Source organism: Cimex lectularius, unplaced genomic scaffold (genome assembly GCF_000648675.2).
Source record: "Cimex lectularius strain Harlan isolate CLEC.00 unplaced genomic scaffold, Clec_2.1 scaffold292, whole genome shotgun sequence".
In the NCBI taxonomy this organism is placed as follows: Eukaryota; Metazoa; Arthropoda; class Insecta; order Hemiptera; family Cimicidae; genus Cimex; species Cimex lectularius.
In genome coordinates, this window is record NW_019394214.1 from 1 (window position 1) to 204,056 (window position 204,056).

The 204,056-nt window shown below is 35.0% G+C and overlaps 1 protein-coding gene and 4 non-coding genes across 5 annotated transcripts; 3 read left to right on the forward strand and 2 right to left on the reverse strand.

Moving 5' to 3' along the window:
- Window positions 1-20,982: 20,982 nt before the first annotated feature.
- On the reverse strand, window positions 20,983-129,948 carry LOC106663424 (the record flags this gene model as incomplete). The annotated part of the gene is made up of 3 exons (XM_014388241.2): window positions 129,680-129,948; window positions 117,052-117,487; window positions 20,983-21,161 (listed from the first exon to the last, which is right to left on the reverse strand). Coding segments are annotated over exons 1-3 (720 nt in total), but the record flags the coding sequence as incomplete, so codon positions are not given.
- On the forward strand, window positions 68,720-68,792 carry Trnad-auc. Its single transcript has one exon. It is a non-coding gene; the product is annotated as a tRNA-Asp (tRNA).
- Window positions 107,940-108,010, reverse strand: Trnastop-uca. The gene has a single exon. It is a non-coding gene; the product is annotated as a tRNA-Sec (tRNA).
- A 57,829-nt stretch (window positions 129,949-187,777) lies between the features above and the next one.
- Window positions 187,778-187,850, forward strand: Trnae-uuc. The gene has a single exon. It is a non-coding gene; the product is annotated as a tRNA-Glu (tRNA).
- A 2,687-nt stretch (window positions 187,851-190,537) lies between these two features.
- Trnae-uuc lies at window positions 190,538-190,610 on the forward strand. The gene has a single exon. It is a non-coding gene; the product is annotated as a tRNA-Glu (tRNA).
- Window positions 190,611-204,056: the final 13,446 nt, after the last annotated feature.

Below are 204,056 nucleotides of genomic sequence, written 5' to 3' on the forward strand. Positions count from 1 at the left end.
GAGAGAGAGAGAGAGAGAGAAAGAGAAAGAGAGAGAGAGAGAGAGAGAGAGAGAGAGAGAGAGAGAGAGTGAGAGATTGTGTATGACGTTAATGGAAAGGTTAAAAGAATAAAAATTAGAGAAAGTTGAATAAAAATTGAGCCAAAAGGTAATGCGTTTTTGTAAATACATAACATAGGAAAGAGAGACAAACAAATTAATAATGAAGAGGATGGTGTAATTATCATTTAAGGAGAGGGAGAGAGAGAGAGAGAGAGAGAAAGTGTCTGTGGCTGTGTGAGGAAAAGGTGGGTAGCTGGAATTAAGAAAACGGTGGGAGAAAATGCCAGCGCTATACATGTCCAGGTGCCAGAATGAAAAAAATTGAAGTTTTATCAACTTATATTAAGAATTGTTTGTGATATCGAACTGTCAAGGAATGCTTATAGATCAAATAAAGAAAAATGTGATCAGTGGTAGCTTGCAAAATGAGAAAGAGTCCACTGGGTTTTAACTTGTCAAACATATCGAATAATGTGTGGTGATTAGTGACCGTTAATGGATATTTATTTAGAAATCGTGAGATGAGCTCTGGTGTGATGTAGGTTTCAGAAAAACATTTTCTTTATCTTGCCAACGTTTCGATCTTTATTGAGATCATCTTCAGGGCCTGGGATTTACAAACATTGTTTACAGTTTACAAATATATATATAGGATGTGAAAAAACTGAATTTATACAATGCAAAATATATTTTTTATATATTCAATCAAAATATTTCTACTCACTCAAAGTGTTTGTCTTCTGTGTAATTGTGCCATTCTTGCGTGTCGTGTCGTGTCTTTGATTGAATATATAAAAAATAAATTTTGCATTGTATAAATTCACTTTTCCACATCCGAAATGTAATTGTTATATGTAAACAATGTTTATAAATCTCAGGCCCTGAAGATGATCTCAATAAAGATCGAAACGTTGGCACGATAAAGAAAATGTTTTTCTGAAACCTACGCCACACCAGACCGCATCTCACGATTTCTTAATAAATTTCAAATAATGTATACTGAAACCTAATTCTTATGACACTAGAATGTATCAGAAACAGAATGAAAATAGTTCAGTGATTGTTGGCCATTGCAAGGATTTATATTAGAAGCCTAACCACGAAAATAATTTGTAAATATAATTGTGTCAAGCTCAGACGGGTGAAAGCTCAGCCGATAAAGTGCTTCACGAAATGAAGATTTGACTTTCACATATAAAATTTAATAACAGGGAAATCAACATGCCGCCGAACATGGTAAAGAATTTCTGGGTCCGCTGTTGCCAATTTTGAAGGACGTTGGGTTTGTATTGTCATAGTTATGTTCTATGTGTTTTCTCGTAATGTGTCTCGTTTCAGTGCGTGTATTTATTAGTGTGAATGGTGATGGGTGTGGTAAAATATAGCGTTAACATCGCTCCACCAGAAATGAGTGTGTTTAGGGTGTTGGCGGAATAATTGTAAAAGTATCCCATCGAATCTAATTTAGATTAGATTATTAATACCGCGCGTAGGTCGTTGAAGGAAAATCGAGGACTTATTAATACTTGTCCGAGCCTAACACCGTTAATTGGGAAGCGACGATCTCCTGGACTTAATGGGTGGGAGCCTCAAAACGGGGTGGGTGAACTTGATGTATAGACACAAGGTCAGCACATCGGGGAGTGACAACCCTTCGGGGAGAAAGTGCAAGAAGGAAATCAGTTTAGCACGGCCGAGAAAAGAATTTTACGTTTTCCCAAATCTTCCTTCCTCTTTGAAAGTGATCTATAATTTTTTTTCTTCTACATTTTTTTATATTAAAAGGCGAATTTTTCGAACTTTTGAAGCATAAAGTTAAGGACCTACAACTGCGGCTTGACGGGCCGTGTACCAAGAGATTAGTCTAAGAAAGTGACGACCAGGTTTGTCGGGCACAGATGTAGACCAAACTGTTTTGAGTGATTCTACACTCCAAAATATCGTCGGTCATCTATACGCCATTTCTCGTGAATAGGCCTTGGTTTCGCCATCAACAAAAAAATAAATTAATGCAATATGAAAGTTGAATTTTTCCGTTTTTTAATATTTCTGTTTCGTATTTTTACTTGCTCAAATCATATGAACAAACCTGATTTTAATATATTTTTTTATTGCAATCTACAGAAAAGATCCTGAAAACTGATATATTCCCATAGTTGATTTGAGCAAGTCTAAAGGCGGAATAAAAATATTACTAAACGAAAAATTTCAATTTTCATTTTTTTTTGCGAAACCGGGGCCTATTCTCAAGATATGGCGTTACACATTTAGGTTAGAGTGTATAATCACCAAAAAAGGTGTGATCCAAATCCGTGATCCACCAACCTTTTGTAAGTTTGTCAAGCAACCAAAACAATCCCGGCGAAAGTTAAGATCCGCTTGGTCGGGAAGCCTAAGATATTTTTACACCTGACAGGTCTTAAAAGCTACACGTGTAATTAATTATTGCGTACGACCTTCCTTCTGGACGGAAGGGAAGATTTCCGGATAATACCCAGAGCCTTTTAAGCAGTATATAATTTATCATTTATTGACTATTTAATATCATTAAATTAATTAAGGTTTTTTGGTTGGATAAAATAAAAGTGTCAACTTCCAATCTCAACCCCACCTTTTGAATTTTCCCTCATTTTTGCCATTTTTCAAAGGGATAGAAGTCACGATAGCTCAAGTGGTCGAGAAGCGACGTATCAAGTCGAAGGTCGTGGGTTCGAATCCCGCTCGTGACACTGACTTTCTTATCTCAACTAAAAAACCTTCATTAATTGAATGATATTAATTGGTCAAGCGGACCACGAAAACTAGTGTATTTAATAAGTTAAAAATGACGTACACTTCACTAAAGCTCTCCGTGGCCATTTCATTTGTCGCCGAGAATCAAATAGATTACACGACATTTCAAAAGTGACAAAAAGGGGGGGAATTGAAAAGGTGGGGTTGAGATGGGAAGTTAGTGCCCGAGTGGTTCGAAGTCACGATAGGTCAAGTGGTAGAGTAGCGGCGTATCAAACCGAAGGTCGTGGGTTCGAATCCCGCGGACAACGCAAAATAGTGAATTTAATGAGTTAAAATGAAGTCTACTTCACTAAAGCTCTCCGTGGCCGGAAATTTTGGCGCTATCCGAATTTCTAATATTTATAAGATTAGAACAAAACGTAAAAAAGTAAGTATTTTCAGATTTTTTATGCGTAGACACTGGCACTTCAAACTGGCATTATTTCTCCTTTGGCATGGCAAAAAGGAGGGAAAGTTCAAAAGGTGGGGTTGAGATGGGAAGTTAGTGCCTGAGTGGATCGAAGTCACCTTTGCTCAAGTGGTAGAGTAGCGGCGTATCAAGCCGAAGGTCGTGGGTTCGAATCCCGCTCGTGACACTGACTTTTTTATCTCAACTAAAAAACCTTAATTAAACGGATTGTTATTGATGTCATTTTTTATAATATTCGACGAGAGTTGTTGCAAAATAATATCTGCTATGAAACTCCCATTATTCCAAACCTTTTTAAATGTCATTAATGATGTTGAAATTCCAACGGAGCTGGATTGATGAGATTTCCTCCCAGGCGGAAATTGAGCGATGAGCAAAGATTAATTGACTGTCCTTTGTATGTAATATAGGGAACCCCATTAATCTTTTAACTTTGGCGCCTATTGCCTTTTCTTAATGAATTCAACTTGAAAATTTTCCGGTCTTCATGTTACCCGGACAAGGGCGTTATTCTACCATGTTTGACAGGTATTGTCATAAACCTGGATAATTGCTGGGCGGAAGAAAGAGAAACAACCCACTCGACCCGTCCTAACGAGCTCAAAACGGCACTCGGATTTTTTTTTCCATTAATTTCGCTACGTAAAACTCCTCCGGATGTCTGAACTGGAAAATCAAATAAATCACCATTACGGAATCAAAGAATCTTCAATTAACGTTGTCCGGCTAAAGTATCAAATTTCCTTTCCGATTTAGACGATTATTTAAATTAACTGTTATTTTTATTTGCCCGACTGTTCAGAGATAATTTAAAAAAATACATTTTACTTAACTAAGGTAACTTTTATAACCTTAACTTTTTCATGTAACCATAAAAGTTAGTGGAATTTTTCATTAGAATCATGGTAATTATTTTTTACCATTAATCATCATTTCTATTTATGTAGGAGGATTAGGTGTTTACATCATGTAATAAATACCAAGAGGATTATGCGTCAGTCCAAAAAGAAAAATTGTCTTGAACGTTTCACTGTAAATCATAAAATATTTTCTTTCTCATGGCTTCTAGGCTCCTAATTCCTATGTGCCTATACTGTATGCATTTTAGCTCGGAACTAAAACAGCCGAGGCAGCTCTATATAGCTTTCTTCAGTCAAATTGGTACTTTTTTCTACCAATTTAATACTTTTTCCAACCAAATTAGTACTTTTCCCAAGCAATTTCATATTTTTCCCAACCAAATTAGTACCTTTCTAAAGCAAGTTAATACTTTTCCCAAGAAAATTAATACTTAGTTAAAAGGTATTAAAAAAAAATGTGGAGCATAGCGTCAATCTTGACGTGTTGCAGTATGAAACACTTTTTTAGCTGGTTTCGTTTGAACATGTCTCACTTATTTCACTGAGTTTGCCAGCCTCCTTTATCGTTCCCAGACGGATTTCCTGGAAATTTTCTTTCCCCTGTTCTTGATTTCTTTACTCCTAAAATATCCAGTTGTTTGTCACGTCTTGTTGTATGCATTGCGTGAGTTTCATATGTGTAGAATGAGTGACAGAAGTGACTGGAGTGACATAAGTCATAATGATGAACTATCACATAGTGCTGCAGGCGGTTCATCTTCGTCCGGTGTCCAACGTTCAAGACCGAGGGGTACGTACGCAGTTACATCAAGGCATCAAAAAGAACTTTTTATAAAATTAGTTGAAGAGGTCATTCAGTCAAAGATGCAGCTCAAAAATCAAATTTAAAAACTCGAACTGGCTACAGTATATACAGAAATTATACGTTAGTAATTAAAAAAAAGAGGTGGCTGCACAAGTTGACCCCTGACGTTCTAGCCGCTATTGAGAAAATCATTAAAGGAAACCCGGGCCTATCATTACAAGATATTAAAGAACAGCTTGCATTACGCAACATAAATTTGTCTATTTCTTCAATACACCGAGGGCTAACGTCATTAAAAATAACTTTAAAGCGTCCATTGAAATAGATCGCATGAATTCTGAGTCAACGGTACAACAGCGAAGGCAGTTTGCAATGGATTTTGAAATATGGGTCCCCCAAAATCGCGCAAAATTAATTTTTATAGATGAATCAGGATTTAATTTACATTTGCGGCGGACACGTGCACGTTCAAGGGTTAACACGAGAGCTGTTGTCACCGTACCAACAGTTCGTGGACGCAACGCGACTCTCGTTCTTGCTATAAGTAATCAGCACGTAGTACATTATTCTGTAATTAGTAATGCGAACTGTAACAGTAATTTATTTTGCGATTTCCTACATGATCTTTGCGAGAAACTTAATGCAAGGAGCTGAACAACTCTATTCTGATAATGGATAATGCAGCCATTCACAGCAAGATGTACGCAATGTTGGAGAATCGTTTTCTCACACCATCAAGTACTTGCCTCCATAATGCCCAATGTTAAACCCAGCTGAATATGCTTTTTCTAAAATAAAGGCATCAGCCAGGAGGGTTTTAGGTGGGACAGCTGCAGAATACGACATTGCAGAAGTAATTAGTTGCAGTGTCAACTAATCAATTCTACAGATTGCTTCAATTTTGTCATCGATGTGATACTGAAATTACCATCAGCGGTTGCTGAATGTCCCCTGCATTGATTTTGAAAGAAATGGTTCATTTTGTTAATTTTCCTATTTTCAATAATAAATTTCGTTTCTTGACAGTATGATTATGTTCAATATCCCCCTTTACCCCACTATATTCGAAAAGTATTAAATTGCTCGGAAAAAGTATTAATTTGCTTTGGAAGGGTACTAAGTTGGTTGGGAAAAGTATTAAATCGCTTGGGAAAAGTACTAATTTAGTTGGAAAAAGTATTAAATTAATAGAAAAAAGTACCAATTTAACTGAAAAAAGCTATATACACTACGTTTGATGATAGAAAAATAAGATAACGCACTGCTCAAAAGTGATTAAAAAAGTTGAAAATAGTACTCCACTAAACACAAAGAATTGGTGAAAGTTTTCTTTTCGCGACAATGGGACAGGTCACTTGGTGGTGGGACAGGGTCCAGTTGGACCTCCTGGAGTTACTGTACAAGATCCATTTTTCGTCCCATGTAACAATCCAGTCCAAAACGTCTCTAATCTGTGACCTGAAAGCAACGAAAAGCCAATGTTTTTGATGTAATGGCTTGTTACCGTAGATCAATGTATGAAGATCACATTTGCTCAGTTTATGTTTTCCCAAGTCGATGTAAGCTAAAGCGAATGGAATCAATGCTTACGTTGTACATCCAGGTGATCACTGAAATGTTTGCCTCGAATGAAATTTGGTAGCTTCTTTCATTTCGTCATCATTCAAAACCAGCGGTCTAACAGACCATGGTTCATCTTTTATCCTACATAGGATATATTATTATCATTAAAAAATTATCATCTGATGTCATGTTGTCAAATAATAACTCACACAGGTAATCTTCTGCTTTTACATATTTAGCCAAATAATGATTGTTAAAACAAAAATTGTCAACTCCCTCTAAAGGTGCCCCTACACTATCAAGCGGCTTGATCAAATGCTTGAACCTCCGATTGATGGGAGCTTCAAGCGTGCTTCGATCAACCCTTCAATCTTTCGGTCAAAACTCCCTCGACCCTCATCAGTGGAAGCCACGAAGTGGAGCAGTGCGTTTCGCTGTTTTTGTTTTGTTTCTGTGCTGAATGGTTTCAAATACAGCTTTGGGCTTCCTAGTCTTAACATTGGTTGCCCTGAAGCAGAAAAAACAGCAAAAGAAAAAACGACGGTGTGTTAAGGAGTGGTACAAACTGAGAAACCGCTTCACTCATGAACATCTACTAAACTTTCTGTGTGAATCGGAAATTCTTTTCACGTAATTGTTGTTTTAACTTTTTGTAAATGATCGTTTACAAAGAAAAGAACTTTTAAAATTAATGGTATAATTTTTATTTTATACACTTCATTCAAAAAAGACAAAAGAAAATAGTTCAAATTGTAAAATAATTATAATAATATTCTTGATTTTAACAATTGTAAAAGATTCAAAAGAAGAATTGGATTTTTAGGCTTCCACGTTCAGTTCGATGGCTGCGATTTTCCTGGCGGAAGATTAAACATAGGTTGATTTGACGCTGTCAGCTGTTTGGAAATGTAAATCCACGAATTTTCGAATGAACGGATATCCACGACTCGAGTGTGCATCCCCTTATTCACTGATTTGTAAAAAAGGTCGATCTCGCGGATTGAAATTTGTGAGGTGCTCAAACTAGATGGACTTCTAATCGATACGGGACGCAAATTATTCCGTGTGGTGGGTGGAAGAAAGAAACAATTTTCTTTCAGGGGGGCAGCACGGTTACCACTCCCTCCGAAAAAGAATCGTACTGACAAGAGGAAACAACGACATCCTTTATAAATTAATGAATTTTTTGTAATTAGTACTACCGAAATTGAATTTTTTATAAGCTCGGCACTGTTTTAACAATAGTTAATTATTAAATTGTTATTGTACGAATCGAAAATTGAAGCTTTTTGTCAAAAGAATAAAAACTTGAAGCACCCTTTAGAAAGTCACGATGAACAAATGGTTAAAAACTCTAATTAACTGTACATAATAATTACGAAAATTCTTAAACTTTACGATAGTAAAATGTAAATAAGTTAATCTGATTAATAAGTTAGAAAGGATCTAACTTTAACTAAGATTTACAAGCAAATTCTTTTTACGTTTTATGAATTTTCCCTCCATTCTATCGAACTCTGAGTATTTCCCCAATCACTCTCTCTCTCACTCTCACTCTCTCTCTCTCTCTCTCTCTCTCTCTCTCTCTCTCTTTCTTTCAATTCTTTTTCAATTTTTCTTTTTTTTCAGTTTTCTTTCTGATCGGTTGTTGATTGGAAAACTTTGAATATTTAGACGAATAGGCATCTACGAAAGAAAAAAGAATGAATTAATGTGACAGAAGCACATTTTGGAATAGTAGAATCGTTTCGTAATTCTAATTTATCGTGAGAGAAAACCAATAAACATTTTATGTGAATAGAAAAGGGCTTATGTTTTAAAAGCGACTATCTTTATGCCTATTTTATAAATATGAAAATACTCGATAAATATGCTAGAGTGACCACTCGATAATGTATTCTTATTTTGAAAAAAAAAGTTGATATTTGATTTTAGACTTCATTTACTGTTGTTTTCGTAATTGAATTTCTCTTGAAATTACAAAACATGCCTCAACAATGCGGAAAAACAGCCCGACTGGATGTTTAAGGGTGAACGGTCTACGAGAAATCCACACCTGGTGTACTCTAAACTCACAAGCCACTTGGTTTCGGATACCAACCTGTACGAGATAAATGTAAAGCAATTAAAACACGTATTCAATTTCGTGTGCTGGAAATAAACACGATTGTGTAAGATACTTCAATGACTGGAAAAACAATTCACATAATAAATTGAACTCTATATAACTGTTTATTATTAAAATCAGAATATAATTGAGCTTATGTATGTTTTATCGGTTAAAATATTAATAAGTACCAATTACAAACGTTTACCAAAAAATTTACATACTAAAGAAACTATTATTAATTAACATAACAATAATAATTAACATAATTAACACTAAGTGACAAAATTCTGTCAATGTATCGAAGAATACGTATATTGTATAATATTTAGTTAATTTAATTTTACGCTAACGTTGCAACGATGTGTTCATATATTTATTACTCAAATTTTAATAAATAATGTGTAAAGGAATGAGCGTATTTTTGTGTATATATAGATAGTAAAATTATGTTATAAATTCTTTATGATTTCAATTGAAAGAACATTAATCTCAGCGCTCAAGAACAAGTTCTCCACGGTCCCACTAATACAAAAGATATTTGAACAGGTTTTTTTTTTTTTTTTATTGGCCTTATGATCTTGCATATTAGCCATAGTACGAATTCTTGTGTGTTCAAATTGGGGGTTATCGGGAAAAAAGGGCCAGAGGCGACGGTGGGAAACGAACCCACGACCGCGGCGTGAGAGTCTCTCATGCTAACCACTCAGCTACCGCGGTTTGAACAGGTTGGCAAACTGAATAATCGAGATTGTTTAATTGGGTTCGCCTGGGTCCCGGGCCATGTCGGGCTTTGGGGAAATGAAGAAACAGACAAGGCCGTTAGGAAAGTGGCTGCGACCCCACATGACCCCGAGTCCCCCATTAGCCCGATGGAACTAAAAACAAAAATGAAAAATTCTATTTATTGTAAATGGCAGGCTCGCTGGAAAGAAAGTAATGAAAAGCTAAAAATACATAAAAGTACGGTGAGGCCATGACCCGTGAAGAATGTGGAAAAACGTAACAAAATAATATTAACAAGGTTGTTAATAGGTCACACCCGTCTCACGCACGGTCACCTCTTAACGGGTAGAAGTCAAAAACGCTGCCCACTCTGTGGAAACCCGGTAACGGTGGGACACCTATTAGAGGAATGTAATAAGTTAAGAGCGTACTGATAACGGTGTGACTACCATCTAATCTGAAAATAGTTCTTAAGCATAACAGTGACTTCAAAGATAATCTTATTAGGTACATAAAATTGATAAATGCTTATGTTTACATATAACCAACCACACGTGGTATATCTCCATTTTGCAGTGTGAATGTATTTATTAGCGTGGGTGATGAGGTATGTCTGGGTGTGGCTGTGACTGAATATCGAGTAGCTTACAGGCGCGTCAAATTAGTTCATGTAATTATATATTTGTTGTGTGATGTGAGAGACAGGTCACCGCTATCAAGATTGTAGTAATACTACCGAGATGCTGCGACTCTCCAGTATGAATGTATTTATTAGAGTGAATGTTTTGTGTAAATGGACGTGGATGTCGGGGAATATCGACTACTCCACAAGCCCGTCAAAAGGACATTAGTCTAATGGATGAATGAAATTCTGTACATACTGTATGAATTATTAGCACGAATGGAAGGAAGTTGGCAGGATTATGACTAACCTACCGACTTTTTATTTAGTTGTAGCGGCAGGACCTCAGTCGTGCACCTGTACTCTGAGCCCTGCCAACTGTAGATTTCGTAACCATTTTCTTAGTGTGAGTGGGTATTGTTTGTGAGTCTCTATTGAAGTATTTTTAAAAAACCACGTGTGGTATGGTAGGAACGAGTATAATGCAAGAAGCTTATATACGTGGGGTGACCCTAGTAGTTAGCCGGCCGGGGAAAAATTTTAAGACTATAGCATGTTCCCCAGACGCAACAGTTGCCGTGTGTAAATAATAAACTTAATATATTTCTCTCAGTCAAAGTTTTTAATTCGGCCAAGTTACTTTTAAATCGGGAATCTGTTTAATTAGGTCGAATATTGATTTATATACGTCGGCCGTCGGTTCATGACGGTTAAATAGAGGGGGTATTTAAAATTTAATTGCCATTATTTCAAATAGGCCATTAAACCCAAGAGAAAAGACCCAACTCAATTATTAATGATTTCGCGATATTTCCAAATCACCTCTGTGATGGTAAAATATTATTGAAATAACGTAAAGTGGTCTAACAAGTCAGTATAAGCTGGAAATAAGAAAACACAGAATATAATCGAAAATATGTGAAGCTTAGTATTTAACATTATTAATTTATTTTATATATTTTTGTTCAACGGATCCATGCAAAAAATAATAACCATTTTTTAAAACATTATCCAGTTTCCTCTCTGTTATCTACCTTTGGCTGTATTTTCTTTCATTTGCTTTTGTCAGTTTATTTATTCTTCCAATATCTGTTTTCCTGATAGCAATTGGGGTCCCCTGTTCCTTTTCCTAGAGGAAGCGGTTTTTGATTGCGCATAAATAAATTTTATGGGTTTTATGTTTCTATGTTGTTTGAGTGCGTGTATTTATTAGTGTGAATGGAGAAGGCTCAAGGTAATATGTAACGTTAAATTCACTAATTTCGTAGTTCACTTGACTAATTAATACAGTACAATTAATTAAGGTTTTTAGTTGAGGTAAAAAAGAGTATCCAATCCGATTACACGACATTTGAAAAATGGCAAAAATGAGGGAAAATTCAAAAGTTGGGGTTGAGATGGGAAGTTTGTGTCCGAGTGGATCGAGGTCACGATAGCTCAAGTGGTAGAGCAGCGGCGTATCAAGCCGAAGATCGTGGGTTCGAATCCCGCTCGTGCCATTGACTTTTTTATCTCAACTATAAACCTTAATTAATTGTAATATATAACATCACTGCAGTGTGTGTATTTAGGATCCATAGTGGAATATTTATGTAAGTACTCCACCGACCTTACTTTATATAACCTTATGTATATTGTATGTAGGACGATGGAGGAACATCGCGTAATCCAACCATTAATGAGAGTGAGTGTAAACTAATAAATATGTGAATTTATTTATTCGCGCGCGTTTTCTAAAGCCTCAGTTTTAGGCTAGATTGTATTTTGTATACGTCGGGGCTATAATGACGTAGCTGTCGAAAGTTCCTGAAACTTAACCCGGCTGTTTGTGAAGCAACGATATCTTGAGAATCTGGGTCAAGGGGGCATATAGCGACCCAGCATTAAAACGATGGAGGTGAAATCCCTCGTATCAGTAGATCGGGGAGTGATAACCATCGACGTCCATCGTTCTAAAAATTTTTTGTCTTTTCCACATTTTATATCTAAAATTTAAAAATGAAAGTTATAATTTTATGCTACTACTGTATTTTTGATTATGTTCCCAAGTATGGGCCATTGTGAAGAGGTTACAATGACAAAAAAATCCTCATAAGATCAGATAGTCCAGCAGCCATTAAAGCATTAGCATGTAAAAGAATCACTTCAAAATTAGTCAGTGAATGCATCCAAAATCTCCAAAACCTAGTGAAACACAACAACCTGATGATATCTTGGGTGCCAGGGCTCAGGGGAATTTTGGGTAATAAGAAAGCAGATAGTCTGGCCAGAGGAGGATATGCAAGACCATACATAGGCCCGGAACCTCTTCTTGGGATAACAAAAACAAAGATAAAATCCTCCATCGCAGAATGGATCCAAACAAAACCAAAGGAGAAGTGGATAAACTCTAGCGGTGCTAGAAATAGTAAATGTATGATGAAACAACCCTCACCGGAACTGGCAAAAGCACTGCTGCAATTGGAGAGGGGCAAACTCAGAGGTGAGGTATGACTACTAACCGCTCAATGGCATCTGAAAAAATATTTACACAACATGGGCATATACAAGGATGATCCCAATTGCAGATTATGTAATGAGGAGGAGGAAACAGCCACTCATTTCATCTCATATCATCATGCGAAGCAACAGCACAAAAGAGATTTAACCTAACGTACGGAAAAATCTTAGGGAATCAAATTGCAGCAGCGACAGTCAAGGACCTGATATTTCTAAGGAGTAGGATTGAGTCTATTGCACTGAACTAAGGAACTAGGAAGGTACAATAAGCCAGAAGGCTGCAGTGCCTGTGGAGTGCAAACCCCGCTTCCTAGTATCCTTTTTCACCATACCATAACATACCATGCGTCATTGTATGACATATCATCCCCTTTTAACTGTTAGTGGTCTTATTATCCTAATTGTATATTAAATTTAATTGAATCTGAATTTATAGAACTCGACGGATCGAATACTATCGAAGCTATCTCAAATATTCAAGAACACCTTAAGATTATCGAAAACTGGACGACCAAAAAGAGTGGGGAACAAGAGTTACCATTGAAAATTGCACTCTTTGTTCCCGTTGAAAAGTCTTGCCGTTCACTGTACATCATCAGCAAAGAAATACCAACTTCCATTCATTTCAAATCCAATATACAACAAATAGAACTGTTCATGGAAGTTACACTTCAATGAACGGATATTTTAAATATGAAGACCAGATTTATAGCAAAAAAATGGTGTGGCCATGGGGGGGTGTGTATTGTCGCCAGTTTTGACAGACCTCATTATGACGGATTTAGTTGACTGGTTATTGATCCAATTACCGTTGAAATTGAAATTGAGTATTGTACCAAAAGAATATAATATAAAATGGATATAAATAAACTCATACCATGAATCTTTAAAATTTACAGTAGAGGAGAAGGTGGATAATACAGTGCCATACCTTGTTATCATGATCATAAGAAGTGAAGCGGGTCAATTAAAAACAAATCGGTACAAGAAGTCATGTGGGGGTTGTAATAGGCAGTATGTGGGACAAACAAAACAGAGGTTATCAGCACGGATGAAACAACACAGGTTGGATTGTGAGAACAAAAACAGAATCTCTGTACTCACAATCCATGCGAATGACAGTGATCATTTTTTCAAGTTTGATTCACCAAAGGTCTTGGTGAGGGTGTCAAACTTGGAAAAGAGACTTCTGGCAGAAAAGGTATATAAATCAGTGTTTCCTCAAATACGTGCAATGTGCAAACAGACAGGCTGGGCTCCATTACGGTTTATGTTGGTTTCCTATACACATACAGAGTTTTGAATAAAAGGAGGGAACAGAGAGTGTAGCCCTAGAGGCATTTGAAAAATGGCAAAAAGGCAAAGGGAAAATTCAAAAGGTGGGGTTGAGATGGGAAGTTAGTGCCTGAGTGGATCGAAGTCACGATAGCTCAAGTTATAGAGTAGCGGCGTTTCAAGCCGAAGGTCGTGGGTTCGAATCCCGCTCGACACACTGACTTTTTTATCTCAACTAAAAACCTTAATTAATTGAATGATATTAATTGGTCAAGCCGACCACGAAAACTAGTGGATTTAATTAGTTTATAAGGTAATTTTACCAGAATTCACTAAGGGGGCGTCTGCGTCTAGAATAATCTGAATTTGGAGCCAGATATTGTTTACTGTTGAGTTGGATAGTATCATCCGACTTCGGATATTATGGTTGCCCACAGTTCAATAATGGCGGATGAGAGGAGTCGGCCCCAGAAATTTCTCTTTCATTTTCTCTCTCTTTCATTTATTTCATTCCTATTCGGGACGAATCGTGACCGGAATGAGACTGAGGGCCGTGATCTATTTTATTTAAACCCTCGAGCCGGAAGCGGAGATCACTAAGACAGAGTGTACAAAAATTCCAGCGTAAGTTCAAAGAAGTTATACATTTATCAGTACAGTAATATATATAGTTGATACAAGAAAAGTTCGATAATACTTGGCTGCATTATCTGTCGTCTTATACTTTTCAAATGTAATGCATGTCTATCATATGTAATTATGTTAAAAGTACAAACTAACAGTAGAGATATCCAAACAAAAGTGATAAAATAAACAAGCGAGACCACTTTCTACTGAAAATAGCCAACTTCGTAAAATCAAAAACACGTGATTTAAAAAAAAGAAGTGGCAGCGACAATGACCCACATCGAAAAAGAAGCTCTCACGTACCAAGAGCACAGTGGATAGAAAAATAATAGCCCGCGTATGTGTACGGTATGATTAATTTATCCCAATGCAATGGTATCATACCGTGGCACTACATAAAGAAGTTCCATCCTATATGAGAATTGAGCACGGCAATTTTTGGGCCGTCTGCTGGTTTTAATCGAAGGTTATTATATAGATGTAAAGGTATATATTAAAATAAATTGTAGTGGTATCTTGAGTACTCCATGGATCATTAATTAGATTAGAATACAATAACAGAAAATAGAAGTTGGAACGCTTTTTTTTTCAAATACAAATGATTTCACCTGATAAAAGGATCTTTGTGCCATTGTAATTTTTATCTACATAATTTCATTTCATACAATCCTACATATGTTTTATTTTCCACGGTGGCAATATAAATACACTGATATACAATAATCCTGAAATGCATGTTGAAAACGAAAGATTAGGAAGGGTGAAAATCTGGTGAAGGTAGCAATGGTTAGGTAGAGTTATTGTTTAATACGGGTTAAGTTAGAAGAGTTAAAATAAGATAAGGAACTAAGAACGAAAGATTAGGAAGGGTTAAAATCTGGTAAGGGAAACAATGGTTAGGTAAGTTGGGATTATTTTTAAGACGGTATATTTGGAAGGGTTATAGTGAGATAAGCAAAGCAATGGAAAGATTATGTAGGGTTGTCGCTTAGATGGGTTTAAAGAAGCAATGGTAAGATGAGGTAAGGGTTCAAAAACCAACTCCACTTCCTAGTAGGGAAACGTTCGTCACCGGCCTGACGGGCGATTCAAAATTGATCATCCAGTCATGGCAAGGTGCGAATAGGCTAAGGGGGCTCTGGCGTCCTACCCTGTAAGTGAGGTACTCAATTTCCCAAACCACTACTTACTAAACAAAGTCCTACCAACCAAATCTCTCCCACTAAGCCCTCACACATAGAATCTTGGGCTAGAGAGAAAACAGCATCCTCCCCAATCAAAAATCTTATACGTACCGTGCTGAGTGACTCATGGCAGCCGGGGTTAACCAGAGAGGGCTATGATGGATTGGACCATTTAGTTTCTTATGAGTAAAGCAAACCTGATGCAGGACATCACTGCTTAAAAAACTCACAGCAATCTAGAGACAAGCCTTCAAATGGACGTTCAAAAACGTAAGTTAGGTAGGGTTATTGATTAAGACGAGTTAGGTTAGTAAGGGTTATAGTAAGATAAGGGAAGCAGTGGCTTGGTTAGGTAGGGTTAGTGATGAAGACGAGTCATGTTAGGAAGGTCTTAAGTAAGATGAAAGAAGGAATGGTTCTGTTAGGTAGGGTTAGATCTATCTATCTATCAATCTATCTCTTTTTCTCCCTTCATTTTTTTTTGAAAAGTCATTTGAAGTCTAAAAAGCAGTAAAGTTTATTCAAAAGGAAACGCATGATTTGTAGGAAGAAACCGTTTAGTTCGCATTTGAAAGTTTTACTCCTTGAGTAGCGTTCAGATGAAGCAGAAAAGGAAAGGGTCGGGTGAATTCTTAAATGGTTGTTTTCAAAGAAATTCGTCAACTTTCGACTCCCCTGCAAGTTAGGAGGATTCCAGTGAAGGGATAAAATTGTAAGGCGTATCACGAAACTTCATGCAACGTGTTAATTTCATAGAAAAGTTTATAGTTTCACAGTCGAAATGACGCCTCCGCCCACTGGAAATGGCCAACTTGTACCCTTGTAGTACACATGACCTGATATGGCCTGAAGAAATATTAAATCATTTCGGCATTGGATGAACTGGCTCATGTGTTACTGTTTCACTGACACTTCAAGGGTGGGACATCCAAACAATACTGACAAAACTAACTTCAAAATCCATAGCATTTAATTCGCCAAACTGTAACGGTCTCGAGTGGAGTTACAATATTTGTTGCTCTCCAGCTTTCACCAATTTTAATTAAATTATTGGTGATACTAATTCGAAAGTTGTTAAGTACTTCTTCGAGTCTTCTTGTCAATGGACTGTAGAGACGTAGAAAAAAATAATTGTAACTAGAATAAGCCAAAAACTGTACATTTTGAAACGAGGATAGTCGAGGGGAATTTTTCAGTACATGGTCTAAAAATCTCTCTTGGATATTATCCAAATGTATGTTTATTAAAATTCTTAAAAAGCTAGATGGCTTTTTCTTTTAAAATGTGTTAACAAGCTTTAGGTTTCATCTTGTTATAAGTGAGTATGTTACAATAAAAAAAACATGCTTACAAACGTTTATGTGCGGTTTTAATTAATTCACCAATGCTAGATTTGTGATATTGCATGTATTCTATAGGGTAAATATACCCCTTTTAAAAAACGCCAGAAAAGATTTATGAACGTAAAAAATAGGTTAATTTTTTAAGCAAAAAACACAATTTATAATTATTTTTCCCAACTTGAAATACTCTGACACAATTCTTTTCGTAGATTAAAAAAAATTGACTTTTATAAAAAATGTTTACTCTTAAATCTGATCTTTTTTTAAACAAAAAGTGGTCGCAACTTTGGAATTACTGTACTTACCTAAAGTGCACTTTATAGAGGTTTGAAAGGCGATAAACTACACTTGCATAGATTAGCCTCGATTAATAAATTAGAATTGCAGATATAATAAAAACAATTAAGAAATTTTTGTTTTATACATCCTTATTAAACTCACATAAAATAAAATAACATGTAAACGTTATTAACAGGGGCCAAAAGTAAAAACTTCACCTTATCAACGAAGGTAAAAAAAGGATATTGAACCAAATGGTACGAGCAAACAAATACATTCGCATTTATTATACTTCAAGATCCAGAAGTGTAATTGGAAAATCAAAGTCTGGTAATAAAAAGAGGTGGAAATCTCTCAGAAAGGAGATACATTTTACAAACAAATAGAGATCGGACTTCCTATGACAAAGGAAGCAGCAATCGACGACTTCTAAAGTATCTATATAGACAGGAGTAAAACAGGAACGATTGTTGCTAACTGGTGTTACCCATCAGGAAAATCGGTATGTGATAATCAAGCAAACGTGCGTGTATTCCTTGCATTCCTTAGCAGCAAGGAAGATGGTGCCGTCTGCTTCTCGATATTAGAAAAAGAAATGTAAGGTTAGGACGTTCAAACTGACTGGAATTTCTTCACACAACTAAGCGGAATGCATAGCTATGTTCTAGCATGGGCAGTATTAGAAAAAAAATCTTCCAGCCGAAAATCAGCTTGCATCATAACCGATAGTTGTATTTCACTTGATATGGTGAGAAATGGGCGTGGTCACTTGCTATCAAGGAAGGTAGAGGAATATTTTGTCGTTTCCTCGGAAAACTTTGATCGGTAGTTCATTGAGTTTGGGCTAAAGCACCAAGAGGTCTGAAGGGTAGTGGGCCGATCAACTTGTTGATGAACCGGCAAGTCCCTAACACTCATAAAAAGTTACAGTAAAGAACCCATCTCTTTTCTTACAAGACACTTCACACTTATCTAAGAGGTTAAAGGGAATAAAGAATGTTAGAATTACAGCTGTTTACAAGGTTTGACAGCAAATATTTTATTCTCTTCCATCACAGTAAGAAGTTGAATGCATAATTCAGTCATAAAGAAAAGACGGATTTCAGTAGAGAAATACAAGCCTATCTACATCGTTTCAAAATTGAAGACAGTCCGTCCTTTCGGTTTGCAAACGATTTCCATCAGTATAGTACATAATTCACTATTTTTCGTGGTCCCCTTGACCAATTAATACCACTTAATTAATTAAGGTTTTTAGTTTAGATAAAAAAGTAAGTGTCACGAGCGGGATTCGAAAAAAAAAGTGGGGTTGAGATGGGAATTTAGTGCCTGAGTGGATCGAAGTCACGATACCTCAAGTGGTAGAGCAGCGGCGTATCAAGCCGAAGGTGGTGGGCTAGAATCCCGCTCGTGACACTGACTTTTTTATCTCAACTAAAAACCTTAATTAATTGAATAGTACATTTTTTCACTGTCATTTACTGGATGTGATAAGTCTCCATTAATCAGAAGAGTTAATCTTCGTGGTTAGATGGGGCGTCACCCACTATTTCTCATTGAGGATAGGTAATTCAAGACGTTTTTAAGTGTGTTAACACTATTGAATTTTAAACGTTGATGGCATATGGTAGTTTATTTGATTTTAACTCCTTCTATGGGGGCTGCGTTAGCCGAGTGGTTAAGGCGTCAGACTCTCGGCTAGTAGATCCCGCGGTCGTGGGTTCGATCCCCACCGTCGCCTCTGGACTTTTTCTGACGCCTAAGGGGACCGGTTGATATTGACAAGAATTGTCGCTCATTAATGGAAGGGGCGGGATCAGATCTCAGTGACCCTGAATTTGGTCTCAACTCACTTCAAACATGAGTTTCTTCGATGGAAGACCACCGGCACTCCGGGGGTTCAAATTAAAAAAAAATGTAGCCAGGGATAAAGTACAATAAGATGAACAGCTGCAGTGGTCAGGGGGGGGGAACTCTTCCAGTTCCTGGTATCCATTAAAAAATCCTTCTATTATTATTGTTTATTATCTGTCTGATTATTTTTTATTGGGTTTGATTTATTGAATAATTAATAGAGAAAATAAAGATCAGTTATAATTTGTGAACCAAAGTATGTAGTAAATATAATATGGAACATACCGAAAATAAATACAGAAAACCTTGAATCTACAAGATTTGTGAATTTGTAAATAAAACAGAGGAGATTGGTGAAAATATTCCGCCCTCAAATCCAGCCAAAAATGTCTATTTTTTCTTTTTAAAAAATTGTCATTTAAGGGATTTAAAGAGTGTTAGAAACTAAATGAATTGTTTTGGACAAATTTTTCTAAAAGGTGTTTTGAATTTTATATTTTTTTTATCAAACTGTTATAATTAAATTAGATCTTGAACAAAACTCTCTTATCTTGGGTAAAAAGCATATAACCTTGGTTAAATTGTAATTTTAATAAGTTGTAAATTACTTCTTATTTTTTATTGGCTCCTAATGCTAATTGGCAAGAACGGTCGCTTAGCTTAAAAAGCTTTTTGTTTATTCCAATAAAAATTTATTTTTAAGGGCTTTAAAAAGTGCTTAAAATCGAATTGTTTTTTCATAATTTGAAATTCTTAGAAATACACGCTAAGAAATGTATTATCAAAACAACTCTATTTTTAAGCGGCCCATAGACGATCAATATTATTGCACAATATTTTGGGTTGTGCAATTTAATTGGTCGTGTGTAGACGATATTGAAAGTTTGTGCAATACATTGCATGATTGACGAAAAGTTGAAAATATATTGTGCAACCTGGAAAATATTGCACCGTCTGTTGGCATTATTGCGCAATAGCAGTCAGTTTGTAAAGTATCAACAAGTGATACAGTTCATTGTACAAACAAAATTTTGTACCATATTATTGAACGTTAAGGGGCAACCGTCAAATTATTGTACAATATATATTGTACAATAATATTGACTGTCTATGGGCCGCTTTAGTTTATTAAAAGTAGGCTCTCTAAAATGAAAGGGTTTACTAAAGAAATTACTATTAATAACCTATATAGATCATTTAAAATAAATCCAGACGGGTTTAAACAAAAAATCAGGCCTACGTTACTTGACTCTTTTGGTTTATTTTTATGTTTTATTGTAATATATGTTACCTTATCTTTATGGTACATAAAAAAATCGATTGACACACAATAACCTTCAAATTCATGAAGAACAAAGGTAAAAACCAATACAAATTATGCTATATTTATTATGTAAATTACCTTTTATTTCAGCTCCTAAAGGCTATTGGCAAGAACCGTCGGCACGTTTCGAATTATTTTCAACCTACTTCCACCAAAATAAATTTATTTAAATATCCTGAGCTATCCTTAAGACTGTAAATATAATTATTTTAATCTTGAAAACTTAACAAAATGACCCCTTTTCGCGATAGACTTTCCCATAAATATACAACTCGAATCATCCCCCTTTCACATGCAAACTTCTGCTCAAGAAGTTATGCATGGATAAAAATGTAAATGGGTATGTTAATTGAATCACAAAATGTTACATTTGCTATGTTAATTTTACGCATAATGTGAAACGTAATATCATCATTAAATGTTTGATGTGTCAAAGTAAGATAAAGTATGACTTGATAATTTTATACGATACTTTATTGATTATTGGCCTAAAAATAAATATTTGCAAAAACTTTTATCACTTGAAAATAGAGATGTATTTGGGTAAAATTAAACTTTAAAAATGAATTTCCTCGAAGTCAAATGCACCTAAAGTCTTTTGACCGACTTTAAAAATAATGTCAACTTTACCCTTTATACATTATTTTTGTAATTTTAGGAAACTCACTCTTTCCAGGCCTGAATTATCGGCATTCCATGCAATGACGGGGATGCCGAGGTATCCGGCTAGCTGTAGGAAGTACTGGGCCGATGCTGTGCTCCTTCCGTACTTCTCATAATTCATCAAGTATAGGATGGCTGATACGTTCACAGACAGGAAATCCTTACAAAGCGAATTCAGAATATCTGCAAAAAAAAAAAAAAAAATTAAACTACCAATATTTAAAAATTATAAAAAGACATTAAATTTGAAGTAAATTTACAACAAATTAGAGGAAAATATTTAAGGTGTCTACACGACCTTAAGCGGCTCGAAACGTTTATTGCGATTAGTTTAATATAACAATAAAGATTAATGCGTTAATACAATCGGAAGCGAACTGAACATGTCATTTATTTAGCTAAATGTGATAAATTTTCTAGTCGATTATGCTGAATTCACAAATATAAATAAAAAATAAATTTAAAAACTTAAATTAACAATATCAACATGAACTTAAAAAGACTTAAAAAGTTAAAAAAAGACCTTACTCGGATGGAATCAATATTTCAATTAACATTTAGTTAAATGTATTTATTTATTAGTGTATACCCATAATGAAGATCGGTTTAAAAAACGAAAATAAAAAAAAGGTACATAAAGTGTTAAAATGTATCATTAAAACTAACTTAACACTCCAATAAAATTAATTAAGGTTTTTAGTTGAGATAAAAAGTCAGTGTCACGAGCGGGATTCGAACCCATGATCTTCGGCTAGATACGCCGCTGCTCTACCACTTGAGCGATCGTGACCTCGATCCACTCGGACACTAACTTCCCGTCTGAACCCCACCTTTTGAATTTTCCCCCCATTTTTGCCACTTTTCAAATGCCGTGTAATCTATTTCATTCTCGGTGACAAATTTTCATCTCAACTAAAAACCTTAATTAATTGAAAGATATTAATTGGTCAAGCGGACCACGAAACTAGTGAACTCCTATAAAATACACTACACGACAACCACTTTTTTTTTTTTTAATTCCATCTTTAATCGGAACAAAATTAGTGAATTGAACAGAAGTAAAAATATACATTGACATCCAGTATATCAATAAATTTTAAGTAGGCGACATTAATTAGTTGTTCTAAAAATTTCACAAATACTTCGCTTTCATAATAAAAAATATGAAAATAGATGACTAAAATAATGCGTTTTTTTACATAAAGTTGAAAGGTTAATATTAGTTTATTTCTTTACTTTTTGTTCTAGATGTTAAGATCAAATACGTGTTTTTCCCATATTAAGGTGAGTAAATTTTGTATTAATTACACCCATCTATAATTTATTAAATTTAAATAAAAAATATTGTTAACTCTTGAACATTCACCACTTACATAAATCGTATGGTCATGATAATTTTCATATAATTGTCTCGATAGCAGCCTTTAATGTTATATTTTTTGCTTAAATGAAAAAAAAAAAGAAATCCAGGCTGAGGTGTGACTAAGTTGTCAGAGTGTGCCAACAATACGGCCCGCAGTTTTGACTGCGTTAATGTAAATGTGAGTTGTCATAAATTTAATGGTAGAGGTCTAAATAAACAAAAAGGTATACAAAAAGATACAAAAAGTATTACTTTGTTTTAAAATTGTGGAATAAATATTCAAATTAGTAATTTTTACCTATATGGTAAGTTAACCATATATCAGGTTACATTATATGTTTCTATTTATTGTAAACATTTTAATTGAAATTGTATAAAAATTTATTTAAAGTTTTATAATCAGGTTTAAATATGTAAATATTATTACTGATTTTATTAATATTACAATTAAAGGTTGATGAGTATTGCTAACACATTGATTGTAAAGAACAGGATAACCGCATGGAGGTTACAATTTCGAAATAGAATGGAGATGAAATAGTTTTAAACCGAAAGTCTTCGTATTTGTAAATTGATGTGTAACTTGGGTAATATTATCAATAATTTTATTTTGCTTATTGTGGAGTCCTTGGCAATGTTGGGACTTAGTCGGTTTTCAAGGAAAATTTGAGATCGCGTGTAAAAAATATATATATGTTAATCTGAAGACATATTTAAGATATTTTTGACCTGATGTGGACCTTAACATTGGTCGACAGGTTGGCGGTAACACCTGAATTTGTTTTCTTCTTCAAGACCATACCTTGATCTAGATTCTAGAGTTTTCATGAGTGAAAATTTGTCGATATTTTTAGTACTGATAACTGATTATGTTAAGTAAATAAGCGTTATTTTTTAAGACGATTTAAGGTCGGAAGGGTTAATGTAAAAGAAGAAGCAATAGTTATTCAGATATCGTGAGATGCGGTCGGGTGTGATGTAGGTTTCAGAAAAACATTTTCTTTATCGTGCCAACGTTTCGATCTTTTATTGAGCCCTGAAGATGATCTCAATAAAAGATCGAAACGTTGGCACGATGAAGAAAATGTTTTTCTGAAACCTACATCACACCCGACCGCATCTCACGATATCTGAATAACTATCGATTAACGTTCACTAATCTCTACACAAGAAGCAATGGTGAGGTGAGATAACGCTTCGGTTAAATAATTTTAACAACGGATTAAGTTTGATTAGTAGAGTTATTTTTTAATGAAATTATGATTCAATATCTTTCCGGTGAAGCGATCTTTGTTTTGATGCAATTTCTTCTATTTTAATTTATGTAACTTTTATTTTAAAAAAATCACAATTCTGATTGTCTTAGAAAAATCAATAATCCAGTTAATTTTTTTTGTAGATATTGAAGTCTAAATTTTTCAGGGTACTAATTATGTAAACTAAAAACAATTGAAAATTCAATTTTGGTTGTTGGAAAATACTAAAACTATGACATAAATAAAATTTACAATATAGAAATGCTATTAAGACCGACCTTCCATTTTTTTCTATATTTTCACAAGTTTCTTATTTCTTTTTTAGACAAACAATTAGTTTTCTAGTTGATATCAACATCCTAGTTTTAGTCTCTCCGATCAAATCCCAAAGCCAAAAATAATTTCAAGTTGTGTGCTGGTTGGTCGATGTGACAAGGATAAATATCCTGAGGTAAACAAACTTTGAATTTAAGAACCAATTGTAATTCAATATTAAAAAGAAGTTATTTAATATTTACAATTTAAAACAAAATGGAAATATTTTATTTAAAATGTTTACACTTGGCTATAGGTTTTTTTTTAAACTCATCTTGATGTACTGTCACTTTTTTTGTGACATATTACTGTTATGGGGATTACATTTATGTGAAATTCTTGGAAAATGTTATATTTGATTATTTATTGATATTTAATTAATAATAATAAATATTTGTGTTTCTGTAAAATCAAAAATAGTGTATTATCAAATATAACGTTTGTGATGATTAGTGACCTTTAGTCCATGATTATTCAGAAATCGTGAGATGCGGTTTGGTGTGATGTAGGTTTCAGAAAAACATTTTCTTTATCGTGCCACCGTTTCGATTTTGATTGAGATCATCTTCAAGGGTCAAATTGTTTGTTTTCTGCGTAAGTGTGCCATTCACATGTGCCAACGAACACTTTGAGCCCTGAAGATGATCTCAATAAAGGTCGAAACGTTGGCACGATAAAGAAAATGTTTTTCTGAAACCTACACACCCGACCGCATCTCACGATTTCTTAATAATCATGGACTAAAGGTCATTAATCACCACACACGTTATATTTGATAATACACTATTTTTGATATTACAGAAACAAAAATATTAATTATTATTAATTAAATGTTAATAAATATGTATAAATATTAATAAATTAATGTTCATATTAATAAATAAATTATATTAATAATTAAAAATTCATTGGTTCACAAAGTAGCAGTTAAGTATTGTTTATGTAACTAAGTTATTTAAATCAATTATTCTTTTTATTTAAACCAAGACCTTACACGAAAATTATAAAAAATTTAAATATATTATTAGATTTTATTAAAAAGTAATATCGGGTGTCACCCTCTATTGTATGAATATGACAAAAAGAAGCCAGTGTAATTCAATCGTTCGTTTCAACCTCATTTTCAAATTCAGACAACAACAAAAAATAGATAAAAATACACCGACGAAGGTTTTATCATGATTTATTCTCAAGGGCGTATTCATTTCGATGGGTACCATACAAAACATTTGTCGCTTTCCCGACATCAGACAATCAGACCAAACCAACATTTCCCGGTTGATTCTCTGCTCTTGAAACTCGATTTGGTCGGATTCGATGTAATAGATATTTCCAGGAAAACGATTTCTCAGGAGTGACTGTTTTCCGTCTCTTCGGCTCCATTCCAAACAGATCCTTTTTCTCATATGGAATTCCTCACGTTCATTGTTTAATTAATAGGGTATCAGGGCTCGATTTATAAAAGTAGTTTATCTGGAAACCTTTTTTTTTCCTTATTTCTTATTCCGATCGTAGGTTCGTTTATTCAACCGACAGTAGGTATATCACAAAACCCAAATTTTCCTAAAAGTCCACCCATTGTATAATTATTTTTCTATTTTTCTTTCTGAATTTTTTAGTTTTTTCAGTAATTTTTAAAATTAGATATATTAAAAGTTTAAACCTCTGCTATTTGTACTGCCTAACAAAACTTCACATATTTTTGTAGGTGTATTTTCTCTGATCGATAATCTTTTTGTCAGTTATTGTAGTTCGATATGTAATTATAGTTTCAATTTTATTAAAATTTACTAATTCACAATTTACAATAATTGTGTGTTTGTTTTTTATAATGAGGATACTATGATGCGATAAAGATTAAACCGTTCCTAAACAATCTTCACAATTTATAAGCAATTTAGCAGACCTGTTGCTACGGTCCAAACCCGGACGACCACAGTGTGTCCCGTCGCTCAGTAGTGGTGGTGGTAGGAAAGTTTTTAAAGTTTTAATTTTAATAATTTTTCAATTAATTAATATTTATGAAAGGTATTGGTCGAGATAAAAAAGTCAGCGTCACGAGCGGGATTCGAACCCACGACATTTTTCGTGGCCATTTCATTTGTCTCCGAGAATCAAATAGATTACACAACATTTGAAAAATGGCAAAAAGGAGGGACAAATTCAAAAGGTGGGGTTGAGATGGGAAGTTAGTGCCCGAGTGGATCGAAATCACGATAGCTCAAGTGGTAGAGTAGCGGCTTATTTAGCCGAAGGTCGTGGGTTCGAATCCCGCTCGTGACGCTGACTTTTTTATCACGACCAATTCCTTTCATAAATATTAATTAATTGAAAAATGTTAATTGGTCAATCGGATTACAAACTGTAATGAATTTTAACAATGTTAATTAATTTTTTTTTTTAATTTTTGTAGTTAGATCTTTCAGTTTGAAACTACTGAAACATACATTGCATAGTTCTCTGCCTCCTTCTTTCCGGGGAAAGTGGAAGTTAATCTTAAAAGCTTTCGGGTGGTGGAAACGAGAAATGTCATTTACGTCCTTACAAATCTATCTAATCCCTTGAGATTTGGATCTGACCATTTAAATTTAATTTTTTATTATTGTGTGGTGATTAGTGACCGTTAGTCCATGATTATTCAGAAATCGTGAGATGCGGTCTGGTGTGATGTAGGTTTCAGAAAAACAATTTCTTTATCGTGCCAACGTTTCGATCTTTATTGAGATCATCTTCAGGGCCTGGGATTTTCAAACATTGTTTAAATTTAACAAATACATGTAAGATGTGGAAAAAAGTAAATTTATACAATGCAAAAAATATTTTTTTTATTCAATCAAAGTATTTCTACTCACTCAAAGTGTTCGTTTTCTACGTAATTGTGTCATTCTTGCGTGTCGTGTTGAGAGTGCTTGAGAGTGATTTTCCCACCCCTTCAAAATCCAACCTATATAAACATAAAAGTGGCACTCTCAACACGACAAGCAAGAATAGCAAAATTACGCAGAAAACAAACACTTTGAATGAGTAGAAATACTTTGATTGAATATAAAAAATATTTTTTCCGTTGTATAAATTCACTTTTTTCCACATCCTACATGTATTTGTTAAATTTAAACATTGCTTGTAAATCCCAGGCCCTGAAGATGATCTCAATAAAGATCGAAACGTTGGCACGATAAAGAAAATGTTTTTCTGAAACCTACATCACACCAGACCGCATCTCACGATTTCTTAATAATCATCGACTAACGGTCACTAATTACCACACAATAATAAAAAATTAAATTTAAATGGTCAGATCCAAATCTCAAGGGATTAGATAGATTTGTAAGGACGCAAATGACATTTCTCGTTTCCACCACCCGAAAGCTTTTAAGATTAACTTCCACCTTCCCCGGAAAGAAGGAGGCAGAGAACTATGCAATGTATGTTTCAGAAGTTTCAAACTAAAAGATCTAACTACAAAAATTAAAAAAAAAAAAGTATTTAACATTGTTAAAATTCATTACAGTTCGTAATCCGATTGACCAATTAACATTTTTCAATTAATTAATTTTTATGAAAGGAATTGGTCGTGATAAAAAAGTCAGCGTCACGAGCGGGACTCGAACCCACGACCTTCGGCTAAATAAGCCGCTACTCTACCACTTGAGCTATCGTGATTTCGATCCACTCGGGCACTAACTTCCCATTTCAACCCCACCTTTTGAATTTGTCCCTCCTTTTTGCCATTTTTCAAATGTTGTGTAATCTATTTGATTCTCGGAGACAAATGAAATGGCCACGAAAAATGTCGTGGGTTCGAATCCCGCTAGTGACGCTGACTTTTTTATCTCGACCAATACCTTTCATAAATATTAATTAATTGAAAAATTATTAAAATTAAAACTTAAAAGACGGCGACAGTTCCAAAAATTTTAATTCAACTTTAATGAGGCACCCATAACGATAAATAGAAATGCATTTCCCGGCGGAAAGGAGAAAAAAAGTGTTCCCCGTAATTATCCAGAACTTGAAAACGATTATATTTAAAGGCGTACAAAATTAGATGAGAAACGAGCGACAGGGAAATGACGAGTCAAAGGAAGAATGGGCCACCAACCCTCGTATAATTCTCCTTCTTTGGAAAAAGCTCTCTTTTGAATCCAAGCTATGAAAAAAACTAAATAAAATGGTCCTTAAACGAATTAAATTATTACGGATGCGAAAAGCCGTAGAATGTTCTTTTAAGTAGAGACTCGCTTCCAAAAACCCACTCTTTCTTATACACTTATCCAAAAGGAAATACCACCCACGAATTTTTTTTATTATTTAAAAAATATATATGCTTTATCAATAACTTATGATATATGACAAATTTTGAATCAATATTAAAATTTGAGATTAAACCATAAACCATAACAGACCAGCAGTTAGTGTGGACATCGTATCTACAGTTTATAACTTTTTTTTATGTATTTACAATTTACATTTCAAATCTACTTCAAACTTTTTTGTTCAACATTACTTTCTCCAGGAAGCACCTTGCACATTTCTCGGTTTATTACGTGATTGATTGCTAGACTTTGTCTTCTTGCAAGTCCATTTCTACCCAAGTTTTTCGGAATTACTTATATTGTGAATCTTTAAGAAATCCCTCCATGGCATAATGTCAAATAATAAAATATCTTTTAAATCCAAAATGGTTATATTTGAAAGTATTTGTAAAACGGCACTTTGTTACGGAGCCCAGACATGGGGGTGTGAGCAGCTGGAACGTGTAGAGCAAGTGCAGAAGCATTTTTTGAATAAAATGCTTAATTTACCATCGCATACACGTAGTCATTTTTTGTATTTGGAGCTAGAGTTGTTCCCGGTTTTTGTATATACCTTAAAACTACATATACATTATTCGTAAACGTCTCAGTCTACCATCAAAACGGTACCCCAATTTGTAAATCAAATTAAGCTTAAAAACGTGTATTGGTTTGAAGTATATAAAAAGTTGAAAACGGAATATGGAATAACTGTAATAGAGTTGATAAGCACAGATTGTAAAGTAGAAAAAATCCTTGAGAAGGTGAGGCTAACCTTAAAAAACAAGTATATAAAGAAAGTTCACTTATGTAGTTTATACAGGCAACTGAATTCTGTAAATCAATATATAAATTGTGACTTAAAAACTGATCAATTTAGTTGGATTTTTAAAGCTAGATGTGAGTTAATCCATCTAAATAAATACTCAGTCATTCAAAGTGGTATCTAACTTATGCCCGCTCTGTAATTGAAAAGAAGGGAAAACTATTTTGCACTTTGTGGGTGTATGTCCAATCTTGGCAGAAATCAGAAAATCTTTCGAATGAAAAAGTTATAGAAATTCTTAATGGAAAATGTTGGGACATGTTATGTAATTATTGTAAAAGAGCATGGTTCTACATAAGATTTTTTTTGGCGTTATGAACTATGCATATTAGCCATGTGACAATTCATATATGTATGTTCAAATTTGGGGGGTTATTGTGAAAAAAGGGCTAGAGGCGACGGTGGGAATCGAACCCACGACCGCGGCGTGAGAGTCTCTCATGCTAACCACTCGGCTACCGCGGTGATTTAATACTGGAGTTTATTTTCGTTTAAAATTCTTAAAATTCCTATAAAACAGATGGATTGGCGATAAACACTTTATAATGATGCAAATGTACTTGGTACTATCTAGCTATGTATTCCAATAGCTAATTATGTATTCTAACTAATAAGTATGTATAAAATAAAATAAAAATTGCAACTCCTCCGACGGTCACAGTACCATGGAGTAATGATAATTTATGTCTTATGATAAGAATAAAATGTACATACTGTCATATTCATTATTTTGTTAATAAAAACTTTATTATTATTAAATTTTTTTAATGAAACTCTCTTTCCCTCTCACTCTCTCTCTCTCTCTCTCTCTCTCTCTATATATATATATATATATATATATATATATATATATATACCATTTTTAGTGTAGTTATTTAACTGATCTTATCTGTGAATGTCTTTAGGAAAAATTTGACTATAGGGAAATGATGAATGATGAAGTGAGTACGGTGTTCAATCCTTTTTTTTTTTTTTTTAAGTTAGTTCCTACTCACAGTAAGTAGTAGGACACACTTACTGTGAGTAGGAACTATCTTTCTTAAAATTTTTTAAAGTTTCTCCAAAAAAAGCAAATTATCTACGAATACACTAGATCCAAAGCTTATCTGGAAGAAACATGTCACGTACCAAAAATGCGAAGGGTAAAAATTATGTAGTAAATCTTGGTAAATAGATATAAAGATACTTGCTTTATACAACGTTGATTAGAACAATTAATTAAGATTTTTAGTTGAGATAAAAAAGTCTTAAGTAAAAGTTTACTGTTTTGAAAAATTATTCACTTTAAATTAATATTTATTATTCAAAACATAAAGAAATTTTAGAAAAGGTAAATGGTGGAGTGAGTGGGTTGTTCATTTTTTAAAAAGATAATTCCTACTCACAGTTAGTTCAGAATGAAGGAATTTACAAACATTTTCCCATAAATATCCTTATTGTATATTATTATTCAGAAATCGTGAGATGCGGTCTGGTGTGATGTAGGTTTCAGAAAAACATTTTCTTTATCGTGCCAACGTTTCGATCTTTATTGAGATCATCTTCAGGGCCTGGGATTTACAAACATTTTTCCACATTCTACATGTATTTGTTAAAATTAAACAATGTTTGTAAATCCCAGGCCCTGAAGATGATCTCAATAAAGATCGAAACGTTGGCATGATAAAGAAATTGTGTGATGATTATTTACCGTTAATTCATAATTAATCAGAAATCGTGAGATGCGACACCAGACCGCATCTCACGATTTCTGAATAATCATCGATTACCGGTCACTAATCACCACACATTACAATATAATTGATCATAAGCATAAATGAATTAATAATATAATAGATTTTGATTTACCTTATATTTTAAAGATGTACCTAAAGAATATTAGAGTACAAAATAATCAAATTAATTAATTTAATTTTTATGAATTTTATTATTAATTTCTTAATACAATTAATGTATTATTAATTATTATTATTTGTAATGTATATTACAATGATTAATGTATCATTGTAATTTTAATTTTTTAATAATGAATAAGAAACCACACAAATTAATCATTAATTGATAATTATTTCTTACCGTATTTATTAATATAATATTTAATTGTGTTATAATTTCCACTTTTTGCCCGTTGAAAGTTGAGCGGCATTAAAACCTGCTTCTCAGTGAAACGTCGCGTTGGCAGTGGTTCGGCGGGTTCAGTCTTACAATTCATGTCGAGAGATGTGGTTGTAAATTTTTTCATCATGATGATGAGCTATAAGTTGGAAAATTTAAAAAAACTTGAAATCCGGTTTGTTGAAAGCAACTAACTATAAGTAGGAACTATATTTTAAAAAAATCAAAATATTTCTTGTCATTGAGGAAAACCTAACGTTCACCTAATATTTTAAATTTAACATTATGACCAATCTTTATGTGTAGGGTTTTGCGGTACATGAAGTTCACGGGAAAGTGCCCTGGTATTGTCCCTAAGAAAAAAGAAAAGGAATTTAAGGTGTCCGCAAATGTACAACAAAGGAAGAAAAGCGCTAAAAGCCCTTCGGTCTTCCTGTTGTCCCTATCGACCGCCACGTACCTTCCCGGTCGGACATTATTAAATGAAAAAAAGTACGGTTAGAAGTAGTGGAAGCTCGTTTTTATCCCGAGAGCCAAATGTTCTCTCGATACGAGCAGATAACCTCACAGACATAAATCAGTTCTTTTTCCCCCTTTCTAAAAGCCCGTACCGAACCGGAGTGGAAGCCCTCAGAAGGAAAATTACTTTTCACCCCGACCTAGGCCGTAAACATAAATTAAGAATTTTTTCTTCTTTTCCTTATATCAGAATTGCAGAACGCAGCACTTTATAAACCACGCGCTCACAATATTGCCGAATGCCTTAATGTTTGGCAGTAAACACTAGGAATAGATTGCCTCATCTATTTTGTTAGTCGAGTCTTATTTCTTTATACGATTTTATTATATCAAGCTAAAATATAAAACTAATTATACTAGTCAATAGTTGTGTAGCTCTAGTCAATAACAGCAATGATTAATACAATGAATTGTATACCGAATATAATCTAAAATCAATTTCAAAAAACACATTGTTAATTTCTAATTAATTACGGTTTTTAGTTGAGATAAAAAAGTCAATGGCACGAGAGGGATTCGAACCCACGATCTTCGGCTAGATACGCTGCTGCTCTACCATTTGAGCTATCGTGACTTCGATCCACTCGGACACTAACTTCCCATCTTAACCCCACCTTTTAAATTTTCCCTCCTTTTTGCCATTTTTCAAATGTCGTGTAGTTTATTTGATTTTCGGCGACAAGTGAAATGGCCACGGAGAGCTTTAGTGAAGTATACTTCATTTGAATTCATTAAATTCACTATTTTTCGTGACCCGCTTGGCTAATTAATATCATTCAATTATTTAAAGTTTTAAGTTGAGATAAAAAAGTCAGTGTCACTAGCGGGATACTTATAGTGAAAATAAGTTACTATCGATTTTACGGCAGAAACTCATGAATCCAAAACCATATGTGTACCGATTCTTAGCAATGTGCCTTTCAAAAGAAGAAATTATTCCTATTGTGTTTCTTCTAATAATTTATATGTAATTTATAATGCAATCGTATGTTTTAATCTTTAATTGACACGTAAATATTTTTCCGTATGAAAACTAGTAAATAAGTTTTTGTATCATTTGATTATGATTATTATTTTTTTACTAGGGTTCGCAACAGCAGAGGTCATATAAACCCTCAGGGTGCCGGTGTTTTTGACAAAAAGCCCATTTGTAAGTATGTCGGGTTCGAATGCAGGGCCGCGGATTCGAACCCAGGACCTTTAGTTTACAGTGATGAGCTCCTAAACTGTTGCGGCCACCGACGCCCCCTTTAATAATGATTGTGTCGGAAGATTCTATCTTGATTGTATATGATGATCTTGGTCCCCAATAGCCGAATAAATTTGCGAGTTAGATCAAGATGATCACAAAAGCACTACTGATATTATTAATTTTTTAAGTATATATATAAATTCACAATCGTTAATATTTTTGAAATTGTTAAAATAGAACTATAAATCGTTTGAGACCGTGGAAAAATGTGTTCTTTATTATTAAATTAATAATTGGTTTTGTCGACGAAATAGTATTACAATTACAACCGGCCAAGTTTCCCATCATTGAAAAAAAAAAATTGAACGGCTTCTATCCTTTGATGGATGGGCTCATACTTTCACAAAAGACCACGTTATTTGCGATAGTATGTTTATACAAGGCTGCTTTTATACGATTCGCTTAATCCCCCCCCCAGGGCCTTAGTTGTGCAGAAGTTGAACGATTCTCCGAAAGGGTCATTGAATCAAATATAAACTTTTATTAAAAATAATACTTATTTTATTTTGGTAATGAATTTGAATGAATGAATGAAAGCTTTATGTACACAAAAGTATTTACATTAAATTTACATTTCAAAAAGGTAAATTGACAATGGCCTTAGCCGTCCGTCGAGTTGCTTTATGAATTTATATTCCTATTTTTGTAACTCGAGAATGACCTTTGATTTTAAAAATTGAAGTGGTCTATCAGGTATTTTCGGTACCGAAGGGCGTGAGTGAGGTTCATCACAAGCTTCCTCCAGTTATCCCTTCCCTTAACGATGGCAATAACTTCTTCTACATCCAGCTTCAATTTCCCAAAATAACTTTGGCGGAACTCTCTCAGAACGGGCCACACTCCCATGAAGTGGAGAGTGTCCTCTGGGACGTTGAGGTTACATAAGGAGCAAATGATGGCGCGGTCCTGTCTTCACGGTTGGGAGTTCAGCTGAAGCAATTCACCCCTCGCCCTCAAGACCAGAGACACCTCATAGCCTGTCATATTAGAGCATTCCAGGTAGTTTCGCCCTAAGTCAAATTCCTGTCTTGCGTACAAGTTGTGATGTAAGCTTTTCTCGCTCGCATTACCAGGTTTTTCCTTTTGCTTGCCTCCAACTTTTTAATCAGGGCCATGGTATTAGAGGACTTCAGTTCCACCCTACTTACTCCTACACAATATAGCCTACCTAACTCTGACAGCCGTGCCTGTATTACCACGTTGGCCAAAAAATGCGTCAGTCTGTCAGGTGTGTGATTCAGTACTTTCCTAATATATTGCAAATGCAGGCTCAAAGTGTGACTGTAGAGTGGCGTGACCGAGCACTCAGTATATAAGATGTAGTCTGGGGTGCTGATTGGCAGGCGGAGCAGTTTCTTCATGAAATATTTCTGGACCTTTTCTATTTCCTTCAAGTATTAGTAACCCCAGACCTGCGCACCATAACATATTAAAGACCTCAAGGTGCTGTTAAATATCACCATCTTTTTCTCTAGTGAGATCTTCTTGTTGGTCATTATCTTGCGCCACAGACTATTAACGGCGTACTGAGCGCTTCTCTCTGCTGTGATGCTTCATCTTCAAGAACTTAGTAAAATTGATACCAAGGTATTTGTAGCAGTTTACGCAGTCCACTATTTCACTTTTGAAGAACCATCTTTCATTTTACTTAAGTCTTCCGCCTCCCTGTCGACAGACCATAATTTGGGATTTTTGCAGATTCAATTTAAGGGTCCACTTGTCGCAATAGTTTTCTAAATCCCTTATCATGAGCTGCAACGATGCAGGTTAGAGGCTAACAACACCATGTCGGTAAAGAATTTGATTCTTCTAGGATATAGTGTAGGGGACTTAGTTTGAGTGTACATTTTTAATATATTACAATTAATTGGTCAACGGACCACGAAAATAGTGAATTTATAATATAATTACTATCTTCAACTTACAAATTATCTTTCTGGTTTATATTTTTTAGAAAAACTATTATTTTTGTTTTATTTTATTTCTCGATAGACGAAGAAAGTGAGATATTAATATTGTATCTGTCAAGTTGACTACAATGGAAATTGTCCAAAATCACGTAAGATTTATGTTACATGATGAAGATTAAACTCTCCAAATAAATAAACAATAATTATTTATGTAGCAAAACTATTTAAAAACAGCGAAGAGATAAATCATCGATATTTCTAATTCTATACACCTTTCTATTTATTTTTTTCGTATCTATCTTTCAAATTTTTGATCTTTCTCACACACATTAACTCAAACAAACTTCATATTAACTGTACCATACAAAATCTTTAAACATATTATTCTGATAAAAAATCGTAATAAGAAAAGACATTTTTGATACATTTATTTTCTAATTCGAGCAATATGAGCAGATTTACTTTTTTTGGGTGCCAACGTTTCGATCTTTATTGAGATCATCTTCAGGGCCGGGGACTTACAAACATTGTTTACATTTAACAAATACATTTAGGATGTGGAAAAGTGAATTTATACAATGCAAAATATATATTTTATATTCAATCAAAGTATTTCTACTCACTCAAAGTGTTGGTCTTCTGTGCAATTGTGCCATTCTTGCGTGTCGTGTTGAGAGAGATTTTGCTGTTTTATGTTTATATACGTTGAATTTTTAAGGGGTAGGGAAGGAAGTCGGTATAGAAAAGACATTTTTGTATACCGACTTCCTTCCCCAGTCCTTCAAAATCCTATATAAACATAAAACAGCAAAATCTCACTGGCACTCTCAACACGACACGCAAGAACGGCACAATTTCAGAGAAGACAAAAAATTTGTGTTAGTAGAAATACTTCGATTGAATATAAAAAATATATTTTGCATTGTATAAATACACTTTTCTACATCCTAAATGTATTTCTTAAATTTAAACAATGTTTGTAAATCCCAGGCCCTGAAGATTATCTCAATAAAGATCGAAACGTTAGCACGATAAAGAAAATGTTTTTCTGAAAGCTACATCACACCAGACCGCATCTCACGATTTCTGAATAATTATCGATTAACGTCACTAATCACCACACGTTTTTTAATATGTTTTCTGATTTTGATATAGATTTAAAATTGAGATTCCACATATTATAAAATTTTTTAATTGATTTGATAAACGACAATACAACAAAGAATCTTAAAAATCCACATAGTTTTTAAAAACTACTATTCAAAAATTTATTCTTAATTTATGGGAACTTTATGTCAGTTTTATTAGTTTGTCAGAAGCTATTTTTAAATAACTAAACAAGGTCCTTCTTCTGGCAATAATTATCAATAAAATTTTTAGTCAAGATTGGCCAGTTGAGATAGTTCTTCATTACATAAATTTATTAATATTTTCTTGTAAAATAAAGTATGAAATACTAACCCACACTATAATAGTTTAGTGTTATTTTATGTATTAAAATTATTTTAAAAAAGCGAAGAGATAAATCATCGATATTTCTAATTTTATACACCTTTCTATTTATGTTTTCGTATCTATCTTTAAAATTTTTGATCTTTCTCACACATTAACTCAAACAAACTTCATAGTAACTGTATCATAGAAAATCTTTAAACATATTATTCTGATAAAAAATCCTAATAAGAAAAGAAAGGCCTGAAAACATACAAGCATTATAACGACAAAAGCACAAAATATAGTAAATAAGAAACCATGAAAACCTAGATAACATAACCTTTGGTAATCTTACAAAATCTTTGATGCTAGAACACGAAATATTTTTGGGTAATTAATACGAAGTCAAACCGGCCGGAGGAGATTCTGTAAGAACAATAGGCTTAGATCCATTGGGAATTACAATGTCTAACATAAACTCTTCCATATCAGAATGGGCCCACACAAAAAAGAGAACTAGATGATGACGTGCCAAAGTAATCTCATTCAAGAACCCTCGCCAATACTAGCAATCCCATTGATATACTGAACAGGCGAAACTCTGGTAGGTCATATAGCTAGCTCTATCGTTCCTTGGCATCTGAGAAAACGCCTAACGCTTCAACGATGACCCTATTTCTCGGTACAACGAGGAAAATGAAATTGCCACATTTTGAATTTTCGAATGCGAAACCACCGCCAAATGAACACACAGCCTACGGTGACAAGAAAAAAAAAATTAAGAAATTATAAAAAGTACAAATACCAGAAGGCTCCAGTAATTGCGGAATTCCAAACCCCCAGCTTTTTAGTATCCTTCACATTATTATTGTTGACGCTCAAGAAGCTTCATTTTGTCGTTTTCGGCTGACCAAGGTTCGCCTCGGGAGGCCCTGTTTAAATCGCTGAGGGCCCTATTGTTTTTATTTTGGCAAGCGATAACGCCGGTATCTTCGGCTTTTGCACGGGAGCAAGTTAGTCTCTCGCTTGCCTGGGTCAGCACAAGACGCACCGTTCACCCTATCGATTATCGAACCTTATATCGATTCCCTTTGGCCATTCACCATCGATTTCTTCGATTCAACACCTTGTCGTCACATCACCGACCTTACGGACTACGTCAACGCTATCGTCATCCGGCTCTACAGGCACCGTCGGAGTGGAACCCAGCAGGAATCTCCAGCTCAAAACCGCTTATTTCGATTGCTGGGAGAAGCGAGTCGTCAACCCAACAAGTACTTTTCGTTTCGTCTTTTATTTTATTTTAATTTTTTTTGTAAAACCAAAGCAAGTCGTCAGCTCACCCAGTACCTTTTCGTTTTTTTTCTTGGTTTTCGTAAAACCCTGGCCAGTAGGTTTGATCATAAATTATTTTGGATAATTAAGGAAATTTCTTTTACCTTTTTTTCTTAGTGTAAATAAATTGTAAATATTTTAATTTTGTTTTTAAAGTATTATCGATCTTCCCTTTTTTTTCCCAAATCCTTGTTAAATATAATAGTGGCCACCTATTTAAAAGAGAGAAAAAACAGAACAAAATTTAATTGTACCTTTGAAACGGGTACGGATGTTTGCGGGTCAATTAAGATCTGCCCTTCCCCCCCAACAATTATCAATATGAAAGAAATAATTAACGTAAAGGACGAAACGAAGATGGACATGAAGACATAAAAATTAATCAATAAAGTTATGGAGTAGGAAACAAAAGCTTTAATTAAAGAAAGAAATATTAACAAAAAACGTAAGACACAGAAACGTAAAAATACACTGAGTAAAGTATCACGAATCAAGCAAGAATCACTAAGTAAAACAAAGGAGGATAAAAAATGAATAAATTATGGACGAACGTAAAACATATAAAAGAAACATATAAATGGGTGGAAATAATAGTTCAATAATAAACTTATTTCTTAGCCGCAATATGGATATTAGAACAATAGTGTTATTATTGAAAAATTGTAATTGTTAATTTCATATGAATAATTTATGAATTTCAAATTCTTGATATTGTAACATTTTAAATTGATATCTAGTTATTCTTATTGTTAATTTTTTTTGCTTAAGTATGGAATAATTAAAAATACTTATTTATTATTGCAATTACAGATATCTGTAACGTTTAAAAAAAATATTGTTGGCTGAAGTATGCATTTTTTAAAATAGTCGTAAAGTGGTGATTAAGAGTGACCGGCAAGTCAACACGGCGCGTCTAAATACAGTTAGGCCAGACGTACGTGTAATCCGGGTTTAGTCTAGCTAAGTGAAATCGCCCACGTTTTCCGGTCATTTGAATGAACATGTGACAGCCGAAAGCTCGTCAAATTAAGCGGAAAGGACGAAATGAATTCGTTTTAAAAATGAATCAAACGGGATATCTCCTTTCATCGGTAATGGGCACTTCAAATACTAGAAATATAAACGTGTTCAGCCGACGGTGATGAAATGCGGCAGGAATCTCCGCAGACATAACATGCATACCGCGGGCGGCAATTTATATACAAATAAGTTCGATATTTCTAAGTTTGGTCTCGTGGTTCGTAAAGCCGATCCGTAGTACGAGGAGGTTTTTTGTGAGGGAGATCTTTTGTTGGAGTAAACCGCTTTGCCGTCTGCTGGTTCTACGCAAATCACAAGCTGGAACAATAAAAGCTTTTGGAAGGAAACAAATTTAATTTCTACCGTATCGCTGTAAAAGGCTCCTTTCTATATGCAATAAGGCACTACTGTGGGAAAAAAATATTTTTTCTTAACTATACAGTTAGGTTTTCCAAGAAGATATTACCTAAACACTTACCTTTTTCTTTTCATTTTCAAAGCTTTACTGCAGAAATAATGCTCTAATCAATTGCATATATAGTTACTTTTCATCTAATAATTTTTACACACCTAAAAGTAACAGAGAGACAAAATAACACACGTGCATTGATCAATAATTCAATAAAAGATATATCCGGGAGGGATCGTCCTCACGCGACTGAGGATTGGCCATACGCGGTTGACACACGGGCACCTGCTTTTGGGCCAAAGCCGCGCCCCTTATGCAGAGAAAGGTTGCTCGATGTGTCTCACATAATATAGGCGTGTCATGCCTTGGCTCCATACAGAGAGCGTGTAGGCATGCCGCAGGACTTAAGAAGTGTTCTCGAAAACGGTAGCAAGTTTCAGAGTCCCCTGTTCCGCTTTTTAGGGGAAATAGAGGTTTTTTATTGTATATAATATGTCTTATGTGTTATGTCTATATGTTTTGTCTGAGTGCATGTATTTATTAGCGTGAATGGCGAGGGGTGAGGATAAAATCTAAAGTCATCATCGCCCCTCGAACGTTGAGAGCGTAAGAGTGTGTGTTCGGGGTCGTTGGCGGAATATTTATAAAAGTACTCCACCGACCAAACGGAATGAGTGTACTGTTTGGATGTATTTTTGTGTATGAATATATTTATTGTATGAATGTAGTGTTTGAAAGGGTAAATAGAAGATAGACTTAGTTGGGGTCTGAAATGACCTAGATGTCGGAAGCCCCAGTAAAAAAAAATTAAATTAAATTTAAAAAATACATATAAAAAAATAAAGGGTAAATGCAGTCCACCCCTAACCAACCATCGCTAAAAATATCTCACATAACCTAATAAATTAGTTTATTTTTGTCGTAAAAAGATCACTAAGGAATTTTTATTAAAAATCTATTCCAGAAGAAAAAATATGTTTTCCATTTTGAAAATTCAATGGAGTTTTTATGTACTGTTGCACTAGAAAAGCAGGAATTAAAGATAAATTGTTGTTTCTGAACTCTATCCGAATTATTATTCAAGAGTCAGCCAAGCTGATCCTTTCATTTTTGTCAGCACTTCCGTCGTCCTTTGTCCGCATGTTAACGGCGCGTTTCGGCCCGGCGGAGTTTGGCGTTTCGCCACGTACATCGTCGCCTGCTATCCATTGAATGTAAAGGGACGTTAAGAAAGATTTTCTGGAGAAGCCGGGTTGTTCAATGGGGAAAAAAATTGATATTCTGATTTCCATGTTCAGTACATGATAGTATGCCACGTAAATGTATGTTATTTCATATTATATATGACAATAAAACGCTCGGGTGTTGTAAAGTGTTTCTTTCAGATTAGTGTCACTGTTTTGTTGCAATTAGTATTAGCAATGTTTTCGTAAGTGAAAAATGCCACATCGAAATATTATTAAGGGTACGTCACACATAATATGATAAAGGTTGTTAAATGAAACTGTGTTACATTAAAATTTAATTTCCTATTTTTCAATTATGAATTTAAATGAAGGATACTTCACTAAAGCTCTCCGTGGCCATTTCATTTGTCGCCAAGAAAAGATTACACGTCATTTGAAAAATAACAAAAAGGAGGAAAAAATACAAAATGTGGGGTTCGGATGGGAATGGGTCTGAGTGGATCGAAGTCACGATAGCTCAGGTGGTAGAGTAGCGGCGTATCAAGCCGAAGGTCATGGGTTCGAATCCCGCTCGTGACACTGACTTTTTATCCCAACTGAAAACCTTAATTAATTTAAAGATGTTAATTGGTCAAGCGGACCACGAAAACTAGTGAATTTAATAACTTCAAATAAAGTATATCTTCACTAAAGCTCTCCTTGGCCATTTTATTTGTCGCCGAGAATCAAATAAATTACACGACATTTAAAAAATGGCAAAAAGGAGGAAAAAATACAAAATGTGGGGTTCGGATGGGAATGTGTCTGAGTGGATCGAAGTCACGATAGCTCAGGTGGTAGAGTAGCGGCGTATCAAGCCGAAGGTCGTGGGTTCGCATCCCGCTCGTTACACTGACTTTTTCATCTCAACTAAAAACCTTAATTAATTGAATTAAATTTAAGTTTTTTGTCGCAAGTGTGCTATAATCTTCAAACTAGGAAGCTGAAGAAGGCTAACCGGTATAAAACTGAGCAATTTCATAAACTTCTTTAATGTTTTGCATCAGAGTTAGCTCATAATCACAAAATAATATGATTTTTGAGAAATATTGTCCTCTTTCTTTTTGAGCAAGAATGACATAGGATGAAAAGGTGGCAAAACACAGTTCCAATTTATCAATCTGTCTCAAACAAAGCACTTTCAACCGTATAATCAAGCAATGCTGTATTTTATAAACATTAATCCATATACCTTTTGAGTGGTTGTACCGTGTAAGAACACCTAGTAAAACCCTTCCTTTAACAATAATGTTTTTTAAATTTTTGTCAGTGGTTAATTACCACAAAACTTTTTGTTCATTATTTTTTTAATATCTGCATACTATACTATTCACAATATCCTCTTAGATATAGATTTAACCGTAAGAAGTCTAATGTTTCATTTATATTCTAATTTAATCGTTCAATAAGTAATGATTTATTTTCAGATAAATATCGCCCTCTCTCGTGAAACTCCTGCCCCCAAGAAAAAAAAATCCAAGCCAGTGTGTAAATGTACCACGATAGAAAAAAATTTATTGTATCCTTTGCCCAGATATTTAAAACATTCATTCAATGATTACCACAGCTTTGTAAAAGGACCATCTAAAACAACAATTTTTTTTCTGTTTTACAAACATTCTGTTTTAAACTTTGTTGGAAAAGGAAGTCCGATTAGAAAAACCAGACGTTTCCGAGGTCATTTTTGTCTCCTTTTTCCCATTTTTTCAGGTTGTATTTAGTTGGGCAGGAGACTGTATAAAGACAGAATTTTTTTTCCTGCCAACTGAGAAAGAGATAGTTTCTTGGTTTCCTGGATGATTTTTTTAAAAAACTGTTTTAACCTTTGAGAGGTTCGAAATTGTTCCTGTCTCTTTGCTTATAAAAGAAAAAAAACAAATTTTTTAAATACTAGTCTCTCGTTGCCTTCTGTACCTCAGGTTGTAAACTACATCAAATATTGACAAAATAAAAATATTTACACAGAAAATTTTGGAAAACCGACCAACCGAAAATCGCTGCAGGAACCTGGACATCAATATTTTCTTCTTCTTTCATTTCGTGTACAATTATCCCATATTAAAACGCAATGTTTTCAAAATCTAAACCAACGTTTGTACAAAACGCCAACGTCAAAAAAAAAAAAAGAAAAAAAGATTACGTTCTATCAAAAAATAATTGATCAAAACAGCCTATTTCGTCGTATATTTTATTTAGTATTTAGTGACCATTAATTAATTATTATTTGCAAATCGTGAGATGCGGTCTGGTGTGACCTAGGTTTACAAAAACTTTTTTCTTTGTCGTGACAACGTTTTGATCTTTATTGATATCTGTGATTATTCAGAAATCGTGAGATGCGGTCTGGTGTGATGTAGGTTTCAGAAAACCATTTTCTTTATCGTGCCAACATTTCGAACTTTATTGGGATCATCTTCAGGGCCTGGGATTTACAAACGTTGTTTAAATTTAACAAATACATGTAGAATGTGGAAAAAAGTGAATTTATACAATGCAAATAAATATTTTTTTTTATATTCAATCAAAGCATTTCTACTCACTCAAAGGGTTTGTTTTCTGCCTAAGAGTTTCTGCATTTTATTGATATCATTTTCAAAGCCTGGTATTTATAAACATTGTATAATTTAATCAACGTTAATAAATCCCAGGATCTGAAGATGATCTCAATAAAGATCGAAACGTTGGCACGATAAAAATAAACGTTTTTCTAAAACTATGTCACACCATACGACTCAAAATTAACACACCTCACGATCACAAAATTAACAAAATCAATGTTGCAATTAAAAATATTTTACGTTGGATAGTTGTTCTATGAGGTCGTGAGATAGTAAATTTAGTGCATTTTTCTGTGGCATTTTTCCAAAAATAACCAAAAGGTTTGTAATAAATCAAAACGAAAGAATAATTCTAGCCTTCAGGAATAATGTGGCAACCAAATTTGTTTACTTTACCAAAGTGAACATGATTGAGACAAACAAGTCGCTGCAATTTCATTTAATCAATACTGTAAGTTTTCACCGATAAATAAAGCCTAATTTTCCATTGGTCTCTAGGTTTATTTTCTCTCGTAATATCCTTAGGGGAAAGCACGGGCTTAATTAAGAGATCGTTGTTATTCTTCCACGCCACTTAATTATATAACACAAATTTAAATAATGGTCACTTTGAATACGAAAATCGTGAAAAAAAAATTGTTCAGTATAATTTATTAAATGGGATTAATCGTTGTTAAAAGTTACACAAAAAATTCTCTTTCAGTTCAATGCGATAATAGCCATTTTTGTTGAAAAACCTATTTCGATTCCTTTCAAGTAACTTATATCCCTTAAATGCAAGGTTTAAAAGTTATAATAATAGATATATTTTTGGTGGATTCACGGGAAATAATTTTTTTTCTCAAATGCCCTGTGTTTTATTTAAACATTTATAAATCCTCTGGTTTTTATCCCAATTCAACGTTATTACAACTAGTAAAATGCTGGTCTTTCAGTTTTTGTCAAAAACGAGTATTTTTTATGTTTGTGTAATTGAAAAAACAAATGAAATTAACATAAACTTGTCAAATATTTTAATTCTCCATTTATTTATGGAGATAACGTTACGCCATTAGGAGTAGTTTGTACATATCAAAATGATAAAGATTGGAGCATGTTTTTTAATACTTTTTAAAAAGATACAAAATACGGATTAGAACTATATTTGTAAAAAGGAGGATTTATGGGATCTTAAATCAGGGCAAATGTTATCGCAATTTTGATCATTTTCTAAAGAAAAATGACTGAACTATTTGAGAAATAAAATATTTTTTGGTTTTTCCCGACTTTTGAGGGAGATTTTTATTCAGCTTAAATCTAGAAATAGCCCGTTTTCTTACGTTTGTAAAAACGGGGATAAGAGGTAGTAAAAACTTTTAATTTGAACACCATAATCCGGAAAACTGTTAGTTAAGGAATCCTACTTGATTTTTAACAAACATTTTTTACTACTTTACTGGAAGCGTAATATCGTATTTGAAACTTTTAAACTTATCTAATCCCATTCAATCACTTAGCATACCTAAAAAATACTAATTGACTGATATCCTTGTAATACATGTACACATTAAGTGCGTTAAATCATATAAAATCAGAAATGTAAATTGTGAAAAACATTTAAATGCGAATTTTTATAGTTAAAAAAATTACAATTAATTAAGGTTTTTAGTTGAGATAAAAAGGTCAGTGGCACGAGCGGGATTCGAACCCACGATCTTCGGCTAGATACGCCGCTGCTCTACCACTTGAGCTATCGTGACCTTGATCCACTAGGACACTAACTTGCCAGGTCAACCCCACTTTTTGAATTTTCTTTTTGCCATTTTTCAAATGCCTCTAGGACTACACTCTCTGTTCACCCCTTTTATTCAAAACCCTGTATGTGTTTAGGAAACCAACTTAAACCGAAATTTAGCCCAGTCGGTCGTTTTGCACGTTGCACGTATTTGAGGAAACACTGATTTATATACCTTTGCTGCCAGAAGTCTCTTTTCCAAGTTTGACTCCCTCGCCAAGATCCGGATCTCGCTCGTGTCATTGACTTTTTCATCTCAACTAAAAACCTTAATTAATTGTCATGTATTAATTGGTCAAGCGGACCACGAAAGTAGTGAATTAATGATTTAAAAAAATGAAGCACAATTCACTAAAGCTCTCCGTCGCCATTTCAATAGTCGTCGAGAATCAAAACGATTACACGACATTTGAAAAGTGACAAAAGGAGAGAAAACTCATAAGGTGGGGTTGAGATAGGAAGTTGATGTCCGAGTGGATCGAGGTCACGATAGCGCAAGTGGTAGAGCAGCGGCGTATCTAGCCGAAGATCGTGGGTTCGAATCCCGCTCGTGCCATTAACTTTTTTTCATCTCAACTAAAATCCTTAATTAATTGTCATGTATTAATTGGTCAAGCGGACCAAGAAAGTAGTGAATTAATGATTTAAAAAATGGGGATTAAATCGTTTTGTTTCGAAAGTCTGTTGGCGTGTGGCAAAGCTATTATTTACAGAAATATTTTTGATATTTTACAAAATCTCAGATTTAAAATATAAAATGGTCTGAAAACGATGGACGAAGCGCCGGGGGTGCTCTGGCTGGGCGATTGTCGGGGGTAGTAGAGGAGTGTGCAGGGCGAATTTGGTCCCGGTCTGCGGTGAGGATGTGGACGTTTCCCCCGCGCTACAAACGACGTAAGGGGTTTTTATCCACATCCTCCCAATGCACCTGCAAGAAAGGGCGGAGTTCCCTAAGATAAAAACATAAGCTAAAAATGGGGCACTCCGGCAATCCCCTCGGTGGTGGCCTCGGTCGGCGGGTTTTGCGCGAGGGATTTCCGACATAACGGAACTATGGTCAGACAAGCCAAAAAGAATTATTGGAATATCCGGCCGATCCATAAACTTGGCACCCAAATTGGTTTGAATAAATAGATAGATAGATATACTTTATTTACAAAATGAAAAAATTTAAAGTTAAAAATAAAAAACAGTATTATTATGGCATGGTATTAAAACCGTCAGCCAGAGTTCGGAGTGCATTACTATCCCAAGAATATGCATAATTATATAATTATAAGAAAAGGAAAATTTACAATATCAACTTCAGTTACAATTATTTACAGGATTTTCAAATTACACGGTTGAATTGCGATAAACTTTGAAAATAATAAAAATGACACTTCAAAGAACAAAAGGATTCTAACTTACAAAGGATCCCCCACAGGCCAACAGAATTCGCATTTAGAAGCCCACAAACTAGAAATTATATGTATTAAGACAAACAACAAAATAAAAAAACAAAAAAGAAACAAAATAAGACAGGTTTGAATAAATATGTCTATATTGAAAATTGTGATTTTTATGATAGTTTTGATCGTTGGAGCAGTATGAAGAAAAACGTTATAAATTCCTTTTCTTTTTTTTTTTAATTAGGCAGTAACACATAATAGTGTACTAGTATGATGTCAAGATTTAAACCACAAGAACGCTTACAAAAAAATAAATAAATAAATAAATAATCCGGAAAGACGTTAAGTCGTATCAATTGAAACGTGTAGACACGTATCACATAATAAATTTATTCCATCTGCATTCTCTTGAGAGAGAGAAAATTCCAAAAGGATTTTATCATTCTTTCCTAATTATAGAAGTCCCTCAGGTTTATTTAATTTATACAATTTAAAGGAATGAACCCTCCAGTAATTACACCAGGATTACTAATAACAACGAATTGTTTACTAAATAGAGCCAACAATACGCACCTTTCAAACTTCTATGTATAATAAATTGAATAATTACCTCTATAAACATTGCGCACGGGTTAGAAAATAAACAGGGGTATTAATAGGAGAAATTGTAAATTCATTATAGATTTAACCTTACAAATTACAGTTTGGGTAACCAATAATTTCATTAGAGATTTGCCATTATATACACTTTATAATGTTTTCTACACAGCATATAGTAATTTATTGGAGCAAATAAAAGAAAAAAGTTTGGGTTACATTTGCGTAATTATTTAAGGTTTAAATACGTTTTCTGTCATATATCACACACCCACAAGAAATGTGACACACCTAAACAAAAGAAAATTTTACAGGAGTGATAAATGGAAGTTTGAATTTTGTATTAAATACACGCCATTACGGTTGATGGCAATAAAAACTGTCATGATCCATTTATATGGTCTTTCGTTGCCAATATGTAAGGGAAAACACAAACCTTTAAAAATCCAGCTGTACTACTCCTAAAAACTATGCCCTCGCATATATTGGCTTTAAGTAATTTAAGTTTGCTTGCTCTAACAAGGGTGTCGATGAAGGGCTGTAAGGGTATTAATTATTTTGTGTAGTAAGTAGCAGACAACATGCAAACCTAACAAACGAGCATAAATATCCATGTAGTAAGTTTTACTAAGGTTATTTTTTACCCAAATCAGCTTTCTTCTTAAAGTCAGGGCTCATTATTTATTTAAAATACAAAATTAACTATTGAAATAAAGGTTTTATTGACTATTAAAAATACTGTATAAAAGCATTAAAAAAATTTCATTAAGATATAATAGGCCATTGCATTTGTCGCCGAGAATCAAATAGATTACACGACATTTGAAAAATGGCAAAAAAGAGGGAAAATTCAAAAGGTGGGTTGAGATGGGAAGTTAGTGTCCGAGTGGATCGAGGTCACGATAGCTCAAGTGGTAGAGCAGCGGCGTATCTAGCCGAAGATCGTGGGTTCGAATCCCGCTCGTGCCATTAACTTTTTTTCATCTCAACTAAAATCCTTAATTAATTGTCATGTATTAATTGGTCAAGCGGACCAAGAAAGTAGTGAATTAATGATTTAAAAAATGAATTGCACTTCACTAAAGTTCTCCGACGCCATTTCAATTGTCGTCGAGAATCAAAACGATTACACGACATTTGAAAAATGGCAAAAAGGAGGGAAAATTAAAAAAAGGTGGGTTTGAGATGGGAAGTTAGTGACCGAATGGATCGAGGTCACGTAAGCTCAAGTGGTAGAGCAGCGGCGTATCTAGCCGAAGATCGTGGGTTCGAATCCCCCTCGTGACAATGACTTTTTTGTTTCATCTAAAAACCTTAATATATTGAAATATATATGAATTGGTCAAGCGGACCACGAAACTAGTGAATTTAGAAAGGAATAAAAAAATTGCTGAAACGATAAAATAATGTAAAAGTTAAAAGACAACATTGTTAAAAATTATCAAAAAACAATATTTTAATTAATAATGTTATTCAAAAAATAAATGAAAATATAATAATTCACGAACATTCTAAATCAAGGTATAGTCTTCGCTCGAACAATCTTGAAGAAAGGTAAATTAATTTGTTACTCCCAAGATGCTACCTATTTTAATATCATCATCAGGGCCTATATTAATTTCACATTACGAGAAGCATATCTGTAGAATTGAATTAACAATTAACAGCATTCACTAAACGAGAAAAAAAATTACGTAACTCAAATTGAGTAAAGTATGCCACTTTTCGTGAATGGGGACAGAACGTTCCCGCCAATTTATAAGTGACAAATGTTGCTGCCTACCAGCTAAGAGTCAACCTACGATTGTGTCATTTTTTATGTAGCACCATACGCCCGAATGCTTCAAAAAAACAAAATAATCCAGGTTTTATTATTTTTCGACTTGTGTCGCTTTTCTTGTGGGTGTGCGATATTTTCACCAAGAAAAACATGCTTAATTGATGTATAAAGTTGTTTAGAAAAAACGTTGAAAATTTAACAAACACGGGTTGTTTTTTTAACTATTTGTTATTCTTTGACAGTATTTTACAATGACCTTAATGGATTTCCGTCATACGCGCAGCACTAAACTTTTGTGTGTTCATTCCTTTAAACATTTGTGCTTTAACTTAGCCTAATGATATGAATCAAATGTTAAAAAGAAGTTATATTGCGAAAATCCTTCATAACAACGTGACCTCGTTCTGAAGGAACACGAAGTCAAATACGTCCTCGCTTACTTTAAGAAATAATGATAAAATCTTATTGAATATTTTTCCCTCTGGCGAAATATTCAATGGAATGCTGATTTAATAAATATTTATTGACTATATAAATATATTTGAATCTTGAACAATTGATGTCTTTCGGTTTTAGTATGAGGTGTATGATGAATAGTATAATTATTAGAAGTTAAGCAGTTACACATGCACATAACTAGGACATGTAATTTTTCAATAATTGATTTTATCGAGTAATATAGAGCTCGACAGCAATAAATTAGAACTAATGGAGAAGCGATGCTGACGAGGTGAAAATAAAGATTTACTACGGATCTAATTAGGTGTAACGCGAAACAACTCATTCTGAATTTATCATCTGCCTCCATCCAATTTACTTCCCCACCGAAATCTTGTCACTTGATATTTTCGCCCGTAAGTTTTTTTCTCAGTCTCTCTCTCTCTTTCTCTCTCTCTCTCACTCTCTCTCGCGATTAAGTTACATTGTTTGTGAAATCGATTTTCCCCCGACTCATAGACAATTTACTGTCTACGCCTTCAGAGTCCTGCATTGTCTTATTATCCTTTTTAGCCGGGTCCGTTTATATTAAAATCAGGTCGCTTTTAATAAGAGACTTTTCGTATGGCAATACACGACGTAAAACCTAATAAGTGAATTTTCATCTTGACAAGTGAACATTCAACCCTCCTGAGGGAGTGCTCGTCCTATTGTGTTTGAATTTCCTAAACTAACTGGTATTTAATTAAAGTTCTCGTTGTCAACAAATAAGCTAAAATAGTGATTACCAATTTTAACGAAAACCTTTCCTGGTACTAGGTCGAACTTTTTATTGGACTGAGCGCTTATGCCAATCGGCTTTAACGGACGAGAAAAAAATTAATGAGTTAAGTTTATTACCTTTGTTGGGCATGAATATGTTTCAATATTACTACATAACGCATCCTTTGGATTTTTGTATCGAAAATTAAATTAAGCCCTATACGCTTAGTTGTCATACTTGACTGTATTAATAATCTTTCAATTAATTAAGGTTTTTAGTTGAGATAAAAAAGCCAGTGTCACAAGCGGAATTCGAACCCACGACAGCTTTATACGCCGCTACTGTACCACTTGAACTATCGAGACTTCGATCCACTCGGGCTTCCTATCTCAACCCCACGTTTTGAATTTCCCCTCCTTTTTGCCATTTTTCAATTGTCGTGTAATCTATTCGATTCCCGGCGACAAATGTAATGGCCACGGAGAGGTTTAGTGAAGTATACGTCATTTTTAACTTATCAAATTCACTAGTTTTCGTGGTCCGCTTGTCCAATTAATATCATTCACTTAATTACGATTTTTTAGTTGAGATAAAAAAGTCAGTGTCACGAGCGGGATTCGAACCCACGACCTTCAGCTTTATACGCCGCTTCTCTACCACTTGAACTATCGAGACTTCGATCCACTCGGGCTTCCTATCTCAACCCCACGTTTTGAATTTCCCCTCCTTTTTGCCATTTTTCAATTGTCGTGTAATCTATTCGATTCTCGGCGACAAATGTAATGGCCACGGAGAGGTTTAGTGAAGTATACGCCATTTTTAACTTATCAAATTCACTAGTTTTCGTGGTCCGCTGGACCAATTAATATCATTCACTTAATTACGATTTTTTAGTTGAGATAAAAAAGTCAGTGTCACGAGCGGGATTCGAACCCACGACCTGTGGCTTGATACGCCGCTACTCTACATCATACATAACTAACTAAAGCAGACAAAATAACAACTTATGAAATACTCAACAGATTTACAGAGTCGAACTGTGTGGCTCGAGAAACCCTCCAACATCCATCGAATCCCATTATTTCAAACCAAGGTTCTCCATCATATCCACAACGCCCCTTTCTACGTCACAAAGCAAATTATCCATAAAGATGTTGAAATCCTTTTTTTGAAGGTTCTGATCCGAACACGTTTTCTCATTTTCTTTCCTGAACCATCCATCCACCTTAATCCAATAGACCAAACAATTTCCTCGATGTCCCACATTTATAATTATACACAACGTTTAAAACGACGATGGCGTCGGGACCTCCTACATCAACCCACCCAACTTAATAAAAGACCCCACGACTAGCTGGTTTCTCTCCCCAAAATAACCTGTTCTGACAGATCTATCAGATTTGTACATAATTATATATGCTATTTGCATATTGCTATATTATTTTTTACAGATAGCAATAAATTTATAAATAAATTATTTGAAATATATTTTTTTCATGACAAGAACGCACAGTCAAAAGTCGAATAATTATCGATCTATTATCGCCAAAATAAATAAATAATTCCACTTAAATAGATACCTCTCATAAGAAAATTATGGTTACGAATTTTTTGGACTTTTTGGTCTGGTATAAAACCTCTAAAAACTGTACGGACAAAAACCAAGCTAACAGTATTTTATTATTTGACACATCAATTAAAACGAGAAAGGCTAGAATTAACATTTAAATAACATGTGTGAAACAAGGATTTCCACGTCAGCTTATACCACAACCACAAATTTCAACAGTACCGTGGAAAACGTAAATTCCCTTTTACAAGGAATTGTTTACTTATAGACCTGATTTATAAGGAGATTGAAAAATGAATAAAATAGGTCAATAATACACTTGTTTTTATACGATAGTTTTAACTGGGAAAGTTTTATTTTATTTTATTTTTTTTTTTAGCACCTTTTCAATTGTAGAAGGCTCGACTTTTATAGGCAATATTTTGGAATATCATCTAATAATTAAAGCTAATATATAGCTAGAGCTAATAATTATAGTTAATATATAGGTATAGCTAATAATTATAGCTAATATATAGCTATAGCCAATAATTATAACTAATATATAGCTATAGCTAATAATTATAGCTAATATATAGCTATAGCTAATAGTTATAGCTAATATATAGTTATAGCTAATAATTATAGCTAATATATAGCTATAGCTAATAGTTATAGCTAATATATAGTTATAGCTAATAATTATAGCTAATATATAGCTATAGCTAATAGTTATAGCTAATATATAGTTATAGCTAATAATTATAGCTAATATATAGCTATAGCTAATAGTTATAGCTAATATATAGTTATAGCTAATAATTATAGCTAATATATAGCTATAGCTAATAGTTATAGCTAATATATAGTTATAGCTAATAATTATAGCTAATATATAGCTATAGCTAATAGTTATAGCTAATATATAGTTATAGCTAATAATTATAGCTAATATATAGCTATAGCTAATAGTTATAGCTAATATATAGTTATAGCTAATAATTATAGCTAATATATAGCTATAGCTAATAGTAATAGCTAATATATAGTTATAGCTAATATTTAAAGCTAATATATAGCTATACGTAATGTATAGCTATAGCTAATAATTATAGCTAATAGATTGCTAATAGTGAAATGTAAATAAGATGAATGTAAATTTTCGTTCTTGGCTGCTTCTTTTGCAAGTTCGTCTACTTTGATACCTGCATGCGCTATTACTCAGGTGAGGCAAGTCGAACAGGCGATTTCTCTTATCAGCTTCCTTAACTTTTCCTCATTGCTTCTCATAATCTATTGGGATGTTAAGGTTTTAAATTGTTTAGGGATGGTCATGATTTGGTTTGACATGATAGAAACTTGGTGGCTGACGTTGTTATAACTGATTTACTTTTTTCGAATTGAGCTTTATTCGTTAAGTATACCAATGCCTACTCCTTGAGTATTACAACTCTACAGACTGCCAGTTTAATTTATTTTGTGGCAGCGTTCCGATTTTCCCTTCCATAGAAAAGTGCTGTGCAACCCAACATTCGCAATAATTCTGCTTCCATCGGTATAAACAGAATACTCGCAAACTTCGTCAAGACTTCGGAAATAGGAGTATTCATGATGGTTTTTTTTTTTTTTTTTTTTTTTTTTTGCGTTATGAACTGTGCATATTAGCCATGTGACAATTCGTATATGTGTGTTCAAATTTGGGGGGAGGTTATTGTGAAAAAAGGGCCAGGGGCAACGGTGGGAATCGAACCCACGACCGCGGCGTGAGAGTCTCTCATGCTAACCACACGGCTACCGCGGTCCCCAACTGGGAAAGTTAATCGTTTTTTTTTCTTTTGGGACTGTAAATTGGTGGATTTGCAGAGTGATTCTTTTTTTGGGCAGTTTAAACAACCAAACAACGATAACATACAACGTAACAAGAAAAGAACGATATTTCAACTTGCAGTATACCAAGAATGGAGTAAAGTTTGTCGTGTCGGTGAAAAGGCAATCGTCTCTCAGCTATCTCTCGAGTGTTAAGTAGAAAGTGGATTATATTTTATTAAACCCTGAAGTTCATCCTCCACTCTTCCACAACGCGTTTCTAATAAGCAGATAAATTAAATTTTGTTCTACGACTTTCAAAATTAAAATTTAGTTAATTAATAAGATGTTGCATATTTTTTTAGGAATAAGAATGTAATAAATAAATACAACGGGTTTTCACAATTCGTTAGATTCATTTTCATTAAAAAGAGTAATGTATAGATATAATTTTCAAATAAAGTGAAATTGTTTCATTTTATATTAAAAAATAAAATAACTAGCTTAAACTTTTATAACATTAGCTTAATCTTTTATTCTTATCAATTTTACTATTCATTATTATAGTAGATGATGGGGTTTGGTCTGCGAGTTGGCGAACTCATGTTGAACCGGCACACGGGCACTACTGGGTCTGTCTTCACTCGCGGGTTTTTTGTTTGAGTTATTCAAACGCGTTTCGGCATTACGCCATCTTCAGTGAAAAACTGTCTGTCATTCAGTCTGAGTGGGGTTTATATAGTGTTGCGTCCGTCGCTTGTCGCTGGGGGCGTTGCGTTAGGGGGCGTGGTCTCCGTGCTCGTTGGTCGGTCTTGGTGGCGGTTATTTCCATTGTCAGTTATTATTTGTGCGTTGTCGGTTTTTTGTTTTTTCCTGGTGTTGGTTGCGATGTTTTGTTCTTCTGAACGTTTTCGTTTTTTGTTATGGAGTGTTTTTAGTGATGTGAAGGTGGTGTGTGATTGTGAGTTTGTTTGTGCGTTTATAAGTTTTCCGTCTTTAAGTCTTATTTGTTTGTATATCTCGAGGTTCTCCAGTATGTTTAATTTTCGTCCTTTTTGTGCGTTGTGTATTAATGTCATGCTTGTTTCTATTGTGTTTGGTTCGTGGTTGTAGTGTATTAAGTGTGTGGCGTAATTTGATTTTCCGTCATTGTACTCATTATTAGCTAATACTTGTGTTCAAATATATGGCGAACTTGAAAATTGTATCCTGAAGTATTTTCTGCAGAAATTGTTTCAACCTATTTTCAAAAATAGTACGACAGCATTATTTCTATTCTAAGCATGTCAGAAAGGCTTCGATTTCAACTTGGGCTTAATCTAAACAGAAATCTTTCAACGGCACTGTTACACAATAGAAAGAGACGCATTCAACAAAATAAAACTCTTGTCAACAAAAGAAAACAAACATTACACTGAGCTGAAGCTTAGTGTATTGAAATAAAAAGCCGATTTATCAATTCAATAATAAAACAGCACCATGGACGTTATCAACAAGAAGGAAAAATACAATGTTAACAAGCATTCATATTGTTCAATAAACGGTACAACAATTTGATCACAATTATCTGTAAAATATATATTACGGAGTGCGAGAAATTAGCGCAACAAAGATGAAGGTGTGGTCTACCTGCGGAGTTTAAAGAACTATTAAAGGCAGTAGTGGTTATAATTAGAAGTTAATTGGTTACCTGGGGCAGTAAAACGCATGTTCGCATATATGGAGCGATCGGTTCAAAATATCCTTAATATGTGCGAATGTATTTATTACTTCCCTAAAGGAGGGAAAAACTCAAAAAGGTGGGGTTGAGATGGGATGTTAGTGCCCGAGTGGATCAAGGTCGCGATAGCTCAAGTGGTAGAGTAGCGGCGTATCAAGCCGAAGGTCGTGTGTTCGAATCCCGCTCGTGACACTGACTTTTTTTATCTCAACTAAAAACCTTAATTAATTTAACGGTATTTATTACTGTTAGCGTTGTAGTATGTTTGGGTGTGTCTGTGATGGAATATCGAACACTCGCAAACAGACCAAAGTAGCCTAGATCATTTAGTTGTGTATATATTTGAAGTCTGATAGTGACAGTGGTCACTGGCTAAAAAAAAAAACATGGTGACTACCAAATTGTGTGAATGTATTATATTTGCATTGGTGGTTATGTCTGTATACAGTGTATGGACACATGTGTGAAATATCGAGTACCCACAGACCTGGCAAATTAGTTAACTTAGTATAATGCATGGTTTTTAATGTGTATCAATGCATTTATTTAAATTAATTAAGGTTTTTGGTTGAGATAAAAAGTCAGTGTCACGAGCGGGTTTCGAACCCACGATCTTTGGCTAGATACGCCGCTTCTCTTCCACTTGAGATATCGTGACCACCATCCACTCGGACACTAACTTCCCATCTCAACCCCACAATTTGAATTGTCCCTCTTTTTGCCATTTTTCAAATTTCGTGTATTCTATTTGGTTCTCGACAAGTGAAATGGCCACGGAGAGCTTTAGTGAAGGTATACTTCATTTAAACTTATTAAATTCACTAGTCTCGTGGTCCGCTTGACCAATTAATATCTTTCAATTAATTAAGGCTTTAAGATTGAGATAAAAAAGTCAGTGTCACCTCCGCTCGTTGTAATGGGAAATTAGTGTCCGAGTGGATCGAGGTCACGATATCTCAAGTGGTAGAGCAGCGTCATATCTAGCCGATGATGTTGGTTCAAATCCCGCTCGTGACACTGACTTTTTTATCTCAACTAAAAACTTTTATTAATTGAAATATATTAATTGGTCAAGCGGACCACGAAACTAGCGAATTTAATAGAAATAAATGTATTTATTTGCTTGAAAGAAAAGATGACCAAAAACGCCTTACATTTAGATTGGACATAATTTTAGCATAGTTGTAGGGGCTTGTTTATATCGAGAATTCCTAAGCCAAACGAAACATAGTTTCCGTAATCGTTTTAATAGTATTATTGTCTATTTGAATTGACCTAGCCATTTAATAACGCGTGGAAGAGTTAAACATCAAAGATGGTATTATTAAAAAAAATGAAGATGGACAAAACGTAAGCAGCCTTTAAATTAACAGCAAGCCGCTGGGGAAAGAAAATGATGGCCGTTTTGTCGGTCCCCGGACTTCAGACTAATAAAATGCTATCAATTTTAGAAGGGGTTACCCTGACAAATAAGTCCTCATATGATGAGACACATACATGGGCTTAAACTACCATTAGTACGAAAAAAATTTCACATTCAAAAACTGGTTGAAAATATAACAAACATACAATATCTTGGGTGTCAGACAAAAACGAATTCTGGGTAATAAACAAACAGATAAATGATCGAAATACCTATCTGTTAGACGATAAGTTACAGTATCAGAACCTGCGATAACAATATTTATAGAAACACCACCGGTGAAATGTATAGATGTTTCAATTAATTAAAGTAATCTATTTGATTCTCGGCGACAAATGAAATGGCCCCGGAGAGCTTTAGTGAAGGTATACATCAGTTTACCTCATTAAATTCACTAGTTTTCGTGGTCCGCTTTACCAATTAATATCATTCAATTAATTAAGGTTTTTAGTTGAGATAAAAAAGTCAGTGTCACGAGCGGGATTCGAACCCACAATCTTCGGCTAGATACGCCGTTGCTCTACCACTTGAGTTATCGTGACCTCGAACCACTCGGACACAAACTTCCCATCTCAACCCCACCTTTTGTATTTTCTCTCCTTTTTGCCATTTTTCAAATGTCGTGTAATCTATTGTATACATATTTTTAAAACTTTTAAATATTGCATGCGTTTCCATTTCGCACATACTACCATATATCCTTTAACTTATCTGCCAACTTAGTCTGGCAATATAGTTTGGAACAGTCACTTTCCACTTAATATATTGTAAATATTTTATCAGAATCGTTTTGGCATCCACCCACTGGAAGGTAAACTTACGCGGCGGTATAATATATAACATATAAAATATCTGACTTTTAATTAGAGGAAGTTTTAAGACAGTAATAAAACAAAAGCTGAAGTGATTAATGAGAAAGGATGATTGAGTATTAAACCATCACTTTTTGGTGTCGCGAAGTTAAAATAGTAACAGCATAACAATAACATAACATGTCCTACGTTAAAATACACTGAGAGAGGAAAAAGTGGACACCCTTAATATTTTTAATTATCTCTTAGACAATGCTCCATTCTTCGACAATGTTTGTTCCGTTTTAAAAAAGTAGAGATAAATAGAACAGAGACAATATTTCCCAATGGCCTGGAGGCCAGATACAATTGTGAGGAGACTAACTGAAGCTGACTAACTGAAATAAATTCCACCAAAACTGAGGCCATACTTATTATACCAGGCGTCGCCCTATCTATAGAGACCAAGTATTCAAGTATTTGTGAACAGGTTGCACATTCCATGGGATGAACAAATCAAATGTTAGGCGTTATTTTGGACAGCAAGCTCAATTTTTCAAGTCACGTAAATTAAATTATAAAAAAAGGGAAGGTGGCTACGAGGTACCTCTTTCCGGTTTTGTCCCTAAACTCTGGACTCAATTTCAATAATAAACTACTTCTTTCTATAGTTTTATTTAGAAATCGTGAGATGCGGTCTGGTTTGATGTAGATTTCAGAAAAACATTTTCTTTATCGTGCCAACGTTTCGATCTTTATTTCGATCATCTTCAGGGCTCAAAGTGTTTGTTTAAAATTAAAGCTAATATATAGCTATACGTAATGTATAGCTATAGCTAATAATTATAGCTAATAGATTGCTAATAGTGAAATGTAAATAAGATGAATGTAAATTTTCGTTCTTGGCTGCTTCTTTTGCAAGTTCGTCTACTTTGATACCTGCATGCGCTATTACCCAGGTGAGGTAGGTCGAACAGGCGATTTCTCTTATCAGCTTCCTTAACTTTTCCTCATTGCTTCTCATAATCTATTGGGATGTTAAGGTTTTAAATTGTTTAGGGATGGTCATGATTTGGTTTGACATGATAGAAACTTGGTGGCTGACGTTGTTATAACTGATTTACTTTTTTCGAATTGAGCTTTATTCGTTAAGTATACCAATGCCTACTCCTTGAGTATTACAACTCTACAGACTGCCAGTTTAATTTATTGTGGCAGCGTTCCGATTTTCCCTTCCATAGTAAAGTGCTGTGCAACCTACATTCCCAATAATTCTGCTTCCATCGGTATAAACAGAATACTCGCAAACTTCGACTTCGGACAATAGGAGTATTCATGATGTTTGTTAGATGTTAACTCCTCTTAACTCAAACAGAGAAATAGCTGGTAAGATCATGAACATCCCCTTCTTTTTTCTTGGCATGTTAAATGTTAATTTTTCTGCAACGCTGCGCGTGGCGACTGGTAGAACCAAAAATAAAGCGATAACAGTCTTTCAAGGCTGCTTGTTGTTTGCTATGGTTTTGTTTTGTATTCAATTGTAAGATGCCAGAAGTTAGTAAAAAAGGAAAATTAATCAACTCTGTCGTTCAAAACGCTATCTATGCACTCGAAAAGTACTAACAAATGACAAACTTCAATTCGTACCGACAAACCTTACATGTATCCTAACGTCTAACAGCCTACTACTTTATAGGATAAGATAAGGTAACTATGAATAAGAATATAATGACAGGTCAAAAATTAAATGTATAGGCCTGATTTAATTAATCTTGTAAAAATGAACAAAAAACAGGTGTTAAATTCATGGCTGCCATGCTGGTTACCTACGCACTAAGGACATGAAATGTGACTACACCTTTGCTTTAACATCTAATATTGACCCTATAGTGTTAGATCGAGCAATGTTAACTAGCCGATTTTTACAAGTTTACGTCATCATTTTTCTCGATCTAACACGACCTGTTATCACCAAGATCGAGAATATCCCTAATGTTTACAATAAGTCCCAGATGGGGACGATCGAAAGGTCTAGATTTTTTCTAACTAAACCAGTTTTAGTGGACCAGTAAAACTAGTTGATTTAATAAGTAAGAATGAAGTGTACCTTCACTAAATTTCTCCGTGGCCATTTCATTTGTCGCCGAGAATCATATAGATTACACGACATTTGAAAAATGGCAAAAAAGAAAGAAAATTCAAAAAGGTGGGGTTGAGATGGGAAGTTAGTGTCCGAGTGGATCAAGGTCACGATAGCTCAGGTGGTAGAGTAGCGGCGTATCAAACCGAAGGTCGCAGGTTCGAATCCCGCTTGTGACACTGAATTTTTTTATCTTAACTAAAAACCTTAATTAATTAAAAGATATTAATTGGTCAAGCGGACCACGAAACTAGTGAATTTAATAAGTTTAAATGAAGTATTCCTTCACTAGAGCTCCCCGTGGCCATTTGATTTCTCGCCGAGAATCACATAGATTACAGGACATTTGAAAAATGGCAAAAAGGAGTGAAAATTCAAAAGGTGGGATTGAGATGGGAAGTTAGTGTCCGAGTGGATCGAAGCCGAGATAGCTCAGGTGGTAGAGTAGCAGCGTATCAAGCCGAAGATCGTGGGTTCGAATCCCGCTATTGACACTGACTTCTTTATCTCAACTAAAAACCTTAATTAATTGAAATTTTCTCTAACGTTAATGTTTCCTCAATTCAGTACGCCGGTCCAAATATATTTTCGCTATAATTAGTCACCAAAAAAATGTCAACTGACTCTTGTATTTGGATGTCAATGTCGTTTGGAAAGATATCGTTTCATATCCCATTATTATTTTAATGAATATTCTGCAATGCACACTTCTTCGTTTTCGTACATTTTATTTTTTCTTGAGTGCTGCGTTCCAAACTAGTGATGCATACGTTAACCTTTTTTATGGCAATGTAGGCTTGTAATGTTACAAATACCACCTCTATGTTTAATTTATGGATTTTAAAAAGAGTCCGTTTGTGATAACATCTTTCATCGGGAGAAGTTTACAGTCGCCAAGAAATCTCAAAAATATAAGAAACCATTTATTAAAAACTTAATTATGCACATTTTGAGATATACTTAAGATATTTTTGGATGGTGTATATAGAGTTAGTTGATGCTGTGTGTTGGTCAAGTAGGCGAAGTCATGCTGAGCCGGCGTTGGTCACTTCTTGTGTCTGCCTTCACTCTTGGTATTGAAATACAGAAACGCGTTTTTGTATTGCATTCTTCAGTGAGGAACAGTTCGACAATTGAAGGTCCAATGATGAAACGCGTTAAGTTGTTCAACAAACCCGCGAAAGAAGACTGACCAAATAACTGATCCAACGCCCGTTCAGCATAAGATTGCTGTATTGATTGTTAAATTAACTGTAATAAAGTGATCCATAATTTGTAATTAATATGGGCATTGATGATGAAAAAAATTCAAAGCTTTGGGGATGACATGAACGTTTGTATTTCATCCTGACCATACCGAGATCAAGATTATTCCTGAGTGAAAAATTGGTCGATAAATCATACACTTTTAATTGAAATAACAATACTCATAAACTTGGGACAGGCGCTCCTGGGCATTTATTTTCAAGGATTTTTTTTTAAATTCCTTTTAACAATCTACTCTTGTACCTTCAGCGTACATGCGAAACCTTACAGCCCTTTGAAATACGATATTACTAGAAATCTAGCGTATCATCTTCACCTAGGTCCAATATCCAGAAAACGATATCGTCACCGGTATTTAAATAACAGTTAACGGCCTTTTTTTGCACAAAAAATATATAACGTATATCCCGTCATACAAATTACATAGAACGCGATATATTTTTCTAATGAGTTAAAAAAGTAAAGATTTCTTCAAAGATTTCTTGAAACAACGACAACAGCATTTAAATTTTAACATTAAAAATTATGTGAAGAAAACTTTAAATTAGGAAAACTCCAGTGTATTCACCATAATTTTAAGTCTTTTTAAAACCAAAATTTTAATATTAATTTTATGTTTTGATAAAACAAAGTGTGTAAATATAAGTAGTGTTTTTTCACTTTGGAAACCTTGAAGGGTGGAAACTGTTAATTTCATCCCTTAATTATTTATTTATTTTTTTAAACCGGCGCTATCAGAAGTGAAGCATTACACCCCGCTTACTTTTTCTGCCCTTCCTCAATGAATGGACCTGTGGATTTTTGATACAAAAGGGGGTGTTGTTTTGTCAGATGAGCTTCTAGGACGCGTCTCGCAGCTATCGGCGCATCATCTGCACGTTCGCTGCTTTCCAGCCCGACTTATCCGGGTACGCAGTACTTTTTCAGTGGTGCTCAGTATATCTTTCAAAAATAGGACGACGAGTAGGTCTACCGAGAATTCGCCTTGAATTGCCGATACCGAGCTCAGTGTGTCGTCAGTACAAACAAAGAATAGAATTGTTAAGTAAGTAAGTGACAAGCGAAAAGACATGTTCTCACGCCAATTGAATTTAATTAAGAAAACATGAAGTGCAATTACGAAAACATGTCATTTTGTAGAGGAGTAAAATTTATGTAATCAACCTAATTACAATTCAGGCTGCGAAATTACAGTCAAGGGAGAATCTTCTAGAATTTCCAGAAATAGATATGTCCACCGAACATAATGCCAGTTGGGTTATGCCTAGTTCGTTTTGACATATAAACAGAACATTTGGGTGATAATTCATTGCTACAAATTAAATTAGCATTGGATTTGGAGCAATAATCATAACACCATATTTTTTAATATACACGGCCCATCAAAAAATTCGGAAAAAATGGTTAAATTCGTACATATGCATATTTCTTCTGCATTTTAAGTCACAGACCTGCGCTAGAAAGTTTTACGCTGAATAAGATGGTTTTTGAAATATTTTCGTTGTTTCAGTCATTCACCAGTAAATTCAATAATTCTTGAACATGTTAATTAATACCTTTAAGTTCACTAATTTCGTGGTCCGCTTGACCAAATAAATCATGACAATTAATTAAGGTTTTTAGTTAAGATGAAAAAAAGTCAATGGCACGAGCGGGATTCGAACCCACGAGCTTCAGCGAGAATACATTATGAGAATAATGTACCTAATTTTTGTTGTCAACTAATAAATGTTTTTATTAAAAATATGACATGTGAGATGTTCTTGTATTACTGCTCTCCTTATGTAAAAGAAAGCAAATTTGTTAATCTCCCCGAAAATTTTGATGGAAAAGTCATTGCATAAGCCAGAAAATGAAACAAAATGCTAGTGCCACGAGCTGGATTCGAACCTACGATCTTCGGCTAGATACGCCGCTGCTCTACCACTTGAGCTATCGTGACCTCGATCCACTTGGACATTAACCTCCTATCCAACCCCACCTTATGAGTTTTCCCTCCTTTTTGCCATTTTTCAAATGTCGTGTAATCGGTTTGGATTCTCGACGACAATTGAAATTTCCACAGAGAGCTTTAGTTAAGTGTACTTCATATTAATTCTTTAAATTCACTAATTTCGTGGTCCGCTTGACCAACTAAATCTTTGAAAAATGGCAAAAAGGAGGGAAAACTCATAAGGTGGGGTTGATATAGGAGGTTGATGTCCGAGTGGATCGAGGTCACGATAGCTCAAATGGTAGAGCAGGGGCGTATCTAGCCGAAGATCGTGGGTTCGAATCCCTGTCATGCCGTTAACTTTTTTTCATCTCAACTAAAATCCTTAATTAATTATCTTAATTAATACCCTTTTTACGAAAACCTTAAATTGACATGTGGAACAGAGAAATCTTTTTTGTAACGTATAGCAATCGATAGGAAATTTTGATAAGGTTTCAATTGATCACCTTCCGCTTTGCCAGATTTCTCCACCGTTTTCGAGTTATTTGCGATTTTTGGGCAAAAACGTGCCTATTGTGCAAGAAACAATTAGGGACGATGGAAAGGTGCTAGTGTCATTTGTCACGACAGATAAGTCAAAAATAAAATGGAAGAGTGAGAAGTGCAGTTTAGGTTCCAGTTCAACCCAAAACCATTGATATGCGACTACGGAACATCCTCATTTAATTTTCAGCAAAACTTATTGCTATAGGGTGGGCGCTGGAATATGCAAATGGGCAGTTGATTAAGAACATTTCTATTTGAAATATATAGCAAAATCTGTTGGACACTGAGAGAGATCCCATTTAGAAAGGATGAATATCCAAGGTAAGATGCCTGGCGAGGATAAGATGCCATATAGGGATCGAGGGAAATGAGGAGGTGGCCAAGAAAGATACAATTGAGGAGATAGTAACAGAGGTGAAGAAGATACCCAAAGGTGATTTGATATCTAGCCTTTGAAGGAATAAACAATGGGAGCAACAAATAAGAACCAGTGAGAAAGGAAAATTTTGTATTTAATTAATAGAGTCAAAAGATGGGACGGACCCATGGTTAAGACAAAAGTTAGTAGGAAAAGATTAATGTCGTACTATATGTAGGTTGAGATACAGACATGTCATATGTATTTCATACCTGTACAAGCTAAACATAATTAGTTCACGACTATGTAATATATGTGAGGTAGAGGAAACACCAGAGCATATGAACTGCCCTAAATATAGTAAGCATAGAAAAGATATGTTCGAAAAAATGGTATGTCCAGATACTAAGTCTAGAAGAAATAGAAATATATAAATATATGTATAAATTTTTAAAAAAGACAAAATTAAATTTTGATAGCAACAAATGAATTGGGACTAAGGTGATAGTCGGGTCCGGGGTCCCTTTGGTGGTAGAAATTATCCAGATGGTGTATGTGTCTAGTAATTAATTATTGTATCATAAAAGCTGTATGGAGAGGTATATTGCCAAATCTGAAGAGAGCTGTGGTGTCGCAACCGTGGCCATTGCTGGTCGGTTGCTTGAACTTGGACCAGATTATTAGAATATCTGGCTGTGGCTGAAAGAAAAAAGTAATCTGGCACAAGCCGGAACTTTGAAAGAATCTCGAGATTTGCCCTTACTTAATTCTTTCCTGGTATGTGTGGTGAGTAGTGACCGTTATATATTACGCAGGGCGGATGACCAGGACCCGAGGGGTTAAAAGCTAGGTAAACCCGTACCCCATGAGTAGTGACCGTTAGTCGATAATTATTCAGAAATCGTGAGATCCGGTCTGGTGTGATGTAGGTTTCAGAAAAACATTTTCTTTATCGTGCCAACGTTTCGATCTTTATTGAGATCATCTTCAGGGCTCTAAGTGTTGCCAAAGGGACACACTTGAGTTCAGGGCACTCTCAACACGACACGCACAAATGGCACAATTACACAGAAGACAAACACTTTGAGCCTGAAGATGATCTCAATAATGATGAAAACTTTGGCACGATAAAAAAAATGTTTTTCTGAAACCTACATCACACCATACCGCATCTCACGATTTCTGAATAATTACTTTCCTGGTATATTGGACCAAAAGATGTATATCTGATTAAAAATCGGATTCTTCTGAAAAATTAAAAAATAAAATTAATTTAAAAAAGGAATAAAACGATGGTAAATTAAACAATGGCAGAAACGAAAAGGTTAAAAGGTTAAATACTTAAGTCCACTAATTCGCTTATAAACCTCAGAATTACTCACTGTCGAAAAACCTCGTTTGTGCCAACTGAAAATTTGCTGTAAGGAAACCTATTTACATTGCAGAATTGATGAAAAAATTCAGAAAAAATAATAAAGCTGAAATTTGAAATATTTTTAAAATTCTAGTTGATATTGATCGACCTCCGTAGTTTAAATTGAATTCACCTGTAAATGACCTCAAGAAGATCCAATACATCAATTTATTTTTAAAATGTTAGATTGGTAACTGTTAATAACTACAAACTCCTGAAGCTTTGCAAATTGCCTCAAAAGTTCTCTATTCAATTACCTTCTAGAGAGCCACCTTTTGGGATTGCCCTACTGGAAGCCCCAAAAAATTTGCAGTTTTTTGAAAAAACTGTCGTCGTTAAAGGGGAGTACCTTCAATTTTTCCAGGAAATCCGTCTGGTTCTTGAGTTTCGTGTCAGTTCTTTAATATTCAATTCAATCAGTTTGCTTTATATTAACAGCTGACAACTTCCTCAGGTTGGTGAATTAAATTAAACCTCCCAGGACATGGGATTTACGAACATTGTTTAAATTGATCAAATACATGTAGGATATGGAAAAAAGTGAATTTATACAATGCAATANATATATTTTTTTTTATATTCAATCAAAGTAGTTTTTTGCAATGTATAAATTCACTTTTTTCCACATCCTACATGTATTTGTTAAATTTAAACAATGTTTGTAAATCCCAGGCCTTGAAGATGATGTCAATAAAGATCGAAACGTTGGCACGATAAAGAAATGTTTTTCTGAAATCTACATCACACCAGACCGCATCTCACGATTTCTGAATAATTAATGAAAGTGAATGTCATATTCTTTTTCATAAATTTCATAGCCCTTTGTAGTTTTTCTTTCAACTTTTTTTTACATTTTCTATTTCAACGTTATTAAAAAATACCAACAATTTGTTTTATTTATATTGGTTAGTTTAGAATTAAATATTATTTATGAATTCACATATTCAGCTTAATTATAATCCTCTTGCTATCTTATGGCTTTAACGCTCGTGTTTTGACGGTTTCTTGGCTAAGAGCTAAAAAGTTACCTTATTCCATTTTTAGATCTTGAAAAAAGAACTATCCGCTTAGCGATTGATGATTTTTTAAATTAAATTTTACCAGTCACGAAAAATCACATTTTCCTTATTAGGATCGCACATTTCCATCAAAATCATCAACCAATTTTTATGACATATTTTTAGCATTATATGGTAGATGTTTTAGAATATTTACGGCTAAGGATTTGTAAAATTAATGTACTATTTATGAGAAAAGAAAAAAAAATTCTCGTCAAATTAAAACAAATTATTTTAGAAAAATTGCATTAGCTTTATTTCTTTGATTATATTTTTGTTAATTTCCATTGAGTTTATCTCTGAGGCATAAGAAATTTAATTCTCTTACGCAATTGAATATTACGGTTAAATGTAAAAATGTACTTCACGTCTGTGAACGTGCATCTCGTCCAAACGCCTTACGGCATTTACGGTCGAACCACTCTCCGTCCATGACCAAACACAATATTCCACTTCATTACAGATACTCTGACAACATACTTGCCTTGCTGAACATCGACGCCGGAAATGGCGTTCACTAGTCCACCACAAACATAATGTTAACACGAGAAGTAAAACCAAGAAACACTTGAGTTAAATTCTTTTCCGGGACCTCGTGATGAAGCAAATCAAACAGGAATTTGAACAGAATTTAGCAAATTGAGATACGTTATAATTTGAAAAATAAATAATATTGTATATTATTCAATACTAAAAACAAAGTATAGAGAAGAAAAAACTAATGTTATATTGACTAATTTCGTGGTCCGCTTGACCAATTAAACATTACAATTAATTATGGTTTTTAGTTGAGATGAAAAAAAGTTAATGGCACGAGAGGGATTCGAACCCACGACCTTCGGCTAGATACGCCGCTGCTCTACCACCTGAGCTATCGTGACCNTGTCCGAGTGGATCGAGGTCACGATAGCTCAGGTGGTAGAGCAGCGGCGTATCTAGCCGAAGGTCGTGGGTTCGAATCCCTCTCGTGCCATTAACCTTTTTTCATCTCAACTACAAACCATAATTAATACTAATGTTATAGTACAATCGCAGAAATGGGTTGGGTTCTTGGCGTCACCCTTAAAAATTTTCTATTGGTTATTCATGGTAAATCGCGTTTTTTCATGAAAATTTTGTAATGAGTATGAACTCAAAATTGAAACAAACAAAAACAAATCAAAGAAAAATGCAAAGAACCTACATTGTAAAAACAAGAAAAAAATCTTTATATTAAAATGAACTCTTAAACTAAACTTAAAAACTTAAAATGCAAAACCAGAAAGGAAATATGAGATTTTCCTTAATGAGACTATAAGCTATTTACGTGATGTTACCAATCGTATTTCTTACATTTTAACAAAACTTTCTCTCAAACCTACGAACCAAAACTAATTGAATTATAATGAGCTCCCTGGGCTACAACATTGTTTTTGCGTACCTAGAACTTAGGACAGCAAGAAGATACAAACAACTATATATAGTTTTGTTTAAACTATCTAGTTCTCCACTATTTTTCAAGAACGGATATATGTAAACTCCCTCGCAGCTACGATAATATCATTAATTAAATTCAATATCAATAATACACATATAAACATATAATACAACATATAAAACAATCATTACATTCTATATATCAAAAATTTCTACATAGTCTAATTCTTCAACAATTAGTCCTTCTTTTCCCTAATTATCTCCGTCGATGTAATTCTGAAAGGATAATCAGGCCGAACAATTAACCATTTTTTTCCATTGTCGGCTACTTTGAGGTGAAAACCCTCCTATAAAAACGGATTTGTATCCCTACTTCCTTCCTCATCCTTTCAAAATTCAAAGTATATAAACAAAAAACATTAATATCTCACTGTTACTATCAACACCACATCCAGTAATAACACATGTACACATAAAACAAGCACTTTGAGTGAGTACATGTACGTTGAATGAGTATAAAATTTCTATAGTTTTATACATTAATTTTTCACATCCTACACGTATTTAAACAATGTTTATAAATCCCACGCACAGAAGATGATCTCAATAAAGATCGAAACGGTGTCACGATAAAGAAAACGTTTTTCTAAAATCTACGTCACACCAGACCGCATCTCACGAGTTCCAAATAATCATTTGTTTATAACGTTAACGACAACGGACCGGCTTACATTTTTTTCTAATTTGAGATTAGTGTTTCCCGAATTCCGCGGTATGTAATGTTTTTACAATTACGAGGCCTCTCCGATGTCGATTTGTCTTCTGTTGTATAATTTTGTGTATCGTTCGTACATATTTTGTGAGCACTTAACATGTTATGGGCGACTTTCTCCCATAAATTTTCGTTATTTTGTTTGAGACTGTTATTTTCATTACCTATTAGGTTCCATTTTATTTCTATTGGCCCTTTAACTTCATGCCGTATGAATAGTTCAGAGGCGGTAAATTTTGTCGATTCGTTATGTATGTATTGAGCATTGTAAAACACCAATTATTTAACTGTATCGTAACTATAATTATTTAATGGTTTTTTGTTAAAAATTCTCAAGATTATGTCTTTTAATAGAAGGTTCTTATTTTGCCATTCTCCGGTACTGGTAATAAAACTCTGGGAATTCCTAGATGTTAGTTAGACCGTACAGAACGTTTGGCTATTTCCTTTTCGAAGTATTCTGATATATCATCTATTTTATCTATTTTAAAAGAGAATCCGCGACTACCTTATGCTTTCCGGGTATGTATATAATATCGAACAACAATATCAAAGTCTCTGCAACCGGAATATTTTCCATTTTAATTTGTCCCGTTTGATTAAACAACCATTTGAGGCTTTCATTGTGAGTGAATAATTTAAAGGGGCCAAAATTAAGGTCTTGAAAAATACTGCATGGCATAAACGATCGTTAAACATTCTTTTTCCCGTATTTGTTCCCTTCTTTTTGGAAGAGCTTTTATCTCTACTAAAAACCTTATTTAATTCAGAGATATTAATTGGTCAAGCGGACCACGAAACTAGTGAATTTAATAAGTTTAAATGAAGTATACCTTCACTAAAGCTCTCTGTGGCCATTTCATTTGTCGCCGAGAATCAAACAGATTACACGACATTTGAAAAATGGCAAAAGGTGGGAAAACTCATAAGGTGGGGTTGAGATGGGGAGTTGATGTCCGAGTGGATCGAGGTCACGATAGCTCAGGTGGTAGAGCAGCGGCGTATCAAGCCGAAGGTCGTGGGTTCGAATCCCGCTCGTGACACTGACTTTTTTATTTCAACTAAAAACCTTAATTAATTCAAAAATCATTAACATATACTACATCAAGTAATGTAACATTTCGACATAAACAGCTATTTCATTTTATACTTCTTCACCTACTTCTGAACATCCAAAGTTCCTCAACAAAGTTAAACTCAGTTTGAAAGAGGAACGACAGCCGCGACATAAGGCCCATGTAAAACAAGTCAAATTGAACCAACAAGACGTCAACACTTGTGGCCAGCAGTAGCAAAACACCACTATCACTACATCGATAAATATGAGGTGTAAGTATATATATATATATATATATATATATATATATATACTGGATGTATATGGACGATCTTCATGTGTGGACTCATCATACTATCGGGCAATGGAATCACCCGGTGTATCTTCGCACGACAGTAACTTGCAGCAGCTGCCGCCTCCAAAAACCAACACTCTCCGAATTTTTCTTCTAGGGGTGGAGGAGTTATAATGAGATTTCTTTTAAACAATTATTTCTCAATGTTTAGGAATGTGTCGACTGAACAGTTGTCCCTTCTTTTTTCCTCGTAAATAAAGAACACTGATTCTTTTTCTAGGACCGTTAACTAACAGCTTTTATCCGAATATATAATTGTGAGAGAATAATCTAGACCATCTAATCTCTGTAACTAATTGCGTTAGCAATAAAGATTCTTGGGGGCGTCGGTGGCCGCAACGGTTTAGGCGTTGACACGGCACTCATCACTGTAAGGTGAAGGTCCCGGGTTCGAATCCAGCGGCCCTGCATTCGAACCTCACATACTTACAAATGGTCTTTTTTTCGTAAACACCGGTAACCTGAGGGTTTATATGACCTCTTCTATTGCGAACCTTCGTAAAAAAAAATATTTAAAAAAAATAAAAACCTGCTTTACAACTCCTCAGTGATGCTGATAGGTATAAATGGTCTGAAAGTGTTGATGATTAGTTTCGGTGTGCGAATCGGTGAACTTAGTAACCGGCGTAGGGCCACTTATTTGGTCAGTATCCACTCGTGGGTTTTTGATATTATTCAAACGCGTTTCGGCACTGTGCTCCATCAGTGAGGAACGGAGGAACATAGTCATTAACTGAAGAGGACGCACTGCCCAAACCTGTTTGTTTAATCTTAAAAACCTTGAGTGGAGACATGAGGTACTCGCATACTCGGTCATCCTAAAAAGGACTCTGAGGATCTTTAACGCTCGCACCAACCTATTCGGCCTTATCGGACGTTTTGACACTCAAGATGAGAGCTGACGCACCTCCGCATACGACAGAATTGTTTTTCAGCCGCAGCGTTGGTGTAGAGGCAGCTCAGCCCCGAAAAGCCAAGACAACCTCGCTCCCCGCTTGTCCATAAAAAGTGACCGGGCCTGCATTGAGCGTCAGACCGTATGCCGCGCGCTGGTTTTATGCTACCTATGCTGAAATACATCAGCCCGGTCTCCCACGCGCTCCCTAGCTATCTCCCAGAGTATTGGGGCTTCCTAGCGTCGAAACTTCCGGATCCGCTCTGACCACGGTTTCAATTAAAGTGGAATTTATAACCACTCCGTAGAGGAGCACCGCCTAAGGTAACTCCTCCTGTCCAGTTCAGCCTACACCTGCCATGCGCATTCGAGAGACGCCATAGGCTTACGCCTTGGTGGTCCGATCCTTCGCTGTCCCACAAGGCAAGAACGACGGTCATACGCACAGCTGTGCAAAGCATACTCGAGTAGGAGCAACCGATTCACTACTCGTTTCCATCATCCGCCATTACTCACGCATTCGAGGGACTTTCCAGCACAATCGTCGCGTCCTCAACGTCTACGTGCTGCCATCCAATCCGCCGTATCCTTTGAGGCCGGGTATAACGGTAGTCATACCCAAGTTTCGTGGTCACAGGTAGAAGACAACCTCTTCTCTAAGTTCACTCCAGGCGTCACGACAAGCCACCACGAATCCATTCCACATGGGCTGAATTTTGGAACATTTTTTACCCCGTGGTACAGATGGTCATGCACCCTCTTCCGTCTATGCAGACAGGACCTCTGATAAGGCACATGCCGACCCGAGGCCGACACGGGTACAGCTTGTGCTTTAGAGAGGTTGCCACGCCCTCTGGTCTGCACCTTTATTTTGCGCCTGGATACCCCCCTTGTAACCAAAGGTTGAGTGGGGTTCACAGGATAGAATGTAGGAACCTAGATTGAGAAAGGGCCGTGGATGAGGACTCGAGGTGAGTCGTTTCGGGGTCTCGAGCCTCAACCATACTATACCACCCGTCGTCACCGTAGTACCACATTGAGTGGGCTACCGCTCACAGGGTGGGTGCTCGAATGGAGGCAGACTCAGTAAGTGAACCCATGCTGTTCCTATATGGGACTGGAAGGGTGGTAGTCTGATATTCCAACATCCGCCTTATGCAAACTGCCTAATTCATAATGGTTAGTGCTCGATTTTATTAATTGTGAGATGAAATCCGTTCTTGTTACAGTAAGTTTCATAAAACCCTAACATCGTTAATTGTAAGAAAAATCTTCAATGCTCCAATAGAAGCCAAACATGCAAAAATACGGTTAGTTTCATAAAACCCCTCACAAAAGTATCAAAATCCGGATTAGGTGTACTGCAATGTAAACTATTACAGCTCAGATCAAATATTAAAGTTCGTTGATTGATTAAGTCTCAGGGGGTACTATAGAAACAGAACGGGACAGAATAACTATTCAAGGGCACGGTACAACAACCCCTTAAATTACAATCAATCAGCACAAGTATTAATAGTGTAGTGAAACATTGAATTTATGTAAATATTTTATCATATGGAGAATGCGACCATAATCCATAAAAATTACATTACACTATGTTATTTGAGTTTTGACAAGTACATGGAGATTAAAATAGTAGGCAGGTGACTTCGATCCCTTCGGGGAAAAATGGCAAAAAGGAGGGAAAATTCAAAAAAAGGCAGCGTTGAAATGGGAATTAGTGCCCGAGGGGATCGAAGTCACGATAGCTCAAGTGGTAGAGTAGCGGCGTATCAAGCCGAAGGTCGTGGGTTCGATTCCCGCTCGTGACACTGACTTTTTTATCTCAACAAAAAACCTTAATTAATTGAATGTTTTTAATTGGTCAAGAGAACCACGAAAAATAGTGAATTTAATTGATTAAAATGAAGTACACTTCACGAAAGCTCTCCGTGGCCATTTCATTTGTCGCCGAGAATCCAATCCGATTACACGACATTTGAAAAATGGCAAAATTAAAAAAAAGGTGGCGTTGAGATGGGAAGTTGGTGCCTGAGGGGATCGAAGTCACGATCGCTCAAGTGGTAGAGTAGCGGCGTATCAAGCCGAAGGTCGTGGGTTCGAATCCTGCTCGTGACACTGATTATTTTATCTCAACTAAAAACCTTAACTAATTGAATGTTATTAATTGGTCAAGTGGACCACGAAAAATAGTGAATAACAATAAATCTGAACTGCTATTTAATAAATGTAGGTAAAATATGTATATTTAATTTGGAGAATCCTGGTGGCCGAATGATTAGCGCGTCCAAATCGTGTCTGAATGCTAGACTTCGGCAAACATTTTAAAATTTTATTTGAGTTTAATTTAGAAAATGTTTTCTAGACTGGTTCTCACTCCTTATCCGCGTCGCACAACGGATAATTGGACTTCCAACCCTCGTTTAACGCATAATTTATTTTACTTTCTTTTACATACTCCAATATTTATCAAAAGTATTTTTGAAAAAAAAAATGTTCGCTCTCTACATGGAATCATGCAATGAAACCATTCGATTATGTAGGAAATGTTGCGAAATTTTTTTTCCAATATTAAACATACTTATGTCAACTTGGCATGTCCTATACCTAATCTGGTAACATTGTTCTCTCCTCTAATCACATGTTTATGGCCAATTTATCTATGTAAATAAACAAACAAATGTCTACTAATTTCAATCGTAATTTTCGCAAAACATTTTCAAGTGAAAAAAAAATTTGGACAAATTGACTTCAATGAAATCTCCCTTGGTCTAGAATTATATAATTTGCTTAAAAAAATGAATTAAGACCGAAAACAAATTTCTTTTCCGTAAACACAGTAGTAAATCCATCTTTTCAAGAGGAAAAAGACAAAAGATAAACTTTTTCCCCGACCATCAAAGATTTTTCATCTATGATTATAAATTTCCATTCACATCTCAAAACTTTCCTTTAGAAATGGAAGTAAGGATGATTCGACAAACTGTTACTTTAACAAAAGGATTTTATCACCCGTTCAGCTCTTTCGAGATGCGGAACACGCATTATTTTATTATAACTCTAGAAGACTCAACTTAAATTTCTTTCTTATATTTCGTAATTTCTTTTTACGGTTAAACAGTTTGAAAATTTTTATACATTAAGTTTAATAGTTGTAATGTCAGTTTTGAAAATTACCTAATTTACAGTTAAATCGTTAGTCAAATTACTTTGCACTATTCGAACAGGATTTAGACCGTAATCGCAGATTTCTATTGGAATATCCACGAAGTACCATCTTAGAAACAATATCCAAAGTTATGTCCCGAACTTCAAATTTATCATACAAAGCTATTTACTTTATATTTCCAATTAATTATAACTCATCAATAAACTTTATATTTCCAAACCCTGAACAGGACTTGAAAATACGGAGCCGTGAACTCGGGCAATTTATTTATGCCAACGATTTATTCAGCACGCCAAAATAGACGAAATTTGCTTATCTTGCGTATCGAAAAATTAAACTCAAAGAACGCTCTAGCAGCATGAACGCCCAAATAATATGATGGACCGTTTCTAATTTATCTTATTAGAAAATTGCAAAAATTAAAAAGAAATTGTTTATACTCTATCCACGATTCCAAACCAATTAACTGGTTTTTTTTAATACTCACAATTAATGGTATATATATTGTTTCAAACGAACATTCTTCTTTGGAAAACTTGTTCGACAGTTGGATTATTTTTTATTGGATTATTTATCTTTCGTTCTTATTTCGGTTGTAAAAGGTCGGTTAAACGGCCTTAGGACCAATTCCGTCCCCTTTGGCAAAGGCGTAAAAGCCTTTTCACCCTTCGATCGACTTTTTCAGATGAAAAAATCTGATTGAAACACGATTTTCTAACATTATCAATTACCACCGTGACCCATACATGGAACATTAAATCTCGGTTTCAGTTTAAAAATATTAGGTTTTTCCACGTACCCTTTATTTTATTATACAACAAGAGCCCAAAACAAATAATTTATAGATTATGTGTTTTATTATTGTTTGCTCGATAACGTAATCTATCCATACAGATTGCGGATATTTGCCATCAGCCCTATCAGAGTAATTCACCAATAAAGAATGTACGTAAACAGTAAAAATATTTTAAATTTCGATGTAAAAAAATATTTGTTACGATATTTTTTTTGAGTCAAAATATTACAGGAAGATAGGCGTTGTTTTACCTTCATCTCCGTACGTCTACACTATTGCTTTGTGTTGAGTTATGCACAGTAACGTAAAAAATTAATCATTCGGAAATAATGAGAAGCGGTCTGGTGTGATGTAGGTTTCAGAAAAACATTTCCTTTATCTTGCCCACGTTTCGATCTTTATTGAGATCATCTTCAGGGCCTGGGATTTACAAACGTTTTTAAATTTTACAAATACATGTAGGATGTGAAAAAAATGAATTTATACATCTCTAGAAATTTTAGATTCAATCAAAGTATTTGAACTTTGTATTCAATAAAACTAAATACTCTGATTGAAGCAAAAATTCCTAGCATTGTATAAATTCACTTTTTCACATCATACATGTATTTGAAAAATTTAAACGATGTTTATAAATCCCAGGCCCTGAAAATGATCTCAGTAAATATCGAAACTTTGGCACGGTAAAAAAAATGTTTTTCTAAAACCTACGTTACACCAGACTGCATCTCACGAACTCCCAATAATCATTGACTAACGGTCACTAAACACAACACATTACTAAAAAACATACTAAAACTTGTGAATTCTTTACATAAAATTCTCTCATCAACTATGATCCACCTTAGCGTGAGACAAGTTAAAGGTCCTAGATTTTAACGTATTTAGGAAGTTCCGGATAAGTTTTGAGCTGTTTTCTTATCTTTTTAAGATATTTATAAAAACGCCTAATTTATGTAACATTAATTATAAAATGTTTTATAATTTTTGACCATGCAATATACTGACAATTATTCAGATTAATACCAATATAAACATTGTCCGACTTCCTTCCCCACTCCTTCAAAATCCAACGTATATAAAGCAATATCTCACTGGCACTCTCAACACTACACGTAAGAATGGCACAATTACTCAGAAAACAAACTCTTTGAGTGAGTAGAAATACTTTTAATATAAAAAAATACTTTTTGCATTGTATAAATTCATTTTTTTCCACATCCTACAAGTATTTGTTAAATTTAAACAATGTTTGTAAATCCCAGGCCCTGAAGATGATCTCAATAAAGATCGAAACGTTTGGACGGTATAGAAAATGTTTTTCGTAAACCTACATCACACCAGACCGCATCTCACGCTTTCTGAATAATCATCGACTAACGGTCACTAATCACCACACGTAACGTACAAAATTTCATGTCTTTACTTGATACTTCAATAATGACAAGACAAAACTTTATCTATGTCAAAAATGATCAAATCGGACCAGTAGATTTTAAGATTATCTCTTACATAAATACAAACTTTCTCTCTCTCTCTCTCTCTCTCTCTCTCTCTCTTTCTCTTTCTCTTTCCCCTTCCTCTCTCACCCACACCCTCTCTACTACTATCTCTCTCTCTCTCTCTCTCTCTCTTTCTCTTTCTCTCTCCCCTTCCTCTCTCACCCACACCCTCTCTACTACCATCTCACTCTCTCTCTCTCTCTCTCTCTCTCTCTCTCTCTCTCTCTCTCTCTCTCGGGGGGGGGGCAAAAACAAAGAGGCCGCTCTTACTATTTTTAATCATCAGTTAGATAGTCTTCCTTTAATTATTTTCGAAAATATTTGGTCTGGATTAGAACTAAATAAAATACACATATATTCTCCGACTTGTGTTTAAAATTGAATTTTGTAAATAAATCTTTAAAAATCAATCTTTTCTTTTTGGTTTGTTTCTTTCTAACATTCCGGCCGTTTGATTTTTATATTGGACCATTTTTAAATTTCAAACTTGTTGAGTAATGGATTTAAATGATACAGTTTAGGCTAGAATCATAGCATTGGCATTGTGCGGCCCAATTAATGTGGAACTGCATCGACGGCGGGTGGTAATATGAGGATAAGGTTCGGGGCCCAAAACAGGCGCACCTCATGTCCTTGTTCACTTTCTCTTGCTCAGGGTTCCATCTTTCTGTCGCCGAGGAGGAGAACTTGGAACACTCTCCCCCATACCTCCAGTGCGATCCAGGGTTTGGATTGCTGAGGAAGAGTCTCTCAAGCCTAGGTGAGGGCGACTTTCGGCCTTCGGGGAGTAGCGGGAACTCGGAAGGGAGCCTGCGAAACCCTGAGAATCCGGTCGTTCATCATGAGCGCATTGCGGAGAATGATTACCTGGGATTGAAAAATTCCAATCTGACCTGCGGGCAGTGAGGCAACGCAGTCTCAGATTCACCCCCTCGAGTAGACTGGTTGGGACAAGGCTGATACGTTCGGCCCTCGAACGGCCATCTCGTCTCACCCACCCTGGGAGCAGTGGCCCACTCAATGTGGAACTACTAGTGTGGTTGAGGCGCGATACCCCAAAACGGCCCACCTCGAGTCCTCATCCACGTCCCTTTCTCAATCCAGGATCCTTCATTCTATCCTGTGACCCCCTTCCAGCCCTTGGTTACATGGGGGGTCTCCGGGCGCAAAATAAAGGTGCAGTCCAGAGGGCGTGGCAACCTCTCTAAAGCACAAGTTGTACTCGTGTCGGCCTCGGGTCGGCATGTGCGGGGGGTGCCTTATCAGAGGCACACGGGGGTCAGTGTACCAGATCCTGTCTGCATAGACGGGGGAGGGTGCATGACCATCTGTACCATGGGGTAACAAAACGTTCCAAATTCAGCCCTTGTTATGTTGGGAATGGATTCGTGGTGGCTTGTGGTGACGCCCCTGGCGGAAACAGAGAAAAGAGCAGCCTCTTCCGCCTGTGATCTTCGCGCGAAACTTGCGTATAGCCACCGTTATACACCCGGCCTCACGGGATACGGTGGATCGGACGGCAGCGTATTGAGGTCACGACGATTATGTTGATTAGTCCCTGGAATACGTAAGTAGTAGGGGTCGGGAACTGGTAGTGAATCGGTTGCTCCTACTCGAGTATGCATTGCACAACTGTGTGTATGACCGTCGTTGTTGTGAGACAGAGAAGGATCGGAGCACCTAGGCGTAACCATTGTCGGAAGATGGAAGAAGCCGAGCATATGCGACAAGAGAGGTTAACATTCCCAGAATCACTGTCCGAATGGTCTTCCATCGCGATCACGATACTGGAGGTTACTCAAGACGGCAAGGATCACGTCGCCATCGTGTCACTTCTGAGCGGGATGATCGTTTTATTATTTGGAATATACTCCGTAATCGGCATTCTACCGCTGTTGAGACGACTTCAACAATGTCAGTTAATGTCAGTTCAGGACTTTCAGAAGCGTAAGTACGAAAAGAACTGCCAGGGACCGAGGTGGTGGTGGATTCGATTCCCACCGACACCCATTTTTTTCACTCAACCCTTCCCCAAAATAATAGTATACGCATTGCTTATGATCAGCCACGTTAAATGAAAAAGGTTGATGATGATTGATAAGAATTTCTGACAAGGCACAGAACAGCTCGGTTAAGTGTCGCAAGAAATCACATCTATTGGCCTGAGCAAGATTGAACTAAAATCTTGTTTTCGGATGAATCAATGTTTTGTTTCTGGTCTATTGATGTCCTAGAGAGGATTTGAGAGCAACAGGACAGGAACGCGATATATCCTCGTAACATTTTCAATCCGGAGAAGCTATGGAAGTGGTTTTGGCCGGCATATCCATGCCTATCAAGGCCGCACAAACTTGATCTTCATGGATGGTTCCCTAACAGCTGCGCAATATATTGAAGATGTGTTACGATGTTATTCTTTACATGTAACTAACTGGAGACGGTTTTAATTTTGTGCATTACGATGCAAAGCCCATACATCTAGGATTTAAATTTAAAACTGGTTTCAATCCATTTTTTGTAGTGGCCGGCATGTAGTCCCGCTTTAAACCTTATCGAACACCTTTGGAAAAAGTTGGCAAAGATGTCAGAGAATTTGCACTAATTAAGAAACAGCACTACATTCTAGACCTTATAACATCGATGCCACGTTGAATGCTAGCGGTGATAATTGCAAGAGGAGGAAATACTCCGCATTGCATAGAATATTTTTCTCATTGTTTCCAGAGGGATATTTTTGCTTTAATATTTTATTTAACTATATTTATATTTTTGTTTACAAATATTCATAAGACTCCAAAAAAATAAAAGTTATGACGATTGCAAGAATTTACTAAAAAACGAGGCCTGGCCACTTTTTTTTGCCTCCAGTGTGTACTACGCCGTTTCGTATTTATTTTCGTTTAATTGCATTTCTCCGCCTCTCTGGTTTCGAATGACCATAGCTTGTTTTATTTCGTAACAACAATTTTTCTTTTAAATTTTATATATATATAGCAGACATTATAGGAGCTCTTGGGGTGTCAATATTTTTGAAAAAATATTTTTCAAAAACACCAACACTCCTAGGGTTTATATAATCTTGTAGGTGAAATATACCCTCGTAAAAATAAAATTTATTTTTAAAAGTTTATATAAAAAAATATTTTTAAAAGTAAAAAAAAAATATTTTTAAAAGTTCTCAAAAATTAAAGAAATGAATGGCTATTTAATTTTGTATAAATTTTAATTTAACTGATGATTAATTTCCATTTGTCATTCCCTTAGTACAACAATTTATATAAATATTACCAACTGTCAATTACGGGATAAAATGTGTAGAGTCAGAAACATTTTAAGCAAACCAGCAAGTCATAAAATTAAGCACTAACTTACTAAAATGTATACGAAAACGCCTCATAATTTTTTTTCACCAAATACACATACCTAATTTATTTAAACAGCACAGACTAGATTTACCAGTGGTGTAGTTAATAATCTTCACCAAAAACCAAAAACGAAATAGGAAAAAGCGGCGGAGACAGAGAAAATCACTCGTATACATAAAAAGCAAAGAGCACTCCAAACGACAAACGGTAATGACATTATCCTCCGTTGAAAGTATATTCAACAGCATTAAAAAAAAGAAAGAAATCCATAAAACAAAAACAAAGACGGATATTTCTCATGTTTCATGCAAATAAATACACCCTTTTTCTTTTCGTGGAACATTTCTTAACCTTTCTGTCTGGCCCGTTGAACACTAAAATAATACTCCTTAATAAAAAGTTATTAGCGTTATATTCACGAATTAATATACTAGGGACTGTGGTTTTATGAAGATAAATCTAAATAAATGAAGTTGCGAAGAAATTCACAATTTTAATAATAATGAATTATATGTGGATAAGAGTAGCAAAACGAATTAAAAATGCTAATATCCTAGTAATTTTATAATTAGTATTTACCTCATGATTAAAATAAGGAAACTAATCGTGATTGCTATAAAACTAGTCAGGTTTGTTCTAGTTCTGATTTCCTCTAAAATAGGCTTTTTTTATGGCGTTTTCGGCTCATGAAAAATAACGATCCAAAGTCACATGTATTGTTGTGTCAGGTTGTATTTAGATGGGCAGGGGACTAAATAAAAACAGAATTTTTTTCCAGCCAACTGAGAAAGAGATAGTTTCTTGGTTTCCTGACTGATTTAAAAAAAAACTGTTTAAACCTTTGAGAGGTTCGAAATTGTTCCTGTCTCTTTGATTATAAANTTCCATTGTATAACTTCACTTTTTTTTATATTTTTTATTGTTATATACTATATTGTTATATATAAAAATATATTTTTTATATTCAATCAAAGTATTTCTACTCACTTAAAGTGTTTGTTTTCTTCGTAAGTGTGCCATTCTTGCCTGTTCTGTTGAGAGTGCCAGTGAGATATTGTTGTTTTATGTTTATATATGTTAGATTTTGAAGGGGTGGGGAAGGCAGTCTGTACAGAAAGACATTTTTTTATAAGGGATCGGAGTAAATCCCAGGCTCTGAGGATGATCTCAATAAAGATCGAAACGTTTGCATGATAAAGAAAATGTTTTTCTAAAACCTAGGTTAGCATCTCATTGACTAACGGTCACTAAACACCACACGTAACATGTATTATTAATTCATATTTATCGTGTGAAAATATTAGGGGAACAAATGTACAAAAAAATTTATCAGCCAATCAGATCAGGGCTAATTTATTAATGCAAAGCTTCGCTTATTTGATTAAAGATTTAAAAACAAAAAAACGAGAGATTTTATGATTCTGGAATAATTCGAAAAACATTTATTGTTAAATGATTAATTAATTATCTTACTGGACAAATACCAATTTTTATAATTTAACCTTTACGACACTACAGTTTAGAGGTAAATGTCATGTCAATGACCCGAAAATATACGTGGTTTTAATAACCTCAGTCATAAAATAAAATAGAAGAAACCAGTAAGTCTCCCTACTTTGTTCCTTTGTTTGTAGTCAGAGCCGTCTTTCTTCCTACATTTCTATTGCTTTTCCACAGTCCTGACATATCTCAGTGTAAGCAGAATGTTTATTCGCTTGTATGAAAAAAAATCAGCAGAGCGAAATGGTCATAAAATATTATTGTTTATTGGATGTACGAAGGTCAGACCGTGGTAGTAAAAAACGTGCAGTTTCAGACCAGCCATCCCATTGAGAATGTATATTTTGAAAAAAAGGACATTTTATGATTGTTAACAAATATATTTATATATTATTTTGATCGAGCGGGTGATAAAAATATTTTTCTTGGTTATCACGTCTCATTTAAGGTGCCTGCAATTAACACCAGTGGGTGTTAATTGCATTATTTTACATTACATGTAAATATAAAAGAAATATTTAAGAACATTTTCAGATGTTTCTCACCAAACGAAAAACTATAATTACAATTTTAAAATATGGACACAACACCACAGTTGACAACTCCCAACCTGCTTTTTGCATTGATCAAAATTACCTTTAATTAATCACCAACGAGTTAATTAAACAATTTTTAAAATAGCATATGTTAAAAGCGTAATTTTCTGAAGCATAAAAAACTGATTAACTTATGATTTTTCCTTCTTAAAGTTGGGTAATAGGTCGTCTCAAAAAAACCACTACCAGTTTTTATCTACTACGATTTATCCGCGTTGTGGATAAAAACTGGTTGTGGTTTTTTTTTGGGATGACCTATTATCCCAACTTCAAGAAGGAAACATCATATGATAAAAAAAACTGATCGAATAAATTAGGTCATCAATGATATAAATTTCTTCAGTTTTCTCACATAATTCACCTATACAGGTTCTATTTTAGAAATTTTCCACATTTACCAATTTTTTCGTGTTAATAAAATATAAATTAAATTTTTATGTTTCTTTCAAAGAAATGAAACAAAAATGTTTGCTAGAATTGGCTTGCATCTTTCGGTTCTTTCTTCATCTCTTACACACTTTCCCTTTCTCTCTGTCCCTCTATACCACTCCCTCTCTCTTTTCTATTACTTTATATTAATCGTATCTCATATTATCTTTATATGTTTTTATATCAACGATCTAAATAAACCAGAAATTTCAATCCGTTCCTACAGGAATGTACCTACCCTGCCTAGAAATTTCAGTTTTTGTTTATTATTTAATATGAGCACTCTTGATTACGGTATGGTCATGAAGAAAATAGCAAATTCAGTTGTTATTGCCAACCTTTCCTCCTATTTTAATGTCAACTTCCGGGCAAAACAATCTTAAATATGTCTCTATATTGACGTATTTATGTATTTTACGGGCGATCTCAAATTTCCTTGACGACTGTAACAAAGTCCTTGGCAACGTTTGAACTGAATCGGTCTTCAAGGAAATTTTAGATCGTCTGTAAAAACCATAAAGATTAAATATTGAAGATTGTTTTGCTCTAATGATGACCTTAAAATAGGTTGAAAGCTTGAAACTAACAACTGAATTTGCTATTTTTTTCATGATCATACCATGATCGAGAGTGTACATGAGTGGTTGATACTTATAATACTGAAAACTGAAACTACAATGTAATATATAAAATTCAACCCTTTTGCCCTTGTATTGAAATAAATATGCCATTAAAATTAATTAAACTTTACATATAAATATAAATGTTCTATCACATAATTATTGGACATACCGCTATCACAGAAAACGTCGGGAAAAATACATTTACCTTCATGGAATGTAAATTTTTTGGAATAATAGTCTAGTTTATCTCTCATTTTTAATTGTTTTTTGAATAAAATTAACTGTCACGTTTTAAGGCTAAAAGGAAAACATTTTATGTAAAAGTACTGACCGGTGGGGGTGGGCGTTAATTCCATCATGTGCGAGTTGACTTGTGCCGACGTAAAACTGTACTTGGTCAGAAAGGAAAGCTTTCTCCCTTTGGGCTTATACAGCTCTTTGATTGCTTCGTTGATCGCCTTGTTGTAGCCCCTGACTCCGAAGAGGGTTTTCGGCAGGATAAGCCCGATTGTGACATTCTTGGTGGACGGAGGTGGCTTGGCGGGGGCGGGGGCCCACACCGCTCCCGCGATCAAAAGGGCCGCAAGAGCACGACCCGCCGTCGTCATCGGCCTCGGATCCACTGATCCACCCTCTCCGGCCCAATGACCATCACCTCCTGGGGGTGAACGGGGAGGCATGCGCCCCCGGAGTACACCGCCCGACTATATATATATCAAATCGAGTCTTACATAAAAACAAATTGCTAGCATGTCTGTCCTGATTCGAGGAGTTACTATTGTAAAAATTAAACAAAATAAAACAATGAAATAGCAAGTTTCATATTTATTCATATAGCATAAATTACGACCCTCGTTTTATTCATTACATTTGTTTAATGTTACTTTATTGACGTTGATATGCAATAATATTACGACTTTATTGGTTAAAATATAGACCATGGGCGGTAAACTACGGCCAGCTTGGTAATATTCTGCTTACATGTATTGATTGCATGGCATTTTGTAATGAAATCAATAAAAAATTTACCATTATGATAAAACATATTATTATCAAATATATATAGTTCGGCAAGATCAAACAGTAATGACGACGTACTTTTAGAGGGTGGGGATAAAAGAGGCAGCCAGAAGGTTTTATGCACCTCCAAATGATTAGATCTACTGTGCTACCCTGTTTTTTACAACTCATTGGCCAGCTTCAGTTTGTTACTGAAAAATCTCCATAGCCTTGCCAGCGTCTCCTTGGTATAGGATCTTGCTTGTGTCTTTTCCTGTCCTAGTTGCAAGATCTGCATCTACCTTCACAAAACCATAAAATACGTTATGCCATCTCCTTCTTTTCCTGCCAATATGTACACAGTGATTATTCTGCTTGTATTCCTATGCGATGTATGTGTTTGCTTAGGTGGAAGTGCCCTGTCAAAAGTCCAAGCAGAATCCTGGTTATGTTGTGGTTGCCTTCCTGTGATTCTTTTGTAAGAATGGCCCAAGTTGTGGATAGTATTGTTCGAGGATCCATTTTGAGATGTTTCCTCTTTTGTAGCAAGATGCTAGGCCAAAGTAGAGTTCCGCACCTAAAGAGTCCATGCTGGCTCCCTCTTTGGTAAACATGTCAACTTTTTCGTTGCCTGTATCCCTTGCAGATCAAGGGCCTATACCAAGGTCAAGCCATTGGTATGGCTGGCCTCCGCCAGGGCCTACATGAAACTAAGACTTCACCTCGCCTGAGGCTAGGGCTTTTAGTGCTGCCTAAAGTCAGAGAAGATGGCTATCTTCGGGGAATGCATTCGTACTACAGGCGCCGGGTACAATCGCTATAATTTCTTAGTGGACAACGCAAGCATATTGACCTAGGTTTAACGTCAGTTCGGTCTTTGGATTCATCCCTAAGACTTCAGCTCCCGTTCCTTTGCCGGCTTTGGAGCTGTCAATCTATCGTACATTTGTCCGCACTACTTTTCTTAATATATTATGCGCTTTATAATTATTACCTTTAAGTGTCAATATAATAATATAATAATAATAATATACATGTTTATTGATAAAGATATTTACAAAATGAAACAATTTATCTCAACGATTTTTTGCTTAGATACTAATCCATCAGTAGAGTTGCAATACATTTTTGTTCGATTGTATGCAAACTAAAAGGTTATATGAACTCTTAGGGTGACGGTGTTTTGAAAAAATCCGTAAGTTATATACAAACTTTTTTTAAATGAAAAGTCGCTGGATATACAGTTGGGCCAGACCGAACGGTATTGATGGCTTAGCCTAGACTAAACGCCGTACTTTTTTGGACACTAAAAAAAATAAATTATGGGTTTTACATTTATCAGTTTTAAGTGTCAATATAATACTATAATAACAAAATAATAATAATGATGTATAATTAATAAACATGTACAAAATAAAACAAACTACATCACCGACAGCATTTTTCGTCTGGTTATCCGTCATCGTATATACCATTCCGTCATCAGAGTTGCAATACATTTTTACAAGGGTATTTCAACTACGAACCTCAGGTTGTAAGTTATATACTTACATTTTTTTGAAATTTTTTTTTCATATAAATTATGCTCTTTATATTCATCAGATTTATTTATCAATATAATAATAATAATATACACGTTTATTAATAAAAATATTTACACAATAAAACAATATACCTCAATGCCAGGATTTTTTGCTTGGATCAGCAGAGTTGCAACGTATACATTACATTTTTTACACTGTATTTCAACTACGAGGTCATATGAACGCTCAAGGTGCCGGTGTTTTTGAAAAAAATTTAAGTTAGATAAATACATTTTTTAAATGAAAAATTTGAAAAAAAGGAACGATATTGACGGTTTAGCCTGAAATAAGCACCGTACTTTTGTACGCACTATTTCTTTTCAATAACAAAATATTGATACACCACATTCTCAATCCTATTTGGACTTTGAATTTCAAGCTCTGAGGGCGAATCAAGCTTAGCAAATACCAACGAAGGAAAAGATTCCAATCAAAAGTCATGAAAAATTGTTATCCTTCATTTTCAAGTATCAAATCTTACCCTACACCTTAATATGCCATTTGTATCAAAAGTAGCGAAAGCCTATTTCCATGCGTCGGTGAGTCAGCTCTGCTTTACTATCATCCTAGATAATCCTCCCCGTTGACTAAACATCGATCGCCACTTTATGCCCCACGTCAAAGAAAAATAGGAAAGTGAAGTGTTTTTTTTCCCTAGGAGGTTTACCACTTAGTTAGCTTCCTCATATGTTGTTAATGACAGTTGATCTTACAGCAATTTTAGTGTTTTAATTTGTTTTACAGATTCTTACAGATACAAATTGAGAAATCTAAAAAGCAAGCCAGTTTGCGAGCCCTTACATTTGAGAAAAATAATATTAATATTAATTTTTTCCTATTAAGTATGACGAATGCGTACAATAAAGAGCATAAACATTTTAAAACGGTAAATGTATAGTTATATATTAGAAAACACTCAAACATTATAAAGATAAATAATTTGTATCTTTATTAAAGACTAATAACCCCTTCCTGAGTAAGTTTTTTTTAGTAAGGACGTCATATAAAGAGTTCTGAAGATTTAATTTTTTGCTCTTTGGGATATAATTATATTTTCTTTTCTTCATTGATTTAAATTATTTTTAAAACTTCCGTGGAACAAAAAAATGGATGAAATAATGAAAGGAAAAGATGGAATTATATCGCAACTCGAGAAATTTAACAATAAAAATTGTAAAAGGTAAATATATTTTATCAAAATCTTACCCAATTATCAAAATTTCTCTGTACGATATTTGTTTACCGAGTTGGTTTAATTTATGAAAACCAACATATTGTAAATGAAATTCCCAAAAAATTGTTATTTCTCTATTAAGGACACACTGAAAAATTATCTTCAAAATTTGAAGTTTTGAACACTATTGAAGTTCTCGAACAGTAATTTTTAGTTTTTCAAAATGAAATTATATGATAATAATCAGTCATAAATAAGATAAACAAAGATTTTATTATTTCGGACAAATCTAGGTTACAGTTTCGGCATAAGTGAAGAGATATTAAAGACCAGCTAAATCCGGGACTGGAAAATTTTTTCTATTTATTGACCGACCATTTCATTATTGTATAAAAGCAATTCAATCAGTCCCACATTTAACCACCTCCACCAAAACCTGACAACTTGAACGGAATGACCAAATCAGTTTTGAAACTATAAGGTTGAGAGACAGCTAATTTCAAGATAGTGTAGCGAGAAGAAAAAAACTTTTCTTAGCTTTACAAAATAAACACAGGCTTTTCCGAAAGTACAAATATATATAATGACAATTGCTTCTGGGCCAAAGACTCAGATGAAAGTTTTTTTCTTTCTGTCTCACAGATTAGACAACTAGATAATGAAAGAACGTTCAATAAATTATTAAAAGTTGTAATATTAATAATTATATATGCAAAAGATTGTTTTACCATTCTGAAATTGACCATTTACAAAAAATTCAAAATAAGTTTGCCGTCCTCTAGTATAGATTGACTGACAACAAACAAGAAGATGTATATTTTTTGAAGGACGGTTTAATTAAAGGAGTTTGATAAAATCTAGGCAATTTATATTGTATTTCCAGTTTTGTATGTTAACGCGATCAAATTAACCTTAAGGTAGTGAAATTTAATGGCCTTAATATTCCTAGTCTTTTGGTTGAGCAACAGCCTTGACATATAATATCTAAAAGAAATTAATGAAACCTGTGTGTGGTGATTAGTGACCATTAGTCGATAATTATTCAGAAATCGTGAGATGCGGTCTGGTGTGATGTAGGTTTCAGAAAAACATTTTTTTTATCGTGCCAACGTTTCGATCTTTATTGAGATCATCTTCAGGGCCTAGGATTTACAAACATTGTTTAAATGTAACTTATGTTTGTAAATCCTAGCCTCTGAAGATGATCTCAATAAAGATCGAAACGTTGGCACGATAAAGAAAATGTTTTTCTGAAACCTACATCACACCAGATCGCATCTCACGATTTTTGAATAATTAATGAAACCAATGACTAGAGGTACTAGAAAATACTGAAGAAAAATGAAATGAGGAACATACAAATAACTGCAAAAATAAGCGAACAGATTCAAAAATAACAAGAATAAAATAAACCAATGATTTGAGTTAAAACAAACATGAAAAGTTGCAACAAGAGCCTAAATTGAATGGAGGACACCATGTATTATCACTGATTATAAGTAAAAATAACTGCAAACAAGAAAAACTAACAAAGATCAAATAGCCATTCTGCGTTAAAAGCACGTACAATTATCCCAACCAAACTAGAGTCAAAAACCTCCAAAAACTGGCAAAAGATAGTAAGGTTTGTTCCATTACGCAACTACAAACCAGTTGCCAACTAAGCCGTGATTTATGACTGTGTATGTCCAAACATTGACCGATCATAGATTGTTACATTTGATGGAACATTTTTTTCCAATATCGGACTATTCGGATAGGAAACATCAAAATATTTGAAATGAGAAATGGAGTTATTATAGATATATATTTGCGCATTGCGTCTATTATTTTGTAATGGATTGGGATTACAAGAGATAAACGGTGAAATCCGGGTCTATCTTAGGTATGTTAAATTAGGTGCTCAAAATTGGAACAATTTAAAAATAGTTTGGAGCCCTAATAACGAATTTCAAGTCGATAGGAACACATGAAGTTTCACCATCACTTATTAGTTTTATTCAAAATTATTAAAAATGATATAGAATGTTACTTCCTAAAAGAATTTATCCATTTTCTGCTCCTTCCATAATAATTTTTTATATATTAAATATCGTTCAACTAAATATAGAGAACTCTTTATGAAATAAAGAAAATGAACAATAAATTCCATCAACTGAATTTTTTCTCATCATTTATGATTTTGTTAAACAACATCACTTGGGTAATTTTTTAAATGCGTGGTTTTTATTACAAAAATTATTTTAGAGATAGAAAAATACATTTTTATTGATAAAATTTAAAAATGTTAGTTTTTTCAAATAAATTAATGTTTATTTTCTATTTTATGAAGTTGTTATATTGTTTCATTTTACACATTTATCAACAAATATGTGTAAATGAAAAATACATAAATAAATAATTTTATTTTATATTTTATTTTGGTATTTGTTCAATAAATAAATATATATGTGCATATTCCTATTTTATTCCAAATATAATTCCGGCCTATAGTGGAGTAACAATTTACGATTTCAAAAAGCAAAAGATACGCCTGTCCATGTCTCTGACTGGCAATTCCTAGTAAAATCCTGGGTCTGTTTTGTCGGTTTAAAACCAGTCACATAACTGTCTGAAAACGGCCGATTGACAGTTTGATTTGGTTTTGGAACGTGAGGGAATGCCAAAACACGAATGCGTATGTGCCCGGCAGTTTGCTGATGGTTTGGCGCGTGATGGAAAAAAACCTATAGTTTAACAATATCATGGGTGCCACAAGGATAATTTCAGGTCATGAGGAAGCATATATATAAGACTACTTTTTATGACTAGATTACTAAATTCTTCGAAAACTAACCCGCTCAACCCTTTGAAGTCAGGCTTCAAAAGAATTCTGCACTAAACAAAAACAGGATTGGTTAGATTAATATGCCTGAAATGGTGTGGTTTAGTCACTGGACTGACTTTTGGTGCGATTGGACATTGTAATCTGGAAGTTCAGGACAAAAAGTACAAGAAGCTCTCTGGTCTAATCCATCATATTACACTTTTCAGCCGTCAAAATACCAGAATTTTCACTGTTTTTTTTTTTTTCAAAGGATCCCAAGAAGTGGAGGAGTTTCCTCCTGAGCACTGCAGCTGTAGAGCTTATTGTACTTTATCCCTGGCTCCATTTTTGTGAATTTGAGCCCCCGGTGTGCCGGTGTTCTTCCATCGAAGAAACTCATTTTTGAAGGGGGTTGGGACCAAATTCAAGGTCGCTGAGATCTGATCCCGCTTGATTGCCGTGTCAATTTCTTTCAATTGCGGCCACCGGGACCCTTAGGCGTCAGAAAAGTCCAGAGGCGATGGTGGGGATCGAACCCACGACGACGGGATCTACCAGACGAGAGTTAACCACCTGGCTACCGCGGCTCCTTATTGTCACAGTTAAAACGGAATTTTATATATGTAAATTGAAAGAGAGTAATGAGAAATAGATATTAGTAATTTAGCTCACAATAAAATGCCATGCATTCCTTGAAAATTCAAATAAAGGAAGATTTTTGAAAATAAATGTTAATTGCTACAAAAACGACCAAAGTGAGTTTTATTCAAGGATTTTTTTTTTCAGAAGTTCATTATGTTGTGTCTTAATTCTACTTATGAACTAAGTTTCGCTAATGCGAAAACCGTTGTTTTGATTAAGAAATAAAGTTTGGTTACTCAACCGTACTTACATCGTCCTGACCTCGCCCCTTCATCCATTATAAATACTTTTTTGATTAAGGTTGCAATCAATTAACAATCTAATTCTGCTTACCTATGACAATATTTTAATTGCAATACTTATCTATTTACCAAATTTGGAAAAGAATTTTTATAAACTCGTTTTCTCGGCCCTCCTCGTGCTATCAGATGGAAACAATTTATATTTTCCGGTCAGTGTCATATTCACGTAATATTTATTGAAACATTGTGGGTTTAAAGGTCAAATATAATCACCTGCAGGGCATGTTCACGGATCTCTGGTATATCGATATTCCTTGGGGAAAGGTTAACGGAGTAACCTACACTAGTCCTCTTTGTTTACATTTACGTTGCAAATTTTGTTTGTGATATTAATTTTTAAAAAGTGATATTTATTTATTTATCATAAAACATTATGCTATGTAAAAAAATAACTATAAAAAGAGACAAAAATGTTTTATACATGTTCATAAGAGAAAATAAATTGAAAGTGGATCGAAGTCTCGATAGCTCAAGTGGTTAGAGCAGCGTATTTAGCCGAAGGTTGTGGGTTCGAATCCCGCTCGTGACACTGACTTTTTTATCTTTACCAAAGTCTTCATTAATTGAAAAAGAATTTATTTGGTCAATCGGACCACGAAACCTAATAGATGTAATAAATTTAAATATTGGGGTCGGGGGACCGCGGTAGCCGAGTGGTTAGCATGAGAGACTCTCACGCCGCGGTCGTGGGTTCGATTCCCACCGTCGCCTCTGGCCCTTTTTTCCCGATAACCCCCAATTTGAACAACATATATAAGAGATTCGTCATGGCTAATATGCAAAGATCATAAGGCCAAAAAAAAAAATAATAATAATATTGGCAGAAAATATAGCCCTGAGGAAGGTGAAATAAAACACCGAAAGTGCGGCATCATTTCAACAGAGAACCATACATTGGACCACATCCCCGAACCCACCAAATATATTGTACATCTTTATCGCTAAAACTGCTTTTCTACAATTAAACATATTAAAAGGGTTAAACAGGGAAAAATGCATGAATAATTACTTTAGAAAAACTTTAGATGTATTGTGTGTTATTTAGCGACCGTTTTTTCAATTGGTTTTCAATTTTGTTATTGAAGTAGTGAGGAGCGATCAGGAATGAAATAAACTGCCAAAAAATGAATAGGAATATTGGTAACTTATTCTTATTCTATTAATTTTAATTAAATTAATCAATATATTCTTGGTAGTATATAGTATGATATATTGGTCGTAGATAAAGTTAAATACAACAAACTAAAAACAAAAAAAATGTTAATCCTTATTAATCAAGGTTTTTTAGTTGAGATAAAAAAGTCAGTGTCACGAGCGGGTTTCGAACCCACGATCTTCGGCTTGATACGCCGCTGCTCTGCCACTTGAGCTATCGTGACCTTGATGCACTCGGACACTAACTTCCCATCTCAACCCCACTTTTTGAATTTTCCCTAATTTTTGCCATTTTTCAACTTTTTTATCTCAACTAAAAACCTTAATTAATTGAAAGATCTTAATTGGTCAAGCGGACCACGAAACTAGTGAGGTTAATCGTAATTTTTAATAGCGGATTTATTTGAGAAGAGTAAACATGAAGGTTACTCATTTTGTAAAAAAATACGTTTTCTATTATTGTTTTTTTTTCATTCTAATCCAGTTGTGTTCTCATTAAACATGGAAAGATATCATATTGTACCAGAAGTTCATAAAATTACTTTGAGAATGAGTCATCGAGGTCACCGGCAAGTCGAGAAACTGGAAGTTCGAATAGGAGACCTTTAGTGGATCTCAGCCCATTACGGCGGTAAGGGAGGACAAAAATATTGCCATTGCTGCAAGATTGAACCCTTTTCATCGTGCCTACCAGATGTTTTGGCGAGACCTTTATCAACACAAAAGATCCGTAATCGTTTTTGGGAAGTTAGCCTCTATTTAGACGACCTGCTGCAAAAGCCCGCCATCAGCAACTCAGGATAATACGGTACAGCGAGCGCCTAACAGAGAACACCAATTGGAATGCTTTTATGTGTACTGATGAGTCACTTGTTTCTGTCTGTATAGTGATAGCAGAAGCAGAAGAGTCTCCGAGAGCACTCCATTGTGGGATGCGCACAATGCCCAAGATCGTGCTCCCTTCATTGCAATTTGGATGAGGCCGTGTAATGTTCTGGGCTGGGATTTACACTGGTGTACAAACTGAACTCCACATTGTTGAACGTAACCTCACTGCAGTCCGTTATGTCCGAGAAATTGTCGAGCAAAAATTCCACAAACCAGGGATTTCGTTAGAAGGAATTTTCGATTTCTGAATGGCAATTCACCAATGTCTAGAAAATCTGGGAATTCTGCCCCTTCCCACATTGTTTGCATACGTCAATCCTATTGAGCACGTTGCAGAGAATGCAAAGAAGAAGGTTGCTGACAACAACAGAGTGCAGTGTTGCAACATTATGGAGTGAAATTCGTTATGAAATTACTGACAACTTTATTAACAGTATCCCTAACTGGTGCACACAGGTTTTAGTTAACAGAAGACATTATGGTATGGTATGGTGGAAGGGATACTGGGAAGCGGGGCTTGTATTCCCCAGGCACTGCAGCCTTCTGGCTTATTGTACCTTCCCAGTTCCCTAGTTTAGTCAATAGACTCAATCCTTCTTCTCAGAAGCATCAAGTCATTGACTGTTATTGCTGCAATTTGGTTCCCTGTGTCTTTTTCGTACGCTAGGTTAAACCTCCATTGAGCTGTTGCTTCGCATTCGAAGATGATATGAGTGGCTGTTTCCTCCTCCTCATTACATAATCTGCAAATGGGGTCATCGCTGTATATACCCATGTTGTGTAGATGTTTTCTCAGATACCAGTGACCGGTTAGTAGTCCCACCACTCCTCTGAGTTTTGCCCTCTCCAATTGCAGCAGTGTTTTTGCCAATTTTGGTGAGGGTTGTTTCAGCATAAGTTTACTATGTCTAGCACCGCTAGAGTTTATCCACTTCTCTCTTTGTTTTGTTTGGATCCATTCTGCGATGGAGGAATCTATGTTTGTTTTTGTTATCCCAAGGATAGGTTCGGGGCCTATGTATGGTCTTGCAGATCCTCTTCTGGCCAGTTTGTCCGCCTCTTCGTTACCCAGAATTCCCCTGTGCCCTGGCACCCAAGATATCATCAGGTTGTTGTGTTCTCCCAGGTTTTGGAGATTTTGGATACATTCACTGACTAGTTTTGATGTGATTTTTTTACATGCCAATGCTTTAATAGCTGCTTGACTGTCTGATCTTATGAGGATTTTTTGTCAGTGTAACCTCTTTTAAGATTTTCCAGGACAAAACGTTGATGGCATGTATTTCTGCTTGAAAGACCGCAGTATACTTCCCTAACGAGTTTGACTGCACATGTTTTGGGCTACAGAATCCACTCGGACACTAACGTCCCATCACAACGAGCGGAGGTGACACTGACTTTTTTATCTCAACCTAAAAGCCTTAATTAATTGAAAGATATTAATTGGTCAAGCGGACCACGAGACTAGTGAATTTAATAAGTTTAAATGAAGTATACCTTCACTGAAGCTCTCCGTGGCCATTTAACTTGTCGCCGAGAATTAAATAGATTACACGACATTTGAAAGATGGCAAAAAGGAGAGAAAATTCAAAAGGTGGGATATATATGGGAATTTAGTGTCCTAGTGGATCGAGGTCACGATAGCTCAAGTGGTAGAGCAGCGGCGTATCTAGCCGAAGATCGTGGGTTCGAATACCGGTCGTGCCGTTGAATTTTTTATCTCAACCAAAAACCTTAATTCTGCAACACTTTTTAAGGGAAGGAAGTCGGTATAGAAAAGCCATTTTTGAAAAGAGCCGACGAAGGGAAAAATGTGTTGGTAATGGTTCGGCCAGATTATCCTTTCAGGATTATATAGAAAGGTTTAAATAGGAAAAGTACATCCTTCCCCACCCCTTCAAAATCCAACGTAAATAAACACAAAATAGCAAAATCTCACAGGCACTCTCGACACGACACGCAAGAATGGCAGAATTAAACAGAAGACAAACACTTTGAGTGAATAGAAATACTTTTTTCTCCAGGAACAGACGGGATATACCCAGAACTACTACAAAAGTGAAAAACTATACTAATCCCCCTACTTGTAAAAATATACAGAAGCTGCCTAGCAATGGGATACATCCAAACATTGGAGAACTGTAAAAGTAGTTTTCATTCCTAAAGCTGCTCCGAACAACTAGACAGATGCAAAATCGTATAGACCGATTAGTCTAACAAACTTTCTACTCAAGACACATGAAAGGCTGGTTGAAAAACATGTAAGGGACAGCTCTTTACAAGAAAAACCCCTTCATAAACATCAACATGCCTATCAGAAAGGAAAATCGTGTGAATCAGCACTACATCAACTAACGATACAGATAGAGGATTCACTGAACAACCAAGAAACAGCATTAGGAACCTTCTTGGACATCGAAGGAGCATTTGACAACACTCCTTTCGAAGCAATGGTTACATCACTCAAGCAGCGAGGAACAGACGAAACCTGCTGTAGATGGATAGAATCAATGCTAAAAAGCAGGAAAGTGCAGGTCTCCATGTTCCACGAAAAAGTAGAAGCAGTGGTGGCGAGGGGGTGTCCACAGGGAGGAATACTCTCGCCTCTGCTGTGGAATGTGGTAGCGGACAGCCTCATATGCGAACTAAATGAAAGAGGAATTTATACCCAAGGCTATGCAGATGACATTGTCATACTAGTCAGGGGAAAATTCAACTCAACATTAAAAGAGCTCACCCAAAGAGCACTAAACCTGGTGGAACAATNGCAGATTATGTAATGAGGAGGAGGAAACAGCCACTCATATCATCTTCGAATGCGAAGCAACAGCTCAATGGAGGTTTAACCTAACGTACGAAAAAGACTCAGGGAACCTAATTGCAGCAATAGCAGTCAATGATATGATACTTCTGAGAAGAAGGATTGAGTCTATTGACTAAACTAGGGAACTGGGAAGGTACAATAAGCCAGAAGGCTGCAGTGCCTGGAGAGTACAAGCCCGCTTCCCAGCATCCCTTCCACCATACCGTACCAATACTTTGTTGGAATATAAAAAATATATTTTGCATTGTATAAATTCACTGTTCCACATCCAAAATGTAATTGTTATATGTAAACAATGTTTGTAAATCCCAGGCCCTGAAGATGATCTCAATGAAGATCGAAACGTTGGCACGATAAAAAAAATGTTTTTCTGAAACCTACATCACACCAGACCGCATCTCACGATTTCTAAATAAATATCGATTAACGGTCACTAATCACCACACATTTCATTCAAGACTGAACAAGATATCAGTGTAAAGGAGTGTTGCCACTGGGCAATTTATCCTACAATAGCCTCAAATGATAAATTCAACATATATGAACATATTTACTTAATAAAAAAGTTAAATAAATATGATAAATAAATATGGAGTACAATTAAAGTTGGGTTGTAAATGTAAAATAAATGTATTTAAAGGGAGAAAAAACGATTAGTCGAAGGTTCTGCGTCCTCGAAATATCAGCCGTTTTACAAGTTCCGTGATTTTTTAATATTTATTTTACTCACAACGAGTTGTTCGCAAGTATTCCAACTATGCAAACAAGGCTAATATTAGCACCGCGGACGCCTGGATCTGGCAGGGTGGGGTGGCATAATCGATGAAATTTTTTCAAGTGATGTTCCCGGTCATGGTATGTGAAGGCCTGGAATAGATTCTATTCAATTTGATAGAAATCAAACACCATAGATTCAATGGTTGTTAATTATTAATTCTTCTGACACGCGTGTTCATCCGTATAGTATACATCTTGGAAAATTATTCTCCAAAAAGTTTCAACCACCTGTAAACTCTTGAATCTCTAAGCCTTACATTTGGAATATTTCGGCGAGTCTTAATTTTATTTGGATACCTACGTTTTGAAATTTTAACAAGCACTCTCTTCAGCTATTTGATAGCATTCTATAGCTACCTATTCTATAGATAGCATTTAAGAGCAAAACATTAGAAACGTCATTTAATAAACTGTTCTCTTTTCAAAAGCTTTAGAACAATTCGTCGACGAAGACACTTAGTGAAATTTCAAAACATACAAAATGAAACGTAAAAGAGCTGACAAGAGCTTTATGTACTAAACTACCAATATTCCCTATCTTTCATAGATAAGGGTTCAACAAGGCAAATTATTATTAGTTTAATTAGTTTTATACGCCATGATAATATTTCTTATTCCACAGTACAACACCAACAAAATGTACTTAAATGATGAATTAATTATTGAGTCTATGTAGGGTGAATAAGGGTAGCAAAAGAGCCCAAAAAGACATAGAAAAAGACAAGAGAGGTTTTGAGAGAAAGAGAAAAATATAGAGAGAGTATGTGAACAAAAGTGAAGAAGAGAGAGAGAGCATGAAATTCAGAAATAGAAGAGAGAGAGGGAGATATAGAGGGAGGGAGTGAAGGAGAGAGGGAGTGAGAGGGAGAGAGGAAGAGAGAGAGGGAGAGAGAGAGGGAGGGAGAGAGGGAGAGAGGGAGGGAGCGAGAGAGGGAGGGAGAGAGAGAGGGAGGGAGGGAGAGAGAGAGAGAGAGAGAGAGAGAGAGAGCGAGAGAGAGAGAGAGAGTGAGAGAGAAACAAAACAACATATTGAAAAATTGAGAGTAAAGAATTTTTTTACGAGGGTTCGCAACAGCAGAGATTGTATCAACCCCCGGGGTGACGGTGTTTTTGAAAACAAGCCCAATTATAGTATGTCGGGTTCGAATGCAGGGCCGCTGGATTCGAACCCAGGACCTTCACCTTACAGTTATGAGCTCCGTGTCTACGCCTAAACCGCTGCGGCCACCACTGCCCCCAATTTCTTTCTTGATTCAAAATAAACAAGTTTTAATCTTTGAACTTAGACACTGTTATTATCCGAAGAAGCAAGTAAACAACCAGAAATAAGATAATTATCAAAATGATAAATTGTTGTTTCGCAACACCTCCACTTTTAATCTAACGTTTATGTAGATATGATTCTTGTATCCCCTGTCTTCCCCCTACTCTCGCAGACTATAATTTGGAAGTTTTGTACAATCAAATTTAAGTGTCATTTATCCTAGTACACTTCTAATTCTGAAATCATGAGTCGCAGAGTTGTAGAGGACATCATTGTGACATTTTTATGCATTATTACCTATTTATTAATTTAATAAATACTACCTCGCATAATACTCACGTCGTTCAGGGTGGTTGATAACAGTACTTAACTGAATCCTTGGACGATTCGCATTGTACAACGATATTACAATACATATTTCGGACGAATTCAAAAATTTTTCTCCTAAATAATAAAATAGAGGTAGAAATGTGTCTCTTTCCAACTTCCCAATGAAAATATGTCCTACTTCTTACTAAATGTTCAGTGCTCACGGCAGGTTCTACTTTATAGGAAATCGTTTAAAAATAATATTAAGAAATGCAATTATTTTATTTTGAGATGTTACTTTCATATTTATCATGCAATGAGCCGATATAAAACGTATACAAAATACATGGTCAATTTTCAGGCATTTTCCTTGACACAGAACGACAGTTATAATTTAAATGTGATAAATTTAATTGAAACGTTCGTTTCAAAGGAGCCTTGCAGTCCGCCCATCAGATTCGTAGACCGTGGGATATTTCTCCGCGCGTCGGTTTTTCGATGTGTTAATTTAATTTATTGTTGCATATGGATGAAATGTTATTTTGGAAATGTGTAGTGATTAGTGACAGTTAGTCGATGATTATTCGGAAATCGTGAGGTGCGGTCTGGTGTGTCGTAAGTTTTAAAAAAACCTTTTATTTATCGTGCCAACGTTTCGATCTTTATAGAGATCACCTTCAGGGCCTGGGATTTACAAACATTGTTTAAATTTAACAAATACATGTAGGAAAAAATTGAATTTATCCAATGCAAAAAATATATTTTTTTATTAAATTCACTATTTTTGTGGTCAACTTGATCAATTAATACTTTACAATTAATTAAGGTTTTTAGTTGAGATGAAAAAAGTTAATGGCACGAGAGGGATTCGAACCCACGACCTTCGGCTTGATACGCCGCTGCTCTACCACCTGAGCTATCGTGACCTCGATCCACTCGGACATCAACTCCCCATCGCAACCCCACCTTATGCACCTTATGAGTTTTCCCTCCTTTTGCCATTTTTCAGTTCGAATCCCTCTCGTGCCATTAACTTTTCTCATCTCAACTAAAAACCTTAATTAATTTTGATATATTTTTATATTCAATCAAAGTATTTCTACTCACTCAAAGTGTTTGTTTTCTGTTTTTGCGTGTCGTGTTGAGAGTGCCAGTGAAATATTGCTGTTTTATGTTTATTATACGTTGGATTTCGAAGGTAGGCATTATAGAAAGATATTTTTGTATATATTTGTATAGTCGGAGTAAATCCCAGGAACTGAATATGATTTCAATAAAGATCGAAACGTTAATACGATAAAGAAAATGTTTTTCTGAAACCTACATCACACCAGACCGCATCTCACGATTTCCGAATAGTTATTTTAGACTTTTATCAACATATTATCTCATATAAACATTTATGAATTTAGACCTATTTATTATTTTTCTGCGCTTGGGATTGCTATGTATCTTCCAGTTATCAATCTGTTTGCACACGTTTTAAAATATAACCATTTATTTGACTATCCTTTTTAAAAAGATTGTTCCTACTCACAGTAAGTATAATAAAGATTTGAAAGTACTTGTTTATTAACTGATTTGAAGTAAATGGAGGTAATATTAATGATTGTGTTATAATCCATATAGAAACAAGTACTTTTAAATCTTTATTATACTTACCGTGAGTAGGAATTATATTTTTAAAAAACACCGCACTCACCCCACCATTCATCATTTGAGTATGTCTAGAAAATTATTATCTTAATTCGTCCCGAAGAAACATTTCAGAAAAACACCCTAGGAAAATATTAAAATAAATTCGTCATTTTATACTTTAATTAGGCATAGTTTTCCAAGATGTTTCAGGAAATTATCGCAATTATTTTATATTATCGGCAAGGGTAACGATCCTCGTTTATTAAAACGTGATCAGTTTTAACTTAACTTTTAACAAAGTGCTTTGAGGAATCTTTGCGTAATTTACAATACCCTTAATGTCAATTCTCGGCACAGTTTTTCCTGAAGGATTTTTAGGTACGCAAGTCATAAAGACTAAACGGGATAAAAAATATCGCTCAGAACTGTCAAATTTATTTAATTGTTTAAAAATAATTAAAATGACAATTCATTTGTTATACAATTTATATCGTTGTATATATTTATATAGTCAATAGTATTTATTCATTTGCATTCCGTTTACTCTGGAATTCCTCAGCTTTCGTGAAAGGCTGGAGAAAACGTGAAGGATCGTCTCCGCCCGGGATCGATATGGGATGCTGACCCAGTTAGCTTCAAAGGAAAATCGTCCGGTTTTCTACATACAACGAATTGTTAAAAAACCAAAAATTTCCAATAAATGACACACAATAGACTACAGACTAAGGTAATAAAATAATCGTGTTCCTCCAGGAGAAATTAAAATACAAAAAAAGCGAAAGAATGAAAAAGTTAAATTAGTTATTATATGAGTGTTACAACTAACTGGCGGGGGCGTCGGTGGTCGCAACGGTTTAAGCGTTGACACGGCGCTCATCACTGTAAGGCAAAGGTCCCGGGTTCGAATCCAGCGGCCGAATCCGGCTGCAATCGAACCCGACATACTTACAAATAGGCTTTTTTTTCAAAAACACCGGCACCCCGAGGGTTGATATAACCTAAAAAAAACTGGCAAACGGTTGGCAATTGTTTTCTACAGTGATAATTTCTCATTGCCTGGGATAAAGACGAAAATAATTATTTTTACAAAAATCTTTTTCATGCAAGAAATATCAAACATTTACATTATCTATTATATCAAAATAGCATTTATATAACAATATTTTTTAAATTAATTAAAAATGTTTTCTGCTGGTTGCTAAAAGCGCAAACCGGTCTTAACCGTGATTTTGATCTCTAGCCTTAGTTAGTTTGGCATTCCTCTATCTCTAGAGATTGGTCGGGGTGATTTTTGTCAATTCTTTTTTATAGGGTCGTGAAGTGTACGTTCCGAGTATCAGCGTTAAACTTGTCGGTGCTTTTGATGAAATAACTATGGGGCTTTTTATTTCGCGGTTCTTCTTCATACATGAAGTCGGACAAATTGGAAAATCAGTAACAAAAGTCAGTGTCACGACCGGGATTCGAACCCACGATCTTCGGCTAGATACGCCGCTGCTCTACCACTTGAGCTATCGTGACCTGTGGTGTGAGGAGAAGAACAATTCAGGTGGAAATGATATGGTGCACAGATGGTTCCAAAACAAATGAAGAAATGAAAACAGGCTTTTCAGTACTGGCACAAGACGTGAGCAATCAAACTCATTAGATTGTCATCCGAGTTTGTTGCACGAGTTCATTAGTCTGCTGATTTTCTGATTTGTCAGATTTTATGTATGAAGAACAACCGCGAAATAAAAAGCCCCATAGTTATTTCATCAAAAGCACCGGCTAACACACGGAACCACCTCATAAAAAAGAGTTGACAAAAATCACCCAGACCAATCTCTGGAGATGGAGAAATGCCAAACTAACTAAGTCTAGTGATCAAAATCACGGTTAAGACCGGTTTGCGCTTTTAGAAACAGAAAAAACATTTTCATTAATTTCTTAAAAGGGTTTAAAAATATCGTTATATAAATGCTATTTTGATATAACAGATTATGTAAATGTTTGATATTTTATTATGTGACCTGTGGTATGAGGTCACGATAGCTCAAGTGGTAGAGCAGCTCCGTATCTAGCCGAAGATTGTGGGTTCGAATCCCGCTCGTGACACTGACTTTTTTATATCAACTAAAAACCTTAAGTAACATATAACCTTCTCTCTTTCTATCATTCTGTCAATCTCCCTGGCTCTCTCACCTTCTGTTTCTCACTTTCCTTTTCTCTTTCTTCCTGTTTCTATCACACTTGTCCCCTTTTTCTTTTTCTCTCTGTATTCCTCTGTGTAAATTGTTAAATTACATAAAAATAGGAAGGATGTGAAAACAGTACGATTTAATTTAACCGATATTTGAGTAACAAATTTATTTATTTGGGTTTTTAACAATCAATTCTAGAGCGGTCAATAATAATAATTCCTTACTTAAAATTAATTTGAAGGGATATTCTCTGGCTAAATATTAGCTCAGTCGGATTGCTTAATGAGCACCGGGTATCGATCAGAGGATAAGAATAATTGAACAGGATTAAAACCCTTTGATCTGTGTGCTAAATTATAAACGTCTGGGGTGAGATTGGAAAAGTAGGGGTCAGTTGATTCCGGCATCCCTTTCGATGCGGCAGCACCAGACGGGCTGTAGCGTTTCAGGCCTGGGTCCGCTAGAATTCGCCGTTTTGGATTTCCCCTGGGGTGGTTTTCGACGCCTGAAAATTCAATTTCTTAATTTCCTTAAGATACTGTTCCGAAATTTCTATTTAATTATGAATTACCTGAACGCTCCACTTAAAAAATGTAGTTATTATTGCTGTGAAATGAAAAAAAAATCTAGAAATATGGAATTTTAAAAAAATGTAGAGGCACATACGAAGTTAAATTTTGGCGTTCTTTCACGCTCAAATCCTAAACTCAGTTAGTCGTCCATTCCATCTCATTTTCAAACCAGATTTTGTGACTGATGTTGGACCGCCAAAACAGTAGGAGGGTTTTACTAGTGACTGGCAGTCAGAGACTGGCTCAGATGCGCTGTCTCTCTTGTCAAATCGCAACTGCTTACTTAAGTAAAGACCAATTTATATGTGAAATAAAATATAAATATGCACATATATATGTATTTTTTTAACAAATACCCAAGTAAAAGAAAGTTAAAAAAACATTTAGTCATGCATTTTTTAAATCATTTATTTAGAAGAAGAAGAATAAATATATCACAATTAATTAAGGTTTATAGTTGAGATAAAAAAGTCAATGGCACGAGCGGGATTCGAACCTACGATGTTCGGCTAGATAGGCCGCTGCTCTGCCACTTGAACTATCGTGACCTCGATCCACTCGGACAACTTTCCATCTCAACCCCACCTTTTGAATTTTCCCTTCTTTTTTAAGGATTTAAAATGAAGTATACTTCACTAAAGCTCTCCGTGGCCATTTCATTTGTCGAGAATCCAATCCGATTACATGACATTTGAAAAATGGCAAAGAGGAGGGAAAATTCAAAAGGTGGGGTTGAGATGGGAAGTTGGTGTCCGAGAGGATCGAGGTCACGATAGCTGAAGTGGTAGAGCAGCGATGTATCTAGCCGAAGGTCGTGGGTTCGAATCCTGCTCGTGACACTGACTTTTTTTCTCAACTTAAAACCTTAATTAATTATAATATATTAATTTGTCAAGCGGACCACGAAATTAGTGAATTTAATAAATATATCTTTTATTCTTGGACGGTGTCCCCCTTCGAATAATACAATTGTTTTACTGGATAGAAGTTCCGCTTACCATAAAGTGGAAAATAAACCAGAAGGAAAAACAAATAACTTGTTGGCGGGAAAAATACAAAATACAAATCAAATAAAATGATTAAAACCTGACTAAAAAAATATTCAAATATTTCAAATTTTATAAATCACATGAAGTTGACAAATGCACATATAGTTTAAAAATGTATAAAAGAAGAAAATATAGCAAGTTGTTAAAATAGAAAATAAACCTTGAAATTATTTGAAATACCTACATTTTTACATTTTAAATTATTATTAAAAAGTAAAAATTTATCTACCTTGTGCTAAAAAAATTATATAAAATAAAAACGCATTAAAACTTTTTCAAAGAATTTTACAAGTGAAATTATCTAACTAAATAACAAATATGAGAAAAGTTCGGTTGAGGGAATTGGCAGTTATTGGCCAGTTAATTAACTCCAACCAGAGTTCTCCATATTTTGTTGAGTAAAATCAATAAAACTTGACCTACGTGGTGTATTTATTATAAGAATGAAAAAATTGATAATTCTTTAAAGGAGGAACTGCGTATTTCATTTTTAATAGTTTAGAATAATTCACTAGTTTCGTCGTCCGCTTGACCAATTAATATCTTACAATTAATTAAGGTTTTTAGTTGAAAAATGGCAAAAAGGAGGGAAAATTCAAAAGGTGGGGTTGAGAGGAGAAGTTAGTGTCCGAGTGGATCGAGGTCACGATAGCTCAAGTGGTAGAGCGGCGGCGTATCTAGCCGAAGATCGTGGGTTCGAACTGACTTTTTTATCTCAACTAAAAATTTTAATTAATTGTTTAGAATAAAACTATTAAATTATACCAAATCTTCAAGTTATTTTATCGACGGGAAGTTCGAAATTAGAGGGAAACAATTTTTAAAAGTTCTATATTTGAACATAAAGCATATTTGTATCTTTCTCTTCCTCACTCTAACCACCGCTCCTGTCATTGCACCAGTTGCCCTAATTGAAAAATTATTATTAAATCACCTGTATCATTAAACATCATTGTCTCTTTTAATTTTATAAAATACATTTTTAGTAAAAGTTTAAAATGTGTATATTTTGTAATTATTTTCGTAACTTTGTAATCTTGTGTATTTGTGTGAAGCAAACGGCTTATGTAGTTTTGTTATTTACGGGGGGTTTTAAGGCCCAGAATGAAGGTAATTTTTTTCTCTTCAACTTGTTACCTAGATAGGTCAGCGATCGCCCGGAATACGCATTCATTGCAAAATAATAGACACAATGCATAAATCAACAAAAAGTACGTTTCACATTTCAAACTTTTCGATGTTGCCCACTTAAAGTTTTGAGTCCGAAATTTGAAAAAAAAAAAAGAAAAGCATTCGATCAGCATTAACAATCTATGATCAGTTAACGTACCAGCATACCAAGTCAAAAATCACGGATCAGTGGTCTGCTGGTTTGTGATTGTGCGGTTAAAAAAACGGTATGATGATATTGGAAGGATCATGCTCCGTGGAAACTGTAATCCGCCATTACATTTTGGGAATAGAAAATTAATTAATTCAACACGCTTTCACAAATCTACCCATGACCTCATTTAACTGCAACATATTAAAATAATTTTGTTCATTATTAAACCCGGGGTTATTGAAATCGTGCCGAATTAGGGGATAATTAATACGTATTTCCTCAATTTCAGATGTATTTACTCATCAATCTATTATTACGTGGAGGCTAAATCGGAAAGAAATTCAGCTGACGGCATTTCTGCTTGTGGTGATCAAAGCGGTGAAATAATCTTTTATAATCAATTCTCCCTTAATTCCGTAATTTTGGAAATACTCCTAGCCTTGAAAGAATTCGTAAAATGTCACTGTCCTATTGATCTAGATTCCAGATGACATTCGTGGCAACATTAGCTTACACGGCGCCCAAATAAACGGTCACGGAAGGGATCTGGATGAATCAAGTATCTGGGGAAGACTTTGTCACCCTTATCAAGAGAACAGTTTTAGATGAGTGGCATAATGAATGACGTGAAATGGCCCTTGACAAGCTGAGAAATTAAGGAAGATGTAAAACAATGGTCCACGACCACCCAAACCTCTCGTGAGGAAGAAACGGTACTAGCTCGCCTCAGAGTCATCGCAGACTCACGTATGATTTTCTCATGGCGAGAGAACCTCCACCGATATGTCAAGGATGTCAAGGGCTGCTAACAGTGAAACATATTCATACTGCCTGTACAAGTTTTATGCCGGAAAGGCGTGCATGTGCTGTTTACAGTAGTTGGAACAAATTTTGTCAGACGTTGGACACTGAGTAGAAAACCATTAAAATTTCTTTATTATGGCTGGTCTGCTCTCTGTAATTTATAAGACGAAGCATGAATGGAGATCGTGGCTAAGTCCGTCAGCTTGTATGGCGGGCCTGCCGTGGTCATATCGGTCCTCTTGCTGGCCGGCTGTTTCTGTTCATTTAAAACATAATACACATGTTACTATCTACACTGTTCATTTTCCGCGTCTGTTAATAATTAATAAATACGCGCTTCTGTAATTTAATAATATTACTTCCTCCCTTCACTTCTTAACTTTCTCTCAATTAATTAAGGTTTTTAGTTGAGATAAAAAATTCAGTGTCACGAGCGGGATTCGAACCCACGATCTTCGGCTAGATACGCCGCTTCTCTACCACTTGGGCTATCGTGACCTCGATCCGCTCGGACACTAACTTTCCATCTCAACCCCACCTTTCGAATTTTCCCTCCTTTTTGCCATTTTTCAAATGTCGTGTAATCTATTTGATTCTCGGCAACAAATGAAATGGCCTCGAAGAGATTTAGTGAAGATATACTTTATTTAACTTATTAAATTCATTAGTTTTCGTGGTCCACTTGATCAATTGATATCTTTCAATTAGTTAAGGTTTTTAGTTTAGTTAAAAGGCTTGGCTCAAGTGGAGAGCAGCGGCGAATTTAGCCGAACATCGTGAGTTCGAATCCCGCTCGTGACACTGAATTTTTTATCTCAACTAAAAACCTCCAGTTTGATGGACGACACTGTACCTACAAATATAGAAACTTGAAAAATCAACTAATATCTACTTTCTGCAACATAATTATAATTTATATTTATATAAGTATACTACGCCTGAAAACATTTTTTACCTATAAATCTTTTACCATTATACAGTTTTATACCTTTTTCTCGTTAGGGCAAAAAAAAAGTTTTATAACTCATTTAATCAAACAATAAAACTTGGCGATATAAGGTGGGAAAAGGTGAAAGACGGTTTAGATTCCATCTTCCAAATTCGGTTATATCTCCACTCCACCCGCTGGGACTTTCATGTCTTCTTGTATTAGATTTAGACTTCGTACATTGAAGAAGAAAATGATTATCGTACCGCATTTTTAATTCTATACGTTATAATTTACCATTTGTCAAAAACATATCGGCCGGCGGTCCATTAAAGCACGAGATGAGGCAGGATCGTTTTCATAAACTTTTCGCAATATAAATTCACTCATTTATCAATAATAATATTATAATAATAAAAGCATTTATTAACAAATACAACTACAATATTATACATTTCTTTTATTATTCCATACGCGAGACATACTGATAGGCATTGGAGCCGTCTGAGGGCACTCATTTATCACGAGACGTATAGCATTTTCATCAACTACTTGAGTAATTATTTATGTTGTTTACTTATAGACATGCTTGATAAATCCCGATGGAACTAACTGACACTATAGTTTCTACCTATTCAACCGCAGTTACCCTTCAGTTCTAATTAATTGCCCGCATTGATGTTAAATAAAACGTGTGGTGATTAGTGACCGTTAATCGATATTTATTTAGAAATCGTGAGATGCGGTCTGGTGTGATGTAGGTTTCAGAAAAACATTTTCTTTATCGTGAACACGACACGCAAGAATGGCACAATTACACATAACACTTTGAGTGAGTAGAAATACTTTGATTGATTATAAAAAATATATTTTGCATTGTATAAATTCACTTTTCCACATCCTAAATGTTAAATGTAAACAATGTTTGTAAATCCCAGGCCCTGAAGATGATCTCAATAAAGATCGAAACGTTGGCACGATAAAGAAAATGTTTTTCTGAAACCTACATCACACCAGACTGCATCTCACGATTTCTAAATAAATAATTAAATAAAACGCTTTTCGCCTTGAGACTTGTTCTTGTTGTTTATTAAATGCGTGTTTAAAAAATAAAATGTTACCAGTATTACTTTATTGTTAATTATTACTTTCTGTTAAGTGCGGATTTTTTGCATTATTATTTGAAAACTAATTTCAAGTTAGTAACATATAACGACGCCGGAACCTGTCGAAAACGCAAAATAAAAAAACATTGTTCACTGAAAGAAAAATGTAATGTTATAATACACTCATAGACAAAAACTGAACATGTATTTGGTTGTTTCAAACTATTGGGTTGTCCGGAAAATAATGCAGGATTTTGGTATTAAACAAAAAAAAGAAACTAGTTACTTTAAAGCAATGTTCTTTAATCAAAATAATTTTCCANACAAATGAGTAATCCTGTAAACGTAAACAGAATATTTTATATAGATTTTTTTTAATGAAAACTTAAAATCCTGCATTATTTTCCGGACAACCCAATATATGCAGTTTTCTATATTAATTACAACCATCTTATTTTAATGTAAATCAAATTAAACGTTTTCAGAAATACATTAGTTTTAATACAACAATTTAATTATGATCTGTAGACTATAGAAATTTTTCATTGTAACAATGTTCCCAGTGTACAGTCACTCATTCTGAATGCGAAAAATGGACTGCCACTTATATTACTCCGAAACATCAATTAGCCCATGTAATGCCATGGCACGATTATTAGTTAAAAAATGAGGAACAATCTAATTAAAATAACAATTCTAATTGGACCTCATAAAGGTGACGTATTCTTTCCAGGAATACTATTGATAAGGGGCGTCGGTGGCCGCAACAGTATAGGCGTTGACACGTTGACACGGCGCTCATCACTGCAAGGTAAAGGTCCCGGGTTCGAATCCAACGGCCCTGCATTCGAACCCGACATACTTACAAATGTTTTTTTTTCAAAAACACCGGCACTCTGAGGGTTTATCTCTGCTGAACTCTCGTAAAAAAAAGAAATATGTAAATAAAAAATATTAAAAAAAAAAAATAATGTCTTTCATTTGCTTTATCGGTTGGGATGCCGTGTCAGCAATATCACGCCATAATTAAATGGTGATATGGTGAAAATCTTTGCAGGAAGCAACCGGAAATATCGTCCATCAGTAGTGCTTTATCGGCGACGATGTCTAGAATCACCCAGCCTAACTATCAAACCTTGATGAGATTTATGAGGCAGTTTCGAGAGAGTGGAATTGTGTGCTACACCGGACCCCGTAGGAGAAATAGGCCTCTCCGAACAGAGGCAACTGAATTAGCCATTTTCTTGTATTTGATTAAGCATCTCCAAACAACGCTTTGGAATGCCAGCAGAATTGTGGGATTTAATAAAAACATTATTTCGAAAGTCCTTCACACGTACCACCCTTACTTCTTTTAAGAATTATGCCCAGGAGAAGCTGAACGGCAGGAAAACAAAACAATCATATGTCGTATGCTCCATGGTCGGTAAACCGTCTGATCTTTATGTTTATGCAAAAAAAGGACAAACACATCAATCCACTAGCTTTACGATAAAATTCTGATTGACCGAATTACTTCTTTCATTTAATTAATCTTTTTAAGTAAGGTTTTCGTCGAAATGAAAAAGTTAGTGTCACGAGCGGGATTCGAACCCACGACCTTCGGCTTGACGCCGCTACTGTACCACTTGAGCTATCGTGACCCCGATCCACTCCAACACTAACTTCCCATCTCAACCTCACCTTTTGAATTTTCCCTCCTTTTTGCCATTTTTCAACTGTCCTGTAATCTATTTGATTCTCGGCGACAAATGAAATGGGTACGGAGAGCTACAGTGAAGATATACTTATTTATTTTATCTCATTAAATTCACTAGTTTTCGTGGTCCGCTTGAGCAATTAATATCATTCAATTAATTAAGGTTTTCAGTTGAGATAAATTTGTTTTGATAAAAAATTTTATTGTACGTTCGCAAAAATTCGAATTCCTCTCTCCGTTGGAAGGGTTTTAGCTTTTTCAAAAAATAAAATATTAGAGATTTACTCCGTACTTACAATTTTAAGCCGTATCGCTTTCGTCTTGTTCTGGGCTTTGGAACCGATTATGACGGGCATCTAACGTCCCTTGCGCAAATGTCAAAAAATTGAGAAACTCAGCCTCTAAATATTGAAGTCACCACAAAGTATTATATGAGGATGCTTCACACCGTATATTTGCCGATACACACATACGGTGCAGTAATTCCAAGTTAATATGAGATGTTAACCGATGAGATTGTAAACTGTATCAATCAGAATAGGTTATGTTTTGTTTCGAAATTAACATATTTTAATGTTAATAACCTTGTTCCTTTATTACAATTTGACAACTTTTATTAGCTTGGTGTCCCTCCACATAAAAAATTATAACAGAAGCAATTAAATTTTTTTTTTATTGGCCTTATGATCTTGCATATTAGCCATAGTACGAATTCTTGTGTGTTCCAATTGGGGGTTATCGGGAAAAAAGGGCCAGAGGCGACGGTGGGAATCGAACCCACGACCGCGGCGTGAGAGTCTCTCATGCTAACCACTCGGCTACCGCGGTCCCCGAAGCAATTAAATTCAAAGTTGCATTTACAACATTTTATTTTTTTAAACCATGAATTCTCTAAATTTTGTACGAGTATATAATTTGTGAAGTTTAAAGTGTTTTTTTATTAACAAATTTTTATCGGAAACTTTTGCTTAATAACTAAGAAAAATTGATGTACATTAAAATTCAACGCGGCGTTACAAGATAACCAGTTTTCTATTTCTCCTCAAAAACAACCCATTCCAGATTTTAATAGTTTTACGATTTCTATTAGCACCCGTTGGAGCGTAAATCTATTTTGAGGAAAGTTTTTTCATCAGGGAATGGCGCTCTCTCTAAAAACAAAGTTGAACAAACCGTTAAGCTGGTGTAGATGGGGTCAAGTTGAGGATAAAAGCCGTGATAAGTAGACGGACACCAGGTTCTGAGGACTTTTTCTATGGCGATAAAAAAGCATGCCGGTTCTGTTATCACTCAACTTCCTTCCCTTTCAATTAAGAATAATGACCACTTTTTTTATCGTGGATATTTAGCGAATTGGGGAAAGGCAATTGTGAAACGTGAAAACTGTCAGCAAGGTGCTCTACTTGGCAACTTTTATAGCTTTAACATTCTACTCTTCACAGTTTATTACTTTTTCGCTCGTTTTCAACATTGCATCGATTTTCCTGTTTATTCTTGTATAAATAATTATTTTACTTCACGCGATGTTTGTTTTTAATTTTATAAACTCACAAAACACGATTATCTTATTTAAAGGGTTTTCCAAATAAGATTTTTGGCATGAGGAATGAGCCTGAAAGTAGACTGAAAGATAAAAAGAAGTGACAGCGTGAGAAAGTAAGGCGAAAAGAAAGAAACAGAAAGATTGCATTGTAAGGGGCAAACGTTGAAAGGTGGAAAATGTGATCAACAAACAGCACAAAATGGGAGCAACAGAGAAAGAAGGGCGGGAAAAATAGAGATAGATAGCTAAAAAAAAATATATATATATATATATTTATATATATATGTTACATACTCGCTTGACCCTTATCTGTTGCAACCCTTCACTTTCCTCCCTTATCCCACCTGCACGGGTTCACTTCCAAGTAACACCTCCTGCGTTACATCCTCAAGCCTTTGCTAATATTAATATTTTTTAATGAATCCGTTCCGTGCTTTCTTCGAGAATAGACCGAAGATTCCCTAATTGGAATTGGTTATTGCCTTGCTGTGTAATAAATAGTGTTCTTTTGAAAAACTAATTTAATACACGCATAACCATAATTTATATGTACAACTTTAACAAACCTGCTCTATTTGTAGGGACCATTCTTTTTCCTTCCGTTTTCTTTTATTAATTGCTTGCTATATTGCCCAGGCATTTTTATAATATTAAGATAACTTATATTACTTTTTTTAAGATGAGTCGCCGAATGACTATGCAGATCGTTATAACCGACTTGATGACCGACAACAAGGCAGAATAGGTTTTTACTGGTGGTGAGCGACTACGTCACCAAGTATTCGGTCTTGCTGCCTATGCGTGCGTCTACCTCAAGGAAGGTCGTCGAACTCCTTGAAGAACGTATGTTCTATATGTTTGGTGTTCCCCAAGTGACAATCTGTGACAATGACGGCCAATTCAGGAGCCGGGCATTTATGACCAAAATGGAGCAGCATCGGGTAATTGCTTGGTTCACACCATTATTCCATCCGCAGGCTCCCACTGAGCGAGTGAATCGTGTGGTAAAACATGATGGTGTCGTACATGCGGGATAACCAGAAGATCAGGGACAAAAAGGTGCCGCGTCTGACATTTGCCCTGAAGGCAGCGGTGCACGAAGCGACCGGATTCACCCCGGCCTACCTTAACCACAGAAAGGAATTGGCGAGGTCAGGTGAAATGACAACGTCCTGGTGAATGATGGTGTAGAAATGGGAACAGAACGGAACGCAGAAGTTGCGGGATATGCCTATCTTGTTTAAAGAAGTACAAGATAGATTGGATCGGGCGTACGAGAGGTCGAGTAGAGTATACATCTTAAGGAGACGAAAAGTTGAATACGCCGAAGGCCAAATTGTGTGGTGTCGTACACATACCTAATCGGACGCAGCCAGGTTTACCTCAAGTAAACTATCTCCGAAATTTTTAAAATTTAGGATAAGAAATAAGAGGTCTCCAGAGATGTACTAATTAGAAAAGATTGACACTAAACGTTCGGTAGGAGTGTGGCATGTAGAGAACATGAAAGCACACCCTGAGTCAGACGGCTAGAAGGGAAATACAGGTGACTTATCCAATCGTGAAGTTCCGTGCAACCAGAATTCCTTTTCTTTTATGAGGAACTACTTGAAATCCGGAAATTTATTATTTAGCTCCCATATCATACCCTGGGTGAAAGCGCCACTTCATCAGAAAGAAGAGAAGCAAGAAGCGCTACATCGGTCGTTTGTGGTCTAACACGGGAACCGAGTCCTTTCTTTTCCCTTTCTTTTTTTTTTCATTGATCTACTTTTCTTCTCCTTTTTTTCTGGTTTCGGTATTTAACATTCTCCAAAAATACCGTGGCGCTCAACATAACATCTGTAAATAAACTTGTACCCTCTCACTGACCATCACTTGACTCTCCCATCAACACGTCCCCCTCTTCATCACTGAGCTACCGCCAACGTACGTGCAGCCACAGTAATCGAAGAACAACACTTAATTGCCTTGCACGTAGGAAGTTTATAAGGACAAAGGAAGTTTATATCAAGAAACGAAGCCTAAAGTTGTATTGTGCAGGCCAAAAACCCTTCAATAGAAATTTTCAAGGAAAAAAAAATTTATTTTCTTTAAAATAGGCCTTTTTTAAATATGTCGTTCCACGATTTGTACAAGCTTGGAAACATGAATAAAAACCCGAAAATAATGGACTATTTTACAACATTCCACACCATCAAATATTTGAAAGATTTTTAAAAAAATTTCGTATTCCAAAACTGAGATTTTAACAGAAAATCAACAAAATTGCAATATGTTTAAGAAAAGTGCTGATCTACCGGAAACTTAAAGGGAATTTAACATATTACAAAGTACACTGGCACAAACTTCGTCTCCATTACTAATACATAGAGTTAAACAGAAACCGACAGCGTAATTTCGACGAGGAGCTGAATATTTTACTAATATGTTCGTGAAAATCCGAATTCCTCTCTCCGAAATGCTGGAAGGCTTTTAGCATTTACCAAAAAAAAAAAAAAAATTAGAGATACACTCCGGAATTAAATTTTTTAGCCGTATCGCTCTCATCTTATCTAGGGACGTCTGCACTGTTTATGACAGGAATCTAACGAACCTTGCGCAAAGTCGATTGAAAAAAACGTTCTTCCTTACATCCTACGGACTGAAGAATACAAGTTCACCTCTAATGGCATACTAAACCGTTGGAATTTTTAAACATGGGCAGAGGAAAATTCTTCTACCCTTCATCATCATGTGGTTCACAGTATCAACTGAACTGGGTGATGAGATTTTACGAAAATAATTTAAAAGGTGCTAAGTTCCTCAATTTCTTGAGGGAGATTTTACCAGCACTGTTGATGTTCTTCTGCAACAATGACAAAGGATGATTCTCTGCTTGATGTATGCCTCGCACTCAATTCTTTGGAGGTGAGACTTTATTTGAATCGTGTGGTTATTAGTGACCGTTAGTCGATAGTTATTCAGAAATCGTGGATGCAGTCTGGTGTGATGTAGGGTTTAGAAAAACATTTTCTTTATCGTGCCAACGTTTCGATTTTTATTGAGATCATCTTCAGGGCCTGGGATTTACAAACATTGTTTACATTTAACAAATACATACAACCTATCCTTGGGATACCAAAAACAAACATAGAATACTCCATCGCAGAATGGATCCAAACAAAACAAAGAGAGAAGTGGATAAACTCTAGCGGTGCTAGACATAGTAAACTTATTCTGAAACAACCCTCACCAAAATTGGCAAAAACACTGTTGCAATTGGAGAGGACCAAACTCAGAGGAGTGGTAGGACTACTAACCGGGCACTGGTATCTGAGAAAACATCTACAAAATATGGGTATATACAGCGATGACCCCATTTGCAGATTATGTAAATCATCTTCGAATGCGAAGCAACAGCTCAATGGAGGTTTAACCTAACGTACGAAAAAGACTCAGGGAACCAAATTGCAGCAATAACAGTCAATGACCTGATACTTCTGAGAAGAAGGATTGAGTCTATTGACTAAACTAGGGAACTGGGAAGGTACAATAAGCCAGAAGGCTGCAGTGCCTGGGGAGTACAAGCCCCGCTTCCCAGCATCCCTTCCACCATACCATACCAATACTTTGTTTGAATATAAAAAATATATTTTGCATTGTATAAATTCACTTTTCCACATCCAAAATGTAATTGTTATATGTAAACAATGTTTGTAAATCCCAGGCCCTGAAGATGAACTGATGAAGAAGATCGAAACGTTGGCACGATAAAGAAAATGTTTTTCTGAAACCTACATCACACCAGACCGCATCTCACGATTTCTGAATAGTTATTTGAATCGTCAATTCCGGGAAAAGTGGATGAGACCTCATGGCCCGATCTGTGGGTCACCCGATTTAACTCCCCGTGACTATTTTCTGCGGGAACATTTAAAAAAAGTATCTACGCCAATCGTAACCTTGCAACCTCGGTTGAAAAACTGCGGCAAAGGATAGAAAATGCTTCTAAATCTCAATCTCAATTCTTCCCTTGGAATCAGTGAAGAGTGGTTAAAAAGAGTAAACTTTGCATCTTTACGCAAGTCAGGCTGTTGAAATATGAAATAAAAAGCAAACCAAATGAGTGGCTTTTTTTAACGTTTTGCCATAACTTTGTCGTTTTCTGATCAATTTAAAATCCGATGGCACCATTTTTTTCAACGTAAAAAATCTTTTAAAATGATGTGCATGTAGTAAACGGTCGTATTTGAAATTTTGAAGTTGAACTGGGTCTGATGTACCCAATATAATTTTCCCCAAAAAAGATATTAATTTGAAACTACACTAAAAAATATTAAACAGTACTTTTTTATAGTGTCATTGATTCAATAGAATTTCATCCGGGCAATCTAAAAGGACACCCTGTATTTAGAATATAGATGAGAGAGAGAAAGGTAGTGAGAGATAGATACATAGGTTTGTAAATAGGTAGGTAGGTAAGAAGAGAGAGAGAGAGAGAGAGAGAGAGAGAGAGAGAGAGAGAGAGAGAGAGAGAGAGAAAGAGAGAAAAATTGAGAGTGTGAATGAGAGAAATTGAGAAAACAACAGAAAGAGAATGAGGAGATAGAAAGAGAGAACGTAGCGTAAAAAGAAAGAGAGAGTGTGAGAGCAAGAAAAAGAGAGACAGAGAAAAGGGGTGAGCGAGGGAATGAATGAGTGGGTGAAATTTATTGAGCTATACTATATTCAAAATTATAGACACTATAACAAAGAGGGACAATTAAATAGGACTTAGAGGGATTAATCGATTAATTGGAAATTAAATGAACATATTAAAACGAATATTTAGAAAATCTATAAATATTAATAGTAATGTAAATAAGTAAAGTTTGGTAGTTAAGTAAATGGATAAAGTGGGCAGAAAATGTGAAAGTGAGAACGTAATGCCCACTTTACGAAATATCTTGCAAAACAGATATAGCGGGCGATGATGTTTATAAAAAATAAAGATGAGAGAAAGATAGAGATAGACAAATAAAAAATGGAGACAGACAAAGTCAGACAGACAGGCAGAACGACAGTCTGATTTTTATGAAGAACAAACTGTACAGGTAGAAAGAGCAGCAGTGAAGTAAAAGATAAAGCAACAACAAAGAACGAGAAAGAAACATAAATAAAAATAATAAGTGGACAGAGAGAGAAAATGTATAACGAAATTATATAAATAAATGGAAGAATGTGTGGTGTTTAGTGACCGTTAGTTAATGATTATTCGGAGATCGTGAGATGCGGTCTGGTGTGACGTAGGTTTTAGAAAAACATTTTCCTTATCGTGCCATCGTTTCTATCTTTATTGAGATCATCTTCAGGGCTCAAAGTGTTTTTTTCCGTGTAGATGTGTCATTCTTGTCTGTCGTGTTCAGAGTGGCGGGCACTCATTTATTAATTCAAATAAGCGTATTACCTTGTTAACTTTTACCTATAAAGAGAAAACTTTCAAGAAGTCGAAACCCGTTAAAATCAACAAAAAAATGAAACGCGACCACTGTGGATATTTATGTGACAGAACTCAGAATTCAAGTAAAGGATGTGATGCAATCAGAAATATCTATAAAAAGCTATCGTCCCAAATTTTACTTATTGAGCTCAAGTTTGGAGTCACGCGGTTAAAAATTAGTAAAAAAAAATCATCGAGTACGAAGCCTAATGCACGTAAGAATAATTCAATGATACCGAACCATCTTCTATGTAGCATGTCCGTGTGCGTAGAGTGCCCGACGGTTGTATCGAGCAAAGCACTAAACATTCCGTACTTCTATAAGCTGGCCCAAGTGCTGAGCCACACATTAAATCGAATGAATATCTTCTGGCTTAATCTAGAAGATATGAATTATGCTACTGCTGCACAAGAGAACCTCAAACTTGTCAGTACATCATATTTCACTGCGAACTTCGAGTACAAATCATAAGATCAATAACAGTAGGAGGAACCTGACCCACAACAATTCAGGAATTATTTAACAAACAATAAAAACTATTTAATAATAGTACAAACTTTGAAAAAATTCAATAAGCTTAAAAAAAAAATAATAATAATATAAACAGAAAATTGTATGATAAGTGACCAAAGTGAATTGAAAATAATTGTAAAGTGTTGTAACTTAAACATTATATTGTACTATTCACTAATTTCGTGGCCCGCTTGACCAATTAAATCATTACAATTAATTAAGGTTTTTAGCTGAGATGAAAATAGGAGGGAAAACTCATAAGGTGGGGTTGAGATGGGGAGTTGATGTCCGAGCGGATCGAGGTCACGATAGCTCAGGTGGTAGAGCAGCAGCGTTTCTAGCCGAAGGTCGTGGGTTCGAATCCCTCTCGTGCCATTAACTTTTTTTCACCTCAGCTAAAAACCTTAATTAATTGTAATGATTATATTGTACTATTTGTAATTGTAAAATCGTGTAGTCATAAAGAGATCAGGCTGTAAAAGAAAAGAAAAAAACAGCCAATGAATAACTAACGCATAAACATAAAAATAAACGGGTTTATAGAGTAGTTAGATGGAAATATACTATATATAAGCAAAGAGATAACAAATGTAACAATAATAGATATTCAAGTTTAATAAATAAATATTCAATTAGAGAGAGAGAGAGAGAGAGAGAGAGAGAGAGAGAGAGAGAGAGAGAGAGTGAGAGAGATGGTAGTAGAGAGGGGTGGGTGAGAGAGGAATGGGAGAGAGAGAAAGCGAAAGAGAAAGAGATAGATAGATAGATAGATAGCTAGAGAGAGAGAGAGAGAGAGAGAGAAAGAGAGAGAGAGAGAGAGAGAGAGAGTGGGAGAGAGAGAGAGAGGGGGGGAGGGGGAGAAAAAGAGGGACTTTTATTTACAACAATGGAAAAAAGAGTATACACATGGACAAAGTCTGTCGTTGTCTATGGTAGGTCGATGCGGAAAGAAACAAGAATATATGTACAATTGCGACTTAATATAAACATAGGTTGCTACTAAAAATTATAACAATAAAAAAGAACTAAAATTAAATTAATAAATAAGTACTAACATGAAGTTCACACGTATATATTTGATATCACACAACACATGAATGCCACTTACAACATAAGTTAGTGCTCATAGAAATACACAAAGTTAGAAATAAATAAACAAACTTGCATATTTTATTATACTGCTAATAAGTATACAACTAAATATACTTTTATTCATCAGACTTACTGACAGACAAAGAGAGCTAGATATTCAAATCTTTATTGACAATCATAAAATATATGGACTTTGGAGAAATATTATTCCATACAATTTGTTGGGAGTTATTGTGTATTGAATTATTGCAGGAATGGACGGACCAGGAATTCAGGGGTAAACACCCTCTGCACGAAATTGTACAGAAATCATAACCAGACGCAACGAACCTTAAAAATCAAATAAATTGTAATTGTTTTTGCTTTGTTTTTTACCTGTAGGGCTTGGTGTGAGTTGTTTCATGTCGATTCTCACTTGAAGTTCGAAGCTTTTGAAAGAATGGAGCAGAGGACCTTTCGTAGCTCTCATTATACTGTTAGTCGCTGCAGAAACGGATTTGTGGTAGTCCCTGACCGCGAAACTCTTATACGGCACGACGAGTGCGACGTGTAACTTACGTGGGCCAAGGGGCATCGGGGGTGGCGTCGGCGCCACGGTGGTCGTCGTCGTCGTGTGGTGTGCGGCAGAGGGAAGAGAGTGGTTCCTGGTAAAAGTTTTAGTCCCGATCTGCACCCCGGTACCACGGACGATCCCTGGGGAAGGCGGAGGGTGCCTGTGACCGATCTGGATCCCCGTCTGGTTTTTCCTGCCCCAGCCCGATGCCCCTAGGATGAAGAGGCAAAAAACGACCCCCTTCATGTTCTTCCTTCCCTGCAACATCAATATTGATATATCAGATTCTTTCGATTTAAAACTTAAATGAAAACACCACAAATCAATCTAGATATATTAGTTTTGAATAATAAGTACATAATCAAATTAAATTTGTTCTGAAAGCCTTCCTTTCAACTTATCTATATAGAATTTACAGGGGGGCAAGGAGTTGAAAAATGTGTGAGATCAACAGATCTTCTAGTGATTGCTGAACAATTCCTATCCGATGAAGCCTATTGTGTCAATAAAAATAGAAATTTGTTCTCATTAAATTGAAATTTATTGGTCTTATTGGACATTGAAGCTGTCGAGAAACTAGTTCATTTATTCTTTCAGACAATAATAATTATAAAAATTTAATTACTCAATCAATTTAGTTTAATGACTTTAATGTATTGAACCATATAACAAGTTAGAAATCAGAAACATCATTAAAAACGTTTGTTTTTTGGTTATATATTTTTTTCATCAATATTTCAATTAACATATGCTTGAATCTTTTACAGTTTTGTACGACAAGCCTTATTAAAATCAAAAATCCATTAAACCGCAACGACAATTCAACATTATCACTTATTACAATTAATTAAGGTTTTTAGTTGACATAAAAAAGTCAATGGCACGAGCGAGGGAAAATTCAAAAGGTGGGGTTGAGATGGAAAGTTAGTGTCCTAGTGGATCGAGGTCACGATAGCTCAAGTGGTAGAGCAGCGGCGGATCAAGCCGAAGGTCGTGGGTTCGAATCCCGTTCGTGACACTGACTTTTTTATCTCAACTGAAAACTTTAATTAATTGTGATATATTAATTGCTCAAGCGGACCACGAAATTAGTGAATTTAATTATCACTTATTGAGATTTTGTTGTCATGTAGTGTAAAGGTCAACATTTCTTTTCTATCCTGTTGTCGGTATATCTTCCTTGAGTCGATATCAAAGTATGAAACCTTGAATGTAATCTACTGTTCAAAGGGTTTCAACTTGACGAACTTTACTTTGTATACAGTACAAAGCATCATCCTATAAAAAGGGAAAGAGACGACAAAAACAATCCTAAGGTAAAATTTATAGTGTATTGGGAATACTAAGTCTAGGAGAAAACTGGGACGACGAAACATGCCGATAACACAGCCTAGACTAAGGCCTAAACCAAGCAAGAAGAACTAGTTTTTTCCTACAAAAATTAAGTTTTTTTGCATTTTATCTACTTCTAATAATATAAATTATTAATTAATATAAATAGTTTTGCTGATCTAAAATCATCCATAAAACATATTATAAATAATATTTTATTGTAACAATACGAAATTTAAGTAATAATACGTAGTTAAATGAACCTAAAATCATTCAAAAAACATATTATAAATAATATTTGCTTAACAATTTGAACTTTAAATAATAATATGTAATTCACTGCATTGTTATTTTGAAAGAAAAACTGATCATCTTACCCAGACAAGCCATTAGGCCTTTTGGTGATTTTCATTGTTATATAATACAAATCTACTGTTCATAATATAATGTTGTATAAATACATACATTAAATATTGGGCTCGTCGGAGAGGCTCTTGCGAGTCAAGAGCACGACCGGTGGATGGCCCTCAGAGAAGCTGAGCAGGAGACGGGGGGTCGTCCTCACCCGACTGAGGATTGGCCATGCGCGGTTGACTCACGGGCACCTGCTTTTGGGCCAAAGCCGCGCAGAGAAAAGTTGCTCGATGTGTCCCACATAATAGAGGCGTGCCATGCCTTGGCTCCATACGGAGAGCGGGTAGGCATGCCGCCGGACTTAAGAAGAGTTCTCGAACACGGTAGCGAGTTTCAGAGTCCCCTGATCCGCTTTTTAGGGGAAATTGGTTTTTTTTATATTGTATATAATATGTCTTATGTGTTGTGTCTATATGTTTTGTCTATGTGCATGTATTTATTAGCGTGAATGGCGAGGGGTGAGGGTAAAATATAAAGTCATCATCGCCCCTCGAACGTTGAGAGCGTAAGAGTGTGTGTTCGGGGTCGTTGGCAGAATATTTATAAAAGTACTCCATCGACCCCATTCTAAATTAGTCTAATTATAGGTCGGTGGAGGAATATGAAGTACTCCTTCAACCAAACGGAATGAGTGTATGGATGTATTTATGTGTATGAATGTTTTTATTTGTATGAATGTAGTGTTTGAAAGGGTAAATAGAATATAGACTTAGTTGGGGGCTGAAATGACGGAAACCCCATTCGAAAAAAAATTAATTAATTAAAAAAAAACACAATTTCCACACAATTTTATATAGAGCTAAATTTAAATGTATTTCTTTTAATATAAGGAGACAAAAATATTAATAAAACAGTTTTGCATAAAACTTTGTAGAGGGTTGAAAAAAACATAAATATGTATTCTAAAACACAAATATGTACATATAATGTATGGAATATATCCAATTAATAAGGAAATTGAGTATTGCGATGAAGCTTAAATTAGGTCAGATTGGTAATTTTTATGAAATTACGACTCTATTAAAAAGTCGTGATAAATTGAAAGTTTGAGTGAACTATTATAATTTCGTTTGTTTATGTGACGAATTAGTGTTAAATATGTCACACTGAAAATGGCAAAATGCCGAAATCTGCCAGAAAGGCGAACGATATTGTTTGGTAAGACCATATTTCAATTAAGTTAAATAAATACTGCCAAGCATAGTAACGATATTTTGTCTGTACAAAAACGTTTTAAAATTTCAGCAAATATCGTTTATTTACCAATTTCGATAGTTACTACTTCCGCTTCTAGCTATTTCGTCCGTCTTCGATCAACGTGCACATTTAATATAAATTAATTAAGGTTTTCAGTTGACATAAAAAAGTCAATGGCACGAGCGGGATTCGAACCCACGATCTTCGGGTTGATTCGCCGCTGCACTACCACTTGAGCTATCGTGACCTCGATCCACTCGGACACCAACGTCCCACCTCAACCACACCATTTGAATTTTTGCTCATTTTGCCATTTTTCAAAAGGTCTTGGTCACGATAGCTCAAGTGGTAGAGCAGCGGCGTATCAAGCCGAAGATCGTGGGTTCGAATATTGCTCGAGCCATTGACTTTTTTATCTCAACTGAAAACCTTAATTAATTGTAAAATATTAATTGGTCAATCGGACCACGAAATTAGTGAATTTAACATAAAACTGTTTCTGTTTATTTATCTGTTTCATCATTTTTATATTATTTGTATGTTTTTATTTATTAACTCTTCATTCTTTCTGAACCTTTTTTTCTGTCTGTTTATCTACTAGATCTAGATCAACCAGATCCTAGTTGTATGACATACATTTTTTGGCTTCCCTCTCACGTTCTCTCTCTCTCTTTCTCTTTTCCTCTACCTCTCTCGCACACACAAAAACACGTACGTACTACGCACGAACACACACGGACACACAATTTTTTCTTTTTTTATAAAGTTCTATACTCAATCAAATTCTTTATCTTATTTTTTGTTCTTTCTATCAACGTCTTTTAATGTCCAATGTCAATTTTTTTTTCATCTCTCCAGCTTTCTATTTTTGCCCCTATTTTAGACAATTTCTCTATTTCTCTTTCTTTCTTTCTCTCTCTCTCTCTCTCTCTCTCTCTCTCTCTCTCTCGCTCTCTCTCTCTTTTGGAGTTTTGTTTTTAGACGTTAGTCTTAAAGTGTTTTTTAGTGACCGTTTGGTATAATGTTTTTAAGTGGATTTGTGAGTCTAAATAATTGTACACAAACCATTATGGTACCACAAGAACAAGCAACACAGGTTATGTCCTGAAGATGACCGGAATAAAGGTCGAAACGAAGGCAAAAAGTGTGTTTTTCTATAATACATTATTCCTGACGTCACGACTTCACCAAACTTATTTTTGCATTTTTGTGCTTACTGTTCTTTATTGAATAAGAACTCAGCAAAAATCGTACGAAATAAAACAACAAAAATAGACTTTTTGGCAGGATAAAACGAACTTCTACCCTCCATGAAATTCTTAATCTCATTTTTTGTTCTCTCTATCAACGTCTTTTTTCCCAATGTCAATAAATTTTTTTCATCTCTCCAGCCTTCTTTTTTTTCTCCAATTTTTAGACAATTTCTCTCTCTCCCCCCTCTCGTTCTCTCTTTCTCTCTCTCTCTCTCTCCCCTCTCGTTCTCTCTTTCTCACACACACAATTTATTTCTCACCGTATCACTGTATAGATATTATTGTTAAAATATGTTATATTGTTAAAACTGTAAACAAATGACCAATAATTTTCCTTATAAATGTGTGTGATTATTAACCGTTATTGATGATTATTCAGAAATCGCGAGATGCGGCTGGTGTGATGTAGGTTTCAGAAAAACATTTTCTTTATCGTGCCAACGTTTCGATCTTTATTGAAATCATCTTCAGGGCCTTGTGTTGTCTGCATTTCAACAAAAAATTCTCTGATTTGACCATGTGAGTTTCTTCTCATTGTTGGCAATGTCGTTCAAAATTTTTTTAGCTTCGTGTCCATATGTAGTTGAAATACATACAACACAAGGCTCTGAAGATGATCTCAATAAAGATCGAAACGTTGCCACGATAAAGAAAATGTTTTTCTGAAATCAACATCACACCAGACCGCATCTCACGATTTCTGAATCATTTCCTTATAAATTTGAATCGCATAAGTAGATTATCTATAGGGACGATATTGTAATTATCTCAACGTTCTGTTTATATACAAGCATTTTTATTTTCTATTAATTATTTGTTAAAAACTAATTTTAAACTATGATATTTTACGTATTTATTGCTGATACTGATTTATTAAGTAATGTATATAAATTTCAATTTAATTCTTCTAAGGATGTTTCCGTATTGATGTTCGTTTGATTCGTTATATGCAATATTAACTTCTGTGTACCATATTTGCGGAAATGGTTAAACCAAATGAACGTCACTTTAAAATTGCCTACGTACAGTCTCCACTCGGGCTAATCTTGCGAATACAATATTTCCGCAATCCGTATAAACATTGACGACGTGGGCTAGCACCATGGACTCGGATTGGATTTACGGAGATAACCAATTGGAAAGGATTGTAAGTACCATTAAATCTTAACTATGTCCAGATATAGCTATTCGCAGTAAAATAAACACTTGTCGTTTCTTCCAAAGTTGTTTTCTTTTCTGAATTTGCCGAGGGGCACTTCAAGTTCTAAAAGTGATTGACAGAACACTTACTGAGAGAAGGTATAGTGTCAGAAAACAAATTGCTTTCTCTTCACCCTAGTTTTCTACCCTGTGATTTATGGGGAACCGTCCCTTTGGGACCATTCCGACCAGGATGAAACGAATACCCGTTAGCGCCCCACGCAATTGCCCCATGTGTCGGCTTATTGAATTTAAAACTAATTACAACCCTCCGAGAAAATAAACCGTCGGATAAATTTATCTCGAACTTTTTTCCTGAATAGACGTGCTCCATTTATAAAAGAAGTGGCAACATCAGTTACTCAATGGACTTACAAAATATGTTGAATAAATCCCGACCTTCGTCGCATATTAGGCTGTTGTCTCAAATACCTCGTTTTCAGAAGCAAATTAGGATTTTTTTGATACCTTTAGCAAGCGTCTTTCTCTAATTCGTTAGACGGTCCTTTGGAACTTTTTAAAGCTCTATAGCATTTACCTTCTCTTGACATTCAAACAGGTTCATTATGAAACTTTTAACTAGAAAACATCATTAGTCGTATTTATAATTGAAACAATCTTTTTTTCAGAGTGTGAGGTTTTGGGAGTAAAAATAAATTATTCGCAAAAATGGTGGGTTCAACCCTGCTCTGAGAAATATACTGTGTGAATGTGACCAGTGTTCGATCTTTGTAGCAGGTGTTGTGTTTATGTTATTTTAATGGAATGAAAGTAATCTAGTAGCATGAAAGAAAGGATGGTCTAACCGTCATCAGGATAGTAAGAGGAAGTTATTAACTTGAATGAACTGGGGTCATCACCACCCGGAGAAATAGCGAATATATTAAGAAAATTTCCAATTAACAAGTCTTGGTCCTTTTTACTCACTCAGGAGGTCATCTCATTAAAACTGAAGTATGAAGTAATCAACTTCGTATATATNATATATAATGTATATAATGCAGGGTGGGCGACCAAGACCCGAGGGGTTAAATGTCTGGGTAGACTCGTACCCCATCCCTAAAAGGTCCAGGACTTGGTCAGCTCACGTGTCCTGCCATTTAATTACCATTTAATCTCGGGGAGTGATTTGCTGATGTCCTCTCCTTCACAAGTTTCAAATCTATGCCTGGCATACCTATCACACTCTGCGAAGTAGTGCCGTGGCGTTTCTTCTTTTATTTCACAGAAGTGGCAAAAGGAGTCTGGTAAAATACCCATTACGAAGAGGTGTCTTCTCAAAGGGCAATGGCCAGTCAGGATACCTATCAGCCTCCTAATTCCCTTCTTTGAGTTAGAGAATAGCCATTTCGATTCTGTTGGTTTGATCTCCTTCAAAAACTCCTTCGATTGCCTGTGTCCGGGGGACAGATTCCATTTATTAAGGCCCCAGTTATTGATTCTCTCTTTCGCTGTGTTTGTAGAGTGGAGTAATACCGGTTATGGCCCGACAAACCTTTGGCAGTATTTGAGCCTTCTTTGGCCAGGCTATCCGCCTTTTCAATGCCATAGAATCAACTCAGTAATGTATATATATATGTAATGAGGAGGAGGAAACAGCCACTCATATCATCTTCGATTGCGAAGCAACAGCTCAAAGGAGATTTAACCTAACTTACGGAAAAACTTAGGGAATCAAATTGCAGCAGCGACAGTCAATGATCTGATACTTTTAAGAAAAATGATTGAGTCTATGGTACTGAACTAAGGAACGAGGAAGGTACAATAAGCCAGAAGGCGGCAGTGCCTGGGGAGTGCAAACCCCTCTTCCTAGTATCCTGCTTCACCATACCAATCAACTCAGTGCTGAATCCGATACCGTTCACTGCTATGTTACGGTTGTCACGTAGGGCACCAACGATGATGATTCAATGGAAAACGTTCTAAGATATGGTGTCCGTAAAATATATGCATTACCAACCTCAATTATATAAGTTACTTAGAAATATTGTACCTCGGACTTTTACTCTCTCTTAGGTCTATATCAAATAGCTGTTCGATCCCAGGACTCTCGTACTAGCTTACCCTTTGGTACTGCTGTTTCAATTTAGTCCAGGAAGTTAATTTTAATTTTGTGTACACCATATTTTCGTTAAATACCACCATCGTATGTAACAGTTAATGATTTAAAACATAAATTCTACTATTTCTCTCTGCATTTATTTTTATTATTTTTGTGCTGCACAATTAAGACATGTTCTGAGTTCTCGTTTACCATCTTCAACGACAGACAGTTGTTATTCCACGTTGTACATTGTTTTGTAAATATGGTTCATTAGCGTGTACAAAATTGTAAATAAATTCACTAGTTTTCGTGGTCGGCTTGACCAATTAATATCATTCAATTAATTAAGGCTTTTAGTTGAGATAAAAACGTGAATGTCAAGAATGGGATTCGAACCCACGACCTTTGGTTTGATACGCCGCTGCTCTACTACTTGAGCTATCGTGACCTCGATCCACTCGGACACTAACTTCCCATCTCAACCCCACCTTTTGAAGAAATAAAAAGCAGGGTTGTCTTAAATGAAATAATATATAGCACAGGTCATAGAATATGGTAAAACCTTTTTCTTTAAGAAAGTAACCGAATTGAATTGTGAATAAAGCCAACGTTTATTGGTAAAAGAACGGGACAAGTATAGTTAACTGTCGATCCGTCAAAGAGTAGGTGTGACTTTATTCCATGGATAGCTGCAACCAACTCCTGTCCGCAAAAGAAGTTACAAAATGTTAACACAAACATAATGAAACAACAACAAATTGGGGATTTAAAAATCATCTTTTCCTTTCGTTTTTAATACAAACCTTCATATCAAGCAGTCAACTTCAAATACATTGATACCATATGCTACATTTGTTTCTTCAATTTTCTTGATATAAGTATACAATTTCGTCGAAATTGAAAATTCAATTAATTACAGTTTTTAGTTGAGATAAAAAAGTCAGTGTCATGAGCGGGATTTGAACCCGCGAATTTCGGCTAGATACGCCGCTGCTCTACCACTGAGCTATCGAGACCTCGATCCACTCGGGCACCAACTTCCCATCTCAACCCCACCTTTTCAATTTTCCCTCCTTTATGCCACTTTTCAATTCATTTTTTATCTCAACTACAAACAAGCCGAAGGTCGTGGGTTCGAATCTCGCTCTTGACACTGACTTTTTTTCTCTCAACTACAAAACCTTAATTAATTGAATTGTAAATAAACTATTTCTACCTATCTTCCTATCTATCTATATCTCTTTTTATTTATCTATTTACCAATTTATCAACATGATATTTGAATCATCTATCTATCTACGTGATATGTGGATTCTGTTGATTAAGGGAAAGCTACAAGTTGTTGAAATCTGGGAAGATCTTTGTTTTAATTTTGGTAAAATTTGATAAATTTTAGTAGTTTGATGCACCCATGGTTTTGTTTGTTGAAGACATCGTTCATTAAATCTAACTCAATTATAGGATGGACAGATCAATAGAGAAGGATAGGAGTAGAATGTAATAGACCGAAAATACTCTTATACAAAAGCCATTATCGTGTTCCGATCCCTTAACGCTTGACTAACATTAAAACGAAACCGGCCGATAAGTACAAACTGTCCTGATAAAATCTCGGTTTCTGGATGAATTAGGTATTATTAGCTGTATACGACGGCGTCGGGCGGAATGTCGGTGGATATGATTTACGGGTTGAATATAAATTTAATTACAAGACGACTTCCCCGCCCGTACCAGGGTCCAGGCCATAACTCAATTTGCGGCAAAACGTCTTATACGTGACTTATGCTCTACCAACCGAGAATGGATAAGACACGTACTTAGATATTGCCAACGCCGAGACCAAACCAATTTCCTCTACCTAATCATCTTTAAAAAAAATGTTTTAATTCCCGGAGTACTGTCAAGCATTGGATATGTAGATGAATTAGTCGGAGTTACATATACAGCGACATTTAAGTGCTGTTTTATTCCCAGTTCTGAGCTAATAGCATATTGCTAAGTCCTAGTTCATCAAGAAACTACATTAGTGTGCTCTGCTTGAATTTCTTTTCGAAACATTTCCTTCTGCGGGCTAGTGTACCACCACAGTTTGTTAGTTGGTGTGTTAGTATGTGCACTGGCCGTGATGGATTATACCAATATACTTTAGATGTCGATTTAGTTTGTAGGGTCACGTTAAGAATCCTGTTAAGGTACGCAGGTGTTTCCGGCTTAATGCATTGTGTTCCCTCTTTCCTTCCGAAGTTTGTTAGGAGTTTCTTGTAATTGTATCAAATGAGTGCTCCCTCATTTTCTTATCATCCTTCTCTCTGTGGTGCTCATTAATAGTATGGATTCCAATGCTCCAGAAGGGCTCGGGTCCTATTAGCGTAATAGCAGCCCATCTTCTTACAAGGGCGTCCGCTTTCTTTGCTTTCTACACTCACATGTACTGGAAGTAATGTCCAGTTTTGTTTCATGTCATCAACATGTTTGCTCCATGGATATGTTTAAAATGCCAAAATCTTTATGACGCAGGCAGATTGAACAACAACATGATTGGCCTTTTGATACAGTCAATGTATAAAGATGACATCACAAAACAATCGGAAAAGGAAGAAAGAAATGAAAAGCATACCAGCTTTCACATTGCACACACAAAAATTATATGAATGGAAAAATAGAGTGGAACAAATTTAATGTATACATGTTGTTACTAAATAACAAAAGCTTATAAGAGTAGCCAAACTGCGACCATGATAGCCAGGCGGCACCGACAGATTCAGGAGGCAGTGGTGGATTTTGATGGCTCCGATCGGATATAAGTTTCACCAGTTTTCATTGTTTACGGAAAGGACAGTGTCTGTACATGTGGAGTAAAGTGCGAATAGCCGGATTAAGACTGAATTCCGTTCCCATTGCGAATGTACTCAAGCAATGTAAATAATATTAAGTTAGGCTGAGTATGGTATGGTGGAAAGGTTGCTAGGAAGCGGGATTTGTATTCCCCAGGCACTGCAATCTTCTGGCTTATTGTACCTTCCTAGTTCCTTAGTTCAGTCAATAGACTCCATCCTTCTTCTTAGAAGTATCAGGTCATTAACTGTTGCTGCTGCAATTTGATTCCCTAAGTCTTTTCCGTACGTTAGGTTAAACCTCCATTGGGCTGTTGCTTCGCATTAGAAGATGATATGAGTGGCTGTTTCCTCCTCCTCATTATATAATCTGCAAATGGGGTCATCGCTGTATATACCCATGTAGATGTTTTCTCACATACCAGTGATCGGTTAGTAGTCCCACCACTCCTCTGAGTTTGGCCCTTTCCAATTGCAGCAGTGTTTTTGCCAGTCTCGGTGAGGCTTGTTTCATCATACGTTTACTATGTCTAGCTCCTCTAGAGTTTATCCATTTTTTTTTTGCTTGAATCCATTCTGGGATGGAGGTTTCTATATTTGTTTTTGTTATCCCAAGGATAGGTTCGGGGCCTATGTATGGTTTTGCATATCCTCCTCTGGCCAGTCTGTTTTCTCGTTACCCAAAACTCCCCTGTGCCCTAGCACCCAAGATATCATCAGGTTGATGTGTTTCCCCAGGTTTTGGAAATTTTGGATGCATTCAGTGACTAGTTTTTATGTGATTCTTTTACATGCTAATGCATAGCATATAATAGCTGCTTGGCTATCTGATCTTATGAGGATTTTTTTGTCAGTTTAACCTCTTTTAAGATTTTCCAGGGCACAAGCATTGATGACATGTATTTCCGCATGATAGACCGAAGTGTACTTCCCTAATGAGTTTGACTGCTCATGTTTCGGGCTTGTTCAGAAAACGCCTGATCTGGTTCCTTTGTTTGTTTTGGAGACATCTGTGTACCATATCATTGTATCTGATGCTCTCCTGTGTTCTTCCTCTCCTTTATAGTTCGTTGAGACTTTATAGGAAGTTGTGATGATTGTTTCCGAGTTATTAAGTTAGGCTAAGTACTATAACAATTGTTAGTTCTGGTCAGATGCAAGTTGTATTTTTGTTAAATTTTCTCTTTTTGGCTTCATTTATGAATACTTTCCTGCAATTAATGATTCCATCCAACTATATTTTAATACAATATTTATCTTAGAATTATACGTAACTCTTACATATAGTTTAACTTCACAAGTTTCGTAGTCCGCTTGACCAATTAATACCTTTCAATTAATTAAGGTTTTTAGTTGAGATAAAAAAGTCAGTGTCACGAGCGGGACTTGATCCACTCGAACACTAACTTCCCACCTCAACCTCACCTTTTGAATTAGTTAGTGTCCGAGTGGATCAAGGTCACGATAGCTCAAGTGGTAGAGCAGCGGCGTATCTTGCCGAAGATCGTGGGTTCGAATCCCGCTCGTGACACTGACTTTTTTATCTCAACTAAAAACTTTAATTAATTGAAATATAGATTAACTTTCAACAGATCGCCGTTACCGTATTAACAGCGTAGCGCCCAACTATTTTAGTCATACCAGATTTTTACTATTTAGAGTCAAATCTCTCTGGCCATCTCTCCGGGCCTCACGAAAAACCCACTTTTTCTCTACTAGACAAGCCGGCGTTTTTCGTTCACCAGGAGTCTTTTCGAGGTTTTTGGTTTCCTATTATCACGTATTTTTCCTTAATCCTTTAGAAAAAACACCGATAACCTTGAGAAAGGAAACATAAAATCAATTTAAAAAAATAGGAAGCTCGGGTGCCTTAAACTTAAAAGGAAAATGTTCATGTTCAGCTAATTAGCCCTGAATTGATAATACTCTCAGTACAAAGGAACGCGATGAAATGGGTTATGAAGTGGGTCAGAAGTAGCGAAACCTCTAAGGCCCATCATTATTTTTTTTTCAATTTTAGATCAATGCAGTCGAACTCTATTCATCAAACAAGAATTGCATAAAAAGCTATTAACTTTACATAAATAAGAATATTCCCGGATAGCCTTACAGCACTGAAAATTTTTTAGACTCACCCACCTTCAAATCCAAGCTGGTATGAAAATGCTTATCATACCTTACAGGAAGAGCCCTCATACATCTGGATCAGAAGAGCAAATTGGTAATCCTCAAGATATATTGAATGCGGAACTGAAGAACAACATCTCAACCAATAAATCATAAATCTCTCTCAGCATCCATTTCGTCTTCATCAGTTGTCGTTTTTAATGTATTTAGGAGTGAGTCAGTTTTCGTTCCTTATACCAGAAAGGACTCTCAGATCATCATTACTGCAGATAATGGAACTACAAGGTTATTTCATCTCGAAAATCTCGTATTTGTATAACCATGTTAATACGAGACTACCAGTTGATAAATGTTAGATCAAAACCGTCCATTGATCTAATTATTTTGTTTTGGTTAGTACCGTCATTTTGTTTAAGCTAAAATACATTTAGTGAATGATTGTGCTTTATCTTTAAAAAAATTACACGCATTAAAAACCCTCAAAAGGTCAAATAGGCAAGCAGCTATTTGCTCGTGAGCATTTATACGAAATACATAAAAAACAACAAATGCATCGGAAATTTCCAAAACCTTCGGAAACATAACTGATCTTGGTTAGTAGGGTCCAAAGAAATTTTCAGTAACGAAAAGGCAAACAAATAGGCCAGGTGAGGATTTAAAAGACCAAAGATTAAAAAGAAGAGATCCTCAACCTATACTTGGCATAACAAAAACAAACACAGAATCCTGCATGTCAGAATGGATCCAAAAGAAACAGAAGGAGGAGTGGAAAAATTCCACAAGTGCTATGCGTAGCAAACGTATAAAAGAACCCTCACGAAAATTGACAATATCATTGATCAGATAGAAAGAGAAGTGACATGGCTACTTACTGGTTGCCGGCACAAAACACCAACATAACACGGGTATATTCAATGGCAATCACATTTACAAATCATGCGATGAGGAGGAACAAAAAACCACCCATATCATCTTCGAATTGCAAAGCAACGGCTCACTAAAGACATAACCTGGGATAAAAAAGAAATCCAGGAAATGAAATTGTAGCACCAACAGTAAGGGGGCTTCGTGGCCTCAATGGTTAATGCGTTAACACGGCGCTCATCACTGTAAGGTAGAAATCCAGACATGCCTACATATGGGCTTGTATTTCAAAAACAACCGGCACTGAATCAACGTCGTCAGTGTGGACACCGTTTGGAAGAACAGAAGCCTTTAAAGTTGGGAGTGGTGTAAGGCAAGGCTGTCTATTAAGCCCTCTCCTATTTGCGTTATTTTTGAACGATTTTGAGGATACATTGGTGACGGGAGTGTCAGTGGGAGGCAAAGACATAAAAGCACTTATGTACGCTGACGACATCGTAATTCTTGCTGACAATCCACGTGGCTTACAAAAGAATATTACCAAACTAGAGGAATACATACTGTGATACGTGGAATCTTAGGGTAAATCTGGAAAAGTCGAAGATAGTTGTTTTCCGCAGGGGAGGTAAGCTTGGCTCTAAAGAGCGTTGGAAATACAAAGGTCTGGATATAGAAGTGGTAAATCGTTATACATACCTAGGAGTACAACTGACTTCTCAACTTTCTTGGAAACCCCACTTCTCGGAGAAATCGAGTTCGGCCAAGTTTGCCCTTAATTCTGTTTGGAGAGGAGCAATGATGCAGCCCCAGATCCCGCTAAAGGCTAAGCTGCATATCTTTAACGCGGTCTCACGCTCAATTCTGTGCTATGCTGCACAAGTATGAGGATCAGAGGAATTCGTGGAGGTGGAGAGGGTGCTATGGTTCTTCATACGAAAACTGTTCAGTCTCCCAAACTACACTCCAGTCTACATACTGCACATTGAAACCGGCCTTCACCCAGTCTTTCTATTCACGTTGACTTTGAACGGTCGTTATTTGGTTAAGGTGCTCCGAATGGACCACGCCAGATTCCCCCGTATGGTGGCTCAACCCAAGAGATCATCAGGCTGGGGATATCTTGGGCTTCTGACTGGGGTAGACTGGCGGACAGGGTGGGAGTGGGTTTGTCTTTTTCGCAACCCGAGAGTAAGGGTCTCTCTCTTCAACTCCAGTCAATTATTAGTCGACTGAAAGATAGTTTTATGGTGAGCAACATAGAGAGAGTGCAGGCTTCCCGTCGATACAGTATATATAGGATGCTGGATCACGGAGTCAGATGTGCCAGCTTGGTTGGGGACCAAAAGACAAATAAGAAAATTACAGACATACGTTAAATCCTGAAACTGAGGGGAGAATTGCTGAACCTACGACATAAGCCGTATGATCTCCTCACCCAACAGGAGTGTGAGTTATGTAATTACCGGGTGAAGGAAGACATATACCACTTTGTCGCGGAATGCCCCATTCTGTCCCCCTACCGTTTATCTGCGTTCGGCGAAAGAACCGTATCAATGGACAGATGCATCAGATTGCTCAACGGACCAGATTGGACAGACTTGGTGAATTATGCTAAAGCGGCCTGGGCCTATCGAAGGCTAATATTAAACGAATTTAATTAGTAATTCTTCTCTCTTCTTCTCTTTTACTCCCAATTTCTTTGCCTCCGCTCTTTCCCTTGATATTTGGTGTTTCTGTTTCTCCGGTCTCAGCTCCGCTAATTGATTTTTAATTCTCAGTTTTGTGTCCTTTTGATTTGGTATTTTGTTATAGATGTTACACTTAGCATAGACTTAGTTTAATGCATTTGTACGTTTATTTTACAGGATTAGTCAATAATTAATCCAAGCCCCGGCAGACGGTTACCTTGCCGTATTAAGTTTATTTTCTTGTTTGAATTATATGTAATTTTCCTTTTTTCTTCTTGTGTGCAATAAACTTATTATTTTTATTATTATATTATTATCATAAACAACCGGCACCCTAGGATTGATAAGCTATTCCGAAAAAAAAAACTTGAGTCGATATCTTTGAACTAAGAAAGTAAAAAAGCAGCTAAATACGGAGGCTGGGACTGGGGAATCAAAACATCACTTTCTTGTCTCTGGTCATCATCATCATCATCAAGATCAATACATGGCAGACTACGTATTGTCCTGATTCATCATTCTATTGTAAAATGGTCGATTTTACTAATGCTTAACGTTTTACTGTAAAAAAGATTTTACTGCAAGTGTAGACATATTAGATATAGTAGGTGAGATGCGAAAGGAATTTTGGAGATCTAATATTATAGTTAAGTTGTTCCAAGGGTAAATCGGCGTTATTTTTCTTTCAAGTAGTCTAAATATACTGAACCTGATTTCTTTTAAGGATAAATTTTATCAATTTTGTTTCTATCTAATAATAAAGCTTTCACACATTCCGCAGAGGCAGTTGTTGCAACAGATACGTTTTGCTTTTCGTGACTCAAAAGCGATAGCAAAGGACTAAGAAAAACCACTAAAAATTTATATTTAGTGAAAAACTCCATCCTTTTTTCACTTAACCTTTCATGAATATCAGGTATTTTGAATTTTTTAGATTGACCACAAGTTACTAATGTTTGCAATATTCTTCCAATATTTTTATATTTCCTTGCAGTCCTTTGAATCTTTAAGTACTTTTATTATCGTGTTGCCATATGCTAAATTCGAGAAATTCTGCTAAATTCTATTATATGTTTTGTGTGATATGATGATGATTTATGTATGTTATCGATTTCGTTAATCAAATTCAATATCGATACATACATCATTACATCACACAAAACACATTCAACACATTCCACACATCAAACATTTTTACATAGTCAGTTTTTTCAACAATTTAGCTATCCTTTTCCTATTTATCCCCGTCTATATAATCCTGAAAGGATAATCTGGGCGAACCATTAACAACGGTTTTTCCTTTCGTCGGCTCTTTTCACCTCAAAGAAGCCGACTCCTCATACAAAAATGTCTTTCTATACCGACTTCCTTCCCCACCACTTCAAAATCCAACGTATATAAACATAAAACAGCAATATCTCCCCAGCACTCTCAAAACGACACACAAGAATGGCACAATTATGCAGAAATACTTTGATTGAATATAAAAAATATTTTTTTGCGTTGATTCACTTTTTTCCACATCCTACATGTATTTGTTAAATTTAAACAATTTTTGTAAATCCCAGGCCCTGAAGATGATCTCAATAAAGATCGAAACGTTAGCACGATAAAGAAAATGTTTTTCTAAAACCTGTCACACCAGAGCACATATATACCTAGAAAAATAATAATGAAATAAAATACGTGCTTAACAGGAAGTGTTTTTTGAATGCGTTCATCCTACAACCAACTTGACCCCCTTGTATGCACAGATAAGGTTGACAAAAGGCCCTCGAAGCTCAGGCTTAGAAAACCTCTTCAGAAGTTTTATCCGTTGGATTTTTATATAAATTATTTTATGCTGAACTATTCGCTTTGATTATTATGCCGATTTGGATAATCCTGAAGATGCGTTCCCGGTTTCAATTACTCACCGAGATAATTTCTTTTGCAGGACATAAAAATGCCACCGATTGGTCGAGTTGTTTTAAATCACTTAATTATACGAGGGATACGGCCAATTTCATTTCTCCGAGCGGTCGAAGGACGTTAAAAGAATTTGGAAGAGTAGATTTATTGAATTATTCATTGCGGATCGATGCCGTACTGCTTATACAAAAGCTCAGACAAATGGCGTACAATTTAAAAATTAAAGTCTGGGTAAATCCAGTTCTTGAATGTATAATACAGGATTAAAATTTTAAAATATATAAAACTAAAATGGCACCAATACTGCTAGAAACGTTAATTTTACCTGTCTAATGAATACAACAATTTGTCAAGCAAATTAATTTTTTTATAGCTTGATTGTAATTTTCCTGCAAGGAAACAATGCTCTTAGCTTTAACAAAAGTAAAATAAGTAGAAATGGAAATAATTAGCGTCTTGCTTCTATTTTTTAAAACCTTGACGTCGTTCAATCTGAGTTTGACATTTGTGCGACAAAAGTAGAGAAAAAAACCACAAGTGTGCGAAGGATTTGGGATATTTTTTAATCAAAACAGTATTACAATGCGCCGAAAACATAAGAAAACTATTACCAAAATTTAAAAAAATATATTTTTCATTTTCGGAAGTATGAATGTGTAGTTCACAAAAGTTATACTCGTAATTTTGTAAAGTTAATTACAGTTGTATAGATAATTCGTTATGAACCGTAAAACCGTTTTTGATCAATTTATAAAAAATGTGCAGAATGGTAACCAATAAATAAATATTTGTAATTAAAAAAACAACCGCTGTCGTTTAGATTCATATTGTTCCAAAAGGTTACTCAAGATTCAAGACTTGAAGAGGGGCATAGGGTTAAGGTAATCATCCGCGGAAGGGTTCATACCATAAATAATTCAGAAAGTCCGAAGTGCAAAAAGACCCAGCCTAATGTGAAAAATGCAAACACCGGCGGAACGCATTAACCACAATTTCAGCGACACTGCGGAATTGCTTAATAAATTGTTACGTTCGTAAAACGTAACATAGTATAAAAACATAACATTTTATGAGTGTATTGTAGTTGTTTGGACAGAGATGCCTCCTTAATTGTAATGCCACCTAAACTAAAATTGGCGGTGGGTTAATCAAAATTAAGACGGTCTAGGGTAGGCTTATGAGAGAGGAGAGGAGTAAAGAAAAGCGAGGACAGTGTGCGTCGAGACGGATATCCCTACGGCCTGGCCGGATCAAAGAAAATCAACGAAGGCGATCGCGGACCCACTCAACTTCAGAGAAGGTGCTCCACATTCCTAGAAGCGGGGATTTTCAAGCGCCTGGAAAAGAAGAATATCTGGACACTGGTTCCCAGGAAAGTTTAGTTTTAAGGAATGTTTATTTAGATTTTATGATAATTTAGGTTCATTTAGTGTGTAAGTTTGTTAAAATGTTACCCGTAGAGAATTAAGATCAATCTATGTTTAATATTTTAGTTTCTATTGGAATAAATGTATTTTTTTGTTTCCTTATGTAAATATTGTGTTCTTTTTTTCTTTGTGTTAATTTTACTGTTATTGAATTTTCTTTGTTTTATTTTATTTTATTTTTTTTTACGGTTCGCTGTTTCCGTGTACATAAACAGCGTGGCGCCCATCTTTTTTAAAATTTAATATTAAGTTTAATATTCTTAATTCATTTAGTAACCCCGCCCGTCTCCACGGAGCGAAGCCGGCAAATTCTCGGCGTAAGAAAATTCCCATAAGTAATAGTCTCGGGGACCATTTCCCAATTCTATTTGGTTAAATTTAATTCACTCTGCATTAAATTCGACGTATTTATCTTGCAATTTTTTTTTATTGGCCTTATGATCTTGCATATTAGCCATGGTACGAATTCTTTGTGTGTTCAAAAATTGGCGGTTATCGGGAAAAAAGGGCCAGAGGCGACGGTGGGAATCGAACCCACGACTGCGGCGTGAGAGTCTCTCATGCTAACCACTCGGCTACCGCGGTAAATCTTGCAATTGGACCTAAAGATTATAAATAAGTTTTGTATAAGTTTGATTCAACAATTTCAACATAAGTTGACTAAACTACTTAATAGTGTGTGGTGATAAGTGACAGTTATTCCATAATTACTCAGAAATCGTGAGATGCGGTCTGGTGTGATGTTTTACATTTTCTTTATCGTCCCAACGTTTCGATCTTTATTGAGATCATCTTCAGGGCCTTGGGTTGTCTGCATTTCAACAAAAAAGTTCTCTGATTGATAGCCTGATCGATAATCTCAATAAAGATCGAAACTTTGGCAGGAAAAAGAAAATGTTTTTCTGAAACCTACATCACTCCAGACCGCATCTCACGATTTCTGAATAATCATCGACTAACGGTCACTAATCACCAGAGTTGGACAAAATCTAACTAATTCAATCATGATAAAGAATTTTGATTGAAGTTTAATCATGAGTGAATTAGTCATGAGTAAATTAATCATTACATGATTTAATCATAATTAATTCAATCATGAAGTATGACTAAATCATAACGATTAATTTACTCATGACTAATTCAATCATTATTAAACTTCAATCGAAATTCTTAATCATGATTGAATTAATTTGATTTTGCCCAACTCTGGCTACAATGACCAACTTACCAAAATCCATCCGACTCCGGATAAAAATTTTGAGATGAGAGTCGTGCTCAAGGCCAACCTTCAAGAAGTGTTATCATAAACGAAAAACAAAGTTACATAATTATTCTATATGTCTATTTTATTACAGTCAAGACCCCTAGATGGTGTATTTTCCAAATAATGTAGAAATCTCTCCTTTTAAGTGGAATAAATTTTAATTCAAAGCAATATTTTTTCCATTGATCGGTTATGTAAACATATTTACTTTTCAAAGCGTAGCTTGTTCTAAGATTTTTTTATTTTATTTTATTATTATTATTGTGAAATAACTTTCTGTTAGAATTTTTTTTAAAGTGATGAAGTTGTGTATTTTTCATTTTTTGAACACCCATTTGTTTGAACATGATTTATCGAAATTTAGTCCTGACTACCGATATTGTGACTAAATTAGTCATGCCTCGTATTTAATTACTTGTCATGACTAATTTAGCCATCATTCACATATGGTGACTAATGACTAAATTTGTCACTTACTATCAATCATGACTAACGGTCTGAGTGATCAATCATTAATCATTAGACATGACTAATTTTTGTCCAACACTGCTAATCACCACACGTTTCTACACGAGAAGAACGAAGAACACGGGAAGCTATGAACAAATTTCAACTACAAATGGACACGAAGCAAAAAGTATTCTTTAGGACATCGCCAACAATGAGAAGAAACTCGCATCGGCTATCAATCAGAGAATTTTTTTGTTGAAATGCAGACAACACAAGGCCCTGAAGATGATCTCAATAAAGATCGAAACGTTGGCACGATAAAGAAAATATTTTTCTGAAACCTACATCATACCAGACCGAATCTCACGATTTCTGAATAACTAATTAATAGTGTAAAACGGACAGTTAGTAAGTAAAAATATATAAGTTTTTCGTAATCATTATTGAGAATGAATTTAATTAAACAATTTTTTTTTAAGCAAATAATTTAAAAATAATTTGTTTGTTGCATATGGTATATCTTTTTTTTTTAATATTTACGTACAAAATCAAAAAAGGTTTTCATTCAATATCATGCTGGTTGTTTATATTTCTAATCAAAACTAGAATGACTTCCATCATTCTCCAATTTTTAATATTATCAACAAAACAGTTATGTATAATTAATTTTAATATTCTCCAAAATGGGATTTAACGGCATACAGTCATAATCATGCATTAAGAAATAAGTGGTGATTAGTAAATGTTAGTCGATGATTATTCAGAAATCGTGAGATGCGGTCTGGTGTGATGTGGGTTTCAGAAAAACATTTCCTTTATCGTGCCAACGTTTCGATCTTTAATGAGATCATCTTCAGGGCCTGGGATTTACAAACATTGTTTAAATACAACATTGTATAGAGTTTGTATTGGATAGATTTTATATAGTATTATTAGAAATAGTGGATGATGTGTGTTGAGTGTAGTTGTTGATTATTCTGTTGATTATGTGTTTAGGGTAGTGATTGTCATGGAGGATCTGTTTGTATATCTTTATGTTCCTGTGGTGAAATGATTCATGGCTTACGGTAATAATTCTGTGAAGTAACCCTTTGGTCATGTTTATTATTGTGTGAAGAGGATCTGTATTTCTTGATACTTTGCGATACTTTGATTGAATATAAAAAATATTTTTTTTGCATAGTATAAATTAACTATTTTTACATCCGACATGTATTTGATAAATTTTAACAATGTTTGTAAATTCCAGGCCCTGAATATGATCTCAATAAAGATTGAAACGTTGGCACGATAAAGGAAATGTTTTTCTGAATAATTAGGAAATAAGTTAACAGCTGAATATATGTAAATATATAAATGTCCTCGCATATTCCGCAGTTCGTCTATTTTTTATTTGCTGTNATTTACCATTTTTAAAAATTTCACTATTTTTCGTGATCCGCTTGACTAATTAATATCATTCAATTAATTAAGGTTTTTAGTTGAGCTAAAAAAAAGTCAGCGTCAGGAACGGTATTCGAACCCACGACCTTCGGCTTGATACGCCGCTACTCTACCAGTTGAGCTATCGTGACTTCGATCCACTCGGACACTAACTTCCCATCTCAACCCCAATTTTTGAATTTTCCCTCCTTTTTGCCATTTTTCAAATGACGTATAATCTATTTGATTCTCGGCGACAAATGAAATGGCCACATTTCTCGCTTCCGACAACCTTAAAATTGCTTCCAAAAACTATAAAACAATTCAGACAATTTTTTCCAAAATTAAAGATCTCACACCAATAACAAATAAATCTGACGTAATCTATAAAATTACTTGTTTAAACTGTCCGGCAACTTGCATCGTTCTTACATCCCAATATCTGGATAAGAGAGTAAAGCAACATATGTATGAATGCAACAAACCCAAGCACGGGTGCTTCAGTGAGAGTTATGTATCTTGTGTGGTGATTAGTGTCTGTTAATTTTTCAGAAATTGTGAGATGCGGTCTTGTGTGATGTACGTTTTTGAAAAACATTTTCTTTATCGTTCCAACGTGTCGATCTTTATTGAGATCATGTCCAGCGCCTGGGATTTACAAACATTGTTTAAATAATTTTGTAAAAAATATTTTGTATATTCAATCAAAGTATTTCTCCTCATTCAAAGTGTTTGTTTTCTATGTAATTGTGCCAGTGAGATATTGCTGTTTTACGTTTATATAGGTTGGATTTTGAAGGGGTGGGTAAGGGAGTCGGTATAGAAAAGACATTTTTTTATAAGGAGTCGGCCTCTTTGAGGTGAAAAGAGCCGACGAAGGGAAAAAATGTTGGTAATAGTTCGACCAGATTATCCTTTCAGGATTACATAGACGGGGATAATTATGAAAAGGAAAGCTAAATTGTTGAAAAATGAGACTACGTAAAAATGTTTCATGTTTGGAATGTGATGAATGTTTTTTATGTTATTTGTGTGATGTGATGTTATTGAATATATGAAATTGATTAATGATATTGGCGTAGCTGCGACTCAGTTTACATGTGTCTGTTCTATAAATGATGCTGTGTTTATCTCTGTTGCTGTAAACTATTTCTAAAAAGTTAAGTTTATGTTCGTTTTGTTCTGTGCGTAATATTTTTTGATTGTTGAAGTCGAAATTGTGTTTGTGTTCAAAATGGTGGGTAGCGAGTGCTGTAGGATTTTTTTTCCCCAATCATAGATATTTTGCTTTACTCTATTGTCCAAGTATTGGGATGTAAGACCGATGTAAGTTGCCGGACAGTTTATACAGTTGATGCAAAATTCCCATTTTAAATTGCATAAATAATTATAAAAAAAATTTCTGTTTCTTTTTTTAATTAGAATTGTGAATTTTTGTTCCATAATTTAAAAATTCCCCGTAGGCTTGTATGGCTAATAATAATAATAATAATAATAATAATAATAATAATAATAATAATAATGGAGTCAGACTAGCAACAGTCTCAGCATGATTATAGGCTCATCCTTATCCTTTTATTCTTCCATTCAAATATGATAACTAATTCTACATAACAATAATAAGAAACAAAACACAATAACATTTCTTTATCTTTATCTTCTTTTTGTTTGTTTTGGAGGGAGCTATTTTTCTTATTTAAATTGCGATTTTGGGCATTGCAGTTTATTCCCCCGCAATTTGTATTTTCTTTCATTTCATTTTTCCGCTCCGGTAGCCTCAAAAACTTCTGAAAAAAGAAATCTTGCACGCCCAACTCTTATTCAAACATTAGCAGGCATTCAATGGTATAATAATTTGGGAAAAGGCCTAAATCTCATTATAAATTCCAATAAATTTGAGAAAGCTGAAAAGTGCTCTTCGAAAGAAACACTGGGGACCCAGTAACTCCTGTAAATCACTCGAAAGGTTGAGCCTTTGCCTAAAGGGTTGTAAAGTGGGACAGTCGACCAAAATATGTTTTACTGTCAAAATGGTGCGTTCTCCACTTCGCGTAAATCGAGGACAAGTTGGAAAGTTGTTGCCTATTAAAACCCTATTATGGATTAGCCTGATGTGACCTATTCGCAATCTAGAGAGAATCACAAGTTCTTTTCTCTCAAGTTCCCCAGTTGGCCATTTATGTACAACTGGCTTAATTTCTTTCATACTATCTCTACAGACATTCCATCTTGCCGCCCACTTTCGTTTGATAATGTTTTTAACATAAACGACTATATCGTCTGGACGGAGAGGAAATTGATCTGTCCTTTGTGGATGGTTTGCAGCGTTTCTTGCCCGTTGATCAGCTTTTTCATTTCCAGAAATGCCGACATGACTAGGAACCCAAACAAATACCACATGTTTGTTGAGTGTTCTGATTTCATAGAGATATTTGTGAATTTCTAAGATGTAAGGGTCAACTGAGAAATTATTTTTGATTACTTCGAGACTACTTTTCGAATCAGAGCAAATAATAGCATTACAAATTCCTGGCGATTCCTCTATAATGCTCAATGATCTTCTGATTGCATGAAGTTCAGCTGTGTATACGCTAGCCTCATTCGATAGAGACCAGCTGAAGTTATACTCATCAGCAAATATCCCACACCCTACAACGATTTCATTTTTAGCTAATATTTGTTGTTCTTCTTTTAACAAATACAGCTTATTCTAAGTCTGGTCTTGGCTTACAATAATAACAAATTACTGTTATTTAAATAATTTAAAATAATGATGTTTTTTTTTATTTCGACCTCTACAGTTTAACTTATGAATTTTCCTTCTTGAAGTTGAGATAATACGTCATTTTTTGTCTTTATACTTTTTATTGTCTATGAGAACCGTCTTGTTTCCTTTGTCCGATCTAGTGATTAACACATCTTCATTTTTTTTTCTAAACGCATTCTACATTTTTACATTTTTCTTAATGCCAAATTCGTGTCTGTCTAATGCGGTATTGTTTTTATTTTTATTATGAAAGTTTGCCATTATATTGGTTACTGCCGCCCTGACTTCCCCTTTCAGGTTTTCCACCTGTTCTTTACTTAGAAAAACTTCCAGTTCGCCGATTATGTCCATGACTGTCTTGCTTGTTAATTTACTTTTCATATTAAATTTTGGTCCAACTGACAATATATCAACTACTTCCTCCGATATAGGCTTATCTGTCAGGTTTACCACCCAGTCCTGTTGGACTTCATGACTTATTATCGCACCTTCAAGAAGGAAAAATCATAATTTAAAATAATGAAAAACTATTCTGAACAACTACTTCATCATTGCAGCTTAATTTCAAATTTTAATAACAACCTATTTTAAATTTCGTCAGTTACTTTTCATAAACACGATTATTTTTGTTATTCTTTACTTTTATCGCTATTATGAAACTATTAAAAGCTATCTGTATTAAATTCACTAATTTCACGGTCTGCTTGACCAATTAATATATTACAATTAATTAAGGTTTTTAGTTGAGATAAAAAAGTCAATGGCACGAGCGGGATTCGAACCCACGATCTTCGCCTAGATACGCCGCTGCTCTACCACTTGAGCTATCGTGACCTAGATCCACTCAGACACTAATTTCCCATCTCAAAAAGAAGGGAAAATTCAAAAGGAGGGGTTGAGATGGGAAGTTAGGGCATTCGGACAGATCGAGGTCACGATAGCTCAAGTGTTAGAAGAGCGGCGTATCTAGGCGAAGATCGTGGGTTCGAATCCCGCTCGTGCCATTGATTTTTTATCTCAACCAAAACCCTTAATTAACTGCTATTTGTATTTATTTAGGTTAAGATTTGGGTAAAGTTAAGGTAATTAAGGTCATAGTTTTGTATTGGAAAAATCTCTAATAAATTTCAAACATTATTTTTTTATTTGAACATGAAATAATACTATTTTTACAACAAAAACAAGAACAATAATTTCCATGACTTATTATACGTAAGTTTATAAGCGTTGACGCGTCGGCACTCTTCTGTAAAAATATATTACCTTCTCTTTTATTGACGTTCGCAAAACTTTTGCCTAAATAAAAATTCTTCGGAAGAATTTTTTAGACTTCTAAAGGTGCAACGTCCAGACGTTTATATGCTAATTCATCAAAAAACATCGACTTACTAATTTAAAGTAGCTTTGACGCCTTTTACACGCAGGCTTCTGGCGATATGGTACTAAATCAATACTTTATACCTTAATGTAAACATAGGAGCATAAGCGAAATTGTGCCCTGTTCGACATAATTTGCTTTTCCCTCCATCTTATCGCAAAGTACCGGGCTCGACCGCAGCTCTTTACAGCACGTAAGCACACAAAATGAATATAACGGTGATTAATTTAATTATTTAATTTACAAAATGCTTTTATTGATTTAACGCCGTTGTCACTGGGTTGGAAAAGTTTAAAGTAACACAACAGGGCGGCGGGAGTCGACTAATCAGAAATTTAATAATGTGCCATATTAAACTTCAGCTAGGTAATTAATTTGACTAAAGGCAAATAAAAACTAAGAATCCATATTTTGTCGGATTTTTAATTAAACAAGCAAAACAGAATATGTTCCGCAATCCAATAATGCTACCTGCTGCCTGACGTTAAGTCATCAGAAACGGCGATAAACGATTAATATTTAAACAAATACCAGTTGTCTTGTAAAGACGTACTTACGAAAAACAATCTTATACTAAATATTTATTTTATCCGACAATTTTATCCCTATTGAGGATGAGAGGATGATGTGTTGTTCTAATACGTGGATTATCCCAGTTGAAATCCGATTGTCTATCTAGTCAACTATGAGCCTCAAGAAAATGATATTTTCCGTACAAAATTTTCAAGCGAAATTTCCTATCATTATTATCTAAGTTGTGTTAAAACAATTTGATTTGTACGTTTAATACAAATCTTAATTTTTAAATATAAATATAGTACAAAAAACAAGGCAATCAAAATCAAATACAAATAATCTAGAAAAATAAGTAATGTAGGGAATTGTGAAAAAAAACTCAATTACCGTATAGTAACATTTAAAACCAGGTCCACTATTTATTTTTTTTTAATGGGCAGAGGTATAATTAACCGTTCCTCGCCCTTGCGAGTTCTGAATTTAAATCCAAAATGAATATGCAAAGGGTCTGCTAACGTGGAGTTTTAGTGAAATCTCATTCCTAGCTTTGGGCTGAGCATGGTTATTAACGCGCGGTCAGAAGTAGAAAAATAAACGCATGACGCTCGATTTTGACTTATCAACCAAGAAATATGAATCACCCTAAAACCATATATAACTTATATTTTGAACGTTTAAAATTAATTAAATTCATTATTTTTCGTGGTCCGCTTGACCAATTAATACCATTCGATTTATTAAGGTTTTTAGTTGAGATAAAAAAGTCAGTGTCATGAGCGGGATTCGAACCTACGACCTTCGGTTTGATACGGCGCTACTCGACCAATTGAGCTATCGTGACTGTATAATCTTGACATAGAGGGCGCTTTTCTTGAATAGATTCCGTACCTTTTAGAATTAGCGTTAGGAGTTTCTCAGAGTTCCGCTCCAGTTCCTCCCATTGTTGGTACCAAAATATTTTTTTAGCAATAATTTTATTTGCAAGAAAACGTGTAAGTCTTTGGTGCTTTTTTTAATGCAAATAATACCTAGCGTCACTAACAAAAGTTCTGTTAAATCCTTGATCCCGTTTCCGCACCCTTCCGAGTAAATAACAGTCCCAGTAAACCTGGCGAATATCAAGTAGTTTCCCGTAGGATAGGCCAATTAGCAACATCCCGTGCACTATCTCAGCAGATAGTTTCCAAATAAAGCATAGGCTTTACTAGCAAAGGTTGATCTTTATTGCGCTTAAGGGCGTTGTCCGAGTCGGCTTACTTAACTAAAACTGGCCTCTTGGGGGTACAGGATCTCATTCCTTTTCCAAGTCCATTACATGTCCGATCGAAAGCGCACCCTTATCTCGAATAATAGCCTCTTAAACCTATGGCCGGTTATTTCTATATATTTACCCGGGCGCATTTTCAAACCTACACATTTAAAGCTTTGGTGGTACGTGAAGAGGTTGTTTTGCCTAGCGGATCATCTTATGTTGAAAATTAAATTCCGCCTTTTATATGATCGGGCTTTTCTCTGGCTAAACCAGTTAAAAAAATCTCGGAAATCGAGAATCATCCATCGCCTATATGATCATTTAAGCATACATTTTTCGAGAACAAATATAGCTCATTTTAACATTGTGCTAAACACACACCATATCATATGATTTTTGTTGAGTTCTTATTCAATAAAGAACAGTAATCAAAAAATGCAAAAATAAGTTTGGTGAAGTCGTGACGTCAGGAATAAAGTATTATAGAAAAACACATTTTTTGCCGGCGTTTCGAACTTTATCCCGGTCATCTTCAGGACATAACGTGGGTTTCTTGTTCTTGTGGTATCATAATGGTTTGTGTACAATTATTTAGACGCACAAATCTACTTTAAAAAATTATACCAAACTATTTATTTAGAAATCGTGAGATGCGGTCTGGTGTGATGTAGGTTTCAGAAAAACATTTTCTTTATCGAGCTACGTTTCGATCTTTATTGAGATCATCTTCAGTCGCAGCTACGACAATATCATTAATCACATTCAATACAGATAACATACATATATCATCACATTACATTCCACACATCAAGTATTTTTCTCATAGTCTAATTTGCCAAAAATTCAGCTTTCCTTTTCCTATTTATCCCTTTCTATATAATCCTGAAAGGATAATCTGGCCGAACCATTACCAACATATTTTTTCCATTCGTCGGCTCCTCAAAGAAGCCGACGCGTTAAACAAAAATGTCTTTTCTATACAGACATCCTTCCGCACCCCTTCAAAATCCAACGTATATAAACACAAAATAGCAAAATCTCATTGGCACTCTCGACACGACACGCAAGAATGGCACAAATACACAGAAGAGAAACATTTTGAGTGAGTAGAAATACTTTGATTGAATATATAAAATATATTTTGCATTGTATAAATTCACTTTTCCACATCCTAAATGTAATTGTAATATGTAACCAATGTTTGTAAATCCCAAGCCCTGAAGATGATCTCAATAAAGATCGAAACGTTGGCACGATGAAGAAAATGTTTTTCTGAATAATTAGGAAATAAGTTAACAGCTGAATATATGTAAATATATAAATGTCCTCGCATATTCCGCAGTTCGTCTATTTTTTATTTGCTGTAGAGACGAAAAATAGAGAAAAGTACAAGCTCTTTGGTTATTTTTCTTGATGAGTTTGCTCCACGTAGTGCCTCGAAAGTGGGTAATTAACACGGATGGTAATTTTTTTCACCCGTTTGCATAAATTAGTCCCAGTCTTGTTCTATGCGTTTCACTCTATAGATTAACAGTGAGAACGATTCGAAAAAGATTAACGTGTCCGTTTGTTAAGAATTACTGGGCTAACCGGTCTAATTGGGCAAAAGAAGGGCGCTATACGATACAGTAACGCTACACTTGGGTGCCATGCAAAGCTGTACTGTAGCATATGTTCTGTCAGACTGTCAGTTTAATGTAAATTTCATTGAAGAATAATTGTTATACGAGTGATTCGCGGCGCCCGCTGCTTCTACACCTCAAATGCAACAAAAACCTTCGCATGAACTATGGTCCTATACCCAAGCCCTTCGCAGATATTCTAATTTTATTTTTTCAACTATGTATGTACAATTTTACTCGTAACTCACGAAGTTAGAAGAAATTCATTCATTTTTAGGGAAATCAAAATAAAGTAATGAAAAGAGGAATTTCCTACAAGAAGGCGCCCTTCGAGAACTTTTAGTATAACAGCTAAATTTGGTAACAAAACGAACACTAAATTTAACATTTGGAAAAAAATAATCGGCAACTTTATTGGAAAAATTCACGGTAAAGCTGGGAAAATTTCACAAAATATTTTTCGTTTTTTAAGCATTCTAACGGCATACATTTCTTTAATTCTGATTCTCAACCCTTTCGCAGATATTCAACATTTTTTTGAATTCTCTACGATTTTCGTCAGAGATGTTCTAGCAACTGTCAAATTATTCATTTTTGTGAAAATATAAATAAAGCATTGAAAAAAAGGGTTAAATGTCTTTTAAAAAAGCGCCCTTCGAGAACTTTCAATTTCATTTTTGATAACAAAAGAAACGCTAAATTTTTGAAAAGTGCTTAATTTACCATTTTTTAAAATTACACTATTTTTCGTGGTCCGCTTGACCAATTAATATCGTTCAATTAATTAAGGTTTTTAGTTGAGCTAAAAAAAGTCAGCGTCACGAACGGGATTCGAACCCACGACCTTCGGCTTGATACGCACTCTACCAATTGAGCTATCTTGAATTCGATCCACTCGAACACTAACTTCCCATCTCAACCCCAATTGTTGAATTTTCCCTCCTTTTTGCCATTTTTGCCATTTTGTTCATTTCACAATCTCTGAATAATCATCGATTAACGGTCACTAATCACCACACATTATACCAAACGGTCACTAAAAAACACTTTAAGACTTACGTCTAAAAACAAAACTAGAAAATCCACTATTTTTCTGTAGATTTATAGTCAACATTTAAAAGCAAGAGTGGCAGTGTTATATTGGCCGAAAAAAAGACTGAATTTGCCTCTGACGTTCAATTTTCAGGGCGTTCATTGGATGGGGTGAATTGGCCAGCTGTAAATCATCAAGGGTACGATCAACGCATTCGAAATTCGGCTTCGTTAGATGCCGATACGTGTGAATATCAAAGGACCGAATGCTGAAGAGGAAATGATACCAGTATTAATTTGTGATTGTTTACGGTTGTCTTTTGTATATGCGTAATTCCACGAACAAAACAATGTTACAAAGATTTTAGGGGCAGGATGAAGAGCAGATATAATAATTAAAATATAGATCAAAATGTTTCCTTAAATAGCAAATTTGAGAACATTAATCTTTTAAATGGTCTTAATAAAAGAGAGAGAGAGAAAGAAAAATTGAGAAATAATCTAATAATTGGGGCAAAAACAGAAAGCTGGAGAGTTGAAAAAAATAAATTGACATAGTGATAAAGAATTTGAATGAGAGTATAAGTTTATAAAAACGGAAAAACGGAATGTGTGTTTGAGGGTGTGAGAGAGGTAGAGGAAAAGAGAAAGAGAGAGTGAGTGAGAGACCAAAATATGTATGTCATACAACTAGGATCTAGTTGATCTAGATCTAGTAAGTAAACAGATAGATAGAAAAAGAGATTCAGAAAGAAAGAAGAGTTGATAAATAAAAACGTCCAAATAGTATAAAAATGATGAAACAGATAAATAAACAGAAACAGTGTTATGCTACGATAAATGTCCATATTGAAGGAAGACGGACGAAATAGCTAGAAGCGAACGTAGTAACTATCGAAATTGGTAAATAAACTATATTTGTTGCAGAAATTTTAAAACGTGTGAGTAGCCGCGGTAGCCGAGTGGTTATCATGAAAGACTCTCACGCCGCGGTCGTGGGTTCGATTCCCACCGTCGCCTCTGGCCCTTTTTTCCCGATAACCCCCAATTTAAACACACAAGAATTCGTACCATGGCTAATATGCAAGATCATAAGGGCAATAATAATAATAATTAAAAAAAAAAAAAAACCTCTACAAAATGTTATGCAAAACTGTTTTATTAATAATTTTGTCTCCTTATATCAAAAGAAATACATTTAAATAGCAAATTTAAGAAAATTAATCTATTTAATAGTCACAATAAAACAGAGAGAGAGAGTGAGAGTGAGAGAGAGAGAGTGAGAGAGTGAGAGTGAGAATGAGAGCGAGAGAGCGAGAGAGAGAGAGTGAGAGAGAGAGCGAGAGAGAGAGAGAGAGAGAGAGAGAGAGAGAGAGACAGACAAACAGACAGACAGAGAGAGAAAAAGAATGATTGAGAAACGATCCACATAAAAAAGGAAGGAACGGCACACAACCAAAAGATAAAATAAAAGAAAAAGGAGCAAATAATAAATATCAAGTTACAAGTCAGTGATGGACAAATTTGAAAATGTTAATCAAAATTTGGTTTCATCAGCATTTATGAAAAAAGATATATATCTTTACTTGTAAAATGTCGCGTTCATTTTTTAAATAAAAAACATCCAAGGATTGAAGCCGATGCTAAGGAAAACAACCATAACGCTAAATTTGACGATGCTAACCGTTGTGAAAATGAAATGAGCCCGCCCTGGATACGTGAGAGGAATGCAAATGTACTGACGATTCGATATGATTGGTCACCAACCAAGACTAGACAACCTTAATAAAATATGAAAGATGTTCCGTTAAATGAGGAGTTTTACAATCTTATTGCATATTTTTATAACAAGTATATGTAATATTTTTGATCGATGTAATTTAAACCATCCAATTTGCGTTTTTTTTCTTTTCATTCATGTTCTACTCCCATTCTAATCAGTTATTCCGTCGTTCCTCCTCTCTCGAAGAGAAATTTTTGTGTGCTTCTTTGTCACTCTTACTAATCCACCTACAGTTTTCTATATTAGTTTCCCTGTTGCTCATTTCTCTCTTTCTCTTCTTCTCAATTTATTTATGTCTTGTTTCTACTTATCTGTTTATCTCACATTCTCTCTCTCTCTTTCTTTCAAACTCAATCATTCTCATTTTCTTTTCTCTGTCCCCCTATCCTTTTATTGATCTATTTTTATTTTTTTCTATATTTCTCATCATCTCGTCCATTATCTCTCGCTCTGTCTCAATAGTCGTTGATTGTAAGAGTAGTCAGAAATTTATCAAATTCTATGACACTAAATAAAACCACATTCATTCACTCACCCTCTTTTGATCTATTTGTTTATTCACTCACGTTTCATGTTTTTAGAATTTACCTAATTCCTGTTGTTTGTTTTATCTTTGTNCCATAATTAATTAATTCATAAACTTTTCTAGTTTTCGTGGTCCGCTTGACCAATTAATATCATTCAATTAATTAAGGTTTTTAGTTAAGATAAAAAAAGATGAAAAATGGCAAAAACGAGGGAAAATTCATATAGGTGGGTTTGAGATGAGAAGTTAGTGCCCGAGTGGATCGAAGTAGTGGTGGAGTAACGGCGTATCAAGCCGAAGGTCGAGGGTTCGAATCCCACTCGTGACACTGACTTTTTTATCTTAAGTAAAAACCATAATTAATTAATTCATAAACTTTTTTCATTTCTATAACGTTTTTTCCATTTATTACATTCTTTATGATTTCTCCTTCACATACCACTGTTTTAATCACAGTTAACATTCATATTTGGTATCTGGACTTTATGTCGATCTCGATCATAAACTCCCATCCCTCTCATTCACACTCTATTAGCCAAAATGAGTAAAGACAAAATCGAAACATATCTTCTTTAAGAATTGTCCTTGATATCTGATCTCATAAAGTTGCTATTAGATCAGAGTTGTCTCCAGTGATAGGAAAACTTTTCTTTTGTCGTTCCGCCAGTTGAAATCTGGTTTAATAGAACATTTTCTACAATCATTCTCCGGAATTATCCGCTTTTTATTAAAGTCTGCTCATTTTTTAACAAAACCGTTATTAGTGATTGTTTTCCGTAATTGAAGGAGTATTGTAAGGAAGGCAAACATTTGCCTACTTTTTGGAATGGTTTTTGTTAAAACGCTCCTTGCTTGTGCTATCGAAACAAAGTTTAAATTTTAGCGTTCACCTTGATAATTGAAAAACCTCTGATTTGTACATCAGAATAACTGTATGGGACATAATTTGGAAAAACTACCCCGTTTGATGTTTCATTTGTACACTTATGATTATTTTCGGTTAATAAGAAAAACAAAAATACTTTTTCTTATTTTCCATCAAACCAAATTGGTCATTGAATGTTTCCTTATTGAAAGACAAAAAATACACAATTATGTCTGTTTCTTCTATCTAAAACTGTATAAAGAGTCGAGAAACAATTTTAGTGGAACATATCGTGAAACTGTTCAAAAACAAATAATAATATACAAATTCAAAATTAGATTTGGATAAATTCATTCTAATATCAAACGGAACATAAAAAAGGAAAAACTGGAAAAAAGGGAATAGAAAATAAATGTACCGTTGTTCTAATTAGTAGTATGTTTAATTTTGTGATTTTTATGAGAGGCATTATTCCAAAGTTTACCTCCCGGGATAAGAAAGAAAGGGCGATTACTATTTAAAACTTGTGCTTCCTTTAACTTGGTTTGTGGGTTGTTTAAAACTTTCAAAGTTGCTCATCCCTCCTGGCTCCGACCTAGGGATAATGTACGGATGAAATTCTTTCGCCTTATAAAGTGACTTGAGTTTTTCTCTTCCCTGGAACGTTACGATTAGCTTTTTAATTTTATCTTTTTAATAAATATCCTCTCCGATTTTAAGCATAATTAATTAAAATTGTTTTAATTAACTAGACTAAAAATGGATCGAATGAAGGGGAAAATGTTTGTTCACCTTCAGTAAGTACAATACCGTAGAATTGTCAACAACAATTTAGATTACATTCAATTATAGATTCTATTATCTAAATAATCGAAGTATTTTTCTTTAAGCCCAAACAAAACAGAATCTCATGGAAATTGCTCGATTCAGAAGAGAAGAGGAAAAGCAAAAAGAAAATTGTATAGTAAAAAAAAGAAACATATATTGCACGATAAATAAACATTTTTTTAAAATAAAAATATTATGCATTTAAATAGCCTTCATTCTTAGTTATTAGAAATATATCCATATCTTTTATCTATCCATGATTCATATCACAAAGCGTTTTGTTTGATGAGATTTCTAATATATTGTAAGAATAGCAAGTATAACGTGCGCACGAGGCGGCGAAGGCCGGGACGTCCCACATTCCGGATCGGACCATCGCGATCAGGCCCCCTGACGCTAAATAAGCAGTAAAAAATATGATAATAGAAAGATGGCAGCGTCAGTGGGCGGGGTTGTCGAAGAGGCACTTGCGAGTCAAGAGCACGACCGGTAGGCCCTCAGAGAACCTGAGCAAGAGACGGAGGGATCGTCCTCACCCGACTGAGGGTTGGCCATACGCGGTTGACACACGGGCACCTGCTTTTGGGCCAAAGTCGCGCAGGTGCCCCTTATGCAGAGAAAGGTTGCTCGATGTGTCACACATAATAGAGGCGTGTCATGCCTTCGCTCTATACAGAGAGCGTGTAGGCATGCCGCCGGATCTAAGAAGAGTTCTCGAACACGGTAGCGAGTTTCAGGGTCCCCTGTTCCTCTTTTTAGGGGAATTGGGAATTTTTTTAATCGTATATAGCCTTCAAAATATGTGTTTTGTACGAGAGAGTGTATTTATTAGAGTGAATGGGGAGGGGCTGATGGTGGAATAGCAACCCCATCGCCCCTCGAGCTGTCTACGTGACTTGGGTCAGTAGCGGAAGATTTATAAAAGTACCCCATCAACCCCCAATCTAGATTAGTTTGTTATAGGGAATAGTTAGATAGTAAACTCCATCTTCCAAACAGTATGAGTGCGATCAATGTATATAGGTATGAATGCATTTATTGCTGTGATTGTGTATCGAATGTGTAGCGTTATTATGTTAGTGCTTCGGGGCTGAAATGACCAAGATGTCGGAAGCCCCTATAAAAAAAAGCAAGTATTGTTTATTGCATTTTTTTTTTTTTTACGAGGGTTCGCAACAGCAGAGGTCATCTAAACCCTCAGGGTGCCGGTGTTTTTGAAAAAAAGCCCATTTGTAAGTACGTCGGGTTCGAATGCAGGGCCGCTGGATTCGAACCCGGGACCTTTACCTTACAGTGATGAGCTCCGTGTCAAAGACGAAACCTTGCGGCCACCGACGCCCCTTATTTTGTTATTATTATTACACATAGGCTGATAATATAGATCAAAAACATATCTTCTATATTAAATTGCTTATTTTATTAAGGCCTTTAGTTTCTACCGTATTATTATCTCAAGCGTTCAATACCGGCTTACACCTAACGAAAATCGGCCGAATACTTGCCGAGAGTTAACAGAAAAGACATTTAACCGACGAATAAATCGGTCGAGATGCGAATCGGGTGGGTTTCTATTTTTTTCGGCGAAGTAGATTCCCCCATCACACTTTTCAACTTGCCCGAGTACTCGGTCGGTATAAACACGACAAAAGGGCGATCGAATTGTGATTTGAGTTATTTGTGGGTAACGAGTACTTGTGGATTTTGTAAATGAAAAAATTAAAAAATCTAGGTATTATATAATACATACTTTCTTTGTCAGGTTTTTTTTTTGCTTTGTTTGTACTCATTAGCCGTTCTGCATCTCCTGGGTGTAATTCCTATAAGAGGTAAGGGTGGTACGTGGTACTTTCGAAATAATGTTTTTATTAAATCCCACAATTCTACTGGCATTCCAAAGCATTGTTTGGAGATGCTTAATCAAATACAAGAAAATGGCTAATTCAGTTACCTCTGTTCGGAAAGGCCTATTTCTCCTACGGGGTCCGGTGTAACACACATTTCCACTCTCTCGAAACTGCCTCACAAATCTTATCAAGGTTTGATGGTTAGGCTGAGTGATTCTCGACATCGTCGCCGATAAAGCACTACTGATGGACGATATTTCCGGTTGCTTCCTGTAAAGATTTTCACCATATCACCATTTAATTATGGCGCGATATTGCTGACACGGCATCCCAACCGATAAAGCAAATGAAAGATATTATTTCTGTGTTGATTCAAAATAAACAAGTTTTAATCTTCGAACTTAGACAATTTTTTTCTTTTCTTTAACGAGGGTTCGCAACATCGGTTGTCAAAAGAAATTGTTTAAAATGGAATGTTAATTGAGAGTATAATGGTTATCGTGAAACCATTGTTCAAAATTAGTCACCCTAACTATTAAATAGAAAGTATTCAAGTATAAGTAAAAATAAGAAACATAAATTTTAAAAGTCTGTAATTGAATATATATTTTATTTTCAATTTTATGAACCCATAAAATCTTTTCCATGTAATATTGTACCTGATCTTTGTACCTACCGATACTACAAAAGATATTTAGTTTTACTATATTTGTTTAACAGGGTGACCGACATTTCGTGCCCCACCCACTTTGGTTATGAAAGCAAGTTGAAAGAAATTCGTACTCCTATTTCAAGGTTTTTCATGTACTTTATTTTTTGGCTAATAAGGGTTAATTGTTTTCTCTAAATACTGCAGCAAACACCAAACAACTTTTTTCAAATCAGACCCTATTGCTTTTTCCACTTTTTGGTACTGTGTAGACTCCTGAAACAATAAAAAAAAACATTTTGTGTAAAAAATAACCCGTTCCAAATGTTCCAAATTGTTTTTAAAAATATCTCGATAGTTCAATTTTAGATGAAAAAGAAAAAGATTTTAATAAATTTCGTTTCAAAATTATCAATGAATTAATAAATAAAATAAGAATATAAATTTTAAAAAATAATCAACAAATTTATCAACAGAAAAAGAATGTGTCGATAAATGCGTTGCCAGTAGTATTGTAATAAAAGATGTAAAAAATGAAATAAATATCCCTCGATTTAAAAACGAACGACAGCCCTTATTAGACCAGGAAATTATTTTTTCAAATGTTATGTATATATACGGGGTGTCCTTTTTTGATGGGCCGACTGAATTTTTCTTGAACAAATGACGCTATAAAAAAAACTGTTTAATATTTTTAGTCTAGTTTCAAATTTTTACCTTCCTTTGGATAAAATTATTCAGGCCCAGGTCAACTTCATAATTTCAAATACGACCATATACTGCCAGATATATCACATTAATGAATTTAAAAAAATTTATGAGGGTTCGCAACAACAGAGGTCATATAAACCCTTAGGGTGCCGGTGTTTTTTTTTAAACCCATTTTTAAATATGTCGGGTTCGAATGCCGGGCCGCTGGATTCGAACCCGGGACCTTTAACTTACAGTGATGAGCGCCGTGTCAACGCCGAAACCGTTGCGGCCACCGACGCCCCTAATGGATTTTTTACCTTGAAAACAATGATGCAATTGGATTTTAAATTGGTTAAAAAATGACCAAATTATGCAGTAGACATTGGTTTTAAATGGACCCACAGAAAATAATCAAGTGGAGTTAAATCGGTTGACAGAGCAGGCCAACAGCAGGCCAAGCGGGCCACCTCAGGTAGTGACGATTCAAATAGCGTTTCACCTGCAAATAATTTTGTGACTGGCATCCATCATGCTACAAAAAAAAAAAATTGTAAGTATGTCGGGTTCGAATGCCCGGCCGCTGGATTCGAACCCAGGACCTTCACCTTACAGTTATGAGCTCCGTGTCTACGCCTAAACCGCTGCGGCCACCGCCGCCCCCAATTTCTTTCTTGATTCAAAATAAACAAGTTTTAATCTTTGAACTTAGACACTGTTATTATCCCAAGAAGCAAGTAAACAACCAGAAATAAGAGAATTATCAAAAGGATAAATTGTTGTTTCGCAACACCTCCACTTTTAATCTAACGTTTATGTAGATTTTCAACATTGGTATAGTTGTTTTTATTATTTTTTAAATTTTCTTAACAATTTTTTCTTAGTTCGTTTTTTAACTTAACTAATAGCTAGTCTTCGTAGAAAGAAAGCTATAATTAAAAGAGATTACATCCTGTAGTATTATTTAAAAAATACATCTCGGGAAATCCTTGACTGATTTCAACGAAAAAAACATTTTTTCATAAAAAAACAACGTGGGTATTTTAAGAATATGCAGGATAAAACAAAGTTTTTATTTGAAAAAAAAATTGAATGGGGAATCATATATATCTTCGGTAAAAAAGTAGGGTTTTTAAATACAATTTTAAAACATTTGAAATTAAAAAATAAATGGAAGTTATAATTAAATTTTTGTATTCATTGCTTTGTTAAAAAATAAACAAATAAAAGTGTTGGTCCGAATGAAAAGGCATATGTTGTATATTGAAAATTGTTGACTGATCGGAAACAATACCAGTTACACAATGTGTACTGTAACGGTTTGATTTCCAATGTTGCAGACCATGTACGAGAGGTATAATTGGTACTATTGGCTCCAAAGTTTAATTTGTATTGCATAATTTACTACTTTTCAAATCTGGCATCTGCGGTTGTTTTTTAAAACAGTTGGAAAACGGTTCAATACCGATGCTGTCTAACGAAGTTATTTAATTGTGACATTTCATTTAAAGTCTTCCGGATGATGATTTGCAGGCTGGTCTTTTCCGGACATACTGGTCCAGATATGTACGCTGTTAAGGATTGTCAGGCGCATTTCGTCATGTTTTCAATCTATTGTTCACACGCCCTCTACGTAATATGGCCAAAAGCCAAAACCTTTTGACCGACCAATAAAGCAAGTAAGGTCAGAACGAAATGATAAGTGACGAGCATTTCACCGCCCTCAGATCGAAGGGAGAAATCACAATTTAAAAATTAAGGTATTTTAACTAGCTGATCTCTCTCTCATTCTCTCTCTCTCTCTCTCTGTCTCTCTCTCTCTCTCTCCCTATATATATATATATATATATATATATATATATATATATATATATATTGTTTACCGCAACAGGTGGACGTTTTAAATTCAGGGGGTTATCCAAGTTAGAGATTTGTTGTCAGAGGGCTCAAAAATTCGTAGTTCTAGAGAGACGAAATTCATGAATTATCCATAAGGAGGGGAGATCATTGGAATCACGTTTGTTTTTAAGGTCCCTAGATTCACATTTTCGAGCGCAGAGGGAAGAAAACGTTCCTCCATCACTATGGAACGTGCTTAATCGGTTTTATTGTTTAGTCGAGCATCGATACGAGTTCGGATGGAAAAGAAATTACAAATTATCCTTCATTCAAAGCTTATATTGGGTAAAGCTTAAAGTTTTTATAAATAAATTTAAAATTAAAAAGATGTCTGATAGATTTGGCAATACCAGTTTTTGTAACAAAAGACCTGGCGAGCTTGCCCAAGTCATGTACGCCACCATACATCTATAAGACTAAGTTCCTTGAACTTAGGGACAAGTACGCCGGTTTGGGTTTAGTCTTTACAGACGGGTCCAAGACTGGTGATGATGTGGCCTGTGCCGTGTGTAGCAAATGAGTGGCAACCTTCTGGTCACTGCCCCCCCCCTCCCACTACAGCGTATACACGGCAGAACTATATGCGATCTGGCACGCTCTCGAGGCTGTGCGGACCGAGGAAGGATCTGCCTTCCTCGTATGCACCGACTCTCTGAGCGCTGTTTGGGCCCTGCGAGACGGGTTCTCTTTGGACCCTCTCGTTGTGCTTTTGATGGAAAAATTCACCGAGTTGAAGCAGCTAGGAAAAACGGTGGTTGTTGTCTGGATCCGTGGACACGTCGGGCTGGAGGGTATTGAACGAGGCGGCAAAGGCCGGGACGTCCCACCCTCCAGACCGGACCATCGCGACCAGGCCCTCTGACGCCAAGCTAGCAGTAAAGAACATGATAAAAGAAAGATGGCAGCGTCAATGGGCCGGGTCGTCCGACAGGCTTTTGCGCGTCAAGAGCACGTTTCGTTGATGGCCCCCCGAGAACCTGAGCCGGAAAGAAAGAATCGTCCTTACGCGATTAAGAATAGGCCGTACGCGGTGGACACACCGGCACCTGCGCGGGCTTTGGCCCAAGAAAAAGGTTGCTAGATGGTCCCACATACTGGAAACATGTCATGCCTTGGCTCCCTACGGGGAGCGTGTAGGCATGCCATCCAATCTGAAAATGGTACTCGAGCACTGTCGCAAGTTTTTTATTGTATATAAAATGTCTTATGTGTTGTGTGTCTATATGTTTTGTCTGAGTGCATGTATTTATTAGCGTTAATGGCGAGGCGTGAGGATGAAATATAACGTCATCATCGCCCCTCGACCTCTGAGAGTGTATGAGTGTGTGTTCGTGGTCGATGGCGGAATATTTATAAAAGTACTCCATCGACCCCAATCTAGATTAGTTTGAGTATAGGTCGGTGGAGGAATATCAAGTACTCCACCGACCAAACGGAATGAGTGTATTGTATGGATGTATTTATGTGTATGAATGTATTTATTTGTAAGAATGTAGTGTTTGAAAGGGTAAATAGAATATAGACTTAGTTGGGGGTTTAAAAGGAAAGCTCCTTGTTTAAAAAATGCAACTTTTTGTTATATAATAATAATGTTTAAAACTTCATGGTTGTTATATTTTCAAGATCACTTCTCTCTTTATTAAAAGCTTTAAAAGAATTTCCCATTGACACAACTTTGATTACCTAGTTTTTACTATTTTTCATGACAGGATTTATTGCATAAACATTTTTCGCGAAGCCGAACAATGAAATCAACCTGTCAAAAAGGCAACAGAATTATGAATATATTGTGAAATTTCTCTGTTTGGTCATCCTGGACTGACGCTGCCAGACCAACTTTAGTCTTTATTGCGTTTGTAAGAATTTGTAGTGAAAATGCGATGCTAATTATTTTAATCGGGCTAAAATAGATAAATTTTTTAGGACCAACAACTAACATCAGGTACGAGAACTGCTGTATTACATATGTATGTATTTTTCCAACTTGTTAGTAACGGTAGTGTAGTATTACATCCAAAAAAAAGCGTTATGATGTTAAATTAAATTTTCTATATTAAAATACAACCTTTTTCCACACAATAAACATATCCATTTAGATCCCGGGTTGTAGAAATGCTACAAATAATTTCTTTCTATTAGTTAATCTTTTTTTGTAAGATAGCGGGATTCGAACCCAGGATCTTCGGCTAAATACTCCGCTGCTCTAACTTCGATCCACTCGGACACAAACGCCCTATCTCAACCCCACCTTTCGAATTTTCCCTACTTTTTGCCATTTTTCAAATGTCGTGTAATCAAGATTCGATTCTCGCCGACATATGAAGTGGCCAGGAAGAGTTGAATATAAGATATACTTCGTTTTACTTATTAAATCCATTATATTTCGTGGCCCGATTGACCAAAAAACTTATTTTTAACAGATATGGGATACCCAATTCTAATTAATCTTTCTTTTGTTATACCATAAATAAATAAATTAATTGGACCTTATTTTTACCGAAAATAATTTAAGTGGTACCCAGTTCCTCTATTTTTTGAGGGAGGTTTTACCAACACTATTAGATGATGTTCCTCTGCAACAACGACATAGAATGATTCTATAGCATCATGGATGCCAGTCACAAAATTATTTGCAGGTGAAACGTTATTTGAATCGTCACTACCTGAGGTGGCCCGTTTGGCCTGTTGTTGACCTTCTCTGTCAACCGATTTAACTCCATTTGATTATTTTATGTGGGGCCATTTAAAACCAGTCTAATGCATAATTTGGTCATTTTGTAACTAATTTAAAATCCGATTGCATCATTGTTTTCAACGTAAAAAATCCATTAGGGGCGTCGGTGGCCGCAACGGTTTCCGCGTTGACACGGCGCTTATCACTGTAAGTTAAAAGTCCCGGGTTCGAATCCAGCGGCCCGGCATTCGAACCCGACATACTTAAAAATGGGTTTAAAAAAAAACACCGGCACAATGAGGATTTATATGACCTCTGCTGTTGCAAACCCTCCTAAAAAAATAAATAAATTTAAAAAAATCATTAATGTGATATGTCGGGGAGTATATGGTCGTATTTTAAATTACGAAGTTGATCTGGGCAATTTTAAATTTATCCAAAACAAGGTAAAAATTTGAAACTAGACTAAAAAATATTAAACACTTTTTTTATAGCGTCATTGTTAAAAAACCCTACTTTTTTACCGAAGATATATATGATTCCCCATTCAATTTTTTTTTTTAAATAAAAACTTTGTTTTATCTTGCATATTCTTAAAATACCCACGTTGTTTTTTTATGAAAAAATGTTTTTTTCTTTGAAATCAGTCAAGGATTTCCCAAGATGTATTTTTTAAATAATACTACAGGATGTAATCTCTTTTAATTATAGCTTTCTTTCTTCGAAGACAAGCTATTCGTTAAGTTAAAAAACGAACTAAGAAAAAATTGTTAAGAAAATTTAAAAAATAATAAAAACAGCTATACCAACGTTGAAAATCTACATAAACGTTAGATTAAAAGTGGAGGTGTTGCTAAACAACAATTTATCCTTTTGATAATTCTCTTATTTCTGGTTGTTTATTCGCTTCTTGGAATAATAACAGTGTCTAGGGGGACGTCACTGGCCGCAACGGTTTAGGCGTTGACACGGCGCTCATCACTGTAAGAGAAAGGTCCCGGGTTCGAATCCAGCGGCCGGGCATTCGAACCCGACATTCTTACAATTTTTTTTTTTTAAACACCGGCACCCTAAGGGTTTATATGACCTCTGCTGTTGCGAACCCTCATAATTTTTTTTTAAATTCATTAATGTGATATGTCTGGCAGTATATGGTCGTATTTGAAATTATGAAGTTGACCTGGGCCTGAATAATTTTATCCAAAGGAAGGTAAAAATTTGAAACTAGACTAAAAATATTAAACAGTTTTTTTTTATAGCGTCATTTGTTCAAGAAAAATTCAGTCGGCCCATCTAAAAAGAACACCCCGTATATATACATATATACATAACGTTTAGAAAAAATAATTTCCTGGACTAATAAGGACTGTCGTTCGTTTTTATGTCGAGGGATATTTATTTCATTTTTTATACCTTTTATTACAGTACTACTGGCAACGCATTTATCAACACCTTATTTTTCTGGTGATAAATTTGTTGTTTATTTTTTAAAATTTATTTTCTTATTTTATTTATTAATTCATTGATAATTTTTAAATAAAATTTATTAAAATCTTTTTCTTTTTCACCTAAAATTGAAACATTGAGATATTTTTAAGAACAATTCGGAACTTTTGAACAAGTTATTTTTCCCACAAAATTTTTTTCTTGTTTTCAGGAGTCTACACAGTATCAAAAAATGGAAAAAGCAATATATGTGAAAAAATCTGTGTTAATGTTTGCTGCAATATTTAGAGAAAACAATTAAACCTTATTAGCCAAAAAATAAAGTACATGAAAAACCTTGAAATACGAGAACTTTATTTCTTTTAACTTGCCTTTATAACCAAAATGGGTGGAGCACGAAATGTCGGTCACCCTGTTAAACATATATAGTAAAACTAAATATCTTTTGTAGTATCGGTAGGTACAAAGATCAGGTACAATATTACATGGAAAAGATTTTATGGGTTCATAAAATTGAAAATAAAATATATATTCAATTACAGACTTTGAAAATTTCTATTTCTTATTTTTACTTATACAATTAATTAAGGTTTTTAGTTGAGACAAAAAATTCAGTGTCACGAGCGGGATTCGAACCCACGACCTTCGGCTTGATACGCCGCTGCTCTACCACCTGAGCTATCGTAACTTCGATCCACTCGGGCACTAACTTTCCATCTCAACCCCGCCTTTTGAATTTTCCCTCCTTTTTGCCATTTTTCCATTCATTTTTTATCTCAACTACAAACAAGCCAAAAGTCGTGGTTTCGAATCCCGCTCGTGACACTGACTTTTTTTATCTCAACTAAAAACCTTAACTAATTGAATGGTATTAATTGGTCAAGCGGACCACGGAAAATAGAAAGTTTGTAGTTATAGTTGAATACTTTCAATTTAATTGTTAGGGTGACTAAATTTAAACAATGGTTTCACGAAAACCATTATACTCTCAATTAACATTCAAATTTTAATCAATTTCTTTTGACAACCGTTGTATATTACAAAATCAACGTGCCATTTAACTATTAATAATGTGTTTTCTTATAACTAAAAATAAAAGCGAAAATCTTTTTTCCAATTTTTAATGGCACCGGGCTTTGTAAAATTGCAATTGTTTTATCTCTTGGCTTTACAATTTATGAATTTACAAATTAACCTTTTACCGTTTTTGTTATTTAAATATTAATATGCTAGCTCTAGCGTTTTCGAGTTATCTAAAGATAATTTTTTCATTTATGTGTTCGAAAAATACCTTTAACGCGCTCTTTGCTAAAAACATTTTAACACACCGTGAATCATTTCCCAAAACTTCTTTTTGTTATTTTAATATTCGCTGGTTTATTATTTTGGATAAACAAGCGGACGTGTGAACTTTCTGGGAGATAAACATGAAATTGGATCTTTACCGATAATTTTGATTTTCCAATAATGTTTGCTCTGTCAGTTTTGTAAATAGGCAGACAAAAAAATCACGAGCAAAGCAAAACAAATTTGTTACTTATTGATTCAATTGTAGTAATCTGTAAGAACAAGATTCCTGAATGTCCAGATATTTGTTTTTAATAGATTTAACCTATATTAGTATAAAAACAATGTAGAGCGAGTAGAAATTATGAATGATGCAGTGGGTGTGGAGTTCAATCCTTTTTAAAAAGATGATTCCTACTCACAATAAGTTGTTTCGCCACAATCCGGATTTCGAGCCCTTTAGCTCATCATCAGGTTGAAGGGTTTCATGAATGCAAAAGTGAACTCGATGATACCCCCACCAACGCGACGTTCCAATGAGGAGCTGGTTTTTTAATGGCGCTCAATTTGAACGTGCGAAAAGCGGGAATTATAACACAAATAACTATTATAATAGTAAATACTGTAAGAAATTAATTATAAATTAGTGATTAAAGATAAAAGATAAAAAAATTAGAAGAATATCTTAATATTATTAAATTATTATAAAAATAATAACAATTAAAATAATTAATTTAATTATTTGGACGTTTAATATTATTGATGTACATAAATTGAAGGTAGATCATAATCTGTTATATTATTAATGCATTTATCACCATGTTTGATTTTACATTTTTTAACTTCAAATTTCTCATACTTTTTAGACCTAAAATTGTCCATAATAAACAACCTAATAGAAATAGACGTATATAGAAAACCCACAACTACAGACACTATGATACCAGCGGAATCTTACCACCCATGGTCCCGAAAGTTTGCTGGTTTCATTTGGCTCATAAATTATAAAAAAATTAACTTTAAAAGTATCAACAATCAGCCACCCCACCATAAATGAATCATTAGGTTTCCGTTGTTTGCCATACATTGGTGAATTATCGGAAAAAGTTAGTAAAACTTTTAAACAAGAAGATTTTAGAATAGCTTATAGAAGTTCGGGGTCAATAAAAAACATCCTCTCAAAACCTAAAGACATGGTAGATAACTTGGCAAAAAGCAGGGTTTACCAACTCAATTGTAATGTTTGTAATATTAAATATATAGGTCAAAGCGGTAGAGAAATAAAAACGAGAGTAAAAGAACACTTGCCTAAATCGAGCAAATTTTCGGAATTTAAGGACCATCTAAAAGAAACAAAACAATTTCAATTCAAAATTAAATAAAACAGTGTTACATAGTTTCAAAGGGAGAGAAATAAATAATTTAATAGATTTTCATCTACCTCCAATTTTAAATATGTACATATGTTATGTTATGTATATTAAATATGTGCAATTATAATAGTTATTTGTGTTATAATTCCCGCTTTTCGCACGTTCAAATTGAGCGCCGTTAAAAAACCAGCTGCTCATTGGAACGTCTCGTTGGCGGGGGTATCAGGGGGTTCACTTTTGCAATTCATGTCGAGAGACGTGTTTGTAGAAAACCTTTAACCTGATGATGAGCTAAAGGGCTCGAAATCCGGATTGTTTCGAAACAACTTATTGTAAGTAGGAAACATCTTTTTAAAAAGGATGTAGAGGGAGTGCTCATTCGTCTTCACGGGTATATATTTTTCCAAAACTCGTTAAAAATTTATTGTTTTGAAAAGTCTCGGTTTAAGTGTTATTATTGGAGTCTCCTTCAAGTCAAAAGGCTATTCTTTCTCATCTAACGTTGGCGACTGTTTTTGTTGAAAAGTTTTGAGTTGCCAATAGAATTCTTTAAAACAAAAAGTCTTATGTTGGGTAACCTTAGAAAACCGGGAAAGCGGTGCTGTGAAGGTTTTATCTACGCGAAAAATTCCCATGCTCTTAGATACTTTGATATATTCGTTATAACATAAAAGTCCCAGACCCAAGGATTTTATTTACAATTGGACTTTTCGAAGCAAAATACTATTTTTCCGTTAAAAAGATAAACTTTTTATACATTTTCCCTAAAAATACTAAGTATTTTGTATAAAATGTTTTATTTTAACTGAAGTAATCAACGATGTTCAGTCTTCTACATAAGTTTTACGTAGACATTTATTAATTAAACCTTGAGTTTAGGCAATCGAAGACATTTCCCTCGACCCAATACGGAATAACAAATTATCTGGGTCGAGAACCCGATAATACAAACTTTATAAACCACGGATTGGGTTTGTCTGGTTAAAACCCCACGGTCTACCATCAAATATTAAGGGTTTAGCAGGCCTGGAATCTGTGTAATCCGATTAAACTTTGAATGTAATCCGAAACAAGTAACAGTATACCGAATGGTCAGTTAAGGGTGTATGTATATTTAGATGATCAATGTTTTTTGTGTTATAAATCTCTCGGTTCATGTCACACAAAAAAAATTCAGTAAATATTTTACGTCATTACAAGTTTATTAGGCGATTCTTATAAAAACGGAATGCAAATTAAGGGTAGTGAGATAGAGAGAAACAAAGAGAACTAGGATTAAGTAAAAAAAAATTAAAAATCTATTTACAACAACAATCAAAGCTTAATCTATTTAACTTTAAACCTTATGAAATCATAAATTGTTCTAAGGTTTTTATGACTGTTTTCATAGTTTTTTCTGCACAACTGTTAACAATGTTTCAAAGAAAAATTCAAAGATGGACAAAATACAAGCTTACGATTTCTGACAGATCGAGGGAAATTGTATTCCTTGTCTTCTCTTCAAGCACATGTTTAATGTCTTCTCGTCAATTAAGACCCACGTTCTATATGTTAGGAGGTTGGCAACATATGCCGTCCTCCATCAAAGTTCATCCTAATAGAAATAATTTCTCTGCATCTTCTCTTGGTTCATTCTCGTCTGGTGGAAATGTTGCGCACCAAATTTCAACATTTTTTAATTTGGTAATTGCTCTAGAACTGCGAATGTTTTTTAAACAGCCAATTGATGTTACACATGAAAAATCGCCCAATGCAGAAACATGAGAAGATTCTTTAAAATATAAATTTAACAACACAACATTTCAATTGTGATTTATTAATAACAATAGTAAGAAAAGGAAATATCTAAGATTTAGTTAGTATCCAGCATTCAACTTATAATAATACATTAACTTATTATAATAATATATTAGAATAAGATTATTTATGACAGAAATTGAAAAGAATTCACCCAGATCCGTCAGTAAGTTTTCAAGGGTTATAAAGTCCTCTTTCGCTCATTAAGGTAATAAAACCAAAATCGCTGATGTGTTTGCAAAAACTTTGATACTTATTGACTGCAGCTTTAGAGATGTAAAGTAGAAAATTCCTTCATTCGACTTGAATATATATATATATAATTACTTCAAGCTGCCCAATAAAATTCTCAGAAAGAGAATTGAGAGATAAAAAAATAGTGAATTAGTGGGTGTGAAAGAGATTGTAACAAATGAAAGCCTGAAAAAAGCATTGTATGGAAAAAGAGTTGAGCACATAGATAGAATTTGAGGGGAAAGAGAGAGAGAGAGAGAAGAGAGAAGAGAGAGCCAGACAGACAAACGCAGAGGAATGTGAAAGATAGAACGAAGAGGGAAGAATAGCTAGATAAATAGATAGATTGAGAGAGAGAGAGAGTGAGAGTGAGAGTGAGAGAGAAAGAGAGAGGGGGAGAGTGAGAGAGAGAGAGAGAGAGAGAAAAAGAGAGAGAGACAAACAGACATGCAGACAGAGGGAGAGGAATATGAAAGATAGAACGAAGAGTGAAGAATAGATAAATAGATAGATTAAGAGAGAGAGAGAGAGAAAGAGAGAGAGAGAGAGAGAGAGAGTGAGAAAGAGAGAGAGTAAAAAAGAACGGGGTAATAGAACGAAGAGTGAGAAAGAGAAAAAGAGATAGAGCATATAAAAAAGTAAATTGAAAAATAGAGAAAATGTTTTTTTTTTCCTTATGATCTTTGCATATTAGCCATGACGAGATAGATATTTTTTAACGTAATGTCAAGTCTCTTGAAACTTTTGGCCGCTTAACGAGGACAGAGACAGAAAGATAGATAGATAGAAAGATACAGATAAAAACAATCAAATGAAAAACTTGTGAAAGAAAAAGAGGAGAGATAATTGGCGACAGATGAAGATATAACCAGATAGACAGCTAATGATAGAGTATGAAATTAGCGGACCGAAATGAGAAAACCAGAAATAGATAGCTTAATAAATAGAAAGTAAGAGAAAGGGAGAAAGAGAGTTAACAGTAAAGAATATTGGGGGGAAATTGAGTTTGAGAAATGGTAAAAGGAAGATAGAGTACAGTGATGAGTAAGAAATACAGAGAGAGAAAGAGTGAGTGAGAGAGAGAGAGAGAGAGAGAGAGTGTGAGAGAGAGAGAGGGAGGGAGGGAGAGACATACGGACAGTGGGAAAGGGAAGCGAAAGGTAGAACGAAGAGAGAAGGATAGATAGATTGAAAGAGAGAGAAAGAGTAAAAAAAGAACGGGGAAATAGAAAGAAGAGTGAGAAAGAGAAAAAGAGCTATAGCATGTAAAAAAATAAAGTGAAAAATAGAGAAAATGTTTAGTAGAAGTGTAACAGAGTAAAAGAGAGAGCAGATGAAAAGAGATAGTGAAAGAGAGAAAGATTGATAAATAACAGAACGAGAAAGAAATAAAAAAGTTTGTTATAGATATTTTTCCACGAAATGTTAGGTCTCTTGAAACTTTTTGCCGCTTAACGTGGACACAGAAACAGAAAGATAGGAAGATAGAGATAAAAACATACAACTGGAAAAATTGTGATAGAAAAAGAAGAAAGATAATTAGCGATAGATGAAGATGTAGACAGATAATGGTAGAGTGTGAAATTAGTGGGACGAAACGAGAAAACAAGAAATAGATCGGTAAATAAATAGATAGGAAGAGAAAGGGAGAAAGAGAGTAAACAGAAGTGAATATTGGGGGGCAAACGTTAAAACTAAGACAGACAACGACTTGATAGTGAGTTTGAGAAATAGTGAAAGGAATGTAGAGAATTACAGAGAAGAGAAAGAAATACAGAGAGAGAGAGAGAGAGAGAGAGAGAGAGAGAGAGAGAGAGAGAGAGAGATGATCTAAAGACGCTAATATTTGGAAGGAATTTAAAGGGTCTGAAATCATCTAGACTCAACGGATGCGGTGATGATGCCTTCTCCTTTGAAATCGCGGCTTATTCATTTCACCGAGGAATCGCAAGAAATGCTGACAAGTTTACTAAGACATGGTACTAGGTAAAAGAAAGGATTTGTGTTGGGAAAGTAAAGAAAAGCTTACTGTAAAAAAGAAAGATCAGAACATACTTCTTTTCTTTATTTTACAAATATTTTGATTAATTCCTAAGCACTAAATTTGAAAATTTAAATTATCATTAATTAAAAGTACATAACAAAAAGTAAAACAATAAAAGTAATAAATTTAGTTTTTCAGAAACTATTTCCATTTGTGATTTTTAACGAAGTCCTGCTGAAGAATATTTAAATAAAACATGATTATACATTCTTTGATTTATTAGTCTCTTTGTTGTTTCAAAGATAACTTCAAGGGTACCTTTTTAAAACAAGACCTTTATTGTTTTTTCAATCTGACGCAAAACCGTACTAATGGCCCAGTACGTATTTATGAATAAAACAGTAAGCCGTTGGGGGTTTCGCCTTTGCAAATAGAGCGCAAAATGGTACATTTAAAACCCGTTTTTATCCCTCTTTCTCCGACTCAGCGTTCATTTAACCCGCTTATCTTTTCAGATCACGTAAATCATTTACAGTAAAAGGCAAAATGGGACGCAATAAATCGGAGTGGGACGCGATTTACAGATTCCACATAAACAAAACGGAGGTCATCCACAATTAAAGCCGGCCAGATGCACTCTTCTGTCTGATAGCGAGAGAATTTATATTGTCTATTTACTCCCTGTGAGATAAGACGAGGCGACGATTAAATCAGCTTGTTGTATAATCGAACAAGTAAAAACATTTTACTTTTAACCACTTGATAAATTGGGGTAATTATCAATCAATAAGCACTACCATCAAAAATATACCATAATATCCTAAACCCCTGTCTACAGCTAAAGAAATATAAAAAAACAATGTACTATCAATCAGAATCGGCAAGAATTTCATATACTTATACAAAAATTACAATTCATTATTTCAAATAGAATCTCATTATAATTTCAAATATAATATCAAATCAGAAAAAAGGGCGGGAGAGAACAAAAGTATGAAACACAAAAATAAAGAGGGAGAGAGAGAGAGAGAGAGAGAGAGAGAGAGAGAGTGAATGTGGGAAGAGGTGTAGANGTGAGAGAAAGAGAGGGTGAATGTGGGAAGAGAGATGTAGAGAGAGAGAGAGAGAGAGAAAGTGAATGAGAGAGAGAGAGAGAGTGATGAGAGATAAAGAGAGGGAAGAGAGACACAGAGAGAGAGACAAAGTGAATGAGAGAGAGAGAGAAAGTAAATGAGAGAAAGAATGATGAGAGAGAAAGAGAGATGGGAGACAGAGAGAAAGAAGGAGAGAAACTAGATAAGTAGATGGAATGAATGTGAAGAATAAGAAAGATTGAGACATCATAGTATACATGTTTACATAGATACATGAAGACTGAAGAGGAAAAGATAAAATAGAGTATGATTAATTGGATTATAGTATATCGGCAGGAAAGATCAACATTTTTTTCACGAGAGTAATAATAGTAAACACTATGTTTCTACGACGCTGTCTATATTTAATTCTCGATGAAAAGACAAACAAACACAAGAACAAGAACCAGGCAAAAAGACAGAACATTAATGTATCAAGGGACTACAGGTTGATACAGGAGAATGAATACAGTTTCCTTTTCGGAATGGATATACTCAATTTTTTTACGTTTCCATCATGTTTTACTGTCAAAACCTGTCGACCGGTTTCCACACGGGATCACAGTTGGTATAACAAGCAGAGAAGATTTGAAAAAACTGTTTTCCTTCTCAATCCGTTATCACGAAACAATTATCACCTAGTTGTTCATTCCTGATTTATTTCTCGTCCTTTGATAAACGTGTCATATTGAAGAAATTTGAGATCAAATATATAAATTGGTACAAATCTTACTATGATCTATAAAAATGAATAAATACAAATACTTACTTAATATAATATGAATTGATCATTGGAAATAATTAAGGTTTTTATTTGAGATAAAAAAGTCAGTGTCACGAGCGGGTTTCGAACCCACGATCTTCGGCTAAATACGCCGCTGCTCTACCATTCGGACACTAACTTCCCATCTCAACCCCACCATTTGAATTTTCACTCCTTTTTGCCATTTTTCAAATTTGTAATCTGTTTGATTCTCGCCGAAAAGTGAAATGGCCCGGAGAGCTTTAGTGGAGGTATATTTCATTTTAACTGGGGGATTCGAATGGATCGAGGTCCCGATACCTTCCTAGTTCCTTATTTCAGTGTAATAGACTCAATCCTTCTCCTTAGAAATATCAAGTCATTGACTGTCGCTACTGCAATTTGATTCCCTAAGTTTTTTCCATATGCTGGGTTAAATCTTCATTGAGCTGTTGCTTCGCATTCGAAGATGATATGTGTGGCTGTTTCCTCCTCATCATTACATAATCTGCAATTGGGATCATTGTTGTATATACCCATGTTGTGTACATGGTTTCTAGACGTCAGTGACGGTTAGTAGTCCTGCCACTCCTCTAAGTTTGGGCTTCTCCAACTGCAGCAGTGCTTTTGACAGTCTGGGTGAGGGTTGTTTCATCATAGGTTTATTATTTCTAGCACCGCTACAGTGTATCCACTTCTCCTTTTGTTTTGTCTGGATCCATTCTGCGATGGAGGATTCTAATTTCAACTCACTTACATATATCCATTATACTTATAGACCCATCGAACTTTGAGGTTCAACAAAACATTACAACCTCCTACGTAACCATTCCCTACATTCAAAAAAACCTTCAAACCATCGTCAATGCTATTTTCTACGTATCCAATCTTACCATTCCCAATGACCATAATATCCAATATGTCCTTGAAGCAATGAAAAATCGCTAAAAGGAGTTTCACAAACAATTATCCAGTAACATAAGCTTTCATGTCAGAAACTTTTCATCCTGCACCTTTCCAATAATCCTTCCCTATGGCTGAAGAGTTAATGGCCTCGCGACTTTCCAAGGGACAGTAAATGACAGTGAAAATGATTAATGCTAATATATAGAAGTGCCTATTAATGAGTTCATCTTTTTTTATGCACGTATTTGAGTTCATTTTGTTTTGTTTTACATTGTAAAATGCTATCAGATTTACTTAAACGCAACAACTGACAGAGGTGTAAATAAATAAACAAGGGAGAAAAAAGATTTGACATTTCCAGCATGCCAATAGTGATTCTGGGCCAAGAAATAGAAAATTCATTTTCTCATCTGTGTCAGTAGGTTTTTACAATTTAATAATTTTGTTAAATCGAATAAAATTTATAAAACATTATTTCTTCTGGGGTTGAGATGGGAAGTAGTGTCGGAGTTGATCGAGGTCACGATAGCTCAGGTGGTAGAGCAGCGGCGTTTCAAGTCGAAGATCGTGGGTTCGAATCCCGCTGTGACACTGACTTTTTTTATCTCAACTTGAAGTATAAAGTCACAGTGCATGAAATTGTATTCGAGGACATAATAATGAGAAAAAATAATCAAAATGAGAGTAGGGCAACATAGTGGACACAATTTCCGGAGGCATATGTTATAAATGCTCACCAACGCTCCTGGAGGAAAAAATGCGAAAGCCTGAATTATACATGCAAGAACTTTAAAAGATCTTTGGAATCTGATAGAAATCTAACGAATAGCGCTACATAATAAAAGAGATACCGTACCGGTATTGTTCGGATTGGGCAAGATTGTAAAAAAACTAGTATTAATGACTTTTTATCTCAACTAAAAACCTGAATTAATTGAATGATATTAATTTGTCATGCGGACCAAGAAAACTAATAAATTTAATGAGTGAAAATGAAGTAACTTCACTAAAAGTTCTCCGTGGCCATTTCATTTGTCGCCGAGAATCAAATAGATTACACGACATTTGAAAAATGGCAAAAAGAAGGGAAAATTCAAAAGTTGGGGTTGAGATGGGAAGTTAGTGTCCGAGTGGATCGAGGTCACGATAGCTCAGGTGGTAGAGCAGCGGCGTATCAAGCCGAAGGTCGTGGGTTCGAATCCCGCTCTTCCCATTGACTTTTTTATCTCAACTAAAAACCTTAATTAATTGGTCAAGCGAACCACGGAAAAAAGTCAATTATTTCTACTGTTGACTTGTAAATGTTTACAAAACCGTATTGCAAATAAGGCAAAGTTGTAAAAAATATGAAATTATAATTTTTGACTTTCTGATATTTTTATTTTTTATTTAAACAGACAGCTGGGATCCAAACAAATCTATTGGCAGGATCTTGCCTCTTTCGCAGATCCTAGGATCATTAATCACCTGAGTCACGCAGCCGAAATATTCCTGAATATATCACGGGAGTTTCGGGGTTGAGAAGGAGGAATCTTCATTTTTAGATGTAAAAGAAAAAGATACATCTTTACCTTATCAATATTTCATCCCTCGTCTTCTGATAAAATCTATCAATATTTACGCAACGTGTCAAGTTGGGAAGGGAGTACAAATTATTAGACGCGTACTTAACGTTAATTTAAAAGTTTGTTCCGTATTGAATATTTTTGTGTTATATAAATGAAATAGCGTTTAATTATATTTTCTTTGTTTGGTATACTTCTATTGTATGTTAAAGCGCTATATTTTTTATTCTTTCTTTAATTACTAGTTTATTTTTTATAAATGATTACACAATTTCAAAACGGACAAAGTTATTGAACATTATAAAGTAAATTTTTAGTTTCAGGCTAAAAGTGGTAATAAAATAATCGAAACAAGGGAATAGGGATAATTTTTTCTTTCTTTCGGACTGATGAATTGAGGTCTGTAGACATGGAGAAGTTTACTAAAGAACGCGTAGATTATCTGACTGATTTTGTTTTCACTTCATTAAAACATTGACTCTAGACAGCAAATTAAATAAATCTTAGGCAATTTTTCCCATTTCTTTCATTTCAAAACATACACGTGGCATTTATCGCAATAACACACTCACGTGTGAAAGGATAGTGTGAATTATATATCAAACCTTTTTAAAATTTGAATAAAACATCCATCTTTGATAAATATTTGATTTAAATATATATATTTTATTTAAAGCTGCTTAGCGTGGTTCTTACTGACACATTTCCTAAGCAAAAATAATTATCATATTCTCCTTTTATTTTGATGAAAACAAACAAGCTGAAGATAGTGCGTAAGGTTTGAACTTGTTACTTGAAAGGTAGTGCAAACAAAACTTTGTGTAATAAATTATCCATCAAGTGAAATATGTGAGTATACCATAGTCATTTACTTATATTATCACTTTGATTTATTATTATCAATTAATTTTACTAGTTTTCCTGGTCCGCTTGACCAATTAATATATTTCAATTAATTAAAGTTTTTAGTTGAGATAAAAAAGTCAGTGTCACGAGCGGGATTCGAACCCACGAACCCCTTCCTAGTATCCTTTTTCACCATACCATCCATACAAAGTGAGTTGTTTTTTTTGTAAAGTCAAGTGTTATTTTCAGTCGCGTGTTACGTTTCACTTACGTGTGACGTACTTCATCGTATCGGACTACATTAGCGGACTGGGAAGAAGGATACTATTTTAGAGGAGAGAGCACAGAGCATCACGAAGTGTGAAAGTGACGTTCACATTTTTGTATATTTATTGTCATCTTCCAATGCATGAACCACTGCTCAAGGTATGTGATATGGTTTTGTCACAGAGTTTTTATGTGAGCATAGGATAGCAGTATCATCCGCATAGGTAAGGATCGTTTCTGGAAAAGTAAAAGGTACAAGGATGAGCCCTAAATATTTACTTGTTGTGCCCCTGCATCTGTTCCATACCATTCTTATAGGCAGTGGCCACTAATGCCTTGAAAATATCTGTCAGATAGGATTTTAGGATCAGGTAGTAGGTAAAAGGTAGGCCTTTCTTAAGATTCCAGAGGAGTCCTTAGTGCCATACTCGATGGAAGATTTCCCTCTAGGAATACATCGGAGAAGCACTCCTTTTATTCAAGAGGGGAAGTGATAATGGCTACAATTCAATATTTCTGATGAAATGGTAGTTAGAGATAAGATTATACTAATGAAGGATGGGGGAATGTGTTTAAGCAGGAATTTTTCTAGGATTATGACCATTACAGGCCACCGACAAATTGGACGTACGATGACGAAAGGTTATGTGGTTTTTAGTCTTTGGAATCATTCGGATAAGGGGATTCCTTTAGGATGAGATGTATGTTGTACGAACAGAATTAGAAATGTAAGTATTGAAAATTTTAAGTAAGTGTCAAAGAATTTTTGGGTGATCAGGTCAAAACCAGGAACTTTCTTTTAGGGTAGATGGCTTATGATGTGGGATTGGGTATTCATTGGGTGTCAATGGTTTTGGTAGAAGGGAGAGTTGTCAAGGAGACGTTAGGTCTTGTTCAATGGTTCTTTTAAAGTCGGGATCATTCAGGTCAGGGTGAGAAGTAAAAACGCTGGATAGATTGGAGCCAATTAAGTCGGCTTTTCTTCGTTGGACCAGGCCCGATAGTCATCAGCACGGTGAACGGAAGGAATGGATTTGTAAGATAGGATTCTGTGTGTTCCTGTCCAAAGGGATTTGTCCCCTTGACAAATTCTAAAATAAACTCTCATTGCATTTGAATAGTGTATAGTGCAAGATAACCTGAGACGTTTTTAAAATTTAAAAAGTATTCCTTGCTTCTAATACGTTAACCTTTTTAATTTATGGAACTAAGACATAAACTTGCCTATACCGTTGAAACGACCAGAAAACTTACCCCAAAAGTAGCAAAAACCTAGAGAAAAAACCAAGATAAAACATTAAAAGTTTCCAATATTAAAAAAGAAAAGGTTTTTTTAACATGCGCCAGGGGACCGCGGTAGCCGAGTGGTTAGCATGAGAGACTCTCACGCAGCGGTCGTGGGTTCGATTCCCACCGTTGCCCCTGCCCCTTTTTTCACTAACCCCCCCCCAAAATTTGAACACACATATACGAATTGTCACATGGCTAATATGCATAAAAAAAAAAAAAAAAAAAACACGCCAGCAGTTTCCCCAATTTTTTGAATAGATACAAAAACAATGTTTACCCCTTGCATTGTTCCTTACTTAAAAAAAAAAAAAAAAAAATGAGGCCGGAGAATAATATATTGCCGACGGTTTTAGAGTCAGCGCAAAAATTTTATTGGGTAGCCATTAGTCACTTTTATATATACACATATATATATATATATATATAATGTTGCTTATAATGTTATTGAAATGTATATATATATATATATGTTGTCTCAAGATAACGAAACTCCCCGGCTTCCTGACTTGTTTCTGTTCTGCCCGTAACTGCGAGACTCACTGTCCCTTCGCATTCGCATGGCATTAAATCTTAGGCCTCTCATTCTCTTACTGTCCCCCAGGGAGAATCGTAGGTGATCTCAACTGATAATCTTGAGGTTACGTCACTAAGATTTACAACACGGCCTTCCTGATGCCATCGTCGTCCTCGATGTCAACAGCTGAAAGACTCCTCATGCTGTCTTATGCTGAACTTACTGAGGATGTGAACCCATCCCACCTAGTGATTAGTGTATATACTGCTCGAAACAGACCCAGCTGATTAACTGCTCGAAGTCAACTCGTACTGAGCATACACTGGAGAAAATGTCGTTGTGCGTACACAGAAATTCTGTTCAAGACTCCTCATGCTGTGTTATGCTGAACTTACTGAGGATGTGAACCCATCCCACCTAGTGATTAGTGTATATACTGCTGATTAACTGCTCGAAGTCAACTCGTACTGAGCATACACTGGAGAAAATGTCGTTGTGCGTACACAGAAATTCTGTTCAAGACTCCTCATGCTGTGTTATGCTGAACTTACTGAGGATGTGAACCCATCCCACCTAGTGATTAGTGTATATACTGCTCGAAACAGACCCCAGCTGATTAACTGCTCGAAGTCAACTCGTACTGAGCATACACTGGAGAAAATGTTGTTGTGCGTACTCAGAAATTCTGTTCAAGACTCCTCATGCTGTCTTATGCTGAACTTACTGAGGATGTGAACCCATCCCACCTAGTGATTAGTGTATATACTGCTAGAAACAGACCCCAGCTGATTAACTGCTCGAAGTCAACTCGTACTGAGCTTACACTGGAGAAAATGTCATTGTGCGTACACAGAAATTCTGTTCAAGACTCCTCATGCTGTCTTATGCTGAACTTACTGAGGATGTGAACCCATCCTACCTAGTGATTAGTATATATACTGCTCGAAACAGACCCCAGCTGAGCAACTGCTCGAATTCAATTCGTACTGAGCATACACTGGAGAAAATGTCATTGTGCGTACTGAGAAATTCTGTTCAAGACTCCTCATTACACACCACCGAGGCATTTTATATCACTTGAAATCGTGGCTTTGAACGTTACAGTGAGACCTTTTCATGACAGTTCAACACGAGAAGCATTTAAAAAAAAAAAAACTAAAAAAACCTTTTCAACCGTGTTACACCGGACCCGAGCACTGACCGAAGACAAAGGGTCAAATTCTGATAATTTTAAAGAGACAACGGCAGGTTGAAAGGTAGAGAGTGTGGGAGCATTTCCCGCAAGTTCCAAAAGTCTTTGAATAGTGCGCAATTGTTCTTGGGCAATTGCTCTCCAAGAATCATTATCATTCTGGCGTTGTTCGTGGTTAATAAAATCTTCATACCTTTCTTCTTATGTCCCTACTAACTGCTTTGGGCTGAATCCATCCCACTTCTGATGTTGTCTCAAGATGACGAAACTCCCCGGCTTCCTGACTTGTTTCTGTTCTGCCCGTAACTGCGAGACTCACTGTCCCTTCGCATTCGCATGGCATCAAACCTTAGGTCCTCACTTTCTGTTACTGTCCGCCAGGGAGAATCGTAGGTGATCTCAACTGATAATCTTGAGGTTACGTCACTGTGATTTACATATATATATATATATATATATATATATATATATGTGTGTGTGTGTGTGTGTGTTTATATGTTCATAAAATAGAGAAAACCTGCTGACGCACATTAGAAAAGACACCTTGCATAAGGGGAATCGTTAGTTCTGGTGCTCATTGGATTCAAGTTCATAAATCGTCAATAAATAAATAAGAAATATCAAAGTATATTCTTTGTTATTTATTATTATTATTTCACTTCCAAAAATAGCATGCCATCATTGCAGCATACGCTCGTAACCAACACAACATTTTATTTGTTTAAACAACTTCGGATTGGTTTTATCCCAAATCGATATAGAGCATAATAAATAGCCTCTATGTCAATAACATCATAACACCATAAATCACTTCCGTATCCGAACAGCAACCGATTAGAAGAAAACGAGGTGTACATTAGATTTACCCAAGTTTGCTTTAAATATTTATAAACTGATTAAATATTTAGCATAAATTATCCATAATGAGGATTACAATGTATAAATAAATAATGTAAATAATGAGTAACTTTTTGTCATTAAAAAATAATTATCTGTTTTTTAACTTAATGACCAGAAGAGATTTAGTTTTTTTAAGAATTTATTTAAACAAGTAAACCGATAAACGGGCTGATAAAGTTCGATCAGGAGACCATAGATCCATTAGACAGTAGGTTAAAAATAAATCAGTTGGCTGTATTCTAGGACAGAAGCATGCGAAACTAATGTGAAAATCAATAAACCTACACCGTTCTAGGACAGGAATGATAGTGCGACTTCTGCCATGGCAAACTCTAGAGTCATACACACTCAGAGCAACAGAAACAATCTTACAAATGTATTGAAGAAGAAGAAAAAGAAGAAAGAGCAAAATATGTCCTCTGTTGTACGAACGCCGTTGTAGGATGATATTATTATTCCTAGGAATGGAAAATACAATGCTTTTACACACGTGGTTTTCCTTCCTGAAATGAAGGTTCATATCTATTAGCGTGACTATTGAGTATGTGTGGGTTGGTTGTGGACGAACATAGAGTACCCTACAGGCCCACAAAATTACGTTAGGATTTTTCTGTTTCATGAGACCATGGATGAATGCATTTATTAACGTGAGTGATAAGTGTGTGTGAGAGAAAGAGAGAGAGAGAGAGATTGAAAAAATGAGAAAGAGAGAGAAACTATACAGGGTGAATTGCTACTCGTGCTACAAACTTCTCCAGTAGATTCTTCACTCTAAAATGAACAAAAAAGTTCATATTGTCCATGGTCCGATTCTCAACCATTTCAGAGTAATTTCGCTTTTTATCGATTTTGAAAGATATCACGTCCTGGCGTCGGAAAATCGTGATATCTTTTAATCTAAACATTTCTCTGAAAATCTAATAGCACCGTTGAAATTCCCGTTAATTTTTCAATAAGAAGATGACGGTGGCAAAATGTTTGGGCTAATTTTTTGTGTTTTATTTCAGCCAGAACTACAAAAAGAGTGGAAAATTGTGTAAATCGGAAAGTGTATAAAGTAATCCAGAGTTTCTAATTTTAGTCTCAGAAGGCAGCAAATTTGAGGAAAACTACCTGATTTAATAACGCTTCCAACGCACTCGTCATTTTCTTATTTAGTGGTTGTGAGACCAAGATGTTGATGACAAAAAGAGAAAAAATGGTGGTTCAAGGATTGCTAATGTTTGAGAGTGACTTGCTACTCGTGCTACAAACTTCACCAGTAGATTCTTGACCCTAAAATGAACAAAAAAGTTCATATTGACCATGGTCCGATTCTCAACCATTTCAGAGTAATTTCGCTTTTTATCGATTTTGAAAGATATCACGTCCTGGCGTCGGAAAATCGTGATATCTTTTAATCTAAACATTTCTCTTAAAATCTATAAGCACCGTTGAAATCCCCGTTAATTTTTCAATAAGAAGATGAAGGTGGCAAAACGTTTGGGTCTTTCTTCCTTGACCTTCTAGCTGTTTGTAAACTTCTTAAGCATTACATACTAAATGGGCATTAAATTAAATTAAAAAATTTCAATGGAATTATGATTTTGATTCTCTCTAAAAATTAACGGGGATTTCAACGGTGCTTATAGATTTTAAGAGAAATGTTTAGATTAAAAGATATCACGATTTTCCGACGCCAGGACGTGATATCTTTCAAAATCGATAAAAAGCGAAATTACTCTGAAATGGTTGAGAATCGGACCATGGACAATATGAACTTTTTTGTTCATTTTAGGGTGAAGAATCTACTGGAGAAGTTTGTAGCACCAGTAGCAATTCACCCTGTAGATGAGATAAATGAAAAATGGATGTGCAGTAACAAATGCCAAGCCTTTGACCGAGTATGGCACTAGAACATCCTACCAGCAACCTATTACCTTATCCAAAAATCCTATCTTAACGCTCGTTACTTCCAAGTATCCCACAAAAATGCATTGTCTTCTATCCTATTTGTATTTGTGTTTTTGCAGTTTTTCGGTTTAAACCTCTTACAGCGTTTGCTTTTTTTTTATTTTTTTATTTATCACATTATTTGTTTTAATAAATTTCTAAATTAATACTTTTTCTTCAATCACAACAGGTCCCCTTACACAGATCTTTAGTCGATATAATTATAAATATATTATAATGTTTCCGGGATGAACCGCTGGGCGGCGAGCTGGTTTTACAGGGATTTTTTTTCCCCTGAGAAGTTTTATAACAATTTTTAAAGAGAATTTTTGGCGGTTAGAACATTTTTAAACAACATAAATAGACTATTTTAACTAGTAATAAAAACATTAGCATGTTAAATAGATCTTACAATAAACCCGTTAGACTATATACCTTTATAAATTTAAACAAACATTTCATATAAATTATTTAAATATATACATTATAACTTAGACTAGATATTTCATATAAGTAATTCAATTTTATACTCATATAAACATGAGAATAATGAAAACAAAATAACTTAATTTACTAAAACATGCTTGCTTAAATAACCTTAACGGACTATATACATTTATAATTTTAAATATAACTTCTCAAATATATAATTTAACTATGTACATATATAACATAAAAGACATTTCATTTAAATAATTCGATTATATACACATACAGTTATTAATAAAATGACTATATTGACTAGGGAATTAACATAGTGATCATAAAAACTTATAAATAACAAACTTAACTACTTAATACTACCAGTTTAAATACATGATTAAACCATATACATTTATTTTAAACTACCATTTTAAATAAATAATTTAACTATATACATTCATAATTTACACAATCAGTTCAAATAAATAGTTCACTAAGAGTAATTAAATTTGTACATTGAAGTTGTTTATTTACATACATAAAATTAAAAGCCCTTGTGAGAATTTTTTATTATTTATGATTTTCATTTGATTTTGTGAACTGTGTTTAGTTTTTTTTCATAGACATACTTTATAAACTTTATAAATTCTTTATAATTGTGTTTGTTCTTTGTCAGTTCTATCAATTTACTTTCATAATCTATTTTTGTTTTTATTTCCATTTCTAGTATTTTTCTTTTATGGTTACAGATTTCGCATTTCGTCACAATATGTTCAGCACTTTCTATTTCCCCACATTCGCATAAATTGGTGTTTTTTAATTTGTAATTATATAAATATTTATTAAATTCTCCATGCCCTGTTAAAAATTGGGTAGTAATATAATTTGGTTGAATAAAATTCCCGTTTTTGATTCTTGGCATGGCAAGAATTTATAAGTAGTTCGCCCTTTTATGCTTGCACTCCATCTTGCTTGCCATTTTGTTATAATTTCGTTTTCTAATTCTTTAATTTTTTCACTATAATTATTCTTTTATGGAGTTCTAAGTCAATTAGTATCTGCCGTCATAACTTGAAGTGCGTCTGTTGACGTAAAAAAACCCTTTACATAGCCATTTTAGTGCACCTCTTTGTATGACAATGTCTCCTATTCATCCTATTCTAGCAGGTGTCCCACAGGGCAGCGTGCTCGATCCTTTCCTTTATTCAATTTATACCTCCGACCTACCTACGCAACCTAACACTATCACCTTCACCTTTGCCGATGATACCTCAATCCTTTCTCCTGATAAAGATCCCGTCACAGCTTCCACTAATCTTCAAAATCACCTAAACATCCTAGAATGCTGGCTCCGTCGGTGGAGAATCAAGATCAACGAAACCAAATCAACAAACATAATATTTACGCTAAACAAGAAAACTCTTCCACCAGTATACCTCAACAACGTTCCCATCCTAATTGCGAACCATGTACGATACCTCGGACTCTACATGGACAAACGACTGACGTGGAACCTCCATACACGACTTAAGCGCACAGACTGTAATATACGATTTTTCATGCTTAAACGACTACTCGACAGACGATCAAAACTCTCACTAACAAACAAAAGAAAACTTTACACTACCCGCCTGGCCCCCATATGGACATACGGACTTGAACTTTACGGGACTGCTAAGCGTTCCAACCTCAATGGAATCCAATCCCTTCAATCTAAAATCCTCAGAGCAATAGTCAACGCCCCTTTGTTCAATCACACTATCCATACCGACCAAAATGTCCCTTTTGTTACCGAGCTACCTCAATCCCGCTTCAAAACTTTCCATTCCAAACTGCCCCATCATCCGAACCCTTTCATCAAAAACCTGTCATCCACCACATTAGAAGACTAAAGCGTCGGTGGCCCCGCGACAACCTTAACAGTTTACATCGGTCTCCTACGATGGAGTACATCTCGCTCATCATGTTGATTAACTAACGGCTACCATCACTGGATGGTAACTGTTCAAGCTTTCATACTACCGTTAATATGTTTATATGTAAATACTATCTGTTTTACTTGTTGCGACGAAGAATGCAGTTGTAAAAAACAAATAAAAAGTTTTTAAAAAAGTAACAAATAAACATTTCTGATCCTCTACATATTGTCGCTTACTATTATTACCACTTACTATAATTATTATCTGACTTTTACACAAGGTTTGTCCTATTTAAAAATTAAATACACAATTACAAACCACTACGAAACCCAATACACAAATTTTCTATTGTCTTTGCAACTTTTAACATTTATACTTTAATAATAATAATGTTTGTGTGGTGATTAGTGACCGTTAATCGATAATTATTCAGAAATCGTGAGATGCGGTCTGGTGTGATGTAGATTTCATAAAAATATTTTCTTTATCGTGCCAAGGTTTCGATCTTTATCACTCACAGACCCTCCTGAATTATTGCACGTAGGTAAACAGTTCGAGGTCGAAAGAGCGTTAAAGATTCATAGAAAATTATGATTATTGCACAGCCATTTCATTATTTATAAGTGTGTGGTGAATAGTGACGGTCGATGGTTATTAAGAAATCGTGAGATGCGGTCTGGTGTGATGTAGATTTCAGAAAAATATTTTCTTTATCGTGCCAACGTTTCGATCTTTATTGAGATCACCTTCAGGGCCTGGGATTTACAAACATTGTTGAAATTTAACAAATACATGTAGGATGTGGAAAAAAATGAATTTATACAATGCAAAATATATTTTTTATATTCATTCAAAGTATTTCACGATTTCTGAATAATGTGTGGTGATTAGTGACCGTTAATCGATAATTATTCAGAAATCGTGAGATGCGGTCTGGTGTGATGTAGATTTCAGAAAAATATTTCTTTATCGTGCCAACGTTTCGATCTTTATTGAGATCACCTTCAGGGCCTGGGATTTACAAACATTGTTGACATTTAACAAATACATGTAGGATGTGGAAAAAAATGAATTTATACAATGCAAAATATATATTTTTTATATTCAATCAAAGTATTTCTACTCACTCAAAGTGTTTGTCTTCTGTGTAATTGTGCCATTCTTGCGTGTCGTGTTGAGAGTGCCAGTGAGATATTGGCATAATTATAATAAGTTTATTGCACAGATGAAAAAAATTAAAATTACAGATAATTCAGACAAGAAAACAAACTTAATTCGGCAAGGTAACTGTCTGCCGGAGTTCGGATTAATTATTAACTAATCCTATACAATAAACGTACAAATGCATTAATCTAAAGAAATACATTGGTATGCTAAATGTAATATCTATAACAAAATACTAAAAAAAGGGCAAAAACTGAGAAATAAAAATCCATGAACAGGAGCTGAGACTGGAGAAACAGAAGTACCAAATACCAAGAGAAAAAGCGGGGGAAAAGAGATGAGTAGTAAAGGAGAAAAAGAAAAGAAAATTACTTAGTTAAATTCGTTTACTATTAGCCTTCGATAAGCTTTTGCATAATTGACAAAGTGCGTCCAAAACGGACCAGGTGCAGTTTTATGTCTGTCCATTGACACGGTTCTTTCGCCGAACGCAGACAAACGATAGGGGGACAGAATGAGGCATTCCGCGACAAAATGGAATATGTCTTCCTTTACCCGGTAATTGCATACCTCACACTCCAGTTGGCTGAGGAGATCATACGGCATATGCCGAAGGTTCAGCAATTCTCCCCTCAGTTTTAGGATCCAACGTATATCCATAATGCTCTTATTTGGATTTTGGTCCCCAACCAAGCTGGCGCATCTAACTCCGTGATCAAACATCCTATATATACGGTATCGACGAGAAGTCTGCACTCTCTCAATGAACATTTCTACGTTATGATACGGGTAAATATTTCGTGTATTATATTATCAATATGTATCTGTGAGGAATATAGAGTTCCACAGACACACCAAACTAGTTTAGCTTTAGAATACGTGTTTATAGAGTGTAAGGAGGGATGGACAAGCGTAGGTAGTAAGGTTATTTAATTTAAAATTGAGAAGATTTTTAGCTGTACATCAAAGGGCGGGCTTTAAGTGGAATATCTAATACCCTAAAGCCAAGATTGAAGGGATAAGCATCAGTTTTAGAGTCTTTTCACCCATTGTACGAGTAGAAATCAAGTCCCAGAAGTTCAATCAGTATTTTCGTCAGAATTCCTACGGGAGAGTCGATTAAATTCTTTCGAAAAAAGCGAAGCGGTGAAGACGCGAAGTGCTGGCCTAACCCTAGTAGCTAGCCATCCCGGAAAAAAACCTAAATAAAATCTGAACTATTCGCATGTAGGATTAACAAAATAACTGAGTTAAAAATCAAAATGTTTTATGTGTATTCTGATAGATTTTAAAAACGGCGTGTTTTATTTAAAAAAATGAAGGATAAAATAAAATAAAGTGAAGAAAAAGAAAACATGTTTATAAATGTTTAAGGACGGATATTCGTACATTTATGGTTAATTGTAACTTCTATGCATTCAAAGAAAGTGGACAATTTTAGCCTATATTTCAATGACTCATATCAGATATTACAAATCTATACGATAATTTACACTAAGCGATATATATAGAGTTGACAAGAAAATAATGGCTTTTTTGAAATTTTATTGTTTTATACCTGACACGTTCAGTACTATTCAGAGATGGATTGTCTATTGTTTGCAATTAAGTATTGCCACCTTTCAGCTAGTCGATTCCTTTCGCATCAAAGTTCCCATCTTTTTAGCCCAGAAACTGCTGTTTGGACACTTTCAATTTTTTCAAAGTTTTCACGTTTTAAAAAATTTTGTAATGACCGAATTTAATAGTAGTCACAAGGTGAAATGTCCAGGCATACATTCTGCCTGGGGTAATAAAATTTTCCGGCCCCCCTCCAAATAAAAACATCATATTAATTTTGTAATATTAAATGTAATTGTAATATTAAATTTGTTCCTCAAAGCAACGTTGTTGCATTGAAAGAATACTCCTTTTCTGTTAGATCCGGCTTTTTTAGTTTTTAGTTTTTTTTATTTAAAGGTCTAAACTGGTGGCTGTACATGTCACTATCAACCCTCTCCCCTTATGATAAAAGCTCAAAATGCAAGGGGCCGGACCTGCCCCATAAAAATGCACAGCTCTTTTTTTTGTGCATTTGTTGTTTTGGAACAATTGGATGCCGTTGACCGAGTAGGCAATAAGCTATTTTGTGGATTATGATTTGAATGTGATCCATTTTTCATCATCTGTTACCGATCTATAAAAAAAGGATCGTAAAAATGACGACAGAGAAGTGAAAGAAAATTGTGATACGATACGCTAAATTCCTTTCGCGTTATGGTTTCCAATTCTCCCCTAGTTGTCGGGTCGTTAAAAAAAGATTTTCATCTAGCCAATGCCTCAATGTGTCGTCTGCAGATTTCCGACTTATTGTACTTCCTAGTTCCTTAGTTCAGTGCAATTTACTTTAGAAGTATTAGGTCTGTCTTTATTTGTATCCCAGGTTGTTTCCATTGAGCGGTTTATCCGGATTCAAACATGAGATGGGTGACTGTTTCTTCCTCTTCGTTGCATAACCTACAAACGAGGACGTCATTAAATATGCCCATTTTATGTAGATGTAATTTCAGATGCCAGTGACTGGTAAATAGTTAGAGTTTAGCCCTCTCTAACTGGAGAGGGAGTTTGCCCGTCTTGTTAAGTGGTGTTTTAGCATAAGTTTACTGCATCATTATGGTTGTCCACTTCTCTTTTTGCCTGTTTTGGGATCCATTCTATGATGGCGAATTCTGGGTTTGTTTTTGTTATCCCAAAAATAGGTTTATGGCCTATATATGGTTTTGCATATCTTCCTCTGTGCCAATGTGTGTGATTATTTTACTCTAAATTTCCTTGTATTTTAGTGCCCAAGATTTTTTTTTAAACAATGGATACCAGGAACTGGAAGAGTTCCCCCTGAGCACTGCAGCTGTGGTCAGCTTATTGTACTTTATCCCTGGCTCCATTTTTTGGGAGGCTCGCAACACGAGTGTGAATTCGTGCCGGTGTTCTTCCATCGAAAAAACTCATTTTTGAAGCGGGTTGGGACCAAATTCAGAGTCACTGAAATCTGATCCCGCCTCTTCTATTGATGAGTGCCGTGTCAATTTCTTTCAATTGCGGCCACCTGTCCCCTCAGGCGTCCGAAAAAAGTCCAGCGGCGACGGTGGAGATCGAACCCATGACCGCGGGATCCACTAGCCGAGAGTCTGACGCCTTAACCACTCGTCTACCGCGGCCCCCAGGAGTTTTAGACATTACTATTTTTTACATGCTAATGCTTTACTAGAATGGCTATCTAATCTTATGAGGATTTTTTACCAGGGAAACTACTTTTGAGTTTTTTTAAGACACAAACCTTGCTGGCAAGTATTTTAGTTTGAAAGACGAAGATGTCCTTCCCTAATGAGTTTGTTTGCTCATATTTTGGGCTTGTAAAAAAAACGCCTGATCCTGTTCTTTCATGTGTTCTGGAACCATCTCTCTTCCATATCATTACACCTATGTTCTTCTGAATTCTTCTTCTCTTTTGTAATCTGTTGAGACTTTAAAGGATATTGAAAATAATGTTTTCGGGATCATGTTGCCAGTGCCAGTGGTCAGTTTCTTCGCCCAATAATATTTTTACGACTTTTGTTTTACTAATTAGATAAAAAAATTATTTCTTACCCCGATTGTTATATTTAATTATATTTAACAAAGCGAACTACATCCATTATTATATAAATTTTATTAAATAGTTTTAATGACAAAAGGCAAAAGTTGCTTTGCAACGCCGGCTGGATTTTCAGCAACATTGTTGTCTGGCATATAATGCGAGGGTTATTAAATTCGAGGATTATTCCAGTGGCTACCTTGATCACCGGACCTAACTCAGATGAACTATTTTTCTGTGGAAAGACCTAAAAAATAAGGTCTATGGAACGTGTATCCCAGAAGTATCCCGGGACACGATCTGAAAGAAAATACAACTTTAAACTGCCTAAACCTATAAACCGCCTCCATAAGAACTGTACAAGCAGAGCTTGGATGACCAGAGCTTCGGTTTATGTAGCCAGTGATGGTGCTCAGTTAGAGCAGTTTCTTTAAAAGATAGTTAATTAATAAATGCATTTTTTTTTCAATTTTTTGTTTTTCACACAAAATTGAGAATCGATACGTCCACATTAGTTCTAGTATGTGTAAAATAGTCTTTTGCTGCGAGGTGATAAGTTGGATTTAGTGTAGTAGCCATGAAAGGATTTTGTATCTTTTCGTCTGTTCTAATACTCTTAGCCTTGTGTGTCGATTACCATGTTTACTAATTACACAGCTAAGTATCACTTCTTGTCCTTAGTTGGAAAAAGAACTGTACTAAAACATAATAGAAAACTAATTTTCTTATGATGAATGAAGACTTTGTGGGCAGATTTTTCTGCATTTGATTTCAATTTTTTTGCACCAAGGATTCAGCAATGTAATTTGATAATGCATGTTTCGAGACGAAAGATAGGAGTTACTTGACGAAATTGTCTGTTTTGCCATAGTAAAGATGGTCGTTTGCGTATGAGATGGAAAATTATAGGAGCCAATACACTGCCCTGATGAACATCAGCATGAATACGATATCTGGATGGCAAATTGTTTTGTTGAGATAGTATGAGATAGGAGGTAGAAAAAAGGATGCCCTTGAACTTGAAGATCAAGTCCTTCTGTCAATTTAAATTCTATAAAACAAATTAGACCATAGACATATTATTATACTTTGGCAACATCCGCCTAAACAGGAGCAATTAAAGCTTAGGAAGGAACTTCAGACAGACATGGTTATAGGATGCCTGTTGATCCAAAAATTCAGATTTGTTAAGAAACCCAGTAATGCTGATAAAAATTGTGTACAGATTTCTCTAAAACCAAGTGGGTGATGAGCTGGCGTCTTTTGAATAGACGAAAGACTATAATTTATTCTGTTTCAAAAGATTAGCCATCTATCCGGACTGCTACTCGACCCTGAAAGCAAATACCATGTGGATTGCATCTAAACCATGTCAGACATTAATTGACAATGACAAAATTGTCCTTGTTTGGGCACATATAGAGAAAACGAAGAGTACAATAAATTGGCTAAGTAAGTGGTAAATAAATTCGACCAGAACACCTATGAACGATATAACATCTAAGTTACCTTTAATAAAGACCCGTCCAAACCTGGGAAGTATAAGGCCAGTGCATGAAATTATATTCGAGGACATAAGAATGAGAAAAAAATTAATCAAAATGATAGTAGGACTACCCAGTGGACACAAATTCCACAGGCATATGGTATAAATGCTCACCAATGCTCCTGGAGGAAAAATGCGAAAGTCTGAAATGTACATACAAGAACTTTAAAAAATCTTTGGTATCTCATAGAAAGCTAACGAATACCGCCACGTAATAAAAGAGAAAGTACTATTGCGGTACCGTTATTGTTCGGATTGGGCAAGATTGTAAACAGACTATCGGGTTGTCCGGAAAATAATGCAGGATTTTAAGTTTTCATTAAAAAAAATCTATATAAAATATTCTGTTTACGTTTACAGGATTACTCATTTGTATGAATGTCAACACTNTTTTGATTAAAGAACATTGCTTTAAAGTAACTAGTTTCTTTTTTTTTGTTTAATACCAAAATCCTGCATTATTTTCCGGACAACCCAATAGTTTTAATGACTTTTTATCTCAACTAAAAACCTTAATTAATTGAATGATATTAATTTGTCAAGCGGACCACGAAAACTAGTGAATTTAATGAGTGAAAATGAAGTATACTTCACAAAAGTTCTCCGTGGCCATTTCATTTGTCGCCGAGAGTCAAATAGATTACACATATGAAAAATGGCAAAAAGGAGGGAAAATTCAAAAGGTGGGGTTGAGATGGGAAGTTAGTGTCCGAGTGGATCGGGGTCGCGATAGCTCAAGTGGTAGAGTAGCGGCTTTTCATGCCGAATGTCGTGGGTTCGAATCCCGCTCGTGACACTGACTTTTTTATGTCAACTAAAAATCTTAATTAATTGAATGATATTGATTGGTCAAGCGGATCACGAAAAATAGTGAATTTCATGTGAAATATTTCCTAGTATCACGAAAACAAAAATTGTAATAAAATCCGTGAACCCGAATCCGTTGCCTCCCTTTGTTAATTTTTTAATTTCTTTACAAAATTCACAATATTTAAATCAATGAATGTGACGGAAAATCGCTGTTTAAATTTTAATTGAAACGTTATGCAATATTCGTTAAAATTGTATTGTTTTTAATTTATCATCTAATAATATTATCACTCTTTGCTTGGTGATTCTGATCTTCAAAATTGAACTAACTTTGGTAATTGAAATTATCCTTTTGTTTTTTTAAATCGTGCACAAAATTTGATGATTTCACGAAGAAGATATATTATTGTAACTATTTAAGTTTTTCAACTCCATTAGAACCAAAATAATTATGTCAAGATTTAAAAAAAAATTCTTTCTGATGACAAGTGCATTTGTCCAAAATAGTTCTTAAAATGTATTAAATTTCCAATATTTCGCTAACAAAACCTTCCATTATTTTTGGAAAAAGAAATCGGAAAACCTATTCCATAACTGATTTGCTTGAAGCTCTCCGTGGCCATTTCATTTGTCGCCGAGAATCAAATAGATTACACGACATTTGAAAAATGGCAAAAAGGAGGGAAAATTCAAAAGGTGGGATTGGGATCGAAGTCACGATAGCTTAAGTGGTAGAGTAGCGGCCTATCTAGTCGAAGATCGTGTGTTCGAATCCCGCTCGTGACGATGACTTTTTTATCTCAACTAAAAACCTTAATTAATTGAACGATAGTAATTGATCAAGCGGACCACGAAAACTAGTGAATTTAACTTGTTTTAATCATGAACATTTCTGCATTTCAATAAACCAACGTCAACTATAAAAGTGCTTGGTCAGCACCCTGGTAAGAACTGTAATTCCTAATGTAAATTGTAGGAGGCGAAGTTCGTATTCCTGAATATTATTACTAGAGAACTTGCCTGAAAACTACCTAATGTTCTAGCAAGACACTATTTAGCTTATTGTTTATTTATATAAGTTTAATATAACCCATAAACCACAGTAAATAATTGGTTGTATTCTCACATTTCATTTATGTGTAATTATATGTTAAACATATGATAATTACAACTAAAAACCATTTCTGCTTCGCTTAATTTAGTTGTTTAATTAGGAAAGTTCTGTCGTGTTGTTGTTTATAATGACTGTTGGTGTTTTGAACGTGGTCTGTTTTTGTTCGCTCTATTAAAATAAAAGTGATGGTTTACTTACCTTTGGGGAATATTTTAAAACTTTTTTACAAAATAATTAGCTAAAATATACTGTTTAAAAATAATGTTTATATAATTTAATAATGTGTTAGGAATTAATTAATTAAAATAGTCCCAATTTATTTGTCTGCCCTTGGATATTTCTGATTCCTTTTGACCCTCGAGAAATAGTAATAATAAATAATAATAGTAATAGTATAATAATAATAATAAATAAAATAATAGTAAAGAAGATAATAATGCTAGCCTTCTTGTATTGAGTGAAGATGAACGCTGAAGTTATTAAAATTTTAAAAAACGTAAATTTATTAATATATATCGACACAAGGGCTGTCGACAGTTAGGCCATTCAGCCCCCAACGCATACAAAATATAATCTAGCTAATATTAAATATATTTTATAAGATACGTTAAGTCGCACAAATACATTCATACACTGCTTTCATTCTGAGGACGGAACAGCCATCTGAAGAAGATTGGTAGAACCCCGACAGATTCTCCATACAAGGAAAAGAGACACCAACACCAATTAACAAAATATCGCGCCACATTTAGTGTTTTTGGATGTACATTGTAACCGTAGAAAAAATTCAATCAGAGAAACCGGTGAGTTCTTGTTTATCAAACTTCTTGATAAACTATGATAAACTAGAATTCACCGGTTTCCTATAGATTGAGAACGAAGGAAACAAAGGGCACAGTATATTTCACACAATGAAAAATGTATAAAATCTAAACATTTATAATCAATCACAATTTTAAATATTTTAATACTAATAATTCAATTAAAATTATTGAAAATGTAAATGTAAAAAATGAAAGTAAAATAATATTATTTTGGGATAAACCCCCACTCCTTTACTTCCCCCACTCATCCACACTATGTCGTCAGTTCTGACGCGCTTTCATAGATCTGATGAAAAGGATTTATTATTAAATAGAAATTATAAATGATGGGTTGAGTGTGGAGTTCAATCCTTTTTAAAGTTCGACGAAAGAAATAAGTGGGTTTATTTTCCTAACGTTTGTAACGTTTGTTTTTATGTACATTAAAATAATTTTTCAAAACTATTGCAACTGATAAATTGTCAGAATTAACTCAAATTTAGGATATTATTCAATTATTTAACGTTTTTAGTTGAGATAAAAAAGTCAGTGTCACGAGCGGGATTCGAACCCACGACCTTCGGCTTGATACGCCGCTACTCTACCACTTGAACTATCGTGATTTCGTTCCACTCGGGCACTAACTTCCCATCTCAACTCCACCTTTTGAATTTTGAACATTTGAAAAATGGCAAAAAGGAGGGAAAATTGAAAAGGTGGGGTTGAGATGGGAAGTTAGTGTCTGAGTGGATCGAAGTCACGACAGCTCAAGTGGTAGAGTAGCGGCTTTTCAAGCCGAAGGTCGTGGGCTCGAATCCCGCTCGTGACACTGACTTTTTTATCTCAATTAAAAACGTTAATTAATTGAATGATATTAATTGGTCAAGCTGACCACGAAAATTAGCGAATTTAGGATATTAGTTGTAAAATAGATGAGAGTTGCGATTTAAGTTTTTAGGGTTCGTGTGGTCTAAGTAAATTTTGCCACAATTCTTGGTTTGAATCCCGGCAGAGCAGCGATTTTTCTGTAGACCTTTGTTTTATGGAAAAATGGATGTAATCTATAAATGATTGTTTAGATATCGTGAGATGAGGCCTAGTCACGGACTCTAAATAATCGTCAGTTAACGGCCACTAAATATTATATGTCACGTATAATAATAATAATAATAATAATATATACACAACAGCTTTCACGAGTTTATGTTTATTTATAAATAATAACTGGTTGATGTAATGAGGAGCGGTCAGATTAGATGTATTTCCGAAAAACCCCATTTTCATTTTTTTAGCCGACGTTCCGACCATAATCCGGGTCATCTTCAAGGCGTAAAGTGTAGCTTAACTGTGACTGTGGATAGACGAAAAAAAATGAGAAAATTAAATTAAATGTATTCAAATGTTAAATGATAGTACATTAATGTCTTTTTGTAAGTCTTCGGCTAAAATGAGAAAAGTCGAACTACGTTCTCTGCAAATGCTCGCCACCACTTTTCACCACTTCTGATCTTGGGTCGTTACCTTCAGGCGCTTCTCGTTCTCGGCAGAGTGTCTATACCGATCGAGGTTTAGAAATGGCCTAGCATGAAATTGTCACTGGGCGTTGTTCACAGTTTCGCACGAGAAACCCGTAGAAAGACAAAGCGGAGCCGCTCCCTCGAATTTATAGTAATGGCAAGAATTCGCGACAGTAATGGAGAGTTAGTGTACCTAGGCTTTTTTCCCCAGCCTCTCGTACAAAGATTCACAAAAGGAATCGCTTACCGAGCTCTCGGGGAACATTACAAAGCCACGGGCCATTATCGCTCTTCATTTATTTAACGACCCACATTCAAACACAAAAAAACTCGGTAGTTTTTAGCTCTAAGTTGGCCTAACTCCGTATAGCGCCGAGGGGACAATTACCGACATTCTTATGCAGAACAGTTTTCACAAACCCCTTGGCAAACAAATGCCTTGTTTTAGCTGCTTCTTTGACACGGTTGAAATTACGAAGTTTGAAAATGGTAAAATTGCAAATATCAACACTCAAAATAAACCGTGAATTTTACTAACAAGTTTTTATTACTCAAATTACATATATATTTATACAATTTTGAAAAAATTATTAAAAAATGTTCTTAGGTTATAAATTAACTTGCATTAAATGTACGAGTGAATCTATTAGATTAAAATTTCACAGAAAAAATTATGATACCTTTGATTTCAATAATGTAAAAATAATTTGAGAGAGAAAATAAATTTTAAAAAATTATATTTTAAGTTATTCAAAATTTACGTAATATATTCTTTTAGAACCCGTGCATTAGTATCATAAATAAATAAAAAGTTTAAAGTTGAAAACAAGTAAACATGAAAGTACAAGATATTTAATTTTAAAGCTTTTTGCTTGGTAAATAAACGAGAAATACCGTATATATATAGAAAAATTAAACGCGACCCAACGAATTTGTTGATGCGAGAAGATAATTTTCAATTTTTCCTTTCCTAAACCACCTAAACCAATTTCCCCTTCGGGACGTGATGGCTTCACAGGCGGATATGATTTGAGAGAGGGAAATTGACCGTTTCCTTAGCCAGCTGGTACAGGAGGAGAAATGTGAAGGGAAAAACCTCGGACCTGATATTTGAACGGATTCCCGGCAGCCGCACAATGGCCTTGGATGACCAAGGACCGTTTTGACAGATGGTCTCTGACCTGAAAAGAAGAAAAAATGGAATCAGCTCCATCAGGGACAGAATTATGACCACAATTCAAATATAACCTCCGATAGCAAAAAAATCCTATAAACTCACAAATCTGCTCTTTTAAATTTAAAATCTAGCAATAAAACAAAAAAACTTGTTGTTTGAAAAATGTTGTTAAAAAAAGTTCATCGTAAAGTCGTAAATCAAAATATAATAATATAAGTTTATGGGCCAATAAACAGTTGAGGTCATCGCTGGCCCTCTGCGTGTTTTCCTTCTTTTTCTTTTCTTTCGCGCATATTTTGTTTTAAACTGCAACCATTTGAGCGTCTCGATCTGGTTACTGACTCTCTGATTTCAGATATATACCACGTTGACATTTTACAATGCTTGTCTCTCGTTTGTACCTCGGGTTGTCAAATACAGAATAAAAACAAAACAAACAATACATATATATACATCACCACAAACATAGATGTCTGGTCACATTCACCCCCCCCCCAGAGTACTCGTTATTCCTAAGGGCGGGCTTATAAGCAACCCCTTCCTTTCACGCTAATAAATTACTTTTACTCTCGAAACGTCATACACTTACCCCAGAGTACTTTAATATTCCTCGGAGCGGGGTTAGAAGGAACCCCTTCATTTCACGCTAATAAATTACATTTATTACGATAAATTAACACAAACACAACACTCGATAGAAACATAGAGGTCTGGGCACATTCACTCCTCCAGAGTACTCGATATTTCTCGGGGCGGGGTTGAACCCTCTCCACTCTCGCTAATAACTTACTTTTATTCTCCAGACGTCACACACTCACCCCAGAGTACTCGATATTCCTCGGGGCGGAGTTATAAGCAACACCTTCCTTTCACGCTAATAAATTACTTTTACTCTCGAGACGTCATACACTTACCCCAGAGTACTTTAATATTCCTCGGAGCGGGGTTAGAAAGAACCCTTTTATTTCACGCTAATAAATTACATTTATTACAATAAATTAACACAAACACAACACTCGATAGAAACATAGGGGTCTAGTCACATTCACTCCCCCAGAGTGAACGTGGACCAAAATATCCGCACACAAACCAATAACAGAACGTTAAAGTTTAAACACATGTGTAATATCGCGTCTGTAGCGTACGAAATCTTCTTAACAATAAGGGTGTAAGAGTTGTTGATGGCTGTTGGTCTGTGAATCGGTGAAATGCTAAACTTATGAGTGAAGATGGAATCTGCAAGTTATCTTTTGCTCGTTCAGCATGAGATCACCGCCTGTCAGACCAACACCCAATATCAACTCTAACACAGACAAGCAGGCTACAGTACTAAAAGATAAGTGGTACCGCGCGGTACGGACCCATTGTCGGTTAAGCATGACTATATTGTCACGCCTCTAATTGAACTGACTCCTGACCTGTCTTCGGTGCTGTCCAAAACGATTTCTAAAAAGTCTCTCTTTGTAAGACAAATTTTAGTCGTTAAAAAGTTTTATTTTGATTTACGCCCCGAGGAATATCGAACAAAACATGGCTCGTAAAAATAACTTTGAGTGACACCCCAGGCATGTTTCTATGAATAAATGACGTTGGGAATAGTTTGTTTATTAACAAGATATTTGCTCTGATCTAAACAACTGGGGTTAACATTTAACTATTTTATTACAAAGTTGATGGAAGTTGTTTTCCATTTATTGAGATATGTTTTTAAAATACACTAGAAATAACAAAATAATTATATAATATGCGTATGTTAATAAAATGATGGGTAGAAAGACGATATTTTCATGACATCTGAATCATAACAGTCTAAAACTAATACGAACTGCTTGAACTGAACACATCAGTAATTTCGAGTTGCGCGCTTAAATTGTCCCTTTTGTTTGTCATTTAAAGCGTAATTAAAACACCTTTAATTAAATGGTGTCAAATTTCTCGACCTCGGTAAGGTTAATTCAACTCGACTGAAATAAACTCATTTAGAAGGATGTGACACTGAGGGCTTTAATTGAGCCACGGTTCGCTGTGTTGGTTTGGAGACGAGTGAGACGCGGAAAAAAAAAGAAAAAGAGAAAAATCGTATCATTTCAATTTTTTCCCCCTTTCAAAATAAATAAACCATCAGTTCAACCAGTGATCGAACTGGAATAAATAAATTGACATACATGTGTAAAATGAAAGTGATAGTACCATCTTAATCAACATTGGTCAATGAGGATATTACTAGGCCATTCCACTAAAAAAAAAAAATCATTCCACAAACAGACGACAAAATAAAAAACACGGGTAAATATTAGATTATAAAACTATAATAACAAATATTATTTGACATTATTAAAAGGATAATTTCAATTACCAAAGTTAGTTCAATTTTGAAGATCAGAAGGATAATTTCAATTACCAAAGTTAGTTCAATTTTGAAGATCAGAATCACCAAGCAAAGAGTGATAATATTATTAGATGATAAATAAAAAACAATATAATTTTAACGAATATTGCATAACGTTTCAATTAAAATTTAAACAGCGATTTTCCGTCACATTCATTGATTTAAATATTGTGAATTTTGTAAAGAAATTAAAAAAATAACAAAGGGAGGCAACGGATTCGGGTTCATGGATTTTATTACAATTTTTGTTTTCGTGATACTAGAAAATATTTCACATGAAATTCACTATTTTTCGTGATCCGCTTGACCAATCAATATCATTCAATTAATTAAGGTTTTTAGTTGGCATAAAAAAGTCAGTGTCACGAGCGGGATTCGAACCCACGACATTCGGCATGAAAAGCCGCTACTATACCACTTGAGCTGTCGTGACCTCGACCCACTCGGACACTAACTTCCCATCTCAACCCCACCTTTTCATTTTCCCTCCTTTTTGCCATTTTTCAAATGTCGTGTTTGATTCTCGGCAATGAAATGGCGACGGAGAGCTTTAGTGAAGGTATACTTCTTTTAAACTTATTAAATTCCCTAGATTCGTGGTCTGCTTGAACAATTAATATATTACAATTAATTAAGGTTTTCAATTAATTCAGAGTTTTAGTTGGGATAAAAAAGTCAGTGTCACGAGCGGGAATTTTTTATTTAATTCTGGATTTGTGTTTAATAAAATTTAAATTATTTATTTTGATTAATTAATTAATTAATTTTGATTTGAAAGGTTAGTCGTTTGAACAGTCTAGGTCTAAAAAAATTACTGAATAACTTAATTTGGAAGGTTAGTCGTTTGAACAGCCTAGGTCTAAAAAAAAATTACTGAATTACTTGATTTGAAATGTTAGTCGTTTGAACAACCTAGGTCTAAAAAAATTACTGAATTACTTAAGTTGAAAGGTCCGTCGTTTGATCAGCCAATGTCTAAAAAAATTACTGAATTACTTAAGTTTAAAGGTTAGTCGTTTGAACACAGCCTAGATCTAAAAAAATTAATGAATTACTTGATTTGAAAGGTGAATGATAGGTGCTGAGAAAATAAAATATTTTAATTTCAATGTAGTCGATGTATAAGAAATAATACCTAAGATCGTATTACGAAAGATAAAATATAAAAAAACTAGAAAAACTTATTCTATAAAATAAATCAAAAATTAAAGCTCAAAAACAAAGTATAATTGAATTCGAAATATATAAATTAGGGATGAAATAGTCAAAAAGTAATGTGCCAGGATTTATAGAGTCGTATTTGCAATTTTGAGTTGAATTGGGCCTGAGGTACTCTGTATAAGTTTCCCCCAAAAAAGGATATTTCGATAAAAATGTCAGAAATGGTGAATTTTGTGTACCCCTTCACCTCCTAACTGCGAAAGTGAAATTTTCGGCCAATCAGGCTGGTTTTAATCTCATTCGATGCAGAAATTAATTCTTTATAGATCAACATCTGTAAAGGTGTTTTACGGTCAGGCTAACGGCTTACTAACAATTTTACGAATAAGGTCAAAAAAACGTGGTTTTCTATGGTTTTTTTGCCTGTAGCTCGGAACTGAAGAGTTTGCGGACCCAGTTTCATAGGACCTTTTTACTCAGCGTTCAATTTTCTATAAGATCTGGAAGTGTGGCTGAATCGATTGGGGGCAAACTGTTATAGTAAGTGTAGATTGAAAAGTGATTATGGAATATTTTCTAATTTAGGAGAACAATGTAACTTTTATCAAAATATTGATTAGATCAGGATGTTTACTGTGTAAATAAAAATATTCGGTTTAACTGTAAGAACTTCTGGTTATTTATGAAATCCAAAAAAGAAGTCAGATGATATCCCTATGTTAAAGTTTATAATGGTGTAACAATGCTGCGCTTTCGATCTCCAATTTAGATTAAAGAGCACTTCTTGTCTGTATATAAATCCTATACCATTAATAATAACACAAATGTTCATCCTAACTCTCAGATATTATAAACTCACCATTATTATATTAGAAGCGCTTTTCTCTCACTTAAGTTCTATTAGGCTTGATAAATCACCTCGACCTGACGGAATTCCACCCTTATTTCTATATCAATCTAGATTTTTATTGGCTCCTATTATTCAACAAAATTTTAATTTTTCCATATGAGGAATCGGAACCGGAGTGGTGTTACTCGGGAATTTTCTCAAGCTTGGCCATTACAGCAATCAAACACGTGGCGATATAACTTTTCCTAATTAATTGTAAAGTAATAGGTTGTGAATAGAAAACCCATCTTCCTTCTTTTATTTTTCGATACATTCTTTTTTTTGCCGACCACATAAATATTTTAAAAACAGTTAAATCTAATGAGAATTACCGACTGGTTCAATTAGACTTAGATTCACTTCATCTGTGGCCCACTGACAAAAATTTAGTTAAAAAATGCTACAAAATGAGTTTTTATAGATCGAACTTTTCTACCCCTTACAATTATAACTTAAACGGCTCCTATTTTCCTCAAAAGCCATTACAAATAATCTTGGTGAAACCTTTAATTATAAATTCCAATTTAATAAACAAATTGATCAAATAAAATCCACAAGTTTATACTCCTTTATCTCTATATTATCTATATTACTTGTAATACATTTATATACTTTTGTAAATGGATTTTATCTTTATATAAATAAATAAATACAAACAGAAAAGCTTAAAATTCTTTTTAAAAAAATGGGAATAAATTGTGAATATGTTTCAATTTATCAATTTACAAATATCTAATACATGTAGTTCGGCATAATTTGATAAAGTAAAATTAGATTAGAGAAATTTCAATAAGGATGACAAAATTTTTATTCATTATTCAATTATTTATTACATCCCTTAGCACTATATTCCATGGTGAAACATGCACTTTTATACATAACAGCGAGAGCGCGAGAGTGAGAGAGGGAGAGAGAGAGAGAGAGGGAGAGAATGTGAGAAAGAATGCAAACGAAAGAGGTAGAGGTGAGAGAGAGAGAGAGAGAGAGAGAGAATCAAAGAGAGATAAAGAGTTAGAGAGAGAGAAAGAGTCAGAGAGAGAGAGAAAGAGGGAGAGAGAGAGAGAAAGAGGGAGAGAGAGAGAGAGAGAGAGAAAGAGAGTGTGTGTGTGTATTTGTGTCAGAGAGAGCGAGAGCGAGAGAGAAAGAGAGAGAGGGAGAGAGAAAGGAAAATAATTGAAAAGAAGAGAGAGGGAAAGAAAGACATAAATTATGTGACAAATGGTATGAAAAAGTGGACGAGTGCGAGAGGGAGAGAGAGAGTGAAAGAAGAAAGATAGAGTGAATAAAAAAGTCCGGTTGAAGTGAGAGACAAAAGAAAGGAAAGAGCGATAGATAGCGAGAAAGAAATTATGTAGGAAATGATGAGGTGAAAGAGCCACAGAGGGTAAACGGAAGAGAGAATAAAAAAAAGAGAGCGGGAGAGAATGTGTGTGAGAGAAAAACATAAATTACAGGAGAAATAGAGAACACAGTTAAACAGAGAGGGAGATTAATCGATAGAGAGATTGAGGGATATAGAAAAAAAGAGAGAGGGAGAGAGAGAGAGAGAGAGAGAGAGCGGTGTGTGTATATATATATATATATATATATATATGTGTGTGTGCGTGTGCGCGAGCTATACTAAATAACGCTTATTATGAAAATACTCATTCGTGTAGTGAAAAAAACCTCAATTAAAACGGCAGAAGCCAGAATTTTGAACGAATTTTGCAATTCGAATTTACATATTCTATGGTTTTATTCGTTCATGATTGAATAATTTAATATCTACAACTTAGATGGATGAGCTAATTAATTTGTTAATTAAAGCATTACAATTCCACCCGTCGTAGAACCCCTTCAATAGACTATCATCATGTACTACCTCTTTTACTGATTATATTATTATCTGATTTCGTTCGTAAAAAAATAAAAAATTGTCGTAGAAATAAATTAGTTATTTGCAATACCATTTTGCAAAATATTGGATAACTTTTTTATTTTATTTTAACTAATTTTGGAGTAGGATTATAGTTTTCTTAATGACATTTCCTACAGTTTGAAAGTTGGTTTAGTAATTTGTAACATACTGACGTTTGAAGAAAAACAACTATACCCAAAATCATTAACACAGTCTTGTTTAATCTTATTTACATATTACTTAAAAAGACTAGTCGTTACGTTTGTGCTTTGCTTTCAACGTAGGAAAAGCAACCAGTAAAAAAGCAGAAACAAAAATAAATCTCTCTCTAAGTAGATAAGCGAAAAGTTGTCTCTGTAAAACCAAACATTTGTTAAGGAATGAGGGAGAAAGGCAAATAAATGGTCATTACGCTTTAAAACAGAAGGTTTTTCCAAAAGAGATTACAATATATAATTTGTACTAATATTATAATTTTTTTGATTTAATGAAAAACATTCAGTCAAATACAGTCTCAGTTCAGGCAAACAAGTACTTAATTAATATAATGCAATGAAATTTCATCTCCTTAACAACAGTATTTACATATAATTTTTTCTTCCTAAAAAGGTTTAAAAATAGGATTTATTCCATGTAGCACTTGGTGTTTAATATTAGTAATTTTAGTAAGAAGAAAAAATGTACAAGGTTTTCGGTGTTACTGCCACAAACTGTGTAACTGTGTAGATTATACATTTAAAATGGAACCAAAATGCCTTAATCAACAGTTTCGGAGATATTTCATTTCTTCTGATTTTTTTCACGACCTTGATTCAAATAAACAATGAAGGTTTTGGACAAATGGGTTGGCATAATTGCAAAGTACGTTAAATTTTCAATAAGATGTGATCAATTGTAAACGTTCGTGTAATAAGCGTTTTAGTAGCGAGAACATTGAAAATAATTTATTTTCAATGATGAAAAACTTACAATGAAGGTATACTTCATTTAAACTTATTAAATTCACAAGTTTCCAGGTCCACTTGACCAATTAATAGTGGATCGAGGTCACGATAGCTCAAGTGGTAGCGCAGCGGCGTATCTAGCCGAACATCGTGGGTTCGAATCCCGCTCGTGACACTTACTTTTTTATCTCAACTAAAACCCTTAATTAATTGAAAGATATTAATTGGTCAAGCGGACCACGAAATTAGTGAATTTAAAATGAAGTATACCTTCACCAAAGCTCTCCATGGGCATTTCATTTGTCGCCGAGAATCAAATAGATTACACGACATTTGAAAAATGGCAAAAAGGAGGGAAAATTCAAAAGGTGGGGTTGAGATGGGAAGTTAGTGTCCGAGTGGATCGAGGTCACGATAGCTCAAGTGGTAGCGCAGTGGCGTATCAAATCGAATATCGTGGGTTCGAATCCCGCTCGTGACACTTACTTTTTTATCTCAACTAAAAACCTTAATTAAATGAAAGATATTAATTGATCAAGCGGACCACGAACTTTGTTAATTTAATGATTTAAAATGAAGTATACTTCACTAAAGCTCTCCGGGGCCATTTCAGTTGTCGTCGAGAATCCAATCCGATTACATGACATTTGAAAAATGGCAAAAAAGAGGGAAAATTCACAAGGTGAGGTTGAGATGGGAAGTTAGTGTCCGAGTGGATCCAGGTCACGATAGGTCAAGTGGTAGAGCAGCGGCGTATCTAGCGGAAGATCATTGTTTCGAATCCCGCTCTTGACACTGACTTTTTTATCTCAACTAAAAACCTTAATTAATTGAATAATACACTAAATTGAAAATCCTCATTGTTTTGCTTGTTTAGCTAATCTTAAAGAGGGCTCAAAAGGCCGGAAAATCCAATCAACTAAAAACAACTTGTTGAGTCCGGAGACCGTGTACAAAGTGCCAAGATTTGATTTATTTCATTTCACTGTGAAAATTCAGTTGATTATATCGTTAAGAATCGTTTTTCATTTTTCCCCGCATAGTTAGAAATAAAAGAGATTAGAATTTATTAACGGTTTCGAGTAAAACATTTATTTGATTATTCTCTCTTATTTTATTAATAAACCATCTTTATTTAAACATTGATTATGTTTAATTATAAAATAGAAAAAAATTAGAATTTTATTACTCAGTTGCATGTTTTATTGAAGTCGATATTTTTTTTATCGACAAACGTGTTTGCTTATTGTTAACTCTATAATATTAACTACATGTCTAGAAAACATATACGCTTGTTCAAATAAACAGCGTTCCTTTTGATCTTGAAGTGAGCCCGTGTCTCTCCAACTATGCTTCACGGGGTTAGAATTCTTTCTTCCAATTTTCCTCAAGCCACCCTATGCGTTCAAGGTGAGTATCATATCATTTATGCAAAACTTTTTTTTTTTTTTTTTTTTTTTTTTTTTTTTTTTAAACTGGGGCTTCTGGCTTCTTCGACATCTGGGTCATTTCAGCCCCAAGCTAACTCAAGTCAATATTCTATTTACACTTCTATTTACAAACACTACATTCATATAGATAATATATTCATACACATAAATACATCCATACAATACACTCATTCCGTTTGGTCAGTGGAGTACTTGATATTCCTCCACCGACCTATACTCGAACTAAACTAGATTGGGGTCGATGGAGTACTTTTATAAATATTCCGCCATCGACCCCGAACACATACTCATACGCTCTCATCGTTCGAGGGGCGATGATGATGTTATATTTCACTCTCACCCCTCGCCATTCACGCTAATAAATACATGCACTCAGACAAACATATAGACACACAACACATGAGACATACTATATACGATACAATAAAAAACCCCAATTTCCCGCAAAAATCGGAACAGGGGACCCTGAAACCCGCTGCAGTGCTCGAGTACCTTCTTCAGATTGGATGGCATGCCTACGCGCTCCCTGTAGGGAGCCAAGGCATGGCATGTTTCCAGTATGTGGGACACATCGCAAAACTATTGAATTTTTGAGACGTACAGTTAATAAATACATTAAATTTTTTTGTGATCTTTCGGATGTGTTGTAATTAATATTAGACGTATTTGGCATCGTTAGTAATATTTATATGTTTAAGAGCCTCTGAAGGTCGTGAGATGATATATGCATGAATTGCATCTCTTAGACACACTATTCAATAAATATTATCGTCAATAGTTTACGTCCAGGCCTCGAAGGTGAAAGCAAGAGAGAGAGAACAAAGTCTTACTAACCCAGAATAAATATCGGCGGAATTGAACCGGCAAATCAACGAGTGTCTAAGTAGTGAAACCTAAGCATAATTGAAGAGGAGCAAGTTTTTGAGAACTACCGTCTACCCGATTTGAACAAGGGCGTGCTTTCTTCAACGACGGGGTTGACTTCGCAGGCCGATTTTACATACGAGAGTCAAAACGAAGAAAGGCTGTAATAGTAAAAGCATTTAAAAGTCACCTTACGCTAGTTTTAGATCAACATCCGCTTACATTTGAGGAACTGAATACGATCGCTAGTCGAATAGAAGCCCTTCTCAATTCCTGTCCATTACATTCGCTATCTTCTGATCCAGAAAACTTCGATATTCTTACACCAGGACATTTTCTTATAGGCGCTCTTCTATGCCTCTATCCCAAGCTGGAATGGGACGTTACAGAGATTCCCAGTACGAGGCTATCCCGATGGGAATTTTTACAGCAATGTGCACAACGTTTCTGGAAGAAATGGAGAAGGGATTATCTGCACAACTTACAACAGAGAGGGAAGTGGACAAACCCCGAAACCAAAATCGAAGAAGGGATGCTGGTCCTACTACGAGACGATAACGCGCCACCTCTACATTGGCCACGAGGACGAGTAATCCACTGCCACCGAGGTCAAGATGGAATAACAAGAGTTGTCAAAGTAAAAACACCAAAAGGCGTTTACGCACACTGGCCACTCTGTCACCCTTACTTCCTGATTGATGAGCAGGAAATTTTGTAGAAAATTTGGTGGGCGGAATGTTTACGCCTGAATTTAAATTTTATTTTTGTTTTAATTTAAATTGAGTTTGTTTGGTCTCGTTGCCACGGGGAACGAATGTTTACGCCTCCCGTTGCTATGGGAACCAAATGTTATGCTTTCGGTTGCCATGAGCACCAGTGTTTACACGTCGCCGTTGCTACGGTGAATTGTTTTGTATTTTTCATTAGCATGGAAACGCCCCTTCTTTTTTTTGTCAAGTCCAGTCAACTGGACGAGTCGCGTCTCAACCGCCAAGACAGCATACGCTTTGTTTCTTAAATTTAGATGTTTCAGGCAGTAATTTTATATAAGTTATTTTGTATTGTAAATCGATAGTTCAACGTTCTGTACTGTTCAACAATACGGGCGTTATTATTATTCGTCCGCCGCACTACAAAAAGTTGTATTCTATGTCTTGATTCACAACGACCGCACGCCTGACATCTTCCGCACCGCAGCAGAAGTGGACCCGACTTCATAATCTTTCCCGCAACGCACGTCACATCTATACATCAAGAGTACTCACACACTTTTAGTTTAATTTAAATATATATACTTTTTTTTGTATCTTCATTTTAACATAGTTTTTTCTTTCTTTTCTAAATTCATTGAAGAGCTCTTCCGTTATTTCTCTGTTTAATTAATTTTTAATTTAAAACTAATACTATAATTTTATTTCATAGTATTATTATTACAATAAGAAACTAACTTTGTTTACCTATGCCGTAACTTTTTCTTATAATACATTTGTTATTTCTATTAGATAACATTTTATTTGCATGCTATTGCCTATTAACGCTATCTTTAAGGATTTTTAATATACGGAAGCTCTACATCTAATCAGATGAGTGATTTGAGTGGCAAAGTGTCGTAAAATAGATTTGGCAACACATTTGGGAAAAGGATTACCTCCCACAATCGGACGAGGTCGCTGAATACCCAACATCTCGTCTTGTGTTTCTTTCTGCATATTGAGTATTGCATACTGAAATATTTATTAGTATATATATATATATATATATATATACAGGGTGAATTGCTACTCGTGCTACAAACTTCTCCAGTAGATTCTTCACCCTAAAATGAACAAAAAAGTTCATATTGTCCATGGTCCGATTCTCAACCATTTCAGAGTAATTTCGCTTTTTATCGATTTTGAAAGATATCACGTCCTGGCGTCGGAAAATCGTGATATCTTTTAATCTAAACATTTCTCTGAAAATCTAATAGCACCGTTGAAATTC